The following is a 227,928-nucleotide window of genomic DNA, read 5'->3' as shown; positions in this document are numbered from 1 at the left end:
AGCCAGCTACTCAAACAGACAAGCTTGTTGACATTTTCAGACAAAAGTCATCCACTCCCCCAATGGGTTTGCATTAATGCCGTTAATAACGTGTTTAACTGACAGCACTAATATATACAGTATATACACAGATATGTGTGCGCCCCAACACCCACGCCCCCCCTATACATGCATGTATATATGGTTTTTGTTGTATGCTACTTTTCCAGGGGAATGCAAAACATTTTGTTCCAAACTTTGTCTTGGTTGAAGATTGTTGAGAATATGTTCAGTGTTGCAATTGTATTGCACAGTTATGATGTATTTTGAATGTTTTTTGTTGTTTAATATGTTTTCATTTGTTGTAAAAAATATATTTTATGTTTTTTTTATAATTTTATGTTATATTTAAAACAAATGTAATTACTCTTAAGTGTGTTTGACACTGCTTTAACTTTAATTATTATTATTGAAAGGCTACCTCTTGTTTGATTCATTTTTAAGTTAGAACTTCTAAGGGGTTATATTTTGAAATGTAATGCATTTAAATCAATAAATTATAACAGTGTCATACCGTAAATATACATTGTACAGTACAATAAAACATTTTACAGTAATTACCTGTTCATGAGCATGACAGTAAGAACAGTAAAATAACGGCATAATGCTGTTTCTATACAGCACTGTACTATGTTTATAATTTTACAGTAGTATGCTGTTGTAATTAAAGTATGCATGCTGTACAATACAGGAACTGGCTGCCAGTAGATTACTGTAAATTAACGGGGAAATTCGTTACAGTGCACAGTTAAAGTCACCACGCAGTTATGATGAAGCTTTTCCTTTTCAATCTTCTCATATTAAAATTCTAGGTAAATCCAACACGTGATATGCAGTCACCGTACATTCTTCAAAATTATTATTTTAGGTGTTTAAAATGTATTCAGGTCAATAACATATATTACCGGTATAGTTAATGGCCTCATTGTCAGGTCTGGGGAATGTGTCGTAGAAGACGAGCATACTACAGTTGACCATTCACTCTGGACAGCTCCAGACCATGAAGGGTGTAACACTACGAGGGAAGAAATGAAAAACAATAAATGTTTACACTGCAGCTAAACATCAAGTCCACCCACAGATTAGATTTTTAATGTGTTTTGAATTCAGCTGAAACTGTTGACACAATGATCTCATATTGGAAATGGTTTAATAACTAGGGCTGGGCACGTTATTATTTGGTAACGCCTAAATAAATGAATGCTGACATTTATTCTATAGTGTGTTAACACAGTTTACTTTAATTATTTTCAAAATTATGGGTCACATGAGGAGATGTTGGTATCTGCTTGGGAGGGGGGGCATCAGAGGTGGGATCAAGTCACTGCTAGGCAAGTCACAAGCAAGTCTCAAGTCATTGCCCTCGAGTCCCGAGTCAAGTCGAGTCAAAGACGAAGCAAGTCTCAAGTCGAGTCACAAGTCACAGCCAACAAGTCTGAAGTCGAGTCACAAGTCGTGCCATTTTAGTTTCGAGTCATTTCGAGTCATTTTATTATAGTGGGGACGGGGAACCCTGGGTGATGGTGCGCTGCCTCACAGACCTAGACTACGAAGGGAAGGGTAATGGTGGATCGACTGTGACTGTGTTATAGTACTGTAACGCTCACCCCAATACTGCAGCGTAAATAAGGAGGCGATGACTGGCTTTATTTAAATAAAACAACTCAACTTCGGTCACTGTTGGCCGTCACCACGCCGAACGAACACTTCCGCATTCACGGCCCCCCAAAACTCGGGTTGTCTCGCGTAACTACAGCTGGTAACGGAGCATAACGTGAACACATGCAACATCTGCATAACCGATTAACTAATAACTTTAACTCAGCTCATTACACTACTTTAAAACGGACGTTGACATAATGTTGGCGGGGATTTCCATCGGAGTCTGAATCCGGGTTCAAAAATCCCGATTTTTGTAACCATGAACGAGCTGTCTCGTTGATACGGTCAAATGGACTGCAGTGATTGGATGTCGTGCAGGCAGCGCGCTCTCTGCTTACAGGTGCCGCACATTTTTTTGACAGATGCAGATAAACAGAGCGGCGCGGTGGTGTGAAAATGTTTTCCCCCAGTTTTCATGGGAAGTAGCAAGTCTTCTCGAGTCAAAAGGCTCGAGTCCAAGTCAAGTCACGAGTCATCGGTGTTCAAGTCCAAGTCGAGTTGCAAGTCTTTGTACGTTTTGTCGAGTCGAGTCTCAAGTCATCAAATTCATGACTCGAGTCTGACTCGAGTCCAAGTCACATGACTCGAGTCCACACCTCTGGGGGGCATCACAGGTCTCAACCAATGAGAGCTTTCGGGGGCCTGTCTAATACAGCTGCTCTGCTCACATGAGCCAAAATAGAAAATAACTGTTAGAGAAAGGTGGCGAACACTTGCATGAACATTTACCTTTAAAAAAGTTTTTTTCCAGACAGCAGAGTTGATGGAACCAAAGTTATTTGTAACCTGCATCACTAAAAGGAGTTTATCTTTTTTATTTGCACTGGGATTCACCAAAAGGAAACTCCCAGCTGTGTACTTAGCACAGGATCAGGGACCCTTGCTACTCAACAAAGATTATTGATAAATAGATAAATCATTGATAGTTAGACTGTTCATGCTGGTACCTGTTTAGAAAAGAAGAAAACAGATTTTATAAAATAGCAACTTGCCTCTCAATGTTATAATTGTGGAGGGTAACTTATTTTTATTTAAGAAACTATATAAAACGTTTATGCCCCCCCAGTAGCAAACTGCTTTGTTTTTATATACATTTTTAAGTTATTTACACTGAAAATTAAGTTGATACTGTGTAAAGGGAATGTTGCTGTATTTAATTGTTAGCTAACTTAATTAGACTATTATGAATTAATAGTTGCATAACAATGTGTTGAATCACAATTAATCAGCAAAAATGATGGGAAATAATTTGCGATTCTATGTTAATCATTGCGCACCATTAGTGAAAACATTTATTTGTAACTCCTTTCCCATATTGATAGTTACACGAGTTGCTGGGTTGGCTTTAAGATCCTCTTGAGGGCTTAAACCATCAAAGCCAATGAGCTGAGAAAAATAAATTCTCATACAAAAAGAGCACAGGACTGAGGAGAGAAGAAAGATATAACCCAACTAGAATAGGAGGATCTTGAGTCTGTTTTTACTATATACAGCTATTACCTTTTACAAAGGTCCAGTAGATAAAGCTGCACAAAAATGGGCTACAATCCAGAGTTCAATTGTGTTTAGTTAATGATTATCTTTCTAGTAGCCGCTTGAAAAAAAAGAGGATTTAGAGCACAGTCGGCCTTTCACCCGGACAAACAGGCACGATGGAGCCGGGGCAGAGTCTCTCTGTGTGTGTCCTGCTGGTTCTTTGCGGGACGTGGAGCGCAAGCGGGGGGAACATTTTGGTGTGGTACACCGAAGGCAGCCACTGGATCAACATGAAGCCTCTGCTGGAGACGCTGGTCGACAGGGGACACCAGGTGACGGTTCTGGTCCCGAGCACGTCCATGTTCATGAGCACCAAGGAGCCTTCTCGCTTCGACTACGAACCCTTCAACGTCTCCGTTTCTATGGAGAAGTTCATCAAAGACTTTATTCACTTCTCAATGTATGAGATCGATCACATGAGCTACGTACAGATTTATGTCAGATTCATAGATATGATAAAAGACAACTTGAAGAATACATTGATCTGTATAGACGGCGTAGTGAAATCTGAACCCATCATGAAGAAGCTGAAGGAGGGAAAATACGACCTTCTCCTGGCGGACCCGGTCTATCCTGGGGGCGACTTAGTAGCAGATATTTTGGGCATCCCCCTGGTCTTCTCCTTAAGGTTTTCTCTTGCTAATAACTGGGAAAGACACTGCGGTCAGCTCCCTGCTCCTCCTTCCTTCGTACCGGGCGCCATGAGCAAACTCACCGACAAGATGGACTTCTCTGAGAGAGTGTGGAACTTCCTCTTCTACGCGCTGCAGGACATCGTGATCGATCATGTATCCTGGAAAGTACTGGACAAATATTACTCCGAAGTCAAAGGTGAGTTGCTCCAACACAAGACCCATGGTGTAACCTCAATTATTTTATTGAAATTGAATTTGATATTTTCTGTAAATATTTAGAAAAGTTTGCCATTTTATTGTAAATGCACAGCTTTCGTTACTTTTTGTTTCATGACAGGAACACCCACCAGTGCCTGTGAGACGATGGGCCGGGCAGATATCTGGTTGATGCGAACCTACTGGGATTTTGATTTCCCTCGTCCTTCCCTCCCTAACTTCAAATTTGTTGGTGGAATTCACTGCAGACCGGCCAAACCTCTGCCAGAGGTACAGGGCCGTCTCTACTTATCACAGTATTAATATCAGGAATCAGGAAACATTTATTGCCCTATGTCAGACATATAAGGAGTTTGACTTAGCGGTTGGTGCATAACAGACATTGGACAACAAGACAACATAGTGCAAGTAATTAGGGCCGGGACTCGATTAAAAATATTAATCTAATTAATTAGAGGCTTTGTAATTAATTAATCGAAATTAATCACATTTTAATTGCATAAATATTTGACCTGAGAACAGTGAGAAGTAATTTTTTTCACATGGATTTTTATTTTTGTTCAACCAATTCCAGCAGACAAGTGTAGCAATAGCATATTTAGAAATATAGTACTTTCAGAAATTCAGGTAGCCTATAGGTAAGTAGACCTTCTGTAAACTATGTTTTTTTAAGTAGACCAATACTTTCAAGTACATTCAGAACATTGGTTATTTTTTCAGACGTGGACTTAGTTACCCTGGTCCTTAAACCAGTCATCTGGTGCAGTGTGGGTTGGGTGTGGGTCCTTGTACTCGGAGTCGGGCTAACGTCCACGCTAGCTGCTAATTGTTTTGCGTTGAGGTGATACTTGAGGCTCGATGTGCTGCGGTGATGTGCGAATTCCTTGTTGAATAGCGTGCACACAACCATGCTGTCACACTCCGGCTGGGGCACGCTGCAGTGAGGACTCAGGCGCAGAGTTTTCAGAAGGTGATCTTTATCCACCATAGAACTAAACAGAAACCAATAACGTGCTCCAACGACGAGGGACATATAGACAATGACGCGACAGGGGACAACAGGCACACAGGGCTTAAATACACAAGGGAGGTGCAGGTGATTGGACACAGGTGGAGACAATCACGCAATCACAAGACAAGGCAGGAAGTGAAGTTAACCCAGGACCACAAGAGACATGAAACTTCAAACTAAAACAGGAAGCGAAGCCAAACCGTGACAGAACCCCCCCCTTAAGGACCGGATTCCAGACGGTCCTAAAGGAGGGTGGAACCTAGAAAAACAGACAAGGGAGGGAGGGCGGGGAACCCAACAACCCCCGGCCGCCCAGGGGACCCCAAGGGTCGGCGGCACGGTGTCGGGTCCCTCCGGCCGGGATGCCACGGCGCCCGGACTTCAGGGTCTCGGGGGGCCGGCCGCTACGGCGACCGGGCTTCAGGGTCTCGGGGGGCCGGCCGCTACGGCGACCGGGCTTCAGGGTCTCGGGGGGCGCCGGGCGGTGCGGCTCCGGCGTCGTCGTGGCGGGGGGCGCCGGGCGGTGCGGCTCCGGCGTCGTCGTGGCGGGGGGCGCCGGGCGGTGCGGCTCCGGCGTCGTCGTGGCGGGGGGCGCCGGGCGGTGCGGCTCCGGCGTCGTCGTGGCGGGGGGCGCCGAGCTGTGCGGCTCCGGCGTCGTCGTGGCGGGGGGCGCCGAGCTGTGCGGCTCCGGCGTCGTTGTGGCGGGGGGCGCCGAGCTGTGCGGCTGCGGCGTCGTCGTGGCGAGGATCACCGGGCTGAGCCCTGACCCCAATCCCCCTCCAAGGACCGGATTCCAGACGGTCCCCAGAGGGTGGGAAGGGGGGGTCATGGTCAGGCGCCGCGGGGCCGGGACCGGGGGCGTGGTTCTCGGGGCAGGAACGGGCGCTGACGGGGTTCTCGGGGCAGGAACGGGCGCTGACGGGGTTCTCGGGGCAGGAACGGGCGCTGACGGGGTTCTCGGGGCAGGAACGGGCGCTGACGGGGTTCTCGGGGCAGGAACGGGCGCTGACGGGCGTCTCGGGGCCGGGACGGGCGCTGACGAGCGTCTCGGCGCAGGAACAGGCGCTGACGGGCGTCTCGGCGCAGGAACGGGCGCTGACGGGCGTCTCGGCGCAGGAACGGGCGTTGACGGGCGTCTCGGCGCAGGAACGGGCGCTGACGGGCGTCTCGGCGCAGGAACGGGCGCTGACGGGCGTCTCGGCGCAGGAACGGGCGCAGGCGAGACTCTGGGGGACGGGACAGGAGCCGGGACCGGGGGGTTCGTGGTCTCCTCCCCCCCCGGGCTCCCTTTCCTCGGATTAAGGAGGTCTCGAAGCTCGAGGCACATTTTCCTGTAGCCTCTGGGCCCGAGAACGACGTCTGTCTTGCGCTGCCAGAATGGACTTCCCACGTCCAAATAGTCGGGGCCCTGACCGCTCCAAAACTCTGCTGAGTCCTCCTTGGGTCGCGTCATTCTGTCACACTCGCTGCTGAAGCAGGATGCAGTGAGGACTCAGGCGCAGAGTTTCTTTAATCAAAGTGCTCTTTATTCCAAAACCAAAGACGTGCTCCAACGACGAGGGACATACACTCACCGGCCACTTTATTAGGTACACCTGTCCAACTGCTCGTTAACACTTAATTTCTAAGCAGCCAATCACATGGCGGCAACTCAGTGCATTTAGGCATGTAGACATTGTCAAGACAATCTCCTGCAGTTCAAACCGAGCATCAGTATGGGGAAGAAAGGTGATTTGAGTGACTTTGAACGTGGCATGATTGTTGGTGCCAGAAGGGCTGGTCTGAGTATTTCAGAAACTGCTAATCTACTGGGATTTTCACGCACAACCATCTCCAGGGTTTACAGAGAATGGTCCGAAAAAGAAAAAACATCCAGTGAGCGGCAGTTCTGTGGGCGGAAATGCCTTGTTGATGCCAGAGGTCAGAGGAGAATGGCCAGACTGGTTCGAGCTGATAGAAGGGCAACAGTGACTCAAATAACCACCCGTTACAACCAAGGTGGGCATAAGAGCATCTCTGAACGCACAGTACGTCGAACTTTGAGGCAGATGGGCTACAGCAGCAGAAGACCACACCGGGTGCCACTCCTTTCAGCTAAGAACAGGAAACTGAGGCTACAATTTGCACAAGCTCATCGAAATTGGACAATAGAAGATTGGAAAAACGTTGCCTGGTCTGATGAGTCTCGATTTCTGCTGCGACATTCGGATGGTAGGGTCAGAATTTGGCGTCTACAACATGAAAGCATGGATCCATCCTGCCTTGTATCAACGGTTCAGGCTGGTGGTGGTGGTGTCATGGTGTGGGGAATATTTTCTTGGCACTCTTTGGGCCCCTTGGTACCAATTGAGCATCGTTGCAACGCCACAGCCTACCTGAGTATTGTTGCTGACCATGTCCATCCCTTTATGACCACAATGTACCCAACTTCTGATGGCTACTTTCAGCAGGATAATGCGCCATGTCATAAAGCTGGAATCATCTCAGACTGGTTTCTTGAACATGACAATGAGTTCGCTGTACTCAAATGGCCTCCACAATCACCAGATCTCAATCCAATAGAGCATCTTTGGGATGTGGTGGAACGGGAGATTCGCATCATGGATGTGCAGCCGACAAATCTGCGGCAACTGTGTGATGCCATCATGTCAATATGGACCAAACTCCCTGAGGAATGCTTCCAGCACCTTAATGAATCTATGCCACGAAGAATTGAAGCAGTTCTGAAGGCAAAAAGGGGTCCAACCCGTTACTAGCATGGGGTACCTAATAAAGTGGCCGGTGAGTGTATAGACAATGACGCGACCCAAGGAGGACTCAGCAGAGTTTTGGAGCGGTCAGGGCCCCGACTATTTGGACGTGGGAAGTCCATTCTGGCAGCGCAAGACGGACGTTGTTCTCGGGCCCAGAGCCTATAGGAAGATGTGCCTCGAGCTTCGAGACCTCCTCAATCCGAGGAAAGGGAGCCCGGGAAAGGAGGAGACCTCGAACCCCCCAGTCCCGGCTCCTGTCCCGGCCCCCAGAGTCTCGCCTCCACCCGTTCCGGAACCCAGAGCCTCGCCTCCGCCTGTCCCGGCCCCCAGAGTCTCGTCTCCGCCCGTCCCGGCCCCCAGACGCCCGTCAGCGCCCGTGCCGGCCCCGAGACGCCCGTCAGCGCCCGTTCCTGCGCCGAGACGCCCGTCAGCGCCCGTTCCTGCGCCGAGACGCCCGTCAGCGCCCGTTCCTGCGCCCCCCGAGACCCTGAAGCCCGGTCGCCGTAGCGGCCGGCCCCCCGAGACCCTGAAGCCCGGTCGCCGTAGCGGCCGGCCCCCCGAGACCCTAAAGTCTGTGCGCCGTGGCATCCCGGCCGGAGGGACCCGACACCGTGCCGCCGACCCTTGGGGTCCCCTGGGCGGCCGGGGGTTGTTGGGTTCCCCGCCCTCCCTCCCTTGTCTGTTTTTCTAGGTTCCACCCTCCTTTAGGACCGTCTGGAATCCGGTCCTTAAGCGGGGGGTTCTGTCACGGTTTGGCTTCGCTTCCTGTTTTAGTTTGAAGTTTCATGTCTCTTGTGGTCCTGGATTAACTTCACTTCCTGCCTTGTCTTGTGATTGCGTGATTGTCTCCACCTGTGTCCAATCACCTGCACCTCCCTTGTGTATTTAAGCCCTGTGTGCCTGTTGTCCCCTGTCGCGTCATTGTCTATATGTCCCTCGTCGTTGGAGCACGTCTTTGGTTTTGGAATAAAGAGCACTTTGATTAAAGAAACTCTGCGCCTGAGTCCTCACTGCATCCTGCTTCAGCAGCGAGTGTGACACATGCTCTTATCGACGCTTCCATCCGTGTGTTTATTATAATAAGATTTCCCATTCACGGGGCCACCAGACACGGTCTTGTCAACTTCTTCGTTCATGTTCACTGTGGTTTGTTGTTGTCTGAAGTCATGAACGCTAGTTGGTGCTCCAGTGTAATCAGTCCTCCAAAACTCATCCAGTGAGAAACGTTCCGCGGTGCAAAAAATAAGTGTAAAAATGCGTAAAATATGTTTAATGCGTTATTTTTTGTGTAATTAATTAATCTTAATTCACATTGTAATTAATTAATCGTAATTAACGCGCTAAAGTCCCGGCCCTACAAGTAATACAATAAAATATAATGCTATGCTAAAGCTAATATGTATACACAAGTCTTTACACCAATGTATACCCAAACAATGAGAAAATGTCACTTGGATTGCAGTGTGTTAATGTTTTCTTTCAGGATATGGAGGAGTTTGTGCAGAGTTCTGGAGATGCTGGCATCGTGGTCTTTTCTTTGGGATCATTAATCAGCAACATCACTACAGAGAAAGCAAACATGATAGCCTCAGACCTCGCCCAGATCCCACAAAAGGTCAGAGGGCAAACTAAGAGCCAATTGGAATGAAATGAATAACCTCCAAGAGCATTTTCAGTGCCACAGTATTGTGCTCTTGGATGGACTTGATTTGTTACATGTAAAAAAGCCTTTCAAAAACTCCTAAATATGCTGAAGGGGGGCTTTATTTTGCAGCTATTAGTACAATTTAAGTGCTACAATTTGTTAGTCTTTTTAGTCAATGTGTATTCTGAAGAGGTGTGTCTTCCGGCAGAAGATGTGAAGGCCGTCTGCTGTCCTCAGATAGCTCATTCCACCATTTAGGAGCAAGGACAGCAAAGAGTCGTGAGGGAGGAACAAGCAGCTTGGCAGATGCAGAGCGGAGTGTGCGGGTTGGGATGTAGGGTTTGACCATGTCCTGGATGTAGAATGGACCCGATCCATTCACAGCATGGTACGTGAATACCAATGTTTGGAACTGGATCCGGGAAGCCACCGGTAGCCACTGAAGAGAACGGAGGAGTGGAGTAATGTGGGAGAATTTCGGAAGATTAAAGACCAGTCAAGTTGTTGCATTCTGGATGAGCTGCAGAGGTCGAATGGCAGTAATAGGGAGACCTTCCAGCAGAGAGTTACAATAGTCAAGGCGGGAGATGACAAGAGCCTGAGTCAGGACCAGCGCCAGAGTTAACAGTCAGGTTCTGGGTGGGAGAATCTTTTCCCGGAAAGAGAAGTAGTTCAGTCTTCTCGGGGTTGATTTTCAGTTGGTGAGCAGACATCCACCCGAGAGATGTCAGTCAGACAGGCAGAGATACCTAGTGCCACCTGAGTGCCCGAGTGTGGTAAGAAGAGAATTAGTTGGTTGTCATCGGCATAGCTGTTGTAGGAGAAGCCATGCGAGTGAATGAGCCAGGAGAGTTGGTGTAGATAGAGAAGAGGAGGGGACCCAGGACCAAACCCTGAGGAACTCCAGTAGTAAGAGGACAAGGTTACGACACAGACCCTCTCCAGGTTACCTGGTAGGTGCGGCCATGAAGGGAGGATGAGAGAAGGGAGAGAGCAGAGCCTGTGACAACAAGTTCCTAAAGGGAGGAAATAAGGATCTGGTGGTTTACTGTGTCAAATGCAGCAGAAAGGTCCAGAAGGATGAGGGCAGAGGAGAGAGAGGCAGCTTTAGCAGCGTGGAGTTGCTCTGAGACAGCGAGGAGAGCAGTCTCTGTGGAAGTTACGGTGGAGAGTTTGTTAAAGATAGCATGAAGAGAGACCTTCAGATGGGTTTAGGGTTGGTTTATTTATGAGTGGGTTAACTCTTCTTCAGAGTTGGGGAAAACAGCCAGATAACAGAAGAGTTAATGAGACAGGTGAGGAAAGGAAGAAGGTGAGGACCGATAGATTGTAGAATATGGGATGGAATGGGTCAAGAGGGCAGTTGGACGGCCGAGCAGAGGTTACTAAGGTGAGAACTTGGTTAAGCGACAGGGTGGAGGGGGAAGGAGGAGATCGAAAATAGTTTTTGGGGGTTACAAAATGAAGACTTGATTCTAGATTGGTAGAAAGAGCTTTTGGCAGCAGAGATAGAAGCAGAAAAAAGGGGGAGGGAAGCAATTGAAACGCAAGCAGGTAGTGAGGTTGTTTAGAGTTACGTCATTTTCTTTCCGATGCTCGCATAGTGGCTCTCACAGCACGCAGTGGTTTAGACAGCCTCTTAGCCAGAGGGGATTTGCCCACCTGTTGTCTCGTTAGAGGACAGAGAGAGTCAAGAGAGAAGGACAGAGAGGAGGAGAGGAAGCGAATGTAGTTGATGCGGTCTTTAGTTAGAGAAATGAAATGTAAAGCCAAGGGCCTTCATAACATACAACGAGCATTGTGTCTAAAGGTGTTCCCTTCTTGTAGGTGCTTTGGAGATACAGTGGAGAAGCTCCAGTGACTCTGGGTGTCAATACTAGAATCTACAACTGGATCCCACAGAATGACCTACTGGGTAAGTGAGGCCTTTTATAAAAGTTACTGAACAGGCTTTAAACAAACAAACAAACAAACAAACAACCATTGTATTAATAGAAATGTCGCCAAAAAAAAATGCACAGCCTTTGATCTAGGCGAGCTCTGATGGAGCCAGCATCCAATCACAAGTCTTTGCCAGCGTTCAGTATATGTTTATATTCTTTGTACCATATCAGGTCACCCCAAGACCAGAGCTTTCATCACTCATGGCGGAGCAAACGGGATATTTGAGGCCATCTACCACGGCGTTCCCATGGTGGGAATTCCCCTGTTTGCCGACCAGCCACACAACATGGTCCATCTTGAGGCAAAGGGAGCTGCAGTCACCGTAAGCTTGAACTTCATGAAGAAGGATGACCTCAGAGATGCAGTTAACCAGGTCATCAATGAAAAATCGTAAGTTCCCTAATAAATGATTCAGAGACCACATGAAACACAAATAAGCTTCACCAAAGACAGTACGTCGGTTTCAAGGGAAAAATAAAGTCCAAAACAGCTGGCCTACCTTTGGCCTAGCATTACAGCCTTGAAATTAAAATATATAAAACGCAGTAATTGACATCGTCCCCCTCCCCCTTATGTCCGCTTCCACAGGTACAAGGAGAACGCCTTGCGGCTGTCCAGGATCCACCACGACCGACCAATGAGTCCTCTGGATGAGGCGGTGTTCTGGATGGAGTTCACCATGAGAAACAAAGGGGCCAAGCACCTGAGGGTGCAGGCACATGAGCTCACCTGGTACCAGTACCACAGCCTGGATGTCCTGGCCTTCGTCCTCGCCGTCAATCTGGTCCTCGTGCTCCTCTTTGTCAAGACCTGCAGTTTGTGCTTCCGCAGGTGCTGTGGCAGAAAGGCAGCGACAAAGAGGAAGGCGGAGTAGCTGAACTTAGATGTAGCCGGCGACATACTGCTGGGAAGAAATCCATATTGTCTTGTTGGTCTAAATTATTCTATGTAACCATTATGCCCTGGACTGTAATTGATGGTTTTAGACCGGTAATCAAACTTTGAAACAATTAAAACAAGATGTGTAAAACATCTGGTTATGCTTTGAAACATGTGCTTTACTTTGTTCTACATTCTATGAGCTTAGAATACTTGAGTGAAATAATTGTTATCCTCCACATCAGGTGTCTGCATGCAGTGCACAGACATTTTACTCGTACACCCCCCCCCCCCTTGTTGTTTCAACAAAGATTTGTTTTGTCTTCTCTCTGCCTCGTTTTAAATGCCTGTGAGTCTCTTATCTTCAGCCTTTTGTAGAAACATTTCAGTGCACGTCTCCAATTCTTCATCTTTTAGACACTTTTCAGGAGTTACTTCATACATATTCTTTAGGTCGCGTGAAATTACCCCTTATAGTTAAACCATAATTGTAGTAATTGCATGTTAGAAATTCTTTCATATCATTCACTCATGCTTCATTCCAACAGCTTTTCATTTTGACTAAACAGGTTGACTAAACAATTCTTTGATCATACCAATTCTGGTCTCATTTGTAAACCCGTTTTTTAATCTATGATCCGTAATTGCATCGACACATATTCTGTGAGCTGGTGTTTGTTTTTAGTCTCAACCTAAAAGTGACTTTTTAATCAATTAATTAACCCATTTGACCCTTTTTCCATCATTAATTCTGTGGTCAAAATAACCGTGTGTACCTGGAAAAAACACAAAAATATTACCATACATCCTTAACCTTTATTTATTTTTTATCTCGGATTTATTTTTCTCCTGTTTCCCATGCACCATGTATGTTTGTGTTTGTTTGTACCTGTTGTCAGTTGAAAAGGGATCCACCATCCTCCGCTTGTCCTCACCTCCGTCCAAACATTTGATAGTTTGTCCATATGAACATCACAACCTCAGTCTCTAGTTTTCCCAAAACAGACTACAGGAGCAGGACCATATAGTTGGAAGATCAACATGCTAAAACCAGGTGGGGCTGATGGAGACGATCATCTTTGCCACCAGAAGCTTATAAAACATTGATTTTATCAGGTGACGCAGAACACCATGTGCCTTCCTCTGAGTGAAAGCGCTCTCTCTTGGTCTCAGGTAGAACATTGTTGCAGTTTTTCAAACATAATGTTTTATTTGTTGAGCTACGGCCCAAAGTTCAATATTGTTTATTAATAATTACTTCTTAAGGAGCGGCTTAACAAAACGGAATTTATAGCACAGTCGGCCTCTCACCAGGACAAACAGGCGCGATGGAGCCGGGGCAGAGTCTCTCTGTGTGTGTCCTGCTGGTTCTTTGCGGGACGTGGAGCGCAAGCGGGGGGAACATTTTGGTGTGGTACACCGACGGCAGCCACTGGATCAACATGAAGCCTCTGCTGGAGACGCTTGTCGACAGGGGACACCAGGTGACGGTTCTGGTCCCGAGCACGTCCATGTTCATGAGCACCGAGGAGCCTTCTCGCTTCGGCTACGAGCCCTTCAACGTCTCCGTTTCTAAGGAGACCATGCAGAAGTTCATCAAAGGCGTCCTTCAGTTCTCCATGTATGAGCTGGATCACACTAGCTACGTACAGATGTACATCAGATTGATGAGTTTGTTACAGGAGCGGGTGAAGTATGCTTTGATCTATTTGGACGGCGTGGTGAAATCTGAACCCATCATGAAGAAGCTAAAGGAGGGAAAGTACAACCTTCTCCTGGCTGACCCCCTCTTCCACGGTGGTGACTTAGTAGCAGATATTTTGGGCATCCCCCTGGTCTTCTCCTTAAGGTTTTCTCTTGCCCATCACTGGGAAAGACACTGCGGTCAGCTCCCTGCTCCTCCTTCCTTCGTACCGGGCGCCATGAGCAAACTCACCGACAAGATGGACTTCTCTGAGAGAGTGTGGAACTTCCTCTTCTACGCGCTGCAGGACATCGTGATCGATCATGTATCCTGGAAAGTACTGGACAAATATTACTCCGAAGTCAAAGGTGAGTTGCTCCAACACAAGACCCATGGTGTAACCTCAATTATTTTATTGAAATTGAATTTGATATTTTCTGTAAATATTTAGAAAAGTTTGCCATTTCATTGTAAATGCACAGCTTTCGTTACTTTTTGTTTCATGACAGGAACACCCACCAGTGCCTGTGAGACGATGGGCCGGGCAGATATCTGGTTGATGCGAACCTACTGGGATTTTGATTTCCCTCGTCCTTCCCTCCCTAACTTCAAATTTGTTGGTGGAATTCACTGCAGACCGGCCAAACCTCTGCTAGAGGTACAGGGCCGTCTCTACTTATCACAGTATTAATATCAGGAATCAGGAAACATTTATTGCCCTATGTCAGACATATAAGGAGTTTGACTTAGCGGTATTAAAATATTAATCTAATTAATTAGAGGCTTTGTAATTAATTAATCGAAATTAATCACATTTTAATTGCATAAATATTTGACCTGAGAACAGTGAGAAGTAATTTTTTTCACATGGATTTTTATTTTTGTTCAACCAATTCCAGCAGACAAGTGTAGCAATAGCATATTTAGAAATATAGTACTTTCAGAAATTCAGGTAGCCTATAGGTAAGTAGACCTTCTGTAAACTATGTTTTTTTAAGTAGACCAATACTTTCAAGTACATTCAGAACATTGGTTATTTTTTTAGACGTGGACTTAGGTACCCTGGTCCTTAAACCAGTCATCTGGTGCAGTGTGGGTTGGGTGTGGGTCCTTGTACTCGGAGTCGGGCTAACGTCCACGCTAGCTGCTAATTGTTTTGTGTTGAGGTGATACTTGAGGCTCGATGTGCTGCGGTGATGTGCGAATTCCTTGTTGCATAGCGTGCACACAACCATGCTCTTATCGGCGCTTCCATCCGTGTGTTTATTATAATAAGATTTCCCATTCACGGGGCCACCAGACACGGTCTTGTCAGCTTCTTCGTTCATGTTCACTGTGGTTTGTTGTTGTCTGAAGTCATGAACGCTAGTTGGTGCTCCAGTGTAATCAGTCCTCCAAAACTCATCCAGTGAGAAACGTTCCGCGGTGCAAAAAATAAGTGTAAAAATGCGTAAAATATGTTTAATGCGTTATTTTTTGTGTAATTAATTAATCTTAATTCACATTGTAATTAATTAATCATAATTAACACGCTAAAGTCCCGGCCCTACAAGTAATACAATAAAATATAATGCTATGCTAAAGCTAATATGTATACACAAGTCTTTACACCAATGTATACCCAAACAATGAGAAAATGTCACTTGGATTGCAGTGTGTTAATGTTTTCTTTCAGGATATGGAGGAGTTTGTGCAGAGTTCTGGAGATGCTGGCATCGTGGTCTTTTCTTTGGGATCATTAATCAGCAACATCACTACAGAGAAAGCAAACATGATAGCCTCAGACCTCGCCCAGATCCCACAAAAGGTCAGAGGACAAACTAAGAGGCAAATGGAATGAAATTAATAACCTCCAAGAGCAGTTTCAGTGCCACAGTATTGCGCTCATGGATGGACTTGATTTGTCACATCACAAAAAACATTTAAAAACCTTGCCTTCTGAATATGGTGAAGGAGGGTTTTATTTTGCAGCTATGTACTTAGTAAATAAAAATCATCTACTTTTATTAAGCCGCTGTGAAGTGATGTAACTAACAAAAGTAAAAAGGTAAAGAAATGTCGACATTGAAGAATGACTTGAATCTGAAGTATGGTCTTTGATTTTAAACCATGAGCAATTCCATGAAACAAACATAACCAAAATGATATCTTCAGAGGGCAGCAGTTACGTAGGATTTGTATTTGACAATAAAAATGGTGTAAAACATAAAAGGCGATTTCTTTTTAGTTGAATAAAGATAGTGGGAAAGAAAGTAATGCGATGAAAATAATTAAATGGGTTGTCAAACGAATCATATGAGCCTTGTTCAAGGGACAGTGAGCTTCAATGAGGGCATTTTAGTTCATTACTAAACTCTGACAGGCCACGTTGTGTCAGAAATTAAATGCACAGCCATGGTTCATTATAACATACAACGAGCATTACGTCTAAAAGTGTTTCCTTCTTGTAGGTGCTTTGGAAACACAGCGGAGAAGCTCCAGTGACTCTGGGTGCCAACACTAGAATCTACAACTGGATCCCACAGAATGATCTACTGGGTAAGTGAGGCTTTTATAAAAAGGTTACTGAACATGCTTTAAACAAAAAGTCACAAGTCTTTGCATAGTAATCATGTTTCCAACAGCTGATCTTGATTCTTCATATCAGGTCACCCCAAGACCAGAGCTTTTGTCACCCACGGTGGCACAAACGGCCTCTACGAGGCCATCTACCACGGCGTTCCCATGGTGGGAATACCCATGTTCGCCGACCAGCCACACAACATGGTCCATCTTGAGGCAAAGGGAGCTGCAGTCACCGTAAGCTTGAACTTCATGAAGAAGGATGACCTCAGAGATGCAGTCAACCAGGTCATCCATGAAACATCGTAAGTTACCTAATAAATGATTCAGAGACCACATGAACCACAAATAAGCAGTACGTCGGTTTCAAGGGAAAAATAAAGTCCAAAACAGCTAGCCTACCTTTGGCCTAGCAATAAAGCCTTGAAATTAAAATACATACAACGCAGTAATTGACATCACCCCCCCCCCCTTTATTTCTGCTTCCACAGGTACAAGGAGAACGCCTTGCGGCTGTCCAGGATCCACCACGACCGACCAATGAGTCCTCGGGACGAGGCGGTGTTCTGGATGGAGTTCACCATGAGAAACAAAGGGGCCAAGCACCTGAGGGTGCAGGCACATGAGCTCACCTGGTACCAGTACCACAGCCTGGATGTCCTGGCCTTCGTCCTCGTCGTCAATCTGGTCCTCGTGCTCCTCTTTGTCAAGACCTGCAGTTTGTGCTTCCGCAGGTGCTGTGGCAGAAAGGCAGCGACAAAGAGGAAGGCGGAGTAGCTGAACTTAGATGCTGAGAGAAAATTCACATTGTTTGTGTTATTGTTCTAAATTTTTCTATGTAACCAATTTGATTTTTAACAAGTTGTAATATGTTTGAAAAATCTAAAGCAAGAATGTTTAAAACGTCGAGTTGTCCTGTGAAACAATGTTGCAGGTATTTTACTTTGTTCTACATGAATGTAACACGCCAGTCAAATCTTTTCTTATCTTCTAAAATGTTTATATCATGTATTTGCATGCAATATACACATTTGCTCTTCTGGCTATGACTTGTAATTGCATTAATTGCAAACAGGTGTGAGCTAATTTGCATAACTGCACCTGAGGCCAATTAAGCAGTTAACGATGAGTGTTCATTGGTTGGTGTAACTTCGTTAACAATAACAGACACAGGTTTCAATACATGCCTTTACTGGGATAATACTGACACCCCACCCCTTCAGACTTTCACAAATATGGACACAGGCTGAAAATAAAAATGTATATACAGGTATTACCATTTTAACACAAAATTAAGTAATGTAACAGAAAAAATAAACAGCCCTCCCACATCAACAGGACAGAAATAGATATGGCAAATATCCATAATAGTGTCTACATTATTCATGGGTCACCAGTTTGGGGATTATCAAGCATTATATCCATAATTTCTTCATTTTTCCATCTTCTTTGAGTCTCCATAACATAAGCTCCATGCAGGCAGCAGCATCCTCCTCAGCGTCATGGCCACAAACTGGGAGAAACATTATCGCGTATTTAGTTAGATGTACACAGTGAGGGGGGGGGAAACAATTATTTATAAATTAAAGAAAAAGTCTTGGTGGTATTCGCACTCTGTTATTGTAATCGGATTGTTATGCATTTCTTTATTTAAATTAGGATTCAATTTCAGATGTATGGCAGAGTGTGAACCCATTGGACATCCGGTGGCTGCGGTTTGCCATGATGACCCACCACTCTCTTGGATGATCCTCATGAGATATTCAGCTGTGAGGTTGTTGAGGGTCAGCTTGTGAGGGAGGCCCAGACGGTGAGGGAAGACCACCGATGTGTCAACCACCGTCCCATGGAGCAACTAAAGGAAAGAGGATGATAGCTAAAGCACTTAATCCTGGAGAGGCTGCAAACTCAGCCAAAGGCAAAGCCCACCAGCAGGGGCCCAGAAGATGATGATTTTTAGTCTCACTTATAAAACCATTGGTCACATGATGTTGAACGCAAACAAGACTTGGTCAAACACTTAAAACATATAATCGGATTAAAAGATATAGCAAATAGACCAGCACAACATTGCAGTATTTGTCGTCTTCAGGCTGTTCCAGAAAATCAGATAAAAAAAATAAACAATTCAGCTTCCATTATGTAGTGGAAGGTCTAATATTAATGTGAGAGCAAAAGAATGCACGCTCAGCAAACGTGCAAGTGAGCCATCAAGCAAGGACAAAGGTTTTGTAGGCTTCAACTAATGTGGTTTTGGACAATAAATGTATTAGAGAGCACATTAAAAGTCACCAGGCAGTTACCATGACGGAGCTTTACCTTCAGCCCCGATAGTGAAATTCTAGATAAAAACAGACGTGATAAACAGTTACCGTCCAGTTATACTGTGATCTGATAGACCACAACACCGTGCCCATCGTCCACAACCTTGTTGTCCTTCTCTTGTCTGGCAAATGTTTAAGATTGAGACTCTTACAGGTGACTTTTTACAGTATATATTTTTTTAGGTTAGTTTTTTTTTTTGTACTCTCCCAACAGTCATCTGCCGAGAAATGTTACTTTATAACTTTCTATATTAGAACTGTTTGTAATTCTGTTTGTCAAGTGAATTCAGTGATATGTCATCAATGCCTTGTACCTTCATCCATTATCTCCCTATCCACAAGAGGTGGATATAATTGGTATTGGTCCACCCCTGACTTGACTATCGCAGGAACCAAAGCCTGACTGACTGTGCATTCAACCACCCGACCTCCTCACTTATCATCCTGTAGGAAATGTTTATACTGCTACCTGGATTAACTAATGACAAAAACAAGATTTGGAAATGTGGAAAAAACACAACTACAAAACATTGTATTGAAATGAATAAACTATGCACAGGGTTACTCCTGAAATAACAAAACAAATGTTTAAGGTTGCTATCCGACATCCAATCTAATGTGTGCAGTGAAAGAATCAAAAAGGTGTGGTAATAATAGTCACCTTCAGGGCACAGAGGTCTGTTTCCAGGCCGTGTCCAATCAGAATGGTGTCGGCGCTGATGAAGCTCAATAAGGTCTCTTGCACCTCTCTGAGGGAGGTGCGGTTACCCTTCACATCTTCCTCACTGACGCCCGAAAACCTTTCACAAGAAGAGTGTCACGCAGGCTCTTTACTGGGTCATGTAAAATCCTAAAGTCTTTCAGTTTATTGGCAAAACTACTGGATTTAACTGTGCTCCTGCAGTAACGTATTTGAGTCAATACATATTACCTGGTGTTATAGTCAATGACCTCATTATCCGGTCTGACGAAGGTGTCGTAGACGACTTGCAGGCGCCAGTTGACCACGGTCACCCTGGACAGCTCCAGTCCGCGATTGGTGTAACACTACGGAGGACAGAAAGTTTTGAGTTTGCCGCTCAACGCTGGGAAGAGGAAAAAAAAGAAAAGCTGATCACCATGTCACAGTCCAAGGAGTAGACCCCCGGACAGCTGGTGTCCGAGGGGAGCCTGGGAACGGTCGACACAAACCCATCCAGGCTGACAGAATCGTGCACGTGCACCTGGCAAGGCGGGAAAAAAAAAGAGAAAATCCAGACGATGAGGCTCGAGGCGAGAATCCTGTTACGGAATATTCGGCGTTTTTGTACCTGGAACACCTGACACCCAGGCGCTCCCATCACTCCCTCGCAGCAGCTGTAGCGCGTCTCCACGCCACCTGGCACTGTCAACCGTTAAAACATGCACACAATGAACACATAGTGAGAGTTTTATATGGACATTATGAATTACCGTTCGATTGGTTGAACATACATTTTTTTTTTGAAAAAGCCATGAAAACTATGGAATACTCACCTTTTTTCGTGACCCCTTTCCCGTGGTGGTAATTACACTCCTCTTTACGAGTGTGTTTACCCGCCTGGTTCACGGAGTATGTGGATCCACATCGACAGCAGATCCTCTTGAGGGCTTTAGGCAACACAACAAATTAAAATGAAAATGAGTGCAGAGTAAAGCGAGCCTCATTGCAGGCAGAGCACTAGTGGAGGGAGCCATCTGGTGGACGAACACGGGAACAGCGTGACATGGTGGTCTTCACTCACGGTCCGTGATGCCTTTCTTGCCGTCTACAAAGAGGACAGCACAGCCGGGGTTCTCTGGGTGCTGGACTGGAAAGTTGCCCTCAACCAGCCTTTCCTCGGTCAAAATGTAGTCCTTTAAACTCTCATACAACGCCTTGTCATCTGGTGAGGAAATACATTTCAAGGAGAAGCCGTGATGATGTTTAAATGAAATATTCAAATACTCAAATAAAAAAGAAACTTATCCTCACCGTTTGCCTTTAACTTATTAAGATTAAGTGAAATGTTGCCTTTAGATCGTTGGCTTTTGACTTCATTTTCATCTGCAGCAGAATTAAAAAATAAGATTCAATAAGCAGATCATATGTTGTGGTAATCGTTCTTTCCAGAAATTCTCACCTTTCGCTGAAACAGCGCTTTGGTTCTTCAGCTTCTTCAGCGCGTTCACTGCAACACTCAGATATTTCAGTTTGTTCACACTGCGATTGTACACGGCCTTCTCTTCAGCAAGCGCCTGTCAACAACAACAACAACAACAACAAGGTCAAGAGCGACTCCTCGGCTGTTCGTCATTGAGGATTTTTACAAGTGGCAGAATCTCACCTTTTCAAAAGCTTCATTGACATTCGCCGTGGCCTTGAGGAACTCCTCTGTGAACATGTTGACGTACCGCTGTCGGATTTCGTGGGGCACTTTGTCTTTGGCGGCCTCGCACTGCTTCAGTTTACGCTTAGCAGGCACCGGCTGACGGGGGGGGGACAAATCCATCATCGACGTTCCAACAGACGCCCGACGCACGGGCCGCTTCCCGCGCGGAACTCACCTTGACAGCGGCGTGGACGGCAGCTTGAGGAGCGGCGAAGGCGGCGGCGGGACTCGGATGCGACGACGCGAAGGCCGAGGCCAGCGACGGCTTGCGCGCCGGCGCGGGGATGAGCACCGGGGCCGTCGTGCGGTACCTCTGCAGGGCGGTCACCGCGGGGCCGTGGTACATCTGCCTCACGGCCACGGCGCTCGTGGTCACATGGCTGATGGGGGTGAGCACTGAAGCAACTTGGCCGGAGGAGGCCGAGGAGGAGACCGGCAGAGGGAAGATGCCCTCCGGGAGGATCAGGTGGAGGTTGTTGTCCACTCCAATCACGGCGGTTCCCAGAGATATGTAGTTCACGTGAGCTGTAGAAGGAGAGGAAATAAAAAATACGCTCTAGGAGGAAACGTTTTCCATCTAAAACCAGGAACGAAATGAGGCTTTAAGTTAAGAGACAAAAGACTCGACCTTACTCTCGTCCACGTCGATTTGAGATTCATCAACGCTGAGGACGCACTGATAAGCGTAAGCCTTCATTAATTTCCTCCTCCACAGCCAACAAATGCTTACCGTTTTGTACCGGAGCAGACTGCAGGTTTTCAGTGGTTGGAGTTGAAGGAAGAGACGCACTCTGGGTCTCTGGCTTCCTCTGGTAGCCGGAGGAAACCACAAAGGCCTGACCGCCTTTGAGCGAAGCAGTCAGCGCGGAGGCTCTGTGCTGCACCTGCTGGATCTTGCAGGTGGTCGAGGGCTGGGAGGTAAATCCTGACATTGTTGGCGCCCGCAGGGGAACCAGCACCTGGGGCTGAGGTCTGCTCTTAACCCCCGGCTGCAAACACAAAATGAAAATTCTGAAAATGTGCATCTTAAATTTATATCTATTTATTTGTGGTTAAATATATAGTAGAAGATAGAAATGTGTCAATGGTTTTAGAAGAGTTTACGTGATTGTATTGATCATTAAAACTAGTCAAAATATACAGTGTGCTTGCTTGATATTGAAAACAACAAATATGCATGTTTTTAAAGTAATCACTTTTAAGGCAGCATGTACCTCTGTATGTTTGGCATCATGAGCCACCCTCTTCTTTCCTGGCAGGCTTTCCTGGGGTTTGACGCTCAACTTTGGCTTCTCCACATCGGCGGCAACCTAAAAATGTGTGGATGCGAGAAATGTTGGAGGGGAACAGATTGTCAGGACAGTAAGCGCTAATGAAACGTCCTCATCTGGGGCCCGCGAGGTTTACGGCATCCTTACAGACACGTCGGGCTGCTTTTCATCCCCCTGCTCCTCGTTGGCCTCCATGAAGATCCTGTAGCATTCCTCCATCGGATCACTGTCGGACAGCTCCACCTCAGAATATTTGAGCTCGTCTTCATCCGAGCTGGAAGCAATGAGTATAACCTCCTCCTCCTCCTCCTCCTCCTCCTCCTCCCCCTCGTCATCCTCCTCAGTCACAAAAAGCTGTCCAGTTATCAGTTCGTCTCCGTTTGCCCAAGCCGGTTCTGTTGGCACCTGCCCTGGCACTTGGCCTGGCGTATCCGGGCCTTGTGGCATCTCTGGCAGCCACTGGTTACTGAGCCAGTTCTGAGCGGGCTGCTCTGCGCTCAGGACCTGCTTGGCGCCCGTAGGGTCGTCAAAAAGGGAATTCTTTGGGTGAAACCGATTCATTTTATCCCCAACGCAATGGGGCAGCTCCCACTGAGAAAGGTCCACCTGGAACGGGTTGTCGGCCTCCTCCGCAAACAGGTTGTTGCTGTTGGTGTCCTGCCGGTCCGCGGTGGCAGGAGGACTCGCGGGCTCCGGACCCGTCTCCGCTGCTTTCTCAGCATGAGGGCGAGCTCGCACTTCTTCTAAACAGCCAGTTAAATCAATTGCACCCCCGTCAACTGGTACAATCTCACGCTCTGTACTCTCGTAAAGGCTAAACAAATCTCGAATGTTCTCGTCATTGCAGTTACTATGCCCTCTACTAATTTCCATTTTTGGCGGCGGCGAGGCTGCGGCCTCGCACGCGTCTGCTTTCAGAGGTAGAGCGGGCTCCGTTTTGACCCTGGCTTTATTCTGGGTGGGTTTTCCAGCAACAACGTCGACGGGTTTGGGAGCTCTCGCTCTCTTCCTCTCAGGCGAGGGAGGGATGTCAATGATCAGGTCATCGTCCTCGTTAGAGTCGTCGAGGGGCTCTGAAGATGGCAACCGGGAGGGCGGAGACTTACCCGCGACGGTTCTCTCTCTTTTCAAATCTTTCCCGTGTTTCCCCTTATGCTCTTTACCTGACCTCAAGCCGGCAGAGAAGTTGGACAGAGGGTCGTACTCCAGATCAGTCCTCGGTTTTGAGTTGTCGACCACGTACTTCTTTCCTCTGGAAGATGAGCGAGTTAAGCCCGTGCACGACGACGGACCTCTTTCCATTTTTTTACCTGCAGCCTCAGACTTTGTGGGCGAAGGTTTTATGCCGTCTGCCAGTACGGTCTGGTAACGGGACAGTCGTCTCTGCTCCTGCTCCACCTCGTGCCGTACGGTTTCAATCTCCTTGTTGATCCGCTCCAGCTCCTGGAGGGAGTCATCTTTGGTCTCGTCATTCAATGGATAACAGTTTTGCTCCCCTGTACAAAGAGGAATATAAAACAGGTTTAAATAACATGTTGGTAGTGCTGGCAGGGGCGGGGGGGGGGGGGGACATGTAGCAGTGTGACATCATGCATATTTTCACAACCATAAATAGTGCTTTTACAACCCAAGGGTTTATTTCTGTGTGCAATGTGCCTAATTTAAAGTAACATTTCAGGGATGAGAACAAAATAGTTGCTAAACAATATCAAGAAAGAAAGAGTGCATTTCTTATTTAAATGCAAAAGTGATTTAGTAAAGAATTGTTTTAAAAAGTTGACAAGTTGAGGGACACGTGACATTTTTAGCAGCTCACGTTATCACAAAGCACTGACCTGCAAAGCCAACTACCGGTGATTGACGGGAGTCACCAAACATTTCCCGCAATTCTTTGGCATGTTTGTACAAACAGTGAGGCCGCTCACACGCACGTTTTGAAAAAGGACAATTTATACCAGAGAAAAGACCAGATGAGGGGAACATCGGGAAACACCGCTGAAAGGGTTGGTTTCGACTAATTGATCGGCGCGCGCGCGACAGGTGCTCCAACTGAGCCCTCCGGTGACGTCAGCCTAATTTATATAGTCGCAGGCGAGCCCTACATTAAACCCAAAATTAAAAAATACACTTGTCCTTCCTTGAATATTCACTTTTGGTGTAAATAAAACTAGTAAAAAGCCCGGTTAATGACACAAATGAGTTTGTTTTTTGCAGTTCTTTTTGTCGCCGTAGTCCCTCCCGGTCGACAGGTGGCGCTGCTGCACAAAACCACCCTCAACACATCTGGGTGAATTGTCCCCCTTCCGTAACCACAACCATCTACCAGTCTTATTTGGGACACCAATACCTTCGAAACGCACACAACTCGTGTCTTTTAGAATGGATAACAGCGGTGATGACACGGGAGAGGATGAAACTGAGTGGAATAACAGTTACGTGGATTCCGTCCCGCTCAGACCCGCCGCAGCTTCCGGTAAACTGTGAATACTTTATAAACATGACGTTTATTACCTGGCTTCATGCAGGTAGAAACAGGGTTGTGTCTAACATGCAGCGTGCCAATTATTGTACGTATAATCTGCGTAGTTTCAGATGCAAGCCTCAACAGAACATCAGGAGCAACACCTGGTGAAAGAGTCATCCTGCATTTCGACCTGGACTGCTTCTACGCTCAGGTGGAAATGCTCAGAAACCCTGCACTGAGAGATGTCCCTTTAGGTACACAAAACACGTTATGTGGTGGAAGAAAATATGTTGACAAAAAGAGTTGTGTGGTTCAATAATGTCTCTCAAATCATCAGGTATTCAGCAGAAATACATCATAGTGACCTGCAACTATGTGGCAAGAGGTCACGGGGTCACCAAGCTGATGTCAGTGACTGATGCAAAGCAGAAATGTCCTCAGCTGGTGCTGGTTAAAGGAGAAGACCTGACACACTACAGAGACATTTCGTATAAACTGACAGGTAGGCAGGGTCTGAGCTAACTTAGACTGTCTTCCACTACAAAGTGCAAAATAGTTCACAAAAGATTCGAGGTTCAGGGTTCAGTGGAGAAATCACACACAATACAGAGATGACGCCTCATCTGTCAGATGGAGCCCTAGATCTCTCATCTGTGGGTCCAGGGTGATAGCAGGAAACTAATGATTGATAGAATCAACTCAATATCAGGTTCTGGTGTCAGAGGCTGAACATTTGTGAGTTACAGTAACCTCTAAAATCTACAGTGCAACGCAAAAGCAACATGCTGCCATAGTTACGAGTTCCTCTTTTACACACATTGGTGCGTCAAGCTCTCACTAATCTCTGATGAATGTTTAGTGTATATTTGAGAAATTCAAAATATCATCTACAGTTCCTATTCCTACAGTTCATTTCCTTCCGACCTTTTTCCCGTCCTCCATCCAGAGCTGCTGGTTTCCTTCTGTCCACTGGTAGAGCGGCTGGGATTTGATGAAAACTTCATGGACATCACAAAGATGGTAGAAAGAAGGCTAGCGGAGACGCCGGCGTCCAACCGCTTTTCCTTCAAAGGACACGTGTACAACCACATAAGTGAGTCACACCGGTGTGTGGCTGTACATCTGGCTCACGGAAACCAGGAAATGAGCTTAAACTTAGAGAGATTTGCATTTGACTCTCTGTTTCACACCGCACGGAAACCATACTTTTGGATTCTCTTGTTACGTTTTTTTTTTTTCTTCTCTATTTTCCTGCTCAGGTGCAGACGCCACCAAAGCGAGCGACCACCCGAGGTTGGCTTTAGGTTCGCACGTTGCAGCGGAGCTGAGGGACGCCATCCACGGCAAACTGGGTCTGACCGGCTGCGCGGGCATCGCCACCAGCAAGCTGCTGGCCAAACTGGTGTCGGGCGCCTTCAAACCCAACCAGCAAACCACCCTGCTGCCTGAGAACGTCGGTGACATCATGGGCTCCCTGAGCGGCCTGCGCCAAGTACCGGGTAAACTTTAGTGTGCGTCTTTTTTTTTTAGGTTTTTATGGCACGTGTAACTCCCTTTTTAAAAACATCCCTGACGACATATTCTTTAAGGGGTTGGTCACCAAACAGCGAAGCGACTTCAAGCCCTGGGAATGGTCGGCGTTAAAGACCTTCAGCTCTTCCCGTTGAACGACTTGGCGAAGGAGTTCGGAGGTCCCGCTGCCCGGCGCTTGAGGAGTCTGGCCCTCGGCGTCGATGACTCGCCCGTCGCCCCCACCGGGGCCCCACAGGTAGACAAAAAACGACCTGAAACCTTGTTGTCCCACTTGCTCGATCTCGCCTCACTTTTCCCTAATCAGCATCCCCTTCACGTTTCAGTCTCTCAGTGACGAAGACTCCTTCAAGAAAATGTCAACAACCAGAGAAGTTTCGGAAAAGATCCAAGAGCTCCTGAGTAGTCTGACGGAGAGGTGACCCGTTGGTGGATTGACGGTGGATGTAATTAAAGCTCGATCCACGGAATCTGACCATGGGTTATCTTTTGAACGCTAGGATGCACAAAGATGGCAGGCAGCCTCAAACCCTCCGGCTGACCGTCCGCAGATACTCGGCAACCAACAAGTGGTTCGGGCGGGAGAGCCGACAGTGTCCCATTCCCAACCACGTGGGTCAGAAGATCCCCTCCGGTGAGCCCTGGCTCCCAGGAAGGACACGGTCTCACATCCCCACATCCAACGCGGTGGCTTAACGTGGTGTAACGCGTCCACAGGCGGCGGTGACGGCGTTGCGGTCCGGCAGCTGGTCGCGTTGGCCATGAAGCTCTTCCACAAGATGGTGGACTGCAGCGCCGCCTTCCACCTCACTCTCATCAACGTTTGCTTCAGCAACCTGCAGGCCAGGGGAGCGGCGGCCGGCGGAAGGGGCTCCATAACGTCTTTCTTTACGCAGAGCTCGCCTCCCAAAGGAACGGATATCTTCTCACCGCAAAGTCAGGTAACACGGGTCAAGTAGACTGGGTTTGGGTTACCTATAAACACAAGTTTGTCTCTTTTCTTGTTTTCCAATTGATGAGCAACACGAGACTACATAGAGAATCACATTAAATCAATGAAGAAATGGTTACACAGAAAACAGAACATCAATAATATGGGTAAACGTAACATAAAAGGGTTTTATGAGAGGTTTAAATATTTTGTCTTTCTTTCTGCAGGTAAAGTCAGTGTTTTTGGGGGTTAATTTCCTGCAGTTAGGAGGTGTTTTACACCGTTAACTTAAATAGGGTCAACGATTACACCCTTCTTATTATCTTTTTTTTATTATTCAATTAATGGTTTGGTCGAAGAAAAAATTGAAATGAAAGGGGCTCGATGAAGTCAAATCAAAACCTTTTTCCCAACCAGTGAGCAAATTCCTTATTTTTCCAAAAAAAGGTCCTGCAAAAGTCTCCGGCAGATGACTTCATGCTGATAGAGATCTCCTCCCCTGTCACGCTGTGCTATTAAATGATGCCGACACAATCGTCTCTTCTTCTTACAAATAGTGTTTTGGTTCTTCCGAATTTCCTTTTAATCCTCGCTCTCCAATAGGAGGCCTCCTCTCGGAGTGGGGATAGCGATCATCAGCTCAGCGCTCAGCGCTCGATTACTCAACCGACCCCGCCGCACAAAGCGGGACCCACAGAAATCCCTCGTGGCTCCGGGGCAGATTTTCAAGGGCTTAAAAGAAAACAGAGGCCTGTTGTTGCTTCAAAGAAGCCCCCGCTTGCGAAAGAGTCGCGCGGCACAGCGGGGTCGGGCCCAAAGGTCGCCGTGGCGCGTCCGTTGCCCCCGAACGTCGACGCCGAGGTGTTCGGCCTCCTCCCCGAGGAGATCCAGCGGGAGCTGCTGTCCCACGCCGGCCCTCTTCCACGGGCACCCAGCGACCCCCGGAACCAATCGGCCCAAAGCGCCGGCCCGACCGCCGCGGATCACGAGGCCGAGGCCTCGGGGGCTTTTCCGGCGGGGGACGTCGCGGAGGACGGGAGGCCGCCGGCCCCTCGGCCTCCTGACTGCGAGTTCCCGGGAGGCGTCGACGCCGAGGTGTTTTCACAGCTCCCGGCAGACGTCCGGAGGGAGTTGATGTCCGAGTGGCGGCGACGGAGGCCGGTCCTGAAGACGCCGTCGTCCAGGAGGCCCGCAGACAGGAAGGCCGCAAGGAAAGGCAGCCAGGGAAACAATTTGTTGAAGTATTTTAAACGCAGTTAGAGGGCCAAGCTTGTCGTTTAGGAGAGTGCAAATACACATGTGTCACCTAGAAAAACAGCAGCGTTATGTACGACAACAGGATCAGGCCAAGAATAAGAACATTTAAGAAATAGGAAACGTGGTTATAATTACATTCGACTCAATGTATTGAATTAACAAATTCAATCATTGATTTTGTTAATAAATACGACACACTGAATAGTGGCCGTTAGTCGTTCACTAGCTAAATTCAATGAATGCTTTAAAGATGAATGACCTGTAAATAATTGACCTTTGAATGTTTTTGTCTCGCTTTTGAGTATTTTTCAGTATTATTGTGCGTGTTATTTGCTGGATTGGAATACAAGAGTGTTGTTTATAAAAGTTATCATTATTTCAAAACCTCTCCAAACGGCTTTGATCTCTCTGTGCCCTGAACATAACGTGTGAAACGTCCTTTCACCTCCTCAAGTTACCATGTGCAAAGCAGCACATTCAAACTGTGACGCATACCTTAATTAGATCTTTAGCGTCAGGTTCACTGTTTTCATTCTGTTTGGAGAAGCAGGATTACTTCACTAAGCCTCTAGAAGTGGTGGACTCATTACTCACGATTCCCACAGAGGCTTATTATTCATTGACATCCACCTTTCAAAGAGCCAGAAAACACAAGGTCTGTGAGCACAGGGTCCTGCTGACCTGTGACTCCTGCCTGGATCACATGGAGGTTATCGGGAGGGGGGGGGGGGGGGGGCGTTCAGGACGTGCCATTGCATCACCAATGAGGTTATTTTCGGCAATTCGGGCCCTTCCTCTTTTAAGTTAGACTCCTATAGGTATGTTGCTTTGTGTTGTCATTTTAAGTGGAGCTTTTTGTGTCAGTGGGCGTTTCTTAAGGTCCACGCTGCTGCAGCTTAGAGGGCTCGGCGCGGCCGATTGGCACAGAACACAATGCCATTTTTAAGATGCACGTGGGAAGTGAGTCTAGACTCTCGCTCGTCCTGCTGTTGTGTTACACTCAATGCCCTCATGCACCCTTAAAGTTCTCAATATGCCAAATATGCTTCAGTGTGGTTTGCGGCCATCTCTTTGGGAAAGAAATGTCATTTTTAATGGAGCCCGAGTCCATAAAAAGAGTCACGTCCACCAAACTGTGTTGTTTTTTTTTTTATCCTCTCTCTGTTAAATCTTGGGGGGGGGGGAATCACCAGGCGTGACATTTGACTGCTCATGTGGAAGCCAGCTCGAGTCATGCGCCGGCCCCTTCTCTTCATCAGGGCCTAATGAGCGTGGAGCTGTGACGTCCCGCTAAGCCTAACGCAGCCTCAGACTGAAGGAAGCCAAGCTCGCGGGGAGGAACTGTTCCACACGTCTTTTCTGCTGTTTTCCTCGTGCGATTTCACCTCTCCCAACTCTCCTGGTTCCACCGAAGCAGCCCCAGCGTTGCACTGTGAGTTCATCTGAGTGTGTGTGTGTGTGTGTGTGTGTGTGTGTGTGCAGCCCTCTGCTGCACTATGGCTGAGTGGGACTACGACTACCTGATCAAGCTGCTGGCCCTGGGGGACTCTGGGGTGGGAAAGACCACGTTCCTCTACAGTTACACCGACAACAAGTTACAAGTTCAACCCCAAGTTCACCACCACGGTGGGCATCGACTTCCGGGAGAAGAGAGTGGTGAGTGACGCTCGCCGCCGTCGTATGTGGGATTCTTGATTTTTTTTTGGGGGGGGGGGGGGGATGCGTGGAACTAAAGTGGTTTGGTTCAGATGTACGCAGGGAGGGGGCAGATGGGAAGACCGAGAAGAACTTCAAAGTGCACCTTCAGCTTTGGGACACAGCGGGGCAAGAGAGGTAAATTTATCCTTTTATGTTGCAAACGTCTTATTTTAAATATTTCTGACTTTGGCTACTCCTAACCTCTAACGGATCTGAACAAAATAAGCGCAGGCTGTTGGGAGTGTCCCCAGTGTAATGAATAAAGCAAAACGCCGCGTTTTAGATGCTGTCTCTTTAAGGTCCCTCCCCAAAAAGCCCAGTCTTCTACTAATGGATGATTTTAACGCCAAATCATGCATTCGTTTTTTTTAATGTTTTACTCGAGAATACAAATCTCAAGCTCGTGGGGGCGCTAAAGGGAAAGGTCAGGGGGTCGCCAAAATCCCATGCCGGGGGGTCCATGGATGGCGTTACAAGATATTGGACAAACTATCGGACAGATATTTCTTTCTGGGACAAATAGAGCTTTACACTTGACAAATAATCACTTGTTTAGGTTCCGCAGCCTCACCACCGCTTTCTTCAGAGACGCCATGGGCTTCCTGCTGATGTTCGACCTGACAAGTCAGCAAAGCTTCCTCAACGTCAGGAACTGGATGAGTACGTGTCTTCTCCCCCCCCCCCCCCCCCCCCCCCCCCACGCTGCAGATCGATATTCTCAGTTGGATCAACTCAGCGGGGGAATGTCAAAGTTGAGACGTCTTTTGGGGATTTTCTCCTCGTTTCAGGTCAGCTGCAGGCCAACGCGTACTGCGACAGCCCTGACATCGTGCTGGTGGGCACTAAGGCAGACCTGCTGGACGTGAGGGATGTTCAGGCCAGACAGGCCAGAGACCTGGCGGAGAGATACGGGTGAGGCACAAGATGACGTGGAGTGTTGGATTAAACGGATCTAAGCCGAGGTAGATGGTCGCCCTCAGTTGAGTCAGTTTAGGGATGGCGTAGTACTTTACCTCTTCCACCGGTCCACCACACGGTGGTGCTAGTGAGCCGCCCATCTCCCTCCTGAGCATTTAATATCTGATTCAGGGCAGTGGTCTCCAAACTGTCCACCAAAAGTCCCGAGAGGAATGTGGGTTGGTCATGAAATAAGTGAAAGGAAACTTTTGCTTTTTAGAGTTTTGCTTTTTTTTTTTTTTTTTTACTGAATAGTTTCACCTGAATTCACCCTAGGTACACTAACGCCTCTCTCCGCTTCCCCTCAGCATCCCGTACTTTGAGACGAGTGCGGTGTCGGGTGTGGACGTGGACCAGGCGGTGACCACCCTGCTGGACCTGGTGATGAAGCGGATGGAGCAGAGCGCCCAGGTGGTGCCCAGCTCCGAACCCAACGGCAGCCCCGTCGCCAGCCGCGAAGTCCAGGAGGCTCCCGTCAGGCGGCCGTGTGCCTGCTGATGTTCCTGCGTGAATTCCTCACTTCACATCTGCTGTCCGTCACGTAATTTATCACAGCCTGTGCATTCTGAGAGGAGAGAGAGAGGGAGAGAGAGAGGAACAGCGTACAACACAGTAAGACCAATCTGTCAGGTAGCGAGTGATTATTGGTATTGTAAGAACTTGGATGCTTTAAATGCATCAAGTGGTCGTTTTCCAGGTGAAAATTCCATTCATCATCGGAGGAAAATACTGTTTTTATTTGACACATTGAGCCATTGATGAAAGGAATATGCAGGCACATAACGTATATTTATCATGGATTATAATCAAAAACACTTAAGACATGGTTACATTTCTTATATGAATGATCGTTTTTGTTAGAACAACCAAGAGAGCAAAGTCATTGACATGATCTATGACTTTTTTTCTTCTTTTTTTTTTTACGACATGTACATACTAAGCAGCCAAGCTTTTTTTAATGCATTATGGAACAAAGTTGGCATGCAGATTGAACACAAGTACAAGAATGTTAAAGGGTTGTTGGAACAAATCCTGTATAGTGCTGCGTTTGGAATGAAGATTTTTTGTTTAGGGTTATTTATATGTCCCTGTGTTGTCATTTACATGTAATGCACTAAAAGCTATACCGGTATTCGGACTGGAAATACAATCCTCACAGACTTTGTTAGCATCATTATTGTTTAAACACATTCTACACATAGATTATGTTTAAAATAAGACAGAAAAGTAAAATGACCTGCATTCATGTCAGTGGATTCTATAGAAGGACATTCATGGAGTCATAAAGAAAATAAAACGATACAATAAAAATAAAAAGAAGATTTGTGTGCCACAAAAAGTGTTAATTCAACATCAAAAAAGGAGACAATCCAATAATTGTACACTAATACTTTTTAGTTGTCACCAATCGATCTTTCTGAAGCTAAAATGTCTCCTTTGAACACACTGTCTTTGGTGAACCTACAAAACATTCCTATGGAAGGAGCACAGAAATGATCATACGTGTAGCTGTGACGTCCCGATGAAACATCTATAATTCTAATGAGTTCAATTAAACAACCGTCTATTCAGCTAAAATGTTGTTGTTTTTTTGATCGGTTATGTAGATTCATGGTGGCGACTGCGTGGAGACGAGACTCAACATTCTGAAATGTTTCAGAAAACCCCCCCCCCAAAAAAAAACCCCAACAAGAATCACTCATTCCTAACCCTTCGGCCTTGTTAGCAGAGTCATGAGACGTGTGTCATGTGGCCGGCTTTCCACGCCCCCCCCCTCCTCATCCCCCCCCCCCCCTCAAAAGGCACCCGTCTGCATCGCTCAGGCATGACTGGGTGGACTGTTTTGCAAGAACCCCCCCCCCCCCGATTATCTACATTTACAAAAAAATAAAGCTTGTTAATTTTGTGAGTCGATCTTCAGGGGTTTGGTCCCACGTGGAATATATTTGGGTTCTATTTTCAGCTTTCGAACGCCTCTCATATGAAGACATTCTTAAGGAATACACCCACCGCGTTACAAACAATAGCAAATAACCACAATTCCCCCCCTCAAAACGCTCTTCAAAAAGGGTTGTATAAAAACTAGCCTAAAACATTTGTCTGTGCCTCTCATGCAAATGTAATTCAGATGGATCATGCTACTAATACGAGACGCAGTAGGTCATGTGACATTCATTCATTTCTTCGCTTTCCGTCACAAATATTGGCTTCAGTATGGTTACATCATTTCCCCAGTCAACAAAACGCTGTGTAACAAATAGAGTATCTGGTTCTTTAGTCATTTTTCCTAATTGAATTAGTGGTAAACCTTGGGTGTTGAAATGATGTCTTTTCCTGCTGTTTTTTTGCCACGTTAGCGCCAGGATTTAAGTCACGAGAAGCTGTGGTACCCTCTGCTGCCTCTTCTTTGCTAAATGTCTTACAACTAGTTGTTTCTGCTGTAAATATTTACACAGACTAAACTGCTGGTGCAATAGTTTTGGTATAGCTGATTGAAACCAAGTGACAAAGTTATTCAGCATATAAGATCTGATTAGGTTTAAGAGTAAAAAAGTTCATGTTGAGTTCCGCACATCTGAAATGTGCGATAATGTAAACTTTGGAGATGTGAAATCGCACGGCAGAAATAATACTTATACGCAGATGACTTTATGACTTTTATCTGCCAATTGCGCTAAACTGCATGAATACTAAATTAGTTGAGGAACGTCTACATAACATAATATGAAGCCAAGTCATACATTTATAAACTCTTTAAATTCTGAACAAAGATAATGAGGAAATACTTCAGTTTGGGAAGATTTGCCACCTCTATTTTGTCTACAGTGGGTTAACTGAGTTTAGACCAGAAAAAAATGAAGCAAAAGTAATCTGGCACTATAGAAAAGGTAAGAAAATCTGATCTAATATCTAAACTTCACTATAACCACTTTATGTCCCTTTTTATTTTTTTTACATAAAATCTCCGTAAAAAGGACAATTTGTGTTTTCTTTCTTGGCCCAAATGAGTTCCTGAGGTCTTGTTGTCACTTTAAGGTTGAAGGTTATTCACACACAAACTTAGGAACGGATTTACAAACAGCTGGTGCAACTTTAGCCCAAATACGTGACTCTCATGTGTTGATGTTACATTGGAATCAACGTGTGTTCGCAAAACTTACTGCTGTTTGGGGGTATTTCTAAAAACTCTCAACAAATGTGCTTGCTTGATTTGTACATACATACATGTATGGAAACATAAGGAAGGTTTAAAATCAATGACCCGTTTCTTTGTAATTGATTTTACTTTCTATTTCAAAACTGCATCTCTGTGGTTATAATTTTTTTTAATTGTTTAGTGATCCATATTGTTAAAAATACCGTAACAACAGCGGTAAGTGTTGTTTCACAACATTCTGAAAATCAAGTCTCTGTGACACAAATGTAGCCGCTAGCGTGGCAATGGACTTGTTGGAACTCATGTTTAAATCTCTTATAGTCTCAAAACCTAATGTAGGCCGGTACCATTTTCTAAATGCTGTATTTTATTGACACCCTATCGTTCTGCCCATGAATTTATGGCTTGTTGTTGGAATGTCAAATACTATTCCAAAGGTCAGAGAATCTCCCAAAAACTATAAGCTGGCAGTCTCACACGTCGACAGGATGCAAAGGACACACTAGTACACGTATGTACATACAGTACATATATATGATGTATATAGATATATCTATATATATATACGGTACGGTAAACAAATACCATCTTCCAGAGCAGTGCAGATTGTCTGACAACCTCAGACTGGGAAGAAAAAAAAAAGGTCTAAAAACAGGAAATGCACCTCTCTGTGAGGCCTTGGATCTGATTGCAGAAAAACACTGAACTAACTCCATCCCTGAGATTAGGCAGTGATTTCAGTGCACAGACTCAATCAACACTGTGTTAAACCCAACTGGAAGATCAACCCCCACCCTCTTCCCCCGACAGTCGTGAGCGTGCAGCCGTGCAAAGGAGAGCCGTGGAAGCAACAGAGCAGCGCCGAAGACAACCACACACACGAATATATGAGTATAAATGAGTGACGACGCCGGGCAGCGTGGCGTGTGTGTGTGTGTTGTTGGAACGCGAGGGGCGTCGTAAACTGCCCGAACACTTAAGCATGCATCGCGGATCACAGCGGGAGCGGATCTCTGGAGTCACACACCCCCCCCCCCCCCCCCCCGCCTCTGGTTAAAGAAGCCTAGGAGCAGTGCGTCAGGCTGAGTTTGATCACGCCGTCCCTGTGCAGCTTGTAGAGCAGCTTGAACTCGCTGGGCAGCTGGTGGGTCTCCTGCCACTTGGTGGTGAATTTGGTCCCCTTCTTGTCGTAGTAGTGGTAAGGCAGGTCGTTGCCCGTGTTGGGGTCCCAGCCGAAGGGCCAGAAGCCGTAGAGGTGGATCTCGTCGCACATGGCGGACGCCAGCGTGTACATGAGGATCCCCGTGCTGAGGCGCTTCGGGGAGAGGTTCTTAGTCTTCCAGTATCTGTGGGCGGGAGGGGGTGGGGGTGGGGGGGACACACAAGTCAACCATCCGAAATCAGACATTGCTTTAAAAAAGCAGCATTAAAAGATGAATCCTTCCTCACCGTAATCCACCATAATCCCACTTCCCTAATGAGTGTATGCAGGGGTGGAATGTAACAAAGTACATTTACTCAAGGATAGTCCTTTGTTTAATTTGCACATTTGAGATACTTGCAATTACTCTCTATTTTTTATGCAACTATATATTTCTACTTCCCTAAATCTCAGAGTAACGTTAGTGTTAGTGAGTGGTTGACACACTGTTGGATGTGTAAACAGGGAACGGTTTTGGCCATTTCCATTTAGAAGGCGTCCTCTGATGTTCAATCCTGTATTGCTTGTTTCTCCTACCATCCCAGCGACCAAATATGTAACTGTCATTTAAGTCAACTGGATATTTCATATTCAATGATGAAGGTCTAAATGGTGGTTACATTTTTTTTAGTGCCGGATATCGTGCTATGAAAAGAATTTATGCTATTTAACATCAGTTTGACTATATCATGTTAATATTAGCCCAAATGAAGTAAAATGTCTGGCCCCAAAGTAGTCAAATGATCAATAATTAAACTAAAGTTACCATGCATACGTTTTTTAACTGTTAAATTTAAACTCCAAAAGCCGTGGCCCGGTTTAAACTTTCCATTCAGTCCCGATTAGATCGACACTCTTACTTGTTGACGTCGTGCATGATGTTTCCCGGCCAGGCCAGCTCGACCTTCAGCTGCCCCTTGTGCTCCACAAAGAAGTCCACCAGGGTCCTGGTCACCGTGGCCGACGTGTGCAGGAAGAAGGCCGGGATCCACAGGATGGCTCCCTCCAGCTTCTTCAGGTTGAGGAAGAAATTGTTCCTGTCTTGGATGGTCAGCAGGTTGTTGTAGTACCTCTCCAGGATGCTGGGGTTGAAGGTGGTGAGGTTGGTCTTCTTGCCCACGTCCTTGGAGTACACCTCCGTGGGGGCGAAGTTGCAGCGGAAGACAAAGTCGGCCTGGTCGATCTCCGGGCCGCAGTGGCTTCCGGTCAGGATGCCGCTGTTGCCCACCACGGCGCACACGCTGTAGTGCTTGTTGCGGATGGGGGAGGCGTCCGGCAGCAGGGACTTCAGGTTGTTGCTGATGGAGAAGACGTACTTGTGGCTGGAGTAGTCGAAGTGCATCAGCTGGCCGACGCGCACGCTGCTCTTCGTGAGGGAGAAGTTGGTGGGAATGTCGATGTAGCTGAAGATGTCCTTCCTGAAAGGAGACAGAAATATGGTGTAGAAATGGTGTAGAAATGGTGTAGAGTATTATTATTCATACGTTCATGTGTAAAAGCAGGATCTCATTGTTGTAGCCGTTTGAGATCAAGCTCATTTATTACTTCTTAGTGTAGCACTGAAAATGATTTATAATATTAATTCATCTGCTGATTGTTTTCTCCATTAGTGGATTAGTCGTTTGGTTTATAACACTTCTAAAAATAGTGACAAATGCACCACAATTACCCAAAGGGACACCTTCACAATCCTTTGTTTTTTCAACCAACATTTCAAACCGCAAATTATTAAAAAAGGGAAAGCAGCAACTTCTCACATCTGAAAAGTGGAAATTATGAAAATGTCATTATTGTAGCAATTCCATTTAAATGTATTTTGATTGATTTAGAGCTCTTATATGCATAAATCTCCATTTTTAAACAAAGGCATTCAGACATTAAAATAGTTATTGGCGTAGAAGTCAAATTTGGAATGAAAAGACTCAAGTAAGACACAAATTCCTCATGAACTGTTTGTCCTCCGGTGGCCTTTGACGTATAAGAGCTTTAACTGAAACAGAGCAACACCTACTGATTATCCAACAGGAAGACAAATAGAAGAAAAAGAAGAGGCAGACTTAAAAATATTTTGTCTCTCACTTCTGCAGATGAAAAGCCGTCTTGTTGAACTTCCATTTGGACGGTTTTCCTTGGAGCTCCTCATTCAGGGCGTTGGTTAACGGGATGAAGGAGGGGTCCAGGAAATTCATGGCAAACTGAGACCTGAAAACCATAAGAAATATGTATCATCCTCCTTTGTGTTTGTTTTTGTGTTCGTCTTGTTTCACAAAGGGATACAAAAGGATTCAGGAGATTCTCTGAGGTGTCCTTGTGTTTTAATATTTCAACGGAAACCCATTTAAATATATGTGAAGCAATTAATCCTTCTATGATTTATTAATCTGATCTTTTGGGTCAACAACTCGTGGGTTGTTAAATTGTTGAAAATCCCTTTGACTGGTTTAACCCCTTAGAGAAGCTTATACCTTCTGGAAAAGGTCTGCATTGGATGAAACACCATCCCTTTATAGACAATTTACTAACATTTCAAATGCCAGATTAGATGGATGTAAAGCAAGTGGACTGTAATCAAATATCTCTTTGAGAGGGGTGAAGTATAGAGAAAAATCTAATGAAAACACATTACTATTTAGTATTTCCGAATTGAACGTAAAATTCAATTGGTAAATGTACCTTTGAGGCGCCTCAATTGGATGCGATGTTGCTGATAAAGCAACCATTTGTAGTCCAAGCACCTCCCTGCGCTGTATTTTACACATGCATCGCCCATGGCAACAGCATCAGCACCTGGACAGCTCACCGTTTGATTGAGGGGAAGCTTTCGGCCCAAATTGATGGGGAAAGTGACGAGTTGAGCTGGCACATCACGCACGCAGGTTGAATGGTGCACACAAGGCCCAACTCAGCCGTGTGTGTTCAATTCACAGCCACAACCACAACAACAACAACAACAACAAGAATCTGCATCCCCACTGCGATTAACACTCACCGAAACCCTGCGTGGAACATGATCCTCGGGCCTCCCATGTAATATTTGGAGGAGCCAAAGAGACTGTCTTTTCTGAGGGACACATAGCTGATGAGCGACAGTATGAGCACGGCGACGCACAGGATAACCAACCCCAGGGCCTTGGCGATGCGGACCATCTTGGGTGCGTTTTCATTCCCTGTAACGTAGCTGCAGCGAGGCGTTGGCCTGTGTTGTCGTCGGCCGGGTCGGCTCACCGCGCGTCCGCGAGGAACACACGAACGGCCACTCCGGTGCTCGTGCAATCCTTAAATAAAAAAGAGAGGACGGCCGGCGGTGCAAGTCGGCTGCATGGTGGAGATGCCGCGGTTCGGTCCACTCTCATTGCCCCGCGACTGCTTCTCCTGCTGCGGCCGCTGCTGCACGCTGCGCGGCGACTCGCCTCCGGACCGCCGGTTTAATCATGGAGATGGAGAGCCAGGAATGCGTGTCAACACGCCCAGCGGAGGTACAAGACAAGCCCCTTCCTCCACCAGCAGCATCACCATCCCCACGCACAAACACGCACGCGCGAACGCGCACAGTGAGACAGGCTTCGCTGCATGGAGGGAAGCTTGTCCAATAATAAAATGTTCTATAGTTAAAACAAAAGGAAATCCTCCTTTACCTGAACAGTACCAGATACACAACAACGACACAACTAATGCACAGACGCATTGATTATTATAATTCGAAAATATAACATAATTTAATTTGAAATGCGCCATTCTTACTTTTGGTACCAGATGGTAACACTTCAATGCACGACCTTTTTTTGTATCTAAGTATATCTGAATTGTGATAATGTGATATATGTTGATAGTGTTATACTTAAGTATTTATTCCACCACTGAATTTTTAAATTAAATCGGGTTTTGTATTTTACTTTAGTAATTCCTAGTGTACAGAAAGAAATGTTCACATCTCGATCACAGCTAGTTACTAGTTTAGAGTGTAGATTCAGATTATATCTATAAAATGTATATTAAGATATGGAGCAGTGAATTTAGTAATTGAAATCAGATCGATCTATAACATTATAATGATGTACGCATTAATGCATCAGAAATTGTATTAATAAAACACATTTTATTGTGAAATAGGCAGATGCATGAACTTGCAACAGAACATATATGTTTGAAGCATAACTAATGCTTAACAGCATAATCGCTGCAAGATATAAAAGGAATTCTCATCCATTATACATGCAGTTTGTGTCATGAGGACACCTGAGCATTTTAAAGCATGACAAAATCATCTTCTGTATATGACTTTAAAGTCAGAATACGTCAGCGTTTCACATTGGTCTTAATGAGTTACCATGCAATATCAATGCTGCAACCCAGTTGACCACCGGTGCACCATTTAAAACACAAGCGAACAGAACTGAAACAGAAGAAATAAGAGGATAAAAAGCACTTAATTTATTTGGAAGTGTTATTTCTCGCATCCAACATCTTCCACATACAACACACATTATGTAGGGTTCACACAACGATTCTCTTTTTTTTCTACATTTTATAAATATTTTTTTAAACATTTTTTTTACAATAAGCTTATATTGGTTTAAAAAACATGGACATAATGTGTTCATAATCACATATTTAAATGTATCCATGCACTAACAGTCTGGTATTTTCACACTGAGATGTGCTATAAGTCACATTAGGATTGGGTGCATATGTGTAACATATTCGAGCAGGATCCTGCATACATGTATTATAGTGAGTAGAAAAACAGGTGTAAAAAAAGATGGTGGATGTGCTAGTGTGACAGTCAAGAGGGAGTCTATGACCGACACAAGTTGTCCTTTGTGCTCCACTGATTTTGCATGAATGTGCCCGAGCTCGGACACAAACAAACACAAAGAGAACATCTCGGGAAAGAGAGAAAATTGAGACGCCTCACCATCAAGCTGCCAAGATATTGCAATGCAATCAACACAGAAAAAGAGACTGACAGTAAACTGAATCAACACAGGCACTTGATGATTTAAAACCTGCCACATGCCGTACCTGAGGTGTTACGACAAGTGAAACCTAAGGTTGCTAAGAAACGGGGTGACTACCTTCAATCGGATACAATCAGGGACAAACAAGCAGACGTGGCTTCTGCACATTGAGGAAGCGTCACTTTTGGCGTTGGAGAAAAGTGGACGGGAAGTAGGCCCCTTCGCCGTCACTTCCTGGTGAGCCGCATGGGCTGTCCTCTCCACAGCTCATGTCCTCACAGGAGTCCTCACTATGAGACAAGAGGAGGCCATTTACACTTGATCATACAGAAAAAGACATTTGAAGACGTCAACTCCGGTTCTGTTAAACTGTGGTGGCCTGACATTTTATAGACTAAATAACTAATCACTGGATGATTAAACAAAGCAAGTGCTAGTTGCAGCCATTGTTCAAAGATATATCACAAGTGATCTGATAAATGAAAGCAAATCAAGATTTTAACTAATTGAGCCATTTATGGATCCAGTCCAACTCAACAAAAAAAAACGTATTGTGATTTATTACCGTTAGCATCGGCAAGTTTGCTAGATCGCGAGTTTCAGGACTTACAATGTGTCTGTTGGCAGTCAGGCATGACCGTTTCCTCAATATCTCATTACCACTGCAGTTTGACTTTTTGGAATTCAGCATGAAGGAAATGGGGAAAGTGGATTATTAACCTCTCACTCTCGTCCCGGATCGCCTCAGGAATAGTCGGCAGGGCGGGCACACTGAAGTGGTTGGCCTGAAGGTTTTGAGCCGTTCTCCTGGACACGATCCAAACCAGCTTTTTGTTGTCTGGTTTGTTACATTCGCTGGAGCAGTATTCAGTCATGCATTTGGCCACAAGCTCCTTCCAGTGGAGCAGCTCGCCGTCGCTGATCTGGGGAGGAGACAAACAGGAAACATTTGAGAAGCGGCAGACAAGAGAAATTCTTCAACTATGATGTCATCAACAAGGGTTCTTGCACATACCGTGCGCGCATGGCACCAGGCAGTGACAATGACATGGCGAATTACAGAAATTCAAAGTATTCATACAATAAAGCAGAGAGACGGAAGAGATAACAGGATTGGAGGGGTGAGGATTTGAGTGAAGTTTTTGCTATATGCAGACTATAAAAAGTAAAAAAAATACTAGTTAAATGATAATTAAATATCTTGTTACAGGGCTACTCTTTTCGTACCTTTAGGTGTCTTTGGAATTGCTGTACAATCTTCGACAGGGTGATGAACTGGGGGGCTTCAAGCTCCTGGGCAATGAGGGACAGGGCCAGCACGGATGGCTGTAAACGAGAAGAGGAACGGATCGTTAAGTTCTGGGACTGAAAGCGTGGATGCTGCGATGCTGTGAAATTGCCGCCTGGAACAATTCTTACTTTTGCTTTAGAGAAAACAAGTCGGCATAAGCAGGCTTTAAGCTGGGCTTCCAGTCGCCCAATGCTTGGGATCTCCTCCCTTAAAATATAGAGGGAATCCTAGTGTGATCCGCCAGCACAAAGCTCAAAAAGCAGAATCTATTTGACCAACTCCATGCCAACGGGAGCAATGCATCTACAGTGATAGGAGAGAAGTAGAAAATCTTTACCTTCCAGCAGACAGCAATGTGAAGGTGGGGTAGTAGAGGCGAAGAAAAGTTAAAGCTGTCACCGCTTCGGGCTCCACGCCGAGCTTCTCGGAGATAATCTTTTCCATGCGACACAGATCCGACACAGTGAACTTGCTTTGGCTGATACGGATGAGTTCATGGGTGGGCGAGACATTGTTCTCTTCCTCGACCATCTTCGCCGCAATGTGGAGACAGCTGACTCCAATACAGGGCAAGTGTTTGAGCTGCACCTGACACGATGACACAACAGAAGTGTGAGCCAATACCCCCCCGATTCAAGGTCGAACAAAGTCAATACGGTTGTGTTGGCTTCGTACTGGTAACACAAAACATCCGAAGTTGTTTACATTACAATGAAAGTGCTTTGTGACGTTCCTACCTTCATGATAGTGAGGAATCTATCAAGCAAATTGACCGCCAGAACAAACGTTTGAGTTCTGTAGCCAAAGAAACTGGTCAGACCCCACAGTTCTTCCACCCTGGTGTCTCTGCATTTGGCAGAAACTCCACTGGGGTTCTGAAAACACACAACCGTGCATTAGATCCCATCAGCCGGCCCTCACAGCAGAGAGAGCGGATGCGGCTCAGTGGGTCACCTCAGTGGGAGCGGACTCCATCATCCGCAGGCCGGTCTCTCTGGGAAGAAAGTTGTACTCTTTTGCTCGACATGACTTCAATTCCGTCAGGAGCAGGCTGTCAATGCCGTGAAGATCCCTCATCCTGGAATACAAAATATTTCGAGAGAGTCTGTATGTAAATATTATGTCACCCACCACACCTACTGGGAGTCACGTATCAGTGACCCCCCCCCCCCCTTTTTTCTAATTATAACATAGTTATGTAAGCACAGTAAACTTGGTAAGGTGAATAATGTGTGCAATATTACAATCACAATAACACTCAACCAATCAAAGTTAATGTGGACATTCCTTTTGGGGTAAATATCTCAAAATGAGGAACTGGAAACAGGTCACGTACACCTCGGTTGCTATTACGCAATCCAGAAGACGCTGTATAATTAGACAGTTAGGTTTGGTCGAATCGTGAAATAATACGTTCGGGTGAGCAACAACATCCATAAATTCCCCAAAGCTGAATGCATTAGAAAATTAATAATGACAAATTTCGCTAATATTAACTTAGCTAACGTTAGCTTTCTGTCGTAAATCAACAAACCGTCGTCTCACCCTGCCCAGGAGCCTCTGACGTGCAGGAAATAATAACGCTGCAAATAATTTACAGTTTTCAGCTCTTCACATTTCCATGTTGGTTACGACGATAGTCGGTAAATGTTGAAAACAAGAGCCTCGATCTCTGCTGAAAAGAAAGGGTCCGCCCTGAATAAACAAACAACCGCTAGTTGGTTGGTAAACGACAATGACCAGCATGCACCGCGGGAAACGCCCACGCGCCCTGGGGTGTTGCGTCATGGACCGTACGGAAGGAAAGCGGATGTTTGGCGATTATTTCAAAGTGTCGGCGCTAACGTTAATTTTGCTGTCTTTTCAATATCAGCGTTCCTGGAATAAATATCCGACTAACGTCTCCAGTCAGACAATGCTATTTTTTTCAAGTGTTAGCACCGAGTTACATCGAATTATTGACAGCCTAACGCTGGAAAGGAAATAAGCACAGAATGACGTTTCCATGGTGATAGAACTTTACCTCCAACGACAGTTCACTGGCTAATGTTAGCTATCGATGCTAGCTTCGAGGAGGAATATTTTTAACTTAACAAAGTGCACCGATAGATTAATTACCAATGTGAACAGAGATGTCTTCGGAGTTTCAGTCCTCCGATCACCAGAGCATTCCGCCTTCCAGCAACAATGGCTGTCACCTTTTGCTATTTGAATCTCCACCAAACCACGGTAAACTAACACATGCAGGATCAACGGGTAAGTTGAAATTAACTACCGTTATATAAGGCAGGGGAGATATGCTAACTTCCTAAACAGCATTTCAACTGAATCGTTAAATTCTTAAAGTAATTTGTTCAACAGATATCCAGGACGCCATTCCCCGGGTGAGATTTAACAGCCTGACACTCGATGAATTGAGGTATGGGCATAGGAACTATTCTTAATGCTATATCAAAATACCTTGCAGCTTTTAGGTGATTTGTATATCAACTTAAAAACCAACTCCATCGCATCAGCAGCCACTGCTTTAGCTGTCCAAAACGTCAAATGTAGTTTCACATCTAAAAATACACGGCACCATGTCTTTGGCATCCCTGTGAATTCTGCTATGGATCCATTCTAGTTGTCTTGACTATTTTTTTTTTTAATGTATTTATAGTGATGAGCTTGACAGGCGCACCAAGGAAACGCAGAGGCTTCAAGAAGAGGTGGAAAACGCAACCAAAGTAACCCTGGAGAGGTTGGCCTGCATTTACAGCCCCCACAGCTCACCTGGACAAAGCTGCCACAACAGCAGTAATGATTGTGAGTACACGCAGCAGCACACGGCTTCTTGTTAGTGTTGAAGCTGCCAACGAGATGAAATCAATAATGTGTTATGTAGGGATGATTCTTTTTCTTTATACACCTACGCTACCATACAATAAATGAAAAGAAAAAACGAGTGGGGATACGCCGCTCGGTATGATACGATGACCAAAGCCCAAGATCATTCTAAAACCTATATCATCTGGCTAGAGACTACAGATGGGTAAGGGAAATCACCCTGGAGAGCAAAGTCAAATATATATATTTAACCCCAAGTGCTGTAAAGAAATGCATGTTTCACCAGATCTTATCTTTGACAACTTACACTGTATGTTAAATTTCCTCTGCAATTTTAGCAGACGACTCACCTGGGGATTCCACTAGTCCTTCAACCATCCAGCCGCCAGAGTCTAAGCCCCTCGCCCGTGATCTGGATAGTTTAAACCGAGGAGATATCAGCTGTCCTGGAAAGGAGATGTTGGGAAAAGTAATAGATGACTGTATTCAACAGCTGTCTGACTTGCAGCTCAACAAGGTTCATACTTTGTTTCCAGCCATGAATCTTGTGTATTGATCCTGTCTGTAATTCCCAAGTGGTAATGCTTTCTCTTCGTAATGTATCATTCGACCCTCTCGAACAAAGGCACGTGATCAAACTGAACAAGAGACATTCCGTTTTAACAAAGCCATCATGGACTTGCAGGCCAAGTTGCACACGGTCCGGAAGGAGAAGGCCGTCCTGTCCAACCTTAGGTGAAGACAACGTATATACAAGTTTACTCTTGTAAGCAAGTGTTTTAAAGCTATTCGAACCACTGATCTTTTTATTTTTAGATTGGAAGACTCAAAGACACACGTCAGTCAAATGGAAAACATGCTGTTCATATTGGAAGAGCTCCAAAACATCAAAAGGGCCGAGGACCAGAAGCTGCGGGAGGCGGAGGACGAGGCGTTGGCATTTCACAGAAAAGTAGAGATATTGGAACAAAATTTAAAAGAGATGTACTCACTGTTGTCTCACGGGACACAAAGAGGAGGCAACGGCATCACCAGTCCGAACGTCGCCACCACTCCAAGACGACTGTCACCGGCTGCTAACACAACTGAGGCTTTTGACAATGATTCAGAGAAGCTACAGGAGAGACTTTTTTCAGTAAGTACACCAGAAGTCAATCAGCATGTTCAATGCACGGAAAAACAGCTTTCGTATTATGAAATCTAACGTATTTTTCTGTTTCATAGCAATCAATAAAACATCTGGGGAGTGATGATCGCAGTGGTGTAAATAAGCAAAATGAAAGGTAATTAAATGGAGAACTGCAGCGATAAGCCCAATAATTGTTTAGTCAATCCACTTACTATCAAAACAGTAGACGATATATATTTAGTTTATGCAGAAAAAACAGATATTCTTAGGTTCCCGCTTCTTAACTGTGTAGTTTGGCTGCTTTTCTTTGTCATACATGATATGTTGGAATGCACACCGGAGCTGCAGCTATTTAATTATAGTGTTCTTTTGTATTACTTCATCCCTTCCAATTATGTTGTGCTGTAAGCCATGGGGTGCCGTTGTGTATCATAAGTATAGTGTGTCTATAGCTGTGGTCATCCTTCATATTGAACTGTGTTCCAGGATGGAAGAGCTGATTGAAAGTCTTGGCCAGGAGATGGCGCTGCTGACTGACAAACTGAGCCGGTCGACAAACGGCAGCTTCAGTTTATGTGCCAAGTTGGAGCTGCTAAAGTAAGAGTTCTTCCCATTCATTTGGTGCCTGTTTTATTACAATGTTTTCAGTCTAAAGCCACTATATACTAAATGATCACTAACGAGGAATTAATGTTTATGTGTGACTTTTATCCCAGGAAACTTGCAGTGAGACAGACATTACTGCACCGGTGTCAGGTCAGTGAACTGGAGTCAACTCTCTGTCGTCATACAGATAAGGTAAGGGGGAGTGTACAAGAATACTATGAACAATGTAATTAACTATATGTAGAGATCAATGAGCTGGAAGATCAGACAAACTCAATGAGGGTAAGCAAACGCGATGGAACTCCATGCTGCATCCTCAATCAGAATGAAAACTAAAATGAAATCAGATTCCGCTTTGTGACATTGTAGGTCCGTTGTCTGGAGCTGCAGCTCATTCAGGCTCAGTCCGACCTGTCGGAAGCCCAAAGAGAGAAAGCGAGATCCCTACTACCGACGGAGCAGCTTCAGTCCCAGCTCGACCAATTCAAGGTGCAGCAGCAAAACCACAAATGTGAAAACCAGCATTTCTTCTACATGTTGTCATACCAAAAGTTTTCATGCAGATGCATGTTTGTGTTAAAGAATACTTGGTGGAAACTGAGTTCATGTGAGGTCGTTGAAATGATGCTTAAGTACGTATTAAGATGGAGCACACAGAGACAAGTGGAGGTTTGTAATCTGCTGATAAAGCAGGTGGGAGGGGTGAAGGAGGAGTGCCAGGCTCAGGCTATTCAATGTTGCCCATTCCAGAGAAATTACTCATGCTGCACAAATTGGTCTACGTTTTATTCAAATTGTTATAGATAAAGCTTTTCTGACAGTAGGCGGTTTACACGTCCTAACCTGTAAGTGAAAAATTGCCCACAGGCCCTGCTGAGGCAGAGAGCCCAGGAGGGGGAGAAATCTCAGGAACTCCTGGAGGACAAAGAAAAGGAACTCCGGCTCCGTCAGCATGAAACCCAGCACGTAATGTTCTAAAGGAAACCATGCATTATCAGTCCCAGTTTATAATCTAAACATGCAGATCCCGGAAACCTGCCCATTTTCCAGCATCTTGCCCGGTTGGAGGAAGCCCAAAGCCGATGCCAGACCCTGCATGCAGAGGGAGAGGCGCTGAGGCTCAGGCTGGATGACCGAGAGAAGAGGACAGAGGGCAGCATACAGATGCAGAACCGCACCATCAACGACCTTCACCAGCAGAACGGCCTCCTCAGCAACCAGCTGAACCAGCGCACGCTGGCGATCCAGCAGCTCACGGTCGGAAGCAAGCAGTCATGTCTTTTCCGTCCTGTTGACCTTTATACCCAACCTAATTCATCACTAACCTCGCACTCTTTGTTCTCTACTTTCCTGTTGTGACACACGCTAATTAGGCCGAGTTAGACCGGCGCAGGTCGGACCTGGCCGCTGCAGAGCAGGAGAGGCTGCAGCTACAGGCCTCTGTGGCTGAACAGAGCCAGCGCGCCCGGGAGGAAACTCTGGAGAAACAGCAGCTCGCCGTCCAGCTGGACATCCAGCGGGTGCAGTTACGCGCCCTCAAGAGTGAGTTGAGCTCTAATGATGTGAAACAACACACTTCGGACAAATATACAGAACCAGTCAAACGTTTGAACACACTTTTTCATTGAATTGAATGTGAAAATGTGTCCAAACCTTTTGACTGGTGCTCGACATCTTGTAAACACAACTATGGTTATGGAAACAAACTGAAAAGCATATCCCTTACTATAATAACAATGAATGAATGTTTTTTTTGTCTGGTTGTGAATGTGACCTTGTGGGATTACCATCAAAGCAGACGTTCCAATATGTGTTTACACCCACCAGCATCCCGCAGCGCTAAGATGTACTCTCCCAGTCCAACAATTACATAAATGTACCCACACACAGCCTCATGGATTGAACACTGTACACACTCAAAATGTACATTTATCCCACAATATACATCATTCAAACTAATTCAGGTTTATTCACAAAAACAACAAGTTGCTTCAGTTAATGGATAAACAATATCAATTCTGTAATTCACATAAAGTATGAGGCTTTAGTTAATGAATTAGTAAACAATATAGTACTCCATCATGTGGACTTTTACCTCCGGACAGCGGACTAGTGTAAGTGATGTTTCTAGAAAGAGATCAGATGAAACAGGTTTTTTTTTCTTTTTTTTCTTCTTGTCCAGCTGTGTTTAAGAAAACAAAGAACCACGTTCAGTATGTTTTTACTGTCAACCAAGCCCCTTCTTCCATGTGTGTACGTGTGCGTGTTTTAAGTGTGTTTCGCTCTGTGGATTCAATGCATGTGTTTGTGCGGGCACGATTTCAGAGGAGCACGAGGAACTGCAGCGGCTCCACAGCTTCAAGAACGAGGAGCACGAGGGTGCGGTGCTGAAGCTTCAGAGTCAAATACGGACCGCCCATGGCGAGCGCGACCAGGTCAGGTGCACCCTGACCACCCTGCAAGGAGCTGACGGACACGGTTAGATTCTTGATTGTAATTTACACTGAGGATTGATTTAAAAAAAAAACATCCTCCAATTTACATCCAATCTTCGATCCCGTGGAGAGATAACCGAGATTTACTTTATCCTCCTCTGCTGTACTCCGCAGTAACCATGAACACATGTCCCTGGCGTGAACTAAGCTTGTCCACGGTTAAAAGCTCTGGGATTTCAAATGATGTTCTCGCATATTACGTGCTTGATTCTCGCTTTGAATCCCCTCCTTGCCCTTCTCCTCACTCTTTGTCGTATTGATTTGTCGGATCATCTCAGGCCTCCAAGTAGCCATGGACATGCAGAAGGAGATCACGGCCAGGAGAAAGCAGGTCGACTCCTTGCAGAGCAAAATCAAACATTTGGAGGAGACAATAGACCAGCTGTACCAGGTAAATAAACAGTGTGTACCAGCGTGTCTGCTTCTTCCTTTGCATCACACAGCTTTATTGTATAAAGCTCTCTCTCTCATTTATATTCAGATTGCTAAAAGAGGAGGCTGTGTACTTTGGCGGTTGAAAAGTTAGCCATTTAGCGCATTCTGATCCAAATCTCTCAAGTTGATTAAAGAAAATGTAAAACGACTGACCTTGGAAAACACTTATTCATTCATAAATGATTCTGGAAAAAGATCCAAATACAAACCAAGCTCTAACAAGTGACCCGTCAGCAGTTACTTCATCTGAGTTCAGTTGTGTTGTAGGAAGGATTCAAGTGCTTTTTTACTTTCTTTTTTGGGACACCAAATTGCTTTACTGGGACAGCAATTGCCCTGTAAATATGGTAAACTATACTGTTATAGTTTATTATAATAATACATTTGAATGTGTTTCATTACCCTCCCTATACAGTAAAAAACACTTTTTGCATGCTAAAGGCAATAATTCAAAATAGCTATGCTATGAAGAAATGGTACATAAATGAAAACATAACATGACACCAACTTACCCACCCTTCCCATTTCACGGGAACATTTTGTCCAGGGGAAGCGCTTGCAGGGCCTGGAGAAGCACCGTCAGCTGCAGCAGCTGATGTTCCTCAGGGAGGAGAAGAGACAACTAGGCACCGAGCTGGAGGCCCTTCGCTCCACAGATCAACAGTTGAGAGAACGCGTCGGCCAGCTGGAGGCCATCCTTCACAAGGTGGTGCCCCTACACACTTTCTCCTACTCTTTCCTGTGTTACCGCCAAATGTTGGCTGGTGTTAGACAAAGCCCGGATAAGATTGCGACCGACTGAAATACGCATCAAGTCATAACGGTACACAATATGTGATAAATACATCAAATGAACCGAAATAGGTGTTGAGAATGGGCTAATGACCAGCAACGGCCTTAAGACCAAAATATTTACAATATTCTCCCTGAGAATTACTGCCCTTTAATTTGTACGGTTTTCTCTCCACCACCCTTCCCCCGACAGTTGTTATCTTCTTCTGGAATGAAACCAAGATGTTGATATTTTTAAGTAAATAAACTTGTCATCGCTCTGTTATTGTTTCATATCGTCTTTCTTTCAATAGATGTCAGAAAGCTTTGCAGACTGTAAAGATTTCCTCCAGCTGAAGGAGCAGCACTTTTTCCGTCTGAAACTCCATCATGTCCTGGCCTTGAAGGTAGAGCTGATTACAGACAAGAGGAAATGGGGCTTTTACACAGTCTGTGTGTAGTTTAAATGCTTTAGGCTAAGCTTCTCTTCATCATGCATGTTTGATATCGTTCTCTAGTTTGACTTATTCTTACTATATACTTACAGTTTTTAAATTGCGCTTAGCAACAGATCTTCAGTAACAAACCAATTGTGTCTTTTCTGTAGGAGCTCCAAGGTCAAAATTTGTACAGAGCTCCGAATGTCCCTCCATCTGACCCGGACTCCCCATCTTCACTCGGTGCCGCGCCCGCCTCCCAGCGCGGCTCCAACGCCCAGATCACGGTACAGCGAGGAACTCCTTGCATTCCGCCCGTCTCCCCCGGTTCCAGCCCATCCAACGCAATATGTGATTTATTGTTGGTTTGGCTGCACGGACACGAGCTCGGCACATCTGCTCCGCCTTTTAAATAAAAAAACACACACACACACACACAGCATTACATTCTTGTGAGCCCAACTTCAAATCATATCAACCAAGCAGTCAAAGGCCCATTGGTAACGCGCCATTAAGTGTGGCTTTGTGTGTTCCCGTCGCTAATGCTAACACGGAAATCGTGGCGATTGTCTGTCCTGTATTCAAACTCAAAGTATCAGCGCAGCAGTGCATTGCCATTGCCTCCCTCTCCCCCTTGCAGCGGCGCCACGCCCAGCGGCCCGGGCCTCCCGTCAGAGAGCTGCCGGGGGGGATTTCGGAGAACCACAGACCACACACAGGAGTCAGGAGGAGGTCTGCGCCCGAGAGAGCGCGCGGCACCGCATTGTACGTCTGGCTCCGTTCCCACACACTGCTCGGATAATCGCTCGCTCTTAGGCTCGGTTAGGTCACAACTTAAAAATCATGTGATGCCACTGAGTAAGGGGGAAGTCGTTCGGAGTGGAGGTGGATGAGGAGGAAGGGGATCCAATAACAACCCCGTTTACTGAATCATTGAAAGACTCAAAAAGTCGTTTTTTATCTTAAGATGTCTGTTTTCAAACATTCACGTAAAATTTCTCACTATATTATGATTTTTCCCTGCACCCACAGAAGTAGTGACAAAGCAGAAGGAATAAAAGCTGGTTCCAGATGGAGAAGAAGAACCTGCGGCAGGTAGGGCGCTCGCCAAACGCAAAGCCGAACCGCCCCTGCCTGCCGCCGTCTCTTTTTTGCATGACCTTTTCTCCAGGCTAGAAGCACAATCTTCCCCCCCCTCCCCCCCCCGACCTTTCACCCCCTCATGAATCATGCATGGCGCCGCAAGCTGTGTAACAGGATGTAATGCGCCTGTGTTTGTGCTTGCACTCTGTACAGTGAGACACATTTCCTGAAGGAGGCGGAGCTCAGCGGAGGAGTGATCCACAAGAAATGCTTCTGTGAGAGTGAGTTCTCTCAACTTTGTCATCTTCATGCAGTCCAACAACAAGTTTGACCCCCCTTTTTATGGACGCGGTTTGCATCTGCCACATATCATACTTACAAAGTTTGCCTGTCAACAGAAAAAGACAACTGAAACTTTATCATTTTAAATTGTTCAGGATAAAACTATTCTTCTCTCCGTTTTATGCCCGTCCTTTTTCAAGATTTACCTCAACACCGATGTTCAATTCTCTGACATAAATGTGACCTTTCCAGGCGGTGTCGTCTCACATCCATCCCCCCCGCCGCTGCTCTCACTGGGCCGCAAGTCGCCAGTGTACTCACTCCTGACCTCTGACCCCAACAGCGGACAGTGACTCCCGAGGCAGGCCCTTCTTATCAGTGAGTATCATTTACACAAAGACCACTTTAAAGACCAGTTGAGGTAACAGCTGAATAGCTTCCCACAAAAAGCTGAGTCCAAGTGCTTTTATCCAGTTTATGTTTTCATTGTAATGATTTTGTCAACTGGACTCCAGCAACAGATGTCACAGTGCACTAATGAGGCAACAAAATCCATTGTAGCACTAGTGGAGTTCCCTGTTCCACTGGTCTTTCAGCAGCTCACAAGCTTCGGGGACTTTTTCAGAAATGTGTTTGATTGATCCTGCTTTTTGTTCCCTTTTAGGAAGCTTCTTTTCTTGTTCCAGAGGCTCCCCAGATGAAGTTGTCAAACAAATGCAATCCCCAATCAGGTGTAACTTTGTAATTCATTGTGTAAATTAAGTTTTTATTCAACAAATGGGTTTGAGTTGTTATTTCACACCACTAATTGAGAATAAGTCATATATTGGCGCTGTACAGAGACAAAGATAAACATGGAAGAAGAGCGAACAATGTTGTAGCATCCATGTTGAAGCTCTGCTTCCACACAGAGCCTTTCAGTCCTTCATGTTCCCCTCGTGCACTGGAACCAGCACCAGACACTTCTCCTTTTTTTGAGTTACATAACCCCTCTTTGATATGGCTTCATACTCTTTTTTAGCTGCCGATTCAGTCGGTAAACCAAATGTTTCACACAGTCGTCAACTTATCATGTGACACAAATGTTTTGTGTACTTTGCTCTTTTCACAGTTGAATTGCCTGACAGACTTTCAAAGCTTGTTTGTGTCTGTGACCCGATTTCACTTCACTTTCACATTTTGTGAATTCCTCTCCAACAGGGAAAGCAGGTGGGGCAGTGTCTTGAAGGCCGTGTTGCAGATTTGCTAACATTGGTGTCAAATATAAATCCATTGTATGATTATCTCAACACCGTCATGGTTTGTGTTTTAGCTCTGACTGTCCTGCAAATCATCTGCTGACAGGTTTGGCAGCTACTTTCATGTCTTTGTCTGTTCTCGGTTGATTCGCTTCGACTGCAACGCTTTGTTTGAACTTGGATTTTGGACATTGTGGTAGTTTTACAATGATTGAAAAGTAATAATAATCACAGATGATTTGTAGTCATTTAGATCATATTAACACTACCCAGCGTGTCGCCAGAATTCCTGTGTTGAGCTGTGTCCACTTGTTCATCGTCCTCCTCCGCATGGCCTCCTGTAGGCGGAGGAAGTCTAGCGGCGCCGTTTACGCTCAGTTCTGGGTCCAAAATGGACACCACCTCATCAAATAGCTGTAGAGAGAAAAAGACACCCTTTAAATGTAGCACAGGGTTAGGATCCCACCTCCTAACATGTCAAGGTGGCCTCGCGGTTCTGACTCCACTCACTTCGGGGGTCATGTGATCCTTATAGTGCGGGAACATAGCGAGAGGATGCCGTTTGAGTTCCTTCTCCACAGAGGCCACGTATTCTCTGCGAATCTGCTTCTGGGTCATCTGCTTGGAAAAGCAAGCATGTTCCTTAGAAAGGCCCTTCTTGGGCTTTTGACCGGAGGCGGTGGACTTCTGTTTTGGAGCGTCGTCCGAAACAAGCGGCGAGACGCGTCCCCCGTCTCCCGATGAGACCGACGAGTCCTCGAGGCTCGCTGTCACGAAGCGGCGACGAGTGCCGACCGAGGAGATGTTTGTCCTGTTCGCCGAGGCTTTGAGATGCTTCCTCTGCAACTTCTCCTTGTAGCTGAAGGAGGAACAGAACAACAACTTCACGCATGCCACAGAGCGGTTTCGCATTCTTAAATGCAATATGGATGAAAAATAAGTATAAGTGCACTATAGTGCTACTATTGTCCTCTAAAATCTAACACAGTGGTGTTACAAGTAGAACGAAATGTTCTGATAAAGTACACCACATATTCTTTAAATGCAAATTAGCAAAGAAACAACTGCTTCTCACTTCTTTACTCAAAATGGAGACTCACTTACCAAGGGACAAGGGGCCTCGTGTTTTTGCTCTCCATCGCCTGTCATTAATATAATTGAGTTAACAACGCATTTTTTTTGAAAAAGCAGTTGAAGATTTTCAGGAAATGTGATAATGAGCAGCTGGTCGGCGTCGAGGATCTAGCTCACCACCGTCTCCATGTAGTTTTCAGTAGCTTGTTAGTTGGTAACCATGCCAACGTCAGAGACTCCTCCTGTGGTGGAGTGTTGTTTGTGAAAGAGTGAAAGGAGAATAATAGGTTTACATTCAATTGTACTTAAAAGCATTTACCATTGTATCGGTAACAAATCTGGTTGAAGAAATACATTCACCTGAAATAGACTCAATTCATATCAGCGTTTTTTTTCCAGTATGGCAGCTTGGGCTCCAGGCTCAGTGTGGACTGTAAATAGAGTTTAGAGTTTAGCCCAGTGAGTGAGTGAGTGGTGATGATTGATTATCCTGTTTAGGATATTTATAGAATGTTTACCTTACAGCTGTTGTGTTGGTTGAGGGACAAGCTTTGACATTATAGAACAGGGCTTCGTGGTAGTTGGTGAGCTCGGCTGTGTTTTTTTTTGTTTTTTTGTTTTTTAAACCTTCCACCCCGACGAGTCCACTCAGCAGCACGTTTAAGAAGCTGTTGTCGTATAACGAGTAAAAAGGGACCTCTCTCGTTGAGCACTAGGGGGCTCTCCCTGTTAGAACATCACCAGCTCAGGTCATCCCGGCCTGTTACCACAGCAACGTGCTGCTATGATGTAAATGCATGAGGAATAGTTCCTCTAAACTGTTAATTACTCACACTGAACTACCCGCCTCGGCCTTTTTTGTTCTTATTTGTTCGTGTTCTAAACCGATGTTTACTTCCCACATAGCGGCACTTTACTGTCATCTATGAAACCGCAAAGAACTGAAACACTAAAAGATTCCGGGAGTAATTCCTGACAACTTGTTTTTGCACAGAAAGCGGTTTGTTGGTGACTTGATTAAATCGCACGTCACTCCCATTGGGCCTGATGAATTAGCTAATTAGCCCCGGGTTCAGGTCCCCGGACTCTTCTGCTGTTCAAACACCAGGGGAAACACTGCAGGGACAGAGGGACCACTGATTCCTCTCCCTCGCCACCCATGTTCCCCATTCACAGCAACAAACTAACCCAGTACACCATTTCAATGCAGCCAGTCAACTGCCTAACGGGCTCTTTTTCTTCAGTTTGTTTGTTTGTTTGCCAGCGACACAAACAACAACAACAACGACTACTAAACTGTGACATTTGAATGCATGTCCGACAGCTTCCAAGTGCCTGCGTGCTTACAAATGAAATGAGTAGGGCCTAAAAGAGTCGCTAAAGTAGTAGCGCCTGTTCTAAAGGGTGCTTTGGGAGAGTAAACAATCCATCAGCTGATTACTGTATGTCTTTTGTATGGTTAAAATCCAGGTCGGCTCCGTGTCTTCGAAGCCTCGGTGGGGCCGTGAATGGCTCCGTTTGTCACGCCGCCCGTTTGCCTCGTGCCGTCGCAGGCCTACAGTGCGTGAATGTGCAGCGCAGCGCAGCCATGACACGTACACGTACCCCCCCCACACACACACACACACAGGCGTGGTCCTTCCCCTTTTTCGCTGTGCTGCGGACTTCTGTTTTTAAAGCTGCAACGTGTGTCTTCACTGCGGAACGGGCCTCAGTCATTTAAGTACTCAAAATACGCCTCTTGCAGAGGAAGGGCCGGCAAACGAAATTCCCTCAAAAGATATGCCTCTGAAGTTCTGTTCTTGTTTTTTTCGTCTAACATTAACGAATCGCCACGTCCACCCTTTCGCCAAGATTAATTTGTGCCCGGATTAACTCAGTTATTTTTCCTAAAGGAGCTCCGGCTCCGTTGCCAGATACTTTTTTTCCGTCTTATCTCTACTTCACCGTAGCCAGGAAACGCCTGAAACTTTGTGTACTCCCAAGATTTCCCCGCACCTTTCTCCCTACTTGGGAGGTTTCCTTCACACGCATTCTGATTTATAAACATTGACATTCAACACCTGGGTAATTTGTCATCCAGCTACCATCAGCTCTCTAAATGGTTGCACGAACATGGCCTGACTTGGGAAAGCTCCGCCCCCTTTTGGGAAAAGAAACCCAAGAGAAGATGTTCGGACGCAAACTGATGATATTTTATGAAATGAATCCACAATTACATGCATTTTAAGATTGTTATGTCGCCCCTTTATTTGCATTTTGATTTATCCAGAAAGGTCACAGGGAGGCGGGTTATGTTTTTGTTTTTGTTGATTGCACACATGTACAATAAACATACCATTTTCCACCAGAGACCTTCTTCTTACAATAGGAGGAAACCGGTATAATGCGCAGGAAACGCTGATGTTGATCAGAGGGTTTGGCAGCACGCTGGTTTTCCAGTGACTTTACTACCATCTCAACAGTCTTTTGCAGCTTTTAGGATGTTGCGTAACAATACGACAGAAAGGATGTGCAAACCTCCCATCACTTTCCAGTACAGGATGCCGTGCGGGATTGGGCCCCTACGTACGTCTTCGGTGTCCTCAATGTCCTCAATGTCCTGCGCTCAAGGTCCTGTCCATGGTGGGTGGAATCTAATCGATTTGACTGACCAATATTTAAAGTTAGAGCTCCACGTGCCCTTCATTGTGATGAACAGAATTAAAATACAATATATTGAACTCATTACGAACTCATTTAAGAGTAATTAAGTCATTCTGTTTTTTCTGCCTTTTTTTTTTCGTGACTCCTTAGGTTAAATTATTACATATCATTAAACGCTAACAATCATTATTCATTGTCCTATCACATGTTTTTAACATGTTTTACAATACAACCTGAAGCTTTTCCCCCATCCGGACACATGACTGCATCCATAATGTCTTTGCATAGTTCGCTGCATCTTTCAACCTCAACTTTTCCACTTCCCGTTTAAATTGAGTGAAGCAGAATTATGGGCTGTTGATGATGCACAATGACCACATTGTTGCACAACTCTCCTCTAACGCCTCGGGACATCGGGGTTAAACAGGGCCACCGCAAAAACAAAAATCATCATGCACAACCTTTTTTTTTTTTTAACATGTGGCTGTGGACATCAGCATGTTTCTGTCATGAAAAAGCATGTCATGCGAAAACAGTGTCTCTTTAAATTCCTAAATTTCCACTTGTTCTTTTGCGGGAACAATGAGTCGCTGTCCCCTGTTACAAAAACCCACTACTTGAATGGTGGGAAATGAACCACACCTACACGCACAAAGGAATCCTACGGTCACCCCATCACTTAACTGCCTTTGGGTAAATAATCTACAAAGTCAAAAGCATGAGAAAGTACCACACAGGGACAAACAAACAACTTGATTGTTCGGCAAAAGTGAAAGGGCCTCATAACTATCCCAACGCACAGTTCTTGAGTACGTGTAGAGTTACTTTCCGACACTGCACTTTAGGACATCGGCTCTCGGATTTCTCCGAATGCCTTTCTTGCGCTCAAATGCAAGAGAGCAGAAGTTCTTTCTGCCTCTGTGATCCTCTCCAAGGAGAACCGGGAATGGTTTAGCCCCGGGAAAATAAATTCTATGCAGGGTCCTCTTCCAATAGCACTTCACGACCCCGGGTTTTTGCATTCATCACCTCCAGTGAAAAGGTCTGCCACTCCTCACCAGATTCCACTCCCACGTCTCCCTGCCTGTAGATCAGTCTGCGGCCTCACAAAGGCTGCCTCAGCCTCCAAAGCACTGTGACTTAATGTCCAGTACCAGGCTCCACCGTGCTGCAGCCCGGCCAAGCAGCATCTACAGAAAGAGTTAACGTTGTTTCTACTGTGTTGTCGTAAGGAGGGAGCGGCAGATAGGGAGGACATGTGAAAGGATGGGACTGGTGGAGGAAGGGAGAGTTTTCTTCACATCTTTTCCTCTTCCAGTAGAATGTGGCTGTCAAGTAAAAAATACCACTCCTTTGAAATGTGAGAAAAAAGGCTGCCTTGATTTGTGCTTGATCTCCATGCTGTTTAGTTCGAAGTGAAGCCTGTATATTCTGTCCTTTAAACACAGGGTGGGAAGGATTTTCTTTTTCAAAAGGTAGACTTTTTCCAAACCATTATGATGAATTAAAGTAGAAACTGTAACATAGAGTTTTTAGGACTTGTTATAAGTGATGTCTAGATCACAATCCACTTTTTTTTGTTGTGCTTAACTGTTCCACTCACAAAATTGAAAATATAGTTCAGAAAATTAGCAAATGTACACTCACCGGCCACTTTATTAGGTACCCCATGCTAGTAACGGGTTGGACCCCCTTTTGCCTTCAGAACTGCCTCAATTCTTCGTGGCATAGATTCAACAAGGTGCTGGAAGCATTCCTCAGGGAGTTTGGTCCATATTGACATGATGGCATCACACAGTTGCCGCAGATTTGTCGGCTGCACATCCATGATGCGAATCTCCCGTTCCACCACATCCCAAAGATGCTCTATTGGATTGAGATCTGGTGATTGTGGAGGCCATTTGAGTACAGCGAACTCATTGTCATGTTCAAGAAACCAGTCTGAGATGATTCCAGCTTTATGACATGGCGCTTTATCCTGCTGAAAGTAGCCATCAGAAGTTGGGTACATTGTGGTCATAAAGGGATGGACATGGTCAGCAACAATACTCAGGTAGGCTGTGGCGTTGCAACGACGCTCAATTGGTACCAAGGGAACCAAAGAGTGCCAAGAAAATATTCCCCACACCATGACACCACCACGACCACCAGCCTGAACCGTTGATACAAGGCAGGATGGATCCATGCTTTCATGTTGTAGACGCCAAATTCTGACCCTACCATCCGAATGTCGCAGCAGAAATCGAGACTCATCAGATCAGGCAACGTTTTTCCAATCTTCTATTGTCCAATTTCGATGAGCTTGTGCAAATTGTAGCCTCAGTTTCCTGTTCTTAGCTGAAAGGAGTGGCACCCGGTGTGGTCTTCTGCTGCTGTAGCCCATCTGCCTCAAAGTTCGACGTACTGTGCGTTCAGAGATGCTCTTATGCCCACCTTGGTTGTAACGGGTGGTTATTTGAGTCACTGTTGCCCTTCTATCAGCTCGAACCAGTCTGGCCATTCTCCTCTGACCTCTGGCATCAACAAGGCATTTCCGCCCACAGAACTGCCGCTCACTGGATGTTTTTTCTTTTTCGGACCATTCTCTGTAAACCCTAGAGATGGTTGTGCGTGAAAATCCCAGTAGATTAGCAGTTTCTGAAATACTCAGACCAGCCCTTCTGGCACCAACAATCATGCCACGTTCAAAGTCACTCAAATCACCTTTCTTCCCCATACTGATGCTCGGTTTGAACTGCAGGAGATTGTCTTGACAATGTCTACATGCCTAAATGCACTGAGTTGCCGCCATGTGATTGGCTGCTTAGAAATTAAGTGTTAACGAGCAGTTGGACAGGTGTACCTAATAAAGTGGCCGGTGAGTGTAAGCACGGTAACACGCTAAACTAAGGTGGTGGGGATGCAACACATTAAACCTGGTGAACATCAGCATTAGCATGTAAGCATGTTAGCATGCAGACGTTAGCATTTATCTCAAGTCCAGCCGATACCGCCGCCGGAGACTCTTTTTTTTTTTTCCTCTTATTAGCAATTATCTCAATAATTTGGCAGTTGGGCGTCGGCAACTGGGCGTCTTATTTGCACAGCGGTGCGCATAACAAACAGTCCTTTCAAGCGTGTGTTTGCATGGCGTGTGCGTTTGAGAATATATCCTTAAACAGGTTTAACAGTGTTTACATTTCGCCTGCGCAAAGCATACGGCAAATCCACCCATCGAACCTCAAACCGGATCTCCTTTTGAGTCATCCACTACACTACGAGTTATCTGGATAAGGACCTAATGTTCACCATTTGAGCCACGGGCCCTCAATTAAACTTTTATCGTAATTGTCGGGTGTGCGAGGACCTTAACTTGCTCCCGAAACACGACGTAAAGTGGACCCACATGATTGAGCGTGAAAGCCATCACCGAGGCCTCCGAACAGCCGACTGTGCAGAATGAGTGACACATTCAGAGAATACCTTCTCACCCAAACCCGTGAATGGACACTTGTGTCCAAATAAAAGCGCTGGCCGTTGAGCCACGCTTGCACTTCAGCCGCGTCTTCTACCAAAGAGAAAAAACGAAAAGTGAGGGTGCTATTTTTTTGTTTTTTGTTTTAGGTCAAACTGTGTTGGATCCCAATGAAAGGTTTGTGGGGACTACAAACACTTGTTTGAAATGTCTCCCCCCGTTGTGGAACGCATGAATGCTCGCCTTATTTTTTCCACTATGAACCCCTTTCATCATGCAGCACATGCGAGAAATTCACATAAAAAACAACCTGCAGTCACCAAATAGCTTTGTGCAGGCCCTTCAAAGCTGGGTGTCTTCAGCCTCCAACGACAAAAAAAAAAAAAAAAAAAAAGAATCTGTGTCGCTCTGCTGACCAAACATAAAAAGAGCCCATCACAAAGGTTGAACTGATTTACCCCTCTTCACCCTCCCACCCTTTCTTTTGGCAGAAACAATGTTGCTGCATTACTTGACTGTTATCCTTCTCCCCCCGTGATGGTTTCCCTTCAGCATTTTGTACTCCTCTTGTTTGAACAGATGCCGCCCCCCCCTCCTGCAAACCCCCCCGTCCTCCGGGATCGCAAAGGGGCTTCGACACAATGAGGCACAACTCCAATGCATTACTGGTTCCTTCCATTGAGACAACATCAAACCGTACGATGTACATAACTTCCCGAGGATTATTCCTAGTCTTTTGTTCTACTTTATTTATGAATGGATTTTGAAAGAGGGAGCTGCGTGGCCTCGCTCACCCCTCAAGTATAACAGTGTTTTACGGCGGCCACATGTTAGTAACCCCCCCAAAAAAAGACTTGACTGATTTTTTTTCCCTTCTGATCTGAACGTCTATTGGAATTCTGGGTAAAAGCTCCGAGATAAGCAGCTGGTGTTGTCCGTAAACATTGAGGGTGGTGGATGTCAAGTCCCCGTGTCCTATTTCAGCCTTGGACAGGTTTCGTGCTTTTTTTGAGTGCTGTGGATGTCGCCCCGTGGGGAACTTCGTCGCGTTTAAAGCAAACTCAGGTCGCACGTTCACGAGCTGCGTGTTGTGAATCGCTGATGCTCTCAAAAGGGTGTGGCGCCTTGTTAACTTGAGCATGCTTTGACCGGCATTGCAATTCATTCTCCACAGCCATTGGTGCTAAATGATATATGACATGCTGTAATATTTTCCTGTTTGAATAAATCTGGTTTGTAATGTAATGCTTTTGAAGAAAGTACCACTGTACTGTAGTATTTATACTATATATATGCTGAGACCAAATCATGGTTTTAAAAAAAAATTGCTCTGATCAAAAAACCTATATTCCCCCGGCTACCAGCTCTGAGAAAACTGTCCAACCAGCATCCAGAAGCTGCCTTGTACTGGGTGAAGCTTTGCTGTGTTGGAAAGAATTGATTTCTTGGAATTTAGCTGCAGAAAGTCAATGTCATTGCTGTTTTGTCTTCCGCGTGTCACATTGAGAATCTAGACCACCCCCCCCCCCCCCCCCATTAACAATTACGGCATTTTTTGCCCATGAGGAACTGCTTTCACCAAAAATCCCGAATGACACGTGATCACGAGTGATGGACACGCTACACTGTGGACTCAGAACACACATTTCACAGTTTGCATTTTAGCACGGTGACTGCACACGGACGGATTATCGCCCCCCCCCCCCCCACCCCCCCCTGCAGGTGCCCGAGAAGCAAGACGGCCGTGTTTGTGGTCGTCACGCTTCTCTGGCGACTGTGACATTTGCCAGGTTAAAAAGGCCTATGGATGCAGGCGCTGGATGCAGACGCAGCACGGCTCAAACTGCTTTGGAAAAGTCCGCTCTATTTTGAATCCAAAGCGCCGAATGACGTAGCGTCACCTTTTTCACACCTCTGCCCTCTACCAGTTTGAACGGCGCAAATTAAAGGACAAATACAGAGGGCCCATCTGGTAAAATACCCCAAATAGTTTATAGGGATGAGAAAAACCTGTCATGAGATGTATGCGATCCAGCACGAATGCAAGAAATTAGCCGATTTGTCGTCTCTCTGGAAGACATTCAATACAATAAGTGATTTTTGACGAAGCATCCTGTTTGTAGAATAACACGACGTGTTGTTTGTTCTTTGGCTCTAAACAAATAGTGTATTTTACTCTCCTTTTGTAGGTTTTTGTGTGTGTCCCTTAACACGTTGTCTCTTGGTTCATATTAAATCCTGTGGACTCCACTGCTCAACGTTTGGACACATTCCCTCCGCGAAGAGGCCCTTGGATGCTCTCATTTACCTGCGATTTATGTTCATATAATACTCACTAGATCTCCCCACGATGACCGTAATGCAGGCCATTTATCCTCCACATATTTTATTATTTTTTTATTTTTTTTTGTACCGTTATTCCTCCTCAGCATCACGCCTCCCTTAAAGCTGAACATCCTCTCTCTCCGTCGGCCAAAGAGCATCGCGGCGTCGGAATCCCCTTTTACGGGGGCCCCGCCCCGAAATCAGTCGATCGCGTTCTCGATCGGACTCGCCAGCGTCCGACTAATCAGCGAGCGGAGGGGGGGCGTGCCCCTCGGTGGTCCGTGATGGCGGCAGCCAATGAGAGCACCCGGCGTCGGGACAAAGACCTCGCGTCAGCGGTCGTGGGTTTGCTTGAACGAGGCATTATTCATGGCCACGCTGGGTTTATTAAAGGGGAAATGCGCTGAGGTGAGCCCGTGTTTAAAAAAAAAAAAATGCAAAAAGAAAAGAAGTAACGGATCTCCTCAGATCCTCACCGCCGCGGGAGGGATGCGCGGTGGAATGCCGGGGCCGCAAAAGTTTGCAGCTATTCATTAATCATTCATTTGGAGAGTCGTTTTCGATCGCTTCCCTCCTGCAGCTTTTGCATGAACCCACTCTCGGGGTTGTCACGCCGAGGGTTTTCCTGCTGGAAATGCTGCCGCGTTTAATCCCGAGCACGCTGCGGCGCGTTCATTCATAATCCCGCTGGCATGTTCGCACCTGCCGGCTATTTGCAACGTGATCACGCCTTTAAATGTTTAAAGGTTTTAAGTTAATAAAGACGAATAAGTTGCGCTCGAGGGGCACCAAAAAATAACAATTTCAAAGCTATTTCCGTGTGTTTTAAGTCACAAACCGTGTTAAAATGTATTTGATCTTTTATTTTATTTGAACGGTGACATCTTCCCCTGTAAAATAAAAAAACACACACACACAACTGTCGATCGCACACAAACCCACCGCCCAGGCAGCCTCCCACAGCGCCGCTGTTTGCGCCTGACCGGACTCATTATTGCGCAGAGAGGAAGGGGAGGAGGAGGAGGAGGAGGCACAGCTCTTCTTCTTCTACGATGCGCGCAGCGCCGCCGCCGATTCATTTCAACGTCGCCTCCGAGCCGCTCACTCCTCCCTCTTCCCCGTTAGGGTTAGGCGTCCTCTCGTCCTCTCGCCCCCCCCCCCCCTTTTCACCATTTCGATGATAAAGTGCCGTGCTTTTTTTTTGTTTGTTGTTGTTGTTGATCATTTCGTTTTAACCTCGCCGGGAAGGGACGAAGTTTGAAACCCGCCCCACAAGCAGCTGCTGCCGCCCGAGAGAAACGCCGGATCCGGGTCTCTCTCGATCCCACACATCGCTGAACGAGCCTCGAGTAGAGGGGGAGGAGGAGGAGACGGAGGAGGAGGAGGAAGTTATCACCGACTTCAGTGAAGTTATTTGTTGAATATCTCCCCGCAGAGGACGCCTCATCCACCCGGCATCATGACTCGGAGGTCCTGTTGCATTTACGCCACCGGGATCGTGTGCGCTCACCTCCTGATCGTGGGTATCGCACTGGTCGTGGCTCAAGTCTTCCAAACAATGATCCACAGCCGGTTAAAAAAGGTGAGCGTGTAGTCTACTCTCTTTTTTGGGGGGGCCTTTATTTCTTCACGTCAACGATCGGCAATGCTTTGGCACTTGTTCCGTCCGTCACGCCGAAGCGTGTCATCAATCATGCGCATTCAGCATCTCGTCGAATAGGCTGCAGGGTCACAAGATCGTCCGTGGGATACATTGTCTCAATTCTTTCTTTCCCTCTTTCTTTTTTTTTTCGCCGTTTGAGTGAGAAATAATTCGCATTTTTTTCCCCGCTGCGTTCTGCAGCTTCAGCTCAGCAGGATGAACCCCAAAGCCTCACCCCGCCCCCCGCCCGTGGGTCCGCAGGATTCCCACCGTGTCTGTGCGAGTCCCATTGCATGATTGTGCAGCTTCGTTTATAATAATAATAATGTTGCATTCATGCACGACGATTGGTTAACATCGAACGTGACACGCATACCTTTTAATATATATATATATAAACATATATATGCAAATGCTCTGCTTCAGGTAGAAATTCCCCTGAACTCTCACACGAAGAATGACAATTGTTTGACTCTCAGTAGTGAGTTTATTGTGACCCCCCCCCCCCCCCCCCCATTTCATGGTCCTCCTCACACCCTTATTTCACTTCATGTAGAAATCGGAGGGGGGGGGGAAGCAGAATATTCAGCAGACTTCTTTTTAGTGTTGACTTTTTTTGAGCAGGCTTGGTGGTGGTAGTAGTGGGGGTTGTGAGTGGGGGGGGGGGGGGTGTAATTGGGGGAAGGGAGTCTTGGAGCGTGCACTGGGATTCTCTGACTTCTGTAAAAGTTTGACATCCAGAGGAGGATGAGGGGCAGGCATCCAGCCTTCTGTTGGATAAACCACACACACACACACACACACACACACAGACCGGCATTAATTTGACTGACACGTCCTTCCATTTCTTAACTGAGAGGATTAAATGTTTGAGAATTAAGTGTTGCTTTAAAGTGTGTGTGTGTGTGTGTGTGTGTGTGTGTGTGGCTCTCCCCACAACCCCGCTGATTAAAGCAAAAAAGAAGCGGGTTTTACTTTTTTTGAATCCTCACTGCTTCAGAAGTCAGTCTGAGCTCGTTCGGTTCATTCCCTCGAGGCAAGTTTCTGTTGGTGAATAAACACGCACACAGGATTCATTTTTGTGACCCGGTTGGCTTTTTGTAATAATTAACATTCATGTTAATGTTGCAGAGAACAGTTCATGGATGTTTTAAACTCTTGACGTGAGCCGGACTCAAAGTTGTGTTGTGTTGCGACTGGGGGGGCACATCAGAGTGTCTGGGGTCATGGGTGGTGGGATGGGGTCATGGGTGGCGGGGTGGGGTCTTTGGCAGCTGGCACCGTACCCCACCCTGCATACCATCTGCTGCGCTTCTCTGTTTTGTTTTAAGATATCTCGCATTCCTCTCGGGGCCACGAAGGTCTCTGCTGGACGCCGCCACGGTCTGTCCTTCTTCAGACGTCCTCGCTACGCCTTGCCGTCGCTCCCCTCCTGTTTTTAAGAAGGAGGGAAAAAAAAAAAACGCTCACTCACAATTTTTACTAATTTGGAAATTCCAAAACGCCCTCCGTAGTTCCGTTTTTTTTTCTCGGTCTCCTTCTGAATCCCGCCAGCGACCCAATTAAAAGGAGTTAGTCAAAGTTCATCAACGAGGGGGGGCACATGATTCTGATGCGGCCGGCGATTACATGAAATGACAGCGTGGCTAATCCCTCTTTAGCCCCCCCACCTCCCCCCCCCGTCGTCCCCGTCGTCCCTCCCATCGCGTTAAGAGGGCTCGGACACACTGGACCCACCCCAAAAAACCCCGACCTAATCGGATGTTTGCACGTGTCTCTCTGTACTAATGATGCATCGAGTCGTTCGGGACAAGCTGCCTCCAGGGTATAGAACCTCTCTCCTTCCCTCTCTCTCTTTGTGTGTGTGTGAGGAATTTGACAGACTTGTTAGCCTGCGGGGTGAGATTTGTGCCTGCGAGCCACCTTGTTGCCTCTTGTTGTTTGGACTTGCTCAGACAAGGAAACCAGAGAGAAACGCACCCACGGGTGCCACTCCTCGGGCCTGTTCGGGGGGGGGGGGGGGGGGAGGAGGAGGAGAGACTTTTTGAGGTAGTTTGACTGATTTTTATTTGAAGGACGGGGTCGTGCTGGTGAACGGGGGGTGGTGAGGGCAGTTTTTACAACCGTTTTACGGCTTTGGGTGCCCTGTTTTTCACTTTTCTCCCAGTTAAATGCCGGATCTCGTCCCATCACGCCGGCGCCCTGCGGGGGTGGGGGGGGTTTCTGTGAGCTGGCCCGCCTTGTTGGGTTTGAGGCCCTCATCCAGCCCGAGCGCTGACGAATGAAGAACTCGTTAGTTTGATTGCACTGACGAAACCATTCCACTTTGTCCCTCACTTGTTTTTCTGTTTGTAATAGATCAAGGTTTTTTTTTTTTTTTTTTTGGGCTGAGAGATAAATGCTCACATAACTATATTGAAGGCCTTTTGAAGGACCTTTGTTCAAGGTGCGCAAACAAAGGGCTTCATGCAGGCTGCAGACACACACACACACACACACACACAAAACGCTGCAGGCAGACACGTTTTTTTTAAAGTCCAGAGTGTTCATTTGGTCTGAAACGTGGCTTCTGTTGGCACATCGTTTTTATACGGCCTGTGACTGTCATGTGCCACTGTGGCACCGCCCGCTCTCCCTTCAGCTCTTAATCACGGCACAGAATGAGAGATCCCGGAGACTCGGGAGAATCCTTCCGCTTAAATACCTCGAGTTCCGTATTTTTTGCGACGCAGCATTGACGTCACCCGAACTGGGTTGAATGCGCAATGTCACATCTGTAATTCTGCATTTTTGATATGTGAATAAAACGACAGGCTTGCAATGAAAGTGCTGAACCCAGCACGGTTCATTCATCCAAGAAGAGAATCCTCTTCAACATTTGCTGCTTTTTTTTTTTTTGGTTTCATAGCATTGTAAACTGATTATCTCTGGTATTCGGCCTGTTGGTTTTACAAATGCTGTTGAGTTTTTTTAGGATTATGAAGAGAATAGTTGTAAAAAAGATTCATTGATGATGGAAACGATCATAAAATGCAGTTCCAAAAAGAATCAAATAATTGTAGTAACATGTCCAAGTGGTGTAGATAGCACATCGGAAAAATTCTCCCTCAGATGATGAAAGCAGATATTCATCTTCAACCCGCTCTGACAAAGTAGCAAAGGGGAGACAATGCAAATAATTCTATAGAGCAAAACCTGTTTGAAGTTCGGAAGTCAAAACCCAAGCAGGAAGTGCCGGCCACACCTTTTTTAAAACCTATATTTTCACAACCGAAAAACAATGTAAAGCCTCTAGAGTGCGCCTCGGGTTATTTATCCTCTCCCGGGTTTAAAAATACACCTCAAAAGAAGAATAGAGGTGGCGTGCTCGTTGCCTCTGTGCAAGCAACCCGCTGGAGGCCGCCGCAGACACGTAGCCTACCAAGGTTTCCTACCAATGACAAACCATAATTCCCATTCTGTTCCTCTGCACACTTCATTACGTCCTCTTTGTGACGCGTGAACACACACACACACACACACACACAGCTGACATCCAGCCTGTAGCTTGATGGAGACGCCTCGTCTTGTTGTTGCCACATGTTGTTTTGCCCACAGTTGGTGTCTTCCTGCTGCGGTCAGGTCCTGTGTGCACTATGAGTTTTCTGCCATCGAGGACTTTTTTGTGCTTCTTCTGTTTTTGTGGGGGGGGGGGGGAAAGGGGATCAGCTCCTCGCAGAGTGCCGCGTGTGCTCTCAGACGCCCAAATGCACGTAAAGCACTTTGTCGGCCCAAAGTGTGAAATTTCAGTTCAGATGTTTTTAAATCTTAATGTTTTTTTCTCTTATAGGAAATTACACTGACCGAGAAGAGCCAAATGTTTGAAGCATGGAAGAATCCACCTCCACCCGTTTACATGGAGTATTACTTCTTCAATGTGACCAATCCAGAGGTGTTCCTGGCGGGCGGAAAGGCAGCAGTTCAACAGATCGGACCATATACTTACAGGTACCCCCCCCCCCCCCCCCCCTACCTTCCCCACATGTTCATTAAAGCCTTGCATCTGGGTCGTTATGTAACCATCGCGTTACTGCTGTGTGGGAAAAACAAAAGACATGTGGACTAAGTGCCTTTTCGCCGCCACAGGGAATACAGGCCGCGGGAGAACGTGACCTTCCTGGAGAACGGAACCAAGCTTTACGCCCTCAACCCCAAAACCTTTGTGTTTGTGCCGGAGAAGTCCGCCGGGAACCCCGAGGTCGACCTGGTCAGGACCGTGAACATCCCGTTTGTGGTAGGACACTGCGTCTGGATGGGATAATGTGTGTTGTTGTGACTGTAATCGCGTCCCCCTTTCGGCAGGGAGTCAAAGGCCTTTGATTGGCATGTCGGGTTTTTGTTTTCCAAGTGTGATTCCATAACAAATTCCAGGCCATTGTCCCCTTTCAGGAAAAAGGGGGGGGACGAGCCCAGTGAACTCAAACTGGTGCTTTTGTGGGATTTTCAAACAAACCGGCCCATTTTTCGCTTCCCTAACTTTTCTTTCTTCTTTTTCTCCTCATCCTCCAGGCGATCATGAACGAGCTGAACTCGTACTCCTTCTTCCTGCGAACTGGGGTGTCCTTCTACCTGAACAGCCTGGGTGTCGAGATGTTCATGACCCGCACTGTCCACGAGGTCCTGTGGGGCTTCAAAGACCCTCTTCTCACAAAGGTCCACGCCATGAAGCCCGAGGTGGACGAATACTTTGGGCTGATGTGGAAGGTAGTTTTTTTTTATTTATTTATTTTTTAATCTGGGTGTCATGTAGAGGCAAGCTAGACGTCACTGTAGTTCAAAGCCCTTTAGGAAGCGCGCGGCGTGCTGATGGTCAGGGGTTTGCGCGCCGCGTAAGAGAAGTGAGATCAGGCCACATGCTGACGGAGGAGGCCTGGACTTCCCATCGATGGCGCGACGTCTGCAGCTCCACGGTGGCCTTGTGATCCTGAGCGCAGCATTTATTCATTAGTGACAAAACAAGCCTTTTGGAAGACGACAAAAGTAGAACGCAGACGTCAGCAATTTGCGTTTAAACGATTCTCCAAAGCGGCAGTTTTTTTTTCTTCTTTTAAATGATCGCGTCAGCTATTGGTCTCTGAGCTGTTCTCTTGCTGTGTTGGGTGATAATACACTTGGGTGCATGCAAAGGGTCCCCAATACAAACCGTGTTTCCTTCTCAACCCCCCCCCCCCCGTATCCTGTTGTTCGTCCCACAGCAGCTTTCTCTAAACCCCGTCTTGTTTTATCCAGAAAAATGGCACCCATGAGGGCGAATTTGTGTTCCACACGGGGGAGGAGAACTACCTGGACTACGGCAAGATCGACACTTGGAACGGCTTGAGGTACATTTCCTGCTTTCCTCAATGATGAGAAAAAAATCGCCCCTGTTAAAAATACGCAGGTTTTAGCAGCAAAATGTACTGTAAGAATGAGAAGTGAAAGTACTGCTCACTTAGCAGAAAAGTGGCTGATTCATTTGTTGTGAAAGAAGGGAAACGCTACGCTCTGCTTCTTTTTGTAATTTGAATTTAGTATTATGTACAGTACATTTGGGTGTGGGTCCCTAATATCGCCACTTCCCCCCCCCCCCCCCCCCGTCCTCGCTCTAAAGGGAGATGTCGTGGTGGTCTTCGAATCAGAGCAACATGATCAACGGCACGGACGGCGCCGTCTTCCACCCTCTGATCAACCGGAACGAGCTGCTCTACATCTTCGCCGCTGATCTCTGCAGGTGTGTGTGTGTGTGTGTGTGTATGTGTGTGCGTGTGTGTGCACGCTCACGTGGTCGGGGGTGTGTTTACAGTGGAAGCGGCCCGGGCGGGGACCACAAAAAAACGCCCCCCTCCCCCCCCGGAAACTAGAGTCATACACCAATATTCTTAGGAGCCCACTGATAAGGAGCCCGTGGGACGTTACAACCCCTGATGACATTCCAAGGCCCGATAAGGGTGTCGATGAACTCCAAGCACATGTGGTCCTACTTACGAAATGGATTGTGACAGGAAGTGATCATCTTGTACCACATTTCCTTATGGCCAGAACAATAACCGCTGTTTCCATCGCGACGGCTCTAAATTTAGACTTTTTTTTAAAACGGGACTTTGTGCACGTCTCGAGACATAAAAGAAGTCTCTGAGCGTTTTTTTTTTTTACCTTTCTCAGGTCTATCCATCTAGCCTACGTCAAAGATGTCGAGGTGAAAGGCATCCAGGCGTACCGCTTCGCGCCCCCCAACGACGTCCTCATGAACCCCAAAGAGAACCCCACCAACGCGGGCTTCTGCGTGCCGGCCGGAGACTGCCTCGGCACCGGGGTGCTCAAAGTCAGCGTCTGTCGAGAAGGTGAGCGACCCCCCCGCCCCCCCCACCCACCCTGCGGTGCCAGAGAGTCTGACCCAATTTACCCCCCCCCCCCCCCCTCCCTATAGCTGACATTCCAGCAGTTTGAACCAGATTTTGAAAGCCCGGCAGGCGGTTGAATGATTAACCGGGCCGTCTGTGTGCCGAGGCCATTCAAGTGTTTTATGGTGGTCATCGAGTGGAGTGCGATTGCTCCGATAAGGCGGGACACACAAGGACGGGCCGAGCCTTATCGCTACAGATTTGTTTGTACGATTCACTTGCAGTATGTTCGATTTTTTTTATTTTTATTCCAACGTGCAAAGTTCTTGCGGCAGAAAACACTTGAACACGTGTATGAATTGACGCGCGCGTCGGCTTCTCTGCTTGCGTGCCTTCTGATTGGAGGATTTCTGTGACGCTTCCGCGAGAGCCAATCACAGCCGAGCAAAGTAATGTCATTCTGAAGATGATGGTGCGGTTTAAAATAAATTAAAAAAAATGCATGAAATGTGCGCTGAAACAGTTTAGTTCTTAATAGAAAAGGTGACTCAACCTGAAAATGGCATTCAGACCTTTTTATATTTGGGAATGTAGGTTTAAAAGAATAATTGATCATTTAAGTGAATTAATAAAAGTGTTAAATCCTGTACCCCACACACACACACACACACACCATCTGCTGCACTTTTTTTTTTTTTTCTCTGATTGCAGCACTCATGTCTGTCTCTGTTCCTTCCCCTCAAGGTGCTCCCATCGTGGTGTCTTTCCCCCACTTTTATCAAGCAGACCCCAAGTACATCAACGCCGTCGAGGGGCTGAGCCCCAACAAGGAGGAGCACGAGACGTACCTCGACCTGCAGCCGGTACGACCGATGCTCCGTTCCCCCCCCCCCCCCTCTCCCCCCGTGCGGGTTACAGAGTCGTGTTGACCTTTGCTCAGTTGGTTAATGACCCCCGTTATCTGATTGAGTCGTTGTGTTCCGTAGAGATAGCTGCGCCTGTAAATCGGAATCAGTTCATCCGTTTTCCTACGGTTGTGTTCTGCAGTCATCTGCTCGACATTTAGTGTGCGCAGCAACAACAACAACAACAACAACAACACATAGTGAGGAGGGATGAAACGGGGGTTTGAGTTTCCTGAAATGTTAGGAGTAAATCCTCCAGATTGGAGGATCCGCTCTGAGACGTCTTTGTCTCTCCTTTTGTTTCAGACCACCGGCGTTCCCATCCGCGCCTGCAAGAGGGCGCAGCTCAACATCATCCTCAAGCGAGTCCAAGGCTTCCCGTAAGTCAGACTTTGTCAAACTCTGACCCGCTTGGCTGTTGCCACACAGATGTCCTCATTTCGGGCCCCACGTCGAGCCAGATGTCCCCCCCCCCCCCCTCCCCCCTCTGAACTTTCTTTTTTTCTTTTTTTTTTTTGGCGTTTCAGCAAAACCAAGTTCATCAACGAGACCATTTTCCCCATCATGTTTGTCAACGAGGTGAGGGATTAAATTCCGTGCAATGTGCGAACGAACCCCGTTTTCGTAAAACCTGTAAATCAATAACCCTTCCCCCTCCCCCTCCGCCCCCCCCTCGACTGTAGACGGCGACCGTTGACGACGATTCTGCATCCCAGATGAGGACGATGCTCCTCATCGTGACGCTCGTGTCTAACTTCCCGTTGCTCATCGTGGGGATGGGCATCATCCTGCTGCTGGTGCTCGTCGTCATCTTCTGCCGGAACCGCCAGAAGAAGGTACAACCCCCACCCCCCCATCCCCCCCATCCCTATTACAGCTGTAGCATTAATCCAACCGGTTAGCCCGGTGTGTGTGTGTGTGTGTGTGTGTGTGTGTGTGTGTGTGTGTGTGTGTGTGTGTGTGTTAGACACTGACTCACATTGTAAATAAGTCTGATAGTCAGTGGGCATATGTCACAGGAAATGCTGCTTTTTGGGGGTTTTGCATGAATGGGATGTTTCTTCACTGAGCTGCGGCAGGTTTAACCCCAAACATGTGCACGTTAACTAACACTGCATGTTATCCTGGATGATCAGGTTTTCCCTAAATTTTGGGTTTGTGTATATATACATATATATATGGTGCATTTTCTTTTTTTTTTTTTTCCTTTCTGAAAGTTTTCTATAAAGCGATGCCACTTTGTATTCAGGGTCCCAGTTCCTTGATAGTCAGTGTAGCTACGAGCTAGCTTAGCACGATTCAGTATTGAGTACTTGTGGTGCTGTAGGACTTTCGGATTACCGTGGTGAAGGTCATTCACTGTCCACAATATGGGGACATATTTAATGGCTAATATTGTTAATGTGGAAGATAAGGAAAGAATTGACGTCAAACTCATGCAAGTGTGTTAAATGCTTTGATTTGACCCTTATTTTACTTACTTTAGCTCTGGCTTCAGCCCGAAACATTGTTCATTTCTTTTTTCGTAATACTTTATTATGCAAAGACAAATGGCTCCGTCTTTCTGCAGCGAGCTTAATATGTGCTGATAGGTGGATGTTTTGTGACTTTTGAGCCGGCCGGCTGTTTCCAGCCTCCAAAGTAAACTCTGTCAACGAGCGACGCATTTAACACGCAGACATGAGTGGTTTCAATTCCTGCCCCTGAATAATGGAGCAGAAATGCCAAACCTTATATTTAGCCTTCATTTCACTTGAGACCACCAGGTTAGAATTGAGAGGGTGTTTTTTTCTTTTTTTTTAAACGTGCGTAATTGCAATGTGAATTGTATTAACAATGTTCTAATTTTAATTTTCTGTAACTCCCCCTTTTTTTCTGTTTCTGTTTTAGAATGAAGTAAAACGTATTGATTTTACTGAAGCTTTTCATTCTTTTACTGTAAGTCTTAATTTTTGCCTTGTTTGCTATTCCTCCTTTTTTTTAAAAATGTGTTACACATCACTCATTATCATTTTTAATTTACTTTATGGGACATGATATGGTTTTGAATTCTTGCCTCAGCGTAATTGCTTTGTCATTGCAAGTTTAATGCTTTCTGTGGGAGTGGTTGTTGTGAATATATATATATTTATACATCTATATTTATACAGATAAACGTGGTGTACTGTGCACATTTCACTCTGCATTTTATTCACATTTTTTACCTCTTAAACATCCGTTTTTTGGCACTGACGCCCCTCTGCTCTCCTGCGCAGACGGTCAAGGACGACACGGCCTACACGCAGGTCAGCGACAAACCCGACGAGCCGTCAGCCAACCAGCCCCCCAGGAACGGCTCCTACATCGCCATGTCTCCAGTGGAGGCCCAGAAGTGTTGATCGAGGATCCAGGCCCCCCCCGCTCACCCCTCCCCCCGCCTTCCTTTAGGCAAAAGTGGGGCCGAAGGGAGCATCACAGGGGTGTTACATTACCGTGGTCCGGGGGGGGGGTGCATACGCAGCGGGGCTAATTTAGTACTTTTTTGGGAGGGGGGGAGGAGGAGGATCGGGGGAGGGGGGGGACACAAACCCCTGTAAACGTTTAGTCAACAAACAAACAATGCTGCTCTCACTGAGCCTTCTTACGTCCTCTGCTACACCTGCTGAGCATGGCCCCCGCCGCCTGCCCTACGGCCAAAACAAACCCCCCACACTCTCGTTCCTCTTTTCCACGCTGGTCGGCCTTAAAAAAAAAAAAAAAAAAGGGGGGGAGGAGGAGGAGACTTTTTCTTTCTCCATAATTCTTCTGAGGGAACACGTAGAAAAAGGTGTGTCTGTCGCTCTCCGAGCCGACTCCGCCCACTGACCCCCCCCCCCCCCCCCCCCGCCCGAGACTGGGTTTTAGTATTCAGCAGAACAACAGTGGTTTCTGGGGGAGGGTTCGAGCCCAAGCATCTTTTTAAAAAGCCCCCTTCAAACAGAACTCTAAGCTCCTTCGCTTGGATGATGACGTGTTTCTTTTGCTAGTGAAGACGGGACTTGGCACACCCTTTTTGGAGAGAGATGAATTTAAAAAGAAAGAGGAAAAAACACTGAGCCAAACTATTTCTAGCATCTTTGTCTTTGTCTCCTACAGTGAATCATTGCGCGCACACACACACACACACACACACACACACTTCCAGGGTCAGTCAGTGAAAGTGTGTGCAGCTTTTCTGGCACTGTGTGTCCTGTTTTGATGGGAAACTCATTTTTCTTGATGCAGGCACTGTGTGGTGAATAGTTGTGATGGACACCCCCCCCCCCCCTCCCCCCCTGCATAGAACACTAGTTAAAACAATATTCAGCTGCATTTCCAAGTCCTCAGTAGTGAAGGCGATGGCCGTTTAGCCATGAAAACCACTGAGGACGCCACCAGTCGCTCGCTCGAGTTCACGCATTCGAAGAGACCCCCACAGAACTCACGGGGGGGGGCCTGAACCCGCTTTCTGCCTTACAGCGGCTCAGCATCCTGACGATCAGCTGGAAACCTCTTCTGTCGTTGTTGTACGTGTGTAAAAGGGGGAAACCAATGCGATACCTCTGACCAAAACCCAGCAAACAGTCGCTCTCGTGTGTGTGTGTGTGTGTGTGTGTGTGTGTGTGTGTGTGTGTGTGTGTGTGTGTGTGTGTGTGTGTGTGTGTGTGTGTGTGTGTGTGTGTGTGTGTGTGTGTGTGTGTGTGTGTGTGTGTGTGTGTGTGTGTGTGTGTGTGCGCGCTGAAAGACACTAACTTTGCTGCGGTGCCGACCGCTGCTGCGCGTCTACACTTATTAGAGAAAGCACAATTTGGATTGCGTCCAAACCAGTCCTCTCACAACTACCAGGTTTTCTTTTTCTCCTAATATGATATATATTTACAGCTGATTGGTCTAAGACACTGTCAAAGTGCCATGAATATATATATATATATATATTAAAAAGAGTGATTATCGGGGGCTTTGAGACCGCTGTGCTGTCATCAGTTTGCAGAGGAGCTGGAGGCATTCGGGGCAAAAAAACGCAGCACTTGAATCACTGTTTTTTTGGTTTTTGTCTTTGTGTTTCATGTGTTCTCATTTTTCTGTCCACCACACGTCTCGCCAAGTCAAACCCAGTAGTAGCCACTAATGGGAAGTGAATTCAAGGCCGTAATACTGTCATCGTGGGAATATTCCAATTTCCTTTGCCTGGACATTGTGCCCTGTGTGTTTTTGTTTGTTTGTCCCGTTGGTTTCAATGCAGGTGGTCCATATGTTCAATACATTTCAATGGTTTGTTAGTATCTGTCATGAAGTTATGAAGGATGTTGATGTAAGAGGGAACACGCATCCATGCCTGTTACTTGCTTTTCAGCACATGGAGTGTCTTCTTTTGATATACTTTTTGTATTTTATTTGCTGCTAAAAAAAAACCCACAACAACAAAAAAAAAATGCCATAACCTAATGGACTTGTATTTGTACATATACGCTCATATCCGGTTCCAGGTTGGCCCGCAGAGGCTTTCTCTTCAAGGCTCTCCGTGTTGAACAACCCACTTTTTTTTGACAACTGAGCACAAGATACAAAGCAAAAAGCTTGCTTCCATTTATTGGAATTAGCAGTTATTACAGTTATCACTAGCAACCCCTTTTTTTGTAAATGTATCTCACTTAATGCGGATCGTGACCATATCTCTGGTGTTGTTGGAAATCATTTATAGGAGTGCTAAACCCAACAGTGTGCGTGAGGTGCTTCGGAAAGGGCGGATCGGTGACAGAGGTCGGATTCTGGGATGGTTTGACACTGGTGGAGTGTTTCATTTAAGGTTGAATCCATTCACTAAAGGCCTTTTTATTCCACCACCTAACATGGAAGCAAGCACAGGCATGTGCAAACTCACAGTACAGCGTTATCCACCTTTAAAAAAAAAAAAGAAAAAAAAAATCGACCTGTAGAGACCTTAATCCCCGGACTCGTGTGTGTGTGTGTGTTTGAACAGACGCTGTGCAGCACCACACACACACACCTGGGCCATCCACTGTCTGACCTCTACTACACCAACCTTTGGGTCCAATCCTTGCTTGACCAAAGATAACCTAATAGATCTGCCCCAGCGCCGTGTTTACTCTCCTCTGTCATAACGCTAGTGCCACGAAACCACCGGCCAACACATTTCTTTTCCTTTTTTTAACATTTTTTTTTTTTTTATATTGTGCAACCGTACCGTATTTGCAGCACTGTTGTGTCCATGTGCCTTTCTACAATAAGGCAAGAAAATGGAAGAAATTTCACAAGTTTGATTGATGGGTATTTTTTTCTTTTTCTTTTTTTGTCCACCAGTTTAAGAGCAAACAAAAGTAGTTGATGCTCTTTGTGAGCTGATGTCAGTATTATGTAAAGACAAAGCAATACGGCGTTGTGTAAAACTAATTGATTCAATAAGGGGCCACACAATATTTATGTATCTCTTTTCTTGAACTGAAGCATTTCATGTTTCCTTGATTTAGTTTTTCTTTAATGGTTCTATTCATTTCATTAGTGATTTCATTTTTTTTTTTCACACACTGAAAATACAAAAAGGTGTTTAAAAAGATGGACCAGTATGTGGCAGTGGGAGCTGCCCAGAGACCTGTTAACTGTCCGTAAGAGTGATCATGAATGGTTTTTGGATTTGGGTGTTTGAGAACTTGTGTGAGTGAGTTGTTTGTTGTCTGTTGACCCGAAGTGATGTATTTTTTTTTTTTTTTTACTGGAAGGCTGATTATCTTGATGACTGAGTAAAGTAACACATTGATGCAGTGTAAACCTACCTAGATGAATGAAGCCCTCCTTCAGGGATGAGCACTAGTGCCATACCATTCTCTATTATTATTATTATTATTATTATTTGACTTGGTCTCTGTAACAACTGCATTTGCCCATTTTTGATGTTTTGAAGTCACTAACAGACGTGTCCTCTTGATATTTGTTTTGCTGCTGAAACTGACAATCCTTGTCATGTGAGGTGCAAAATGAATAATGAGTAATATCCATTTTTAGTTTTGATAATTTACACTGCACAGATGTTTCTACAGTGCTTTTGTAAACATTTATAGTGTATTTGCAAAAAAATAAAAGCTGCACTTGAGTGCAAAAGGTCACAGTCGTCTGCTGTCTTTTGATTAACGGTGAGGACATTAATGGGTTTGGTATCATAGCTCCTAATCGTTGTATGAATGTGTGTAGTCCAAGCAACTGACCTCCTTATTTGGAGTTTAATGTCACCCAAATACTCTTAATACTACTCTAAATACTGAATTCTAAGCATTTAAATATTTAACTTTAAAACCATCTAAATGATCTATTTTTACCCCTTTTTGAGAGTTAAGGTTTCATTTATTCTAGCTTATTTATCATGGTAATTTTGTATCTCTGCCACTTTCATAATGTTCCATCAAAATGAGGCTACATATTTTAACCTTGGCATCAAAGAAGGACGTTTTTGTACGGATTGAACAATTATGACTAAACTATTGGCATTAGCCAACCAAGCTTTTTTCTTAATCTCTATTTCTATGCTTAGCTAAACCAACCGGCTTCACCGCCAATAAGCCTATTTGTCCAAATCATCGAACATCTGCTTTAAATTCTACGTCATGTATTCAGAAGTGCTTAAATGTCACCTTCTAGTTGCATATTAAATCCAGCGTTTCACATAATGTCCATTCCATGAATAACAAGTCACTTGGTTTATATTATATGCATGTTCAAAAGCCCTTTTGACATTTTTTTTATTTTTTATAAACCTACAGGTCAAAGTTGTGCTTATTTTTTTTTTCCCCCTTTTCCCTTGAGATGCCGGACAAACACGCCGAGGTCGGCACACTGAAGCAGATTTCTCTGCATTCGCATCGAGCTGTAACGGATGAACCCACACGGGGTGGGTGGGAGTCGTGCGTCTGCAGCTGTGTTCCGACTTGTGGCCTCGGGTGGGGGTGGGGGGGGGGGTCTGAACTCTTTGGAGGCCTGGCGGTATTTGTCTGTCCTCGGTGTTATCGTTTTCAGGGTCTAAGGGCATCCCACACGCCTTGGACGAGGCCTCGCTCTCGCCTTCAGCGCTCGCTCCTTCTGGGACCGGATCAACCTTTCGGGGCAGGAGTGGACGCTCGTGCAGGGCGACGCTTTGACTACGCCGCGCTTATCTGATGATTCCCCCCCCCCCCCCAACGTACACGAAGGAAACCCGGCGCTCGGCCTGGCACCATTTGCATGTTTTAGAGATAATCACTCAAATGAACCGTTAGAGAAAAACAAATTCTACAACAATACAGTAAATTTAGATATAAAACATATTTTATTGCACTTTAAAAAAAAAAATCTCGTCGTCCCTGTTCCAACAACAACAAACAGGGCAAACGTTTGGCTTTGGCGAGCGGCGTTTAAAGCGTCATGTCGAGTAAGAGTTGGTTCTCGTTAAGCTCGATGTGGTGTTAAAAAGTTTCAAATAGATAGAGAATGTATGCGTTGCAAGCTTTTTACAGGTCAAACCATGTGTTGATCTCTTAAGTGTTTCCTGTTATTTGGGTTTAATTGATGCAAAAATATTGTAGACACAAGTGTTCACTAGTAGGGTTCATTTTTTTAAGGGAATAATTAATAAATAATTGAATGGAATATGAAAACAAACTTGCAAATTGATGTAATTTTAAAAAGAAAATGATGTTATGTTAAAAGTGTGAAGACAAACATGACAACACCCCCAACCAACAAATGAAGCTCCACAAATTCATAACATAAATACAAAAGTAAAAGACTACTTGTTCCCTTTCGGGCCGGGGGGGGGGGGGGGGGGGGCGTTTCTTAAAAGTGAAGTTAGGCCTTCAGCAGAGGCCTAATCCATCACAGCACGCTTTAAGACACTTAAGTAGATTGAGAATCTTTCTTTCTAATGTCTCCATTGGGGCAACGCTGCAGCAGCTTAAGACCACCTGCAGACAGTAAACAATAGATGCGACCCCCCCCACCCCCCCCCCCCCCCGCGCTGCACACACTGGGGAGAAGAGGTCCAACTGTTAATTGTCTCTCCCATTGTCACCAGCATGCGAGCCTCTTTGTTGGGGGGGGGGGGGGGGGGGGGCTTGTAGCTGGACGTGAAAAGCAGAACCAAACAGCCCTGCAGCACTTTTGAAGCTCACTTCTTGTGCCTTTAATGCAGCTTCTGTTTTCATTTAAAAACAACTTTTACATTTTGCGGTGAGTTGAGTGGCGTCAAAATGAAGTTTGCAAGCAAAAAGGGCCCCTTGTTTCTTTTCTTTATTTTACTCAAACGTCATAAGAGACAGAGAAGAAGCAATGATGAAGCAAAACAGGTCAGATCTTTAGCACAGAATCTCTTCTCTAGTTGAACGTAACTTAAATTCTGTGTGTAAATGCAATTTAATCAAATCTCGTTAAATGTTTAAAACATCCACCCACTTGAATCTGAAATGTTGACTACTGTCCCAACAAGATCCTTCTGTTTCGTTCCTGTTGTCTGTTGCGCCCCCTGCTGGTGTCTCCGGAGACTACTCTGACTCTCAAGGACGAGACAATAACAATAAGATGCCAGTTGATATTCAAAGCCAAAATAAAATTGACTGAAAATGTGGAAAAGCCTTTTCATGATACGATCTGGTGATTAACATCTAATTAAACGTGTTAAAGCGCTAGTTTATTTCAGTCCGTGGACTTTACTCACCATAAACATGTTTTAAGAAAATATATATTATTGTTAAAATAAATTACTTGATAATAAAAAACACATCTACAGCCAATTTCAACCTGAATATTAGGGTTTAAATACATTGTTTGTAGTAGACCTTAATTATTTGGGGAATAATTATAACTCCACTGACTAAATCCACAGATACAGGTGCTATCTGTATGCAGGTAGCCTCGGCAAAACCATGTGTGTCCATAGGCAGCAGGCCTGAGTACCTAACAACATACAATTTACATTTACAGCTATATTAAATTACAGTTACGTAGTTCTAGAAATTGCAGTCCTGTGCTTCAATAAGCCACATTATGATCAGTCACGGCTCATCATTATTTTCTACAAACACCACTTCGATCAGACAAAGAAACACACAACTTTGGTTGAGATGTATTTACAGTAAAAGTTGTACATGGTCGGCATTCATAAAACTCACGTACAATAACATTTTATTTTGTCATAAAACAAAACTTTACCAATATGTTCAGCGACATGCGGAGACTTTTCCAACAATGGAAACGCAAGATTTACCTAAAAAAAAAAAATGTCTCCATATCTTGAAGGAACGGTTCAACATTTTGGTAAATGATGTGCGTTCTTAAAACATACTTAATTTAAAAAGGGTGATACCAGGCTGAACAGGATGCTGCAGCCTGCCCACAGTCACCACCTCTCAAAAAGCTGTTTATGTAACAGATTAAGCATCAGTCAGTTGTTTTTCCTCCGGTCGGAGCCAGACCGGCGGTTTCCCCAATTTCCCAGTTTAAATAAATAAACCCCCTTTTGCAAAAATGAGGGCTCGAGACCAACAACATGAAGTTAGAGATACATCCTAGGAAACAAATACATAAGTGCAGGAGTTCTCAGTTCTGGACAAGGTGCGGCGTCGGATCCCACGGGAGACGAGGGGGGACCCCAGTGAATCGTTGGCCGTTGGCACCGAAAAAACAAAGCCTCATCAGTGCAGCCTTTAACTTCCCCTCTAGGAGGACGGATCGCTCCTACTGCGAAGGCACCGGCGACATTTCACGAGCTGCACAATCAGAGCCTGTTTTGAATTTAGTTCATGCGGAGTTTCGGGTATCCGTAGAAGTCTTCGAGAGGAGTGCAAATCACTGTGGAGTAATTAGTGGATTAATCAGAAGAATCAGTTCATTTTTAAGTGAAACATTAATCATTTTTTGAGTCATTTTTAATGTAAAATTTCCAAACACTTGTGATGAAAGTGGACATTTACTAATTTGATAATATTCTGGAATGAAGTCACGTTTGGATCTCAGCGATTGCACTGGGCTTTTTTCTGAAGTTCTATTGACAGAACGATAAATTGCTCAATTCATGGAAAACAATTTGCAGATTAATTGATTATGAAAACAATTAGCTATTAGCACATTTTTTTTAGATATTGTGGCGGTCATGTATTAAGTTTCTCTCTCCCTCCTGAATATTTTGGTTTTGATGTAATAAAATTTGGATTGATCAATACTACTCCTAGTAATAATAATAATACAATTAAAATTCCTAAGCCTAAACGTAATGTTTTTTTATAGTGTCTGTCTTTGTGGATTTCTCCCCCCCTTAATCTACTCTAGCTCAATAAAAGAGACAAAATGCGGCGTGTGTTTCCGCCGTACTTTCTCATCCCACAAAATACTGTGTGATGAAACATCCGCTCGCCTCTGATCCCGCGCAAATCTACGCGTCTCAAAGTGCGTCAGCGAAGCAGCTTGCGTCGGCATTAGCTCCCCTCTTCTGCCCCCCCCCCCCACCCCGCCCGCCCTCCCCCTCCGGCGTGGAGTCTCTGCTGAGGTCACTCTCCGTTTCTGTTTTTTTCTCTCTTTGTCCCCGCGTCCCCTCATCAAATGTTGGGGTCTCCGTCCAGCTTGGTCAGGTCCGTGGCCGTCCCCATGAACATGCTGCGGCCTCGCTCCAGCCGGCTCTTCTTGTCCGTGAGCCGGAAGGCCTCCATGAACTCCTCGATGTCGATGCTGCCGTCCTGGTTGCGGTCGATGGTGACGATCAGGTCGGCGATGGTGTCGTCGGTGATCTCCATCTTCAGGTAGACGCTCAGCAGCTTCCAGGTCTGCTGGAAGTCCTCGATGGTGATGAAGCCTGCGAGAGGCGGGAAGGAGGAGGAGGATTGTTTGAGGTTAACAGAGGCGAGATTAGATTTTTTTTTTTTTTAAACAGGCTAATGCTGACGGAGGGGGGGGGGGGGGGGGGGGGCGTGTGCGTGGTTATATGTGGAGGGGGAAGTCCAGTAGATCAGTGGGTTAATCCTTGTGCTAACAGGGATGGACGTAACCCTGCGTGCTGCAGATTAACAAAGGCTGAGCTCTGTGGACTGTTTGTGTCCACGGGGGGACCTGACACACACACACACACACACTCGGAGCAGGCTGTTTCTCATCCGATTGTCTCCGTGAGTCACTGCACTGATTTCATTGACGCGTTGACCAACACATTCTTTCCCCTCAGTGTGGAAAAACACAAGGTTGGGTGTTGACAAAGATCAATGTCTACATCAATATGCACGTGACTGGTGTTAAAGTTATTTATTCTTTTTTTACCCGAGTTGTCGTAGTCAACGATTCTGAAGATGGTCTCCAAGGTGGAGCGGTGACGATACAAAGTCTCCAGCAGACTCTGGTCGATGTGCTGCAAGAAAACACGGCGCCCTCCTCGTTATCTTTGCAATACCTTCGCAAAATCCCTGAACCAACCACCGTAAGCTCCGTGACGGGCGTGCATGTGGGTGGCCTCACGTCGGCGTTGACTCCTTTGATGGCGAGCTCGTTGAACCACTCGTGGTAGTCGATCATACCCCCGTGGATCTTGCCCGGGACCAGCTGAGCGCGCAGCATCCTCCAGGGGAGGCCGAGGTGCATCACGCTCTCCACCGCCGAGGCCCAGTCGCTGAGGGACACCAGACCTGACGGAGACGGACACGGACGCCGTCACCCGACGTCGGACGCATTCTCCTTCTAATCGGCACTAACACTTCGAATCAATCAACCCCCCCCCGAAAAAACCTTTGGAAGAGTGAATCAATACCATTGGCCAATATATCTGATTAAATATATTGATTTTAGCAATGTTTTGCCACAAAAAACAACAAAGTTCTCATATAGAAACAGTAAACATCAGAGAAACCATCGATAACAGTGAAAACCTCAATAAATTCAGCCGGACTCTGATCCAAAGCATCACATGGTCTTCTCCAAATTAATCTACTTTAACAATGAAACATGAGGAGCTGAGCGACATTCAATTTACTTTAGTAGGTGCTTGAAGCAAACTCCTGTACAGTTTCTGTGAAACTGTCAAATCCTTCTGAAAGGACATCTGCTACACCCACATTTTATTTCTTTTTAAAAATCTGAATGGGGTTTAAAGATGGTGAGCTCTGATGTCTCCGTCTTTCTGAGAACCACAAAGGGAAGCACAAAGGAGAACAAGGAAACACCCGATCCGCTGAGGCCCCGACTGGTCCCCGGCAGTCACGGCACACACACACACACACACCTGTGTTCTCTCTGTCGAACCTTTTGATGGCGCAGAGGAGGTCGGATTTGTGCGCAAACACCTGCTCCCGCAGGACTTTGAGGGCTGAGCGCTCGGTTCGCCCGGCACTGCAGACAAGGCGACAGCCAATGTGGCGCGTTTATGAAGAAGGACACAACAGCGTAATTTTACGCGATCCAATAAGACAAAAATGTCGCTTTTTTAAAAAATGTACATTGTCCCTGTGAATTAATCCCCTCATGTAAGAGCTCTTGTTGCGTCACGCTTAACAAGATCAATACTACCCTCGAGTCTGCTGCCGCTGATCAACGAGGCCACACGCGGCAAACGTTGAGGTGAGTTGAGCTCAAACACCGGCTCAGTCCGAAGGTAAACAAACAAGGTGCAGCGTGTTTGGTAATGAGATTCAGATCTGCTTCCAGGTTAATTGTGTTACCTTCCTACACGTCAGCTGTTTCTAGTATTTATCTTACCTGACGGACAAACTTTAGCAATTTACCAGAAGGTCTTGCTCCTCTACATTGTGCAAATATGTAGCGCTTCTAACGGTTTGCCTTGGGAGGAGCCGCCTTCGGTTCTGAGAAGGTGTAGTTCTGCTACCTTTGCCTGACGGTGAGCTCTCTGATCATGCTGCTGGCCTGGTATTGAATCAAATAAGGCACGAGGTCTGGACCCAGCTTCACGTAGGCCCCCCTGTTGCTTCCCACGTCGTAGTAGTTGGAGGCAGAGAACAGCGTGAGGACCTTGGCGGGATGAAAAGGAAGCTTTTCAGCGGTTTTGGAGGCACGCGACGGAGGAGGAAGCGGGCCGCCGCTGTCCGAGCTCACCTTGCGGTTGTGGCAGAACTCGTAACCTTCCTGTTTGCACTCGTGGGAGCGGATGATGAGCTGCAGGTTGTGTCTGTTCAGGAAGTCCTCCGTGACGTCGGGGCCCCAGTAGCAGCCTCCGCCCCGCACCTCGTTGGGCATGCAGCCGTCCTGGGTCATCGGGTCGCTCCACAGCAGGTCCAGGATCTGTAGATATGAACGTATAAAACGGCTAAACTGTATCTGACATGGTATGTTTGTACTTCTCAATGACAAATTTTGAAATGCTGCAATAAAAGTATTTCAAAGTTGTCGAATCCCATCTTTTGATTATATGTGTTATATTTAGTTTAATACGCAGCACTGGAGAGCATCACATTCCAATTAATTTCTTTACAATTTAGAAATTTTGTACCGGAACACGGACCAAGTATCGGAGGCAAGTGAGACCATGGACATCTACAGCTTGTACTTAGAATGGTGACGTTAGTGGGATTAATGACGTGGTGGATTACAGCATGTTAATGCTCAAACTGGCAACAATACGTAGCGGCCCAGGAGACGGAGACACAAAGGCCACAACCTCTGATAAAATCTGCAAGTCACTAAATAAATGTGTGTGAGATGAAAATGTTTTCTTCATCTTGGAGCCATAGTTCTCCTTTTAAGGACCTGTAAACAATGTGGGTCAGTTGGCTTTTAGAAAAATAATAAAATAAGCTTGCGAGCCGACACCTCTGCTCACTACCCGTCCATCACCTGTTTCCACTCGTCGACCACGGTCAGACTGTTGATGGACTCGGAGGACGCGGCCGTGATCCTCTCGTTTTCCAGCGGGTTTACGTCCTTGTCGAGGATGGAGCGTCTCCTGCCGCTGATCTCCACCTCCTCCACCGCGCTCACTTTGAGCCAATCGGAGAAGTCCTGCAGGGAGCGGTTCTGGAAGCTGTCGCGGTTGATGGGTTTGAGGAAGGCGAGGGAGTTCTGGCGCAGGAACGACTTGTGGCGGCACGAGGTGTCCAAGTCCATGTCCGAGTCGATGGACATCCCCGCTGAGCTCTGGTGTCTCTTCTTCGGAGGCCTCAGCGCTGAAACGTACTGTTGAAGAACAGACAAGAGCGCAGGTGTCAGGGCACTTCCAAAACAACAACAACAACAACAGAGAATCGATATGAAGAAGTCGAGCGAACGCGTTTGTGTCGGACAGCTCACATTGTGTCTGTCCACTCTGGCGAGGATGGCGAGGTCCGTGGTGTCGGAAATCCCGCCGTGGAGCACCAGCACCTTCTGGTCGATCACCGTTGCTAAAGGCAACCAGCTGAAAATCTTCTGCAGCAGCTTCAAGATCCGTTTGCCATGCAACTGAGGATGAAAAGTAAAAAATACTCTGCTTCACCCTCTTCTACTGCTGCGCTGTATTTTATAGGATATATTTAGGTCGTTTTTCCTGTTTGCATTTGTGCAATTTTGCCTTTTTGTGTTTTAAATAATGAATAATAAATAACGATTTGTCAATCAATAAATTCATGCTTTGATCACATGTGTAAATACATATAACATACTTCTTCGCCAGGGTGTTAGTTCCTTTAATAAGTCTATAACAAACCATGTAGCTGACACTGGCTGACACTTTTTGGTCTCATTTTCAGGACTTGACTTTTTTTGGCTGATTGTCGCAGCTTGCGGTATGAAGATACTTTTTCAAATTGATTCTATCTAAACAAAGGACACCAATTTCAGGAATCCTGATTCTTGAAATCAAAACAACTCGACCTGCCTGACTCACCGGAACTCAGCAGAGTCCGATGGACAGTCATCTGTGTGAATGACATCAAATCCTCTTAGCTGTTACCGATAGTGTGCAGCACTGGGAGGGTATCTGGTCTATATCAAGCTTTAGTGGGAATGTGCAGGCTGACACCGATCTAAAGTCGCTCCTCTGAAGGCAGAAGGGATTAGGGCACATTTGCCCTGTGCTCTTTGATTTAAGTAGCAGGGATGAGGAGTTAACACCGATCAGTAAACACAAAGCAAAGGAGAAGTCAACCCACCTTGTATTTAGTCAACACCTCCTTTGTGAAGCCATACCTACATCATCCACAGACACACGAGACAACCGTTAGAAATGGATATGAATGAATAAACTACCCGTGCCTTCATTTAGAGTTCCACCTCAGGTTGATGATGTGGTCCTCGTGGTTTCCTCTGTTGAGGTGGACTTCACTCGGATAGACGAGCAGAAAGGAAAACAGGATGAGGAGGATCTCAATGGAGTCTTTGCCTCGGTCTACGAAGTCTCCGTTGAACACGTAGGGCTTCTCCAGGGACGGCATGTCATTCTGTGAGAAGAAAAGGACGGGCTGTGTTAAAAGATCATTCTGTAATCGAAATTCAATTAATGTATTGAGTCGTTGTTGAGAATTTGGAAGAAGTCAAGACCTTGTAGAAAATCAGCAGCAGGTCATCCAGTTGTCCGTGCAAATCCCCTGTAATGAAGAAGTGTAGATAATAAAAGATATTTTTAAATGTTTAAAACAAGTTGGTGTATGATATTAATACTAGAGCATTGTTCTGTTCCCAAAAAACATCCTAAACCTCCCAAAGATTCAGTTTACAATATTTATAACATTTGCTCACCACAAATAGTGATTTCTTTGCTCTGACAGGTGGAGATGCGGTTGATGTTTGGCAACATCCGGAGGTGTTTCCACGTCTCAAGTAACAGCTGGAGGACGTAGCGCGAGTGCAGCTGCTGCTGGGAGAGAAACTTGTCAGCACGACTGTTTCAGACACACGAGATTCATGCATGTATGCTTTTTGTGCTCATTTTTAAGGTAACTTGAATTGACAACAATAAGCGGATGATGCATTTCATTTAAGAATTGGTCAAAGATTTAAAGATGGTAATACTTAAAGACAAAATACACAAGGAGGAGAGAAGATGTGGGATATTTGAAAAATAAATGAAAATACTGCTGTTTTAGGTTTAAAAGTTCTACTCCAACAGAAACCCCCTTTTTGTTAGTGACCAGAGTGCTTCCTCGAATGGATTTTTGCTTAATACATTAATCGCAATTAATTTTTTGTTTGTTTGTTTTAGACACAGCAGGATGGAAGTAGCTTAGCAGCTAGTTTAGCCTAGCAGCTAGCTTAGCATAGCGGTGCTTTAAGTGGTCCATTTCCCACTCACCCCCCTTCTGTTTGACACGTGGAGTAATTCCTCTGCACAGTTCTCCGCGGTATATCGCGCCTCGTTTTGTTTTACTTCTAGTGCAAAAAGGCTCTCTGCATCTTCAGCTACCGACTCGCTCTCTTCTGTCTGACTGACTGCAGCTAGCCGCGGTTACGTTTCCGGGGTCAACTTTGTTTACTTCCGGCACACCAGAAGACCGGAAGTAAACAAAGTTGCGTTAACTGCGTTGAAATATTTTAATCTCAGCCACATTAATCGCATAGATTAACAAGTTAATGTTGACAGTCCTAATGGTAATATGTTGATATTCTGATTTTTGGGTTATATATTTGCCCTTTGTCCTTCTCACCGATTGAAGTAATACATCTGAATTGAAAATGCCGACTGCACGTGTACCTTCTTGTTCCTGAAGGCCTCCACCAGCCCGACCGCCTGCTCCACCGTCAAGGGGAAGGTGAGGTGAGGTCCCGAGTAGATCTCTGGAACCTCGATGTTCTTGTAGCAGAAGTACCTCTCCCATTCTGCGTCCCGGCAGACCTCGTTCTCTCTGAAGATGTGCGAGATCAAATTCCCTGCAGCGGGGAGGACAAGACGACGGCTCCGACATAAAGATTCGAGAAAGTCCTTCAGCGACGCGGTTTGTCAGGTGTGAATTCGAAAAAGTCTTACGTTCATTGCTTGCGGGCGTGAAGTTGTCCATGAGGTAGCCGAGGAAGTTATAAAGCTGCGAAAGTTGATGTTATTTTGTATTATCATTATTGTCATTACTTTAAATGAAACCTGCAGAACCGACACTGGCTCTCACCTTTATCTGCGCCTGTTCTCCAGAGTATTCGATGGACTGGAAGATGTGCCAGGTGTATCTGCGTCTCATCTCGGTGCGAGCGATGTATTGACGGTACCATCGCTGAATCAGGACGGCGGATCTGATGGCTGAAAGCCAAGACGATAGCATTAATGTTGTGATATTTTGATTTATTGCTGTGCCATTTATTGACTAAAGGAAAATATTGAGTTTTGGAAAACTTGGACTCTGACCCAGATGACTGTTTTGAACACACACTCAACATCTGGCAAAACCCAGACGACACAATGCACAATGGTAAGGCGGCCGTGGCTTACTTGTGACGGCTGCGTCGGACAGAGCGGAGTAGGAAGGAGATACAGATGCGTTAAAAACAACACAAACACATGAGAAAGTTTCTAAGCAGGTGTTTCAGTCTGATATTCAAAGATCACGGTCACCTTTTCCGGAGCTTTTGTGGAACTGGTCGGATTTTGAGACGCCACATCCCATGACTGCTCCTGTTCCGAGCATCAGAGGACAGTCACCGGTTATAACGTATGAACTTATATAGTATTACAGCACAATGAATCCATTACTGCACTCTAAAAGGTACGAATAATGGGTTGGCATCCTAAATCGCACACATGTCCAGATGAGCCCACCCACATTGAAATGATCTGCGGCGCGGTCTTGGCCCCTGAAAGACCCATTCATTCAAGTTGAGCGTGGCTTGCCAGCTTGAGGACGTTTTGACCTTTTTCTAATCTCGTTATCTGCTGGTTCACTCCTCATCTCCGCAATTGACCTCAATCCTGCAGCACAGGACTGTTTATATCTGCATTCTACGAAGGCTTAAACTAAGCAATCAATGAAACTCGGGTAGCAAGACATATCTTATTTGTTTACATTATTCTTAATCAAATGGATAGATACCTTTCACATATCCATCTGTTTTAGGTAAACAATTGACCAAATTATTGTTTATGATTTACAAAGCCCAATAAAGGATTAGCTGTATACAACTGAATGAGATATATTGCATTGAACTGTGTTTAAACCTTTATGTTTATTGCTGGTTTTGACCTTGCTGAAGGAACAAATGGGGGAATTTGATCCCATTTAAAGACATTTAGCAGCAGGTCAAAATCGTACTTGTCACGAGACAAAGCTTTTAGTGTACTAAAATGCGTCATTATGGAAGTACTTGAACCAGATCTGAAAAATGTCTGAGTATGATTTTCTTACTTCTTTTTCTGCTCATTTTGGGTTCCAGTGAATTCGTTGAACCGCTATAGAAAATCTAAACACATTTCTCACTTTTAAAATTTCTAAGTCAAGGTTTTACTTACGTGGTGGCCTTCCCTATGCCGTCACCCGTTTGCCTGTCAGTTTCAACGAGTATTCAAAGAGCCATTTGTTCTTTTTCATCCTCCACCGGTCCACCAGGATCAGATCAGTATGTGTGAGAAGGACAGCAGCTCCCAGTTAGTCACCGGAGTGGTCCCATGCGTGAAGCTCGATGGGTCTGTGCTGAGACTGGTTTAGTCTTTAGTCCATCGGTGTGATCGCATTGTCCAGACACCGAGCTACAAGTGGATTACGTGAGTTAATGACTTGATGCGACTCTGCAGGGTTTTTTTTAAAGGAAGATGGCAAAGTTCAAAGGGAAACGTATGTTTTTAATTACAGGTATTTGTGCCAGCGTGGTCGGTTGTGTTGGTGTTGACGACTTACCTAATGATGAAGAGGAAGAACACACCTCCATGTTCCATTTGCAGCAGTGAGTGTTGACATTTTCTGACTTTAGAGGTTGGGTCAAGGCAGGCTGGAAGAAAAGCCCAATACCTTTGCCCTGTCCCTCATTTCCGTTTAATCGTAAGAATCTGAACACATTAAGTGTATATAAATATGAAAGCATTGATGTGAGGCATGGCTATATTTCTGTTTGAGGTGGAAGTAATGGTCATAACTGTCATATTGTGCTATTGTAATTGTCGTATATACTTTTAAATAAAGTTTTATCTGTATTTCCTATGAAAAGAAAACAATACAAAAATGGATTTAAACAAGCAAACGTTTTATTACATTTGAGATGCTGTAAACCATACATCAATTATAGAAAAAGTCCAAATTTGCTAGTTTTGTCAATGAACATTTTTCACATTTTTTGAGCCACAGCTTATCAGTTAGCATACATGCAACAGTACGCAATAGCAAAAAGACTGGGTGCTAATTTCACGTTAAAATGTCTTTTTTCCAATAAAAAAATCTAGTCGCTTCAACATTTACCTAAAAGGCTCACATACGCCTGCTGCGTGTCATTAAAACGATTTAAAATGCATTTGAAATGCACACCTGCACTCATACTTGCCACAGCGCTCTTGAACGCCTCCCTGACTGGACGTTAACGTAACCTGTGACGTATGGCGGAAGTGAGTCACGCAGCGTGTGGTTTGGTTTGTTTTAACCAACGTTAGTTATAAACTTGTATCAATGACGAGTTTTCCTCTCCTGTAACGCTTTATGGAGAATAATTAACGAATGTTGACGTCTTTTTGGTTGACATCAGTTTTCTTTAGTTGCTCAAAAACGCGGATTCAACGTTGTTGGATTATCGATCATATTACCTGACGTTAATGGTTAGTTAGTCACACGGTTTCCAGTTAATTAGGTAAACGACCTTCTTAAAACTAATCCATATTTTACAAGGTTACAGTGACTTTTCTCTTTTGTAAATACTTATTTCGTACAGCGGTTATAAGCCTTGTGAGTGAAGCTGGAAGAAAAACCACACTTCCGGGTAGTTTGTCAGCTGATCATGACACAAGTTGGCTTCAGTGTGGACATTGTTACATTACGCAGAATCATCGTGCTCTGAGGCAGTCACTTGTCCCTTTCATGTCCCAGCTTGTCTGTGCAGATCCACATAGAAAGCAGCCCTATTGTCGCCTCCTAATGAATTTTCCATAGCGGTGATCCAACCAGATGACCGTACGCCACCGGGTCACCGCTTTCAAGTTAGTTATGAGTTATGAATGCATGCTTTCATAATTCTACTGTGCCACAGGGAGAGTTCTTTGGGGGGGATTTTGAAGACATGAGGACAAAGTTGTTCCTTAAATGTCTCGCTACTTGGATTTTTCTGTGCTGGCTTCACCTGCAGTTTTCAATCATCATCATTCACAATGAGGAACAAGATGAAGAAGTGCCAGGAGAAGAGCCACGTGCCGCATCTGGCTCCACTTGGACCAGCGTTCGAGTGAACATATCAGCGGCTGTGTAAAACTACCAATAAATATATTTACTTTCTAACCAACATCATTCTTATGAAATGTTTGCACCCGTATTCAAAGCTTGTACAGTAACAACTCACTTAATTTGTACACGATTCTTCTTAAATGTCTGTGTTGAATCAGAGGCTAAAGCAGAAACAAGAAGGCAGTGTTACATTTCATTTTAGGGGCAGAACGCATCATATGACAAATCTAAATAGCTCGGATAGAGCTTATTTATGGCAGCATTTAAAATTGTTTATTTCACACGAGCCAAAAGGGAGTGCACTTCCCTGCAGTCGGAGGCATCATTGCATTCAACTCGTCATCCATTGATAATGTTGTACCCTGACTGAGCTCTGTTGTTTGTGTCAGACGCTGAGCATGAAGATTGTCATACTGGGAGCCACTGGGCAGACTGGCCAGTATCTGGTCAACCAGGCGCTGCAGCAGGGCCACGCTGTCACCGCCGTCGCCAGGAACCCGGGAAAACTTGCAGTGCATCATGAAAAACTCAAGGTAATTGGCCACTCGCTTTGTGCTTCACTGCGTGTTCAAAGTTCAGTCAGGGTGATCTCACGTGGTAGATGTTTAATTGTGGCCGAGTGAGGGTTTGTTTTAAGGGTAAAAGTGTATTTACTGCAAATGTTTCTGATTAGAAGCCCCAAATGTTGGGTCAGGTTTAACATCTGAGAGTGATACTGTGCATACAGCAATGCAGGAACAGTGCGGATTTAAATGCAATGCAGGTAAACCTGAAGTTAATCTTTGTTTTTGTTTTTCTTCTTGTAAACAAATCCAAAGAAAAGACCCTAATATATCCTTCACTGTTTAGAGTGAATCCAGCGTGCACCGTCCCGCTATTGAAAATCCTCGCTGTTTTTCATCTGCAGCCAAAAGTAGTCGCAGACAAATATAATGTTGACTCCTATTTGAGTAACTATGACCACGATCCAAAAAATTACTTATTTTGAGAATAACAACTGCATATAAATTAGGCAAAATGTACCCAACAGAAGGCACAGTTTACAATACATCCGCCAGCATGGTATTTTTAAATTCACTCTTCGATTATAAAATGATGCAGAACTCTGTCAGTTAGTGTTTAGGGGGAACAGGCTTGGAGCCTTGGAACCCAACAGGCAAGTGGAAAAACAGACTGACCATTCTTAGTTTAGTTTAACAGCTCAATCATGAACGCTGCAGTTCTAAATGCATCATCTGTTAAAATAAATACAAAAATGAAATGTCGGTCTGCGGCCCAAAATGAATGGAAAAGGAAAGTGAAGTGAAGTGAAGGAAGTGAAAAATGCTCCTCATTATCGGCTATTCGTTGCTTCCGGCCGGCTGCTTTCAGGTGGTGGAAGCCGACATTTTCTCAGAAGACAGTCTGAAGCCTCACTTCAGCGGACAGGATGTGGTCATGTCCTGCCTGGGCTTCCCGGCCTCCTTCTTCTCGCCGGTGACGGGCTACAGCCGCTCCATGAACAGCGTGGTCGGCGCCATGCGAGAGGCCCGAGTCAACAGGATCATTACCATGACCTCCTGGTACACCGAGCGTAAGTGCAGACCGGATGATGCCGTATTATTTAATTTAATTTATGCAAACGGACACCTGAGAGTATCACTTTGTAATTCAGACAAATTTGGTTTCTCATAGATTGTTGCACAGATGGTTATAATAATGAAACGCATTTGAAAGGAAATATGAGGGTTTTAAGAGAGAGATTTCACTGTTTATTTTTTTTTTGTAATGTTCATCAGCCAACTCTGGAGTGCAGTCGCCTTATCTCATCCGCTTCCTCCTGCTGCCGATGATCCGCAGCGTTCTCACCAACATGCACGAGATGGAGCAGTTTCTGCAGAAGACCGAGGACATCAACTGGACCGTGGTCCGGCCCCCTGGTCTTAAGAACCTGCCGGCCTCAGGTAGAAGCAGCCCTTCAGCCTCAGGGCCCATTGAGAAATGGGGGGTTTGTTGTAATGCTCCCCGACTCTTCGGTCTTGACCTTTTGTGTCCTCCACAGCTCAAGAGTTTCTGACCCACGAGGGATACTTTGTGCCCGACGGCAGCGGCAGCTCAGCGGGGAGAGGAGACGTGGCTCGCTTCATGCTCTCTCTGCTCAACACCAACGCCTGGGTCAAGAAGGGAGTCGCCATCATCACCAAATGAATAGTCCGTTCACCCAAAGTACAAAACACGTTTAATGTCAAATCTCGGGTATTTACATTTTCAGGGTGAGACACATCAGCCTTTGTCATTTTTGCTTTAAATCCAAGTTTTTGTTTTGAATTTACTGTTTTTATACACTCTCACTGCTCTTGTCAATCAGCCGGTCGCTGTTTTCAAAGACACAGGTCTGATAAATCCACCTGACTGAAATGCAGACTATGGCTGAAAGAAGGGTAACTATTGGACTTAAATTCATCATGAAACCAGATAATCAACTCTAAATAAATGCTAATGCTGCTTTGTATTTACTCAATATATAAATATGCAACTATTATTACCAAAATAAGGGGATAAAATGTAATTGTTATCTTTCCAATACTCTGGATAATCCAACTAACAGTTTACTAATTTAGTTATTAATGGATAGAACTATTTAAATGGCTTATAAAGCTAAGTCTGTCTCTTTATTTACTCTTGTACAACATCATCTCGATCTATGTTTGTAAAACGTCAAGGTAACCATTTATTTACCTTCAGTGCTCATACTATCAGTGGTAACCGGTTACGGCTTTACGTAACTTTACGAGGCCTCGGCGCTCTTCCACAACGGATTGAAGTGCATGATGTCATCCTCACAAGGGCACGACGTGCCCTTTAGTTACAGCTACTGGCGCACAGTGTATTCACACAAGTAGTTCGTAGCCACATGTCTACGGTGTCAGTTCCGCTGAATAAATGTACAATAAGGAAACTGCTAAAGGGTCATTTGTTCAGGAGTTGTTTTAAGTGTGCCACGCCAGGCTGCCTCTGAGTGACCACGGTGTTGTGAGGAGCGGACGCTGAGTAGCGGCATCTCTTTATGGATCGTGCGTGGTTAAAATTTCGGCTGCTGCCTTCTAAGCGACGGTGTGAGCGTCTCTAGTCCGTCCGTAGGGTTCGATTGGTTTGCCGGCAGAAGGGCCTTTTTCTGAAGGCGATGTTATAGCAAGTTCCATCATACTAGAAATTCAAACATGTATGATTGAATCCCTTCCTCACATCTAATATGCAGGAGACTTTGATTTTTATACTGTGCTAAAGGTTAAAGATTAGTAGGGAATTGGGGGAGAGGTCACGTGCAGCCATCAGCTCATGTGCAAACAGTTCAGATGGGATGAGATGGTCAGATGTTTTTTCATTTATTGGGACAGTTCTGACCTCGTAGCTTTTATCTTAAACATTTTTTTAAATTTCTTTCACAAGTTCAGTCACAGTGAACAGATCAGTAATCAGTACCAATAATGGTAAAAGAAAACTATCCCACTACTATCCCCTATTTAAATGCATCACAGCATTAATTAGGATCATTTAGGTGCACTCTGCACTTTTAGAAATAATAATATAAATATTTTTAATCAAACTTGGTTAATCACTTGCTTTTATTTAAAATCACCGGGCATTCATCACATTTCACTATTTGTCAAACTGTACATGGAGAAGCAACAAGTTAAATGGATGCTTTACAATTCACACATGATTGCACGTGACTGGATTGGACTCTTTTTTTCTTTTATTTACAGTTCAATCCAGTCCTCAGAGGTCATGTCCGCTGTTTTCAGGGATGAGGATCATCTCAAAGCTTCAGACAGAAAGGCAGCAATTCATTCCTCAAAATATTTTCTGCTTTTACAAAAAGAAGAACAACACATTAGTTCCTTCATAAACTATAAAAATGATGACTGACACCATCCAGTGTTTTCCAGCGTGGCAGCAAACAATGTGTGCCGACAGTAAATGGCACAATTTGGCTCTGATGAGGATATTTTATTTACAAAATGGGCTCCGTGGGCACACTTGACAGCTTAAATATCGACTTCAGCGAAACAGGCAGTCGCCACATATCGAAACGCGGCAGAAGCGTCTGTTCCATTAAATACAACGTAATTCAAACCTCTTTTGCAGTTTTAACATTCAGGTGAAACGAGATTTGTACATTAAACGGTGTCGTCTCCTCTCTGAGACGTAGAATCTACTGTCCTCCCGCAGCCACCGCATACAATTCATCTATCTTCTCCTGGTACATCTTCACGACAATGGGCCTCCTCAGCTTCATGGTTGGTCCTGCAAGAAACGACACGCTGAATAAATGACAATCCCAGTCTCTGCTTGAGCGACACCCACACGGTGACATTTGATCCACCGAAGCTTGAAAAAACATCTCAGAGCGAGACCGACGTCACTGGAATGTCGTCTGGCACGCAGCAGAGTCACAAGGTCTGATCACGAAATGAGTCTTCCTTGATGGAAAGGCGATTCAACCCTCAATCAGATCAGCAGTAGACGATATCACCTTACCAGTGGTGTGTGTGGATTTTACTAAAACAAATGACTGGAGCACAACAACTGACCCAGCTCGCCTCCGCCGACGGAGAAGTCTCGCTCCAGAATCACCCACTTCTGGACCTTCTGGGCGTTGGAGGTCGCCCTGGCGTTGGCGCGCTCCACGCCTTCCTGGATGGCCTTGTAGACCGCCGGCTCCTCGCTGGCGATGATCTCCGACACCTTGGTGGCTGCGACGTTGTGCTGCCGGCAGAACAGCAAGGCCTCGGGACCCAGCTGGTCCGTGGGCGCCCCCGCCTCGTCCACCGCGCACTGTGGGGGCAGAGCAGAGGGTGACCGCCGTGTTTGGTGGACCCATTTCGATGGGGGGGTGGGGGGGGGGCGGAGGGTTACTTTGAGCGTGAGCAGCATGGAGAGGAACTTCAGCTTGTCTCCGACCAGCATGGCGTTGCTGACGAAGGGCAACTCGGACTTCACCGAGTCCTCGATGGGCACGGGGGGGACGTTCTCTCCTCCCGCAGTGATGATCAGCTCTGTGGAGGAAACAGAATTTGGCTTTGGTATGAAATATGTCACCTGTTTGACGTCACCTCACAATGACCATTGTAGTTCCTGATTAAACTTCGCTGTGTGTGGCAGCTGTCAAAAAAATATGAAAGATTTGCATCAGTTTGCATCATACTATATGAATTACCATGAAAGGTTCGAAGGACCAAAACATTTTATTTTATTTGCCACTACAACTATAATCTAATCAAAATCAAAGTCCTGTAATCACAAATGTTTAGGTTAAGGTAAAGAATTACCCAGCAAAATGCACCAAAGTATCAATATTATAACTTATATAATGAAGAAAATACCTTTGGTGTGACATCTTCCTGTTGTAGCTGGTAAAGGGTCGTGTTCTAACAACTTCCTACTTATTTACAATGTGGCTCAAAGGGTCGGGCCTACCCTTGATCCTTCCTGTGATGTACAGGAAGTCGTTCTGGTCGTGTCTCCCCAGATCTCCAGAGTGCAGCCAGCCGTCCTGGTCAATGGCCTCTTCGGTTTTGTCCGGCATGTCCAGGTAGCCCATGAAGACGTGCCGGCCCCACATGCATATCTCTCCACTGCCGTCCTCATCCGGGTTCTCCAGCTTCGTCTTGCAGCCCGGCATCACTTTTCCACAGCTGGAGGGGACAGAGCATTAGATTGAGACTCGACCAAGAGTTGTTCTTCACCTCTACATTAAGGTTTAGTGCAAAGAAGGCTGCAAGGCTGCGGCCTAACGTGCTTTACAGCCAAAACGGAGACGCACATATCCCAAATACTATTAGAAGATGCTGCACATTGCAGCGGGTAAACATCACAAACCGGTGCTAAACGCCACATGAAATTCAACGGTTTTTGAAGATTAATCTCTGCCTGTAGCTTGGTCACAGACGTCATGTCTGACACCAAGCGACCCTCAATGCTGCCCTTCTCCCCTCTTCTCTTCTCCCTCCACACCAGCAAGGACCTTCGAGTTCAACTCATCTCCGCTGGTCACCAATCTGCCGACAGGTGGAGATGGTCGTCGCTTTTTGAGAGGAGCTTTAGCTGGAGATAAGAAGACTGACAGGACTGATGGTTTTAACCATGTGACATGTTCCATGATGCCTTGCCGCTGACCTCGTGATTTGGAAAAAGGTGTCGCTGGAGACGGTGTGTGGGCCCGAGCTTTCGCTCATGCCGTACAGCTCCAGCAAAGGCATGTTCAGGCTCATGAAGTACTCCAGGGTGTCCTTGGTGATGGGGGCGGCGCCTGTAAAGTGTAACTTGCAGCGGTCTAAGCCCAGCGCCTCACGGACCTTCTTGAACACCAGATTGTTGGCCAACATGAAGCCCCAGGGCACCTGATTCTCCCTGTGAAAAAAAAAATTCTGAATTACCCCTTTGCACCTTCTCATAAACTTTTGATTTGCCGCCTTCTTTGGGTCAACATGTAAAACGAGCCACCTTTGCTGCTCCCTCACCCGTTCATGACGCTGTAGTTGTACTGCAGCCCTTTAGCCTTGGCCCAGGCCGCCACCGTCCGCCTCAGTGGGGATGACTTGGCACCGATGGCTTTCATGCTGTCTTGCATCTTCTCCCACACCCGAGGAACACCCAGGAAACAAGTGGGACGAGCCTCCTTCAGCGTGTTCACCAACGAGCCCTGGGAAAAATAACGGCCGATTGGAGTAAAAATAGTGAAAACGTCGATAATAACTGTTTTAGTACAACGGTTGGCGTCCTTACCTTGAGGGCGTCTGGATCTGCAAAGTAGGTGGTCATGGCGAAAGCCACACCCAACCACATGTCGACCAGCTGTGCCGCCACGTGGCTGAGCGGCAGGTAACTGATCAGCACCTCCTCGGCGGGCTTCAAGGGGAGCATCGTAGAGGCCGTGCGGACCGTCCAGGTCAGCTGCGTGTCACAAAACAGGGCGTCAAACACTGGTTCACAGAACACAGAAATGTAATCCGTATCTTAAGAAACTCTCTGGTCGAGGCTATTGAAAGGTTTAGTTGTTTGAGGTTTTGTGTTCACAGCCACTGTTGTGGTGCAGTTGGATCAATCCATTGATGTGTATGGCATTGGAAAAAACTCCACTTGAGGGAGGCGGGAAACTTTGGGTTCAGTAGGAAGTGTCTGGTCTGGTTGCTACGAGATGCTAACATATTTGTTGCCAATAAATGCATCTTACAGTGTTTTTTGGAGTTCCCCAGGTCTCTATGTTGGGTCTTCTTTTAATTTCCGTGAATACTTTACTTAGTGTAATTTATCTCCCCAAATATTTAATGAGGCAAAAAGGTAATACAAAATAAAATACCTTTGGAGAAACTACTGAACACCAGCTTCCTTTATTCAGCTTTAATATGTTTATTAATTTATGATTATATACAGTTCACAAGCAATGATTTGCTCTGGCCTTCATTGTGTGACCATAACAACTATTTGTTTATCATAATTATTTATTATTATCAATTTTTCTTCAGTTAAGAAACGCAAGAAATTCTCAGGAACAATCAATTAACTAATAGATTCATTAATAATAAAAATAATTGAGTAAGAAGGAATCGTGTATAAATGTCAGAAGAATGAGGCTGAGAGTAAAGTAAAAGTATTTTGTCTGGATAACTCACGTTGTCATGGCTCAACATGCATCCTTTGGCGTTGCCAGTGGTTCCAGATGTAAATATAAGAGTACAGCACTCGTTGGCACGGAGACTGTCAATCACAGCATCCAGCTGCTCGTCAGGCACCTCCTCCCCCAGCTTCATGAACTCCGCCCACTACATGGATAAAGAGATGATGTTTGACAAAGTGCTAAATCCAGAACGAACTGAACCGCATCTGATGTAGAGAAGTTTAATACATTTGATATGTCACAGTTAATGAATTACAATTCTTGTTCCACAATAGGATTGGACTTTTTAGTCCATGTGAGGGAACGTACCGTATACAGGAATGGAGCTTTCTGCTGCAGTTCGCCTTTGTACTGGACAATGGCTTTCAGGTGAGGTAGATGATCTTTGACCTGTCACAGAAATACAAATGAAACAAAAGCCGTGTGAGGACAGATGCTTTTCTAACCTTAAACATAGTTCCTGCAGCACTCGTATGATGCTCCTGACCTGCAGGACTTTGTCCAGCTGTTTCTGGTTCTCCACGACCAGGACGTTGGCCTCACTGTTGGCCGCCACATACTGACACGCTTCGGGCGAGTTGGTGGTGTAAATTCCAGTTGCCAGACCCCTACGAAACAAATCAGATATGGGGAGGAAAAAGCTCAGTTCAATGGGATCACATTGCATGATTTAGTGTGGATTTTGCTCTTCTGACTACAGTTTGTCTCAATAGATTTAGCACACGTTTTTTTTTTTTTAGAGAGACCCATGAGAATTAACTGAAGTTAATGTCTGATTTATCTGTTCAGTATTTATCAAAATGAGGCAAAAAGGGGCATAAAATATGCAACTTCAATGTTGCACGTTCATCTGAGGACAGCTGCAGGTTAGAGGTTTAACGCCCACATTACTGATTGAACTTTATTAACTGATACGGCCTTAACGGCTTTGGGTGGGGACACAGAGATGCACATTGAGATTAGCCCGTGCAGTGCCGCACATGCTCCGGCGTCTCTACAAGCCGACGGGGTTTTCGCTTCCTGTTCCTCCTGTGTGATCTCACCCGGCAAAGATGCAGCCCACGTCTGAGATGAACCATTCGGCGGAGTTGAACCCCAGGATCCCGACGCCGCGGTAACGCTCCAGCCCCAACTAGAGAGCACACAAGTCGTGGGTCGTTTTTCTTTCGTGATGAAGTTACACGTGACACACTGTACATCTTGTTTCAAAAGGGAACCACCTCGTGAAGACACAACGTATTAACAAGCAGATGTAACACAAGACGTGAACTTCACACACCCAAGTCTGGGTTTCCGATCTCACGCCATAGATAATGCAAGTGAGAAAAATCTCAGTTATTTAGCCTATTACTCCTGTAAGATAAAGAATGTCAAATACCTCTGCTGAACTAGTAGATTACAAACAGTGCAGGCAGAACATGAGGTGTACTGAAATGAAATATTTATTTTGTTCTCTGCAGCAGACTGGACGTAAACAGTCATTATGGGTTAAGCTTGAGTTTCAGCTTTAAATGGCCACGTAACATGAGCTGGAACAGAAGCTGTGAACTTAAGACACCTGAGTGTTGATTGTCATCGGCGTGATCCGACCTCACGGATAGTTTAGTGAGAGAGGAAGGTTTACAAAACCAGAATTTCCACCCTGGAACATGATTAAAGCGCAACGCTAATCGTTCTGACTATTTACGGTCACAAATTATATGTCACGGAAGTATGTTAAAAACAATGTGGGTGGAACATGAGATGCACTATTGGAATGTTTTTTGTTGCACACTGTTAATGCAAATTTAAAGCACTGGGTTTCAGCTTTAAGGGCGTTCTTTTTCATATTAGATGTAGAAAACATGTTTTAATATTTTGTTTTTGGAGAACACTGACCCACAACACAAAACCCTGACAAATAAACAACAACACTTTTTAAAGTAGAAACCAAAACCACATTCCACTGCACGGGTCACTCCGCCAACGCACCTTGAGGAAGCTTTTGGCCGCCGCCCGGCACTGCTCGTAGTACTGCCTCCAGGTCAGGGTCACCCAGCGGCCCCCTTCCTTGGAGACCAGGGCCGGGTGATCCCCGTGCGCTTCCACCGTCTCCAGGAACAGCCGATGGACCGTCATGGGCGTCTCCGAGGCCGGACCCGAGCCCTCCATCCTCAGCCGGACCCCCCGGTGTCTGCTGGTGCTCCACAGCTGGTCCGCCGGGGACAGTGGGGGTGGCCCGGTGGCCCCCAACAGGGGGACTGCGTTGGGCTCTCCTGCTTTGGGGCAACATGGACAGCTATATTTAGTGGCCATTGACGACCGGGGAGAAGCAACTCAGTCACGGGAGTGAAACTCTGCGAGGTTCTTGCGGCGCCGCGTTGAGGGCGTGATCAGAGTGTGGGAGGGCTGGAAGGACACCTGAGACCTGCCGAGCCGGTTTGGTTTGTGGAAGACACTGAAAAAATTCCTTTCTATGATCTAATTTTATTTTCGTGTTGTACTTGTTTGTTTGTGTTGTTACTCTTGAAAAAAACTCAACAGTAAGGTGTTGATATTCTTTTTTTTTGCCCCCTGTTCTGCAAAAAACTTTTTGCGTTTTTTTATCTCGTTATTTAACTTCCTCCAGAAGTCCTGACTCATGCGACACGTTTGGCCTGAATCGCTGCACTCGGTTCTGAGGTCTAATTTCCAAATTTTGTTTTCAAACAACGACACGGAACTATTTTCATAAAAGGTCACAAAAATTGAAAGATCTCGGTGAATAATTTGATGCAGTGAAAATATTTCAGACTTTTAATCTCAGACTTTAAACCCTGCAAATAACAAGTACTTCATACGGTTTAAGCTGAGAGGGAGGGACGTTCCCAGATTCCAGTGTGAGGATGGAATGTTGTGTTGCACGAGATTTAAAGTGCTGTCTAAAGTCTCTTTTTTTCTTTATTTGCTTGACAGTCTTGCTGATATATGACACTCCTAAGTGCACATAAGTGCCTCCCAACCGTTGTCCTTTGTGCAGCTGCAGTCACGTCTATTCTTGGCCCTTTTTTCACAGGTGTTAAATATGTTTTGTTCACGTTGCCACCTTCTCGGATTCTAATGTTTGAATTTTTTCTGGCTGTTCACAGTAAAATTCATATCTGTGAGCCCTTGACTGCGCTCAACAATTACTAAATGACATTCTTTCCACCTCTTTCCCTCTGGAGCCGTTTTTCCCTAACGCTCTTACCCAGTGAAAGTCCTTCGGTGGCTTCCTCCAGCTCAGATGTTCCACAGAGCTCGGCTGTGGAGGCTTCCCCGTTGAGGAGGGGGGAGAGAGTCTTCGGGTTCTGGATAGAGAGGCTGTGGACAAACATAGCTGTTAGTTCCATAGTAGAAATGGACCAAATCTACACTGTGATGGAGTTTTTTTTCCCCCCTTTGGGACATTTTCATACCTCTCAGCTTTACCATCCATGAATGCAACACCATTGCTGTGAATCGACTTCTCTTGGACGCTCATCTCGTATTTGCTGGAATTACAAAGTAAACTGTATCAGATGAGCGCAAAATAGAATCAGCATGGAAACGCTCCCGATATCCTGCGAGGAGATAGGGGTTCCCGTTATGAAACGGCACCGCTCTGGTCATTTATACACGGCTGATAAAGTGATTGCAACAGGTCAGAGCCAATGACTGCCGTCGCTAAATGTTGAAACTCCAAATATTGTGCCAGAAGGAGGGCATCTGCGTGCTGTGATGTCACTGCATCTCAGTCAGTGCAAGTTCATTCAAGCTAGCATTAAAAAAAAATGTAATATTGGTAGAGTAGAGTAGAGCTATAATGTAATAAACACTCAAGTAAAAGTACATTATCATGAAACAGCATTCGATTAAGATCTGTCAATCTAGCCGATAGTCAGTTGACCTCAAGTTTACAACTTCAAAATGTATCTGGACCAAAGTTCATACAACTTACAAAACTACAGTGTGGTAACGGAAGGTCTTGCTTGTATTGTGCAAATATTGATGGATTACAGTGTGGCTAATGCCTTGGATTTTCACATTACCCAAAAGGATTTTCTATTGGAAGAAAAGTTTTTGTTACATCTTCTTGTGAAAAATAAGAGATGTCTTATAGATAGAGATATCTAAGAGATAATTGAAAGCCCAGGTTGTTTCCAGTTGTTTAGTCCCAGTATGTAAGGATCCCTCAAAGCATTGTGGGGGCTGGAGGGGGGTTTAAAGAAAGTCTCTAGTGTGCTCTCACTCTCTAATCCTTAGTTTTTATCCCCTAGCCAGCCCACTGTCCCTAATATTCATGAGTGGGGCAACAAATATCGTATACACACAAGAGAAATGCAAACCACAATTGTGGTGAAGTTTAAGTTCAAATTGGGAAATTGATTTATTACGTTCTGCAACAAAATCAGCTAAAGCAGAAAAGAGAGAGTGCTCAAAGATATGTAAGTGCTTCATCCTCATTCGCTCACAATGGCAATACATCACAACTCGTGCTTTTCACACAATGCAACATGAACAATTGAAATGGGGGAGTTTTTCCTACCTTCCTCTGGGACGGCGGTTGAGAGTTGTTGTCAGGTGCAGGACGAAAGCGGACTGACCTTTGCCCGGGCTCCGTCAGGTGCTCTATTGTTGCTTCCTTTAGAAAATATCAACCTACTCTGGCAACTTGCGAGAATGCGCGCCAACCACCATGCACTCAGCGCCTCACGCCCCCCCAGAGCCTTAAAGACCTCTGCAATCCTCCGGGTTAAGTGTTTAAGATCCACCGAGAGGCTCGACGTCAGTTGCCCGCTCCTCGAGGGGGGGGAATAAGACACAGAAGCGTCTGCCCACTGCTAGAAACCTGCTCTGCTTCCATTAATGATATCTGCAGACAGATTATGACGATGGGGGAGGAGTGGTGGTGGTGGTGTGTGGGGGGGGGGGGTCTTTTTAGCATCCTTTCGTCTACTCATGATGACACGACAGTATCGGATATGCATGACCAGACGTGTCAAGGCCAACGGGAAAACTAGATAACTTCTCTGAGGTTCATCGGGGGGGGGGGGCGGGGGGAGATTCAACTTTGAACCATTAAAACAGTTTTTCAGCAGTTTCTACAAAAGTTGTGCAACAGAAATCAGTGCATGACTTCTGATTCCATAGATCAATACTTGTTGCGAGGCATCGTTTCCTCTTTTGTCTGATAGTCGGGGGAAAAAAGAAAATCTAGGGGAAGGTTCACCCCCCCTCACCCCACTCACCCCACTCACCTCGCACAAGTTCACCAATGTCACTAAGTCATACCACCCAGTCGGACCACATCTGTCTAGACTCCGACCCTCACTGCTTGTATCCTGGCACATGCAACCCATGGAGGTTATTGCAAATATGAGAAAAAAAAAAAGGTTGTAGACTACAAGCATAGATAATACAGACAGGTGCTGCAGGTGACACCTGTGTGCCTTAAAACAGGCTTCTCTTCAATTTGATGAAACAATTAGAAACAGAGACACTTTTATTTATTTTTTAAATACTTGGGGGTTTCGTAGAGCAGGATAGAAAGTACAACTATTTAACAAATTTAGAGAATTACTATCCATATACAAAGTATATTCCACCTACCTGTAATACTCCTTGTATGTATACCAGTGTTTTAAACTTTTGTTGTGTTGGACATTTTATGTTTTTCTCATTTTAGTTTGATTATTTATCGATTGTGATAACCAATTCTGCTCAGGTGTTTTGAGATATGGTCTAACGAACCTGTTGCTTTATATTTAAAATATACATTATCTTATACTGTTTGTACGTGAAAATGGATGTACAGATATACCTGAGCATCTTCATTTTCAACCTCCCCGTTTTCAGGGAACAGGGACCCTTAGAACAACCTGCCTGTGGGCTGATAGCCCTAAAAACACCTTCACGTGAAACAGGTCAAATGAGAATGTGAGGAGGTGGTCTGTTCACCCTCTGACGTCCCCAAAAGTCATCAGTGTCTGTGGAGAGGAGGTTTTTAGCCTCACAGTGAGGCCCGGTACCGTTGGATCTGATTCTCCCTCTCAGAGCCGAACCTGAAGCTTACGATCCGCAATCACATCAGAAAACTGAAGCTGGGTATGTAGTAGTGAGTCATCATGAAAAAAAGACCACGTCTTTTATTAATCGAACGCCGGTTCAATAACAATAACACTCACAACGTCTTTTGTTCCAACTGTTTAATCCGTCCCTCTGTCAACATTTATTCATTTACGTTGGTGGCCACTCAGTGGCTCTGTGCACTTTGACGGGTGATTGAAGCGCATCATTTCATCCACATTACGGCAGCGTCACATCGACAGCACATTCAAAATTACAGCCACTGTGTCCTTGTGAACTCTACTATTAAAAAGTCAACCTCCATCCAGTCTTAAAATGCAGCGGCATGCTGAGCAGGACGCGAGAGACTAACTACTGCACTCTCTGTTTCTCTCCCCTCCTTTTTCTAATCACTTACAAGGTCGTATCTGTACAGAATGTGAAACCCTCAGAGGCAAATTTTTTATTTCGGGATAAGGGAAATAAAAAAACATAGTTGATTAGAATGTACATTCAATCGATTAAATATTGACTTGAAACAGACAACAGAAAAATATATAAAAACAAATTACAAGCTTCCTTTCTCTTAAATACAACATAATTCAAACCTCTTTCACAGTTTTAACATTCAGGTGAAAAGAGATTTATACATTTCTCAAGATGTCGTCTCCTCTCTGAGACGTAGAATCTACTGTCCTCCCGCAGCCACCGCATACAATTCATCTATCTTCTCCTGGTACATCTTCACGACAATGGGCCTCCTCAGCTTCATGGTTGGTCCTGCACGGACAGAAAAAAAGGAAAACGACACGCTGAATGAATGACAATCCCAGTCTCTGCTTGAGCGACACCCACACGGTGACATTTGATCCACTGAAGCTTGAAAAAACATCTCAGAGCGAGACCGACGTCACTGGAATGTCGTCTGGCACGCAGCAGAGTCACAAGGTCTGATCACGAAATGAGTCTTCCTTGATGGAAAGGCGATTCAACCCTCAATCAGATCAGCAGTAGACGATATCACCTTACCAGTGGTGTGTGTGGATTTTACTAAAACAAATGACTGGAGCACAGCAACTGACCCAGCTCGCCTCCGCCGACGGAGAAGTCTCGCTCCAGAATCACCCACTTCTGGACCTTCTGGGCGTTGGAGGTCGCCCTGGCGTTGGCGCGCTCCACGCCTTCCTGGATGGCCTTGTAGACCGCCGGCTCCTCGCTGGCGATGATCTCCGACACCTTGGTGGCTGCGACGTTGTGCTGCCGGCAGAACAGCAAGGCCTCGGGACCCAGCTGGTCCGTGGGCCCCCCCGCCTCGTCCACCGCGCACTGTGGGGGGCAGAGCAGAGGGTGACCGCCGTGTTTGGTGGACCCATTTCGATGGGCTGTGAACCGGGGGGGGGGGGCGAAGGGTTACTTTGAGCGTGAGCAGCATGGAGAGGAACTTCAGCTTGTCTCCCACCAGCATGGCGTTGCTGACGAAGGGCAACTCGGACTTCACCGAGTCCTCGATGGGCACGGGGGGGACGTTCTCTCCTCCCGCAGTGATGATCAGCTCTGTGGAGGAAACATTGTAGCCGAACACGACCCTTGTCATTTCTGAAAAAACGTTATTTTTAGTTTTCAGCTTCCTTGTGACTGCAGTTCAAACTGGACATTACGTATTAAAAAATTATAGGAAAAGCTAACAGGACTGCAGAGAAGGAATTTAAAAGTTGTTTCAACATCATATTATATAACTTGTCCTGAAAAGCACACTTGGCACTAACCCTTTTTTTCATTAAAAAGGGCTCAGATCTCTCATTCAAGTGAAAGTATCAATTTAAGTTCTGAATTTAATAATATTAATATTATTATTTGATATTCAGCAAGACAGAATAAAAAGCCTTTTTTTCTGCAGAAATGTACGTATATGACTTTATGAGATAAATGTTAATACTGTAGCAGCATTTCCTGTTGTAGCTGGTAAAGGGCGTGTTTTAATGACTTCCTACAAATTTACAATGTGGCTCAAAGGGTCGGGCCTACCCTTGATCCTTCCTGTGATGTACAGGAAGTCGTTCTGGTCGTGTCTCCCCAGATCTCCAGAGTGCAGCCAGCCGTCCCGGTCGATGGCCTTCGCCGTTAAATCCGGCATGTCCAGGTAGCCCATGAAGACGTGCCGGCCCCACATGCAAATCTCTCCACTGCCGTCCTCATCCGGGTTCTCCAGCTTCGTCTTGCAGCCCGGCATCACTTTTCCACAGCTGGAGGGGCAAAAACAAGTCACTGACCCGACCTGACCAAGAGGTGTGCTTCAGCTGTGCCTCTACTTTAAGGTTAGAAAATAAGAGAAAGAGAGATAAGTTGTCAGTTCACTATGAAATGCATTTTCATGCAAAAAACTGGAGCTTGTTTGCATTTCTTTAAACTGTCCCTAAGCTAAGGATGCACTTAGCAGCTCCCTTCCAAAATAAATAGTGCCGATAGAGGAAGGAGCAGACTTATAACCTTAGTTGAACTATGAAAATAACAATAACTCTGCAAGGACTTTAGCAAAGTTGAAGCCCAACATTCTTTACAAAGAAAACTAAGACACACTTATCCCCGATACTTATGAGTCATGCATCTGGGAGATTGTTGTTGTGACAAGTCAGAGCTAAAAGTCTGCAGACAGTGGAGATGGATGTGGACTTTAAGACGAGAGCAGCCCGGGTTGACCTTTTGTGCCATGTGACATCTTCCACGACGCCTTGCCGCTGACCTTGTGATTCGGTAATAGGAGTCGGTGGAGATGGTGTGTGGGCAGGAGCTTTCGCTCATGCCGTACAGCTCCAGCAAAGGGATGTTCAGGCTCATGAAGAAGTCCATTGTGTCTTTGGTGATGGGGGCGGCGCCTGTGAAGCACAGCTTGCAGCGGTCTAAGCCCAGCGCCACGCGGACCTTCTTGAACACCAGATTGTTGGCCAACATGAAGCCCCAGGGCACCTGATTCTCCCTGTGAAAAAAAACAAAAAAACAACGCGTTGGTTATTTCTCGGCTGTTGAAATAGCGCCACCGTCTGGTCAAAATGTCCAGCTGCTCTACAAAAGCTCTACATGCAGGGCTGACGTCACTCCCGTCCCAAGTTCCACCAAACGGCCTTTGCTGCTCCCTCACCCGTTCATGGCGCTGTAGGTGTACCGCAGCCCGATGGACTTGGCCCACGTCGCCACTTTCCTCCTCGTCCGAGAGGACTTGGCACCGACGGCTTTCATCTTCTCCTGCATCTTCTCCCACACCCGAGGAACCCCGACGAAACAAGTGGGACGAGCATCTTTCAGCGTGTTCACCAACGAGCCCTGGGAAAAAGGACAGGGGGGGGGGGGGGGTTGGAGTATAAAATAGTCAATCATCACTAATAACAATCATATGTTGTTGCAACAGTCTGCGTCCTTACCTTCAGGGCGTCTGGCTCTGCAAAGTAGGTGGTCATGGCTAAATGAATACCCATCCACATGTCGACCAGCTGGGCCGCCACGTGGCTGAGCGGCAGGTAACTGACCATCACCTCCTCGGCGGGCTTCAAGGGGAGCATCGAAGCCGCCCTGTGGACCGTCCATGTCAGCTGCGTGATAGAGAGGAGACAGAATCCGTATTTTGATTTTACTCACATTTCTATTACATTTTCAGACAACAAGTCGGCCTTTTTTCACACTGTACTAACGCACAAAACTCTCTGGCTGAGACAGTAGTTGTAAGGGCAAGTTAGAGGAGGCCACAACTGCTTCTTGGTCAGCCGGGAACTTAGAGTCTCCTGGAATGGCCCCCAAATATGTCGTAAAAATGTTTGGAATCAATAACTTTGATGAAGTATATTGCATTTGAATAAACACGTATTAAAAGAATCCTCTTAAGGGAGGTAGCAAACAGTGAGTGGTGTTATACTGTAATTTGCTGGAATGGTTGCCATCTGTATTTTACATGTTTTAGGAGCTCCCGATGGCTGTAAGTCGGGTCCGCCTCCTTTTTTCATTTACAAATATCAATTAAAATGTGCAGCAAAAAAACTAATGAAAAGAAGAAAGTGAAATGTAAACCTGCCTCTTTCTAACACAGTGTGTACTGTATGTTTTAATAAATTTTGTCTGGATAACTCACGTTGTCATGGCTCAACATGCATGCTTTGGGGTTGCCAGTGGTTCCAGATGTAAATATAAGAGTACAGCACTCGTTGGCACGGAGACTGTCAATCACAGCATCCAGCTGCTCGTCAGGCACCTCCTCCCCCAGCTTCATGAACTCCGCCCACTACACGGATAAAGAAAGGATGTTTGACATAGTGCATCTGATGTAGAGAAGTTTATAACATTTGATATGTCACAGTTATTGAATTACAATTCTTGTTCCACAATAGGATTGGACTTTTTAGTCCATGTGAGGGAACGTACCGTATACAGGAATGGTGCTTTCTGCTGCAGTTCGCCTTTGTACTGGACAATGGCTTTCAGGTGAGGTAGATGATCTTTGACCTGTCACAGAAATACAAATGAAACAAAAGCCGTGTGAGGACAGATGCTTTTCTAACCTTAAACATAGTTCCTGCAGCACTCGTATGATGCTCCTGACCTGCAGGACTTTGTCCAGCTGTTTCTGGTTCTCCACGACCAAGACGTTGGCCTCACTGTTGGCCGCCACATACTGACAAGCTTCGGGCGAGTTGGTGGTGTAAATTCCTGTTGCCAGACCCCTACGAAACAAATCAGATATGGAGAGGAAAAATCTCAGTTCAATGGGATCACATTGCATGATTCAGTGTGGACAGCAGTTATCAAATGATGAATCTGAGGAAAAACTGCTTTATTTGTCATGCGAAGCGATGCTCCGGCGTCTCTACAAGTCGACGGGGTTTCGCTTCCTGTTCCTCCTGTGTGATCTCACCCGGCAAAGATGCAGCCCACGTCTGAGATGAACCATTCGGGAGAGTTGAACCCCAGGATCCCGACGCCGTGGAAACGCTCCAGCCCCAACTAGAGAGCACACAAGTCGTGGTGGTTTTTCAGAAGAGCATGTAAACTTGGAGCTTACTTTTGGCTTGACCTACATCTCGCTTCGAAAGGCCCTCCACCTCACGGGAGACAAATATATTTCACCACTTTGGGACAAATGAATTCTAGGGCTAGGGCGTTCATATTCATATTAGATGTAGAATATATGTCATATGTTGTTCCCTAGTTTTTGGAGAACACCGATCCACGACATAAAACCACATTCCACTGCACGGGTCACTCCGCCAACGCACCTTGAGGAAGCTTTTGGCCGCCGCCCGGCACTGCTCGTAGTACTGCCTCCAGGTCAGGGTCACCCAGCGGCCCCCTTCTTTGGAAACCAGTGCCGGGTGATCCCCGTGCGCTTCCACCGTCTCCAGGAACAGCTGATGGACCGTCATGGGCGTCTCCGAGGCCGGACCCGAGGCCTCCATCCTCAGCCGGACCGCCCGGTGTCGGCTCGTGCTCCACAGCTGGTCCGCCTGGACTGCATTGGGCTCTCCTGCGTTGGGACAACATGGACAGCTGTATGTAGTCGGCATTGATGACAACACATATTTCAGAAGACCCCCCCACCCCCCTCTCCCCCCCGCCGCCGAACCGAGAAAGCAAGTTTTAGAAGGAGAGTGTGGTTTTTGAGGGGACTGCAGACATCACTGGACTGTAAAGTGCAGCGACAGAGCAACGCGATTTACAGGTCTTTACAGGCCGCTGAGAGCCACTGCAATTACTAGTTCGACAGGTCTTTCCACCTCTTTCCCTCTTGAGCCGTTTCTCCCTAACGCTCTTACCCAGTGAAAGTCCTTCGGTGGCTTCCTCCAGCTCAGATGTTCCACAGAGCTCGGCTGTGGAGGCTTCCCCGTTGAGGAGGGGGGAGAGAGTCTTCGGGTTCTGGATGGAGAGGCTGTGGACAAACATAGCTGTTAGTTCCATAGTAGAAATGGACCAAATCTACACCGTGATGGAGTTTTTTTTCCCCCCTTTGGGACATTTTCATACCTCTCAGCTTTACCATCCATGAATGCAACACCATTGCTCTCAATCGACTTCTCTTGGACACTCATCTCGTATTTTCTGGAATTACAAAAAAAACCTACATCAAATAAGCACAAGAAGTTCTGGTTATCAAACATCATCCCTCTGGTTATTTATACAAGAAGGACAGGTCAGAGGTCAGGTCAGAGTCAATGACCGCTATCGCTGAATGTTCAGTCTGTGTGCCAAATGCATTTAGATGCTTTCACACTCGTTGAAGCCCATAATCACACAAAGTAACAAACCAACATACTAGAAGAAATGACACATTGTTGCCTGGCATTAGTACATTTAAGCTAAATCGAATGCGTTGATCTAATCTAACGTGTGGAACAGCATTAGGGACCATGAGTGGAAGCTCACCATGATGCACAATGTCACATGCAGCAGCACGCAATACAGGCAAAGGCCACCTGCCACAGGGTCTAGTTTGCATTTACAACTTATTTCTTACAATAACCAAACTATGTATATAGAAAGCTGACGTTTGAAGAAAATGAGTGGTAGAAAGTCCTATAAGAGTCAAGTATTTCCATCTACTAGTCATGCAGAGCGCGCCGGCCAAATGCTAATGAATTCAGTGGCTTACGTCTACATTCAAAGTTTACAGAAATGTGCACAGCGGCGTGTTTCTCAACTGTAGCTGAAGCATTAAATGAGTCGTAACACTTCAGCAGTCAAAGACAAACAAAGGGAATCCTCACAAAAGACATTCAGTTTACGATCTGTTGCTTTGGGGTAGCAACAGATTGTAAACTAAATTCACCCTTAATGTCAAAAGAACGTCTTAAAATAGATACCGTACCTCTGGGAACGAGGTGATGGACAGCCGCAGTCAGGTGCAGAACAGACTCAGATCGACCTTTGCCCGGCGCGGGTCTGTTGCTCCCTGCAGGAAACATCAGCCTCTGGAGAACTCGCTTAGCCGCATACCGACTTCCCTGCATGCACGCCCTGAACTTTAGCAGCTTTCGCAATCCTCTTAGTTTCAGAGGATTGCGAAAGTCTTTTAAGTTCCAGGCGAATTAATGGAGCTCATTGGGCCAATTAGAAATACAGCAAAAAAACCTCATTAAAAGTTGCTGCTCCTGCAGCTGTGTGTGTGGACTGTATTTAGACTTATACCAAGCCTGACTCACTAAAACGTGCTTGACCAGACCTGTCTACGGTATTATTTTAGGTATAAGATGTAAAGTTCTATTTAGACAAATGAGACTTTGAACCAAACAAACAGTTTCAGCAAAAGTTGTGTAACTTTTTCAACCTTTTCTTAAAACAACTCAGGATTATTCTGCTTCTCTTTTACGTCTTGGTATGAAAGTGCAAAAACATAACTCAGTAAAAGCATGATTTCTACTTAAAATGTTCATTGGTCAATACTTACTATGTTACGTGTCATTAATACCACCCTTTTTTCGTCTGATAGTCTGGTTAAAAAGTAAATATAGAGTTCAACTACCTCCGTACCAACCTTGCTCGAAGGTACTGGAGGGTACATTGAAAACGGCAACAACTGTTTTAAGGCACACAAAATGATATATACATCCAGCAACACCAATTATATATAAACTGTTATATATAACAGTTTTCTCTGTGCCGTTTTTAAATACAAACTTTAAACGTTTTTAATTTATTATTTTAAGATACTCGGAAGTTCAGTTGAACTATCTAGATAAAAAGAATATTCAAACTACTCTTAATGCTGCAACTCATTTGATATACAGTTGGGTGTGTATAAATGTTTACATTTGTATTCAGTTTAATATTCATAGTTGGCTTAATTTAATTATTTCTTATATAGATTCAAATCATCCATTAAAATCATTAGTTAAAATCAGTTTAAATAATAAAAATCTCCTGTTATTCTTTAACTATTGCTGTCTAGATTAAACCTCTCCTTGTATTTTGAAACAAGTAGAAGTATACCCTGTATCATCTTCTGTTCCCTTACTGTAGATCATAGATGTCAGAATTATGAACTCAGTTGAGTTTTCATTTCTCCATCTTTATTTGCAGCCATATCAAACATGATATCCACCTTTTTTTGTCAAAATCAACGTATTAGCCACGACTTTGCATCTGAGAAGTTCTTTAATGACGGGATGAGGTTGTGCTCCTAGAATTGACATGAAAGAGTAAAAAAAAAAAAGCCTTATCCTGGTGGCCACGTCATCTGTCTCCCCCCCAGGACGTGGAAGTGAAGGTGGTAAACTGACTGAGCGCCGTGTTTCCCGTCGTTGATCACTGCCGAGGACAAAAAGATTCTCAGCATGTAAATGAACAACCAGTATTTTCACATGCAAAATAAAGCCCATTTCTGTAACTTACCCACTCTGTATCCTTCATCTAGACATTCCTGCTTTGCCACATTTTTAGCAACGACCAACAAATGTCCCAAGAGCTGGAAGTCAAAAGAAAAGACAGCTGAAGACGGGATTTTTAATGCACGTGCGTCAATACAAGCTGCCACTTGAAAAATGAATCATTTGGGGACAGATTTACCTCTGCGTCGTCATCCTTGGCTTCACTTAGTCTGGGAATAGGGACCCTCGGAATAACCAGGAAGTGAACAGGGGCCTGTGGGCTGACATCCCTGAATGCCAAACACTAATGAACAAAACGCAAAATATGAAATGTTTCAAAATCGCACAGCTTTCTCTGCTGCTAATCTCTCACAGTGTCCCGGTCACCTTCTCGTCCTCGTGCAGGATGTCTGCAGGGAGGCTTCTGTCGATCACTCTGGAGAAGACGGTCGCAGCTGCGGACCCGCGCGTCCTGCTGGCCTCCTCTGCAGACCTCACCTCCACACCTTCGGTGCACAGCGGCCTCTGAGGAGGAGGAGGAGGAGAAGGAGGATGATACACTGAGCGTGCTGGAGGCGTACGAACCATCAGGAGGATGAGAGGGTTTGTGGTTAATGTTACCTGGGCTCGACAGACACGCTGTAAAGTGGTCCCGATGGACCGCGTCCGCAAAACCTGCCGAAAGTACATAACTAGCCGGTTATTTGTGAGTCGACTCGTGTTTCGACACAACTATGCACTTGGGATATCTTGTTGACAGCTTGTTCTCCCTTTTTTGGGTATAATGTTTACGTTTACTTCTTCTTCTTCTACTGCTTCTATTTCTTCTTCTTCTTCTTCTTCTTTGGCTTTTAATGGCGACTTGCAACTGTGAAATTGCACTCCTGCCCCCTTCTGGAGTCATTTAACTCCCACTGTAACCCGGGATGTTCTATTATTTTATTCCTTTTTTCTCGGATTTTTGGAGATTTATTTTCATGGCCTGTCCTTGGATCAACATCTTATTTTGGCCGATTATTCCACTTTCCTTTCCCACTGTGCGTTTATGAGCTGGGAACACAACCATTGTTTGCTATGAAACGAACCCCCAAAGATGCGTTAAACAATATGTACCATTGGTGTAGTTATTTTATGTAATTTGTATGCATGGTAATTCATTCATGTTTGTTTTTTTTAATAATATTAGAAACCGACTCACATCAGGGGCAAGAGTCCATGTATAACATTATTTATTGCATTTGTTGCAAATGTCACATTTGCAGTCAGTATTTTTTTTGTAACGTGACGTCACAGCAAGTCCCCGCTAAGCAAAACAATAAATACGTTCTTGAACTAAGTTAACCATCATAATCATGAGAAGTGTCTCAGTTCATAGGTGGCGTTACATGTATACACTCACCGGCCACTTTATTAGGTACCCCATGCTAGTAACGGGTTGGACCCCCTTTTGCCTTCAGAACTGCCTCAATTCTTCGTGGCATAGATTCAACAAGGTGCTGGAAGCATTCCTCAGGGAGTTTGGTCCATATTGACATGATGGCATCACACAGTTTGCCGCAGATTTGTCGGCTGCACATCCATGATGCGAATCTCCCGTTCCACCACATCCCAAAGATGCTCTATTGGATTGAGATCTGGTGATTGTGGAGGCCATTTGAGTACAGCGAACTCATTGTCATGTTCAAGAAACCAGTCTGAGATGATTCCAGCTTTATGACATGGCGCATTATCCTGCTGAAAGTAGCCATCAGAAGTTGGGTACATTGTGGTCATAAAGGGATGGACATGGTCAGCAACAATACTCAGGTAGGCTGTGGCGTTGCAACGATGCTCAATTGGTACCAAGGGGCCCAAAGAGTGCCAAGAAAATATTCCCCACACCATGACACCACCACCACCAGCCTGAACCGTTGATACAAGGCAGGATGGATCCATGCTTTCATGTTGTAGACGCCAAATTCTGACCCTACCATCCGAATGTCGCAGCAGAAATCGAGACTCATCAGACCAGGCAACGTTTTTCCAATCTTCTATTGTCCAATTTCGATGAGCTTGTGCAAATTGTAGCCTCAGTTTCCTGTTCTTAGCTGAAAGGAGTGGCACCCGGTGTGGTCTTCTGCTGCTGTAGCCCATCTGCCTCAAAGTTCGACGTACTGTGCGTTCAGAGATGCTCTTATGCCCACCTTGGTTGTAACGGGTGGTTATTTGAGTCACTGTTGCCCTTCTATCAGCTCGAACCAGTCTGGCCATTCTCCTCTGACCTCTGGCATCAACAAGGCATTTCCGCCCACAGAACTGCCGCTCACTGGATGTTTTTTCTTTTTCGGACCATTCTCTGTAAACCCTAGAGATGGTTGTGCGTGAAAATCCCAGTAGATTAGCAGTTTCTGAAATACTCAGACCAGCCCTTCTGGCACCAACAATCATGCCACGTTCAAAGTCACTCAAATCACCTTTCTTCCCCATACTGATGCTCGGTTTGAACTGCAGGAGATTGTCTTGACAATGTCTACATGCCTAAATGCACTGAGTTGCCGCCATGTGATTGGCTGCTTAGAAATTAAGTGTTAACGAGCAGTTGGACAGGTGTACCTAATAAAGTGGCCGGTGAGTGTATATAGTTTTGATATTTAGACGTGCTTGTATTTTTGTTTCCGTCCAGCAGGGGGCGATGTTGTGGGAGTCAAAGGCCTCAAACGTCAACGTGTGGGGGGGGGAGAGAGAGAGAGAGAAAGAAACGGTCCCAAGTCGCAAGAGAAAGATGGCGGCGCGCGCACGGCTGCCCTTGCGCCTCCCTAAAACGCTGCCTCCGCTTCAACGGCGAAGGCTGGCCCACACGGAGCCCGCCGCGAAGGAGCCCGCGTACCCGCCCGTGGTCCCCTCCCTCACGGCCAAGAGCAAGTCGGCCCGGCAACGGCAGGCCGAGGAGCGGGTGCAGAAGATCCACGAGTCGCCCGTGGAGGAGAAGATCTCCCTCTACACGCGCATCCAGCGGAAGAAGTTCGTGGTTTACCCCCAGACGTTCGCACGCAACGCGGACAAATGGTACCAGCACTTCACCAAGACCGCGTACATCCCGGGGCTGCCCGAGAGGTTCGGCCCGGGGAGGACGACCGAGGCCGGGGGGGAGAGCTCGCTCGCCGCAGCCGCCGCCGCACCGGTGCCGGGGGTGGACGGCGATGCGTTCGCGGACATCCGCGCCTTGGTCGGCCGTGTGATTTTACAGGAGCACTCGCACACGAAGAAACCCAAAGCCTTCCTGTTCCGAGAGCAGGAGCAGAACGTCGGTCCTTTCGTGAGGAACCTGGTGACGGGACTCACCCACAGCGTGGGGAGACTCAACCCGCTGCTGCGCCTCTCCAGTCTGGGTATGAATCCCGGATTTGACACCGGCCTGTTGAGCTCACACACACATAGACACGCTCACTTTATCCATGCATTCCAAGCCTTTGTTGGACAGTATCTGTAGTTGTCTTCGTGGTCGTTGCTGTGCACCTGTGACCTCTACACCAGTCACGTGACATGGTTTGGAGAACACGTTAACTCATTCCGGTAAATAAGCTGTTGGTCATTTAGTCTATCAAGTCCATCTTGCTCTAAATTTACCTGAGGGTGAAAAAAACACATGAATCAGGCTATTTTGCTACCCAAACATGAGCCCTTTAGTAAGTTCTTAAATGTGGATCAATTCACTAAGAAATGCTGCCTTAGCAGAGGAGAGATGCCACTTTGTTTTGTCCACTCGAAACCTCCAAGTAGCTGAGGAAAAACTGACAAAAAACTGTAAACACTTAAAAGTACCCAATGTATGATTTATATAAAAGATCTGTGACCCAAATAGATCATATAAAAATATATTTTGTATATCACGTAAAATGTGATTTTGATGCTCCAAAAGGCTGTTCTAAAGAAATCGTAGTGTTCAAGTTGCACGTTACATGTTTTCCGGTTCGGATCAACGTAACATTGTTACTGTGCATTTCCTCTGTGACTACTTGACTTGTTTAAGTCGCATTGTGTTTCTCTACCAGATATTGCTCCTCGGGTAAACTTTTATTGGAGGAGAGGACAGAGAATCATCCCAAAGGGGCACCGAAGAGGCCGACTAGAGCCGACCAGGTTCCAGATCGATGACCAACCGCTGTGCCAGATCAGGATTCCTCAGCAGCTGCAGCAGGTGGCGTTTCCTTAACCATCCACTTTAGTCTCTGTTGGGTTTAAATACCTACCAAGCCAGAAATAATCATTGTTAACCATTGGAGGACACGAGTCGTTTAAACAAACATACATAGTAAAAGATTGAAAATGAGATGTGATTTGTTTATTTTTTTGAGGGGGAGTCGATAATTGTCATGTATAAAATTCTAACTATATTAAGTCCAAAAATGTTATGCAAATAAAATCCATTTGTTCCAAAAATATTACGAAAAAAGTCAAAATATATTGTCAAAAAATTCCAAATATAGTAGGTGGAAAAATGTCACGAGATTTAGTGATTTAGTTTCCCATTTTAATGTCAAACATGTGATTTTTATTTTAAATATCTCTTAGTTCACCCCGCTGGAGGCCTCATACGCAGCCGAAGTTCCAGAGGTCACGTTGGCCCCTGACCTGATGCCTATGTTCAGACGGCAGTACGACAACCACATCTTTACAGGTAACACAAGAGCAGGCCCACGGGTCCGACTGTTGTATTCAGGCCACATGTGACATTACTAGTTGTGTCCTGCTGCCACCAGGGGGCGCCAACATGCCGCTGTCTGTCTGTTTAAGTCACTAATGCAAAAAAACGCAAGATTTTTTTTTTCTTCTTCTTATTTCTGGGGAAACGGTTTCACACAGCAAACATTGGTTTGTGGTTTCGCTCTCGGCATTTCTACCGATCTAATAAAGCGTGACAATACTAACTAACCGCTGCTGCCGGGGACTTTCAGCTGTATGCTGCACATTCCAAGTTGAGTAATGTCCAGTTCCCTTTGATCATTGACCTGTTCATTAATATTTAATATAATGGCTTTAAATCATTTCTAGAGCTGCAGCTACCTAAAGTAACAAGTTCCATCAGGTGGAATAAACTGCAAAATATATTTTTTAAAGATCATATAATGTGTTTTTCTGGATTTTTGTTTTAGATTCAGTCACTCACAGTTGAAGAGTGCCTATGATTAAAAATGACACTGTGACTCCATGTGCTTTGTAAGTGGGGAAAACCTGTAAAGTCAGCAGTGTGTCAAATACTTGTTCACCAGGTAATCAATCGTTTAGTCAAACAGCTGAAAACAATGTAAAATGGGCTTGTTTCACCCACAAGTATTTTCGTTTAACCAACCGCAGTTGTTCAATTCTGTTTTTAATGAATAAGCAAAAGTGTCAAATTCCATTATTTGCGGGCTGAAGTTAAATTAAAATAGTTAAAATTGGCTCGACGTGACCTGTTGATTTTCTTTTCTCCTTCAATTGACAAAGCGCTGTCTCTCTGACCTTCTCTGTCAAAGACGATCCATCTGCGTGTCGTGCAAAGAGCATATTTCAGTTCCTCTCACTGCTGCTGCTGCTGCTGTTTCATAGTCCTTCAGCTCCTGTCCCCTCGGTCTCCTCCACAGGCGCCAAGCTGCCGGACCCGGCATGCTACGGTCACACGCAGTTCCACCTGGTGCCCGACCGGTACCACAGGGACCGCTTTGCTCGGCGGCAGCAGTCGGATCAGGTGGAGGTCTTCCTCCGAGCCAACGGGCTCGCCAGCCTCTTCGCCTGGACGGGGGCTCAGGCCATGTACCAGGGTGAGGAAATCCTTCATCTGAAATCACGTGGCCTCCTGACTCGAGGCGGCTCTAACGTGCCCTCTGGCCTCCTTGCAGGTTTCTGGCCCCACGAGGACGTCCGCAGACCCTTCGTGTCGCAGGCCGTGGTCACGGACGGGCGGTTCTTCTCCTTCTTCTGCTACCAGCTCAACACGGTGGCCCTCTCCGTGGAGACGGACGCCGACAACCCCCGGAGGAACCTCCTGTGGGGCACCGAGAGCCTGCGGCTGTACGAGAGCGTGCAGGACGGCGAGGTGGTCGGCCTGGACGACGGCGTCGTCGAGCTCCTGGTTCGGTTCCTCATGAACCAGCCGTAGACTTTCTGTCCCAGGAGAGATAAATGAATAATGTCTCGGCTGAGATTCCGTGACCCTTTTTTTGGGAGGAAAGGAAAAAAAGAAGAGGAAAAGCTGTCGGGAGATGAGGGGATTTGCCCGATTGTATAAAATGTCCAGAAAAGCAGGAGCATTAGTGATAAACTGGCTTGTGAAAAGATGAATGTGCCGAGTGTAGCCTATTTATGCCAAAAAATAAAATCGTACTTTTTAGATTGACACGTGTCAATGTGTGCGTTTGTCACAGCCGACTACTAAAAGCCGAACATCTGTCCATTCACTCATGTGCACACACACACACACACACACACTGTCCGAGTACTGAGGGGGGGGGGGGGGGGGGGGGAAGACCAAAACAAGGCGGCAGATTCAGATGCATCTTTTTATTCTGCACATTCTTCCTGCTGGTCTCTCTGCCCCGTTCCTCACGTGCCGTAGTTCTTAACGAGGCCTGTGAGCGGACTTTATGGCATGAAGTCTGTGGAGGTTCCCCTTTATGTTGACTAACCCAAACGGCAGTTATTTCAGATTTTTTATTATTAGCAGGTGAGAGATGACTACTACAGATACGGTTCGCGATCGAGGTGACAAACGAACTTGATGGATCAACACTATAAGCGTTGGCACACATGATGTGAAAGACCTGTCTATAGAAGTGCCAGCCACTTCCTCTCCGAGAGTGGTGGCGCGTGACAGGTTTTGCACAGGATGTGTCTGAATGAAGCCTTCGAGACTAAAAGGTTAATGCGCTTCCGGGTTGCCACGGCAGCGCTGCCGACTATTAAGCGGTGCCTATTGCGCCTCGTTTTTTTTGTGAACACACTAATACAACGGCTGCTGGGATTTGGTTACACAAAAACAATGGAGATGCATCAAAACTTGAGCTTTGACTTTGCGATTTTCAAATTTTCCGCTGCCTCGTTGCGGAACGCTCCTCTGGTCCGTTGTTATCCAGCTCCTGAGTCCTGAGGAGGGAAAAAAAAAGACATGCACATCATCAAAAACTACAAATATATAAAATAAAAACATCTTTACAGAGGTTAGCGGTACTCACGTTGCATTTGGTTGGTCAGCGTTTCCTGTGAATACGGCAGATGTTTCAAAAGTTAAAACGTAACATGCGGTAATGATCAAAGTGTCAGTTCCCCCGTCCGACTACCTGCTGCGGAGGTTTTCTTGGACCCACTTCTCTCGTAGAGCAGAATGGCGGCGACCAGGACGATCACTTCGATCACGATGGCGACGAAGGGCTTCAGGGGCTCCTGGAAGCTGATGACCTTCAGCAGTGGCGGAAGACGGGAGATTTTTCACTGGAGAAACAGTTTACACTGTGCGACGTGTAAAAAAAAATACTTCACTCAAGTCCTGCATTTTTAAACCACATCAGCCAAATGTACTTTGTACACACAAAGCAAGAAGGCCGTTGTACATAATTAGATGCTACAGCACTGGTGCATGATTATCATTGTGTATTATTTAAGAATGCAACAGGTGTTCCTAGCTGTTAGACAAAAGTATCAATGGAGTTGGTGGCTTTCTATTTCTGACCCTGAGCTCCACGTGGCCCATGGTGGTGCTGATGGTGTACACCGCGCCGCAGTAGTACAGGCCTCCGTCGGCCTCCGTCAGGTTTTGCACCACCAGTTTGGTCTTCCTCTCTTCGTTCCTGATCACATAGTGAGGAGCCTCCCCGACACCCAAGATCTGCTCCTGCATGTCAAAAGCCAGATGGGGGTCAGAGGTCACGAGTAGGCAGTTTTCTTTTGCACTTTTTTTCGTCTTAATCCAAGTTTTAAAAAAAAATGTTGATTTCTTTCAGGGGTTTCAAATGTTTGGATAGATGTGAGGGCAGTAAGAGCGGCTCACCCACCATGTCCGTGCCGTTGGCTTTGTACCAGTTCCAGGTGCTGGGTTTGGGTTTGTTTTCCTCCATCTTACACGCGACCACCACAGAGTCCCCCACGTAGCTGACGATGGGTTTATCCCGCGCCTCGCCGACCTGTGGAGCTGGTACATAACATTCTGCATTGTGAGACGAGATAAGATGATTCGTCCTCATGGAAGGGACTTGACGAGCAGGTAACTCAAATGTATTTTTATATATATATATACAGTATATGCTCATTGAATGATGTTATTTTTTACCAGCCAAAATAAACTCTATCTTTGCTTCACTTCCAAAAAAGCACGAGTAAGTTCCGAGGCTCTCTTCACTGACGATGCTGAACCTGTAAAATAAAATAAAAAATACATTTAGATTTAGATGAATGTGATTTTACAGAGGTCGGTTGATCATTTGCTTTATATTCATGTAACTTGTCTGTAAACTGATACAAGCCAGGTGGAGACATCCAACTTAAGTTCTCAAGCTGCTGTACATTAAACGTTAATCCAAGTTGAATAAAATGGATCCAATTCTGTGATAAAAATGTATTTTGAAGCTGATGGAAGGAATAGTGAGAACGTGCACTCACACCCGCGTGAGCTTATATTGATCCGCCTCCAGCTGCACGGTGACACGACTGTTCTCCACCTCCTCCCCATCTTTGCTCCAGAACCCAGTGACGTTGGGTCGTTTGTTCTGATCACCCGTCCAGGTACACGTCAGCGCCAGGTCCACAGGATTCAACACTTCAACCGTCTCCGTTTGACTTTTGCCTGCGTTGGACAGTTGAGGTTACGGGAAACAACGTGAAAAACCAAAAAGATCAGAATACACATCGGGTGGCTGGACAAAATCCAATGCGACTCCAAACGGGTACCTTTCAAAACTACGCTCCTTTCGTCTGTGGGCAGGGATCCGATGGGGACCGGCGGGGGGGGCGTTGGACGTGGCGTCTCTGACAGGAGAACAAACGAAAAACATCACCAAATAACTGTGTAAATAATCGTGGATAAGTTGTCCGTAGGAAAGGCAGTCGTTGTTAGGATGTTATTTATCACTGAAAAATTAGATCAAAACAGTGATATCGCAGTGGGGTTAAAAAAATGTGTTTTTTTAACTAAAATAATCTTCAAACTTTGAATCTTCACATTAAAAGTAGATAAATAGAAATAGAGGCGAATATTTGGGAGTAAACGTAATGCAAAAGAAATGTGCCAGGTGCCACAGTTGCATAAATTATTTTAAATGATTTATCATATTCATTATTCATTCATTCATGTATTTGTCTTCTTATGTTGTTAGTTTTAATGTATAGTTTCGATTTCCTGTGATGAAAATGCTCTCTAAGAGCATTTTGCACTTCGGTACAATAACTTAATAATAATAATGACATCTGGTCCTACTTCCCACAAGGTCAAACATCATTTCATGAGACAATTAGAGGGCACAAATAGGCTTTAACACACCCACACTCAGCCAAAATCAAACCTAAACAGCTATTTACTTGTATCGATGTGTCTGCAGGAGGCGAGAAGCAGGAGGACCTGAAACAGGAGCTGCTTCCAGGAGGCGGACATGATTATTCTCCCCGTGTCCTCTCTGCAGGCAGCTTTTCTCACCGCCTTCTCCTCGCTCAGTCTGCTGCATCGCATGAAAAAAGAAACACCACCCCCCCCCCCCCCCCTCCCTCATTCCTCCTCCGGCCGGAGGAGTGACGCAGCAATGATGGCCCCCGTGCAGCCTGCTTGTGGCCGACTCCATTCATTATTCAATGGGACAAGGTTCCCATCTCACCATGCTGTGCGTCAGTGCTGTACCGCCAATGAGCACAACCCGTCGGCCTGCACAACAACCGGGAACCATGGTGACCAGTTGATTTCTTTTTTTTTTTTAGCATATAACCTCTTGTTTTAAGTAGATCATTTAGAAAATGCCTCGACTGAAAAGCGGGTGGAGAAAGCAGGTGGTACCTAGTTGAGGAGCACAGTGCAGCTGCTTGTGTAGGACACTGCAGCCCTCATGAGCAATATTTATAATAACACAGAGTTACACACCCTCATGTCTTCAATCATGCGTTCATAAGCCGAGGATGCTAAATGCACGCCGTCCTTCGGCTTGCTTTTGTTGTTACACGTCGCTTTGCTGAGCTCCTTCCTGTCCACGTTTGCACATTCCCATTCTGTCTTTACACCTATCGGTCAACTTTGTTTCTTTTCTCGCTTCTCAAGAACATGCGAACCGCACGTGCTACGTCCAACGACTCGACCAATCAATTTTGCCACATTGTCTCATGTATGAAATGAATACTTTAGAGGACTGTGGAGCAGCACACTCTGTCTGTTCCCACCCATGTCCTCCTAGTGACCCTGTTACAAAAGTTGCGAATGTTGTTCTTAAACCCAAAGATTAACGTCCTAAAGAGTGCAGAGCACGATCCAGAAGTAGCCAGATTGGATAATAAAGTGAACAATGCCCTAAATCCCTACACGAAACTCACTGAGGAAGTGTCCCAGTTCCCTGGGGAGCAGATAGAGACAGAGGAGGGATACAAGAGGCAGCTGGTGTGAGTGAGTTCTGACAGAGAGGCCTTCTAGTGAGAAGAAGAACAACTGTGTGGAAAATGGCTTGAAGATTTTAATATGATTATATTACAAAACATATTCCCACTGACTTCAAATGTTTTAGACTCGTGGTATGAACAAAATGCTTCAACACGTATCACCTTGATGCTTCCATCTGTGCATATTTAGCTCATATTGTTATACAAATATTAGTAAGAGGTATATATTCATATCTGATCTTCCAGCATTTTCACCTTGTTGTTCATATTGGTACATTGACACCATTCAAACGTCTTCACATATATTTACACAACTTTTTATAAGCCAGGATACAGTTTGTTGAGGCACAAAATGCTGATAACTAGAAGAATATAATATTTTCTTTTTTTTAAAAGATAGAAGCAGCTATGTGTAGATGTTGATGTCACTGCGGCTGAAGCTGCAGGCTGTTGATGAACACCGTCTGCAGCTCGTTGATGTCGTCCGTGGCCTCTATGGGGATGCTGAGCCTCCCCGGGGAGCTCGAGAGCCCCCAGCTGGAGTCGCCCGCGGGTTCCGAGTGAGACGGGCCCACGCAGAAGGGGTCCCCGCAGACCCCCGCCGCTCCCTGCTGCTCGCACACGTCCAGGTAGTGGTTTTGTGGCAACAGGCGGTTGTGGTCCTGCGGCGACCCGCGGTGTTGGTGGTGGTGGGGGTGGTGGTGGTGCAGGTGGTGTTCGGGCCCGGGGCTGTGGCAGGGGCTGTGGGACGGGCTGTGGGGCATCAGGCAGGTCTGCAGGCAGCTGTTCCGCCGCACGGCCCGGTTCAGGTCCAGCCGGGCGATCAGCGGCTTGCCGATGTCGATGCTCTTGGTCCAGTGGACGGGTTCGTCGTCCATGGCGGTGAAGGTGCCCTGGAGGCACACGGTGAAGACCAGCTCCTCCTGTCGGGTCACGGGTTAGAGGAGGAGAAGTGTTAAGAGTTTCGACGACATGCTTTCCAGGACGGACGTTTTTTTTCCCGCTGAACACAAAAACGAAAGAATGAGAAGAACATCGTTGCCTTCATTCTGAAGCAAAAATATTGTTAGCAGCGCGGTCTCTTAGCCTGGTTACGGGTCGGATTCAGTTCAGGTTCAGGGGACATTACTTATGTTAACAAACGAATACCTGCAACACATATTAAACCGAATACCTATTTAAGGTTTTCACAACGTAAATAACTAATCAGAGGTTAGCTTTTATTCTGAAAGGTCTCCCTGCGTTTTGTACCCGCAGCTTCTGCAGTGAGCTGACTCGGGTGTAGAGGCAGTGCTGCGGCAAGTTGCTGGACAGAAGGTAGATCCCCGTCTCCTCTGGAGTCTCTCTGTTCATCTCCTTAGGATCAACGTCCAGGTCCTGCAGTGACGAGGAGGGGAAGAAGAAGAAGAAGCAGGTGGCAGATTACAGCTTGAAAAAACGTGCATGCGCTCGTTCTTTCTTGACAATCAAGACGACATGTTCACCTGTGAGAAGTCGGTGACGTGTGCCTGGCAGAAGGACATGTCCTCTGGCTTCTTAACGATGTGAGTGTAGATGATGAGCACGTTGGAGAACTCTGCAGCGAAGCCCAACTTGATCTGAGCGCCGCAGTCAAAGTTCATACACATGCTCTCAGGGAGCTCTGGAACGACACAGAAACGTCATCAAGCTCCACCCACTGAAGCTCATCGTGTCATTTTAAATAACAGGAAGAATGTTCACTCATGTTTTTCATGAAACAGGTTTCTGTACAGGACAAAAATAAATAATCTGAGAAGGAAAAATAGGCCCTTGGGTGAACTGTTCATAAGTGAGGCCGTAATCCGGGATAAGAGGAACACATATTGACATTTACTTAATTCAATGCGGTCCATAAGCCACAATGATTGGCCAGCACTGTAATACCATTTACCTGAATGATAGCAACAAGAACTACTGGAGGAAATGCTCTTCTCCTCACTGGCTTCTCCATAAGCATTTATTAGCTGATGAAAGAGGCGATAGTGTTGGTCACTGCGGTTGTTGTGAGGAAGTGCCTGCGTGTGTGTGCGTGTGTGTGTGTGTGTGTGTTCAATCAGCATAACCCAAAGTCAACCCAAAGTTTGCTTTGTGAGCAAAGCGGCAACCAAACATTTAGAAAAACATGAAGTCTGCGTCGTCGACTCACCGTGAGCCTTCGCCCACTGGAGGCTGCGAGCGTGAGCGAGATCGGCGCTGTCGCCGGGCAGGATGGGATCGGTCAGCGCCCTCCTCTCCGACAGACTGCTGCGGATCTCCAGAGCCTGCTTTCCCTTGGTGGCATCAAACTGACCCATGTCTGGAAAGGGTATAAAAAGTATCACAAGTTGAAACTCATTTCCAATTCACTGCAAGAAGCTCTTTTAACTTTTTAATCTCAAGAAAATAAAAGAAATCAAGACGACGCTAAATGAGAGTAATTCCGCACGCTCACCCTCGGCGACTCTGTCCAGCACCACCGTGACCTTCTCGTCGTCCAGGAGGCGCCGCTTCAAAAACTTGACGAACACGCCGTTGGTGAGGCCGCTGGAGCTCAGCTCGAAAGCCTCGGCGTCCTGGCACCTGGGGCGGGGCGACGTTTTAGAGGCCGGGAGGCAGGAGCGCGCCGTGCGGTTTCGATTTTGAGTGAGCGGCGGCGATTCAAACTCACGTGGCGTAGCCAAAGACAATGTTCGCCGTGACCCTCAGGACATTGTTCGGAGCGCTGTCGTCGTGAATGTTCCTGTGAAAAGGAAAATAAAAATGGCAAAGAATTACTTGAAGGGTCCTCGAATCGATGTGCATGATAATAGGAATATGATGAAGAGTGGCCTGGATGAGTAACACCACACGTCTGTCCTCCACCACTTATTTATCGGTCTCCTTTCATCTGGAGACATTCCAAACAAACCTTTACAAAATGTCCTTCAAAAGATGAAACAAATCGAAACAAACAGCAGAGAAAACCAATGTGAACATTTTATTTACCTCTTCCTGCACATGTCCAGCAGGAAGACATTGAGGCCCGTCTCCTTCTCCTGCATCAGCTTGAGGATGCTCTGCACACACAAACAGTTGGCCGACCGGTACGGGCTCGGCGCGTCCACCGGCACCATGAAGCTGTTGCCGTAGTTCTCGTATCCGTGACCGGCGTAGTACAGCAGACCTGGAGAGGGAAGGGAAGCATTTCAACACACACACATACACACACACATACAACAAAAGACAAAACACGAGCTACTTCTGGATCGAGCGCGGCCCGTCTCACCATAGACTCCCTTGTGGAGCAGCGACAGGAACTCGTCCACGGCGTTCCTCATCTCCGCCTCGGTGAGGTCCAGCAGGGAGACCACCTGGAAGTTCAGCTGCCGCAGCAGGTTGGTGAGGTCGTACACGTCCACCATGGGAGCCTTGAGGCGCGGGTGGTTCTGGTAGGACAGGTTGCCGATCAGCAGCGCCACCTTGTCCGTGGCTGTGAGGGGGACACGTCAAAGGAGACAACAGTGCTTTGAAACTACAGGAGGGGACACGCCACAGGAGACAACAGTACTTTTATACTACATTAGGGGACACATCACAGGAGAGTCTTCTCTGCTCAAAGTGAGGAATGCCATGTTTGTTTTTCTGGTTGCAGACTTTTCACTTTGTGCTTAAGATTTTAACCAATGTCAATATTTAAGTTGGCTCTATACGTGTTTGATTTCACACGTGAAATAAGAACATACCTTTTATGGAGCTTGTTGTCAAAGATTGGTGACCAAGATATGAACTCCATTTGTTTTGGGTGTGGATATTAAATTTCCACTACACAATCAGTGTGTGTTTGTGTACACGACAGGTGCAGCTTGTTTTAACGGTACACCTCACCCACCTCAATATGTTGCAATGTGGATTCTGTTTTTGTTTGTTTTATTTTCTTCTATATTTCTTTATGACACACACACACACATATTAATTTGATACCAAACACAATGATTCGCTGTTTGATGTCCTAATTTCTCCTTTTTTCTGGAGTCAAATAACTACAAGAGTGTTTATTTTGGTGTTTTGACGTTGAGAGAGGAACTGACGACAGGTGAGGACACAGACTGTGTTGGTATCACACACACCGAGGCTAAATAGGAATAACTGGTGGTCACATTTGAACAATTCACCGACTCCCGCATGAAGATGTGATAAAAAGACACTTACCGAAAAGCTGTTCCGGGACGTTATTCAGGAGAAACTCGCTTGATCCTAAAACTGAGGGGGGTCAAAATGAAAAGAGGTGCGTCATAGCGTGTCCACACAATGGATGTGTATAATAATCACTTGATGAGTGGGATTACTTTTACCTCCTCCAATGGCGTAAACATCATCTAGAAATCAGAAATTCAAATATGTTGACGTCATATAAAGTTGACTTAATTCAATTTATTAGCATCATTACATCCACGGTGGATAAAATATTTTATTGATTTAGAGAAGAATGATTAGTCAAAAGGGAAGGTACGCTTCAGTCAATCACGCAATCATGCAAATTAATCTACTAATTATTATGTTAAACTTTGCTATTAATTCTGTGATTTTTTTTAAATTGTCATCAAATCCAATGAACACCACAAAACAGTTTGATTACTGTCCACACTGATTCCTGCACACATAGAACTCTGGGTTTTTTAACATATGCTTCCACAGGTTAGTACCACAGGATTATGTTAGTGAATCAAATGATTTCTGGTGTTTGCATTAGTTGACGATAAGACAAACGTAGAAGACAAACGTCCTTTGATGTACAACCGATTGAGAGAAGTCGAAAAGGCCCTGCATGCGAGACCTCGAGATCAGACCTTGTGAACTTTGTGTTGACGTGAGAAGGAACTGGATCATCACCCACATGCAGTTATAGGATTGTTTTTTTGTTGTTGTTAAATTGTACCTTCAGAGCACTCCATTGCCTCTGATATCTGGACGGATATCCTGGGTGCTTTCGGTCAAGAGCAGAGCAAAACATCACGAGACGTAACAGCGGCGCAGCTGGTTTTACTGGACGGTAATTTACGGTTCCACAAAAAAAAGTGCCGACATACCGATAGCGACGTCGACTTCGTTGGTCCACATCCTCTCGGTGCTGCTGCTGATCTCACAGCGATACCTGCCGCCGTGATCCTGCATCGAGTGAGGGATCTGAAATGCGCACAGAAACAGAAAGTCAGTGACGTCTGACAAGTTTTTGAGACAGAAACAGCAATAGATAGCTCTTCTCCAACCACCTCCCCTCACCACTAACTTCCTCCTGGTGGCGTTGGGTAGCGGGACCCCGTTTCTGTGCCACTGGTATCGAGGGACCGGGCGTCCCACGGCTCCACACTCCAACTGCAGGGTTTCCCCAACGTACGTCCGCTGGGACTGAGGCTGGATCACCAACTTCAGCCGACCCTCCAGGGAATGATAACCCTGCCCTGGTGGTGGAGAGTGGAGGCATGATTACAATGAATCTCTGTCATAGTCTCATGGGTAAAAAAAAAAACCCACTAGAATCAGGGGTCCAATTCCCACTTGAGTCACCCGTCTTGTCCTTCAACTACATCCGAATTCGTTAAAAGAACAAATGCACAAAGAGAGCCTCGAGGCCGATTTGAGCGCCTTGCAACAACTCACCGCATGACACGCTGACATCCAGGACGTCCACTTGGACCCACTGGCTGAACTCAAAGGCCCCCCCGCAGTTGACCCTGCAGATGTAGAAGCCGGCGTCCTTCAGATAGACCGGACTTATCACCAGGTCCGAGGAGAAGCTGTTCGGCACCTGAGGTTGCGAAAATGTGAATGGGGGACATCCACAGCAGGACCAACAACTTCCTTTAGAGTCTGAAAGTGTGTGCATTGGAGAAGGAGTCGCAGCCCACCTCTTCCTTGCTCTTGAACCACTGGTACTGAACTGGTGATTTGCCCACGGCGTGGCAGCTCAGGCGCAGATTGTGTCCACATACGAGAGCCACCGACTGGGGCTGAATGAGGATCTGCAGGGCTGCAAGTTCAGGGGGAGGGTTTCACTTTCAGTTCACACTGGTTTTACACACGATGCGTTACAAATTTGGGGGTTTAGAGTTGTCGTGGTTTCCAAAAGTGTTTCACCGCGTACCACCCAACGGATACTACAATTCCCGAAACACGTGTGTTGTCATGACGATGACAACGAGCCACGGTGCGGTATGTACTCTACCCGCCGGTTTCAGGCACTGCAGGGCGTCCGTGTTGCCCAGAGTCTGAAGGTAGTCGGCCAGGTGACCCGTCGTGCAGCCTCGCTCCCCCATGAGCCTCAGCAGCGTGCGGCTCGGGCTTCCCTCCAGCTCCAGCACCTTCAGGGAGCACATCTCCATGTCGTCCGGGCTGGAGAACCACGCGGGAGATGAACGATGCGTCACATCGGATTCACATTCATGTGGCTCACAAAATGTGCGCGTACTTTTAAGGGAGGCAGATACAAAACTGCACAGATGATGGTCATAAAACATAGTAGTCCTTAGTCCTTAAAAACAGGAAGGAGCTGGACAGACATTAAACAGAGATAGGATTGTTTATTGTTAAAAGGATCCCCATTAGATTTCACCAAAGTGGGACAGAATAGTCTTCCTGGGGTCCAACAAAAAGAAAAATCCCTTAACAATGATAAACTAAAAGCAATAAAACATTGTACACTATAAACATAGTCAGAAATATTTCAAAAATACATTATTACAGTATTACATTCATTATTTAATTAATACAAAAAATATGTCCATTCCCTACTCACAATTTTAAATAGTGCATTGAAAGTACTTTGCTATTCATTTTACGTATATTCAGTAGATAATTATTCTAATGATTGACGGAACGATAAATAACTGTTCTCTTTAAAGCATTGGATTTTGGGTGTGGTGACATCATCCGTCCATCCTCAGCTGATCGAGTCAAATGAGAATGAATGACAGTATGATAATGTGAAACTTAGTATGGCTTATAAATGTAAATACATAAATAAGTTTGATTACTTAGTGCAACATCTTACCATTGACAGCATGACTTTAGTAACTCAACTAGTACAAGTCAAACTAAAGTAACTACATTATTACACACACATTATTACTGGGCACTTTACATTCTAAAATGTGCGGTATTTGCAACACATGTTTATGGATTGTGGTCCGACTTCTGTCACACGTGATTTCTAAACCTCAGCCTACCTGACTCTGAACCGTCTGTCACTGGCGACTATCTCTCCCAGCCTCCGCCATCCTTTGCTGCTGGACTTGTCCAACACCTCACAGAGCTTCTTCACCAGCGGCTCCTTCATCAGGCCGACCCGCGCGGACCGGTCCAAACCGTCCGACATGGCGTCCGGCCGAAAAGAGGTTCGCCGTCGACCCGTTTTTCTCTCAGACTTGAGTCGTCGGCGCGTTACACTCGGCGGTTCATTTCACCGCGCCAACGAACGAGTCTACTTCCTGAAAGACATTTCTAAAAAAAAAAAAAAAAAAAGAGCGATTACGGATACTGACGCGCCTACTCCGCGGACTTGTTGGTCTATTCCACCCCCCACGTGACCATCCGGGGCACTCTGTCAAAGATGGCGATTGCGTCAAGACAGACATCGCCAAAAAACGACGCATCGTAATTTGCAGGTTGTCCGGAATGCTCCTCAACTCTTCAAGTAACAGTGACGGTCACCAGCCAACGTTTTTGGCAATGTCATGACATGTATCTGCTTAACTAAATCATGTCCCACTTGTTGTTAGCATACGACACGTATACACCTGCCTGGTAACGTTACCAGTGTTTTAACTCCACTTTTTTTTTATATATATATATAAGCAGCAGCCTCCGCCACCGAGAGGCAAGTCGTGACGACACAAGCCCCTCCCCTTCACGACCTAGAGGACGTCTCTCTCCCGCAGGTCGTTTTGTATCGAGCAGACACAGGTGTGCAAACATCGCCCACGCAGTCACGCGATGAATTAATGAGGAAACATTGTTCCGGCCTACCTGCTTTGGAAGATGTAATAGGAGTCGGCACCCGTCCTGGTAGGTGCAGTAAACATTTTAATTTTCTTTCTTTTCTTTTTTTTACTGACCCTGCAGCCGTTGGTATATGTGTTATGTTTAGTAATTTGTAGGCTGTATGTTTTTTTATTAGTTGTATTGTGCGTTTGCTTGCTAATTAGACTTACAAGAACTAGGCGTAACATGAACATAAAAGTGTATATATCCAAAGATGTCTATTGTAAACACGGGCCTTGTTTGGTGAATTGATTGCAGTGACATCGCGAACAGCTTAAAATAAAACTATTGTCAGTTTTTGTTTGTTAGTTATCAGACATTATTCTTACTGCATCTAGTTTACTTGGCCGAGTTATATTGCAGTAGTACGTTACACGGAATATTACAAACATAATGGAACAGTTTTGACATGTGTCTTAAAATTAACAGGTGTATATGTTATGTGTTTACGGATCTTAAGATATTTTACTGTATTGCTTCACAACTAATTAAAAACGTTTAGTCCACTTATTTATTATTTTAATGTCGATTCAACTCTAATCCTCCGATGTGTGTTTAGTTCATTGTAAGAAGTTATGGGTTTATGTGAGAATAAAAAAAGGTTATCTGCAACTAAAATGTAAAAACTAAATTAGACCACACATTATGCAGTGTTACCTCAAACACAGAGTGTAAAGCTGAATCTGTAGCTTTTTAGCGTCAGGTTCTGCTTTTTTTTGCGTGTCACAATTGAAATACAAGCCTTTCTCATGCTGCAGTGTCACAACTTGTCATAAAAAGGCTTTTGCGGCATATAACTGAGCTAGTTGTCACGTTACTGTGTAAACACAAGTAGGGTGGGGGGGGGAGAAACCGTGAAAAACTGTAACCCTACCAGTAAATCACTGGTCGGGAACGGCGTTGTCGCACCTCGTCACGTGACCTAAATGTTTTGCAATTCAACATTGATACAAAGATCGGGGAGTTTGAAACAGCGAGCATGACTCGCTCAACCCAAAGTACATTTCAAAAGGCTCCAACATCCTGCTGGAGATAAGACTTTGAGGCAAATGTGCGTCTTATAGTGTGCGCGTGTGTGTGTGTGTGTTTTTTTTTGTGTGTGCGCGTGTCCAAGTGTTTGATCTTGATCTGAACCAGAGAATTAGAATGTACATGAGGTCCTTTTTGAATACGGAAGTACAAAACCTCAGGTAAAGTTCATTCATTCACGTCATTTGAGAGGGCCACAATAGGCAGGCAGGAGGGGGTGGGGGGGGGGGCTGGTTTAAAAGACCGCAATAAACATTTATGACTTACTCAACCTTGAGTATCTTCAGTTCAGAAATCCCATTTTCTTTGACAGTTTTGACACAACTGTACCAGGTTTCTTTGGATGGTGACCACGCGTAGTTGTTAGCCACAACACTGTATTGGATGCGCTCACTGTTTTCCCTTCATATCTCCCTGTTGTAGGTGAAAACAAGACACACACGCGGTTCATACGACCCTATCATGTCTCCCCCTTTTTGGAGTGACGGTTAGTTCCAGGATGAGGACAGACTTCGGGGCGGCGTTGCTCTTGCTGCTGTTTGCGGCCGTGAAGTCCGGCGGTAAGTTGAAAGGCTTGAACGTCTTTGGCATTATTTGTGGTGTAATGGACAAACTCATTGCGCACACACACACACACACACACACAGGTTGGGTTTCATGTGGTTTAAAAATTAACGTCCCCTGACCGAGGGTGGAGGAAGAAGCATTAACCGCACAGCCGAGAACGATCTAGTGTCGCTAGTTTCCTTTTTAAGAGTCAACTCGTTGTTTTGAACCACACCGACGTTTGTTTAGAGAAAAAAACAAACCCACATGTATTTCAGCGGTGGTGTGAGGAGCTGACGTTTGTTTGTCACCAGGTGTGTTGCCGGGCACGTCTCCACCGGGGAAACCAGTCCTGCTCGGGTGCAGGTCCCCCGAGAAGGAGACGTTCACCTGCTGGTGGGAGCCGGGAACCGACGGAGGGCTGCCCACCACGCACCAGCTGTACTACGAGAGAGACAGGCCAGTCCAATGATTGCATTTGACTTATCACGTTGTGTAACGTTGTAAACGGGCAAGTGGGAAAACCTGCTTACCTCAAATCCTCTAAATACCAGATTTGATTTTATCAACCAGTACTTCCAGGGTCAGTCAGTTCGTCCGCCTTCTTTGGTTCAGCATGAAACATCTCGAGGGCTGGAACTGGATGGCTCGTCAATAGAGCTGATTCCGATGGATTTGCACGGGCTTTGTCGCGCTCCCCAGAGGATGAATTGCAACTGTTGACGCCACGACCATGTTTACTAATTATTTGCTTTTAGCCCAAATACCTGCAAAACTAAGGCCATCTAGATCTGCTCTGTTGCCATTTGTTTACTAACCACAGGACGGTTTTCCCAAGCTGACTTGGTCGTATATGCATGTAAACAGAATGCATTTGGCGGTGTTTGTTGTTCGCTAAAGGTCGTGTTTTGTCTGCGCACAGGTTGGAGGGAACGCACGAGTGTCCGGACTATCGGTCGGCAGGGAATAACTCGTGTTTCTTCGACAAGGGACACACCTCCATCTGGGTCTACTACTACCTGACGGTGACGGCGTGCAACGCTCTCGGCAACGCCACCTCAGAGACCTTGAAGATCGACGTGATGGAAATCGGTAGGTCAGGCCCGCGGTATTAAGCCTCACATACCACTTAATGTCACTTAATTATCCTGGATTGTTGTTTCATCACACAGTGAAATATTGAAACATTTTCTGACACTGATCAAATTACTCAAAGTGACTTGAATTGTAGTTCAAAATGACGAAGAATAATGAAGCGCAACTTCTTCTGCTCAGCTCAACAGTGCTTTTGTGTCCCACTCGGGCTTAAAGCACTTTGAACTATTGACAACCCCTCAACATGTGTATTAATTATAGGAGAAGACGACACACAGCAGAAAGTTATCTGTATTGATTCAGCTATTGATTGGCATGGTTTGCTTCAGTGAGGAGTAGAAAGGCACTGAGCGTGTGACACAAGGTGCAGATTAAAACAGAATGAAGCCAAACTGGTTTGTCGTCGTCGTCCCCCCCCCCCCCCCCCCCGTGTGTGAATCTTGTGTACTGTGTCAAGTTTCACAGCATTTGTTTGCCTATGCAGGCGCTCGCGCATGTGACACTATGGGCTGGTTTTTTTTTTTAATAGCCTACGTGTGGAGTCTAGTCCCAGGCGACACAATGGTAACTCCTTTCTAAAGACACTTAATGGCCCCGGGACGTTCTGCAGGAGGCCACGTCGACAACGGTCTCTGATTCAGTAAACCGATTTGTTGAAATATTCATTCAAACTCCGCTCCAGTTTGATCCACTGACCAAAACTAAAGATAAGACGGTCCGCCTCCGCGATACTTTGATTTTCACCGCTTGAAGCCGACCGAAGCGATGACCACGATGGACGCGCTGCCCTGTAAACATCGGCATGTTGCCATTGTCAACGCGAGCACGTCAACGCGAGCACGCCAGCGCGCTGACGCGGGCTCGGGGGACCCTTGTTCTGTCTCGACAGTGAAACCCGACGCCCTCGACAACGTGACGATGCTGCTGGTGGAGGAGGAGGAGGAGGAGGAGGAGGAGAGGGACCACAGTCCTCATCTCCTCGTCAGATGGGAGCCTCCCTCCAACACGGACGTCAAGTCCGGCTGGGTCACCGTGAAATATGAGCTAAGAGTCCGACATGACAACAGCGACAAGTGGACAGTGAGTGTGAAGTGTCCTTAATTTATCCATGTTTTGCAGTCAGTACATTTTACTAATAAAACTAATGAATAAATCCATAATTGAAATTCTAATCTGGCTATGGGTCTGTTTTTAAAGCTTTCTTCAAATTATTGATTATTACTATGTTTTTGTTGTTTTTTTTCTCTCTAGGAGTACACGTCAGGCACACAAACTCATTACAGTCTGTACAGCATCATCCCTGGGAGGGTGTACACGGTTCAGGTGCGCTGCAGACTGGACCATGGCTCCTGGAGTGAGTGGAGCAACGCTGCCTGTGTGAAGATCCCAAACTGTAGGTCCCAGCAGCTTATTACAGAAGCTGTTTGACGTTGCAACATGTATAACTACTAACTACTTGTTTTTATTTAGATCACCACAGTGAGACAGCGTTTTGGTTAATGGTTTCCATCCTTTCTGCAATTCCGTTAATAACCGCAGTGTTGATCTTGGTAGTGAAGAGGAAATCGTAAGTATCTTGCACGAGAAAATATGCAAAACTCCCTCTATGAAGTCCTGATGACAATGTTTCCACTCATGATTCCCTTTCTTTTGATCTCCAGTCTGAAGCAGTGGGTTCTGCCCCCTGTTCCTGGGCCAAAGATAAGAGATATTGACCCTCGACTTCTCAATGTAACGCTAAATCCGCTGTGTTTTTCATAACATATCCAAACGTTCCCTTGGGCTTAGTGGTGGGTCGGGTCATAACTGAATCGATCAACTCTTGACTTGCAGGGCGCGGGAGCCAAAGACGTTGACTACGACCTGCTGGTCAAGCACAGCTTTCCTTCCATCAGAGCCTGGAAGGAACAAATGGAGGAGTACCTGATCGTGACGGAAAATGACGACGCTCCTCCCTCCATTTCGCAAAAGAGGGAAAAAAGCTCCCTCATTCTCGCCGGCTTCGACTTGGACTTGGAGAAGGTCCGCTGTGAGGGGACAACGGAAGGCCAACGCGAGTGGGAAGCGGACGAGGAAGACGCCACCGTCAGGGCCTTCACGAGCGGCAGCTTCGTGGACGTCCAGACACGTCCGGCGGAGAGACCGGTGGACTACAGCAGAGTGAGAGAGGTGACCGGCGAGGACGTTCTCATCCTGGAGACGGAGGACGTCTCGTTCGAGGGGTCCGACTACGTTGGCGCTCCGCTGCAGGGGGGCGGCGGCGGCGGCGGCGCCGCGGCGGAGGACTACAGCCGGGTGAGGGAGGTGGACGGGGACGCCGTGGTCCTCCTGCAGACGCACAGCGCAGCCGCGGGCACCGAGAAGGGGAACCGCTTCACCGAGTGTTCCGTCCAGAAGACGAGAAACATGTGCACGGAACTGGTCCAGAGCGGATACGTAGACACCACCCATCCGGCGTCACATATTGGATGAATCTGGGGACAATTTGGTACAGACTAACTTTGTCCATCCTGTGCCTTTTTTTTTTTTTTTTTTCTTCTTCTTGTAGCTCCACCACGAGATTGCCGTTTTTTTTTTTTTTGTAGGGAACATTGGACACAAACGTCCACCGTGACTCAAGGATGATCCAGTTTAATTTTGGCAGTCAAGGTCACTGCGGCCTTGTGTCCGTCCCGTCCTCTGAATGCCACAACTCGGGAGCCTCTGAACCTTTCTGGAATCTTTATTTATTTCATTTCATTTTTTTTTTTTTTTTAAAGCGATCCGGCACTCATGGTGGAATGGATTAGAATTAGAAAGGCGGTCAATGGTCACCGTGACACCACGTAATGAATGTGTAATACAATGAGACACTCATCTGGGAGCGATATGGATGTACTACACCACGTGACTGGCCTGCAGAGGAATAGGATTGTGAGGCAGCAGTTGAAGTTAAGATTCATTACACTTTAAGCACTGAACTCTGTTTAGTACAAATTGCCTCTATTAATCTGTTGGTTTTGTTCTTTTTGCATCAGATTTATATAGATTTGATATTACATAATGATTGTACAAACTATTGGTTCATTTATCTGGGAAGCGCAGAAAAGAGACCGCAAGCGCTCCGCGTCTTTCAAAGTCATCACACTATTACCCGAAGTTTTAAATGCTTGAACAGATTTCTCTGGAAGAAAATAGACTGCACATTAACACAAACGTTTTCCAAATTCTGCAAGATACTTAATGTAACTGATAGTAAAATAACTAATTTGATACATTGGTTTTTGTTCCAAAATGTTGCAGCCTACAGGCGTGTGTGATGTCTATTGACAGAATGTTCATCAATTAAAGGTTCCAAAAAAACAAAAAAAACACTCGTTTCATTTATTTGTTTAATGACCCACATTCACTTGAAGTAAACACTGCATTTACTGTGCATTCATCTTGAAGGAATAAAACACTCCTGCATTGACTTTCCTATTCAAGCAACGAGTGAACCATCAGTTCATACTCTTTATCTTACTTTCTTTGTTTCAAATATTCAAATCATTAAAAAAAAATTATTACATTTTCATTCCTCATTACTACCTGCAGCATTTAAAGAAACCGTTGTGTGAAATACGGTTATTCACTTTCTGGTGGGGAATTGAATATGGCTGCAACAATAGAATTACACTTTAATTTTTTACGGGGGAGTATTTTAACTCCAGAAATACTCTTACACATGAATGCCCCACAAACCAAAAGTACTGCACTGATTAATCAAATCATATATAATGTGATTGTGGAAAATTTCGACTCTCATGCCAAGCAAACAAGCTGCTGGCTGTAGTCGCATCGTAAACTGATTACTTCTCAATGTCAGACTTTTTTTGCTGTGAGAGCCGTGTGAAATCTAAGATTGTGTAGAGACTTTAATTGGTCTTTTTCAATGAATACTGCCACCTAGCTTTTAGCATTGTAACTTGTTTTATCATACTATTTTATAACTTTTTATTGCTCACGGTAGCACAACAAAAAAAGACAAGCTTTTTCAAGTCAAGTAAACATGTTTAAAAAATGTTTCCTATTAAAGAAAATCAAATGCTATAATTTACACCTATCACAAGGAGTACTATCAAAATGTTCAGTACTTTTTGTAGTCTCAAAAATAAACACAGGCTCTACTATAGTGCAATCAAGATAAAAAAAAAAGAAGTCACCAATACATGTCGTGGTAGCTAAAGGGTTTACGACCGTGGGTCAAATAAGGTTCAATTAGATTTTGAGCCTGTGAAACATTGTACAGAAATAATTCAGAAGTCGAACTCTATCTTTGAATATTAGAAAAGCAGATTGTGGACGTGAATAAACGTTCACAAATTACATCAACAATGAAGTTCCAAAAAACACTGAGGAAAAACTTTAGTGAGCACCTGAGTGCAGTGTGGTGAAACTCAGTGTTTAAACTAGAATGTGTAGTTACAAATCCAACATGAAAGTTTTACCACAGGTGATATTCCTCTAAATCCTACTGGCCCTAATTTGAGCCCGTATCAATTAGAGTACTTGCAATGCTGAGGCTCAGCCTTTGCTGCTGCCTCTCTCCATGTCCTCCGTCATCTCTCCAAAGCCTAAAATAAAAAAAAGGACCAAATAGGCCAGACCCGTGACATGCTTTAAACCTGAATAAGATAAAAACAGAATGCTGCTTAATGGCTCCACTGAGAACATCTTAGTATTGACATACTGTTCAGTACATTATCTCCTGCACATCCTCTCAAAGGTTCATATTTTGTGGGATTAGTGGTCTTGTCCTGATTAAATATCTCCAGTTTTTTAACCCACACATGTTTTAAAGTACAACTAAAACACAGGAACATTTCTTAAGTTTGATGCATAATTATTTTGTGTTTGTTCCATCTATTTAAAAAATAAGAAAAAATGATAATTATAAACCGCAGCAACATAATTCATTTCCTTACAAAAATCTTCAGGTAGACAACCACTGCAGCGGAGCAGCTGGTGTTATCTGCACCTGTGATTAAAGTCCAGTTTAGTTTAATCAGAGCTGGTGATCAGCGAGTGGCTGCATTCATTGTTTTAGGCACAACGGGGTTCGCCACCGTCAACTCTTTTCATCTTCATCCGCGTTTTCGGCACATACGCTGTCCAAGTGCATGGAGCTCAACTGCGACTCAAAGTTCAGGAACTTGTGGTTGCAATCCTTCTCCAGCATTCTCTTCCACATTTTCACTGGTGGGGGAAAAAAAAACAAAAACAAAGAATCATTGGGCTTGACTCCCAATAGGGGGAGACAAACTCAAAGCTTTCCCTAAATTCACTCAAAGAGCAGGATTGGAGGAGGACTTTTAACTCACTGTACTCTGGCTCCTCTGGCTGTGTGGCGTCATGTCCGAGCTTCTCCTCAACGCTCTCCGCCGCCGCCGCCTCCTCCTCCTCCGGGTCCGCCTGGCCCGTCTGCTCCAGGCTCGACACCATCACCTCGTAGGCCCTCCTGGCCTCAGACGACAACTCTATCATCTTATGGTAGAAGTCCTGTGGGTAAGAATGTTGTGTGTTGAAATGCTGCTTGTTGTAAGCGTACCACAGCGGGCTCGGTAGCGGGTAGCATCTGTACCTGTGCACCGTCGTAGTTGAAGATGCCCACCAGGCTGACGGGCACGGCCTTGTTGACGCAGCGACCCAGAGCTTTCCTGGAGAGGGCAAACACGAACGGAACGCCCTGTTCCCGACAAGTGTCGATGATGGTGTAAAGAGCCTCGTCCAGGCCGCCTGTGAAAGGGGACATTTCTTAAGAACTTAGTGGGGCTTTTCTCTCCCCTGGGTTTAAACGAGTCACGGTCAGCGTGTGTGCACACAATCTGCTATGGAATGGCCATTTGTCTACACTAAGCTGCCATTTTTAGAGCTACAAGTGACTTCTTGAATTCTAAAATTCCATCTGTAGGGAACGAAACGGGAAAAGAATGCGGCAACTTTCTTCAACCTCCGGTTAGAGAAACCTCAACACATTTTTTTTTGCCAAAAGAGGAAGGAGATTATGTGACTGACCCCAAAGCAAGGATTGCAAAAACAATTTGCAGACTGATAGAAACTTAATCTGCAACTATTTTGGGGGTAATCAATCGTTTCAGTCTTTTGTCGAGCAACAATACCCATATAATGGCAGAGGTAACACTGTGAGAGTACCTTTGGACTGGATGCGCTCACAGTTGGGTGAGAGGATGACACACTTGACCTTCCTGAGTTTGAGGTGCTTCAGAACCTCTCTGAGCCCCATCACTATGCGTCGTTTCATGCGGGCCTTCATGGGGTCCTTCTGGTACAGGCGGTCCTGGAAACGAACCAGCTCCTTTAGCAGAGTCGTCACACATTCATCCACGTCTTTGCTCAGCATCTGACTGCAATAACTGACATGCACAACAATATGGCAAACTTTTAAAACAGTGATTAAATGTTTTCTTATGTTTGCTGCACAGCCTACAAACATCACAACTTGTGAGAGTGGAGTTTTACAGTCTTACTCTCGGAACTTTCTGCTGTGGATTTTGGGCCGACTGGCTGGGCAGGGCACGGGTGAGATGGTCTGTTGCTCCACGATTTCGGCTTTGTCGGCCTCTTCGTCGGCCTCTTTGTCAGCCTCGTTCACCATCTGGTCCGTGCCGTTAAAGTCCGACAGATCCTCAAGTTCTTCTCTCGGACTTCCAACCTCATCGGAGGCTGCAGAATGACAAGTCAAAAATATGAGCTACAGTCATCGGTACACTCAATCTTCTTCCTCAACAGTACAGTTCAAAAGCTTTCTATTGTTTTGCGTGCTCGATCCAACCTGTGGCCTTTGTTTCAACCGGTTCTTCTTCTTCTGCTGCTGCTGCTTCTGCAGCATCATCATCCTCATTAGCGGGTGTGAACTCGCATTCCGGAGGCAGTGCTCTCTCTTCCAGCAAACGTTTTTGTTTCCTCTCCTCCCGTTCCTTCAAAATTACCTGAGAAAGAGAGGAGAAAAAAAACATAACTAAACAAAGGCTGCACAGCTGAAAATACCTTGTTAGTAAATGCAGTGCATTGTTATTTGTTCCAGAGTACGTAGGTGGGCCTGCCTTTTTGAGAGGAGTTGGTTTCTTGGCTTTGGGCACCTCTCTCTGCTTGCCTTTCTTTACCAAAGGGCTGGTGGAGTCCAGAGGATTGTGTGCAATTTTATCCTGGTGCCAGGGCAGCTTCTTCTGCTTCTGGACAGCAGTCAGTCCGCCACCAACTGCCAACGAATCATTGAAAAAGAGACTTATTCTGGGCTAAGTCCTCAAGTGCCATCAAGCTAAATATATTAATTTGATAATCTTTATCTTTAGAAATTCGGAAGCCTTCGTATAGAAGCCCACCCGAGAGAATGACCGGCTTTGCTTTTTGGGATTGCTTCATTTCGAGGGCGACCAACATGTTTCCGATGTCCAGCTGAACGGGAACTTTGCTTTTCTTCCCAGAAAGCTTTTCAAGTTTCTAGAAATAAGAGAATCCAAAATAAACTCCACTGTTTTTTGCAGGATAATAGCAGAGAGCCGAGCAAAGAAAAAGCCCAATTCGAATGTACAAGACAAACACAAACCTGTCCTTTCTTAGCTGCCTCTGCAGGTGCTTTTTCCTTGTGGTCTGCAGACTGATGCTGAACACCTTGTCTTTGGTTTTCCTGGGGTGGGGAGGACACAATAAACGTAATGTTTTCACACATTTAATGTGCATTTTAGCAAAAGGTTAAAAAGACCCGGTATTGTAATTCTTACGTAAAAAAAACTGGGAATCGTACCTCTTTGCATAGTTTTGCTACATAGCTGCTTGTTTTCAATCTTTCAGTTCTGGTCACAGCAGGAGACAAACCTGGAAACTCTTCTTCATCCTGAGAAGACAATATTGCAAGTACAACCCTCTTCCATCACTTGCAAAAATAAACAGCCTTTGAATTTAATACAAAAATGGATGCTAATCTTTTTATTAACCTCAAATTTTGGAAGCTCCTGATATGTTGCTGGCTCTTCGGACTCATCTTCTGCGTCTTCAACAGCACCTTTCGCCTTCTTCTTTTTCTTGCGTTTTCTCTTCCCTGGAGCTCCCTCCTCCCGCTGTGCAGCCGTTTCCTCTGTCTAAAAGAGACAACAAGAAGTGAAGGGACTGACAACTATGTTTAAAAACAAACAGGTTTGCCTAAAATCTACACTTTACTACCTATATGAGGCCGACACCTTTAAGAGTAAACTATTTTAACGCAAGAACGCATCTTTAAGTTGAATTATTTTGGATAAAATGAATTAATTAACATGCAACTGGGAATACTGTGTAAAGAGTGCGCTGATCTGCCGAGAGCCTGAATAGAAACAAAATGCCACCTAACCTGCTCATTGATGGCGATTGTCTTCTCTTTAGGGACAGGTTTCTTTGGAGGCTGAGAGGCAACATTAGCCCAGGAAGTACCACCCACATGACCTGTTCACAAAAAGAAAGAAATACTGAGGATTGAACTGCCTTATAGTCACCAAAATACTGACTGTGGGCACCTTCACCTACCTGGTGAATCAGCAGTATCCGGCACAGCATTAATGGCAATTTGTCGGGGGTCAGTTTGCGTTGGGGGTCCTTTCCTCACAGACTATTCAACAAAAAAATCTCATTATCACCCATTTAAGGAGAATAACTAGATTAGTGAAACACTCGCTGGATAGGCCAAGACACTGCCTCTGATATTTCATAAGTGCTTACCTTCCAGGAAGATGCCGCTGATCGCATTTGGGGGCTCGAGGACGGAATGGTTGGACCCCGGCTCTCCAGCTGAATAGGCGGGCCTGCTTTTCCCAGTGAACCGACAGCTAACTCTGGAAAGTCGGTCATCTTCACTTCGAATGGGATCAAGTCTGGCCCTGCAGAGTTCGGGAGAGATCTGGCGCCTCTAAACCCTGAGAATGCGTCAAAATAATTTTTACCAATTAAAATCAGTTAATGTGTCGGATTCATGCCTGGGATCATTCAGGAAAAAGTTGATGCCAAATGAATTTTCTGTTAGATATTAAGGATGTAGAATGGAAGACAAAGGCTGTTTTATTATAATGAAAAGTCATTCTTGCCCTAATTAAATATCCCTAAAAATATATTAATGTAATTTAAAACCTTATTTCCGTACCAATTTAAAATCTGTAGTGAGCAGACTGCTTATGCCTCTGTACAACTGTGCCTATTCTTGCAAGAATACAATAACATTTTGAAGACAACTTCTCATCGACAGAATTCTTAATTACTGTTCATAAAGACAGCGGGTACAAGTATTTTTTGGAATAAATCAAAAGTTGAAGGAGAAAACGGTCACGTGAGATATCTACCTCTTTGCTGTGCATCCAGTGAGTTCTTGCCCACAACTTTTCCTTGAGCATGAACACCACTATTGCCTTTCGATGCCTGTGTTGATGGAGACAAATAACTCAACTCAATGTCATGTAAACGTTTTGTTTCATCCGATCCTGTTGAAGGATGAAAACTGCAGACGCACCTTGGCTTGAAGACCCCGCGAGGACCTGCCTCTCTGCAGGAAATCATCCCCGGTGTCTCTAACGCGACGGCTGTTGCTGTAGCCGTGACTCCTTGACACATCCACCCACTTTCCTGCAGGCACTCCATTTGCATCGGATGCATGCTGCCTTCTCGGACCCGAATTCCTTGTGCTCCTTCACAAACACACAGATATGGGGCTTGATATCGGTCCATCAGGTCAAGTAATGGTTACTCAATCGTGTCAGAATCATCGATTACCCTCTTAAACTCTGATCAGACGCATATGGATTTGGTGAAACGAGAGTTGTTGGTGGGGCCGTGTGTGACTCAGCAGAATCGTCCGCCCGTTTCCTCAGTTGTTTGAGCTCACGGGACCGGGCAGCAGGGGACGGTTCCCCCCCCTGGGCAAGTAGAGATTGTTTCTTGTTATCAGCCCGCTGTAACGCGACCTTTGGCTGCAAGCGAAGCGCTGTGTCGCCCCACGTATTTAATAACGAGCTGATGTCTTTATCCACATTATTAGACACAGACTTCACTCGGGGGGGGGGGGGGATGTGCGTTAAGCACAACTCTTTACTCGGGAACAATGCACGATTGGCATCGGTTAATTCAACTAGAATACTTAGCCGTTAACTCAAATTAGCATCTAACATATTAGCTTACAGTACATTTAAAAAAAAATATTTGTGTCGACTTTCAAAAACGTAGAAAGGAAAATAACCAATAGTCGATTGGTGTGCTAAAAAAACGTTTTAAATGTCAAAGTAATCGTCTTAATTTACACACAACATCCAATGTTGGCTAAAAGTTACGCTACTACTAAGTTACGTTAGTCACAGGCTAGTTAGCTAGCTAAAAAACCGTTACGTTATTTTTCGTTAACTACCTTGTCCATCTTCAGGTATCCCTAAATGCAGTCACATATCCGCATGTTCACTCAATCTCTTCCATGTGTTGTCAAGCACCCCGTTACGACGGGGCCACATGTGTCGAACTACCGCAACAGTGTGTCGGCTAGCCACGCTAAGCAACTTGTGTGATAGCAGCTAGCTAGCAGCTAGCTGTCGTAGAGCCGTCCAGCTGATGTTTACGTTGTGTGCAAAGAGGAAGGCGTACAGCGACATCTTCTGGCTCTACATCCGAACGTCGTTACTTTCCTTGGGTTGTAATATCCTAAACCGGTTGTAGACGGAAATGTCACAATTAAATTGACAAATTGTTGGATTTGTCACATTTAAGCTAACGTTAAATAGCAACGCTAAAGTCCAAGTACTTCCGGCCATGTTTGTTTTTGATTTCATAATTAACGCACGGTTATTATTTTGGTTTTCTTTTTTTCATTTCCAAATGCCAAATACCTAATCTTGAGATGTATGAAATACACTAGTGAAGCTAATAAGCGTAATAACACCCCATGTGTACGTCACAAAATAAATTGAGCATTTATCGTTGTCGTATCTGGATGTTTCTATTGATTAAAATATCCAGATATTTGTTAATATTCATGCTTTAATTAATTCAAGTTAAAGTTGCCCTCTTTGCCGCATACAATGAAACAAGGGGCATTTTGTGAGCGTATCTCCCTCTTAATCAATTTAATCCGGAAGGTTATTTGATTTTCGCCGGAAGTGATGTCACGTACATCGATGTTTCGTTGGTGGAGCGGAAGCGGCACAAACCAGAGCAGAGTACTCGCGCGAAAAAATGGCGGAGGTTTGCCGTCTCTCGACTTTCTCAACATCAACAATGGACAATATTGCATTATAAGCCTCATCCGATGTCTATCTGTGTGCGTGAGTAGATGCATTATTATTTGCGCCTAGTATTGATCCAAGTTATATTTGACCACTATTTCTTTTTCATTGCTTTGTTAAAGAAGTTCGCACCAGTTCTGCTGTAAAGGGGACAGACTCTCGAAACGTTTCTTTCCAGTTGATCATTCCCGAGTCGACCTGACTTGGGTCCTAAGTCGTTTCTAGTGGCCTTGCTGTACTGCTCTCCAAAGATTTATCCCGTAATACTAATAACAATACAATAATTGTAGTTCATGTGTTGTTTAAATCCTCAGTGGTGTACTCTGTTAATTAAATATACGTTGCTGATTCTGCCCGCTGATCTATGCAGTAATGTATGCTTTCAATCTTCTAGGTGTGCCACAGCGGTGTCTTCTCATTTCTCTGTGGAACACACCATGCAGAAAGGTATCTATCACGATCACTTTCCTGACGTTGTGTCAGCGCTCGGAATTAATTCGAGTATTCAACGCAATCTTTTATTTACCTCCTCAGATCCACTGAATGCTCCCACCTCTGGCTACAGTAAACAGAATCAGGTTTTCACTCAAGAATCCCCGCTCAGGTGTTTTCCGTGCAGCCGTTGTGTACTCCGCTTCAAATCCAGGGTCTACCTTTTTGAACACCTCAACAAGGTGCACGGCTGCGACGTTGAGGCTGCTCTCGGAGAGGCTCGTCTGAAATACGCCGCGACCGACGAAGCCAAGGTGAACAGCAATAGCAACGACGCAGAAGATGATATAGGATGCCAGCATTGTCATTTCCAAGCACGTAGTCGGGACATTGTTAACCAACACGAGATACAATGTCATAAAAAAGCAGAAGGTATTTTGGGAAATCCGACAGTTTCTGAAAACCCGGAGGCCAGCGCAATTTACATGTCTGCAGAAGCAAAAGAGATTTGCTCCGGTGTGTCTGTGATGTCGACCTCAAAATCTAAAAATGCTCTGAACTCGTCAAAGGTTCTTAAAACGTACAAGCGGCCATTGCAAACCATTACCAAGTACTTTACGGTAACATCTGGACCAAACAGCAAACCTCCAGTGGACTCGGCCGAAAGCTCAAATCTTCCAGACAGCTGCAAAGGAACCATCGTTTTGAAAGAATCTCCCTCCAGCTCGAGCCAAAACAGTAGTGGCGTGCTTAAGGTCACTGCAAAGTCCATGATTGACATCACTCGGTTTTCTCAAGGTCATATGCTAAACAATCACACTAATTTGGAAATGAGTTCACCGAATCCCAGGGAACAATTCACTGAATCACTCGCTGACAACGTTACGAAGAGGACCTACAAGGAAACCTCAAACACTCCTTCTGCTAAAAAAGCAAAGTCAGACAAAGGAGAGACAAACCTCCAACAGGCAGGTCACGAAAACCAACCGCAATTGTCGTCAAGCAACGCAAATTTTTCATTTGACATAAGCGAAGATGAGGGAGAAAAGAAGCTCGGTCTCGTCAATGGGGACTCTGAAAGCTCAACGGTTTATTCTTGCAAGCACTGCAACTACAACGAGGCGAGCGTGGCGCGCGTATCCACGCATTACCAGACCGCTCACCCGTACGTGAGATTCAACGCCGCCTACATCCAGGATCCAACGGACGAGAGCGCCGTCTTTCGTTGCCTGCTGTGTCCAAGTGAGTTTATAAGCGTGGCGTCCCTCAAGAACCACTGCAGGAAACATCACCCAGAGGCCCCGGACGTATTCGCCGTGCAATCGACTAACCTCAGTTTGACCTTTAAGTGTTTTTTGTGTGTGTTTACTGCCGACGTATTGAACGCATTGAAGAAACATTACAAGGAAAGTCACCCGACGCATGAAGTGGATAATTCGTTGCTGTTCTGCAAATATTTAGCAACTGAACGCCAAGCGGGATCAACTCGGTCAAATACTTGTGAAAGAGCACAGAGCCCAGAAGGACCCGGAGGGATTTTTCCCGAAAGTTCCAGTACGGGAGCCGAAAATGCACCTTCAGCCCAACATCCCACCTCCAAAGAAGCAGACGTGGTCTTGTACCAGTGCGACTCCTGCCAGTTTAGTCATAAGTCAGCTGTTGTTATGCATGTCCACTACCAAAAAAGCCACCCGAGTCGAGTGTTCACAATAGACCAAATCAAACGCTCGGCTTGTGATGCCTCACGCGCGTCACCATCGGTGACGCCAGAGAAGTTTCCGAACCCTGTGGCGGTAACGGAAGAATCGCAACCGCCGACAAGCACGGCAGATCCTTCTGAGAAAACCCCAAACAAAGCCGAGCCATCGCAGCGCGAGCGCCGGTCCGAGGCTTCGAAGGCTCAGGCGGAGTCGTCCAAAGCCGAGCGAGCGGAATCTACCGGCGACCGCAGCGAGCGGCCCAGAAAACTCCGTCGGGGATCGTTTACCAGAATGGGCGGTTTGTCCCGTGTGGCACCAGGTGGACTGCTCTACTGCCTGCATTGCAGTTATTCAAGCACCAGGGTCAAGAGCGTCCTCGGCCATCAAAATGCAAAACATTCTCTGGATTCCCTAACGTCTGTGGAGGAAATCTTGTGTTACAGCGCTCAAGTGCAGAAACTCCAAAGCAAAGCCAAGGCTGCAGCAGGCACCGCGTCTTCTGATTCTAAACAAGTTGAGGCAGCCGGTGTAGAAGTTCCTCGTAAAGAGGCCGTTGCAGCATCCGCCAAGGTGAAGAAAGGGAACCCTTACGCGTGTCCGGAAAAACTGTTTTATTGTCAAAAGTGCAACTACGGAAATCCAACGTTGAAAGGCGTCTTGATCCATCAAACCAGAGTTCACAAGGGCCTCCCTTACAAGATGGAATGGGTGGTTGACCATACGGCCGCCATTCACAGTCAAATCCAAAAGGCCAAATCGGAAGCGCGCGAGCCCTCCACTCCTGCGCGGCTCCCCCTCCCTCTCGTGGGCGAGGGGGACGAAGACGCCTTCTTCTGCCACTTGTGCAACTACAGACAGTACAAGGTGAACACCGTGTTGCGGCATTACATGAAAAAGCATCCCGGGTTCGTGGTTAAGCGGCAGCAGGTTCACCTGTACACCACCATGGTTCGCCAAAAGACGAAGGGACGGCGCCCGGCGACCCAAGAAGACCCCCGTCCGTCCCCCGGCGAACCCCTCCCGGCCGCCGACCCCCAGAGGCCCCTTCGTTGCCACCGGTGTCCATTCAGCACCAAATTGCTGCATGTTTTGAGGACGCATCTGTGGAACAACCACAGGACCAATCGCTCTTTCACGGACCTTTTGAGGTTGTGTTTCAAACAGGGGGATCTGCAGGCCGGGTATCACTGCGAGGTGTGCGTTTTCTCGCACGAAAAAGCGGCAGTGATGCACGCGCACTACCTGGAGCGCCACCCGAAACGCAACCGAAGCCTCGTGTACGTCACCGCCCACTTGTACGTGGGCCCCGACTCGCGACCTCTTAAAAGGAAGAAACCCGAAGCGAGGCTCCCAGACGACGACGACGAAGCCAAGAACTACTCGTGCCGAGCGTGCGCGTTCAAAGGCGCCTCGGTGTCCGCCGTCACGCGCCACTGCCGCGCCGTCCACCCGTGGTCCGTGAGGGCGGACGGCTCTGTGCTGGACGTCGTCGGCAAGCGATCCGGGTCGGCAAACAGGTCGGCGGAGGACATCTACGCAGCGGCCGAGCCGTTCGAATCGTACCAGAAGCCCGTCGAGTTTAAGGCGAGGGCGGCTTCCAAACCGCTGGCGTGCCCCTTCTGCCCAGCGAGGTTCCGCACCCAGCACGGCCTCATCACCCACTGCGGAATGATGCACACCGAAGTCGAGAAGGGGGACTTGCCCCAACGCGCGGAGGAAGCCCCGGCGGCAGCGGCGCCGGTGTCGTCGCTGTTCACCTGTCCGTACTGTCCCTACATGAATATCGTCCATCAGGGGATTCTCAGTCACTGCCACGTGAAGCACGTCGGCCTCGAGGCCCGGGTGGACGACCATCAGGTGGATGAGACGCAGGTGTCCAAGTGGATGGACTGCCTGAAGACCAGGCGCGGCGCCAGGGCGGGCAACGTGAAACTCCGGGGCTACATGTGTGGAACCTGCCCGCAGATCTGCGTCACCATGGAGAAGCTGAACATGCACTGCGAGGACGAGCACGCCGAGGCGAGCGACGGCAAACCGCAAAAAGCGGCCGGCGACCGGCCGGCGCCGCAGGCTCCCCGTTTAAGCGAGAAGCTCCACGCGGCGGTGGATTGCAAGCACTGCCCTTACAGTTGCAGCAGCGAAATTGCGCTCACCCGGCACGTGCGCGTTCACCACAGGGCGGGCGCCGCTTCCAAGGCGTACAAATGCCTCCTGTGTACCAGCTGCTATCGCAGGAAGGCGCTGCTCGGGGACCATTACGTCACGAGACACGGGCGGGACAGCTTCCTAAAGTACTACGCGCCGCTGTACAAAAAGGCCGCGGGGAAGGAAGAATCGAGGTCTCACAGCGGCACTCTGACCCAGAAACCAAAGGCCGGCGCGGCGACAAAAGAGCGCCAGAGTCTGTTGGTGTACAGGTGTCCGAGTTGTCCCTACGTGAACACGAGACACCACGGCACGCTCACTCACTGCCAGATGAAGCATCCGGACGTGGTCGCCAGGGCGGACCAGCTCCGCACCGAGGACACGCTCAGGGGCAACTTTTTCGGGTGTACGAGCGGAAGGGCCTCCAACGAGAGAGGGTACATCTGTTCAGCGTGTCCGCTCATTTACGGCTCGCTCAAGAAACTGAAAATCCACCGGCAGAACGACCACGGGGCCCCTCGGGAGCAGGCAGCCAGCTGGCCGTCAGAAAACCAGACGCCCCCGCCGGCGGCGCGCAGAGGAGAACAGCGCGCCGCCGAGGCGTCCTCGCGGGACACGCCGACGTTGTACAAGTGCCACATGTGCAGCTATAAAGGACTGTATCGAAGGTACCTGCTGTCTCACTACAGAAACACTCACAAGTTGGACGCATACACGACGCGCACGCTGCTGAAGAAATACAACAAATGCAAGAAGGCCAGCCGCCCGCCCGCCACGGCGTCCCAGGAGGGAGAACCCGTCACGTGCACGAAGTGTCCCGGGCTGGTCTTCGACTCTCCTCAGCCGCTCGTCGCCCACTACGCTGCGTCGCATAGCTCGGCCGACATAGTGGACTTCACCGTGATATCCCAGGGAACGAGGAAGGGCAGTACGGGCCTCTACCGATGTCTCCGCTGCAGCAAACAGATGAATGGAATCAGGAAGCTCTGGTATCACCTGGACTGCCACCGAGAAAGTGCCAGGAAGAGGGCACAGACTGCGGAGAGGAGGAGGAGGAGGAGGAAGAGGATGCCGACCCCGAAGGCCGTCTCTGCTGAGGTAAGTGGAACCGCCCCAAGTTGGGCATTTATGCTCTTGGCCACATGACTCACGAGGTAACGTTTCCCTTTTCAGCCCGCCGCGCAGGACGAGCCCCTCCCGTCGGAAACTGTGGACGAGGCGGTAGCGCCGCTACCGGACCCCGGCGACCCGGAGCAACCCGGGCCGGACTCGAGAGAAGGCGACCACACCTGCACGCGGTGCCGGAGGTCGTTCATGTCGCTGAAGGGGTTGCGGTCGCACGAGCGCAGCCATGCGGCCGTGGCGGCCCTCAAGAACCTGAACGGGGCGCCCGCCTCGCGGTTGAATTACAAGTAAGAAAAAAACGTTCAGAGATAATGCCGAGAGTCTTTGGAATGTAGTCGTGTCAACAATGTGGTCCAGTCCATCATCATTGATTCTGCATTATTGTAATTGATTATGTTTGCTATTCTCTCCACAGCATTAACAAGCATGTGCTGTACAAAGCCGGCACCACCAGGCCTTACCTGTGTAGCTTCTGCACCTATCGGACGACAGTCATGGGCCTCTGGAGGTGCCACTTTATGAAAGTGCACCAAGGTGAGGAACCTGTACAAATGGCACCATGAGTAATGTCATCGCTCTATGTGTGATGCACACTCGTCATGCATCACGGCTTCTGTTGTGGAAGATTTTCTCATGCAATCGGGAATCAGTTGTAAAGTCTCTTGTGAATCAAAGTTGCATTTTCCGTTTATTCCTTGCAAGGAAGAAGAGGTCTGCAACAGCTATACATGTACAGGCAGTGGCAAGCTTCTTCTTAATGTTTGAGAGCAACACAGATATATTTATACATCGACAGGGTTAACACCTTGGTTTTGTTATGCTAAAGAGTTTGAGACAGGCAAGGAGGTCCCAGACCTGAAGGGAACTCAAGGTGCTTACAACAGATGTTTGATTAGATCTAGGACAATAGCCAAAGAAATTCACACCTTCTCCTTCCTCCACGCAGCAGTGTTACGCAAAGACAAATGGGATCAAAGAGGAGAGGTGCTCTGAGATTCTTCTGCTTAGATAGATAGATACACAGCTGGTGTCTTGGGACTTCCTCAGAATTAATCTAATAAAACATTATGGCATAATTATATTTTGCCATTACATTACTCAAAGGTTTTCTTCTCCAGCTCCAAATAATATAGTTAAAGATAACCTTGGTTCGTACACTTTTATGCCATCATCTGGACACTGACGCGCAAAAGATCTCGACAATCAGCTGCCCTGGCTGTTCAGCGACATCGTTTTTCCAACATATACTGTGATTTATTGGTGTGCACTCCCGCCGTATATATCTGTCACTGATGGTTGGCTAGATATTAGAAATCTCTCTACTTGCTGAGATTTGGATCAGGATGGAAAACGTTTCAGCAGAATCAACACTTTCATTCTTTATTTTTCACCAGACTTGTGTGGATTACACAGCGCTTGTATCGCAATAATGTCCCAATCTTCTGTCTTTCCACTCAAGACCTCTTGGGTGTCATGATGGATGCAGCCGAGAGCGAAGACGAGGAGAGCGTCCAGAGGGCCGACACGGAGCCCTCCGATTCATCCGAGGAGCCGACCCATTGCCCTGAGCCTGATGAAGAACCCGAAATTGCTGAAAGCAAGTCATCATAAATCAGAAAAAGTATATTTGCAGTGTTATCTACACTGAGGCTAAATTGTGATTTGTTGCGCCGGACAGGATCGCTGTACCTGGAGCCCCCAGATGTGCAGCGGCAGCTGAACCACTACAGCTCGCGGTCGCAGGCCGAATGCCCGCCTGAGACCAACGCGCCAGGAAGCGGGCTGCCCGACAGCCGCCTCCTTCACTGCGAGTTCTGCACCTTCAACACCGAACACCTGTCCAGTGTGCGACGGCACTATCAGAACCGGCACGGGAAGAAGGTCTTGAGGTGTAAGGACTGCGACTTTTTCACCAGTTTGAGGTAAGTTGCAGCGGCCATGAGTGTTTGTGAGAGGAACGTTTTTTTTCTTTTTTTTTCTTCAAGTACTCCTTTCTCCTGCCTTTTTAAATCAGGAAAACCCTAGAAGAGCACATGCAGGCGGGTCACTCGACATGGCAGCTGGGACCTGCGCATGAGCGAGACCTCCGCTGCCCCTTCTGCCTCTACCAGACCAAGAAAAAGAACAACATGATCGATCACATCGTGCTGCATCGCGGTGAGTGTTCCGGCCCTCGCATCCGCCACCGCCATCTCCTCCGACACGTTGTGTTGAGTCCTTCTTCTTCTTCTCCAGAGGAACGCGTAGTGCCCATAGAGGTGCAACGCCCGAGGCTGTCGCGCTACCTCCAAGGCGTCGTCTTCCGCTGCCACAAGTGCACCTTCTCGTGCGGCGGCGCCGACAACCTGCGGTCGCACATGGCGAGGCACGACGATGTCAAGCCCTACAGGTGTCGGCTGTGCTACTTCGACTGCACCCGCCTGAGCGACCTGGAGGCGCACCTGAGCGATAAGCATCAGGTGAGGATTCCACGCGTCCCGGGGAACTCCAACTGTTCTCCATTTGGACCCCCCCCCTCCTCTCCCCCGGTACTTGCTTACTTACAACCTCTACGCATTTCTTTGCAGGTCGTGAGGAATCACGAGCTCGTGGGTCAGGTGAGCCTCGATCAGCTGCAGGCGGCCGTCGGCAGGATGCCAGAAGAGGAGCCCTCGTCCAACTTGGAGCGGCGCAACGACGACAGCGAGGACGAGGAAACGGAGGACCGCCAGGAAGGTCCCCTCGAGGCGCGAGCCGAAGGTGCGCCGAGGGGGGAGCGTGCACCGCAGGCCGAGGAAGCATCTCGGGAGCGAGTGTGCAGCGGGGACATGCAAGAAAGCCCCATCGAGGGCTACGTGTGGGATCTTCAATCCAAGAAGGCAAAGCCAAACGCTGCTGCATTATGCGTGAGACAAAAGGAGGAGGAGGAGGAGGAGGAGGAGGAGGAGGCCTCACTAACACACGGGCAGACGCCCGGGGGTCTCGGCATCTGCAGGACAGGGGTTCAGCCCGGAGCAGTTAAGGATGACCAGACTGAGGCCGAGCTGGCATCCCCCGGTGAAAGAGGTGTCAAGGCGGAGGCCGTTTCCGCCCTTGCTGCTTCGAATCTGACGCAGGCGGACAGCGGCGGGCCTCGGGGGGGCCTCGGCGCTGCGGGTGCTTTGCTAACTTTGCCGCCCAGGTGTGCGCAAGCTAAAACGAGCGATCCCGAAAGCTCGAGGGTGTCATTTAAAAACTGCAAAAAGGAACAGGAGCAGCATCAGAAGAACATTTCCGGGGGAGGGGGAGAGCCGTACGGGGATATGCCGGTGCTCGAGAAGGAGTATCTCAAAGTAGAATTGCAGCCTCTCGGGTGCTGCAAGACGGAGGATGAGAGTGGTCGCCTTGAGCCAAAGCAAGAGAAAAAGGAGGAGGAGGAATTCTCAAACGACAAAGAGAACCGATGCACCGAACCGAAACACGAGGGTGAGGGCGTGAAGAAGAGCGGTTCTCCACTCGTGACCAGAGGTAAGATACGAAATCGAAGACGAGGAGTAAACCTGGTTCTATTATTGTTGGCAGAGCGTCCCAACATCTGCAGCCGCTTGTTTTCTAAAAGCATCGGTGTCACTATTGGTAAATCAGTGGAAACCCTCAATGGAAAATTGTTCCATTATCTCAGTTTTTTTCTCCCAACCAGATGATGGAGTAGGGGATTTGATGGCGTGCTCCTGCCCTAGTTGGGTTTGGTAGGTGGCATCTGACGGCAGGCTGTTCTCTCTCTCTCTCGTTCTCCAGGTGACGGCAGGCGCTTCACTTGCGAGTTCTGTGGGCGACACCTCGCCAGCGCCGCTGACCTGGAGCAGCACGCCGCGCGACACGGATTGTGACGCTGTCCGTGGCGTGGTGGACGCCGGCGGCGGCTTTCACTATTTATTTCCGTGTGTGTGAAGCTGTGGTGTATGACTACATGATCCATCCTCGATTCTCTTGCTCATGAATGTAAACCTGTGTGATGTAGTTCCAAATATGTCTTTCATGTTTTGTAGAGTTTATACTTTTTTCTAATAACATGTTTTTTGAACTGCTCTTGTTAGTACGGTATAGTTTCAGTAACTAAAACCAAGACTTTGACTCTACATAGTCTGACATGTGCACATTAACATCTTTAGATTTTTTTTGTTTTAACGACGTTGATAAATATGCACAAAGAACTACCAGCGCCTGCAGGGAATCAATTTATTTTCTATTCCTTCAGTTTATCTGGAGATATCAATAAATACTAAATGGTAAAATCTTGATCCTAAGAACAATTGGTCTAGTGAACTGTTAACCAGACCGACCTCAAAACCACCGATTGTGGAAACGCTCGTGCTGCCTTCAGGTGCTGTTTGGTACTTTGGTTCATTGGCATGCGTTACTTGAGGCATTTTACCAGTGCAAAAATAACAGTGTTTTGTTTTGAAATAAATGTCCGTTTGCTTTTAAAGCCCTCGTGTTGTGTGATGCTATTTATTCTGGTTGTAAATCCACCGATAACCACATTGTTTTGTCAGTGGCTCACCGTATTTAGAACAATGAACCTTTTATTTATCACAACGCTATTGAAGCCGTCACTTTTACTACCACAGCTAACACGCTCTTTAATCATACGTAAATTCTACGAGCGATACCTTTTAAATGGACAACCTTCCGTCAAGCTTTAGCGGAAGAAACAATTTCTCCTGAGTTCTCGAGTGTTTTTTTTTTTTTTTTCGCGGAGCGCGGAAATACGAGCTCGCGGCGAGCCCCTGAACGCAGCCGCTCCGCCTGTGCGCGTTGGGTCGCTTTACGACATTCTTGTCATCCCGATGTAAGAAGACACCTCTTCCTGGTGTGGACTGGTACTAACGCTACCTGGTGTGAGAGAGGGAGAGAGAGGTAGACCTGCTCCAGTCAGGTGAGTTCTCAGTGGGATCCGATCCGATTTACGCTGAAAGTCCGTAAACGCAGTGACAGTGAAGGAGGTTTCCGTGTGTTTGTTCGCTTAAGTTTAATGTCTGCAGTGGGCGAGGAGAGGTGATGCTCGTACATAATCAGTCTCAGCTGATCCGTCTCACACTGTTCGTAGACAAAAGAGTGGTTTATCAGAGACGTGACACCGGTTAAAAGGGGGTTTTCGCGCATTTGTTGAGGATGCAACAATGATTCGATCAACTTTGAGGCTTTGCGTTAAGTTGCCTAAGTTTCCTCCTTCCTCCTTGAGCAACACCTTTTTTTTCGGTCTTTCCTGATGACTTAACAGAGGTAGCAAATGGACACGTGTTGATAGCAGCTTTACTGGCATGCATCTAATTGCAACTCTTATTTACATGCAGCATGTCGGAGTCACGGTGTCATATCAACAACCTCCTCGTTGTTTACGCACTGTGACCCACGTGGAATTAAAACAACTCGAAGTGTAAACGTCCGTGCAAAGTTCTGCTCATTATTGCAACATAAAGGGAAGAAAAACGGTTTTACCAGTGGAATATGTGCTTTGTACAATTAAGGAAACTAATAACCAATTATATCTATCTTTTAAATGGCAAATCAAGTTAAGAATCTTATTAGGAAATTACAGATCTGTAAAAATAAGCTGTTTAGGGTTAATTTGTCGATGTCCTTTTATAACATAGACCATGTGTGTCATGAACAGGGAAATAAGAAACACTACGTTCACCCCGAGGAATGGCGGCCGTAAACAAGCCTGCGGAGGATGGCAGCTCCTTCTCATCAAAGGTCATCAACATTGTGTTTGTCACCCTGCTGCTGGACCTGCTGGGATTTACACTGATTCTACCTCTACTTCCTTCTATTTTGGATCACTATGCACAAACGGGGGTTAGTTTTTCCTTTATTGTTCAAGCAATCCCCTTTTGAGTTTAATTTGATTGCACGTAGACAAAGCGAAACGATCATCACCCGTGGCCTTCGGTTCCAGCCGGAGCTCAAACAGACTTGTTTGGAACATATTATGTGTGCCGGATTATAAACTCTTGAGTTGTACATCTGTTTCCCACGATGGAACCTCTGTTTATAGCGTCCAACAGTGTACAGACGTGCCCTGCTCTTCTGATCGGGGTGTTTTCTTTGAACAATGTGCAGAATCCGGCGCTCTGTCAGACAAAAGAGGCCCTCGTGAAGAATCGGTTCCATTAAGACCATCACCAGCCCCCCCCCGAGTGATGAGATTAGCAGTCATGTGACTTGTGTCTCTTTGGGGCTGCATGCTGACTCATTCTGAACAGACGCGTTTATTCTTTGATTTTGTGTTTGCATGCGGTGGGACAGGATGGCGTGTATCAGTCTCTGCAGAGTGTGGTGGACTGGTTCAGGGAGGCCGTCGGGATACCAATGGAGAAGAAGTACAACACTGTCCTGTTCGGAGGTATCTATGACGCACAACAATATAACGTACGCGGAACTGGTACAAAATGTGCTAATAATGCAAAGAAAAACCGGCCTTATTTGTGTCCTCCTCAATTTCAGGTCTGATCGGGTCGCTGTTTTCTCTGCTGCAGTTCCTGTCGTCGCCCGTAACCGGGGCGCTGTCCGACCGGCACGGCCGCCGCCCGATGCTCCTGCTGACCACAGTGAGTGTGACGCGGCGTCATGGCGACTCCCATGAAACCCCCCACCCCCCCCCGAACCGCGGGTCTGATCAGGTTGCCTTTTGAGTTCCAGCTGGGGCTGGTGTGCTCCTACGCCATCTGGGCCGTTTCCCGGAGCTTCGGCATGTTCCTTTTGTTCCGGGTCATCGGGGGCATTTGCAAGGGCAACGTCAGCCTCTGCACGGCCATCGTGGCCGACCTGCCCTGCCCGAAGGCCCGCAACCGCGGAATGGTAGGCACTCACTTTTCTTTTGGGTCGCGATCGGAAACGTACGGTTGGGAAATGCCACTGGAAGGTCCGCTAAATGATCCCCAAATCTCGCTTTGATTCCACTGCGACCAGGCGATGATCGGCGTGGCCTTCTCCCTGGGCTTCACGGTGGGGCCGCTGATGGGGGCCTACTTTGCCCTCGGCTCCAGAGCAACGGGGATCGTCTTCTACCAAACCCCCGCCCTGCTGGCCTTGGCCTTCAGTGTCGCCGATCTGCTCTTCGTCTGGGCCGCGATGCCGGAGACGCTCACAAAGGACGCAAAGGTCGGAAGCCTTCTGACTGACACCGGCCAGTCCTTTTTTAGAAGCTCCCTGAATAGGATCGTACTTTATTGTGTGGGTGGGGGGGGGGGGGGGAAGAAAATGTACGAAGGAGGCGTTGTTGTTCGACCTGCGGTTGAGTGCCAGCCTGCTTCTCGGCAGGAAGCGTTCTCTTCCTTACGAGACTCCAGGAAGTAATTACACCTTCTGGGTGGAGCTCTGCTGGGAATTACCTGGTGTCATTCTCCCAACTAGGAACCACTTGCAGTTTATACTTAGCCACCCACCTGTGTGAGTGAAATAATGGGCGTTTTTTTAAATTTAATTTTAAATGTGCAAAAAATCACACGTAAGCGCACATAAATTATGAATTTAAGGACAAAATCATCTACTACGCAATGACCTCAGTGTTAAAGTTATACACTTCCGACAACATTGTTCACTGATGGATACAGGTTCTTTTCCCTGTGTCGTCCTAGGCTTCATCGTCGTCGGGTTTCGGGGACCCCGGCGACCTTTTGAACCCGCTATCCTTGTTCCATTTCTCCGCTGTCATCAGGACGAGAGATCCGCCTCCAAGAGAAAGTGGGTAAACTGCAAACACTGAGGGTCCCCTCCCTCCCTCCCCCCGTGAGGACAGGAGGCCATTTGAGCCGCGTATGAGCCACCCATGAGTAGATAAAAGGTGGAAATGTCTGTGCAGGAATGCAGAAACTTCAAGCGTTGGGCCTGGTGTACTTCTGCTACCTCTTCCTCTTTTCTGGTCTGGAGTTCACGCTGAGTTTCCTGACCCACCAACGCTTCAACTTTACAAGGTATGGACCCCGGGCGGGAGGGGGGGGGGGGCGGGGCACTGACTACTCCCCTCCGTTGCAGTTTAAGCAGCTGAGCAGCAACCCGTTTGCTTCTCTCACCCAGTATGCAGCAGGGGAAGATGTTCTTCTTCATTGGCGTCATCATGGCTTCGATCCAGGGAGGCTACGCTCGCCGAATCAAACCCGGGCAGCACATCAGGGCCGTTAGAGTGGTGGGAGCAGCCTCTGTTTTTACGTCACGAAAAAATGTCTTCAATGAAAATAATCCTCACGCTGAAAAGACATGATGCACTATTACACATCAAGTAACACTATTTCATTTTTTCTAGGCAATCATGTCATTGGTGCCGGCGTTTGTGCTCATCGGGCTCTCTTGGAACGTAACGATGCTTTACGTTGGCCTGGCGCTGTACTCATTTGGTGAGCTTGTTTTGTGTTGTAAGAAGAGGTTAAGGGAAAACTGAATTCTGGGTAGTACAAATGTTACCCCCGTATCAAGGGATTGAATTAATTCCACAAATTGTGCACATGAGTCGTTTTAGAGTTAAAAAAAAAAACACTAAATGGTCAAACTACGTAGTGTTTGCAGCGGAAATGGACATTTTTCTCAACTTAAAGGAAAATAAAACAATTAGTTTGCATGCAGCAGGATAATATCCATAGACAAAGCATGAGAATGTAAAACATGAGATATAGCTATGTCTACCTTATTTATTAATTCTTGTCAAATGTCAATGTATTGTGTTTCTCTTCATTTTTGTGACAGCGGCTGCAATTGTGGTTCCGTGCCTGTCGACGCTCGTGTCCGACCACGGTGAGGCCCTCTGCTAGTTCACTAGCTCAAAAGCAGCTTTGCTTGGCCCTATAATGTGCATTTCTTCGTCACGGCTCATCCACTGTGGATGTCCCTGCAGGGACGGCCAATCAGAAGGGCACCGTGATGGGGATCCTGCGCAGCCTGGGCGCCCTCGCCAGAGCACTGGGACCAGTTGCGTCATCCTCGGGTAAAGAAAGCAGAACGGCATCAAATCCTGCGGGAATTTGTTGACCGTTTTTGAACCGTTGGTCAGGACACACTAAGGCTTTTGACTAGGCATGGTGGCACTTTTTTGTATAGACTGGTGTGTACAATGTATGGATATTCACGTGTTAAAATGGTTGTTTTCTTCACAGTTTACTGGATAGCTGGAGCCCAGGTCTGCTTTCTTCTCACGGCCGCCTCCTTCATAATTCCTCTGGTTCTCCTGAGGAGGGCCAGAAGTCTGAAGGAGGAGTGAGGGACACAGAGTCTCTGCTTGCAGAGACATTTTATGGCTCAACTCCGTGTTCTGATGTTTCTATCAGAACATAAAAGGAGCGCTGGCACGGAATTTGAAACAAACAAAAATGGTAAGATTTCTGTTTGCCAAGCATCATCCCATGGATGCAAGACGACGCACATGCCAAGACCAAGACATTTTATTTTTTAAATTGCTGTATTGCCTTTTTAGTGTGTAAATTTACCGATGCTCATATTGTGAAATGTATGGGTTAGAGAGAGTTTTAAATAACATTTATGTTTATAGATTCTTTTATAATGAGGTATTTTATCAAGCACAGATTATGTATTTTAAAAAGCACCATTTTGTTCTGGCTCACTTTGAAAAATGTGGGTTTTTATATTTTCTTGCTTTAAAAGTAATAAACGAGTTAGTCAACATTTGTGTGTAAGCAAACTATTATTTTACTTAAAGATTTTTTGAAGGTTTTGGATACAACTTGCAATGGGGAAAAGCAAATACATTTTCTCAAGTAAAAAACAAAGAACTAGGGTTCTGATACATAATTGAAGTCTTGAAAATGGATTTGAAACGACGAATAATGGACAATAGAACAAGGATAAACATAACTACTGCTGATGTAGTACCCTTAGTTTTCACATTGGATAAAAGCGTGAGCTAAATGACATATAATGTAATGATAGGAGAGTGGAAGTTTGACCAGATAGTTGAATCACCAAAGTGGATCTTTCAAAAAGCAAACTGGGATCAGTTCTAAATGTTAAGGGGGATAACGATGGTAAAGATGGGCCTTTATGGAGATACAGATGACGTAAAGAAGATAGTAACAGTGGAAAAGAGGAGTCAGTGTGTCACTTGGTTTGCTTTGGGAAAAAGAGTGCACGTTTTTTGCGCTACACCCCCACTCCACAGCAGAATGTGGCGCTATTGAGCCATTAAACGGGAGGCCAACCGGCTTAAAGCCAGAAGAAGAAGAAGAAGAAGCAACAGCAGCAGCAGACGAAGAAGAAGTGCATAGTGGCCGTTTATCCACCTGTGTTATGCCCTCTGTCTGCTGTTTCCTTTGGAAATGTTCTCTCTCGTAACCTCGTGTAAGTTCATTTCAACATCATTGCTCACGTTGTTGGCTCTGAGACGCGTTGACGTTACCGCAAAACACGTCTGAAGCCGCTCATGATCGAGTTAGCAGCGTATTCGGTTCGCTTCTCACCAACATGTGTAAGAGTGACGGACTTTGTCATCCCGGTGTGACGTTAATTAGGAAACGCAAACAAAACACAAGTGTAGATACATTACGGGAGTTTGAAACTGGTACTACGCCATTATATTCCCAGTAAGAATGAAAAAAACCCAACGACGTAATGGATGTTTTTATGATGATGAACTGGCTCCACGTTAGATAACGATGTGCATGTCCGTGATTAAGTGCCATAACTTATCTAATTTTGTGTCCTAAAATGTCCCAAAATCGTCTCTGTCTGTATCATGCGTCCCTCCTGATGCTACCTTACGACGTCATTATTAAGTGTATGAGAGTAGTATCAGTGTTAGCTGTTTTCAGTGTGATTTATTTTATTATTTTATATACCAACAAGCAAACACACGTTCAACTAGAGCTATGGTGACCAGACAGACGGTACAATTACTTAATTAACGTAACAAACTGCTAAAGCACACATTGACATCTCTGTGTTGCTTCAGCTCTTTCATTCTGACACAAAAGAAAAACCCTGTGACAGCAAATCAGTCCTCCTTTTGTAAAGAAGCCTCTGACTAGCCTCTCTCTCTCTGTGTGTGTGTGTGTGTGTGTGTGTTTTCATTTGTTTCAGGGGGGATCATTATCTGAGGAGGGGGGGATATCACCCCGAACCTGGGGCGACGAAACGCCATGTTCATGATGTTGACCAGCCGTTTGGCCCTGGACGCCCTGCGGAGGACTCGCCACGGAGCTTCTCACCCCTGCCGTCGCTCGCTGCCCGGCCTCTTCCTCCTCGCAGAAGGGTGGAGGACCGGAGACGCCAGCCTCCACTCGGATCCCAGCGTGTCGAAGAGAGGACTGCGCGGCCGCGGGGTTTCCCCCCCGTGGCCCGGGCCGCGCGGAACGAGGTCACTCGGCTGGTCGGCTGCCGCGGTCGTGGACTCGGCGCCCGCTCCCGTCCAGCCGTACCTCCGCCTGATGAGGCTGGACAAGCCCATTGGTGAGCGCGCACCCGCTTCCCAAAGACCAAAGACTGATGCTGTGCATGGATACAGAGTAATTGGTTCATCATCATTTCAGTGCAGACGCTTTGAATTCCACTGAATTGGAGGTGTCTTTACTCTCAACCAAAGGGCATCCTGTTAAAAAGAAGTTATTTAATACATCAGTTCAAAATGTAACATTTTGTTATTAACTGTACACAGTGCATTGTGGCAAGTGATTCTACAAAGAAATATTAAAATATATATTGAAATAATATAAAGTAAAACCACACAACAACAACACTGACAAACGACTTTCAGGTTTTGTCCAAAAAAAATACCTTTAATAAGTATTCAAAAACCCCCGCAGAAAATGTTTTTCAGATTCTTTTAAATGTTCTTCATTTCTTTTATATCTTTGGATTTGAATTTATAAAAGGAGAGATATTTAAAAACTACACAGTGATCAATAAGTAAAGAGAACCTTCTCTTATTTCACTTAACCGTGACATTTTCCAAAATCCAAGCTTTGGACATCAAGTCAATAACGTGATGATTGATTGAGGTTGTGTCCATATACAGTCAAATGATTGTGTGTGTTGTAGGCACATGGCTGCTCTACCTACCGTCTACATGGAGCATCGCTCTGGCTGCCGACCCCGGGTGCCTCCCACATCTGGACATGCTCACATTGTTTGGTGCCGGTGCCCTGCTGATGAGAGGCGCGGGCTGCACCATCAACGACATGTGGGATAAAGACTTTGACAAAAAGGTACAGCATGAACTATAAAAAAACCTATAAAGCATAACATGCTTTTTATATTTAGATAACCAATATAAGCCATTATACCCAATACAATGTTGTTCATTGCCACAGCATATAACCCCCCTCTGTATTACAGAAAGAAGCGTGTATTCCTAATGTGGCGTCTGCATTGATGCTTTTGTGCAGGTGACCAGGACGGCTTCCCGCCCCATTGCGTCAGGACAGGTTTCTTGGATGCAGGCACTGGTCTTTTTGGGAGGGCAGCTCTCACTGGCACTTGGGGTTCTCTTGTGCCTCAACTATTACAGGTACCCCAGTGGTCTTCAGGTCTTAGACCTGTACACTTGTCAGTTTAGAAACATCAAAGAACAATAGATCGGTAATGATGCTGTGTTTTTAGGGTGAAATGCGTCCGAAGCCATAGGGGCCAAAATTTGTCGTAAAAAGGCCGTAACTTTAGAAAACACTCATTAGATTTGTATACAGATACAAAGATGGGTAGGGTGGCATATTGGTTGGTTGTTTTTCTCCAACGTCCTCCGGAATCACTATCTCTTTCGGCTTCCCGTCATAAAGCTGAGGAATGATAATCAGGGGCAAAACATCTGTCAGTTCTCATATTTGCAAGTGGAGGCCTGTTCTCAAAGAACCGCTGTAGCTTCACCGGCTGCTGTTTCACGCGAGTTGCACGTCAGGACACAGACACAAAGACACAACTCGTTCATCCGTCTGAAGGCCCGACGTTGTGCTCTCCCTGCAGCGTCGCGTTGGGTGCTGCGTCGTTATGTCTCGTCGTCTCCTACCCGCTGATGAAGAGGATCACCTATTGGCCCCAGTTTGTGTTGGGTAAGCTCTGCGAAAGCTCTCTCTCTCTCTCTCTCCTGCTCCAGTGCAACCAAAAGCGGGCCTCACGCGTCTCCCATGTCTCCCCCTCCCCCTCCCCCCCCCGTCAGGCCTCACTTTTAACTGGGGAGCGCTGCTCGGCTGGGCCGCCGTCAGGGGCTTCTGTGATTGGTCCGTGTGCCTCCCGCTGTATTTCTCCGGGGTGATGTGGACGCTGATATATGACACCATCTACGCACATCAGGTGAAGCACGGGGAGAAATGTTCCCCGGTGTTAAAACAGAGAGATAAATATGTTTTTTAACGTCAATTATGTCTCTCTCTCTCGCTCTGGTAAAAAGGACAAGGAGGACGACGTGAAGATCGGAGTCAAGTCCACGGCGCTGAGGTTCAACGAGCAGACCAAGCCGTGGCTGAGCGGCTTCGCGCTGGCCATGGTGTCGGGGCTGGCTGTGGCCGGCGCCAACGCCGAACAGACGCTGCCGTACTACGCAGCGCTGTCCGCCGTGGCCGCACACCTCACGCGACAGGTGAGCAGCGACGGAGCCGTGCGGCTCGGTCCGGAGGCTCCCTTTTATTCCGGTATTGCAGTGAGGCGTCTCTTCGGGGAGACGTGGCGGCCAAAGATGAGACCCGAACTTTTCATTTAACCGTGATGTTCACTCTCTCTTTCTTTGCTAGATTTACACGCTGGACATCAACAAATCGGAGGACTGCTGGAAGACGTTTTCCTCAAACAGAAACCTGGGACTGTTGTTACTTTTAGGCATTGTTGCCGGAAACTTGTGGAAAGAAAGAAGAGAGACTTTGCTGCCGACTGGGGAAGCGGTCAGATAAGTGTGATCAGCGGAAACAAATCTTGAAAAATGTGCTACACAATATGCACAGTATGTACATTTTTAAAATTCTGAACAAAACCCTATGAGATTGCAACAAGATTTACCATAAACTGTAATTGGAACTTTTTAATTGGATTTCTTTCTGTCCATGACATCATCATTTTAAGATTTCCTTTCAGTAGATATTGTTGAGCGCAGTGGCTGCACAAATACACACAAGAATCACTCAAAAATCAGTCGCAATCAACATGCATTTTGTTCAAATCTGCATTAAGCAATTTTTACCACCAGGGAGGCGACAAATGACTTCGGGAAACATTGATTTCCGGGTGGTTTGGTTTCATTTTGTCCACCGAATGTAGAGAAAATAACTACTACTTCGGGCCAATATTTTTCTGCCTGAACTTGTTGTAATGAAATATGATGAGGAAGCCTGTTTTTTAATTTTTTCTTATATGAAAGCTGTTTGTAGACGAGTCACACGCAAAACAAACAACAAATAACAATGAACACAATACAATATGAGGGGAAAAATGTCACAGATTGCATTACTAAACTGTGTTGCGTTTCAATAAGGTAAAGAGCAGAAGTACGTTAAAAAGGGGAACCAGACCGATGTACGTTGTGGACAAAAGTCTCAAACCAGACACGTCTCTCAATTCTACCGCCGTAACAATACAAGCGACGTTCATCTGCGTGTTGATCCAGCTCAAACACGTGTACGCCTTCCTCCACGCCGGCGAGAGTCTGGGCCGCAGGAGGCCGTGCGCGCGGCGATCCGCGGCCACCGTCGCCGCCCACGTCAGCATCCCCACGAAGTGGCCCAAGTGGCCGCCGTGCCACCACAGCGAGAAGCCGAACGTCGACAGCAACGGGAAGCGCCCGCACCTGGCGTACACCAGCCTGCGCAACCAGGAGGCCGTGGTGGCGTTCCACCGGCGGGCGAACTGCGACATGCGGCTCGACGCCTCGACGGCCCAGAGGTCGCCGTCGGACAGCCCGCCCCAGCCGGGCGGCTCCCCCGGCGAGCGCGGCCAGAAGCCCAACCCGGCGGCGTTGTTGAGGCATTCGCTGCACCTCCAGTGAGAATAGTACTGGATCCTCAGCCACGCCGCCAGAGCCAAGACCCGCGCCGCGCCGCCCGCGGGGGCCGCGCCGGAGGGGTCGTACGCGTCCAGGAGCCCGGCGAGCAGGTACCTCGCCAGCTCCATCGGCAACACCGGCGTCAGTTTGAGGAGGACGGCGCGCGGCGGGTCGGGCGGCGGGTCGGCGCTGATCCCCGTCATCAGCGACACGAACCGGCTGTAGGGGCACAAGGGGCCCCCGAGCAGGGCGGTGAAGTTGAGGACGTAGCCGGCGAGCGGGAGAAGCGGCGCGCGGGCCCCCCGCCTCTCCTGGAGGTCCATGGACAGCGAGGTGACTCTCTGAGTGAGCAGCATCAGCGAGGACACCGCCAAGAACAGCCTGGAAGTGGAGGAAGAGGAATAAATGTAGCCTGTCGTCATCCTCGACCACGTCACTGGGCTCGTAAAAAGAGCCCCAGGAGAAGAACTGTGGAGCTTGGTCTACGTGGTGTCAGGGCGCGTTTGTGGAACTTGTTCTCCAATCGTTCCTACTGAAGACATGACTACTTTTCTTAAAAAAAAAAAAAAGGGTCATAGAACCACCAGATTTTTTGGGTGAAATCCTTTGCTTTCAGCAAACATGATCTCAACAGGCAGAAGTCCTCCTTTTCATTTGCTCTTGTGGAAATATATATATACACTTTAACACCTCGTGTAACAATTGGGTTGAGAATGTATCCTTCTAATACATTAATATGCAATTGATGCTGCGTTTCCGTTGAGCTGATTAAAGGTCAGTACCTGGTGCTGACGGGCTCCTGCAGGTAGTACTCTCTGTACTGTAGGAGCAGATGCCAGGAGGTTTGCCACAGCATCTGGGTCCCAAACACCCAGGCGTGGACGCGGCCGGCGTCCACGGAGACCACCAGCAAGACGAAGACCAGGGCGGAGACGAAGAGGAGCGAGCTGTAGACGCCCATGGTGACGACCGCCAGGACGCATCCCCCAGCAGAAACAAACAGGTACCTGCAGGTTCATGTGGATTAATGAGGCTACTTTCTAAGCAGGAAGGTTGATGGAGTCGCTGTTTTTGTTTTGTGTCACTGTAACTTGAAGACGGTGTGTGTCATTTTAATCCAAATATTTGTAGATAATAAAGCGTTTGAGGCGCCAGGAATAACAATAGCTTGCCATATTGCTTTTGAAATAAAGTTTGCCATGATACAAATGATCTGAATTATTTGTCACGTACCTGGACGTCAAGGACAGATATCCCCGTTTAGAGAGGAAAAAAAACAAAAATGCGAATGGAAGTGAAAAACATTGGTGCATTAGAAACTGATGGCTTTCCCAGAAGCGGCCCATCAAACCCATTTTTGAATCACAAAGAGGAGAACAAAGCTTTTAAAGAGGTGAAATGCTTGTTTTATCTGGACCGACTGACGCCACCATTCCATCCGAGGGCTGCATTAAAGTCCCTTTTTATTTACCTTTGTCACACAGCACTGATCGTACTCTGTCCTTTTGTTGATCCACGGCCTTTTGTATTGGTCCATTTTACAGTGACTGTAGTAACCAGATCGCACGCATCGCAGCTGTTCTCCCCTCTCTTATCGCGTTGTGTGGTTTGTTTGAATTCCTCACAAACCGCCCGACATCAATGTCTTTCCATGTGTAATTTCTGCCTGCTGTGTTTTACATTTCATATTTAAGAGCTGCGACTCACCCTCCATTAAGCGATTGAAGATGAGATGAGGTATTAAACATTTTTATCATCCTCTCTCAAGATAGTTATTATATGTGGGAAATAATAGTAACTGCTTCCAAAATTATTTTTGGAACTGGTGGGACTGGGAGGATTTTTAAGGCAGGATGCAGTATGTCCTTCAGCTGTCAACAGGTTTGACCGTTGAGCCAATATGCAAACAAGACACATTGCTTTAATAAGGGACTTCATAATGTTTTGTTATACTACGTGCGATTTAACACAAGTCAAATAGCACTCGACGTGTGTGCACTTGAATTAGAGATATTATTCACGTTTCAAGTTGTTTGAGGTTCTTTCAGGCGTGAACTTGCTTCTGTTTTGACCCTGATGTAATTACCACCTGGAAGTCAGGACCTGAGTCCCTGCAGCCAAAACAAACAGCCGCAGACGACACGTTTCACCGGAGACGGCAGTTGTCATTCTGAGACCGGTTGACGCAACAGAAGAACCACTTTTGTTTTTGTCAGGTTGCCAGGTTTGAGTTATTAAAGTCTCCAATGTCCCCGAGTAGTGATGAAACACAATGCCTCATTGAATAGGACTGAATTAATAACACAAGTTGGTACACGTGTCTCGCAAGTTAAATCAATGTTTCTTTTTACTCTGTGCTTGGTTTTGGTGTTTCAGATTAGATTGTATTTCTGATTGATGCCCACATGTAAACATAATTGAATGTATTGTAATGAATGTTTCCACCCATAACAGCTCATGTATATTTGATCTGCTCCGTAGGTCTTACATGGATCTCTGGAGATTGTCGTGTGGAGAGAAGTCAATTTCTGTCAATAAAAATAAGGACGAAGGTTAACATGAATAAAACCCAACACAACGTCAGTCCTCCCGTTATTTGAAAATTAATATAAATAATAAACAACAAACACAAAAGCTTGACTGAGAAATTAAAAGGTTAAACAATGAAAATATGAATAATAATATATCTGTTTTGCCTCCTTGTTCAGTGAGAAAGTTCAGCAGCTGTTTGACCGGGGCTCGTCACTACGTCACGCAGCCCCTCCGCTCTGATTGGCCCGCGCTTGCCCAACTGTGCAGTTGTATAAACTCTGCAGTTTGGAGTTGAGAGAGTCCGCTGCAGAGGATCGCATCAGTCTCAGCGGAAGGGCACCCTTTGCCGTGCGAGGGGGAGGAAACAAAACAAAACCAAAAAAAAAAGAAGCGAAAAAGAAGAAGCCGTCTCTAGTTTTCTGCACACTTGTCTCGCAAGGTGATTTAAAGATGCAGAGCTGCGCCAAATCCTGGGGGATTTTTCTGGCCAAGTCGGTGAATCCGGGCGCACCGTGCAGGCGTCTGAGTGACAAGAGCCGCGTGGTTCCGAAACTTCAGTGGAGGATCCGACGCGGCGGCGCATCTTCGCCCGCGACCGCCCGGGCTCTGAGGACGTCGGCGGCGGTCTCCTCCAGGCAGATCGAGAGGATCCTACCCAGACATGATGATTTCGCAGAGAGGCACATCGGTCCAGGTGAGCGGGAGAAGAGAGAAATGCTGGATGCTCTGGGAGTCGAGGTAAGATCCACCACCACCACCACCACCACCAATGAATCGGGGCGCAACCCCCGCTTTCACGTTGAGCCAAACTTATATTATTCTGCATTAAAAGCTCCCCTTTGCACGCTTTTATGTGTCTTGTGTTTCCACCCGCAGTCGCTGGAGCAGTTGATCGAAGACACGGTTCCGTCCTCCATCCGGATGCAGCGGAGTATGAAAATGGATGACCCGATCTGTAAGTTTACCATCATTTTGACACATTTATTATCGTCACACCTTTTTTATTCAATGTGGAATTTCTAATGGCCGAGAGGCTGCGGACATCCGCCTCGACGCAAATTGTGCAAAACCCGATTTGAAAACGTTTTGATATCATCACCACCACCATCATCATCATCATCATCATCAAAACCCCCCCAAACGTGTGTCGCGCGCGCCGGGGCTTCCGCGTCATTTGGCACGCGGAGGTTCGTCCGCGTTCGAGAGGCTGCAATGTGGGTTGACGCTCCATTGTGTGGTCGCGGCGCGCGCGCTCTCTCTCTCTTCTCTCTCTCCCCCCCTCTCTCCCCCTCTCTCTCTCTCCCCTGTTAAGTCTTCCTTTGAACATATTTGGAGTTGTTTTTGCGAAACTCGGCGAGCGGCACCAATTTCCTGCTGAGAAAAGCCGGCGCTCATAGGATGGCTACTGGAGTGTAAAGTTTAAGCCTTGAGCTCCGGTCCCCGAGTCCAGTTCAATCTGGTTACAGCGTCCACGTTACATCACAGCCGAGGGGCTTCCTAATAAGGTGACTTGCGTGTCTTTTGCACGAGGTTTTTTTTTCTTTTTCTTTTCTGGGTGTGTTCTTTTTTTCTTCTTTTATTTGTATGGTTTCATCACTGCGGTCAGTCTTCACTTTAATAGAGTTGGTTTGGGCTGCATTCTTCATTAAAAATAAATAAAATTAAAATAATAAACAAAAGCTTGACTTGGAAAATAAGCGTTTTTATCAGAGGGGGTGAAACAATGAAAGCGATCTAATAAATGGCAGAAAATACATTTCTTCTTTTATATCTAACGACATTCAGAGTTTATTTTATCCAATGGATATTTATTGTTAAGCAATTAGTTCAATTGTTATGAGCCACCTGTCACAACTCTAAGTATGGAAAACAAAGGCTTAACAAATAAAATCATATACCTGTTTCCTTTTAATTACAGTACTCTTGCAATCAGCAGAATTGGAAGTGCTGCAGCTACTGTTACTTTGATTTATCTATTAAACTGCTGCTTTTTTCTCCATCCATTTAGTGTGACTCTTGCTGCAATACTCATTTACAGATTAATTTCACGACAATTGACCGAATGTTTGTGCGATTGTGCACAATAAAAGGCTGTTTTGACCCCATTGCAGAACTCTGCGACCGTATGCCGCCGCCATTGATTTGACAGCAAAGATAATGTATCTTTAGGCCCTCCGCTTTAACACCAGCGATCCACTGGTGAAACTGAAGGAACCAACTGGAGGCGCCGCTGGTTTTCTGCTTGTTCAGCTCTCGAGGGCTTCGGTTTGCAAAGCCAGCGAGGGATTCTCTCTCCAAACAATAGACCTCCAGGCTTTTTTTTTTTTTTTTTGCTGCCCCTGTAGAGGTCCAGCACCATGGGAACGCCGTCCTCCCTACTGACACGAACTCGCACGCACACAAAATACACGCCTAACAGCGTGCACGGGGACCTGCGGACGACCCTTTAATCTCATTCAGCCGATTCAAGGCGGCGTTTTGAGCGGCCTGTAAAAGCCACCCTGCTTCTCCAAAAAGCGGGAGTAGTTTGGGCTCTGGGCTTCAGGCGGGCCGTGTTGTCCATTCCTTGAGGTTGCCTAGGCACCCAGGAGGGACGGAGGAATCCCAGGCTGGTTGTGCGTTGGCAGAGCCTCCTCGCAGCACCGGGGAATGAGGCTGAAGCGCCTCGTAGTCCGTCTCTCGCCGTGTGCTGACGAGATGAACTCAACTTAATTATGTTGACGTGATATAATATTTTTTTGCCAGGGTGTGTGGTAGGTTAGAGTGTGGGAGGTAGGTTTAGAGGAGTAGGGAAGCATAGGGTCCCTTTTTGTTATTGTTTTTTTGCTTTGACAGCGCGCTGGACCCGCCCTCCTCCACAGGCCTTGTTACCTGTTAGCCCTCCTATCCCGTGCTTACTTACTTGTGTGTAATTGTTGGGTGTTGCATCCTATGTATTGTCATTATACATGATCATTTGTATAAACCCACCGTTTCAGTTGTGGCGGCGTGTGTTTGTTTGTTGTACTGTAGCGTCGCGGTGACTAGTATACAGGTTCCAGCGGGCGTGGTCTTGGGTAGTTGAGTCCTCTCCTGAACCCGGGCTGGAGGCGTAACAATCCGGGTTGCATCCCACGCAGGCTTTAGTTTTCGCTCGGTTGATCGCTCGGGGCATAAGATGTTCTTCAGATTTCGTGTAAAGCCTGTTTTTAATGTTCTTGGAAACTTTTTAACAGCACTCTTTGTACCAGGAAAGGACTCCATGTTCTCTGTTGATCATTTTCCGTACAATAACATTGATCTAGAACCACTTGTGGTTAAATAAATGTAACTTAACAGGCTTTTTGTATATATTTGAGTTTTTTTTTTAATCATATGCATCCGTAGTGAGGTGTATAATTGTATGCCATTTCCATGCAAGTAGTAGCTAGAGTTAGTACAAACAGCATAGAGAAATCTCTCTATACTTTTAATTATCGTGGTGTCATACCAAATGAAGTCGGGACAAAATAAGTAATAATTACACTCTCTCACGTGACTTCTTTTCACAGGTGAGAACGAGATTCTGGAAACTCTAAAGAAGATCGCGTCAAAAAACAAAGTATGGAGGTCCTACATCGGCATGGGCTACTACAACTGCTTGGTCCCGCCGCCCATCCAGCGCAACCTCCTGGAGAATTCAGGCTGGTGAGTGAGTGAGTGAGTGAGTGCACGGGACCCGTCTGCGGATTTGAAAGCGCACGGAGCTCGTTCCCTCTTTGCCCAAAGGCCTAATGCCGTTCGGTCGCTTATTTGAAACTGTTTGCTGCTAACGGGAAGCCTCGTGACTCGTGAGATCTGATGAAATGCTGCTCTCTGCTCAACAAAATTCTCTCTCATGCAAATCCCACACCGGCGTCCTCCTGGGGAGGGAGGGAGGGAGGGGGGGGGATGGGGACACAGACAATGGGCCCCAGTGTTCCGTCTCGGTTCCTTGAACGCCACCGGCTCTGCGCTGTCCTCGTGTCCAAACCTGCGCTTTTGTTTGATTTTGAGTCCCCTTTTTTGTCCTCAGGGTGACTCAATACACCCCCTACCAGCCCGAGGTCTCTCAAGGTCGCCTGGAGTCGCTCCTTAATTACCAGACCATGATCTGTGACCTCACTGGCATGCCTATGGCCAACGCCTCCCTGCTGGACGAGGGAACGGCTGCCGCCGAGGCCATGCAGCTCTGCCACAGGTACAATGATGGGAAAATGATCGGCATTTTCTAAACATCTAAACGTGTGAGCGGTTATTTAAAACAACAACAACAAAAAAAAACATTTTCACAGGCAGAACAAAAAAAGAACCTTCTACATCGACCCGCGCTGCCACCCCCAGACGATTGCCGTGGTGCGGACCAGAGCCAAGTACGTACGGGGGGGCGGGGGTGCTCTGTGCAACTCTAAAAGAGAAACCAAACCATTGCATTGACGATAATATTCTCCGGCTAACTTTTGGCTGCAGCTACATCGGTGTGAAGACGGAGCTGAAGCTCCCTCACGAGATGGACTTCAGCGGGAAAGACGTGAGCGGCGTGCTCTTCCAGTACCCCGACACCGACGGCAGGGTGGAAGATTTCACGGCCTTGGTGGACCGGGCGCACAAGGGAGGGGTAAGTTGAGCGCCAGCCACCTGGACGAGAACAAACCCAACTTCCCCCCCTCCCCCCAGAGTCACAGTACACCTACGTTGCCCCTTTCTTACACAGCAGCTCCTATTAAAGTTCTATGCAGATGACGCCCTGGTATATTTACACTGATGAACTGGCCATGTGCACACTTTAATGATTCATTCTGTCCCCTTTTTCTCTGGTTCTGAACCCGCCCAGGCGTTGGCTTGCTGTGCCACCGACCTGTTGGCCCTCTGCGTGCTGCGCCCCCCCGGGGAGTTTGGCGTCGACATCGCACTGGGCAGCTCCCAGAGGTTTGGGGTCCCCCTCTGCTACGGGGGCCCCCACGCCGCCTTCTTCGCCGTCAAAGAAAACCTGATCCGCATGATGCCCGGCAGAATGGTCGGAGTCACGAGGTCAGACCGGGTTTCCTGCTTGAAAATAATTGTCGGGTGGCGTTCAAACAACGAGGAGGAGGAGGAGGAGGAGGAGGAGGGAACCCCGTTTGAAACCGAGGTGCATTTACGCTTTCAGGGATGCAGCCGGTAAGGAGGTTTACCGGCTTGCTCTGCAGACCAGAGAGCAGCACATCCGAAGGGACAAAGCTACCAGCAACATCTGCACCGCACAGGTAGGAGGAGGCTCACATGCTGGACATCATCGTGTCCATGGATCGTGATGGATTTTGTGGATTTCTTTTAATGAGTCTTTGCTGTCTTTTAGGGTAATTTGTGTTTTTTTTCTTTTCTTTAAACTCTTAGGCACTGCTGGCCAACATGGCTGCTATGTTTGCACTGTATCACGGTCCTCAGGGACTCCAACACATCGCTGAGAGAACGCACAATGCAGCCCTGATCCTCGCTGAAGGTACGTTTGTTTTCATTCGTTTCAGCAAGCTTTTATTACTGTGGCACCACAATAATGTCCCGGACATGTATCTCCTTGTATATAGACATGTGATTTTGATATTTATAGAGCAATTACTTTGTGCTGATGCCCTTTGTGATCATTTTGCGTGAATGACTAACGCACAATGGACTAATGAGCCAATGAAGGACTCGACAGAGATTAAACTGTCATCCTTGCTACATAATGCAAAATACGGGATGGGATAAGAAATAGTTTCATTTTATTCCCCCCCCCCCCCCCCCCCCAGGTCTGAAGAGAGCCGGACACCGTCTGCACAGTGACATGTTCTTCGACACTCTGAAGATCAACTGCAGCGTGGCGGCCAAAGACATCGTGGAAAGAGCCGAGCAGAGGCAGATCAACCTGAGGGTTTACACCAAGGGAGTGGTAAGGAGGGGAGGGAGGGGGGGGGGTGGGCTAAACAAGCAACAACACGAGTCTTTGAGGAGGGACCTTATTTGGAGTAAAGTTACTTCAATGCCAGGTGACCATCCGATATAAGGACGGAGGCTTTAACGTCACAAGCGTGCTGTTGAAGATGTGAAAACGTGCCTTTAACTCATTACAGTTGGGGGTCTCTCTGGATGAGATGGTGACTGAGAGGGACCTGGATGACTTGCTCTGGGTCTTTGGCTGTGAATCTTCAGCAGTAAGTGAATTTAACAATTTATTATTTAACCTACAGTTTTTCTAAAAGTAGTTATCGGTTTCTTCTGTGTATCGGCCTGAACTGTTTTAATTTGAAAAGGCTCATTTTGCAGGAGCTGATTGCTGAGAAGATGGGCGAGCGAGTAAAGGGGATCATGGGAAGTCCTTTCAAGAGGACGAGCAAGTACCTGACGCACCAGGTCTTCAACAGGTTGGTGCTCTTGGTTGAATTGAATCTGAAGCTCTGCTACACTTCACGTTTGGCAGACTGAACAGTGACCAACAGTCAAAACATTTTCAAACAAAAGTCTTTGACTCGTGGCCTAAATAAACATCCAGCTGGTGTTTGTCTTCATGGCCACTGGCAATCCTTCAAGATCTGCCTTAATTGCTCAGTGGCAAGAAGGGCATCTCTCTTGGTGGTGTTATCTGGAGCTATAATCTTTATAAGTGTCATAAATACAGTCTATCAGATGTCCTCCATTTGATCTTTGAGGTGGTCATTGTGAAATACTTGTTAGTCTGCCAAATGTCTTACTAATGCACTTTGTAAGCAGAGTGTTCTCTCAACATGCCGTACACGAATTGTAATTCTGTCTTCCTTCCTGGTCAATCATTAGTCATCACTCCGAGACCAACATTGTGCGATACATGAAGCGCCTGGAGAACAAAGACATTTCCCTGGTGCACAGCATGATTCCACTGGTTAGTGCCCCCTCCTTCACGGAGACGTTCGGATTTCCAAACAATTTAAATAGTCGTGATTGTGAAACTATTTTTTTTCTTTCTTTAGGGCTCCTGCACCATGAAGCTAAACAGCTCCTCAGAGCTCATGGTGAGTGATTCATGAACAAATAAGATATCTTTTTTAAAATCTGTAAAATCCTCATGACATCATGTATATAAACCAGAAAATTATCTATGCAACTCCTTCCACTGAGGACAGCCATTTTTCCTTCACGTCCAGCCTCAACCTGATTTTTTTTTTTTTTTTTTTTTTTTTTTTGGGATAAGTTACAATCCTTCCCACTCACCGCTGTGCTCGCTCTTCTTTTAGCCAATCACCTGGAGCGAGTTCGCCAACATCCACCCCTTCGTGCCTCTGGATCAGGCTGATGGCTACCAGATTCTCTTTAAACAGCTGGAGAAGGACCTCTGTGAGGTGACGGGCTACGACCGCATCTCCTTCCAGCCCAACAGGTAAGACCCCCCCGACCCCCCCTCCCCCTTTCTCTCTCCAGCTGCATTGTCTAATACGTTTTAAACGTTTCCTGTGGAAAACACGCTCCTTTTTTTATTTTATTCAAATCCATTAAGAAGATTCATTCTATCAACCTTTCTCCTGTGCTAAAAACATAAAGCATGTAGGTTTTATTGAGGCTGGATTTACGGATGCCTCACAGCTTGGATTCATATTTGCAATCCTGTTATTCTTTGATTTTACAGTCACCAGATAGAAGTAGAAAAGTCGAAGCCATTGGTTTCTTTTCCGTTTTGTGCAGTCGTTTTCAGACTTTAGTCGACATCCAGAAGCGGAAGCTTTCTATCAGAACGTCTGCACGCTGCAGAGGCCTCATGCATCGAAGCTTTTGATCTAATCTTTGTCTCCCCTTTTGGAAACATCGCAAGATTTCTAATTGAGCCGTGCTTTCAGTCAAAAGTGTGTGTGTGTGTGTTTGATGACCATTGTGTGTTTGCCCGTGTCTTCCAGTGGTGCTCAGGGAGAATACGCCGGCCTGGCTGCCATAAAGGCCTACCTCAACTCGAAGGGGGAGAGCGCCAGAACTGTAAGTGAACCGGCGTGGAAGCAAACGGGAGCTAATTCAAGTCGAGCCTCTCGTTCGACTCCTGTCGGCTTGATTTGAAACGGGCTTCAGTTTTTTCCCAGATGCCGAGATCGGTGCCACACCAACGTGGGGCAAAGTGCACTTGAAGGAAACAAGATGGTTGCTAACGTGACATTTTCTATGGCGAAGGTTGATTTATAAGATACTATAAGATAGTATTTGTGGTGGGAGGAGGGCATCGTTTCCATCCTCTACCCGATTAGTGTTTCCAACAAGCAAAGCGTTGCTTTAACCTTTAACCTTTTACCATCTTAACGTGCCAATATAAAGATTGGTTTATCTCCACTAGTCCCTTCTTGATTTGAGGGACCATGATAATGCTGACGTTGCTCAATAAAGAGCACAAGGACATGAGCCGCGTCGGTTTCTCTGCTCCCAGGTCACCACGGGTCATCGGTCAGGTCACCACGGGTCATCGTGTCATTGTGACTTCTTGATGAGGTATCCTGACGTGCTGATTGGTGCAGCTGGAGGACAAAGGGAGGTCACATTGCTGCAGATTAAAGAGTGGCCGACTTGATCTTTTTTCCTAAATACTGTACATTTTCCTTTAGAGACTCCCTCAGGAGTAGATCTTAGATAGTGTTGAAACAGTCAAGGTCCAAACTGACAACCGTGTGCAAACAGAAGGGCTGCAAACGCTGCGGCCCCCGCTATAGGCTTCCTGCTGCAAAGGTTCCATATTTGGCTTTTTTTTTTTTTTTTTTTAAGACTTTAGAAACAGCAAGTCACCGGTGCGTGACATGCTCTGCAGAGTGTTCTCGGTCAGCCATTAGTCAGTTGTTGCCCAACACAGGTCTAAGTGACCCAGTTTCTTGGTGGGAGTTGCAAAAGTGTCGCCCTAATAAGGGATAAAATCAATTAGTGACCCACCAGCAGGTTACATATCGGTGCCTGTTATGAAGTTTCAACCTGAGCCAGCAGACTAAACTCCTAACAGTCCTGCTCTTTGTGTAAATAATTAATTTCTTCCACAATGTATTCTACTTTATAATTGTATTGTTTGTCTTAAGGTCAAACCCCCTCTTGCTAACTTTTTTTTTTTTGTACCGCTTAATTTATTCCGGCTTTAAATGTCTCTTAATGTCCGACTCGAGGTCCAACGCGCGTGTACCAATACGAAGGCGTTCCGACGCGCTTCCCTTTTTTTTCCCGCCTCCAGGTTTGTCTGATCCCCAAGTCGGCCCACGGCACCAACCCGGCCAGCGCTCAGATGGCCGGCATGAAGGTCCAGGTGGTGGAGGTGGACAAGGACGGCAACATCGACCTGGCCCACCTCACGGCGCTGGTGAGGGCCGCTCTGATGGATTGATGGTTTCAATGAACTTCTGGCTTTTTATGCCTAGAATTATACCCTATGAAATTTTTTTGGGGGAGCGCTGACCAGGCTATAATATTATTTTATGCAGTCCAAAAAAAAAAAGTAAATGCAAATTTTAGTAATCATGACTTAATGGTCTTGTGACTCTTCTGCCAGGTGGATAAACACAAAGCGAATCTGGCAGCCATGATGGTCACCTACCCTTCCACCTTCGGTGTGTTTGAGGAGAAGATCCGAGACATATGTGATCTCATTCACAAGAACGGCGGCCAGGTGTACCTGGATGGCGCCAACATGAACGCCCAGGTGAGCGAGAGAGAGAGTGTTGACACGGCCGGTTCTGCGACGTAAAGAAAGTGTTTTGGTTCCTTGTGGACGACCAGGATAAAGGTTTATAGGGGTGTTATCAAGCTGTAAATAGTTGACCTTTGGTCTCGATGATTGTACAGGTGATGCTTTGTACAGGCAAATCAGTGACAGACTCGCAGACCCTGTCCCCGCTGACCTTTATTAGGCTTCGTCCTCCTTCACTGGTAAAGCCAAGTCACTGGAACCCCCCCCCCCCCCCCTAAATAGCCAAGTAGCACTGAGGTTACTTTATTATGGACTCAAGGGGGATATAAAGTTGCGTTATGGAAGATATTTACAGGTAACACTTTTATATTTTTGCCCTTATCTGGTTCCGATTCAGATCACTTTCCTGTAAAAGTCGGGGTCCGGCTTCCTTTACTCCAAATGATCCGTGTTTTTTATGGTGTGAAATTCCCCTTCACTGATTTGTTGGCTGAAGCAGTGAAAGTAGAATTCTTTTTTTTTTTTTTCCCCAGGTCGGTCTGTGTCGTCCTGGAGATTACGGCTCTGACGTGTCTCACCTCAACCTGCACAAGACCTTCTGTATCCCTCATGGGGGAGGAGGACCCGGCATGGGGCCCATCGGAGTGTAAGGCCGGATATCACAACAGTCTCCTGGATCCGTTTGGTTGCATGTTTAATGTCCCCCCCCCCCCCCCATCTTCAACAGGAAGGCCCACCTCGCCCCCTTCCTGCCGAGCCACCCCGTGGTCCCCATGTACTCGGTCAACGCCAGCAGCTCGCTGGGCACCATCAGCGCCGCCCCCTGGGGCTCCAGCGCCATCCTGCCCATCTCCTGGGCCTACATCAAGGTCAGCGCAGACTAATCAAGTGATATCTTTTTTTAAAAAGATGGTTTACATAAACTCTGATGCCAGGGAGCGAAGATACGAAGGTATTTAGTGAAATCACGCTGCACAGGATGAGAATAGTTAAATATTTAGAAATGGGAAGAATCAATTTGTAAAACATACTTTTGACACAAATGACCGTGACGTGTATTCTCGAGTCAGTTTGTTCAATAATTTACTGTAACAAACCGCTTCAGGCAGGGTTTGGAGAGAAAGTTAATAAATATCTTCATCCATGTCCACGTTTCCAATGTGTAGATGATGGGATCCAAAGGACTTGCTCACGCCACAGAGGTGGCCATCCTCAATGCCAACTACATGGCCAAGAGGCTGGAAGGTCACTATAAGGTCCTCTACAGAGGCAGGAAAGGTACGGCCGCGAACACGTTCATTTTAATATCGACGTTGCCAAAGATGAGACTTTTTTTTTTTAAAAAGTTTTTTTTTTGTAGGATTTGTAGCCCACGAGTTCATTCTGGATGTGAGGCCCTTCAAAAAGACGGCTAATATCGAGGCTGTGGACGTGGCCAAGAGGCTGCAGGATTATGGTACTAATATATATATTATACTCCTTAATTGTAATGCAAAATATGCTGCAGTATTTGGTTTGTACCCTTTTTTTCCCCCAGACATTTGAATAAACAGGATTCTTTCGTTATGACCACTAGAAGCCGTTTGTTACTGATTTTCCGTTGCCGGCGTGCAGGTTTCCACGCGCCCACCATGTCGTGGCCGGTGGCCGGAACCCTGATGATCGAACCCACCGAGTCCGAGGACAAGGCCGAGATGGACCGGTACTGCGACGCCCTGCTCGGCATCCGGCAGGAGATCGCCGACATCGAGGAGGGGAGGATGGACTCTCGCGTCAACCCGCTCAAGGTACTCGTCTCCGTCGGTCACTTTGCGAACGGGTGCGTGGGGGGGGGGGGCGGGATACGGCGTGATGACTCCTCTCGGTGTGTGTGTGTGTGTGTTTGCAGATGGCGCCGCACTCTCTGGCCTGCATCGCGTCGTCCACCTGGGACCGGCCGTACTCCAGGGAGCTCGCCGCCTTCCCCTTGGTGAGTGTCCTCATCCCCCTTCCGAGATAAGAGAGCGCCGTAGTGCGCGTTTGCCACCTAGTGGTCAGAGGGGGGGAAAACGAAACTGCGAGGGAGGGGGGGGGGGGGATTTCTATTGGCGCAAAAAAAAAAATCCACTGTCTTCTTTTTTTTTTTTTACAGCCATTCATTCGACCCGAGACCAAGTTCTGGCCGAGCATCTCCAGGATCGACGACATCTACGGCGACCAGCACCTTGTGTGCACCTGCCCGCCGATGGAGGCCTACGAGTCGCCGTACGAGGAGAAGAGGGCCTCCTCGTAGGCGACTTGCGTCCCCCTGTCCCCCCCCCTGTCCCCCCACGGACTCAGTCAAACTGTGTGAGAACGGGAAAGGTAAACACTGAATAACTGGCCTTTGTTTATATTATTATTGTCGGATGTTTTATCTAATTGGGTAAAATAACAAATCGATGCGGTCAAGACGCTCAACGGGGGGGGCAAAAGACTAGGTTCTTTTTTGCCTCCTTGTTTCCTTCCAGCTCTGATTTTAGACTCGTGTCCCCTCTTAACAATGGAGTGGTAGTTAGTTGACGTTAATGTGAAGACAAAAAAAAAAAAAGTCTGCAAGGGATCTCTGAAGCACTCGGTAACCGCTCCATCTCAAGTGAGGGTCGAGATCAGAGAGATGGACGATGGGACTCGAACTGTTCAAATGGACCAAAGGTGCAGGTTTTGATTTTTTTTTTCTTTTTCTAAGTGCACCCTTCTACGCGTAAAATGACTCTGAGTTTAAGTTGAGTGATTATTTCTTTTGTTGCCGACATGTATGCAAATGCCCTTGGTGCCTCGATCCTTTTGTGTAAAATAGCTGCCTCGACATTCCCTTTCTTTCAAATAGTCTGACAAAATATAGGGTTTTAATTGTAGCAGTTCGTTATTGATTTGTTGTAAAAAAAAAAAAGTTATTTGTTAGTCTAAACTTTACATTAATTATTTTCTAAACTGTTTTTGTGAGGAAAAAAAAAATTGTATTAAACATTTGTCTTTAATGTACACGTTTGTCTGAGAAATGGTTGTGAACAAAAGATCACCGGAGGTACAAAGTGGACCGTTATTTAATGTTCTTTTCAAATAGCTACAGCTGAATAGTTTTGTTTTTTTAACTTTTATTTATAATGAACAAATGGCATTAAAATACATACAGCATCTAAATAGTCAAGTCATAATGAGGGACTCAACTATTTTATTTTCACTTTTGTAAACTCACTTAATAGGATATTCCAACAGTATACAATACAACATTTGACATCCTATGCTATAATAGTAGTATTTCCTGCCCTATATTTTATGACTTAAATGTCCTATTAAGTCATTCTGTGACATGTTCATGTTGGGCGACCTTTTTTATGACAACATCCTATCATGGCTTTCTTATGAAGTACAAACCAATCTTTTTCATCCATTGTGATTTATTGCTACTTTTATATTATCTGATTCCATTAGACATATTTACATTAAAGTCAAAGCCTCCAACACATGAGATCTGATGGATCCCCGCTGTGACAACAATTGTAAATCAAGTATTAACAGATTCATGTTCTTCTGTATCCAAACTTGATTTAAAAAAAAACAAAGACAACCACCATGTTGAAATGGTTTGCAAATTTAACATTTAAATTCCGTAAACTGTCCTGCTGCCGTATGTACTCACAAGCAACATCAAAATAGTCCCCAGCAAACACCTGCTTTCCTTTTTATTTTAGCCTTCAGATTTTCAACAGACTTGTTTTTGATAATTTGAACTACATTTAGAAACGGTCCGGGCTCTATTTAGGTTTGAGCTTGGGCCAGTGATCATACATATTTATTTATTTATAATGGCGAAAGCAGGATTTGTTTTGGCTTCTTTTTACCATTGATGAGTGAAGCTGGATGCATTTAAAACGACGGAATAAACAAACAAATCATTCCATATATTTTGCCTAATAAAAAAAAAAAAAAACTGCCACGCAGACGGAAACAGCTTTTTGTGGCCCTTCCATCAGTTTGTCTCCGGCTAGAAGACGATTCACAATAAAATGTATGTAAACTGAGTGATGAGAGCGACGCGCCCGGTTCCCCGAGTGACCTCTCACACACACACGCACACTGAACACTTCGGCTTCCTCATCGGGCTCCGTTTATGTCACCGCCTGATGACCTTTGGCCTCCGACGACCTCCTCTGAACCAGGCGGTCCACCAGGGCGACGAAGCCCGCCGACGCAACCAGGCAGACACCCGAGAGGTAGAAGGCGGCGCTGTAGTCGCCGGTCCGGTCCACCAGCCAGCCTGAAACATTAGAGCACGCTCTGACCAGGCGCTATAAATAAATAAAACGGAACGTCCCCGAGGCGTGTGTCCCATTCTCCCTGCGGGGGCTGCTTCAATGGAATGCTATATTATTACCACCATTATTATTACTACTACGTGCAAACGTGGTCCTGTGACTGTTTGTATTTACTTAAAACAAGATGAGAAGAAACGCCCTCGTGGCGGCTCACCTGCGGCGGGCGGCCCGACGAACCCGCCGATGCTCCTGAAGAGCATGAAGAGCCCCAGCCCGCTGTCGAAGCCCTCCAGCGCCACGATGTCCACGATGGCGGTGACGTGGACGGCCACCGCGCAGCCGAACAGGAAGCCGCAGAGCGACGAGAGGAGCAGGGCGGTCCGGTAGTCGCGGCTGACGGGCAGCAGCAGGAGCGCCGCCCCGAGCAGCGCCACCGCCGCGGCCAGCAGCCGCAGGTTCCTCACCAGCCGCGCGTTGGCGAGCCACCCGCAGAGCAGCCGCCCCGCCAGGTCGGCCAGCGCCAGGGCGGAGAGGAGGAAGGCGGGCCGGTAGCTGCCCGCCCCCAGGCCGCTGACGAACGGCACCAGGAAGAGCGGCGGCACGAAGAAGCCCGCCGCCGCCAGGACGCCGTACAGGATGTAGAGGAGCAGCTCGGGCTTCGCCAGCAGGGAGAACTGGAAGACGACCTTGGCCCCCCGGGCGCCCCCGTCCCCCAGCGGCCTCATGAGGGCGCCGCAGACGCACAGGTTGAGCTGAAGGCCGCCGATGACCAGCAGGGCCCCCTGCCAGCCGTACGCCTCGATGAGCCAGCGGAACAGAGGGCCGAACACGACGGCGAAGACGCACTCCCCGGAGCTGGCGACGGCGTAGGCGATGGGGCGCCACCGCGAGAAGTAGTGGCTCACCAGGCTGTTGGCGGGGATCCACGCGAAGGCGATGCCAGTTCCTGCGGGGGACATAAGACCGGTGACCGTCAAGTCGGGCCTTTCGGGGGGGGGGGAGGGGGGGGGGGAGCGCGAGTCATGTGATGTTGTTTTTCGGGGGCCAAACAAAGTGGTCGCCGTCAAGCGACCCACCTGCAAAGATATGTTCTCTCTGGTGCCAAAGGGGTATTGGAGTAAGAAACAGGGCCGCAACTCACCTTCATTTTAAACGCCAGTGAATTATTTTCTCAAAGAATCCCGTGTTTTATATACTGCAAGAAAAATAAAATGTTCTTATTGTGTCTGTCCAACACTTCAGTTTAATGTTTTATATCTTGATTGTACGCCACTGTGGTTTCGAATTGAAACAGATACAACATGGTGAAATATTTGTAGACCTGACTGTGTAACCGACAAAAACCCGAAAGCAGGGACAGTTTGAACCCCAAAAAATAACACGTTCAGGCCTTCAATCAATTCATCAGGAACCTGTCATCAGATATTATTTCAATTAACAGAGCGATATCCTCAGATTATCTACAAAAATGTGAACGTGGGGGTGGGTGTTGGGGGTGTCACGAAAGTCTACCTTCCAGGACGCCCATGGTGAGGTAGAGCCAGGGCAGGCCGAGGTCCAGAGACGCCAGCAACAGGCCGGAGGCCGACAGCAGACCTCCGACCACGATGACCAGCCTGTGAGAGAACTGCATCGTCAGCGCGCTGGCCAACGGGGCTGAGAGGGCCAAAAAGAAAACACACACATTAAAAACAAACAAACGCGTGGAGCTGTGAAACCACTCGTGACTTCACGACGTCTTTACCGCCGAGGTGAAACGTGACGATGGTGGTGGAGGTGACCCACGAGGTGGTGCTGGTCAGGACCCCGAAGTGGCTCTGGATGTCCAGGAAGAAGAGGCCGAAGTTCTTAAGGACGGCAGCGGTGAGGCCCATGACGAAAAAGGCCGACGTGACCACCACCCAGCCGTAGCCCCCGTCGGGAGGTGCCCTGGACGCCATCTTCAACCCCACCCCCCTCCACCCCCCGTCCCGTGCAACAAACGGACTAAGCCGGGCTCTTGAAAATTACACACACAGGTATTTAAAAAAAAAGAAGAAAAAAAAAAGGGATTTAAGGTCTATTTATCATTTGGTGGTATTAAAATAACCAGTGGTGACAAAAGTAGTCTGTAACACGTAAAAGTATTTAATAACACCGTCATTAACAGTTGTTTACTGTCAACTGCCATTATGCAACGTTATTTTTAATGAGCCTAAATGAAATAGTACAAGCAGCGGTCTAACACAACACAACAGCACAGCTGAACCTATACCGACAATAAATAGATCCGAATCTGAAGCTTTTGCTCCCTCGGTCCCTCACCTGCTGGCACCGACACGTGATGCTGCCGTTTCCCTTCAGCACTTCGGCCGAGTTGCGCCTCTCATTTTAAGATTTCGCAGTGCGCGCGCCTAAGCGGAACTTTTAAGGGAATTTAAAAAAGAAGAAAAAAAAACCCCCAAAACAACCGCCGCAGAAACAAGGGGTCCGTTCGCTTGAATGCGTGAGGTATTCATTTCACTTTTTGTTCCCGGTCGCCCACAAAAAAACAAAAACAAAAACCCGACTCACGCGCCCGGTGTGACTGTGTGAGACAGCCGCGCGCACCTTGTAACGTCGTCTCGTGTGGATGAGGCGGCCGCGCATGCGCAGCAGGGTGCGCGACATCCGGCTTTCAAGAAGGAGGCATCAATTAGTGCGATTTAAAACGATAAAACGATGCCTGCTTTACAGTTTTGCACAAGGGACAGTGAGCGAATTCATATTTTAGAATTCCTCTTGTGGATCGCACTGTGCTTTTTTATACATTATTATTTTAGGGAGATTTAATCTGAGAAAGACCATTTTACCATTTTAGTCTTTTAACAAAGACAATCAGAGAAAGTTTAAAAGTCAAAACAAATCATATAACAATTTCGATGTTTCTTAAATGAAGTGAATAACAACTGATTAACTCATGATTTTGACTTAGTAAATGAACATTTGTATTCTGCTCTGTGTGGAGGGATTGTAACGTACCTTTAAATAGATTGCAAGAAGCGGCATTAAGCCATTTGGTGGAAACCCCTTGGTCTCCATTACTGCAGTTACATAATACGCAGAGTTTAAATGTTGACTCCTGCAGAGCTATGTGGACAACAACTTAGGTTACACACATGCAATTAATCAAATGCTTAAGTGTGTACTTGCTTAGAAGAAGTACGTCAACCTTCTGAACACAATTCCTAATGCTGAAATAAACTGGAGCTGCTTAGTTCAGTTTTTTCAATGATCAACCTGCTCTTTTTAAAAACCCAGCCTCCTCCTTTGTCTGCGCTTTATTCGCAAGACGAAGGCCGCCGATGACCAGCAGGGCCCCCTGCCAGCCGTACGCCTCGATGAGCCAGCGGAACAGAGGGCCGAACACGACGGCGAAGACGCACTCCCCGGAGCTGGCGACGGCGTAGGCGATGGGGCGCCACCGCGAGAAGTAGTGGCTCACCAGGCTGTTGGCGGGGATCCACGCGAAGGCGATGCCAGTTCCTGCGGGGGACATAAGACCGGTGACCGTCAAGTCGGGCCTTTCGGGGGGGGGGGAGGGGGGGGGGGGAGCGCGAGTCATGTGATGTTGTTTTTCGGGGGCCAAACAAAGTGGTCGCCGTCAAGCGACCCACCTGCAAAGATATGTTCTCTCTGGTGCCAAAGGGGTATTGGAGTAAGAAACAGGGCCGCAACTCACCTTCATTTTAAACGCCAGTGAATTATTTTCTCAAAGAATCCCGTGTTTTATATACTGCAAGAAAAATAAAATGTTCTTATTGTGTCTGTCCAACACTTCAGTTTAATGTTTTATATCTTGATTGTACGCCACTGTGGTTTCGAATTGAAACAGATACAACATGGTGAAATATTTGTAGACCTGACTGTGTAACCGACAAAAACCCGAAAGCAGGGACAGTTTGAACCCCAAAAAATAACACGTTCAGGCCTTCAATCAATTCATCAGGAACCTGTCATCAGATATTATTTCAATTAACAGAGCGATATCCTCAGATTATCTACAAAAATGTGAACGTGGGGGTGGGTGTTGGGGGTGTCACGAAAGTCTACCTTCCAGGACGCCCATGGTGAGGTAGAGCCAGGGCAGGCCGAGGTCCAGAGACGCCAGCAACAGGCCGGAGGCCGACAGCAGACCTCCGACCACGATGACCAGCCTGTGAGAGAACTGCATCGTCAGCGCGCTGGCCAACGGGGCTGAGAGGGCCAAAAAGAAAACACACACATTAAAAACAAACAAACGCGTGGAGCTGTGAAACCACTCGTGACTTCACGACGTCTTTACCGCCGAGGTGAAACGTGACGATGGTGGTGGAGGTGACCCACGAGGTGGTGCTGGTCAGGACCCCGAAGTGGCTCTGGATGTCCAGGAAGAAGAGGCCGAAGTTCTTAAGGACGGCAGCGGTGAGGCCCATGACGAAAAAGGCCGACGTGACCACCACCCAGCCGTAGCCCCCGTCGGGAGGTGCCCTGGACGCCATCTTCAACCCCACCCCCCTCCACCCCCCGTCCCGTGCAACAAACGGACTAAGCCGGGCTCTTGAAAATTACACACACAGGTATTTAAAAAAAAAAAAAAAAGTGATTTAAGGTCTATTTATCATTTGGTGGTATTAAAATAACCAGTGGTGACAAAAGTAGTCTGTAACACGTAAAAGTATTTAATAACACCGTCATTAACAGTTGTTTACTGTCAACTGCCATTATGCAACGTTATTTTTAATGAGCCTAAATGAAATAGTACAAGCAGCGGTCTAACACAACACAACAGCACAGCTGAACCTATACCGACAATAAATAGATCCGAATCTGAAGCTTTTGCTCCCTCGGTCCCTCACCTGCTGGCACCGACACGTGATGCTGCCGTTTCCCTTCAGCACTTCGGCCGAGTTGCGCCTCTCATTTTAAGATTTCGCAGTGCGCGCGCCTAAGCGGAACTTTTAAGGGAATTTAAAAAAGAAGAAAAAAAAAACCCCAAAACAACCGCCGCAGAAACAAGGGGTCCGTTCGCTTGAATGCGTGAGGTATTCATTTCACTTTTTGTTCCCGGTCGCCCACAAAAAAACAAAAACAAAAACCCGACTCACGCGCCCGGTGTGACTGTGTGAGACAGCCGCGCGCACCTTGTAACGTCGTCTCGTGTGGATGAGGCGGCCGCGCATGCGCAGCAGGGTGCGCGACATCCGGCTTTCAAGAAGGAGGCATCAATTAGTGCGATTTAAAACGATAAAACGATGCCTGCTTTACAGTTTTGCACAAGGGACAGTGAGCGAATTCATATTTTAGAATTCCTCTTGTGGATCGCACTGTGCTTTTTTATACATTATTATTTTAGGGAGATTTAATCTGAGAAAGACCATTTTACCATTTTAGTCTTTTAACAAAGACAATCAGAGAAAGTTTAAAAGTCAAAACAAATCATATAACAATTTCGATGTTTCTTAAATGAAGTGAATAACAACTGATTAACTCATGATTTTGACTTAGTAAATGAACATTTGTATTCTGCTCTGTGTGGAGGGATTGTAACGTACCTTTAAATAGATTGCAAGAAGCGGCATTAAGCCATTTGGTGGAAACCCCTTGGTCTCCATTACTGCAGTTACATAATACGCAGAGTTTAAATGTTGACTCCTGCAGAGCTATGTGGACAACAACTTAGGTTACACACATGCAATTAATCAAATGCTTAAGTGTGTACTTGCTTAGAAGAAGTACGTCAACCTTCTGAACACAATTCCTAATGCTGAAATAAACTGGAGCTGCTTAGTTCAGTTTTTTCAATGATCAACCTGCTCTTTTTAAAAACCCAGCCTCCTCCTTTGTCTGCGCTTTATTCGCAAGACGAAGGCCGCCGATGACCAGCAGGGCCCCCTGCCAGCCGTACGCCTCGATGAGCCAGCGGAACAGAGGGCCGAACACGACGGCGAAGACGCACTCCCCGGAGCTGGCGACGGCGTAGGCGATGGGGCGCCACCGCGAGAAGTAGTGGCTCACCAGGCTGTTGGCGGGGATCCACGCGAAGGCGATGCCAGTTCCTGCGGGGGACATAAGACCGGTGACCGTCAAGTCGGGCCTTTCGGGGGGGGGGGAGGGGGGGGGGGGAGCGCGAGTCATGTGATGTTGTTTTTCGGGGGCCAAACAAAGTGGTCGCCGTCAAGCGACCCACCTGCAAAGATATGTTCTCTCTGGTGCCAAAGGGGTATTGGAGTAAGAAACAGGGCCGCAACTCACCTTCATTTTAAACGCCAGTGAATTATTTTCTCAAAGAATCCCGTGTTTTATATACTGCAAGAAAAATAAAATGTTCTTATTGTGTCTGTCCAACACTTCAGTTTAATGTTTTATATCTTGATTGTACGCCACTGTGGTTTCGAATTGAAACAGATACAACATGGTGAAATATTTGTAGACCTGACTGTGTAACCGACAAAAACCCGAAAGCAGGGACAGTTTGAACCCCAAAAAATAACACGTTCAGGCCTTCAATCAATTCATCAGGAACCTGTCATCAGATATTATTTCAATTAACAGAGCGATATCCTCAGATTATCTACAAAAATGTGAACGTGGGGGTGGGTGTTGGGGGTGTCACGAAAGTCTACCTTCCAGGACGCCCATGGTGAGGTAGAGCCAGGGCAGGCCGAGGTCCAGAGACGCCAGCAACAGGCCGGAGGCCGACAGCAGACCTCCGACCACGATGACCAGCCTGTGAGAGAACTGCATCGTCAGCGCGCTGGCCAACGGGGCTGAGAGGGCCAAAAAGAAAACACACATTAAAAACAAACAACCAAACGCGTGGAGCTGTGAAACCACTCGTGACTTCACGACGTCTTTACCGCCGAGGTGAAACGTGACGATGGTGGTGGAGGTGACCCACGAGGTGGTGCTGGTCAGGACCCCGAAGTGGCTCTGGATGTCCAGGAAGAAGAGGCCGAAGTTCTTAAGGACGGCAGCGGTGAGGCCCATGACGAAAAAGGCCGACGTGACCACCACCCAGCCGTAGCCCCCGTCGGGAGGTGCCCTGGACGCCATCTTCAACCCCACCCCCCTCCACCCCCCGTCCCGTGCAACAAACGGACTAAGCGGGGCTCTTGAAAATTACACACACAGGTATTTAAAAAAAAAGAAGAAAAAAAAAAGGGATTTAAGGTCTATTTATCATTTGGTGGTATTAAAATAACCAGTGGTGACAAAAGTAGTCTGTAACACGTAAAAGTATTTAATAACACCGTCGTTAACAGTTGTTTACTGTCAACTATTGCCATTATGCAACGTTATTTTTAATGAGCCTAAATGAAATAGTACAAGCAGCGGCCTATCACAACACAACAGCACAGCTGAACCTATACAGACAATAAATAGATCCGAATCTGAAGCTTTTGCTCCCTCGGTCCCTCACCTGCTGGCACCGACACATGATGCTGCCGTTTCCCTTCAGCACTTCGGCCGAGTTGCGCCTCTCATTTTAAGATTTCGCAGTGCGCGCGCCTAAGCGGAACTTTTAAGGGAATTTAAAAAAGAAAACACGAAAACAACCGCCGCAGAAACAAGGGGTCCGTTCGCTCGAATGCGTGAGGTATTAATTTCACTTTTTGTTCCCGGTCGCCCACAAAAAAACAAAAACCCGACTCACGCGCCCGGTGTGACTGTGTGAGACGGCCGCGCGCACCTTGTAACGTCGTCTCGTGTGGATGAGGCGGCCGCGCATGCGCAGCAGGGTGCGCGACATCCGGCTTTTAAGACGAAGCATCAATTAGTGCGATTTAAAACAATAAAACGACGCCTGCTTTACAGTTTTGCACAAGGGACAGTGAGCGAATTCATATTTTAGAATTCCTCTTGTGGATCGCACTGTGCTTTTTTATACTTTATAGATTTAATCTGAGAAAGACCATTTTACCACCACAACAAAGACACATCAGAGAAAGTGTAAGTCAAAACAAATCATATAACAATTTCGATGTTTCTTAAATGAAGTGAATAACAACTGATTAACTCATGATTTTGACTTAGTAAATGAACATTTGTATTCTGCTCTGTGTGGAGGGATTGTAACGTACCTTTAAATAGATTGCAAGAAGCGGCATTAAGCCATTTGGTGGAAACCCCTTGGTCTCCATTACTGCAGTTACATAATACGCAGAGTTTAAATGTTGCCTCCTGCAGAGCTATGTGGACAACAACTTAAGTTACACACATGCAATTAATCAAATGCTTAAGTGTGTACTTGCTTAGAAGAAGTACGTCAACCTTCTGAACACAATTCTTAATGCTGAAATAAACTGGAGCTGCTTAGTTCAGTTTTTTTCTATGATCAACCTGCTCTTTTTAAAAACCCAGCCTCCTCCTTTGTCTGCGCTTTATTCGCAAGACGCATCAGTCCGACATGCTTCGGATTTTAAAACGCGTTGAGATACTAGCCTTCTAATTAAGGCAAATTCATTACATCGTGATCTTTCGTGTCATTGCCCCTTACGTTTCCATGTCAAAACAATACGTTGAGCGTCTCCGCTGGCTTTGGTGTCGCAGAATACAAATGTGTTGTCTGTAAAGCACATTTCATTCGTACCGGACTTCCAAAGCAACGGAATACACGATTTTTCTTAAACTGGTATTTAATTTTCACACCACCTCTCACAAAAAAAAAAAAAAAAAAAAACAGATACAGATTTTTAACTCACCTCTGTATATTCTTCATTTAGACTGACATGTTGCTCGTAGTTCAAATATAGTACTTTACTATACTTTTATTTTATAAAATTATAAAATCTTTCTGGACATATTTACACTATTACACTGTGGGTGTATACACACACGCACACAGAAAACACAGCTCTATTAGACAACTTATCCTCAGGAGAGGGGAAAGTAAGATGGCGAGAGCTAGCCCGGCTAGCTGTTTGTAAAGAGCACAACACACACACACACACACACGCAGACAATTGTACAGATACACAGACACACACAGATACTTTGTTTCACACAAGCATCTCTGGCTTTAAGCCCGGCAATCATCTTCCGAGTCTCCACAAAGTCTTGGACTCTACTTATCCATTCGATCCAGGCCCCCGTTTCCATTCTGCTCCGCTCCACTTCAGGAAGATTGTTGCCTTGCTTAAAGGCACCTCGGCAGTAGTTTTTCAGCTTGTCCCAGTTTGGATCGACGGTTTTTCCAGTCACAACATGCTTTTTTTTTTCCCCACAAGCGGACCCTCAGCAGAGGCATCTCGTTTGAGACTCTGTCCCCCTTTGCCACAAACGGGAGCAACAACCCGAAGAGCGACTCGGTTGAGGGAGAGTGCGGCACTTTGGGTGATTTTTCTCTCTAGAAATCCTTGCTGTCCCTGAACAGGTCGATGCGCAGGGCGAGCTCCTTGAAGGACGGACGTAAGCCGGGGTCGTTGTCCCAGCACTCCTCCATGATCTCGTGTATCTGAGGGCAGAAACAGGGAGGGCGAGAGCTGAGCGAGGCGCTGAAACGAGCAAACGCGTTACAGAGGTTACCGCTTGCAGGGTTAGTCGCTATACTGGTTTCATCAGGGTCACGAAAGATTTAGGTGCAGCTCTCTCACTCACACAAATATATTTACCGACTAACTAAGAGCAGTACGCGCCGTGTCTATTGAGGCTTTTTAAAGGAGAACAAAACAACTTAAAATTAAAACGGATAAAACAAACATGTCCAGTCGGAGAGAAAATAGCAGCGGCTGTTCCTACCTCCGCGGGACTCCCCAGAGGTTGAGGCAGCCTGCTGCCCGACTTGAGGAGCTCAATGAGGTGATAGACGATCAGCTGCCCCTGCTTGTCGTTCCCCATCATGGACATAAAAACCTGTGGAGGAGGAGGAGAGGGTGGACAGCTGAAAGATCAGGACACATTGATTCAAACCAAGATGAGGCAAAACATATAAACTAATAGAGGACGCGTTCACGTTTTAGGATTCCTCCAATGAAATCGTGTTAAATTGTGTCACTATTTGTGAACCACGCTGGACATTTGGACCAGTGGCCTGAAACCGGACATATCCGGAGGGAGAAAAGCAGCATAAAGTTGACCAGGCGGTGAAAAATGCCTGCGTATGTGTGTGTGTGTATGTGTGTGTGTGCGTTAGCACTTACTGCCGGAGGGCTGGAGTTCTTGTCGCTGTGGGTGAAGAGCTCGTAGAGCACCACTCCAAAGCTCCAGACGTCTGAGGCCACGGAGAACTTGCTCTCAGTCAGCGACTCGGGGGCGTACCTACGAAACAGCACATAAGCCGCGTGACTGTAGGTCCCAGGTGGGGACTTGGACGTTGTCTTCAACACCGGGACAGATACCAGAATCACTAACGTGGATCAGCATTCAAGAGTGAGGCCTTCGCTATTACAGCAAATGTTGATCAGGCCCGTTAAAAAAAAGAAAAAAGAAAGCTACTACAGGAAACTTTTAAATATTATGGGGACTTTGGCGGCTTGTGTGGACCGTTCCTGTAGCCTCACGAGGAGAGAACCAATATGCCTAAAGCAGACTCACCAGAATATGGGACTCTCTCCTGGCTCCTTCACCATGTAGTACTCCTTGTCCTGAGGCAGGACTTTGGTGAGGCCGAAATCTCCGATCTTCACCCTCTGCTCGCTCTCCACGAGGACGTTCCGTGTTGCCAGGTCTCTGTGGATGTAGCGCTTGCTCGACAGGTACTCCATGCCCTGTGAACGCAGAAAGAACGAGATGATTGAAATGTGTCCGCGGCTCCGCAGCTCCGCGGGGCACTCGGCGAAAGGAAGCACCTTGCAGATCTGTGAGGTGAAATGCACAAGCATCTTGTGGTCGATCCTCTCCTTGTTCTTCATGAGATGCTCGCGCAGACTTCCAAACGGCAGATATTCCATGACCAGACGGAGATTCCGTCGTCCTGAGAGGAGACAAGAAAATGTGAAAGTTAGGATGCGTGCCAAACAATTCTCCAAATGCTCCTCCCAAATAAGGAAGCATCTCGGGGGTGAATTAGAGCTGAGCTTCACCTGCACTGTAGCAAACGCCTTTGTACTTGACGATGTTCTCGTGCTGCAGGGACTTCAGGATCTCGATCTCCCGCTCAAAGTCCCGTATGTGCTCTGCAGTGCTGTGCTGCAGTTTCTTCACGGCCACGACCTCTCCAGTGTTGTCCTGAAGCGGGTCGTACCGACACATCTCCACGCTGCCAAAGTTCCCCTTTAGGAGAAGACCATCTTAGGTTTAGCCGTCGGTAGCTTGCAACCCAGATTTTACTATTAATTTAATGCATAGATGTGAGCACCCGTTCATACCTCTATGCAGCATGCGCATAGCCGTTATTTCATGAGGAAAGTCTAAAATCTTCACGACAACATACGATCGGCTCTTAAAAAGGCACAGTTTCAAACACTTCTTCTTACCTTGCCCAGCTGCTGTAAAAATATGAGGTGTCGCTCTTCAAACTGAGCAGGCTCCTGACTCTCAAAGCCCCCGGTGGACCAGCCTGAGACCACCGTCCTGTTCGGCAGGATGTCACTGTCCACGATCAACTCGTAGTCTGTGGGACACAAAGACAACAGTCAGGCACCTTCAATGTATCATGTATCCACAACTCGGAAGCTAAAGAAATAAACCTGTACAAGTTACGCCAATCACCTCTTCAACCAATAATTAAGCATATTCAGTTATATTTTTTATCAAATTTTAGTATAAACTTTCCAAAAATGTGATGGAAGTCGCTAGATCTTTAACTTTAACTGAATCCATAGTCTTAGACGATGGTGCATCTTCAGGGGAAATTTCAAGATTCCACAGTGGTGCGACCTAGATTCGGTGTAGCGGCGACGCTGGGAGCATACAAACCGACCTGGTGTGAAGAGGCTGTGGAGGTCACGGATAACGGCACGAAACGTGGGCCTGAAAGACGGCTCGTAGTCCATGCAGCTGGTGATCAGATTGGCCAGTTCGGTCCACTTTGGTGCCGGCAGCTGGTGGTGGTCCTCGTAGAACAGGGTTTTCTGAGGGGACAAAAAGGGTTAGTATATATATATATATATCACATCTGTTAGATCACACCGCCATGTCCTACCTTGGCGTTGTCCAGTGCGGCCAAAGGTTTCTCCCCACCGCTGCAGATCTCCCACAGCGTGGTGCCGAAGCTCCACTTGTCCGCGGCCAGGCTCAGGTTGGCTGGGTCCTCGACACACTCGGGGGAAATCCAAGGCACCCTCTCAATCAGGACTGATCCCAAGCAAATAAAACATTTAATAATCCACTGTTAGAAAATGTGTCTGACTTTTTACAGGATTGCAAACCAGCAGTGAGGAAAACAATGCAACTGTTTTTCTATATTTTAATTGGCACATTGGAGTCATTTTACTCCATGGACCACACAAAATCTTTTTTTCCATCACAAACAGAGCCTTGTTGAATCGCCGCCCCCTGCTGGATGAAGATGGGTGCTACAGTTAAGATGAGCACAGCCCCAAACTCACTTTCTTTGGGAAGGACTGTGATGCCGATGCCGGGGTCACTCAGCTTGATGAAGGGGGGGTTCCCAGCCCGCCGGTCTTCTTCTCTGATCAGAAGAATGTTTTTAGCGCAAACGTTGCCGTGGACAAGCTGCTTTTCCTCCTGCAGGTTCAGAGAGGGAGAGGCGCGTCAAGTCGTTAACGGCCTCCCGAGGCACACCGTCTCCAGCTCCTAACGCGAGGCGGAATAATCTCTAACCAGACACCCTGCATTACTCGACATAAGACCTGGCACCACACGAATATCCCTACCAGGAAGTTCATGGCCCAGGCCAGCTGCTTGGCCACCTCCAGCTTCCACAGGATGTTAATCAGGTTCCTGTTCTTCTTCAGGTAGGTGTCCAGTGAACCAAACTTGACATACTCCTGCACCATAATATCTGAAACCAGATAAGACATTTTTGCAATTATAAAAAAAATCCATTAAACATCATTCTTATGAGCTTCTGCACATGTTGCTACAGAAGGACTTTTTATAATCCTTCAACAACCACAGATTAAGGTAATTTAAGTTATTTTATTAAATAGCCTTGTAATTAACTTAATTAACACAAGTTTCATGTCATTTCTGTCTCTACGTGGTTGCATTTGTGTTGTGTTTTCTTTACTGTACTCTTGCTAACATGCTTCAAAGTTTCCAAGGCTGACTTACTTTCTTCCCCGCAAACACACACACCATAGTTGAGTACCAGGTGCTTATGGGACAACTGGCTCATCATGCTGGCAGCTTCAAAGAAAGACTGGAGGACAAAAGAAGACGGTTAGGATAGAAAAAAGTAATTATTCCCTGACAGCAACTAAGGAGCATCTCTATTTGAGAAGGTTCAACAATCTCTAAAGAGAGGGAATTTGTATTAAAAAGACAGTAACTGGAAGAAATGTGATGCATTTGTCTTGTACTTAATCTGAAGTTGAGGCTTCAGCATTCTAAGAAACACAGGCTTTAGATGTTCTGCACTTTCACTCACATTTGAAACACAACAGGAAAAATGATGACAGCAAGCAAAATCAAAAGGAAAAAAAATGTTTCATAATAATGGGTGTAAGAGTTGACGCTCAATAAAAAGACATTTAATTGAATCATAATTATACATCTCTATGTCGGCTAAGCAGCAACGGAGCAAAACATGAATTAGGTCACATTTAACTACAGTTCCGTGCATGATGCGTCACGTCACTCAGTGAGGCTCGACCAACTGCCATCGTCTTACATTGGTGTGTAAAATCAAGAGGAACCATTCCTAATCCACATAGAAACATAAAAGTTCATGACCACTTGCAGTCCAAAAATCTAAAACCAACGCCATAGGGATAAAAACTCAGAAGAACAAGAAACAAGAAAGTGCAATTTCATCAAATAAGGTGATTTACAACTTGTTATAGATGAAAGTCATTACAATTTATGTGTTACAATTTGTTAGTCTTTTTAGTCACGCTATATTTTTCACCTGGACGAGGACAGAGCGACCGAACAAAGCAGCCCTCTGAGAACCGATACAAGTGTTCCTGCAAACTTCAAAAAGCCACGCACCTCAGAGTAGTTCCTGTGGGCCTGGTCCAGGACTTTCATGACGACTTCTGTTTGGTGCACGAGCCCATAATCTCCCAGCTCCTTGCGCACCCCTTTAAAGATCTTGGTAAATGTCCCCTGGCCTAGACTCTCCATCTGAAAGAAAGACCATCATTTCAGATTGAATTCTCGACCCTTGACAGCTGATGTAATTAATTCAGAGTACGACGTGTCAGTAAAATACACAGCATAGGATACTGGAACATTTTCAAGTATCGACTCGTTGGACGTATGAGGGTCTTGTGAACAAAGCTTACAAATTCCAAGTCTTCCTTCCTGATCTTGTGAAACACCATTTGGTTGATGTTGTGTCGATGCAGAGATGGAGAGAGAGGCACTTCGCAGCCCTTGTTGGTCCTACACACAAGTAGGCAGGACTTTTCTGTTGACGGAGAGAGAGAGAGAGAGAGAGAGAGAGAAGTATAATGTGTTTGATTGGAACAGTGACGTAGAAGCTTGAGAACAAACGTGAGTCAGAGATGACACATTGTGTTTCGTGGAAATGACTCCACCACCTGTTCCACTAGCGATAGTTTAATTACCCAGAAGGACAGAGACAATTGAATGACTATTACGGACTATGAAACCCACAATTATTTGCATGTCCAAGATTCTAATCTGTCTATGTTTTCAGCAGCATAGGAACATAATACAGCTGGAGGATTCCTTAGTTACAGCCAAGACCTTCCACTGCCGCATCTGCGACAGAGCGCCAGATGAATAGAATTGCACCACATAATAGTTACATTCGTATTTTCACACACGCTTTGCTAAGGTTTACAAATCTTTGCAGGAAATCCTCAGTTGCTTGGACTTACCTTTGGGTTTAGGTGGACAGCACTTGCTGAATTGGAAAATGCAGCTGTCAGAGCGCACCGTCTCCTTTTGGTAGCAGCTGAGAAGCTCCTGCAGGCTGCTGAAGGTTCTTTTGGTTCCGCTCAGGTTGAACTCCCCACTGGCGGACCGGGTTATCTGGCAGTGCTTGTAGTCCACAGCATCGTACGCCTGCAGAGGAGGAAAAGCACGTCGTTGGGTGGGTCAGTCACACCGGTTCAATTCAATTGGATGGAGAGCTCATCAAGAAAGCTTCGCTCTACATGGAGCCTTCCATAGTGCAGTTTGTCAGATGTTTTTTCATATTGTTGGTTCATTTTTTTTCATGATGCTAAAGAGCACATTAAACACTGATGCATCTGAGAAGTTTTGATTGATGTTGAGTTTGAAGAAAAAGTGGAAAAGCACAAACAAAGCTGATACAATAACCGTGGAAGGTTAGATTACACACACACACACACACACACACGCACAAGGACAATTGCAACTGTATTTTACCCTGAGAGTTGTCAATGAACATAGTGAAAGATGCCAAGGAGTGAGTTTCACCCACCTCAACGGGGAACGTCAGAAAATACTTGTTGAAGTCCTTAGGGCTGCATCTCAAAATGAACGACCCTGGTTTGTTTCCACACCTCTGAAGCCGGTTGATGGCAATTTCCATTCTGCAACACAATGCAGAATACTTTGAATGCTTTGAACCCGCATTGGATGCACGGGTCGGCATAAAGAATACTGCAGCCGCGAAGCGCCGGCACGAAAACACAAACAGTCACTGTCCCACACCACATATTATCTTAACGAGTCATTCCCATCATTCAAGATTAGGACAGACATTTATGAAATAAACTGAAAAGGGTTTTTTTTGTTGAGATTTGCTAACCTTGCCTATGCTCAAAGGGGAAATGTGAATTGAGCTTACGAGATGGGGCCGTGGCAATGGGACGCGATAGCCTCCACGAGTCTGGGAGGAGCCACTTCTTTACAAAGGTAGTGATGCGCGTCCGTGGTGAGCCGGTAGTAGCCATCGATGAGGGACACGAAGGAGAGGGCTTCAGACAGGCTGAGGAACTCCAGCTCCTGAAGTACACAAGCGTAAACATCCATCAGTCTTGAACCATCACCACCCTGTGTGTTACATTTCTAATTGGAAACCAAAAGCCACACACTATCCCTCTCTGGGATAGCGGACCGGCTTCACGTAAAAATGGCTTTGGTCAGAGTAGACAGAGTAAAGTTAAATTACCAGATTCTTGCCATCTTGTTTGTTGATGGTGACCACCCGACTCTCGACCGCCCCCTCCTTGCCGGCCTGTTTGATGCTGATGTCGGTGACGTCGGGGAAGTCACACAGGGACTGCAGCTCCTGGACAAACAGCATGAGAAAAGGTACTGTTGAACAGGTTTACATATTGCCACCTTACAATAAACTTAGCCTGTATAGGTTATCGTGAAATACCGCCAATGCTCAAGGACACATTGGGTTTGTTGTTTTCCAACTATTGTGGGACCTAAAGTATTTAAAACTCATTTCCATCAGCACCAACCTGGTCGGAATCCTTAGGCTTCTCTCGACACCACCGGATGCCACAGTCCGCTGCCACCAGGATGATGAGCTGTCCACTGGATGGTTCCCTGACCTGGAAGGTCTCCGTGTAGAAGGACTTCTCCAGGGACTCCATGCTGATGAGGTACTTGAGCTTGAGGTCGCGCACGGTGGTCCGACACTGACTGAACTGCTGGATGAAGCGCTTGAAGCGGAATCGGATTCGCTTGCGCGTCAAGAAGTTGCAGTCCTTGATCTGAGCGCTCATGTCCTTCGGCAAGAAGGACTTGTAGCTGGGAATAAGCAAACAGGAAGCATCACTTGTGTGCGTGAGCACGAATCCTTATGTTTGCATTATGTATAGAAGATAACCATGAGTAACTTTAGTGATAACAGTGGCTTCTTGTCACATAGTAATAGGACTCTTACTTTTCTCATTTCTAATAGAAAAAAAAATGGTTAAATCCCAAAGAATAATGAAAAAAAGTTTGTGTTAACTACACATATTTGTACATACAATACAATACACAGGAACAGTTAGCATTTACACTATAACCTCACCAGTATTCAACACAACCCAAGAAGAATCCACCAGTACCTTGTTGTGTGGTAGATGTCCAGCGGGGACATCTGTCTCTCCTTGGCTGTCCGTGTCATATCGAGGACAGCCATGCCGAGGCACTCTTCCTGAGCCTCATGGGAGTTGGGGATCTTCACTCGGCCATTGACGAAGTCGTTCCTCCACTGCACGGAACGAAACACGATCTCAGTTGAACCCAGCGGACACATTTGTACGGATCTGTATTTGTGTTTGTGTGCCGAAGGTCGAGTAGGGACAGCTTCGCGCTCACATGCGAGGAGTAAACAAAATCTTGCGCGGAGCGAGGAACATAATTCATGTAGCACGAATGCATTATGATTGTCCTTTGAAAAATAAGGGCTTCGGAGTCATTGCTTTGATATGCAACCTGCAGCTGGGAGAACAGGGTTGAGGTGTGAGCGGGACACACTGCACAGATCCACTGAGCGGGAAGAACAGAGGCGAAGGGTGGGGGGGGGGGTAGGTTCGGTTAAATCAGCCATTTGGAGTGGTGACTCCAAACAGCGGAGACACACTTCCCATCGAAAGTCATAATAGCTCTTTTTTTTCTCCCCACAAACACCAGAGGCTCAGCTCGAGATTAGGCTGCGAGGAATGTGGTGCATCCTTCACAAAGCCAACAACAAAACATCCGTCCCGGGTGAATGTGAGCAGGTGTGATGGCTTTACGGCGCCAAACACAATGCACCCTACAAGCGAACCCCGGGGCGGTGCTTCCCTTCTCTCTTTTGGGCGTGCGTGACCCCGAGCGGCCATGGCAGATTTACACAGGCATAAATCCAAACAACCCTTAAGTCCACTAAGGGTTCAGCTCAAGTCATAATACTGGCTTCAGGTAGCTTCAGGTAGTTTAGATATACTAAACACAGTGATCAGGGTTCATTTTGACCAATGGATTTCCATGACTTCAAACAAAATTTCCATGACCAAAAATGTTGCAAAATCTTGAAGTGAGTAAATGTGGTATTTAAACTAACAATGAGAATTCGAAGGCATATACGGCGTTTCCCCTCAAATTCAATTAGGCCCCAAGAAAGCCTGTTTTTTTACATTTATAATTATCCACTATGGATGAGTATCATTTGGGTTTTTCCTGATACCAGTTCTAAAACAATACTTTAAAACAGTGCCTGAACTAATACTTCCCCCCCCCCCTTTCTTTTTTTTACCCCTTTCTATATTCAAAGCAATCATGTTGCACAAGAGGATATTGTTTATCTACCCTGTGACAGAATGTATTAACGCTAACTGCTGCGTAAAATCGAAGACGAAACGAATCAAACGATTTCCGGTCATTTGCGTAAGAAAACAAAGTCACGTGTCTGCAGCGCAATACGACTCAATGACAAACAACACCCTTTCCAGGTTTTCCATGACCGTACAAACCCTGAATGATCCTGTTGAAATGTGCAGCATGAAAGGGCTGAAGCTCTCCATGGTTTTAGTAATTGAGTATTCTTTAGATTGCTGAATTGATTATTCAATCTGATAAAAAGTACTTTTTCTTTATTGATAAGCAAAGAAACCCAAGCAAAATATATAATTTAGTCCATTCAAACACAAAACCACAGGGATCGCAAAGGCATTAAAATAAAGCCAAAGAAGAATGTGAACCAATAGGGATTCCTTGACCACATTAACCTGATGGGTTAAATTTGGGTAAAAATGCATTATGGGAAACTACATCAATGAGCCCCTTGATGCACTGTGTTACATCTTTCTTGATTACCATGAATATGTTACTTCTTTAGTAAATTACACACGGTAAGAACTGTCCCTGGGCTTCAATAACTGCATTTGAGGCTGAAAAATAGACCCCCAAAAACATAAACCCTTTAAAACACCACAAAGGATCAATTCTTCTTCAATTTAAGTAATAAAAAGTGTGTGTGTGTGTGTGTGTGTAGGCGGAACCGCTCACCTGCGAGAAGAGGTATGACATTACAAAGTCATCGAGGACGGGGCTTTCTGACCCTTTGCAAACCCCATATCGGTACGCTCTGGATGACCCACCGCTGTACCAGCCAGGGAAGTAGTACCTGTGGTAAACCATGATTATGAAAATGCAGCAAGGAACGTGACGATGACTTTTTCACGACAATGACAATCTGGAAAATGTACGTATGCTACCTTATTCTGAAAAACACATCTTCAGAGGCCGCTTCGTCAAGCTGGAAGATGTGGTTGGGTGAAAACCACAAGCTGTCTCGCTCTCGGTAGAGACCAAAAAGGTTGCAGTACAGCGGCGATATACCTAAAGCAGACAAAGAATGAGAAACCATGTTGTCTAAACGTGCTTCTATTCCTGTATGCAAACTGTTGTCTGTAAGTGCACAGGTTGGCTAACTGCGCATCACCCGCGTGCTCTAAATCAATCTCCCTTTTTAATTGATATAAATTAATGGGAAAACCAAATGAACAAGTTAACAACCTGGGATCCTTTAGGGGAAACTTGGAGACACAGCAGACCAAAAAGGTCAGCAGAGATGGTCTCAAATGTCAGCTGTGTTTGGTTCATCATCATCACACACATAACATGATATTCCATAAACATGCGGGTTACTCTAGCATCAGCCTGCCAAGCCCTGATCGGTGTATTATTTGCATCATAGTGATTCTGAAATTCAACAACAACAAGTAAAAAAAAAAAAAGCCAGACTACATTATTTTGTCCCTGGAACAAGTAAGGAAAGCAAGACCAACTGTAAACAAGGCATTGAGAATATTGAACCAGCCAACGAGTGTTAGTTGTCACTGTGGCCTCTTGATAACCTTATCTCAAGACCTATGCGCCGCGCTACAGCGCAACACGCGAGTGTGGGCGCTTTGTGCGGCCTGCATGGTTTGATTACTCACTGCACGCCGCCGCCGCATCTATACAGAGCTCCTCGGCCACGTAGTCCCCCGGTGGGTAGCCGAGGAAGCCGCACTGCGCCGCTCCTTGGCCGCCGTGGTAGAAGTGGATCTTCAGAGGCGTGGCGGCGGCGACCGGCGGTTCCCGATGGGCCGCCCCATTTCGGTGCAGCGCAGGGCATGCGTCAGTCACAGGGTCCATGACTGTAAGGGGAGGCCAAGAAACAGCAGAGGAAAAACTTCAGTCAGATAAGTGCAGGATGTGAGCAGAAAGCACAATGTGATGCTTTTAATCAGCTCGGTCAACATGGTCTCAGCAGTTGCATAAACTGTTATGGAAACGTCAACGTTGCATAAAGCTGCGGGGCAGAGGAGCCGCTGTCTGAAAGAACTTCATACAATTTGTAAATCGAATTCTAAAAGAGGCGTCTCTCAGTGAGAGTTACGGAATCCAGTTACAAGCGTCTCACTGTAAACAGAGTAATTGAGACTCCGCGGCATTACATTTGTCACCACAGCTCATCGAGTTCAAACCATTTCCCTCATTGGTTAGGCTACCAGGGTTTGAATGTCAAATAATCAATTAAAAAAAAAAAAACTATTCTAACTGGTACATGTATCTTGCAGCCGTGTGGCAGCTGAGCCCATCCCTCCTCCCCTTCCCTCAAATACAGAAATATATCAAAGCGAGGGCTGAATTTTGGGTGTTGGATTTCTTCCACGGCCATAATCTAGAACACAGAGGCTATGATATGGCTGGGGTCCGGCCCTTGTTTCTATAATCAGCCCACCATGGAATCTGTATCTTCGGTATTTGTAACGTAGGTAAGTTCAAGAAACTGAGATGAGGTCTGTATTAAAAGATAAGGCAGGGCCCCCAACAACTCAAAGAGAGTTATGTTTTTATGGTAAAGATGACGTCTCTTGGTTATACCAAGTACTTCACGTATGGTAAAATGTGGTTTCTAAACAGACTAGGTGTGCAAAGCTGTGAGTAGAATTGCTGCCAAATGCGGCGCCTTGAGGGAGTGGCAAACACTTACTTATGTGTTTCATATTCACACTCAATTGAAATACATTTCTTTTCATTCGACGTTAACGAATGGATCGCTATGCCTCAAACTGGGAGAAAAAAAAAGACAAATCATAACACATCGATATGTAGTTGAGGCTCGGATGGAAGTGCAGTCTATAAAATGTCAGTGCCCCAGGTCCTAAGGAGTCAAGTTACAAAAGTTACAAAAAGGAGGCTTGAAGCTAAACGAAACAAAGAAAACAGGGAAAAGCGGCCAATCCTTACATTTGAGGAACTTAACACAGAGAAAGGTCAGCATTGTACTGTGTACGTGACTAACTATCAATAGCTCAGCAAAACGCATAAAAAAGGAACACTTAATTAGTCAGCATCTGAGTTACATTACATGTCATTTAGCCGACGCTTTTATCCGAAGCGACTTACAATAAGTGCATTTCAACCATAGATACAAACTCAGAAGAACAAGAAAGACTAAAGTATAATTTTCGTCAAATAAGCCGTTTCACATGTTATAGATAAATTGTACTTATAATGGCACTTAAGTGCTACAGTTTGTTAGTGTTTAGTCAAGGTTTAGTCTAAAGAGGTGTGTCTTGAGTTCGTGTATTCTCTTAAACTATTCTACACCACAACGAGACGCATGCCTGGCAGTTAACCTCATACCATGTCCGACTGGTCTTTACACAATCCGTCTCCAGGAGAATTACAAAACTGCATTATTACGTTACATTTACAACTAAAAAAAAGGGGGAACCTGGACCTGGACCACGATTGTTGTCAATGCAAGTGGAGCGGTCACCTAAGGGGTTTGCCATGTCAAGTTAAAAAAAAATCAAAAAAAAAAATCCAGTCAAATATAATATCGGAAAGTTCGCTGGAGAGCAAACTCCTGGAGGCCGTGATCTCGCGCGCTGCCGTTAAGCTATGGCTCCGATAGATTAACCGAACGCCAGGACGCCCCCGACGTCACAGACCCACCTCCATTAGGAGTTAGCCAACGTTACACTCAACAACGTACATCTCAGCAACTTCGCCGCACTGCCGCTGTACGTTCACGTCTGTGCACTTAAAACAAACCCCGAGAGCTGTCGACGAAAAAATGTTAACGAGAGCAACCACTTACTTCGGAAGATGAGCCGGGGCGGGCAGCTAGCCAGCTAGCTCGCAGCTAGCTTCCTAGGCCAGGACGAGCCGACAGTTTGACAGCGAACGTACGACCAGGCACACTTGTGCTTCGCTTCGCTTTAAAAAAACCCCCACCGTCTCAGACCAAAGCCCCTAAAACAACTGTCGTTATTTCACGGTAGGACTCCATTTGGGGGGGAAAGCGTTCTTCATTTCCTCCTCGGCTGGCTGGCTAGCCCGCTAACGTAGCGTTACATAAAGTACCCGCGGTCAGCCCAGCGTTCCCCATTCACTCCGGAGGGGAACTTAATAACTTCAGCTAACGGCACGCTGGAGCCGCGTCCGGGTTCGGTCGCAACACACACAAAAAAAACCCCGCTCCGACGACGGTTCATCTGCAGGCGGTCATGTTCCTTCGTGCCAGATATCCGTGGATAAAGCTCGTACGACGAGAGTTACATTGTTGACGTCTCCTAAAAAAAAACAACCCCCAGGGTGGCTTTCACTCTCCCGAGGTAACGTTAGCCAGCGTCAGTTCTCTGCTACAGCGCGGCCGAAGTCAACAAACCCGCCTCTCCCACTACGTCCGTGCTGCCTTCAGGGGCCGTCGAAAATGTCGCAATTACAGGCAGGCGGAAAAAAAAAAAACGCCCTTGTACCAGTTTACAAATATATAAACTTAAATCATTTTATATTCATAAAGAAGTGTGAAGAAGTATAACCACCTATGCTGTACATAAACACTTGATGTATGAAATATATTTTAATTGCAACATCTACACCTCACAACACTATAAACACAGTCAAAATGCTTTTATATTATATAGAGTTATTACTATGTTATTGTTATTGTTGATACCTACAGTACATTAGGATTCATCCCTGAGGGGGACACTCAACGTGGTTCAAAAGCAAAAGCCAGAGGGTTTTGTTTTTAGTCGTAGTCTACATAGTGGATGTTGAGATTATAATGCAGCGCTTTATCCCATGGGGACCATTGATATATCTGCAGAGAAATTCTTAAATAAGAAATAAGCCAAGGTATTTAACCAGTGATTAATGTTCACCATACATCCCTTGAGCCAGCCACAAAAATAAATCTACGTATGTCACCTTAACCATCCGGTTTTAACTTAATAGTTAGATCGCTAGATAGATTAAAAAGCTGCAGAACATTTGTATCCCATGGCGAAACCCACGGGCAAGCACCTGATGCACCCACACACACCTTTATGAATGAAGGCCTTGGGAAACTCCGGAGGCATTCAGCTGGAACTTATCGCTCGTACACACAGCAACACACGCGCTGAGAAAATGTCTTGAGGATGTCCTCAGGTGTTAGGATGACAGCACTCATGCATGCTAACACACACACACACACACACACACATACACACATACAAATACAAACACACACTTGTATAGGAACAGGAGAGTCTGTTCTGCTCCAACACTTTATCCCCACAGCGGCTCCAAAGAAGCAGCACAGCCGGGATGCCCTCGGCAAAGGGGGGGAGGTGGAGGGAGAGAAATGAGACAACACCAGAGAAATGGAAGAACAAGCGGAGGAACCAAGGGTGTGGCTCTGCAAGGAAGGGATGTATCATTTTATTTTTTGTGTTTGCCTAGGTAACATCGAACATCTTAACTTGTAAGACATCTTCTAACTTAAGGACTAGTGTGTATAGGATTTGGCAGTGAATGAGGTTTCTTATTGTCACCAACTAAAACTAATAATAATTCATGTTAATTACTAATAATGCAACAAAAGTAATGTTGTATGATCCTTTATGGTCAACCCTCACAGACGCCATCAGCTTCCAAAGGATCGACCACTAGGTGGAGCTACGTGCACATGATTGGCAAACTGAGGGAAAATCAAGAAGGAAGAAATCCATAAAGAAAACAGAAAAAACATGGAGTGAATAACAGCGCGAGGGAAAAGGGGAGAGTGGTGACGACATGGGTAAATAAAAAGAACAGTAGTAGGATGTTTTTACTTTTCTTGGTCCCTGGTGGCTTGAACAGAGTCTCCTTAGACCTTCCATGCCTGCAACTCAGCACCTGTGTCTCTCTCTCCCAGCCAATAACACACACACACACACACACACACACACACACACACACACACACACACACACACACACACACACAATATCTACAGTATATCTATATATACATGTTTTATTTTTGCAGCACTTTTAACATTGTCACCAAGTGAACTCCGCGAGGAGCTGTGCGAAGGTTTTATGTCATTCACCGAAAATCCAGATTCACAGAGAAAAATAATAATTTACTTCATCCACGGTGCCGTTCGTTTATAGATAATGCCAACTACAGCTTAGTGTGGACTTTGGACATTATCCCATACTGTCTTTACGTGTGTCTTGACACACACGCATGTTTGTACTTCTATACTTGGGTAGACCTTGCTTTGCCTAACTTTAACCTAGTTTGAAGCTTAACCCTAAATCTCAAAGCTGAAGCCTCCTACATTCCACATGTCCTCCCTCTCCAAGGCTGCTGCTACTCTCACATCATTTACTATTCAAAAAGGTCCTCGCAGGGAGAAAAAAACGTACAAGAACACGCCTACACGATACCTGAAGCGACCTTTTAACTGCCAACCAATCAAATTGAATGATGCCCATCATATATGTGATAAGCTCCTTACGGCACTTTAATATAACGTTCTCTTTTCTCCCCCCTGACTGATTCTTCTCCCTATGCCGATATCGTTCTCCGTGTGCTCCAATGCTCCCTCTCTAGTATATACGTTTATCCATCTCACTTGCTCTTTGGTGGAAAAGGGCTCCCAAAACTTTGCTGCATCTTGGATTTCACTTGGAAATGTCATGTCAGAGTGGATGTCATCCATCTTGCAAGGGTTTGCATTTCGACCCTCAAATTCCTAGTTGACTTGCGACAAAATGTGATACAGATCATCGCTGAATCGTGCAGTCGTCTCATTTGATCCTTATCCAACAGAGTACTTCATTTGATACCTTTTTCTTCAACTTCATTTGATATCCATCATGTTTTTATCAGACGCAACAGACAGACCGGTTGTATCGCTTTGAATGTTTCGGCATTCCAAGAAATCCAGTGTCATGCCCCTGATTCAAGGTGTAACCTTTATGCTCAGGTTTCAGTGTGTAGAACCAATAAAAAAAATTAAAAAAAGCGCGCGCTATTGATTACGGCCTCCCAAATGCTCCACGCTGTCTCACCTGCGGCGCAACACTTGTTGAGTGTGAACGTGTTTTGTAAACATTCACAAAGCTCCACGAGTGAACCGTTATTGTATTTGTTTCGTTTTGGTAAGAAGCATTTTTTTCAAATTGCTAACACTCATAATGGCAGCTTAAACACCGAAAATGCTGTTTGACCAGACGGCTAATTTATGACACGAAACTCCCACACAATAAATACGAAACGTATTCCCAGAGCAGTAATGTCTTCCATCTGTCGAGTTTATGGCAGATACGACCAAAGTTTCAATACCGCAGAATAAGAATTTGGTTAATGTGTCTTTGGTTGGTTATGCGTGGACAAAATAAATGCATGTTTGGTAACTCTGGGTTTCCAATGAATAAATCATATAAAATGATTGAAAGAGTGACAATAGAAAGACCATGGCAAATCATTTCCACATACTGTAGTAATGCAGGATTGCTTAAAAAAAAAACCCCACAAAAATGTACATTGTATTTAAGAAACATTGGTTGTTCTGACATGAACAATTTAAAAAATGTCACTATCTGTGATCTCTGAATATCTGTTTTTGTTGTCTTGACATTACGTCTCACTTCTAGCTGAAAAACTTCTGTAAAATCTTAATACATAAGTGTGTATTATAGGTTTTTTCAATACGACACACTGTGCTGTGGACCTGCACACAGACCTGATGGTAAGATAATACAATGTGCATTAAAGAACAATTATCCAGATTAGAGTCTCACAAAATCAATGACATACGTGTCTTCCTCGACAGCACAGCGAATACGATAAAAGGTATTTGTCATCCGGGAATAATCTTGATTTTTTTTTCTTCTTTTCTGGCTTTTGCATCTAAAAAGAGGAACCGTAGCATGAAAAATCATGTTAACCCCAGTTCATTAGCTTTCAATGAAGCAAAATGCAAAAAATGGTTAGGGAGAGCCAGCACACAACAGAGCAGCCTGTGAGAAAGATGGGATATCTGGCAGTATGATCTCGCGTGTGTTTTGGGTGTTTGTTTTCACCACGTTATGGGGACCGAAGGCTTTTTCCACAGTCACATTTTGTGGACTCAATTCCCAGGTTGGAACAAAAAATTGGCCCCAACAAAAAGATAAGCTTGGTATCATGACACAGTTTGTATGCCAATACTTACTCTTGTTGGGACATTGGATACACGTGTTACAGTAAAAGGGAAAGATAAGTCCCCAATAGGAAAATCATTAGCTCTATGAGTAACAGTTTATTTTTTTAGTTTGGGGTTTCCATTGAGCACATTATAACTATGACAAAGGTACAGGTTCCTCTCCCCTAAGGAATAATGTAAGGCAATGGAATTACCTCCTTAGTGCCAAAACAAAGTTGTTGTTGTACGCCTGTAGAATGTTGTGCTTTCTCTTTACCTTTGTGCGCACTTTAAAGCAACCCACTCCATGTAAATGGAATTTATGTATTCACTTTGTCACAGGGTGAGTTCAAGTTGGGCTCTTGTCTTCATGTTTTGGTCTTGTCATTTCCGGTTTTTTATTTTGAAAGCAGTAACCTTCCTCTCGTTTCAGGTCACGTGTCCTTCCTCATGTCACCAGTCTAAATCGTCTCCGCTGATTCCTGATTGTGTCCACCTGTTTCCCATTGCCCTCATGTGTCTTATAGTCTGCGTCTCCCTGTGTCTTGTGCCTGAGTGTACGACCTCTTGTCCACCCAAGCCTTCCCACAGCCACAGTAGTGTTTTCGCCTCATCTCACCTCACCTCGCCTCGCCTCACCTATAGTCTGGAGTTCATTCGAAGCCTTTTTGTTTTCCTCTGTTAAAGAGAGATTTTGAGTTTATACGTTTTGGTAGAAACACCCACAGTTCATAGCCGTTTATGTTTTGTTTTATCCACGAGACTAATGAAGACGGCCTTAACGCGTCAACCCCCTGCACCTGAGTCCTCTTTACAGTCCGGCCTTGACACACTTCTATTCATACGAACAATGAAACCAAGTTTTTAAGGGTCGCCATGAAAACCTCACTTTAAGCATAATTTGCTTGAAATGTATGATCGTGGCTTCAAGAGAAGTCGTGTCATGTCTGTTGTCCATTAGCAGCTCAATACAAATAAAAAACGCATGAAAAACATCACAGAGTAACAAGACACACAACGCAAAGCAACACACATTGGATGAGGTCATGGAGACCGTATGATAAAACTCAAGGTAAAGGAGTTCAGAGTAGAGCGACGCTCTCGATTTTAGTCAAGTTTCACATTAACTTACTCGATTACGAACATCATGCTGTGCTGATGGCGCCGTGGCACATTTAATTGAGGCCGTGCACCAATGTTTACTGTGGTCAAAGGTCAAGTGAAAAGCATGATCATTTTCTCATAGATGTCAATGTGATCAAACCTCTTTTTGCAACCCGCGGAGTTGCCTCCCGATGGCAGTTGGAACGAATCCCGGTTAAACGCACAACCACCGAAGCTTTCTCATTTCTCACAGTGGTTCTATTAGTGAACTTAGTGTATGTTAAAGTGAGCTCCATCCTGTAAAACCTTTAAGGGAAACTCCGTGTAGTTAAATTATGATTTAATGTCCACACTGGCCGCTGGAGATGATTTCAGTTTAGCTAAAGCATTGCTTTGACATTTACAACAGAGAATACAGAAGCACGGAGGATGCGATTGTACTGAGCGAGTGAGAAGGAGGCGCATCGAGTCACATTAAAGTGATGAGAGAGGAGTCAAGTGGAGAAACGAAATGGATGTGATGGTCAAAGTTCACCACTCGGTAACTAAAAAGGTCTTGTTTAGCAGCATTGGCTTAACCGAAACCCCCCCCCCCCCCCCCTGTCATGTGTATGAAGTGTTCTTCCCATTTATAATTCATAGAAATGAGGAAATGAAAAGGGGGGGGGGGGGGGGGGAGACTTTGGCTGGTTATTCTCGTCCGTGCGCCTGTCATTCACACGTTCACACCTCAACCACCCACCCGCACCAAGTCTGTCCCTCATTTGTCCAATACGCTCACACGTCTTTGCACTTGTGAGTGGAGTGGCGGCTCCGCTGTGTGTTTGTGCGTATCAGAGTGTGGGTCCGTCTTCTATTTTTTATTTGTGTGTGTGTGTGTCTTTCTGGCTAATTCCTTCTGCCAGAAAATGTCCTGAAGCAAGAATTTCGGAGTTGAGTAACGCGTCGATATGTGACACGGTGCCAAACCCGGGCACGCAGCTGCTTTGGATCAGCGTGGTCCAACACTGCCAGGGGACGGCCAAAAACACGTTTGAGATGCTGCAAAAAGTAAAACACAAAACAGCCCAAACTTTGTGTGTTTGTTTTTGGCAAATAGTTAGTGGCAATAAGTGAGGATGGAAATCCAGGCCTATTAGATAATGTGCGAGAAAATCTCTCTCTCAAAAAAAAATACAAATGACTTTTTTTTATTAAAAAATTGTAGTATATTGTAGTGGAAATTTGTGGATTGAAGCCTTGTGAGAAATCAAAAGCATCTTGAACTCGCTTAAGTATTTATTACTAAATAGAATATAGAAAAATGATAAAGCAATACAGAAATCATCAACACAAGTCAAATGACTACAATTCAGCTAAAAGAGGGAAAAGATTGTTCCTTCTCCCTCAGAGGAGCAGGAAGATCTGAACAGGAGGGAACAGGAGTTTTATACACTTCAAAGAGGGACCTGGTTTGTTTCAGCACAGACCCCCCAGGACAGAGCAACAGGAAAAAACCCCAGATGCCATCGGGGAACTCAGGACGGGTCACAGGTTTCTCAAGAAAAGGTCACACACCGAAGTCCTGAGAGACTCACAATATGCAGCTCACCAAATTCTCCCCCCCCCCCGACAAATATCATTTACATTTTGGTTTGGTCCAGGACCCAATGCAGTTTTAAAGAAGGAGCAACTTAAAAATGTCAGAATAAGATCAACAGCTGAGAGTATAAAGTTCTTCTGCTGAGGCGCAGATACGTCTCTCTCTCTCTCTCTCTCTCTCTCTCTCTCTCTCTATATATATATATATATATATATATATATATATATATATATATATATACAGCTTGTTGTTGTCAGTGGTGATGAATACACCCTCACAAGCTCCCAGTTGTCCCAGTTGGGCTCCCAGGTGTCGCCCCTCGAAGTGCGGTCTCCACCTGAGAGCCGGAGAGGGTAAACGTTGCGCACGTCGAAAACGGGGGAGAGGGCCTTGTCTTATCTCCTTTCAATCCCCCCCCCCCCTCCCCTGTTCCTCTGCTCCAGCGCACCGCCAGTATTTAGGGGCCCCGCTTAACGAGCCATTGAAGCACCCCCGCCCCCCCCCCTGTCTTCTCCGCTCCCTAATCACACATGCAATATTCAGATATGGCTGTCAATCACGCCGCCACATTACGGCTGTCATTTCTTCTCTGCTCTCCCCTCCCCACAGCGCGCTTTCTCCCTCCCTCCCTCCCTCCCTCCTTCCCTCGTCTCCTCGCCTTCGCCGCCCCTCCTTCCTCATCTCCCACCCCGCTCTCATCTCTTCCGTCTTGCCGCTCACATTTTCCCCCCCACTTCCTCTCCGCCCGTCCCTCCCTCGCACTCATCCAATCTCCTCCTCTGTTCCCATCTGCGCGCACAGAAAGAAGGCGACGGTCCTCGGGCCCTTTCATGGCAGAGGGACTGCGTCGGGGGAAAAAAAAAAGCGCATCAAGGCTTATTAACGGTAATTTGCTGTGATTCAGACACGCCGATGCATTCTAAAAACATAAAATACGCCTATCGAATTCAAGAGAGAACCCCGAGAATCCGCTTGCTGCGTTCATTTGGCGCATTGAAGTGAACACACGCTGATGTGTGAGTTATCAGCAGCAAGGTGATGTTGTTATCGTCGCGTTCACCTCCCCGTCCCGTCCTGGACACAAGGCCCGTCGATGCGGGTCGCTCGGTCGCCGGGGGGGGGGGCCTTCTCTGAATATCAAGCTCACTAGCTTTGGTTGCTAAAGGACACACGACACGTTTGTAACATTAACTCCCCTCCTTTCGAATCGTTTTACATTCATAGAGCTATTTATTCTCAGGGAGAGAGGGGGGTTGAATGGGAAGTCTGCATTAGCCCGATAGCTCGGAAGCAGGGATCGATCTATTCCCGTGCAGAAAAAAGGGGGGGGCTCTTCTGTATCGGACCATTAATAAGATGTATGTCTCACTGTGTGGCCGGCGACTGGGATCCTTCTTTTTATGGGTTACGCAACATCAGGCTTGACTTTAATGAAGCATTCCTAACTTTGTCGAACGGAATGTGACGGCTAAATCCATAGATATAAATGTGCCGGGTGGCTATCCATCACGACAGCTCGCCAACGGCGCCGGATCGGCCCGTTGTCACACATATTCAATCCAGCTATCCGATCTAACGTTATGACCAACACGCTTTAGCAGGGAAAGAAAAGAGGTGTGTGGACGGAGAGTCTAATCCATCCGTCTGTCGGTCTGTACTGAAGAATGTCTTTAAAAAGCAAAGCTTGGTGCCGTTGAACCGAACAACTGTGCGAGCTAATAAGGCTCACTCTCTCTCTCTCTCTCTCTCTCTCTCTCTCTCTCTCTCTCCCTGCCATTGTCGCTCTGCGGTTCTTTTCTTTTTCCGCCACATTTCTAATCAGCACCAGCGTGGACGGGTATCTAAATGCAATCACAGTCAATTATGCACCTTGCTGTGCTCATGCGCACTTGTGCGTGTGTGTGTGTGTGTGTGTGTGTGTGTGTGTACATTTCCACCCATTAAGTCCCGACGCACTGATTAGCCGTCAACTCTCATGCTGCTCGACCAGCCAGTCACACAGACGGCTAAGGGAAGGAAGCAGGCCCCCGAAACACACACACACACACACACACACACGCACGCACTTTGCTTGCCATCCATTATGCACTCTGGGTACTTGTCGCAGTTATGGTCACAACAGCAGGATGAACTGCGGCTAATTCAGTTGAATAAACCAACCTGAAAGAGAACGGGGGGGGGGGGGGGGGGGGGCAAGGTTTAAAGAACACAGTATTTAGCAGCTTTTGAGTGACTCTCTGGATCTTTTCAGCTGATTTTTGCCTCGACACGTTGGACCTGCGTGGACCGTATTGTGCAGGTTCCACTGCAGTCACGCGTTGCCACTCCACCGCGTAGCCGGATCCATTTCACCCACATTCTGCCCCAGTTGTTGGACATGCTCGCCTACCATCTGCCACAAGCTGTTATTGTTATGTATATGTTAGAAAGGGGGGGGGGGGGGGGGGGGCTACGTTGGGATACTGTGCAAGGTTACGGTGAATTAGCTGCTGTAGTTGGTCGGGATAGTTTGTGTCCCCCAAAATGGCAACAAATGAGATGTGGGCATCATGCCTCACAGCACAAAATGACCACACTGAAAGCCCTGTGTGTCGGTGGGAGTTTGTTTCTGATCCGCAGCAAAGCTCGCTGAGATTTCTGGATGCATTGTGTTCCGGAACAATCCCCCCCCCCCCCCCCACCGCCCACTGGCATTTCAAGATGATCCCTTCTTGCCAAAACACACACGTTGCTGTTTTATTACATTTCCTTTTACGGTTCCTATACAATGAAACTTGTGCTATAAAGTCAATTATCATTCACAAACAGTTATTTGATTTAGCGTGGAGGTCATCGTGTTGGGGTTGTGCTGCAGTGCTTTTATAGTCAGATGTGTTTCTTGTCCTTTTCATTAATATACACCGATAATGGCATTACTACGAGCTCAGTCATATACAATTAAACTAATTTAAAAAAAATAATTTAACTTACAAACTTTGTTAAGGTCAGAGGTTGCAACTCAAATTCCACTTTGTATCTCAATGCACATGGTTCAAATATTATCACTCCGTTAAATTTACAAGTTTACGTACATGGAAAAAGAAAGTAAAGATATGATTTTTTATTAAAATACAAATTTAGCTGTAATGGAAAATACAATAAGAACGTAGCCATTCACATACAGATAAATACTATATTTTTAATATATAGTCACTCTAAAGCCATCAAGATATATATTGCATATCATATTACTGAAGGACAAATTGGATCCCGATCCGAATCAAATTCAATAACTGCTAAAACATCCCATGAGGAGTGAGAGGAAAAACATGAACCGTCTAATGAACCAAACCACCCCGTCTGTCTAATGAAAGTCTTAACAAACGGTCCGCAATAAAGTTTTTACCTTTCCTGCAGGAATGAGGAGTCTTTTATCTCCTCTTGGTGGACGTTTTGTTTGGCGAGGGGGCTCTGCGTTTCTTAAGTGGTACACATGTAGTACATTGTGATAATGAGTCTGAGCGAGCTCACCGGGCAGCTGTTGAGAGTAATTAGTATTTAATCTCGTGGAGGAGAGTGTTGTGAATATTCACACTTTGATCAACGCGAGAAGCCCATCATCTCTTGTCCTCTCCTCTCATTTTCTCCTCTTCCTCTTCCTCCTCCTCCTCCTCCTCCTCCTCCACCCCTCGTAGCACCTCCCGCTTGTTTTTAATTGTGTAAAATCACCCCTCCTTTACCCTTCTTCTCTGTGGCGTCTGCTTGTTTGTTTCTCGGTGGGTCTCTCACGGAGGATAACAGCTTTATGACATTATTGCGCAATCGGCGCGGTGACATCTTTGCGAGGGCAAAAAAGGCCAAAACGGAGCACGCAGTTTGTAACCCGGTGCCCCGTGGAAACCTGCAGCCTCCAAACAGCGTCCCTGCGCTAAGTAAAGGTGGTGCGGTTCTTTTCGCTGTAGTGTAGCTTGTGGTGACCTTGGGGGTCATGTGTCGGGCTTTCTCACCGTAAGATCTCATTCGCAGACCAAGTTGCAAAAAACACAAGCAAACTGATTGTCTCAGAAAGATGGCAAAAAAACAAGGGGATCAAAATTCAGACAACTCGCTTCTCTTTCGGGGCACAGATCATCTCTGTTCTTATGGAAATTTTAAGGATAAAATCTGCCAAAGCCGATACACGAGATACGTTTTCTCTTTCAAAGAATTACCAGTTTTTTTCTTTTCAACCTTTTGCAGGCAGGTTGAGTTGGAGTTTCTGGACGTTTGGTTTGGTGGTTTGAGGAACAAGGGACCCGATAGCTACTCGTGCCACAATGCTAATCAGTGGAAGCACGGGCCGTTATTCAAATGCAATCACCGACAATTACAGTCTGCACACGGGTTTGTGTGTGTGTGTGTGTGTGTGTGTGTGTTTGATCAGCCAGTGTCTTACTGATTAGTCATCAATCCTCAACGGACTGTCAGTCAGACAACAAACAGAAAGTAAATATGTACAAACTGTGAGCTTTACAAACTTTAAAAATGACTACCATTTTTTTTGCACTATTGTACACCTATTTTTAGCGACGGAGGATGAGTTGAATGAACACAGAACTTTTTAGCCAGAAGGCTGCTGTTCTGGTTCCATGTAAAACCAAAAATAACTTTATACTTAAAAGCAAACTTTTATTGCTGGAATGTCTGCTGAGGGGCATTTTAACACAACCCATGATCGTCTTTTTTTTTTTTTTTTTTCAAACAATAACCAACTCATGTTGTGGCCTGATCCTAATCAACCACTTCACAGCATTAACCATGTGTGGCAAATGTGATTCAAGGCCGTTATGAAACGTATGAGACATGTTTGCCTTTTCTGACACATCCTGAGGTTTGTAGAAAAGTGCTTATACGCTAACGTGTCTTCATGCCTGCACTGTGTGCCGTCCGTCACGCATCATGCTTGACATGCTGCACGCTTGTTCAGCAGTGAGTGAGGGGTGATGGGGGGGGGAAGAAAAAAAGCCCATGAATGTTGAGTTGGAAAACGAGAGCTTTTCATTCTGTGTATTCTCAGTAATGATGATTACCAATTGTGGTTCTGTGGCTTTCTCTCGTTTTGCTACAGACTGCCTGTGACTAATTAATTAATTGTGGAAATGGTTTGATTGCGGCGCTTTGAAAAAAAATAAAAATAGTATCGTCAACGCTATTTTAAACGCCCACCGGAAGCGACTGAAATCAACTGATTCAAACATGAGATGCCACAAAAACGTGTAACATTTGGGACGTTCTCGGGGAATAACAGCGGTGGCCTCCGCCTTCTGCTGGATGCAGAAGTGTCTCCGTCTGTCCGTCTACGCGTCTGCGGCCTCGCAACCCTCTCTGCCGCGTGACACTTCGAGAAAGAAGATCGTGACTATGCGCTGGATCTTCAATCGTCAGGGGTGGGGGCGGGGGGGGGAGGTGAGGGTGATCCCTCGAATTTTCCCTCGCTGTCAGAGCAGGCTGCTTTGATGTCTGCAATCGCAAAAAAAAAGAAGAAAAAAAAAGTACCAGGGCGACAGGCGGGTTAAAGGAGAACCCAACGCACCAACGCATACGCGCCGCTGATCAAATTAACCAGGAAACCATTGAGAAAATTAGCGATGGAGGCCGGTGGAAGCATCGAGGAAAAAGCCGACGGACAGCCTTCTCCTGAAAATCAAAAGTTTACTTTAGGCAACCCACGAAATGAAAGAACAGGGAAAAAATACCAACCCATAAATATAAGAGCTTCACTGTCAGAAGAGAGAGAGAGAGAAAAAAGAAAACGAAAGGGGACCAAATAGTGTTATTCAGCGGTGACATTCATTAGTTTATCTTTGACAGGTGGAACGCGGGAGGACTGATGAGGCCTAATGATCACCCCCCCGACTGCTTTTTGGGGAGTCGATAACACCGAGTGCCACCAACTGTGAGCCTCGCAGCCCACACATGTGACAAGAAGCAACACTCCTGCTCTGCGGATTTCACAGTTATTATCTTCTGAGGGTTTGTTGGCACCGGAGCCGTTAACGGGTCTTGCTTCGTGAAGATCATTAAACCATTTGAGGTCGCGGACCTTCTCGCCCCGTGATACGAAGAGAAAAGAGAGAGAGAGAGAGAGAGAGAAAACCGCGATGAATTATAGAGAAGAAACAGGCCAAATGTCTGAGGTCATAAAACACCAAGTTTTATGTCATTTGTTGTTCGGGTCCATGTAGTTACTCATTTTTTTTACGCCACACGCTTAGAAGTTAGGGATAAATTAAATGATGAAATAAAAAGTCAGGACACTGGACACAAGAACCTCGTGCGGCCGTATTATTGGTCGGTAAAGAGTGTCAGAAAGTAGATGATGACCTTACTGTTACTTAAGACACAGTAGACACATAGACACACACTCACACTAACGATAATAATCCATGAACAACAGCTGATAACGGAGCTCCTGAGGGTCGCTCATGTCCTCACACACTCGACTGCTTCATCCTGCTCAGCCTGGAGCTATGTGTACATAACACACACACACACACGCGGAGACGTGTGTCGACCCACCAGTGCATGCTAAGTCGTACCTGAGGCCTTCACTAACAGTAGTTGGAGGGTGTTACAAACAATGCGGAGCCCTTTTCTCGCCTTGTTTTTCCTGCGGGCAAGTTCGCAAATTGACTACACGTCTCCCCCGGAGCCTTTCCGGCTTTAATCCCGCGTGCTCCTGTCCGTCTTCCGCTTCATTTTCTCATCGCTCATCGCCTCGCCTCACGCTCCCTCACTTCTCCTCTCGACTGCCCCGCCCCCCCTCTCTCTCCAATGGCTCCCCTGTTGCACTTTGGATCCATCTGTTGGGAAATAAAGCAATAATGGCTAAAGCTGTGAGGAATCAGGCGGAAACACACCTGAGGGGTTTGAACTGGATCCAGGTGCGATGCCCCAACGGCCTCGCCTTCGGGTTTCACTCAACGCCCATTAGAACAAACAAAGAAGCAAATCAAGTGAGGGTTTTTTTTTCTTTCTTTTTCTTCTTCTTACCAACATCTGTGAAAGCCTCAACTGACATTGTGTTAACAAACTCTTGCAGCCAGGGGGGTTAATGTGTTTTTTTTCCCTTCTTCTTCTTCTTCTTCTTCTTCTTCTTCTTCTCCTTCTTTGTGGCTGTTGTTTAGTGATTTCCTGTCCTATTTCCCCCCCCCCTTGATGAGATGCGTGGGAGTTTTCTAAAGAACGCCGCAGCATGTTGTTTTCCGACCTTGAGTCATTCTGGAAAATCAGCACACGTTTTCCTGCCAGTTGTTCGGTGCGTTGTTCCTAATCAGGTCACAGCTCCTCCCTCGTCTGGCAGTGTGGCTGAAAGGTCTGTTCGTGTTGTTGTAGCGACAGTTACAAATATATGCTCAGGAATATACTGCATTCACACAAAGCGCACCCTAACTAACTAACGAACTAATTTAAAATGGATCTGTTCAAGCAACAAGGCACAAGAGGCTGTACTTTATCGTCAAATAATGTTACATTCGTTCATGGGCGTTGTGAAATATAACCCCCATACAGCCCCTAGCATAACTCCTTTTATAACTTTCATAAAAGGAGAAGTTAGTCACTGGGATATCGTCTCTTATTCTGTTGAGTTGTGTTTTTTTTTTTGCTTCCACGGCAACGGCGCCATAAGCAACACCAGCCAGAGCCGTGCAACCATTAGCTATACGTTAGCCAGCCACTCGTGCACTGCTCAGCAGCTGCCTCAGAAAATCCCACACGGACCCATAACTGCACTTTATCTTTAAATAGCAAGTAATACTTTGGCGGCAGTGATAATTATATCAATTAGAAACAAAACAAACCTAACTTACCGGGTTAAATGATTGATGCTTAAAGATCACGTTTACATCTTGAAAGTGTATTTTGTCCAGCAACATGTGAATGGGTTGGAACAAAATTATAAAATGTAGAAAAAGACTGAAAGATAAGAGAAGTGAAAAGTGAGGCTTGATATTTACTCTCTCAATCATTATTGTCTGCAGCAATTTGCAATAAAATGGATTTTCCTTCAGTTAACCAACATTTTCTATTTTGTTTATTTAGAGTGTTAATCACACGGTGTTCCCATGACAACAGAGAGGCATTGCTTTTTGCAAGTTTCAACCATACATGTTATACCAGTGGTGGGAAAACCACAATATTCTAGAGGAAGAGCAATGATATAAAGAAGTTATGCAGGTACAATGAAAAAAATAAATAATAGAAATGAGAAAGTAGAGGCAGCAAAGAAACAAGAGATATTGCTCCTGTAGTTCCACCTGTGATGGAGAAAGAGACAGCTTGTGTTATGTGACTCACAAAAAGCCCCACTACAATTAGACACACCATTTGTGTGTGTATATGTGTGTGCGTGTTCTGCAGACCAGGTACAGCTGGGGATTTCAGTTGGGAAATCAAAACGGTGCTGAGCAGACACACACACACGCACACACACACACACACACACGCACACACACGCACGTTTGTCAAAGCCTTCTAAGACACACTGGACATTTCACAGCTTCTGTTAGTGTGTCCACCACAGTAGTGTTTGACGTTTAGAAGAGCGGTCATTGTGAGGACCAAAAAGATGTAATAGCTTAATGTGTGTGTGTGTGTGTGTGTGTGTGATGGGGGCTTTGATTGTGTGTGGGAGGACTTCCTGATGTCTCTCAGGCATGTGTGTGTTTGTGTGTGTGTGTGCGTGTGTGTGCATGTCGCCTTCTCTTATTGACTAGAGTTTCATCAGCATCTCCTATAATGAGATCTCATACCTCCCAGCTAATGTCTGTACAGTTGAAAGTTAGGCTTTTTTGGGAAAATAAACACACAAAGAACCCGGCCAAGCGGTGAAATCGCTGGATTAGTTAGTGTCCATTGGCTGGTTATGGTGTTGCAGTCGAGGCCACGCACAGAGGAAGCACGTTTTCAGGCGGACTGTTGATGAGAAAAGAAACATCCAGCAAATTGTAATAATCTTCTTGACAATTTTCAGTTAAACACATTCAGCAAAGTAATTTATTTTGCAAACCTTTGGCTCACTGCAGTCGGCGCGGCCCAAAACTTAAGGACAGTTAATTCAAAAATTTAAATTCAACACTGAACCATAAATTAATTTCTTTCATTTTAAATGAATCATTCTTTTGATAATGTCAACAGGCAACAATGGTGATTACATCATGCAGCATTCAACACAACACCAAAGTTGACACATCCGTTGACGTTGAGCCTCAAACAAAGTCTTAACCTTCAAACACGACCTCGGACGTCTTGAAACCCAGAAGAAGGTCCTTTTTTTCCCAAAATGTTCCTTGTGCGCAATGAGTTGAACTCAAGTCGGTCCGCACAGAGATAGAAATGCAAGGGAGACACACACCACATGCAAGCCCCATTCAGACCACTTCTACAGCATGCAGGCCTGCACACACACTCACACGCATACACACGCACGCACACACACACACACGCACAAGCATACACACATACAAACACACACGCACGCACGCGCACATAAACACACAAAGGGCAGAATCAGAATGTGCACACTACTGTGGGTGAAAATCGATAGAGCAGGTTTAGTGTAATTGAATGATTATGTGTGTGTGTGTGTGTGTGTGTGTGTGCGCAATGGCTTGTATAGCGAATAGATAGAGGTAATTGAATGTTAGAGAGGCTCTGTGTGTGTGTGTGTGTGTGGGAGCCTTTATAGTGAAGAGATAGAGGTAATCTGTATAAGTGCTGCTATACTCTTAAACCTTTCAAAGCCTTGTCTGTCGAAGTGTGTGTGTGTGTCTGTGTGTGTGTGTGTGTGTGTGTGTGTGTGCGCGCGAGTCCACCTTTAACACCACTGAATGTGGTTTAAAAAGCTTTGCATCAGCTTCTAAATCGGAAGCAAGAGAAACACGAATCTCCTCGACTTTATTATAACTTTATTATAATGATCTTTTTGCCGGGGACCCAAACTTTAAGAATGACAAGCCACTGCCTCTCTACTCACAACATTTCGGTACCTCTGTAAATCTTGAAAGGCGCAAATTGGGCATAAAGATTGATGTTTTTTACTGCCATTTCTACATCATCTTTAATTATAGGAAAAACAGCCATTTTGAGGAGATATATTTTGTTTCCTTTGTGTTATTGAAAACCTTCACCCTTATTGAGCCAGATTACATTACATGTCATTTAGCTGAGGTTTTATCCAAAGCGACTTACAATAAGTGCATTTCAACCATAGAGATTCAAACTCAGAAGAACAAGAAAGACGAAAGTATCATTTTCGTCAAATAAGCCGTTTCACATGTTATAGATAAGTGCCACTATAAGTACAATTTAAGATCTCGTCTCGAGTGCTTTGCTCTCAGAGAGGAACAAGCAGCTTGGCAGAGGCAGAGCTGAGTGTGCGGGTTGGGATGTAGGGTTTGGCCGTGTCCTGGATGTAGACTGGACCCGATCCATTCACAAGATGGTACGTGAGCAGTAATGCTTTGAACTGGGCGGCCACTGGAAACCAGTGAAGAGAGCGGAGCAGTGGAGTAGCGTGGGAGAATTTCAGAAGGTCAAACACCAGTCGAGCTGCTGCATTGTGGATGAGATGCAGAGGTCAAATGGCAGCAGCAGGAGGGACCTTCCAGGAGAGAGTTACAGTAGTCAAGGTGGAAGATGTCAAGAGCCTGAATCAGTACCTGTGCCATCTTCTGAGTGAGAAGGGGTCGTATTCTCCTGATGTTGCTGTACTCGCTGTGATGTTCAGAGTCAGAGTGTCACACTGAGGTTCCTGGCGGTCAGAGCGGGCGTTAACACAGAGTTGCCAGATTAACGGGTGATTCTTGTCTTCTGTATTACATTCTGTCCATGTGTCCATGTGTTAATGTGTCGACACATTCTGAAAACATACATTCTGAACCCCGCTGACAAATAGCTCCGGCCCTCACAAACACATTCACCAGTGCAAACCGATCAATAGCATAAACAGATCAATGCTGGATGTAGATGTGTAGTATAATTTTAATTATCGTGGGGCATCCTAACTCTTGAAATGGTTTTGTGTTGCTAACTTCTCGTCGCTGTCCGTGTCGAGCAAATCAAGCAGAACTATCGGAAATCAAATCCCCCCCTTTTTCTCTTAACCAACGCGAATCAAACGCCGTTGTCCTTTTGGAATGGATGTCGTTGCAGTTACTATCTGCCCCTCCAGATGTCTGGGCTGCATGCACGTGTGTGTGTGTGCATGTTCCAATCTGTGTGTGTGTGTGTGTGTGCGATACAGGTCACAGAGTGTCAACAATGGCGAGAGATGAGTTCCGCATGAACGGTTCACCACCTCTGCCTCTGTTTCCCTCCCCTCCATTGCGTCGTCTCTGACAGTTTCTGCTCCCTCTCTCTGCAACTCAGGGAGTTTCATTCTGTGAATCATGATCTACGAAGGTTTTTAATGTTTTTATTTCTTACCTGAGATGCAAGTCACAAGGAAACCAGGAAGCAGATAAACAGCATTCTCTCAAACCGGGCCCATGTTGAATTTTACCCACCGAAGCAGCCATTAACTTTTTTCTCCTAATGTCTAATGCCCCAAAACCTATTTTTTTCATGTGCGCCTCATCCCTTCATTCCCACCGCCTGCACCGCTGTGTTTGTTCGTTTTGCTCTACCGCTCCCTCTCCATCCGCTAATCTCCAGTTTAAATAAGAGTCCTGGACATGCACAGTGCACGCACACACAGACACACACACACACACACACAGAGGGTCACACTCAGCGACATGAGAGCAAGCGTGACGTGCAAACACACGCACACAGCGGCACAGGAGTGAGTGAGACCCCATTAGGTGTCGATATATATAAACGCGGTTACAAACAGCGTGGATCACTTCCGGATTCCCACCACTTGAGGGTAGGAGAGGGCTTTACCTCGTGCCTCGCGTTGCTCTGCACGTCCCGTACACACACACACATACACACACACACACACACACACACATGCAGAAGTGAACGCCTCACCACGCCGGAGTGCCACTCGGAGGTGTGCGGCCGAGTCCCTTCGGCGGTCACCCACTCTGTGACCAATCAGCGGCCCTTAAAGCACTCGGGGCATGAAAGGCCTCGGCATTGTTTGAGTGTGAAATTTAGTCTCTGAGTCAAAACATGTTGTCAAGCGAAGGGATGTGGATTTCATTCCTCTTTCTCAGTTTAGCGCTCTTTTTTTCCCCTCAAACGCCTGTTGTGTGTGTGTAAGTGTGTGTGTGTGTGTGTGTGTGGGGGGGGTGGGGGGGTGGGGGGGGTTGGCTTTACAGAGGCCCTCCACAGCCAAAACAGGTCAATTTCTTGAAAGAATATTTCACGCTGCTGGGATTTACTTCCCATTGCCGAATGACTGGAGTGAGAACGACGTGCAGCATGCGCCTGGGTGGCGAGTGAGTGGGGGGGGGGGGGGGGTTACCTTGTGACACTAAAAGCACCCACACACACACGCACTTCCTTTTAAACCTTGATCGTGTCAGAGGGCTCAGCTCCTTCGATGGCGCTTGATCTTACAGCAAACACGGCACAAACAGAAGGCCTTGATTTGCTTTAATCTGCCCGGTAACATGGCTGCACGGGCGGCGTTTTTTTCCGGCCCGCTGAGGTAAATCAAGCGGCCCTCTGGACGTGTCTCTGGTACCTTTGTGACCTTTAGAAGAAAAAAGAGAAGGGGAAGGCGGAGCTTGTTTCAGATCTGTATTTCAAACGTTGCCTCTCAATCCGCCGAACGTCGCCCCCTTTTGCTCCGTCTTCAGTTTCCCGGGAAAGTTAGCGATTCCGACACGATCACTCGGCGGCGTGCGATCCGTTCAGTGTGCAATCAGAAGTCACATCACAGCCCGTTTCTGTTTTAATAATTGCCCTCCTCGGACAATAAAACAAACACGACGGCACTGCATACAGAATCAATGTAAATTCCAAGTGGCCGGCGGGGGACGCGGCACGCAGCAGAAATGAGAATTTGTTGGTTCGGCTCCCACATCGGACCCCTGCTATTCTGCTGAGGTCCGATTATTAAAGGTGGTTTTTTTGGGGGGGGGTAAGTGGGGGAAGGTTCAGGATTCATTCCCAGCGAGGTAGTGGTGGGTTGAAACCAGGACAATGGTTTAGCATCCCGATGTCATGGCTTTGCACTAATGTGCACTGTTTTAAGTTGAGGGATGCAAGACGACAGATTTGAGCCTCAATTGTGGCAGTTCATTTAAATATATTTTCATAACATAATGACGGGCTGCTGTTTTTTCAACATTTTAACACTGCATTCTTTGTATAATAAATCCAAAACACAACTGATATTAGCTTCATCTTGACATAAAACAACATTTAGAAAAAGTAGTACTGTAGTGATTAAATATAAAAAAATAAATGAATTTAATCCTTAAATAAAAAATATGCTTGAATCAATTTCATTCAAATAGTTCTATTTGTTTCGCTGATCTCGACTCATTTCAAAGTGACCCGGAGGAGTTGTTATAAATATCACAGATGCTTGACGAATCTTGACCGGTGATTTTTGACGCCGCTTCCACCACCTGATTAAGCTCCTTCCTGTCATCAGCTGGCCAGCTTCCACACGTTGGGGAATGTGAGAATCTCTGCGACAGCTCCGTTAGAAATCACAAACCTTTGATACCTTAAGCCAGCAGAATATAGAATAAAAAATAAAATAGAAGCTTTTCTGCTCAATATGGCAAAGCTTTTAAAAAAGACAAGAGGAAACGGTGGCTTAGCTCAGGCCTGTAATGCTTCAAAAACAATAATGCATGCGATTCACTTCCTCTATAATGTCTTATTTTCTGACATTGTTGAGACTCTTCCCGCCTCTTTGAAGTCGCAGCTTCTCAGACGGGCTGTTAATCCTCAAAGAAGTGACTCCTTTTGAGAAGCATTGGATTAACTATTTATTGGATATGAGCCGGTGGTAAACTAAAACGTATTCAAATATTACGCAATAACCATTATTTGTCTATTTCTCAGTCCCTATGGAAGTTAAAGTGGTTGAAAAAGAGCAGACAGCAGCCTTCTTTCTATTGTGTGTGTGCGTGCGTGTGTGTGTGTGTGTGTGTGTGTGCATATGGGCATACTAAGGGCGCCTTGTGCTAAAGTGCTAATGGACATAGGTGTGATTAACACCACATGTTGTGATAGTGCTAGCCACACTGCTAACCACTCTGCACTGTGTGTGTGTGTGTGTGTGTGAATTAAACAGGGCAGGAGAGTGTGACTGTGTGTGTGTGTGTGTGTGTGTGTGCGTTATCAAGGTGTCAGCCAGCCTCCAGACATGTGACTCTGCTGAGATAAAAGACCCTTGACCCAAAACGCTTCATTCATCCCAGTTAATATCCCAGGAAGTCCTCCCACAGTGCAGGTAAATGAATTATTCTTTCAATGGCTTTCTTTCATTTAATCTGGTATATTATCTCAGTAAATAATTGAATCTGAGGTGCAGATTAAGGACATACAACATTTGAAAACACAGCGTTACCTAACGAAGCGTTTACTGCTCTTTACTACACATGGGAAAGTTTATTTGTCAGGCACAAGTTTCATTGGTCACAAAATGTATTAAATAAAAAAACCTTCTATTCTTCTTTTGAATTACAATTGATAGACATAACACAATAAATATGAATGAATAACAATATGGTATTTATCCACAATACGTAATGACATCGCGACATATTATGTGGTTGTTACAACTGAAAAATAAGGAAAAAGAATGCAATTGGATGGACTGATCCTCTCCATGTCCTCTTTGTTCTAAGACAGTGTTTCTCAACTGGTGGGTCCCACTAGTGGCTTGCGGACCCGTTTGTAGTGGGTCGCGGGCCTTTGCATGGAAAAAAAAAATCATCCTGTGCTTTTATTTTGAAGGGACAGCGGAGCGAGTTTTCGGCTCGCCCGCCCATGTTTTCAGTCAGCGTGGCAATTAGAACGCAAAGTCACCACGTTAGCACGCCCGCCCCCCCCCCCCCCCCTCGGCAACACCGCTACCGCAACCTCCCCCCGCTCCCCCCCCGTCGGCAACACCGCTACCGCTAGCACCCCCCCTGTTGACAGAAAGATTTGGGTCGCGGCTTGTCATTAAGGGGTGATGGGTGGGTCCCGGAGCCAGACAAGTTTAGAACCACTGTTCTAAGAGAACTACTAAACTTTAAACCAAAATGCAAAGACAGGAAGGACTGAGGCCTTTGACCATGTGACCTGAAGCGCAAAGTGAATACCAGCGACATGATAAAACCACAGCCTGCATGCCACGTGAGACCCTGCGTTAAAAAGTTACTCCCACAGCGAAGATCGCGTCCATCCCGAAGCGCCCGAGGCTCCGAACTCATCAAAGCTCCGGGGGAAAGTTCTCTCGTGGAATCAGGAAGACACGAAACAGTCGGGTAAACACAACTTTGAATCTCTCTCGCTGAATAACTAACTGTCAGCTGCTCTCCATCATCATAACTG

At 46.2% G+C, this 227,928-nt stretch overlaps 28 protein-coding genes, 1 long non-coding RNA gene and 1 pseudogene across 53 annotated transcripts; 13 read left to right on the top strand and 17 right to left on the bottom strand.

Annotated features, from left to right (window-relative positions):
* Positions 1-2,316: 2,316 nt before the first annotated feature.
* ugt2b3 (UDP glucuronosyltransferase 2 family, polypeptide B3) lies at positions 2,317-13,079 on the top strand. The gene is made up of 6 exons (XM_062562523.1): positions 2,317-4,068; positions 4,210-4,358; positions 9,337-9,468; positions 11,326-11,413; positions 11,613-11,832; positions 12,031-13,079. The coding sequence occupies exons 1-6, from the start codon at positions 3,354-3,356 to the stop codon at positions 12,314-12,316; spliced, it is 1,590 nt and encodes a 529-aa protein (XP_062418507.1). The 5' UTR covers positions 2,317-3,353; the 3' UTR covers positions 12,317-13,079.
* A 522-nt stretch (positions 13,080-13,601) lies between these two features.
* Positions 13,602-17,518, top strand: LOC119225140 (UDP-glucuronosyltransferase 2A1-like; the record flags this gene model as incomplete). The annotated part of the gene is made up of 6 exons (XM_037482817.2): positions 13,602-14,373; positions 14,515-14,663; positions 15,681-15,812; positions 16,456-16,543; positions 16,653-16,872; positions 17,059-17,518. Coding segments are annotated over 6 exons (1,647 nt in total), but the record flags the coding sequence as incomplete, so codon positions are not given.
* Positions 17,519-17,527: 9 nt separating this feature from the next.
* Positions 17,528-24,609, bottom strand: LOC119224730 (RNA exonuclease 1 homolog). 2 transcript variants are annotated; one of them, XM_037481984.2, is made up of 16 exons: positions 24,388-24,609; positions 22,700-24,048; positions 22,496-22,591; positions 22,012-22,270; positions 21,457-21,806; positions 21,237-21,377; positions 21,033-21,147; positions 20,885-20,956; positions 20,655-20,795; positions 20,407-20,520; positions 20,202-20,275; positions 20,010-20,114; positions 19,823-19,938; positions 19,553-19,691; positions 18,302-18,422; positions 17,528-18,080 (listed from the first exon to the last, which is right to left on the bottom strand). In XM_037481984.2, exons 1-16 carry the CDS (start codon positions 24,533-24,535, stop codon positions 17,983-17,985), a joined length of 3,438 nt encoding a protein of 1,145 aa, XP_037337881.2. In that variant the 5' UTR covers positions 24,536-24,609; the 3' UTR covers positions 17,528-17,982. The 2 variants fall into 2 exon arrangements, with proteins under 2 accessions (XP_037337881.2, XP_037337882.2); XM_037481985.2 differs by having other exon boundaries at positions 24,508-24,609.
* A 190-nt stretch (positions 24,610-24,799) lies between these two features.
* On the top strand, positions 24,800-30,128 carry poli (polymerase (DNA directed) iota). 3 transcript variants are annotated; one of them, XM_037481989.2, is made up of 10 exons: positions 24,800-25,025; positions 25,139-25,270; positions 25,354-25,518; positions 25,963-26,109; positions 26,276-26,515; positions 26,606-26,784; positions 26,873-26,964; positions 27,047-27,180; positions 27,264-27,487; positions 29,994-30,128. In XM_037481989.2, exons 1-10 carry the CDS (start codon positions 24,932-24,934, stop codon positions 30,015-30,017), a joined length of 1,431 nt encoding a protein of 476 aa, XP_037337886.2. In that variant the 5' UTR covers positions 24,800-24,931; the 3' UTR covers positions 30,018-30,128. The 3 variants fall into 3 exon arrangements, with proteins under 3 accessions (XP_037337886.2, XP_037337884.2, XP_037337885.2); XM_037481987.2 differs by lacking the exon at positions 29,994-30,128 and adding an exon at positions 28,081-29,397; XM_037481988.2 differs by lacking the exon at positions 29,994-30,128 and adding an exon at positions 27,925-28,220.
* Positions 30,129-30,221: 93 nt separating this feature from the next.
* Positions 30,222-33,161, top strand: LOC119224733 (ras-related protein Rab-27B-like; annotated as a pseudogene).
* An 884-nt stretch (positions 33,162-34,045) lies between these two features.
* Positions 34,046-39,321, bottom strand: LOC119224727 (sia-alpha-2,3-Gal-beta-1,4-GlcNAc-R:alpha 2,8-sialyltransferase-like). Its single transcript, XM_037481982.2, has 4 exons — positions 38,737-39,321; positions 37,827-37,949; positions 36,608-37,165; positions 34,046-35,892 (listed from the first exon to the last, which is right to left on the bottom strand). The coding sequence occupies exons 1-4, from the start codon at positions 38,892-38,894 to the stop codon at positions 35,610-35,612; spliced, it is 1,122 nt and encodes a 373-aa protein (XP_037337879.1). The 5' UTR covers positions 38,895-39,321; the 3' UTR covers positions 34,046-35,609.
* Positions 39,322-40,163: 842 nt separating this feature from the next.
* On the bottom strand, positions 40,164-43,694 carry LOC119225195 (cyclin-G2-like). Its single transcript, XM_037482905.2, has 8 exons — positions 43,542-43,694; positions 42,951-43,074; positions 42,734-42,871; positions 42,334-42,584; positions 42,125-42,203; positions 41,933-42,031; positions 41,426-41,628; positions 40,164-40,995 (listed from the first exon to the last, which is right to left on the bottom strand). The coding sequence occupies exons 2-8, from the start codon at positions 43,071-43,073 to the stop codon at positions 40,884-40,886; spliced, it is 1,005 nt and encodes a 334-aa protein (XP_037338802.2). The 5' UTR covers position 43,074; positions 43,542-43,694; the 3' UTR covers positions 40,164-40,883.
* A 15-nt stretch (positions 43,695-43,709) lies between these two features.
* Positions 43,710-52,838, top strand: LOC119225193 (coiled-coil domain-containing protein 158-like). Of its 3 annotated transcripts, none has more exons than XM_037482902.2 (23): positions 43,710-44,252; positions 44,358-44,415; positions 44,656-44,801; positions 45,161-45,339; positions 45,448-45,557; positions 45,639-45,957; positions 46,047-46,105; positions 46,438-46,548; positions 46,668-46,749; positions 46,927-47,046; positions 47,425-47,523; positions 47,608-47,814; positions 47,931-48,099; positions 48,883-49,035; positions 49,331-49,443; positions 50,035-50,193; positions 50,573-50,665; positions 50,866-50,982; positions 51,336-51,460; positions 51,731-51,790; positions 51,992-52,059; positions 52,313-52,438; positions 52,725-52,838. In XM_037482902.2, exons 1-22 carry the CDS (start codon positions 44,129-44,131, stop codon positions 52,411-52,413), a joined length of 2,772 nt encoding a protein of 923 aa, XP_037338799.2. In that variant the 5' UTR covers positions 43,710-44,128; the 3' UTR covers positions 52,414-52,438; positions 52,725-52,838. The 3 variants fall into 3 exon arrangements, with proteins under 3 accessions (XP_037338799.2, XP_037338798.2, XP_037338800.2); XM_037482901.2 differs by having other exon boundaries at positions 51,728-51,790; XM_037482903.2 differs by lacking the exons at positions 43,710-44,252; positions 44,358-44,415; positions 44,656-44,801 and adding an exon at positions 44,835-45,027 and having other exon boundaries at positions 51,728-51,790.
* Positions 52,839-53,229: 391 nt separating this feature from the next.
* Positions 53,230-55,978, bottom strand: zgc:158260 (uncharacterized protein LOC571389 homolog). The gene is made up of 6 exons (XM_037482906.2): positions 54,891-55,978; positions 54,733-54,803; positions 54,550-54,614; positions 54,403-54,440; positions 53,809-54,157; positions 53,230-53,712 (listed from the first exon to the last, which is right to left on the bottom strand). Exons 3-6 carry the CDS (start codon positions 54,559-54,561, stop codon positions 53,548-53,550), a joined length of 564 nt encoding a protein of 187 aa, XP_037338803.2. The 5' UTR covers positions 54,562-54,614; positions 54,733-54,803; positions 54,891-55,978; the 3' UTR covers positions 53,230-53,547.
* Positions 55,979-63,786: 7,808 nt separating this feature from the next.
* Positions 63,787-77,822, top strand: scarb2a (scavenger receptor class B, member 2a). 2 transcript variants are annotated; one of them, XM_037481740.2, is made up of 13 exons: positions 63,787-64,379; positions 68,269-68,426; positions 68,565-68,712; positions 68,988-69,182; positions 69,708-69,799; positions 70,069-70,188; positions 70,620-70,798; positions 71,543-71,661; positions 72,010-72,083; positions 72,231-72,282; positions 72,387-72,539; positions 73,594-73,641; positions 73,959-77,822. In XM_037481740.2, the coding sequence occupies exons 1-13, from the start codon at positions 64,257-64,259 to the stop codon at positions 74,079-74,081; spliced, it is 1,584 nt and encodes a 527-aa protein (XP_037337637.1). In that variant the 5' UTR covers positions 63,787-64,256; the 3' UTR covers positions 74,082-77,822. The 2 variants fall into 2 exon arrangements, with proteins under 2 accessions (XP_037337637.1, XP_037337639.1); XM_037481742.2 differs by lacking the exon at positions 73,594-73,641 and having other exon boundaries at positions 63,788-64,379.
* Positions 77,823-80,583: 2,761 nt separating this feature from the next.
* ppef2a (protein phosphatase with EF-hand domain 2a) lies at positions 80,584-88,928 on the bottom strand. Its single transcript, XM_037483621.2, has 15 exons — positions 88,746-88,928; positions 88,610-88,664; positions 88,337-88,512; positions 87,385-87,499; positions 87,187-87,233; positions 86,920-87,086; positions 86,799-86,835; positions 85,960-86,109; positions 85,507-85,845; positions 84,769-84,954; positions 84,542-84,684; positions 83,942-84,048; positions 83,182-83,348; positions 82,987-83,074; positions 80,584-82,528 (listed from the first exon to the last, which is right to left on the bottom strand). Exons 1-15 carry the CDS (start codon positions 88,893-88,895, stop codon positions 82,275-82,277), a joined length of 2,181 nt encoding a protein of 726 aa, XP_037339518.2. The 5' UTR covers positions 88,896-88,928; the 3' UTR covers positions 80,584-82,274.
* Positions 88,929-89,056: 128 nt separating this feature from the next.
* On the bottom strand, positions 89,057-91,032 carry LOC134129091 (uncharacterized). The gene is made up of 3 exons (XR_009956277.1): positions 90,462-91,032; positions 90,077-90,313; positions 89,057-89,245 (listed from the first exon to the last, which is right to left on the bottom strand). It is a non-coding gene; the product is annotated as an uncharacterized LOC134129091 (long non-coding RNA).
* A 55-nt stretch (positions 91,033-91,087) lies between these two features.
* Positions 91,088-95,017, top strand: LOC119224801 (uncharacterized). 8 transcript variants are annotated; one of them, XM_037482171.2, is made up of 7 exons: positions 91,166-91,398; positions 91,635-91,744; positions 91,891-92,006; positions 92,375-92,518; positions 93,357-93,558; positions 93,764-93,928; positions 94,027-95,016. In XM_037482171.2, exons 4-7 carry the CDS (start codon positions 92,384-92,386, stop codon positions 94,170-94,172), a joined length of 648 nt encoding a protein of 215 aa, XP_037338068.2. In that variant the 5' UTR covers positions 91,166-91,398; positions 91,635-91,744; positions 91,891-92,006; positions 92,375-92,383; the 3' UTR covers positions 94,173-95,016. The 8 variants fall into 8 exon arrangements, with proteins under 8 accessions (XP_037338065.2, XP_037338068.2, XP_037338069.2 ...); XM_037482172.2 differs by lacking the exon at positions 91,891-92,006; XM_037482173.2 differs by lacking the exon at positions 91,166-91,398 and having other exon boundaries at positions 91,405-91,744.
* A 537-nt stretch (positions 95,018-95,554) lies between these two features.
* On the bottom strand, positions 95,555-104,502 carry LOC119224799 (long-chain-fatty-acid--CoA ligase ACSBG2-like). 4 transcript variants are annotated; one of them, XM_062562521.1, is made up of 15 exons: positions 104,171-104,502; positions 103,062-103,205; positions 102,854-102,966; positions 101,617-101,903; positions 100,689-100,777; positions 100,133-100,253; positions 99,955-100,035; positions 99,641-99,790; positions 98,754-98,921; positions 98,489-98,670; positions 98,145-98,378; positions 97,446-97,663; positions 96,885-97,024; positions 96,560-96,803; positions 95,555-96,272 (listed from the first exon to the last, which is right to left on the bottom strand). In XM_062562521.1, exons 2-15 carry the CDS (start codon positions 103,124-103,126, stop codon positions 96,181-96,183), a joined length of 2,184 nt encoding a protein of 727 aa, XP_062418505.1. In that variant the 5' UTR covers positions 103,127-103,205; positions 104,171-104,502; the 3' UTR covers positions 95,555-96,180. The 4 variants fall into 4 exon arrangements, with proteins under 4 accessions (XP_062418505.1, XP_037338059.1, XP_037338058.1 ...); XM_037482162.2 differs by having other exon boundaries at positions 103,062-103,136; XM_037482161.2 differs by lacking the exon at positions 104,171-104,502 and having other exon boundaries at positions 103,062-103,243.
* A 1,644-nt stretch (positions 104,503-106,146) lies between these two features.
* LOC134102880 (long-chain-fatty-acid--CoA ligase ACSBG2-like) lies at positions 106,147-113,043 on the bottom strand. The gene is made up of 15 exons (XM_037482164.2): positions 112,535-113,043; positions 111,694-111,768; positions 111,486-111,598; positions 110,949-111,196; positions 110,588-110,676; positions 110,276-110,396; positions 110,098-110,178; positions 109,808-109,957; positions 109,107-109,274; positions 108,827-109,008; positions 108,431-108,664; positions 107,716-107,933; positions 107,105-107,244; positions 106,773-107,016; positions 106,147-106,470 (listed from the first exon to the last, which is right to left on the bottom strand). The coding sequence occupies exons 2-15, from the start codon at positions 111,756-111,758 to the stop codon at positions 106,379-106,381; spliced, it is 2,145 nt and encodes a 714-aa protein (XP_037338061.2). The 5' UTR covers positions 111,759-111,768; positions 112,535-113,043; the 3' UTR covers positions 106,147-106,378.
* A 670-nt stretch (positions 113,044-113,713) lies between these two features.
* hint2 (histidine triad nucleotide binding protein 2) lies at positions 113,714-114,885 on the bottom strand. Of its 2 annotated transcripts, XM_037483107.2 has the most exons (5): positions 114,654-114,880; positions 114,420-114,557; positions 114,232-114,336; positions 114,058-114,130; positions 113,714-113,973 (listed from the first exon to the last, which is right to left on the bottom strand). In XM_037483107.2, exons 1-5 carry the CDS (start codon positions 114,720-114,722, stop codon positions 113,882-113,884), a joined length of 477 nt encoding a protein of 158 aa, XP_037339004.2. In that variant the 5' UTR covers positions 114,723-114,880; the 3' UTR covers positions 113,714-113,881. The 2 variants fall into 2 exon arrangements, with proteins under 2 accessions (XP_037339004.2, XP_037339003.2); XM_037483106.2 differs by having other exon boundaries at positions 114,420-114,885.
* Positions 114,886-116,736: 1,851 nt separating this feature from the next.
* On the top strand, positions 116,737-120,387 carry mrps30 (mitochondrial ribosomal protein S30). Its single transcript, XM_037483103.2, has 5 exons — positions 116,737-117,400; positions 118,064-118,209; positions 118,584-118,689; positions 119,636-119,812; positions 119,891-120,387. The coding sequence occupies exons 1-5, from the start codon at positions 116,794-116,796 to the stop codon at positions 120,148-120,150; spliced, it is 1,296 nt and encodes a 431-aa protein (XP_037339000.2). The 5' UTR covers positions 116,737-116,793; the 3' UTR covers positions 120,151-120,387.
* Positions 120,388-120,531: 144 nt separating this feature from the next.
* Positions 120,532-123,718, bottom strand: emb (embigin). Of its 2 annotated transcripts, XM_037483104.2 has the most exons (9): positions 123,558-123,718; positions 122,931-123,008; positions 122,643-122,826; positions 122,314-122,396; positions 122,039-122,175; positions 121,717-121,878; positions 121,328-121,445; positions 121,223-121,247; positions 120,532-121,133 (listed from the first exon to the last, which is right to left on the bottom strand). In XM_037483104.2, the coding sequence occupies exons 1-9, from the start codon at positions 123,703-123,705 to the stop codon at positions 121,070-121,072; spliced, it is 999 nt and encodes a 332-aa protein (XP_037339001.2). In that variant the 5' UTR covers positions 123,706-123,718; the 3' UTR covers positions 120,532-121,069. The 2 variants fall into 2 exon arrangements, with proteins under 2 accessions (XP_037339001.2, XP_037339002.2); XM_037483105.2 differs by lacking the exons at positions 120,532-121,133; positions 121,223-121,247 and having other exon boundaries at positions 121,357-121,496.
* A 922-nt stretch (positions 123,719-124,640) lies between these two features.
* malt1 (MALT paracaspase 1) lies at positions 124,641-132,082 on the bottom strand. 2 transcript variants are annotated; one of them, XM_037483386.2, is made up of 17 exons: positions 131,816-132,082; positions 130,816-130,982; positions 130,499-130,620; positions 130,251-130,398; positions 129,873-130,051; positions 129,680-129,776; positions 129,529-129,576; positions 128,945-128,968; positions 128,802-128,852; positions 127,879-128,082; positions 127,599-127,776; positions 127,282-127,353; positions 127,066-127,193; positions 126,781-126,930; positions 126,098-126,255; positions 125,865-125,990; positions 124,641-125,536 (listed from the first exon to the last, which is right to left on the bottom strand). In XM_037483386.2, the coding sequence occupies exons 1-17, from the start codon at positions 131,962-131,964 to the stop codon at positions 125,039-125,041; spliced, it is 2,499 nt and encodes an 832-aa protein (XP_037339283.2). In that variant the 5' UTR covers positions 131,965-132,082; the 3' UTR covers positions 124,641-125,038. The 2 variants fall into 2 exon arrangements, with proteins under 2 accessions (XP_037339283.2, XP_037339284.2); XM_037483387.2 differs by lacking the exon at positions 129,529-129,576.
* A 387-nt stretch (positions 132,083-132,469) lies between these two features.
* Positions 132,470-138,066, top strand: prlrb (prolactin receptor b). Its single transcript, XM_037481923.2, has 9 exons — positions 132,470-132,653; positions 134,082-134,218; positions 134,519-134,663; positions 135,127-135,296; positions 136,189-136,379; positions 136,551-136,692; positions 136,770-136,866; positions 136,961-137,030; positions 137,133-138,066. The coding sequence occupies exons 2-9, from the start codon at positions 134,158-134,160 to the stop codon at positions 137,769-137,771; spliced, it is 1,515 nt and encodes a 504-aa protein (XP_037337820.2). The 5' UTR covers positions 132,470-132,653; positions 134,082-134,157; the 3' UTR covers positions 137,772-138,066.
* A 424-nt stretch (positions 138,067-138,490) lies between these two features.
* On the bottom strand, positions 138,491-145,835 carry LOC119224698 (selenocysteine insertion sequence-binding protein 2-like). 2 transcript variants are annotated; one of them, XM_037481922.2, is made up of 19 exons: positions 145,699-145,835; positions 145,071-145,213; positions 144,811-144,985; positions 144,644-144,719; positions 144,030-144,223; positions 143,838-143,919; positions 143,665-143,756; positions 143,273-143,416; positions 143,083-143,172; positions 142,885-142,965; positions 142,661-142,778; positions 142,382-142,536; positions 142,111-142,267; positions 141,806-142,001; positions 141,471-141,691; positions 140,899-141,053; positions 140,639-140,816; positions 140,384-140,513; positions 138,491-140,295 (listed from the first exon to the last, which is right to left on the bottom strand). In XM_037481922.2, the coding sequence occupies exons 1-18, from the start codon at positions 145,705-145,707 to the stop codon at positions 140,386-140,388; spliced, it is 2,394 nt and encodes a 797-aa protein (XP_037337819.2). In that variant the 5' UTR covers positions 145,708-145,835; the 3' UTR covers positions 138,491-140,295; positions 140,384-140,385. The 2 variants fall into 2 exon arrangements, with proteins under 2 accessions (XP_037337819.2, XP_062418504.1); XM_062562520.1 differs by having other exon boundaries at positions 138,491-140,513.
* A 165-nt stretch (positions 145,836-146,000) lies between these two features.
* LOC119224696 (zinc finger protein 462-like) lies at positions 146,001-156,387 on the top strand. 3 transcript variants are annotated; one of them, XM_037481920.2, is made up of 11 exons: positions 146,001-146,601; positions 146,961-147,013; positions 147,101-151,941; positions 152,017-152,255; positions 152,384-152,502; positions 153,428-153,565; positions 153,647-153,890; positions 153,983-154,125; positions 154,204-154,427; positions 154,536-155,454; positions 155,725-156,387. In XM_037481920.2, the coding sequence occupies exons 1-11, from the start codon at positions 146,444-146,446 to the stop codon at positions 155,814-155,816; spliced, it is 7,170 nt and encodes a 2,389-aa protein (XP_037337817.2). In that variant the 5' UTR covers positions 146,001-146,443; the 3' UTR covers positions 155,817-156,387. The 3 variants fall into 3 exon arrangements, with proteins under 3 accessions (XP_037337817.2, XP_037337818.2, XP_062418503.1); XM_037481921.2 differs by having other exon boundaries at positions 146,001-146,605; XM_062562519.1 differs by lacking the exon at positions 146,001-146,601 and adding an exon at positions 146,614-146,826.
* A 326-nt stretch (positions 156,388-156,713) lies between these two features.
* mfsd10 (major facilitator superfamily domain containing 10) lies at positions 156,714-161,626 on the top strand. Its single transcript, XM_037483721.2, has 13 exons — positions 156,714-156,865; positions 157,604-157,788; positions 158,239-158,335; positions 158,437-158,540; positions 158,632-158,790; positions 158,902-159,093; positions 159,570-159,675; positions 159,794-159,905; positions 160,009-160,117; positions 160,235-160,325; positions 160,672-160,719; positions 160,820-160,909; positions 161,079-161,626. Exons 2-13 carry the CDS (start codon positions 157,636-157,638, stop codon positions 161,180-161,182), a joined length of 1,365 nt encoding a protein of 454 aa, XP_037339618.2. The 5' UTR covers positions 156,714-156,865; positions 157,604-157,635; the 3' UTR covers positions 161,183-161,626.
* A 518-nt stretch (positions 161,627-162,144) lies between these two features.
* coq2 (coenzyme Q2 4-hydroxybenzoate polyprenyltransferase) lies at positions 162,145-167,008 on the top strand. The gene is made up of 8 exons (XM_037481466.2): positions 162,145-162,276; positions 163,015-163,383; positions 163,972-164,138; positions 164,319-164,440; positions 164,893-164,978; positions 165,086-165,219; positions 165,317-165,505; positions 165,657-167,008. Exons 2-8 carry the CDS (start codon positions 163,074-163,076, stop codon positions 165,810-165,812), a joined length of 1,164 nt encoding a protein of 387 aa, XP_037337363.2. The 5' UTR covers positions 162,145-162,276; positions 163,015-163,073; the 3' UTR covers positions 165,813-167,008.
* On the bottom strand, positions 166,366-168,252 carry mboat4 (membrane bound O-acyltransferase domain containing 4). The gene is made up of 3 exons (XM_037481467.2): positions 168,131-168,252; positions 167,680-167,904; positions 166,366-167,278 (listed from the first exon to the last, which is right to left on the bottom strand). The coding sequence occupies exons 1-3, from the start codon at positions 168,250-168,252 to the stop codon at positions 166,366-166,368; spliced, it is 1,260 nt and encodes a 419-aa protein (XP_037337364.2).
* A 1,451-nt stretch (positions 168,253-169,703) lies between these two features.
* On the top strand, positions 169,704-182,063 carry gldc (glycine dehydrogenase (decarboxylating)). The gene is made up of 25 exons (XM_037481463.2): positions 169,704-170,167; positions 170,306-170,384; positions 172,960-173,095; positions 173,463-173,627; positions 173,722-173,799; positions 173,897-174,044; positions 174,261-174,457; positions 174,576-174,672; positions 174,803-174,908; positions 175,198-175,337; positions 175,519-175,599; positions 175,712-175,809; positions 176,219-176,303; positions 176,392-176,433; positions 176,656-176,798; positions 177,310-177,385; positions 178,608-178,733; positions 178,923-179,072; positions 179,594-179,706; positions 179,788-179,929; positions 180,227-180,338; positions 180,421-180,516; positions 180,675-180,847; positions 180,949-181,029; positions 181,192-182,063. Exons 1-25 carry the CDS (start codon positions 169,880-169,882, stop codon positions 181,330-181,332), a joined length of 3,093 nt encoding a protein of 1,030 aa, XP_037337360.2. The 5' UTR covers positions 169,704-169,879; the 3' UTR covers positions 181,333-182,063.
* Positions 182,064-182,636: 573 nt separating this feature from the next.
* LOC119224485 (monocarboxylate transporter 13) lies at positions 182,637-185,341 on the bottom strand. Its single transcript, XM_062562514.1, has 4 exons — positions 185,082-185,341; positions 184,850-184,993; positions 183,552-184,283; positions 182,637-183,339 (listed from the first exon to the last, which is right to left on the bottom strand). Exons 1-4 carry the CDS (start codon positions 185,275-185,277, stop codon positions 183,191-183,193), a joined length of 1,221 nt encoding a protein of 406 aa, XP_062418498.1. The 5' UTR covers positions 185,278-185,341; the 3' UTR covers positions 182,637-183,190.
* A 29-nt stretch (positions 185,342-185,370) lies between these two features.
* LOC134129090 (monocarboxylate transporter 13-like) lies at positions 185,371-187,840 on the bottom strand. The gene is made up of 3 exons (XM_062562518.1): positions 187,641-187,840; positions 187,409-187,552; positions 185,371-186,841 (listed from the first exon to the last, which is right to left on the bottom strand). Exons 1-3 carry the CDS (start codon positions 187,834-187,836, stop codon positions 186,591-186,593), a joined length of 591 nt encoding a protein of 196 aa, XP_062418502.1. The 5' UTR covers positions 187,837-187,840; the 3' UTR covers positions 185,371-186,590.
* Positions 187,841-189,130: 1,290 nt separating this feature from the next.
* On the bottom strand, positions 189,131-192,428 carry LOC134129089 (monocarboxylate transporter 13-like). Of its 3 annotated transcripts, none has more exons than XM_062562516.1 (4): positions 190,758-192,428; positions 190,195-190,448; positions 189,961-190,104; positions 189,131-189,393 (listed from the first exon to the last, which is right to left on the bottom strand). In XM_062562516.1, the coding sequence occupies exons 2-4, from the start codon at positions 190,388-190,390 to the stop codon at positions 189,143-189,145; spliced, it is 591 nt and encodes a 196-aa protein (XP_062418500.1). In that variant the 5' UTR covers positions 190,391-190,448; positions 190,758-192,428; the 3' UTR covers positions 189,131-189,142. The 3 variants fall into 3 exon arrangements, with proteins under 3 accessions (XP_062418500.1, XP_062418501.1, XP_062418499.1); XM_062562517.1 differs by having other exon boundaries at positions 190,195-190,267; XM_062562515.1 differs by having other exon boundaries at positions 190,195-192,428.
* Positions 192,429-192,567: 139 nt separating this feature from the next.
* On the bottom strand, positions 192,568-205,991 carry jak2b (Janus kinase 2b). The gene is made up of 24 exons (XM_037481462.2): positions 205,425-205,991; positions 203,269-203,469; positions 202,543-202,666; positions 202,334-202,451; positions 200,410-200,555; positions 199,813-200,104; positions 199,512-199,631; positions 199,188-199,345; positions 198,819-198,930; positions 198,250-198,436; positions 197,689-197,813; positions 197,393-197,527; positions 196,514-196,601; positions 196,114-196,241; positions 195,826-195,964; positions 195,420-195,571; positions 195,198-195,348; positions 194,752-194,888; positions 194,359-194,548; positions 194,125-194,249; positions 193,871-194,043; positions 193,477-193,594; positions 193,076-193,189; positions 192,568-192,791 (listed from the first exon to the last, which is right to left on the bottom strand). The coding sequence occupies exons 2-24, from the start codon at positions 203,465-203,467 to the stop codon at positions 192,684-192,686; spliced, it is 3,339 nt and encodes a 1,112-aa protein (XP_037337359.1). The 5' UTR covers positions 203,468-203,469; positions 205,425-205,991; the 3' UTR covers positions 192,568-192,683.
* Between the last annotated feature and the right edge of the window lie 21,937 nt (positions 205,992-227,928).

Source organism: Pungitius pungitius, chromosome 5 (genome assembly GCF_949316345.1).
Source record: "Pungitius pungitius chromosome 5, fPunPun2.1, whole genome shotgun sequence".
Lineage (NCBI taxonomy): Eukaryota > Metazoa > Chordata > Actinopteri > Perciformes > Gasterosteidae > Pungitius > Pungitius pungitius.
Note: the sequence above shows the minus strand (reverse complement) of the source record. Positions and strands in the feature narration are given on the sequence as shown.

Excerpts from the sequence above, each read along its gene's own strand:
- LOC134129090 (XM_062562518.1), bottom strand. The coding sequence starts at position 187,836 with ATGGCGTCCAGGGCACCTCCCGACGGGGGCTACGGCTGGGTGGTGGTC. Across the intron at positions 187,553-187,640 it reads CGTCACGTTTCACCTCGGCG|CCCCGTTGGCCAGCGCGCTG; the intron begins GTAAAGACGTCG and ends TGGCCCTCTCAG. Across the intron at positions 186,842-187,408 it reads CACCATGGGCGTCCTGGAAG|GAACTGGCATCGCCTTCGCG; the intron begins GTAGACTTTCGT and ends TGTCCCCCGCAG.
- mboat4 (XM_037481467.2), bottom strand. The coding sequence starts at position 168,252 with ATGGGTTTGATGGGCCGCTTCTGGGAAAGCCATCAGTTTCTAATGCAC. Across the intron at positions 167,905-168,130 it reads TATCTGTCCTTGACGTCCAG|GTACCTGTTTGTTTCTGCTG; the intron begins GTACGTGACAAA and ends ATGAACCTGCAG. Across the intron at positions 167,279-167,679 it reads CAGGAGCCCGTCAGCACCAG|GCTGTTCTTGGCGGTGTCCT; the intron begins GTACTGACCTTT and ends CTCCACTTCCAG.
- LOC119225195 (XM_037482905.2), bottom strand. The coding sequence starts at position 43,073 with ATGAGGGATCTTCACGGCATTGACAGCCTGCTCCTGACGGAATTGAAG. Across the intron at positions 42,872-42,950 it reads TGGAGTCCGCTCCCACTGAG|AACCCCAGTGGAGTTTCTGC; the intron begins GTGACCCACTGA and ends GTGTGTTTTCAG. Across the intron at positions 41,629-41,932 it reads AATTCCAAAGACACCTAAAG|ATCAGCGACGGCGAGCTGCT; the intron begins GTACGAAAAGAG and ends TCTCCTCCCCAG.
- mrps30 (XM_037483103.2), top strand. The coding sequence starts at position 116,794 with ATGGCGGCGCGCGCACGGCTGCCCTTGCGCCTCCCTAAAACGCTGCCT. Across the intron at positions 117,401-118,063 it reads GCTGCGCCTCTCCAGTCTGG|ATATTGCTCCTCGGGTAAAC; the intron begins GTATGAATCCCG and ends TTTCTCTACCAG. Across the intron at positions 118,690-119,635 it reads CGACAACCACATCTTTACAG|GCGCCAAGCTGCCGGACCCG; the intron begins GTAACACAAGAG and ends TCTCCTCCACAG.
- malt1 (XM_037483386.2), bottom strand. The coding sequence starts at position 131,964 with ATGTCGGACGGTTTGGACCGGTCCGCGCGGGTCGGCCTGATGAAGGAG. Across the intron at positions 130,983-131,815 it reads GACAGACGGTTCAGAGTCAG|CCCGGACGACATGGAGATGT; the intron begins GTAGGCTGAGGT and ends GTGGTTCTCCAG. Across the intron at positions 127,354-127,598 it reads CTGGACATGTGCAGGAAGAG|GAACATTCACGACGACAGCG; the intron begins GTAAATAAAATG and ends TCCTTTTCACAG.
- emb (XM_037483104.2), bottom strand. The coding sequence starts at position 123,705 with ATGCGATGCAGCAGACTGAGCGAGGAGAAGGCGGTGAGAAAAGCTGCC. Across the intron at positions 122,827-122,930 it reads AAGGAGCGTAGTTTTGAAAG|GCAAAAGTCAAACGGAGACG; the intron begins GTACCCGTTTGG and ends TGTCCAACGCAG. Across the intron at positions 121,248-121,327 it reads CAAGAAAACCTCCGCAGCAG|GAAACGCTGACCAACCAAAT; the intron begins GTAGTCGGACGG and ends CCGTATTCACAG.
- LOC119225193 (XM_037482901.2), top strand. The coding sequence starts at position 44,129 with ATGTCTTCGGAGTTTCAGTCCTCCGATCACCAGAGCATTCCGCCTTCC. Across the intron at positions 45,958-46,046 it reads TACAGGAGAGACTTTTTTCA|CAATCAATAAAACATCTGGG; the intron begins GTAAGTACACCA and ends TCTGTTTCATAG. Across the intron at positions 49,036-49,330 it reads GCAAGGAGCTGACGGACACG|GCCTCCAAGTAGCCATGGAC; the intron begins GTTAGATTCTTG and ends GGATCATCTCAG.
- poli (XM_037481987.2), top strand. The coding sequence starts at position 24,932 with ATGGATAACAGCGGTGATGACACGGGAGAGGATGAAACTGAGTGGAAT. Across the intron at positions 26,110-26,275 it reads ACACGTGTACAACCACATAA|GTGCAGACGCCACCAAAGCG; the intron begins GTGAGTCACACC and ends TTTCCTGCTCAG. Across the intron at positions 26,785-26,872 it reads CCCCCACCGGGGCCCCACAG|TCTCTCAGTGACGAAGACTC; the intron begins GTAGACAAAAAA and ends TTCACGTTTCAG.
- LOC119224730 (XM_037481984.2), bottom strand. The coding sequence starts at position 24,535 with ATGTTCCCCTCATCTGGTCTTTTCTCTGGTATAAATTGTCCTTTTTCA. Across the intron at positions 21,148-21,236 it reads TCAATGAAGCTTTTGAAAAG|GCGCTTGCTGAAGAGAAGGC; the intron begins GTGAGATTCTGC and ends TGTTGTTGACAG. Across the intron at positions 19,939-20,009 it reads ACTCCTTGGACTGTGACATG|TGTTACACCAATCGCGGACT; the intron begins GTGATCAGCTTT and ends TGTCCTCCGTAG.
- zgc:158260 (XM_037482906.2), bottom strand. Across the intron at positions 54,158-54,402 it reads ACGAGGCCCCTTGTCCCTTG|CTACAAGGAGAAGTTGCAGA; the intron begins GTAAGTGAGTCT and ends TTCCTCCTTCAG. Across the intron at positions 53,713-53,808 it reads AGGATCACATGACCCCCGAA|CTATTTGATGAGGTGGTGTC; the intron begins GTGAGTGGAGTC and ends TTCTCTCTACAG.
- LOC119224698 (XM_062562520.1), bottom strand. Across the intron at positions 143,757-143,837 it reads GGATACTGCTGATTCACCAG|GTCATGTGGGTGGTACTTCC; the intron begins GTAGGTGAAGGT and ends TTTTGTGAACAG. Across the intron at positions 142,966-143,082 it reads TAGCAAAACTATGCAAAGAG|GAAAACCAAAGACAAGGTGT; the intron begins GTACGATTCCCA and ends TCCCCACCCCAG.
- coq2 (XM_037481466.2), top strand. The coding sequence starts at position 163,074 with ATGTTCATGATGTTGACCAGCCGTTTGGCCCTGGACGCCCTGCGGAGG. Across the intron at positions 163,384-163,971 it reads GAGGCTGGACAAGCCCATTG|GCACATGGCTGCTCTACCTA; the intron begins GTGAGCGCGCAC and ends TGTGTGTTGTAG. Across the intron at positions 164,139-164,318 it reads ATAAAGACTTTGACAAAAAG|GTGACCAGGACGGCTTCCCG; the intron begins GTACAGCATGAA and ends GCTTTTGTGCAG.
- gldc (XM_037481463.2), top strand. The coding sequence starts at position 169,880 with ATGCAGAGCTGCGCCAAATCCTGGGGGATTTTTCTGGCCAAGTCGGTG. Across the intron at positions 176,304-176,391 it reads TGCACAGCATGATTCCACTG|GGCTCCTGCACCATGAAGCT; the intron begins GTTAGTGCCCCC and ends TTCTTTCTTTAG. Across the intron at positions 179,707-179,787 it reads GGCATGGGGCCCATCGGAGT|GAAGGCCCACCTCGCCCCCT; the intron begins GTAAGGCCGGAT and ends CATCTTCAACAG.
- scarb2a (XM_037481740.2), top strand. The coding sequence starts at position 64,257 with ATGACTCGGAGGTCCTGTTGCATTTACGCCACCGGGATCGTGTGCGCT. Across the intron at positions 72,540-73,593 it reads GCCGGAACCGCCAGAAGAAG|AATGAAGTAAAACGTATTGA; the intron begins GTACAACCCCCA and ends TTTCTGTTTTAG. Across the intron at positions 73,642-73,958 it reads AAGCTTTTCATTCTTTTACT|ACGGTCAAGGACGACACGGC; the intron begins GTAAGTCTTAAT and ends TCTCCTGCGCAG.
- ppef2a (XM_037483621.2), bottom strand. The coding sequence starts at position 88,895 with ATGCTATCGTCTTGGCTTTCAGCCATCAGATCCGCCGTCCTGATTCAG. Across the intron at positions 87,087-87,186 it reads TGCTGCTGATTTTCTACAAG|AATGACATGCCGTCCCTGGA; the intron begins GTCTTGACTTCT and ends TTCTTCTCACAG. Across the intron at positions 82,529-82,986 it reads CGTTGACTACGACAACTCGG|GCTTCATCACCATCGAGGAC; the intron begins GTAAAAAAAGAA and ends CGCCTCTCGCAG.
- hint2 (XM_037483106.2), bottom strand. The coding sequence starts at position 114,722 with ATGTACTTTCGGCAGGTTTTGCGGACGCGGTCCATCGGGACCACTTTA. Across the intron at positions 114,337-114,419 it reads TCCTGCACGAGGACGAGAAG|TGTTTGGCATTCAGGGATGT; the intron begins GTGACCGGGACA and ends TTTGTTCATTAG. Across the intron at positions 114,131-114,231 it reads CCAAGGATGACGACGCAGAG|CTCTTGGGACATTTGTTGGT; the intron begins GTAAATCTGTCC and ends TTTGACTTCCAG.
- LOC119224801 (XM_037482168.2), top strand. Across the intron at positions 92,519-93,356 it reads TGCATCATGAAAAACTCAAG|GTGGTGGAAGCCGACATTTT; the intron begins GTAATTGGCCAC and ends GGCTGCTTTCAG. Across the intron at positions 93,559-93,763 it reads GACCTCCTGGTACACCGAGC|CCAACTCTGGAGTGCAGTCG; the intron begins GTAAGTGCAGAC and ends AATGTTCATCAG.
- LOC119224485 (XM_062562514.1), bottom strand. The coding sequence starts at position 185,277 with ATGGCGTCCAGGGCACCTCCCGACGGGGGCTACGGCTGGGTGGTGGTC. Across the intron at positions 184,284-184,849 it reads CACCATGGGCGTCCTGGAAG|GAACTGGCATCGCCTTCGCG; the intron begins GTAGACTTTCGT and ends TGTCCCCCGCAG. Across the intron at positions 183,340-183,551 it reads CGTCGGGCCGCCCGCCGCAG|GCTGGCTGGTGGACCGGACC; the intron begins GTGAGCCGCCAC and ends CTAATGTTTCAG.
- LOC119224696 (XM_037481920.2), top strand. The coding sequence starts at position 146,444 with ATGTCACGTACATCGATGTTTCGTTGGTGGAGCGGAAGCGGCACAAAC. Across the intron at positions 151,942-152,016 it reads CGAAGGCCGTCTCTGCTGAG|CCCGCCGCGCAGGACGAGCC; the intron begins GTAAGTGGAACC and ends TTCCCTTTTCAG. Across the intron at positions 153,891-153,982 it reads GACTTTTTCACCAGTTTGAG|GAAAACCCTAGAAGAGCACA; the intron begins GTAAGTTGCAGC and ends TTTTTAAATCAG.
- LOC134129089 (XM_062562515.1), bottom strand. The coding sequence starts at position 190,390 with ATGGCGTCCAGGGCACCTCCCGACGGGGGCTACGGCTGGGTGGTGGTC. Across the intron at positions 190,105-190,194 it reads CGTCACGTTTCACCTCGGCG|CCCCGTTGGCCAGCGCGCTG; the intron begins GTAAAGACGTCG and ends TGGCCCTCTCAG. Across the intron at positions 189,394-189,960 it reads CACCATGGGCGTCCTGGAAG|GAACTGGCATCGCCTTCGCG; the intron begins GTAGACTTTCGT and ends TGTCCCCCGCAG.
- ugt2b3 (XM_062562523.1), top strand. The coding sequence starts at position 3,354 with ATGGAGCCGGGGCAGAGTCTCTCTGTGTGTGTCCTGCTGGTTCTTTGC. Across the intron at positions 4,359-9,336 it reads CGGCCAAACCTCTGCCAGAG|GATATGGAGGAGTTTGTGCA; the intron begins GTACAGGGCCGT and ends GTTTTCTTTCAG. Across the intron at positions 11,414-11,612 it reads CCCACAGAATGACCTACTGG|GTCACCCCAAGACCAGAGCT; the intron begins GTAAGTGAGGCC and ends GTACCATATCAG.
- mfsd10 (XM_037483721.2), top strand. The coding sequence starts at position 157,636 with ATGGCGGCCGTAAACAAGCCTGCGGAGGATGGCAGCTCCTTCTCATCA. Across the intron at positions 159,094-159,569 it reads CGCTCACAAAGGACGCAAAG|GCTTCATCGTCGTCGGGTTT; the intron begins GTCGGAAGCCTT and ends GTGTCGTCCTAG. Across the intron at positions 160,720-160,819 it reads GACGCTCGTGTCCGACCACG|GGACGGCCAATCAGAAGGGC; the intron begins GTGAGGCCCTCT and ends ATGTCCCTGCAG.
- LOC119224799 (XM_062562521.1), bottom strand. The coding sequence starts at position 103,126 with ATGAGCGTCCAAGAGAAGTCGATTCACAGCAATGGTGTTGCATTCATG. Across the intron at positions 100,254-100,688 it reads GTGGGCTGCATCTTTGCCGG|GGGTCTGGCAACTGGAATTT; the intron begins GTGAGATCACAC and ends TTTGTTTCGTAG. Across the intron at positions 98,922-99,640 it reads GCATGTTGAGCCATGACAAC|CTGACCTGGACGGTCCGCAC; the intron begins GTGAGTTATCCA and ends TGTGACACGCAG.
- LOC119224727 (XM_037481982.2), bottom strand. The coding sequence starts at position 38,894 with ATGGTCCGCATCGCCAAGGCCCTGGGGTTGGTTATCCTGTGCGTCGCC. Across the intron at positions 37,950-38,736 it reads ATGTTCCACGCAGGGTTTCG|GTCTCAGTTTGCCATGAATT; the intron begins GTGAGTGTTAAT and ends TATGGTTTTCAG. Across the intron at positions 37,166-37,826 it reads ACGGCTTTTCATCTGCAGAA|GAAGGACATCTTCAGCTACA; the intron begins GTGAGAGACAAA and ends GTCTCCTTTCAG.
- jak2b (XM_037481462.2), bottom strand. The coding sequence starts at position 203,467 with ATGGACCCTGTGACTGACGCATGCCCTGCGCTGCACCGAAATGGGGCG. Across the intron at positions 195,965-196,113 it reads CCTGGGCCATGAACTTCCTG|GAGGAAAAGCAGCTTGTCCA; the intron begins GTAGGGATATTC and ends CTGAACCTGCAG. Across the intron at positions 195,572-195,825 it reads CACAGTCCTTCCCAAAGAAA|TCCTGATTGAGAGGGTGCCT; the intron begins GTGAGTTTGGGG and ends GCTTGGGATCAG.
- prlrb (XM_037481923.2), top strand. The coding sequence starts at position 134,158 with ATGAGGACAGACTTCGGGGCGGCGTTGCTCTTGCTGCTGTTTGCGGCC. Across the intron at positions 134,219-134,518 it reads TGCGGCCGTGAAGTCCGGCG|GTGTGTTGCCGGGCACGTCT; the intron begins GTAAGTTGAAAG and ends GTTTGTCACCAG. Across the intron at positions 136,380-136,550 it reads ACAACAGCGACAAGTGGACA|GAGTACACGTCAGGCACACA; the intron begins GTGAGTGTGAAG and ends TTTTCTCTCTAG.
- LOC134102880 (XM_037482164.2), bottom strand. The coding sequence starts at position 111,758 with ATGAGTGTCCAAGAGAAGTCGATTGAGAGCAATGGTGTTGCATTCATG. Across the intron at positions 110,179-110,275 it reads AGCTGGACAAAGTCCTGCAG|GTCAAAGATCATCTACCTCA; the intron begins GTCAGGAGCATC and ends TTTCTGTGACAG. Across the intron at positions 109,958-110,097 it reads AAGCACCATTCCTGTATACG|TGGGCGGAGTTCATGAAGCT; the intron begins GTACGTTCCCTC and ends TTATCCGTGTAG.